The following is a 288,358-nucleotide window of genomic DNA, read 5'->3' as shown; positions in this document are numbered from 1 at the left end:
ATGCTGAGCAACAGGATCAAGAACTGCTGAAAAATAAGCACAAGGACGTTGCTTATCACCATGTAACTGGACTAAAACTGACAATGCACATCCATCTTTCTCATGCACGTAAAGTGTAAAAAGCTTCGTGTAATCTGGTGTACCTAACACTGGTGCTGAACAAAGGGCTTGTCGTAACTGTCGAAAAGCATTTTCACATTCATCTGTCCATGGAAGGGGTACGGGAGTATCTTTTGTCAAAAGTGCTAACAAAGGCTTAACAATATATCAAAACCCCAAAATCCATTGCCTGCAAAAGGAAGTAAGACCAAGGAATGCACGTACTCCTTTCTGTGTAGTAGGTACTGGTGTGTCTAAAATTGCTTGTATACGATCTGATTTCAATGCACGTCCCTCCTTAGACAAAAGGTGACCTAAGTAGGTTACCTTTGGTCTACAATATTGTAGTTTCTTTCGTGACACTTTATGATGATGGGAAGCAAGAAAGGAAAGCAAAGACAGAGTACACGTTTCACATTGCTCTGGGGTGTCGGCTGCCAGCAAGATGTCATCAACATATTTATGAGAGCCACACCTTCAGGCAACACAAAAGAATCAAGTTCTCTTTTTAATGCTTGACTGTAAATACTCGGACTCTCAGTATAGCCTTGAGGAACTCTACAAAATCTATACTATCGATTATTCAAAGTGAAACCGAACAAGTATCGGCTGTCAGGATGAATAGGGATCGAAAAGAAAGCATTCTTCAAGTCAATTACCGAGAACGTAGTAGCAGTCGGGGGAACCAGAGTCAGAAGTGTTGTGATGTCAGAAACCACAGGATACTGCGGTACAACAATCTTGTTTACCTCTCTCAAGTCTATAATGAATCTATAAACTCGAGTGTCAGTGTCTCTTTTCAGAATTGGAAGAATCGGGCTGTTGCAAACATTAAATGGGACTTCCTCAACAACCCCAACTTGGATAGGATCCTGTACAATTCGTATGAGTGCTTCTTCACCCTCCTGTGAAATCCTATATTGAGGCAAGCAAAGTAACAAAGCTCCCTCCTTGACACTAATATGTACTGGTGGGATAGCCATTTGACCCACGTCAGTGTCTGAGGTAGCCCACAAAGTTTTAGGAAGTGAAGCAAATGCAATATCCTCTTTAACAAGACAAACTCTTTCAGGCTCGGAATGATTGTCATTCAAAATGACACGCACTCCTTCAGGGGAACATCGTATTGTGGCTCTGAAATACTTCAACATATCAAGGCCCACAATATTATCTGGTGTGTTTGGGGAAAGCAAAAACGGACATGGAGCACTAAATTTATCGACATGAAATGCAAGTGGTTATGATAATGGGCTAAGGGAAGGTGTTCCATCGAAACCTATCGAAGTAATAGTTACGTCAGACAGGGGAGCCCTTGGAACCAATTGTTTAGACAAAGCACTACGAGTAGCTCCTGTATCAACCAGAAACCGATCAGTAGAACCCAAAACATGTGCTGTAACATAGGGACCCGTCTGATCTACTGGAACTTCAACTGATTCCTTACCCCATCCTAGGCAATCCTATGCATGAACAGAATCGTAAAGGTCAGGCTGAACATAATCAGACATTTGATATTGATTTCGTCTATCGAAAGCATTTGGGCCATCCTGTGCTCGTACATTAGTATCAAATCGAGCACGATCATTCGTATTTCCTCTAGGCCCTGAAAAACCTGAACGATTTCTCATTTGTCCCGCCCTCGTGAATTCTGTTGGGCACGCAACACTGGGCAATCAGCCATCCAATCACCACATTTCTTACAATACGCACATTTATTAATAGACAGATTCGTACGAGTATAGGGAGTATTGAAAGATCCACATCCGCCTCTATCATAACCTCTATCATAGCCTCTATCGTAACCTCTAGAGGTCGGACCATAAACTTGGGCTAACATAACTTTTGTTTTCAAATCTTTAGATTTCTTTTCTTCGTTACCTTTTGCTTCTAATTCTCATAATATTGAGCCATCGTCAAAACAGATGCTGGAGAAGATGTAGTCCAGGAACTTTCACTGGCTTTTAAGTGGCTAGCTATCCCTGGCAACAGATTTGTAACATATTTATCGACAAACAGATGTCTGCCTGTAGCATCCGTCAAAGACTGACCGCTAAAATCATGAAAAGCTTCCTCAAAGCGTGTAAAGCAATCAGAAACCGATTCATCTACCTTTTGTTTACATGATGCTAGAACAGTCCAATCTATCTTTTTAGGGGGAATAACTGTTTTAAGCTTAGTTAATATTGCTGCGGGGAGATCTAATATTCACCGATGTGGCTTTTGGGCGGGCTCCCTTTCTACATCCAATCGTTCTAAAACCTTCCGATCGGCACCAAGAGTAACTTGGTCATCAATTTTGCGAACAGTCCGACACATGTCTGGTGGTAAGATTAAACCGAAAAATAAATCTATATCACATAGGGTCATAGTACAAGAACTTATAGCGCCTTCAACTTCTTCATAAAACGCGGCTGGATTTTTACGCGGATCGGGTAATGCTGCTTTTAGCACCATTACATCTGCTCTATTCCAAGGAGTGTACACCCAATTATAAATGAAATATCCTTTAGCATCAGCAGAATTTTTATCATCATTGTCACCCGCTCCTTTAGGAGGAACATACAAGGGAGCAGCTTCCCACATAGGCCTCATATCGACTGGTATTATCTTATCTGTTCCGAAGATAGAAGACTGCGACACTCCGGACGGATTGGACTGCGCAGCTGCGTCTTCCAACTTTTTCTTCTCCTTCAAGTGAAACGCCTCAATTCATAATTTAACCAACCGTCTAATCGTGTCATCCACCTGAGAGAAAAGAAAAAGACCATCACGCATCTGTTTACGATCAGCTGCTATATCATTAGGTTCTAATATTAGAGAGTATTTTCAAAAGAGTTCTACAACTTTCGTAGCAAATGTGTCAGTAAAACATAACTGCTCCTTTTCCGTCCATCCCTGTATACTAGCTAAAAGATCTGGAGCAGAATCAGTACTACGTAATGCTTTACGAGTAGCTTGTCTGATATCGGCCACGCGCTGAGCAGACAACATCGATCGAGTGTCCCGCGCTTTTTGTTGCTCTGTGTCAGAATCCTCATCGCCTTCGGCCGGAGCGGACGGAACGGCACACGGAGGTGTAGGTCGATCTAATAACAAAAAATCATCTTGCGGTTTATTAAGGACAGGATAGAGAGGCTGTCGGACAGGATATTGGCCAGATTCCTGCAACCTGTGTTCTTTCTCCTCTCTCTCTTTCAACTCTCTCACTTCTTTCTTTCTCAACTCCAATGCTTTCTCATACACATTCTTTCGCTGCTCTTTCTCAATCAACGCTTGTTCACGCTTCTCTTGTTGTCGTATTTCTTTCTCCCACATACACACACATTCAAACATATCACGTCTAGACTTCGCTCAAACATACATTGCTTCAAATGCTCAATCTTCCGTGCATCAAATGACCCATGCATTGGCCAACGTAATTCAGGATCCTTTTTGGTATATTTATGCCACAACGTGCTGTACATTATGGCAGAAAGACCAAACTTTACGTACATATCTCTATTAGGCGTCCCCTCTGGGGGAGCCGGCTGCGATTCTTCAAGTCGTAGACTGGTACCATTACAAAAGCAACACAACTTTTGAAGTGCGCTAAAAACAGGCATGCCAGAAATAATGCAATATATGCAGTATTATACACAAAGTAGCACTTAAAGTACCTTTAGTACGTTGCGCCGTTCAAATTCAAATAATTAAAGAAAAATCTTCACATTGCCTGCCTATATGGGTTGCCACATTTATATTTACCAATTTCCAAATACAAATTAGACTAGTCTTTTCCAAATACAAATATGCCACAGTAAGTGTTCCTAAAACTACCTTACCATACAAGGGCATCCAAAACCCGTAGTAGGTGCCGCAAAACGGCTCGTACCAATCATAGGGTGTCCAGATTCCAATTGCCAAGTTCTAAATTCGACCAAACGGTCACTGCACGGCGGACCAACAGAAGAGATCTCAGTTGAAGACCGGCGCCGCCTGGATGGTCAGATCGGAAAGAAGTGAAGAAACACCTTGGGTGCCAAGCCTCGGGTCTCTTCTGCCAGCGATTGCGTCCTCAGCGAGGTTCCAAACCTTCGTCACAACCAATCCTTTGGGCATCCGAGTCGTCGATGAACCCCATGTTGGGCGCCAAGTTGTCGTGCAGGCCTCAGCCAGACCCGCTAGTGCAAGGGGTTCGCCCTTCTCTGCAAGAAGTCCTCAGACCAAATAGAAAGAAGTTGGCACAGAAACTGGAAATAGAAAATGTAACATTTATTACACCTCATGAGGTGGTGCTACGGTTCAAACAGTACCCTTCGGCATTGCAAGAAGTAGCACCACAAGCCAAGAAAGCATGGTTTATTTATACCCGCACAGGGGCTCAAAAGAAGGTGGTACAAAACACAAGAGCACATTTTATCTACATATAAGGTAATATCGAAAGGCACAATCGATCAGTGGGAGGAGCTAACAGTCTTGGGGGCTTGACAAACACATTCCTATCTGGAACTAATCACTACCAGATGTGAACCCTAACGGACAGCGGCAAAGTGGGGGATGCTAAATATAGCTTGTTGCTAGGCAGATTCAGGCATCATGAACAGGAAGATAGGACAAAGCACATGTAGCAAACAAAAATGACTGCCATGAACACAAAATGCAGTCGACTAAATGTCAAGATAACGGCTAGAACTAAGATGTCTTCCGCTAATGCTCAATCTAATCGCTGTCAAATTACAACATTAGGACCCAGTACAGAGTACACTAAAAAGGGACACTACTAACCATCCATCTCGCCTGATGTATATTTACAATTTGGTGACATCATGGCCCACTCACTCTTTGATTACCCTTATATCTTCAAAACCCCTTGGTGGCCCCCCACCCAGTACTGGGAGAAGGGCCCACCAAAGTCCATGCTAGATGTAATCTCCAAAGAGAAACACAAGGAGGCCCCTACCACCTGCAGGAGAGATGGAGCCGTGGAAAGACAAAACATACTATAGTTCGTTCCGGCCCCTCTCTCTTCTAAATATAGACCTGAAACTATTCACAGGAATGCCAGCCTGCAGATTGAGCACATACTTGCCCACCCTGGTCGACCCTGATCAGGGAGACTTTATCCCTCAGAGGCAGACAAGCGATAACTCTCAGCAGGTTCTTCACATCATAGAGAAGGCATCCAGATCATCGAGCCAATATATACTATTTACCATAAATGTTGAAAAGGCATTTGATAGGGTGCACTGGCCCTATCTCGAACAGATACTGACTCATTTTGGCTTGGAGGAGAGGATGAAGAGGCAGATCTTAAACTGTTATTGTTTTCCCACGGCAATGGTTAGAATCAATAGTCACACTTTGGCCCCGTTTAAGATAGGCAGAGGTACGAGGCAAGGGTGCCCTCTATCGCCCCTGCTTTTTGCGTTATATATGGAGCCTCTAGCACAGAGTTTGATGATGTCCTGGTGACGCTAGATAACCCAGATACCTTCCTAGATGTTTTCCTCGAGGAATTGGAATCCTTCAGCAGGGCTTCACGGTTCAAAGTGAATGTAGGAAAATCTGTTGCACTTACCCTCTCCCATCCATCCCAAATGGTGGAACGGTTCTAGACTCGATACAGTAGTTACACAACACTGTCTCTTATCTGGGAATCGAACTAGCATCAACAACACAGGCCACTGCTGCTATCAATTACCACAATTTACATAGGCAAATTTGTCTGACATCCTAAGGTGGAAACATCACCCGATTTTGTGGCTGGGAGGAGTATCCCCCATCTAAATGATGGTTCTCCCCAAAGTCCTATATCTGTTTCAGACTCTCACCTTGCAGCCACCTTCCGGTCTTATTCATAAGATACAGTCAGAGATCCTGCAATTCATTTGGCAGGGCCTTAAACCACGGATGAAAAAAGCCAGTAGCTTCTTTCCCCCTAGCAAGGATGGGATGAGGATTCCTTATCCCCAACTGTATTATTATGCAGCACAATTGAGAAACCTAGTGAAATGGAATAGCTGCCAAACGTCCCCATCATTTAGAAACCACACAGACCACGGAACCTGTATTTATCCCCCTAACGCAAACAACAATGGTGGTGTGGGATCAGGCCAGGACTAGACACAACCTGAAAACTTTTCCCTCCCCTTGACCCCCCTATTTGACAATCCAGAGTGCGATAGGGGAGTAGGAGAGGCCAGGTTTATGCACTGGCGCCACTCACAGTGCTGCGCGCTGGGTAATCTCTTTGATGTAGAAGCGGTGCTCCCCTTCCTACAGGTTAAAGCTGACTATGGTATGTGGGAGATGGAGAGGCTAAGATACCTGCAACTCTGACACTGGCATTACAACCACAAAATAGGCCCAATGCACAGAGGCATATCACCCAGTATTAAAAATTTCTTTTCTTTAAGTCCTCAGACAAGATAATAATCTAAGAAATATGTGCTCTACTGAACTCATGAAATACGCACATCTACAATGCGAGCTGAGCTAGGTGGGAAAAAGACTTAGGGAGGTCACTGAGCGACAAAGAATGGGAAGGATTATACCATAGTGCTAGACACACAGCTAGCACTACAGTTCTGACAGAAACACTAACAAAAGTAACCAATTATTAGTACTATACACCAGCATGGAGACACAAGGTCAACCCCGCAGAGTGCAGATTGCTGGCAGGCTGTGAGGAACGATGAACACTGGTACATGTTTTATGGGAATGCCAGCGCCTGCAGCATTATTGGGCTGAAGTGCTAGATAAAATCAAAGTAGATTTAGACACCCAACTGCCAGGATTTTGTGCATATGTGCTTCTAGGGGTGCCCAACCAGCTCATATACCCCCTGAATTCAAGGAGAGGGCAGCAGATCGGGCTGGCATTGGGGGCAGCCATGCCAAACATTATCACCCATTGGGGACCCCACAGATTTCCACACATACGACTTGGCTTCTACTGTTATTGCACAATCTGGGAATGAAAATTATAATGCTCATGACATCCGGGCAATGCTCGGCCTTAAGTGGCATGTGGCAGCCCTTCTTGTCTCTGCTCTCACACAAATTTTGAGAGTTTACCTGCCCCAAATACTTATGCCTGCTGCATTCGCCTGAAACTGTTGCACCCCCAACTCTAGAGCATAATTAAAATGCAGGACTTCTAAAACTGCACCCAAAACGATAATGCAAAAGTGAATGGAGGGAGGTTGGTGGGGGGCTGGGGTGGATTGGTTTGCCTAGTCGACTTTTGCCTGTATGTTACACTTTCAGAGCTGAGCACAGTCCAGGAAAACACAAAGCCCGTATTTGGCACTGTTTATTTGATTTTATAAAACTGTAATAAAATATTTGAACCTTAAATGGAGAGCCTAGTCTGTCCTCACTCATTACCACAAACACCTCTAATTTGAGAGGGAGGTCTGAAAGGAGAGACCCTGTACCCTACTATGCACAACCATCATCTGAGAGAGAGGTCTGAAAGGAGAGGCCGGTCAATCTGCTCACAGGATATTTTCTTCAGTTTTTCTACCATACATACACTCAAAAATAATACATTTTCTTTAAAAAAAAAGGTTAAAGTAACATTATAGTTATTTGTGATAAAAATATCTATTTATTTTTTTAAAAGCTTCACAATTCACAGACAAATCCAAAGGTTAAAGTAACGTTATATTTAGGTGAATTTCTAAGTACCAACATCAACGTTTTGAGCTAAAATAACTACAGAAATTCACCAGTGATAGTCAGCAGTGCTGACAGTAACTTGCGCCCCACCATAAACTGCTTATGAACTCACATGTGACATCACTGATAACTTCATCCAAGCTTTGTTTTGCCACATAACTATACAAACTACTATGGCATTATAGGCCTGACAGTAAGCACAAAAAAGATCAAGCATCATTAGTGCCATCACAGATACAACCTCCTTGGGTTTAGAAAGCAAGCATTATATGCAACATTGACATTATACCATATGCTTTACAGGTAGCATAGATCACATTAACAGTCAACCACAGATATATGTGAAAACCTAATTACTAAGAATAGTGAATGTCCATTCCAAAATATATGCCCATTTTGCTTCTGTGTGAAACCCCTGACACTCAGTGAGAAGTGAAGTTGATAGCAATAGAGAACTGGTTAAACTCTTTGCAAGCAGTGAAACTCTCATGAAAAATACACAACAAAATAATCCACTAAGAACAGTCTGCAATCTATTCAACAATAAACATAAAAACACTATTTGATAACAAAATAACCAAGATCTGAAGGTGGCAATCATCACACTATCTGCATCCTTCATACTGTGGAGAAAACTATACAGATAATCCATCTTTATAAGCAAAATAAGCACATGTACCTAGGTTAGTTCCTGGTGCACACAGTCTTCTAAGCTAACAACAAATTTTCAAGACAACACAATTCTCTCTTATAACTCAATGCTGCTTACATAAGTTAGTGTTAGAACTGGGGGTCTCTAGTTGGCAGAGGTAGGTACCACTGTACAAATAGGGACCCTTGCTTCTAGTCAGGGCAAGGAGATAACCCTCTGAGATAACCCCTGCTCACCCTCTAGGTAGCTTGGCACTAGCAGTCTAGGCTAACCAGAGGCAATGCGTAAAGTATTTGTACCAACACTCACAGTAACACAGTGAAAACACCACAAACTGACTCCACAACAGTTTAGAAAAATAAAGGTATTTAATCTAAACTACACAAGACCAAAACGACAGCAATCCAATATACACTGTTCAAGAATATGGTTTCAAAAGAGTTCTTAAGGTTGCGTTAAAATTCTTTAGGGTGTGATAGAATTCTCTACGTTGCGATAGAATTTTCTACTGATGCGTGAAAAGTTCACAGTTGCGTCACATTTACTCACAGTACCTTTTAGTTGCAACAAAGTTCCAAAAGCAGAAGCTGGTGCGGTGGAAAACAAGCGATCAGTTCTGGGTGTTTCCTGAGTACTTTGTTTTGCTGGCTTCTTCTTTCCTTTCAGAGTGAGGGGCAGGGTCGGCAGCCGCCCAGCAGGAGGTGGAGCCAGCATTGTGGAAGGCAGGCACAGCCCTATTCAGGCCCAGGTGCTAACTCCTCCCACCACTCCAGTTGCAAATGCAGTCATTCAGCCTAGGGCTGACTCAGCCAGCCTCCTGGGGCATCCCCAGCCCCTGTCACTCTCAAACCAGACAGTCAATACACAAGCAGGCCCAGGCACACAGAAGGGTCAGACAAGAGAACAGCAACTTTCTAAAAGTGATGTTCTCAAACACAGGATTTAAAAACAACCTTTCCTAAAAGATGTGTTATTAAATTCTGAGCTCAGGGATACTAGATACTTATGTCCTATCTGGTTCCTATGGGAAGAAATGCTGTTAACCACTGTAGCCAGCATCCCCCATGTAAATCTATGGAGCCTGATAGCCTTACAATAGTGAAAATCGAAAATGGCTGCCATTCACTATCAGAGCATGTTACCTGCACTAGAACATGCTCTACCTTTTACATACACTGCACCCTGCCAAGGTGAGTACCTTGGGCCTTCCATAGGGGTGACTGATGCGCACAAAAAGGGAAGGGTAGGCCTGGTCAGTGGGGACACTGACCAGGAGGACATGGCAGTTCTAAACTGCACACAGGCACTGCAGTGTCAGGCCTGAATCATTTTAGGGCTACTCCTGTGGGTGGCACAATCAGTGCTGCAGGCGCACTAGTAGCATTTGTCATCACCAGCCCTGGCACACCCAGTGCTCTTTACTAGGGACTTCATGGTGATACAAATATGCCAAACAGGTATATCCAATCAGAATAATACTTTACATAGGGAGCACTTACACTCTGGCACTGATCAGCAGTGGCAGGGTGTCCAAAGCATCTAAACCAGCAAAAACAAAATCCAGCACAGCATCAAAAATACAGGAGGTAGAGGCAAAAAGATAGGGGAAAACCACGCCAAAGATGCCAGGTCTAGCACGTGTCCCCTCCAGCTGAAAGTGGGGAGAACTGCCCACCCTCTTGGAAGTTCTCTTCACTAAGGCAGAAAAACCTGGACAGACCATCAGCATTGGCGTGTTCTGTACCAGGGCGGTGTTCCACCGTGAAGTCCATTCCCTGTAGGGAGATGGACCACCTCAACAGTTTTGGGTTCTCACCCCTCATTTGCATTAACCATCTGAGGGGCCTGTGGTCGGTCTGAACACGGAAGTGAGTCCCAAACAGGTAGGGCCTCAACTTTTTCAGAGCCCAGACCACAGCAAATGCTTCTCTCTCAATCGCACTCCACCTCTGTTCCCTGGGGAGTAGCCTCCTACTAATGAAAGCTACCGGCTGGTCTCCATTTTCCTCAGTGACTTGTGAGAGTACTGCTCCCACACCATGCTCTGAAGCGTCTGTCTGTACTATGAACTCACTGGAAAAGTCAGGTGCCTTGAGCACCGGTGCTGTGCACATAGCAGTTTTCAGGGTATCAAAAGCAGTTTGGCAGGCTCAGTCCAGTCAACTCTTTTGGGCAACTTCTTGGAAGTGAGTTCTGTCAAGGGGGCGACAATGGTCCCATATCCCTTGACAAACCGTCTGTAATACCCGGTGAGTCCTAAAAAGGCTCTCACCTCTGTCTGGGTCTTGGGGGCTCCCAAGCCAGAATGGTATCAATCTTCGCCTGTAGGGGTGCCACCTGGCCGCTCCCCACCTGGTGTCCCAAATACACCACAGATCCCTGCCCTATCTGGCACTTGCTGGCCTTGATAGTGAGGCCTGCCCTTTACAGAGCCTTCAACACTTCGCAGAGGTGTTGCAGGTGTTCCTCCCACGTGGAGCTGAACACAGCAATGTCATCCAGGTATGCGGCGCTGAATTCCTCCAGCCCGGACAGTACCTGGTTAACCAGTCTCTGGAACGTGGCAGGGGCATTCTTCAACCCAAAGGGCATGACTCGGAACTGGAAGTGCCCCTCTGGCTTTGAAAATGCTGACCTCTCTTTGGCCCCATCAGTTAAGGCAATCTGTCAGTACCCAGAAGTCAAATCAAATGTACTGAGGTACTGGGCAGCTCCCAACCGACCCACAAGCTTATCAGCTCTGGGGATGGGGTGTGCGTCAGTCTTCGTGACCACATTGAGCCCACGGTAGTGCGCGCAAAACCGGAGTTCTGGAGGGCCACCGGGCGTAGCAGCTTTCTTGGGCACCAAGACCACTGGGCTAGCCCAGGGGCTGCTGGAGGGCTCAATCACCCCTAGTGCCAACATGTTGTAAACCTCTTCCTTGATGCTGGCCCTGACCTTGTCAGCTACCCTGTAAAATTTGTGTTTCACAGGCAGACTGTCTCCAGTGTCCACATCATGGACGCACCAGTTGGTGACACCTGGGGTCAGGGAGAACAGCGAGGAGAACTGACCCAACACTTGGTGACAGTCCCGCTGCTGCTCTGGGTTCAGGGTGGGCGAGAGGACCACACCATCCACTGACCCATCTTGCTCCTTAACTGCCAGGAGGTCAGGGAGAGGATCACTATCCTCTTCCATTCCTGCATCTGTAGCCATGAGCATAGTCACTTCAGACCTCTCAAAGTGTGGTTTGAGGCGGTTCACTTGCAAGACTCTAAGGGGCTGCCAGGGAGTCCTCATGTTAACCAGGTAGGTTACCTCACTTTACCTTTCCACCACCTCATATGGCCCAGGCCACTTGTCTTGGAGCGCACAAGGCTCCACTGGCGCCATCACCCACACTTTCTGCCCAGGTTGAAATTCGACCAGAGTGGTATTCTGGTCGTACCATCTTTTCATTTCTTCCTGGCTGGCTTCCAGGTTCGCCTGAGCGAGCTTCCTGAAGCGTCGTGTCTGGTTGAGGATGGCCAGCACATAGCTGAACACATCCTGGGGGGTTTTCCCACGGGACTTTTCCCAACCCTCCTTCACCAGTGAGAGAGGTCCTCTAACACGGTGGCCATACAGGAGTTCAAAGGGACTGAACCCTAAGGACTTCTGAGGCACCTCCCTGTAGGCAAACAACAGGCATGGTAACAAGACGCCCCACTTCCATCTCATGGGCTCCGCTAGGCCCATAATCATACCTTTCAGGGTCCGGTTGAACCTTTCAACCAGCCAATTTCCTTGAGGGTGGTAAGGAGTGGTGAACTTATAAGTTACCCCACACTCCTCCCACAGAGACTTCATGTACTTAGAGATGAAGTTGGTACCCCGGTCGGAGACCACCTCTCTGGGGAACCCCACACGGGAAAAGATCCCCATCAATGCACGGCCCACCACGGGTGCTGTGATTGTCCTGAGAGAGACTGCTTCCGGGTACCGGGTGGCATGGTCCACCAACACCAGGATGAACCTGTTGCCTATGGCTGTCTTGGGGTCCAGGGGCCCTACTATGTCTATGCCCACCCGCTCGGAAGGGGTGCTCACCACTGGGAAGGGCTGAAGGGGTGCCTTTAACTTCATTCCAGTCTTGCCACTGGCTTGACAGGTTTGGCAAGACCTGCAAAAGGAACCAACGTGCTTTCTCATCTGGGGCCAGTGGAAGTGGGTGAGAAGCCGGTTCAGGGTCTTGTCTTGCCCCAGATGTCCTGCAAGAGGCACGTCATGAGCCAGACCCATTAGGAAGTTTCTGAAGCGCTCGGGTACCACCAGCACACGGGCTGCACCGGGCTCAGCAAACTTAGGATCGCTATATAGTAGGTCATCTTCCCAGTAGATAAAGTGATCCCTGGCTGCTCCACCTGCTGCCTGATCTACAGCATGTTGCCACAGACCAATGAGGGAAGGGCATTCTTTCTGGGCCTGGCAGAATTCCTCCCTGGAGGGACCACCTTCCTGCTGCCAATGGGTCAGCTCAGGTAGGTCTCCCAGTTCGGCCACCTGTTCCCCTGTAGGTTCCAGGGCATCCCCCTCAGGTTCTGCTTCTTCCTGGACCGTGGGAACTGCTGGGGCGGGTTTCCCGCGCCCCCTCCCTCTTCCTCTCCTGGCAGGTCCCTGGGCCACTGTTTCAGGCTCCACTTCTGCTGAATCACCCTTACTGGCTGCCATAGAATGCGTGGTCACGCAGATCCACGCAGGCAGACCCAACATCTCCAAGTGAGTTCTGTGTTCTACATCCTTCCATGGAGAACTCTCCAGGTCGTTACCTAACAGAGAGTCTACAGGCAAGGCATCACTGACAACTACTTCCAAAAGACCAGAGACTCCCCCCCATGCAAAGGGAACACGGGCCAACTTGCAGAGGCGCACTGAGCTGTCAGCGGCCACTACAGGGCGGAGTACATCAGGGATGATTTGCTCTTCAGACACCCACTGACACCTCACGGATGTCACGCTGGCTCCGGTGTCTCTCAGAGCCTCAATCTCCCTCCCATTGATGGTCACCTTCTGCCCATATTTCTTAGTGTTAGAGGGCAGTAAGGTTTCCTGGACCACCTCTTGGTCTCCTAGAGAGACAAGGGTCATAACTGCTAGCTCCCCCCAGTCACTAGAAACCAAATCCCCTCCCAAAGCTACACTAGCTAACGCTGGGGCGGGGGCACCAGTGGGTGCTAGCTTCTTCTTGGGACAGCTTGGAGCAATGTGGCCCACCTCATTGCAGTGATAGCAGGTAGGGGGACCTTGGTTATCTCTTCTGTCTCTATTGTCCCGCCTGCCCTTAGGGGGCCATGGCTGTCTAGGTTTGGGGGGTTGGGATTCCTTTCCCTGGGAAGTATTTTGGGGCCCTTGTGAGAACTCCTTTTGGTTACCCTTGTCCCCCCTACTCTTCTGCTGGGGACCCTGCCCACCTTTGGCTGTGGAACCCACAATTTCTCTGTGGACCCTGGTACTGGTCCAGCGGTCCGCCTCCTTAGCAAGCTCATTGGGGTCTGTCAGCTTGCTGGCTAAAAAATGCTGGCGCAGCTCTGGAACACAAAGACTACTCAAATGCTCCCAACTGATTAAATGCAACAACCCCTTAAAATCAGTTACTTTACTGTCCTTCATCCAACCTTCCAGTGCACGCGAGTACAAATTCACACACTACATCCAAGTCTCAGACTCACTCTTCTAGGAGTTTCTAAACTGCAGTCTATACTGCTCTGGAGTAAGGCCATACCTGAGACATAAGGCCTCCTTCATATTGGGGTAGGTCATGGCACCTGCCAATTTTAAGGGCTCTAGAGCACTCCTCCCAGAAGCCTCAAAATGTTTCCACAGGCCCGCCCCCAATGCTGCTCAGGCACACCATTCATCTTCAATGCAATTTCATATGAAGTGAACCAGGCATAAATATCCTCACTCCTATGGTAATTCTGTACCAGGTCTTTGGGAATATATACTTTACCCCCATGCACTGGCTGCGCGCTGCCACCATTAGAACTGGCATCCACCTCCTTGGCTTTAAGATCCAGTTCTCTCATGCTCAACTCATGAGCCAAAAGCAATTTCTTCTCTTCTAAGGCACGGGCATTTTTGCTCTCCTCCGCCGCCTTTTCTACTTCCAATTGCTTCATTTTCATTTTCATGACTTCCAACTCATACTCTCTTACTCTCTGATTTTCTTGTAACTCTTCTGGGGAGAGGCCCCTGCTGGAATGGTTGCTGCCAGCCCCTGCACCTACTTTGCCCACTGGCAAATCTGTGACTTGAAAGCTATTTTCTACATCCACATCATCATTTCCCTCTAGTGCCTCCCAATGGGCCTTCAAGATTCTTTGCAGCTCCTCCTTTCTGTAGGCGCTCTTTATGGGGCACTCAAACTCAATGCATAATTTCCTCAGTTGCTCAACTTTGTATGAATACAAATCTCCAATGCAAAACTCTAATTCTGCTTCTGCCTCCTTACTGGGTGCCTTCCCATGCAAAGACATGGGGGCAGATTTATGAAGGCCTTGCGCCGCCGGTGCGTCATTTTTAACATGGGAAAAAGTGACGCATCGGCGGCGCAAGGCCTTCATAAATCTGCCCCATGATGTATTAGAAGAGTTACTCAAAAATAGAAAAATCAAAACCAAAAACCAGTAGTATGCGGTGGCGTTGTGGTCTGCCCTCACTAGTGATGTACACCAATTACTGTGGGTCAAGTACAAATACAAGTTCAAATCCCACCTCTGCCCCCAATGTTAGAACTGGGGGTCTCTAGTTGGCAGAGGTAGGTCCAAATAGGGACCCTTGTTCTAGTCAGGGCAAGGAGATAACCCTCTGAGATAACCCCTGCTCACCCTCTAGGTAGCTTGGCACGAGCAGTCTAGGCTAACCAGAGGCAATGCGTAAAGTATTTGTACCAACACTCACAGTAACACAGTGAAAACACCACAAACTGACTCCACAACAGTTTAGAAAAATAAAGGTATTTAATCTAAACTACAAAAGACCAAAACGACAACAATCCAACATACACAGTTCAAGAATACGGTTTCAAAAGAGTTCTTAAGGTTGCGTTAAAATTCTTTAGGTTGCGATAGAATTCTCTACGTTGCGATAGAATTCTCTACTGATGCGTGAAAAGTTCACAGTTGCGTCACGTTTACTCACAGTACCTTTTAGTTGCAACAAAGTTCCAAAAGCAGAAGCTGGTGCGGTGGAAAACAAGCGATGCGTTGCTCCTGAGACGCTGGGGAGGCGTTTGCGACAGCCCCGCTGCAGCAGCGGGCGTGTTGCGACAAATCCGGTCTGTATGGGGAGGAAGGCCACTTGTATGGATTCCGGTGCGTAGGTTCCGTAGGAAGTCTGTTCTCGCAAAGGCATGATGCGACGATCTCGTAGGGGCTGCGACGATCTCCGGGGCGACGATGCGCGGTCCAGCGGTGATCCTCTCTCTCGCAGCTCCTCGATGCGATGGTTCTGCAACGATGCTCGCAGCGACGTGATGCGGTCCGCAAGCAAGCGGTGCGGCGATCTCACCCAGCGACGACAGGCTCTGCGACGACACTAAAGAAAGGTGCAATGATTTTTTAGTTTGGCTAAACAATAGAAACAATTTCCTCCATTTCACCATTGAAATAGGGGGCGACCAACTAGCCTTCTTGGATTTACTTATCACAGCGACTCCGGATGGTTTACAGTCAGAGCTATACAGGAAACCGCTGGCAAAAAACTCTTTGTTGTGCTTTGACAGCCACCACCCTAAATCATTGCGGGAAAATCTGCCTTATGGACAGTTTTTACGGGTCCAGAGGAACTGTTCGTACTCTGTGGCTTTCAAAGTACATTCACTGGCCCTCAAGGAACAACTGATTTCCAGGAAATACCCTCCCAGACTAGTACACCGGTCACTGAAGCGGGCCCGGAACAATAATAGGTTGGCTCTCCTGGAACCATCGGTCCCTAAACCACCTTTAGAGAGGCTTACTTTTGTAACAACTTTTGGTACCTTATCAAATAGTATACAGAAAGTGGTTAACAGACATTGGTCCATTCTGAACTCCGATCAGGTCTCAATACAAAGCCCTCTGTTTTCATTCAAAAGGGGACCCAATCTCAGGGACCGGTTGGTACACACTCGACCGCGTGAAGAGGGACCCAGGGCGGTGGGTGCTCTTTGGGATTTGCCACCCGTAAGTGGCCACCACCCCTGTGGCACTTGTCAAGCTTGCCCTCAAACAATGAAGACAACAGAAATAGACATAGGAACGTCTAGGCCGTGGATCCAAACCAAATTCACCAATTGCAATAGCGATAATCTTGTGTATCTGATCACCTGCCCTTGTGGTCTTAGATACATCGGTATGACGACCCGTAAAATCAAGGTCAGGATCTCTGAGCATAAAAGCACCATTAGGTGTCAGAGACAGGCTACCAAGTTGACAACTCATTTTCTTGAAGCACGTCACTCTTCAACAGCCTTTGTGTGGACAGTCATAGAAAAACCATACATTCCATCACATGTTTCAGATGTGTCTAAATATCTATTGCTCAAGGAACAAAAATGGGTGTTCAAAATGGGAACTAACCGGACTGGGTTGAATGATGATATACCCTGGTCGACTTTATGATCTACGGTCTATATTTCTGAATATCCATATTTTAGAATATCCACATTACTGATTTATATATGTGGGATATTTTGTCCAATAAGCAAAAATGAGAGATTGACAGCAGTACTGAGCATAGAATATAAACATCTGTTGATCTATATCAATAAAATTCGCCTACTATTGTCTCTCCACTTCGTTGACACACTCTGACTAAAAGAGAACAAAAAAAGATAGATAAAGATCAGCTTTGACTACTGCCAATGTTCACGCTCTTACTTGTGTTGGATGCAGTGAAACAGCTTTGGCTTATATTTTTTGCCATCATACACACTCGATTTAACCCACATAACATGTAACATCTTGTTTGTTTACTCAATCTTGGTGAATAAAGTTTTTATTTCAATAAGTCACGAAGGGTTTAGCAAAGGGTTAATGGGCTTGCCTTCTAAACATCGTCTTCATTGGTGATTGGCTGACAACTAAGGGTGCTGATCCTATCAGCAACCTCTTTTTAACTAACTCAGCACATCATCAAAACAACGGACAACGTGATCGGCCTTCTGACCAATCACGCACGGGGTTATAATCCCTTGCTTCAGCCGGCCGCGGCACCTCCCCGATCGGCTTGGATGCCGAGTGGTGAAGTACCGACGGAAAGGTAGGCGAGGATATGGTTCTTTCCCTGTTAAAGCAGCATTTTAGTATGAATGCCTGACGCTTACTTTTTCAAGCACATCTGCTTACTTTAAACATGCGTCCTTTAAGTCTTGGCTCGATGCCAGCTTACTTATGACACGCTACTCTCAGGCTTTGCAAACGATCAGCATTAGGTATTGTTCTCGTAATGTTGGTGTCGAAAACAAGTGATCTGAGTTTTCCAACATTTGAGAATAAATGTCAACAGTGTGCAGTGGATTGTCGATCGATTATGCAGACAGTTGGATACATTTAGACATGGTGCAGGGGATTTGGATAACAGAGTTCTGTTTGTTTTTTCCCTTTGCCACAGAGCGGTGCTTCCCCTTTTCCTGAGCCGTGGCCAGGTGGGGTGAGGTGTTGTCCTCTTACAAGTACGGTAAGGGGGCCTTTTCTGATACAAGATTGGTATTTTTTAAGAACCAGAGCCAATATTTGGATATATGCACTGAGATTGTGCCAGTGATACGTAACATGGTCACTTCACGTTAACAAGAATTTATACTTTTAAGTCACAAACTAAACTTTGCACGCTAAGTACTCTTCTTTCTGGTTTCATGTGTTTTTCCTTGTAGTAATCTTCATACGCCTTGGAAGAGTGAATAGAAACAACATGGACCCCTAGTGAACTTAGGTGATGTCCGTATCTGTTCTGATTTTTGAGCACGGATTTTGGTTTCTTTTTTTCACTATCATTTGCAGTAGCTATTACTAGACACGGTCCTGAAGAAAGCAATGACAACTATGTCGTATATTGCTGAAACATGTTGACCATTTAAAACTATTCAGACAGTCCGTATTATAGTGACTGACAGTAACTACTTTTTAATAGTGGAGGTTGGGGTAGCACCAGAATAAAGTTATTAGTATCCTCTCATCCACTTTTAATCACATTTTCTTAATATATTTTTTTCACACATATTTTTGTGCACTGCAAACATCAGTCCCCGTATATTACATGTGTCCTACGATTTTCTAAATTGAATACACAAGATCACCACATGATCTACTTGATTGGTTAAAGGTACCTTTATATACATCTGGACCCTCCATCATGATAGTACAGGGGTACTCCTGTAGTTGGTCCTGTTCGGAATCCCAAATGATGAAGGGCGGTTCCGTATGGTGACTGATGGGCATCCTTGGTTGACCACTATAGGCATGACCTTAGATTGTCAACACACATGCATAAATGAACAGTTTGGGTGAAGAGCGTGCGTTTGTTTGAAGTTCTTTCTCTAGACCCTCTGGCATATTTGTTGTTTAACATATCTGGGGAATCTGCCACAGCCTGGTCTTTAAAATCCCCTTGGTCCTTATTAGCGGTATTTATTTATACTCCTGTGGGTGGCACAATCAGTGCTGCAGGCCCACTAGTAGCATTTGTCATCACCAGCCCTGGCACACCCAGTGCACTTTACTAGGGACTTCATGGTGATACAAATATGCCAAACAGGTATATATCCAGTCAGAATAATACTTTACATGGGGAGCACTTACACTCTGGCACTGATCAGCAGTGGCAGAGTGTCCAAAGCATCTAAACCAGCAAAAACGAAATCCAGCACAGCATCAAAAATACAGGAGGTAGAGGCAGAAAGATAGGGGAAAACCACGCCAAAGATGCCAGGTCTAACAGTTAGTATCTACTATGTAGCATCTTTCTCCTGTCTGGAGAATGATGTCACCTGCACACAGAGTTATTCTTGGATACAATTGAATACTTCTAAACACCTATGGTGCATTAGGAGTACATGTGTTTTGTCAATATTTACAACCATTACTTGGGTCCAGGATGTTCACAATTAGGTGCACTATTATTATGGAACTCACCTGCCACTATATAAGACAAACTAATCCACTCATTGGATAATGTCAGCAGTTGTGTCATCAGATGAGCTGACTATAACTAGTGCCCTGTAATGCACTGCTTATGACCTCACATATCACATCACTCATGACATGTTCAGTAACATCACTGATAACATCACGAATGGCATCCCTGGTGACATCACTGATGATATCATCTCGTGACTGTGAGTGTTTTTAAAACTTTATGAGTGTTAAATATATATACCAAGGTGATTCAGTGAGTGTTTGACTGACTGGTTGTCTGGGTACCTGTATGGGTTTCTGAGTGTATGTGTGGGTGGGTGAGAAGGTGTGTGACTGCTTGCATAGATGAGTGAGTGGGTGAGTCAGTGGTTCTATAGAACAGTGAGTGTATAGATAAGGTGCTACATAGGTGACCGACTGTGTGTATGGCGGTGTCAGTGAGTGAATGGATGTGTCAGTGGTATATAGGTAAATAACTGCATATATGAAATGCAGTAAAGGTGAATATTAGAGTATATAAGTGACTGTGTGAGTGAGAGATTGTGATGGTGGCTGTATGGGTGAGTGTGTGCGTGTGTATGTGACTGGATAGGTGAGTCAGTACGTGTTAGTATCTGTATGATTAAGTGAGCATGTGTGTGTGTATCTGTATGGTTGAGTAAGTAGCTGTGTGATTGACTGTATGGGTGAGTGAGTAGGTGTGTGAGTAGTTTACGATTGACTGACAGTGTGTGAGTATCTGTATGGGTGTATGAGTGGATATGTCAGAGGCTATATTCATGAGCGAGTGGGTATATGATTGGTTGTATAGATAATTGAGTGGAGGTATGTGTAGACCTATGAATCATTGAGTGGGTGTGGAAGTACTAGTATGGGTGTGTCAATGGTTTTGACAATGGTAGTGTAGGAGGTGGAGGGGGTGTGTTAATGGTTATATTATAGGTTGCGAGTGAGTGCATCAGAAATTCTGTGGATTAAGGCATAAGTGATGTCACAAGTGATGTCATGTGAGATGAGTGATGCAATATGTGAAGTCATAATCAGTGCATTGCGGGGGCACAAGTTATAGTTAGCTCAGCTAACTATAACTGCTGAATTTCTCTGGTTTTGTATGAGTGAAATATCAGCTTACCTATAACGTCCCCGAAACCTGTGTATTTATATATATATATATATATATATATATATATATATATATATATATATATATATATATATATATATATATATATATATATTTATTCACTGAAAAAACCCCAGAGGTTTCAGGAACTTTATAGTAAGGGATTAACATTTAAAAAACATTAGACATCCACTGAAAAAAACGCAGGTTTCATGGACGTTTTAGTTAGGGCTAAGCAGTTAAAAAAACCTTAGAAATTCACTGAAAAAACACAGGTTTCAAGGACGTTATAGTTAGTTGGACATTTCACTCGTATAAACCAGAGAAATTCAGCCATTATAGTTAGTAGAGCTAAAAAGAGCTTGCGCACCCACAATTTACTGCTGATGATGTCACATATTACATCACTCATTACATGGTCAGTAACATCACTGATGACATAGCAAATGACATCAATGATGACATCATCCAGTGACTGAGTGTTTCTAAAAGTTCAAGAATTATATATATATATATATATATATATATATATTATAGCTCCAGTCCTTTTAAACCTTTACCCAGCCGGGTCAGGAACAAAGACACAGCACTCCCGGGCTCAATTCAAACAGCGGAGGTATTTTATTCAGGCAAACGCGTTTCGGGACAGCGTCCCTTCGTCAGTGGTTCAACCATGAATCACGCAGTTACATCTTTTTAAATGAGATGCCAAAATTAGTAATAGACATTGAAAACGGACTATAGCGTCCATAATAATATGGCGCCATCTTAGACTGGTTTCAAACTGTGTTTTCTTCATGTTAAATCACAGTGTTTGCTAGTAATTACATTTTAACATTTTGCCGTGTATCGGCCTAAGCATGAGAAAAGCCCGATTTCATAATTCCATTCATGTATGGGAATTTACTTTCGCGGCAATGGTGTAAAGTATAAATTATTCAATAGTCTCAATGACAGTCAAGGCCCATCGACCTTGATACAGTTTCAACTGGAATTTACCTCAGACTAAATCTTGCCGTGTATCGGCAATGGCAGCCTTCTTGGCTGCATATACTTATACCATGATCCCGAATCTTACCCAAACAATTATATCTAATCAAATGTGTTAAATGTCTCATTCTTGCATAATTCCCACCACCCACCCCAAATGTTCAATATATCATAAATATACAATCATTTCAAATTTTCTCAGTTCATATTTTCATTTCATCACAGTTTCTCAGTTTCAGAAATTCCAGTTAACACAACCTTTACAGTCCATCACTCCCCTTATCCAAGGTGAGTTGCCATCTCCTCTCCCATGTTCAGACCCCCTGGTGCCTTAGTTTCCAAATCAATAATGTAGCGCGATTCAAGCCTTCTAAGGATCTGCAGTCTGTTACCTCCCCTTATATTTTCCGGTACACAGTCTAAGCAGAAGAACCTAAGTAAATCTCTGTTACTATTGTGCTTGATCGCAAAATGTCTAGCGACAGGGTATGTAAAATCTTTGTTCATAATCGCTCTCATATGTTCTAAAATTCTTAATTTTACAGAATTGATTGTGCTGCCAATGTATTTCAGTAGGCAGGGGCACTGTAAACAATAAACTACATGATCCGTCTGACAGGTCATGAATTTGTTGATTTTCTTTTCACCTCGACAGCCTCTTACTTTATAGGTGAGTGTGCGTTTGCTGAAAGCACACGCTTTGCACTTCCCACATGGAAAGAAACCTTTAGCTTCCTTCAGCGTACCTTTGGTATTTCGTATAGGGTCTAGATGGCTGTGGACCATATGGTCCCTTAGGGATCTTGCCTTCCTAAAAGTGAATTGAGGGGTGGCAGGTATGTCCGACCCCACAATCTGATCTGTCTTTAGAATATGCCAATGTTTCGACATGATTGTCCTTAATTTAAAGGAGTTTTCTGAGTAAGTTGTTACCATGCGAAACTTCCCTTCCACTTTAGGCCTTTCTTTCTTTTGGAATAGTGCATCGCGTGGCAGGGCCTTTACACGATTGAGGGTGTCCTGTAAAAGTTTTGGTCTGTAACCCCTTTCCTCAAATCTGTCCATACTCTCTCTGACTGCTAGATCAAAATCCTCCTCATGGGTACAGTTTTGTTTCAATCTAAGAAACTCCCCATAGGGGATACTATTGATCAGTTTTCGGGGATGACTACTGGTGGCAAACAGCACACTGTTCCCGGCTGTTGGTTTCCGGTACAGGGAAGTTGATATTTTCCCACCCTTTATAGATACCTGTAAATCCAAGTAATTAACTTGTGATTCACTGATGTCTCCCGTGAACCTAAGGTTGCAGTCATTGTGGTTTAACGACCCAATATACTCTCGTGCTTCGTCTATGGACCCATCCCATACCAGGAACAGGTCGTCAATGTACCTGTGCCAGGTTACCACTTTGTTGTTCCATGTGGCCTTACCCGGACCCCAGGCTTCCTGCTCCTCCCACCAGCCCACGAATAAATTCGCGTAGCTGGGGGCGAAGCAGGAACCCATCGCCGTGCCCGATCTCTGTCTGTATAGAGTGTCCTGGAAAAGGAATATGTTGTTATTTAAACAAAAATCCACTAGTTCAAGTATCATCTTGTTATGCATAGCAAATTTCAGTGATCTCTTTCCCAAAAAATATGCGATGGCATTTATTCCCTGGCCATGCTCTATGCACGTGTACAGACTTGTTATGTCCAATGTTATCATTACATAGGAGGGTTGCCATGTCAGACTTTCAATCTTCTCAATGAAGTCTGTCATATCTCGGATGTAAGACTTAAGTTCCAAAACAAATTCGAAGAGATAGAGGTTTAAAAACTTTGAAAGGTTTTCTGTTAAACCTCCTATGGAGGAAATAATGGGTCGTCCCGGTGGTTTATCCATACTTTTATGGACCTTGGGTAGGTGGTAAAAGGTTGGTATGGTGGGGTTAGTGGTCTTCAAGAATAGGTACTCTTCTAAGTCCAGCATTTGTTTGCCATGCCATTTTTTCAAACGTTCATGGAGAGTTACAATGCTTGTTAGATATTCTTTTTTATCAATTTGAGTGTAACAGTTGATGTCTTGTAGCTGACGTGTTGCTTCCTCAATGTAGTCATTGCGTGACATGATGACAACATTCCCTCCTTTGTCGGAGGGTTTGCAAACTATAGTTTTGTCTTCCGCCAATGTCTTTATTGCTATTCTCTGGTCCTTCGTGATGTTAAATGTATTGGGTCCATTATTTATAGTTCTCATGGCCATCAGGTCCCTGATGACCGCCTCAGAGAATATGTCAATGGCATCCGTTGCAGTTTGAGGTACAAATTTCGACGATAGCTTAAATCCACTTGTCGGAGCCTCTTGGTCAATATCTACATTTATTAATCTCTGTGTGAGAGAGTTATCCGAAATTTTTTCATGTTCATTACCCTCTCGCAGATTTTCCAAGAGTTCACATGTGGTTACGTCATTAACACTCAACAAATCAGTCCCCTTCTTGTTGCCCCGTAGGTACTTCATCTCTTTGGCTGTTGGTTTCACCTTAAAGTATTTGTGCAGCTTGATCTTCCTGACAAATGTATAGAGGTCGATCCTCGTTTGTGTATATTCCATCTGCGTGTTCGGGCAGAAGGTCAATCCCAATTTTAAGACTGATTCCTCACTTGAGGATAGAGCTCTATTTGACAAGTTGACAATTGTTAGGGAATCCTTCTGTGTTACCATCTTTGGCCTCTCTTGCTTCTTGTTGGTCGCGAAGTTGTGTCGGCCTTTCCTCTGCCCCTTCCTCTTCCAGCCACCTCTTCTTGTTTGTCTGCCTCCTCCGGTGGCTTGTTTTTTCCACCCCTTAACCAGCTGTGTCGGATGACTTTGAATTCTTGGTGAAAAGGAGTTTTCTTTTGTGGAGTGGGTGAACTTATTGTTTCATCCCCAGAGGCTTCACTCAGATTAATATCTGATTCCGATGTTTCAACTCTAGATTCAGGTGGCTTTTGATCTTTCTTGGCCAATTCTTTTCGTGGCTGAACATATTTTTTAGCAAAGGTGAGTACTCTGCCCATGGCATAATCCCGCTCATCTCGATCAAATTTTTCCTGCTTTCTCATTTTGATTTTTAATTCATATTTTTGCAGTCTCTTTTTCATGGATGCTCGGAGTCGTTCTTGTTCATCCTTGTCGGTGTTTTTCTGTAGTTCTTCCTCCATTGCTTCAATCTCCTTGACCGTCCTATCCCGGTCACTCCATGCAAACTGCACAAGGATTTCAAGCATTCCTTTGCAGGATAAGGCGATGTGAGCAGCCCAAGCTTCCAGTAGGAGAGGGTCGGGATTTTCATAGGCAGGTATGGTAAATATTCGTAATCCCCTAGGTACACGTTGCACTTCAATATACCCTTGGAGTGATGTACCCTCCCACCACTTTCTCAGTTCTCTTTCGTAAAGTTTTTCTAACTTCTGGAAATGTGTGGCCAGGATGTTAGTGTCTTCCGTATTGGTCTTTGGTGGTGGTTTAGTAATATCCGGGTTTTTGTTTTTAAACATGTCCCCGGCTGCATCCCTGCGTTCACTCATGTTGAACATTTTGCGGCTTTGTATTGGTCAGGCGGTCCGATCCCGGACCCTCGCCTGCCCCCTCCTTTGCTGAAATTACAGATTGAGCCCTCGACACACCTTCAAATAGTTTACAGTTTTGGGATACCGGGTAAGGTGTAGAGAGATATGAAAATTGTGGCTTACCGCTTTACGTCGCGGAATTTCCCTTCTTTTATCAGTCTCTCGTTTTGTCCTCACATATCTTTTCAGAATTCCGGTTAACAAATCCTGTTTTCCCAAAAGCAAATCCAACGGACTCCGGAGAATCACTCCTTTTACTCCTCGTTCGTGGATGTCGGTGGTGCACCCCCGTTTAAAAAGATTCTGGCTCCAGTTTGCACCGTTGCGAGGGTCACTCTTTGTGTCGGGTGCCGAAAAAACGCGCCAGTGCGTCGCGTTTAAAATTATAGCTCCAGTCCTTTTAAACCTTTACCCAGCCGGGTCAGGAACAAAGACACAGCACTCCCGGGCTCAATTCAAACAGCGGAGGTATTTTATTCAGGCAAACGCGTTTCGGGACAGCGTCCCTTCGTCAGTGGTTCAACCATGAATCACGCAGTTACATCTTTTTAAATGAGACGCCAAAATTAGTAATAGACATTGAAAACGGACTATAGCGTCCATAATAATATGGCGCCGTCTTAGACTGGTTTCAAACTGTGTTTTCTTCATGTTAAATCACAGTGTTTGCTAGTAATTACATTTTAACATTTAACTGTGATGAAATGAAAATATGAACTGAGAAAATTTGAAATGATTGTATATTTATGATATATTGAACATTTGGGGTGGGTGATGGGAATTATGCAAGAATGAGACTTTTATCATTTAACAAATTTGATTAGATATAATTGTTTGGGTAAGATTTGGGATAATGGTATAAGTATATGCAGCCAAGAAGGCTGCCATTGCCGATACACGGCAAGATTTAGTCTGAGGTAAATTCCAGTTGAAACTGTATCAAGGTCGATGGGCCTTGACTGTCATTGAGACTATTGAATAATTTATACTTTACACCATTGCCGCGAAAGTAAATTCCCATACATGAATGGAATTATGAAATCGGGCTTTTCTCATGCTTAGGCCGATACACGGCAAAATGTTAAAATGTAATTACTAGCAAACACTGTGATTTAACATGAAGAAAACACAGTTTGAAACCAGTCTAAGATGGCGCCATATTATTATGGACGCTATAGTCCGTTTTCAATGTCTATTACTAATTTTGGCGTCTCATTTAAAAAGATGTAACTGCGTGATTCATGGTTGAACCACTGACGAAGGGACGCTGTCCCGAAACGCATTTGCCTGAATAAAATACCTCCGCTGTTTGAATTGAGCCCGGGAGTGCTGTGTCTTTGTTCCTGACCCGGCTGGGTAAAGGTTTAAAAGGACTGGAGCTATAATTTTAAACGCGACGCACTGGCGCGTTTTTTCGGCACCCGACACAAAGAGTGACCCTCGCAACGGTGCAAACTGGAGCCAGAATATATATATATATATATATATATATATATATATATATATATATATATATATATATATATTCACTGAAAAAACCATAGGGTTCAGGCCTTATATAGGGGCCCATTATGATCGCGGACGGACTTGAGTCCGTCCGCGATCACAGAGGAGGAGGGAACCTCCGCAAGGGCATGCGGAGTTCCCTCCTGTCCAATTAGGATGTGACCGCCACCCTGGCGGTCACATCCTCCATTTGTAACATTGCGGTGGATGCGGCTTCAAGCTGCACCCGCCGCAATGTTACAAATGCATAAATTGCATTTTCATGCAGAAAGCGGCAGGCACCGCGCGGTGCCTGCCGATTTCTGCATACAAATGCAGGGGGGTACCATAGGTACCCCCATGTGCACCCCCCACCCCCCCCTTCACCCAGGGGGCCCGCTACGGCCCCCGAGGTGAAGATCCACATGCTTTTCCTCGGCGGAGAAGCCGCTGCGGAAAAGCATGTTTTCACAGCCATCCTAATATGTCTGGCGGTGTCTGAGAGACACCACCACCATATTAGGCCTTTTCCGCCGTGGTTGTAAGCCAACCGTGGCGGACTTAAACCAGGACCCACCAGCCATCCTAAAGTGGCAGTGGGTCTTTGGTGGGTCCGCAGAGGATTTTCCGTATCCTCCAGGCCGGCGGTGGCTTCCGCCGGCCCGGAGGATGCGGAAAATCCTCCATCATAATCTGGCCCATAGTTAGGAATTAGTTTTTAAAAAACCTTTGAAATTCACTCAAAAAACTATACGTTTTAGGGGTGTTATAGTTAGCTGGACATTTCACTCATACAAAACCATTGCAATTGCTCCTATATAGTTAGTTGTACTAACTATATTTCGCGCACCCGCTATCCACTGCTGATGATGTCACATATTACATCATTCATGACATGGTCAGTGACATCACTGATGACATCTCAAATGACATCAATCAATCAATACATTTATAGAGCGCACTACTCACCCGTAGGGTCTCAAGGCGCTAGGAGGGGGGGGGTGCCTTTACTGCTCGAACAGCCAGGTCTTGAGCTTCTTCCTGAAGGAGAGGTGGTCTTGGGTCAGGCGCAGGTCGGTCGGGAGGGAGTTCCAGGTCTTGGCGGCCAGGTAGGAGAAGGACCTTCCTCCTGTTGTCGCTCTTCGGATGCGGGGGGACGGCGGCGAGGGCGTGGTTGGTTGATCTGAGGTGGCGCTTGGGAGCGTAGAAGTTGATTCGGTTGTTGAGGTAGCTCGGGCCTTGGTCGTGTAGGGCTTTGTGTGCGTGGGTGAGGAGGCGGAAGGTGATTCTTTTGTTGACGGGGAGCCAGTGCAGGTCTCTCAGGTGTCCGGATATGTGGCTGTTACGTGGGATGTCGAGGATGAGTCTGGCTGAGGCGTTCTGGATCCGCTGGAGTCTCTTCTGGAGCTTGGCAGTGGTTCCGGCGTAGAGGGCGTTGCCGTAGTCCAGACGGCTGGTGACGAGGGCCTGGGTGACAGTCTTCCTGGTCTCGGTGGGGATCCACCAGAAGATCTTCCGTAGCATGCGCAGGATGTTGAAGCATGACGAGGAGACGGCGTTGACTTGTCTGGTCATGGAGAGGGAGGAGTCCAGGATGAAGCCCAAGTTGCGTGCGTGGTCCGTCGGTTTGGGTGTGGTGCCCAGGGCGGGGGGCCACCAGGAGTCGTCCCAGGCGGAGGGCGAGGAGCCCAGGATGAGGACCTCCGTCTTGTCTGAGTTCAGTTTCAGGTGGCTGGTCGTCATCCATTCGGCTACCTCTCTCATCCCTTCGTGCAGGTTGGCTCTGGCGGCGGCGGGGTCGTTGGTCAGGGAGAGGATCAGTTGGGTGTCGTCGGCGTAGGAGATTATGTTGAGGTTGTGTTGGCGTGCGATGGCCGCGAGGGGGCTCATGTAGACGTTGAAGAGGGTGGGACTCAACGAGGATCCTTGCGGGACGCCGCAGGTGACTTCGGTGGCCTCTGACTTGTACGGTGGTAGGCGGACTCTCTGTGTTCTTCCGACGAGGAAGGAGGTGATCCATTCCAGTGCTTTCTCCTGGATTCCGATGTTGCCAAGACGCTGCACTAGGGTGCGGTGGCAGACAGTGTCGAATGCCGCGGAGAGGTCCAGGAGGATGAGGGCCGCTGTTTCTCCGTTGTCCATCAGGGTTCGGATGTCATCGGTGGCCGCGATGAGGGCGGTCTCGGTGCTGTGGTTGGCTCAGAAGCCAGACTGTGAGGGGTCGAGGGATCCATTCGTCTCGAGGAAGGCGGCCAGCTGTTTGTTGACGGTCTTTTCGATGACTTTGGCCGGGAACGGGAGGAGCGAGATGGGACGGTAGTTTTTGAGTTCGGTGGGGTCCGCTGTCGGTTTCTTGAGTAGAGCACTGAGTTCGGTGTGTTTCCAGCTCTCAGGGAAGGTGGCGGTGTCGAAGGAGGTGTTGATAATGTCCCGCAGGTGGGGTGTGATGACAACGTCGGCCTTGTTGAAGACGTGGTGAGGGCAGTGGTCGGTCGGAGATCCGGAGTGGATGGAGTTCATCGTTCGGATGGTGTCTTCGGCGCTGATCGGGGTCCAGGCGCGGAGGGTGGTGGTGGGTGGCGTCGCTGCGGATGTGGCGTGCGTTGGTTGGATGCTGAAGCTGTTGTGTATGTCCGCGATCTTGTTGTGGAAGTAGGAGGCGAGGGAGTTGCAGAGGTCTTGCGATGGGGTGATGTCGTTGTTTCCGGCGTTGGGGTTGGAGAGCTCTTTCACGATATTGAAGAGTTCCTTGCAGTTGTGTGCGTTGTTGTCCAGACGGTCCTTGTATGCGGTTTTCTTGGTGGCGCGGATCAGTTGGTGGTGTTTCCGGGTGGCGAGCTTGAGGGTGGACATGTTGTTCAGTGTCGGTTCCCTTCTCCATACTTTCTCGAGGGCTCGGCAGTTCTTCTTGGAGCTCTTGAGTTCGTCGGTGAACCATGGGGTTTTTCTGCTGCCGGGTCTGCTGGGCGGGGTCCTCAGGGGGGCGAGTTCGTCCGCGCAGTTGCTGATCCACTTCGTGAGGTTGTCGGCGGCCTGGCTGGGGTTCATTGAGCCGGCAGGAGGGTGCTGGCTCAGGGAGGCGGTGAGCTGGTCGGCTGTGATCTTGTTCCAGCTTCTTCGGGCAACCTGTTGCTGGTGGTGGTGGGTCGTCGTTCTTTTGAAGGTGAAGTGGACACAGCTGTGGTCCGTCCAGTGGAGTCCTGTTGCGTGGCTGAATGCGATGTCTTTGCTGGATGAGAAGACGGCGTCGAGTGTGTGTCCGGCGAGGTGGGTGGGGGTGGACACCAGCTGTTTGAGTCCGAGGTTGGCGAGGTTGTCGAGCAGGGTGATGGTGTTACGGTCGCTGTTGTTCTCCAGGTGGAAGTTGAGGTCCCCCAGGAGGATGTAGTCGGCGGAGGGGAGGGCATGCGGGCTGATGAAGTCGGCGATGTCCTCGCTGAATCGTGTGCGTGGTCCCGGGGGTCGGTAGATCAGGGTGCCTCTGAGGGTGGTGTTCGGGTCGGTGTGGATCTGGAAGTGCAGGTGTTCGGCGGTGGTTAGGGTGTCGTCGGTGTTGGTCGTGATGCGGACGGTGTCCCTGTGGATGATGGCTAGGCCTCCTCCCGTCTGGTTGGCGGTGCGGTCCCTCCGGGTGATTTTGTAGCCCTCTGGGACGGCGATGGCGATGTCGGGTGCTGAGGAGGCGTTCATCCAGGTCTCCGTGAGGAAGGCAACATCAGGGGCTGTGGTGTCGAGGAGGTTCCAGAGTTCGATGGCGTGTCTGTGGACGGAGCGGGTGTTGAGCAGGATGCACTTGAGGTGGTTGCTGCTGGTGTTCGGCTTGGTGGGTGCTGGTGCAGGGTAGGTCCGGACGCAGGAGAACTTGCAGGCGTGGCAGCTGAAGGGACCGTGGGTGTGCCTCGGGGTGGCTCGGTGGCATCCCGGGATGCCGCCGGTGTTGAGTGCGAAGAGTTCGGCGGCGTTGTAGGTTTGTCGGGTCGGCTTCCGTCGGTGGGGGCCAGGAGTCCTGGCACTGGGCGCGGTCCAGGCGCGGACGGGCGCAGACGGGCTTACCTTTGGCGCGCCTTCGGCGCACAATCGGCGCTCCCGCTGCGCGTCAACGCTGCGCGTTCGCACGGTCGCCATATATGGCGAAGTGCGCGGGTGGGCGGAGCAGCTGGGAGGCGGGAGCGGGGGGGAACAGAAGGAAAAAGGGGCGGGGTCAACGGTGGTGGCGGGAAGCGGGGAGCGGGGAGGGCGGCAACAGGGGGGAAAATACAATCACTACGGCGGCAAATGACACTAATGAGCACAAATACAGTTAAACAGGCAATACGGCGGAAATACAAACAACAGGCACAAGTAAGCACAAATGCAGGACTACACAGTGAACCAGGGGCACAGGGAGAGGAGCGCTGAACACGAGAAGACAAGAAGGATTACCCTCAAGTTAGGAATACCCCAGTCCCCATTTTACTATATGCAGACGATGCAGTAATTATGGCACGGACCCAAGTCGGCCTTCAAAGATCGCTTACTAAATTTTCCAAGTATATGAATGACAGAGGTCTAAAAATAAATATAAGCAAGATTTTTACTATGTGCTGCACCACAAAAAGAACTTCTACATGTAAAATCTTCCTCTCAAACACAAAAATAGATACAACTGACACATTTTTGTACTTGGGCATTAACTTTGGCAAAAAGGGGACCTGGTCCTCGGCAGCCCAAGCAAGAAAATTGGCATTTTCAAGAGCAATCGGGGCTGTCCGAAATGTTGTCAATAAGTTGGGGGACGACCTGTGCCAGTGTTAGTGGACATATATAAATCCAAATACGTGTCCACGGCGACATATGGGGCAGGGATATGGGGAATAACGGAAACTCACAACATACAGCTCTGCGAGAATGCATTTCTCCGCTCTTTATTAGCTGTCCCAGGGTACACCGCTACTTATGTGTGCCATAAAGAATTAGGTCTACATTATATCTCAGACCTTATCAAAGTTAATCCCCTTTTACTCTGGCACAAGGTATGGTCTACTGATGAGACAAGTTTAAACAGAGACATAATCATGGACTATCTTAATCTCCAAGGGGTCTCAAGAATCCCCTGGATTTTGTATGTAAAGAAACTATTAAATGACATTGGATACTCTGAATATTTTGACTCCCCGAGTTGCTTAGCGACTGTCTCAAGGAAGAAGTTATAAGAAACCTGTTTGCACTTCTTAGAGAATAAACGTTGGCTGGCAGAGGACAGGGTATTCAGCCATACTTGATTCAGACGCAAAGTAGTTATTCTCGTATGTTACTCACACGATTCGGGGGGGGGGACTTTTTTAGACTAGTCAGGTTTCCTGCAGTAAATTCCTGGTCTAAACATTTGACATTATGTCCCTGTGACGACATTTCTGTTCAATCCACGTTACATTGCCTACTTTTTTGTAAATTCTATACCTTGCCGAGGAAAAGATTTTTAATTCCTATGATAAGAAAGTGGGGATTGAGACAATGTAGATTAGCGTTTTTGAGATTACAAATTTTGGAAGATGAATTGACTATGCATTTTGTGTCATCGTTCCTAAAAACTATAATTAGATACAGGACTTCAATGAACTGACCTAATATAATCTTCCAAGTCATTGTACATTTTTCTTAATGTATTTTATTCCTACATTTTATTGTACTTATATGAATCATGATGATAATGTGTTTTAACTGTTTTTATATTGTGCTTTTATGGTTTTCATAATCAAAATCGAGTAAAGCTGTTTTTTTATTTGATTTGAAGTAGCTTTTCGCATGGAAAATTCAAAATTAACCAATGGAGATAAGTTTTGGAATATCGTTGAAGGAATTAAGTATTCTGATTGGTTGCTTACATGTAATTATGTGTGGAGCGACAGAGAAATTGTGCCATTCCTGGTTCCATTCTTGATGAAATCGGTGCTTTACATGTACTATGTGACAAAGAAGAATTGTATGCGTGTGTGATATTTGAAATCTGCATACCAACTACAAAGGTGAGTTAGAAATGAACAAGGTGTGTTATGTGTTCTGTAGTAGTGATTAACTATTTGAGGTGATGTTTTTAAGTTTGAAAGCATTTATTATTTGAAAGCAATATAGTGTTAGTAAAGTGTGGTGTTTGATATTGGCTATAAAATATGCATAAAATGTGACCTGTTGTTAAACAAGTACTTTATATATGTTTAGGAATTGTTCACAAAGAAGAAGTGTAGTTTGTCATCTTTATAGGACTGTATGGTTTTGAAAATGAGGTACAGCGGTAATCTGGGTTTGTAATGTATTCGGTGAGATAAACAAAATGTCGCACTTGTGCAAATTATACTTTTTTGTGAAAATAGTGGGGTGGGGGGTGGTGGTAGGAGATGTATGTGTTATTAAGTTGAAAGCAATAAAATGAAACCCAGAAATGTTATGTGGCAGGTTGTGGTCTCATTTTTTACACTGAGAGGTAGATTTGAATGTAAGTCAAGGTAGGTTGTTGTACTGTGAGGCCGTCTACAGTATTTGGAGATTACATGGAGAGGAGCTGGAGATAGGAAAAGTGATACGTTCCTTTTATATGTACGCATAGTTTGAATAATTTGATCATAGGTTGAGATATAATATGAACATGGTTTCTGGTTTGCATTTGGGTATAGTTAATAGTTTTAGTAGTTTCTTACTGTGAATAATAAAAAGGTAGATATACTAAAATATATTGTAGTGACCAAATCCTGCTTGTGTCATCGCCGCACTGTTACCTGCCATAGACGCCATTTCTGCGACCAAAAACCCTCCTCGGACACAGTTTCCAGTCGGCTGCAAGGTCGCCAGCAATCCAGCTTGCCGTCTCCTCCCGCCGCCGCTGCTCTAAACACCTGAGCGCGGCCACAGTGGGGGTGAGACCAGTGGGACAGGACTACAAGATCCAGGGTCCTTAGCGGCCGGAAGCCGCGATTACCGGCGCCAGGAGGCGCATAAATTACAGGGCAGCCCCGGCGGAGCGGGGGACCAAATCCTGCTTGTGTCATCGCCGCACTGTTACCTGCCATAGACGCTGGGCCTTTTCTGCGACCAAAAACCCTCCTCGGACACAGCTTTCCAGTCGGCTGCAAGGTCGCCAGCATTCCCGCTTGCCGTCTCCTCCCGCCCGCGCTGCTCTAAACACGTGAGCGCGGCCACAGTGGGAGGGAGACCAGTGGGACAGGACTACAAGATCCAGGGTCCTTAGCGGCCAGAAGCCGCAATTACCGGCGCCAGGAGGTGCATAAATTACAGGGCAGCCCCCGCGTCGCGGGACGCGCGCGGGCGCACGCCGGGCTACGCCCGGGCAAAGGGCGGGCCTGTTTAAGCCCGTTCAAGGCCGAGAAAGGACGGGACAGGCCACCCCTCTAACACCTGCCACTCTACAAACAAGGTTAGTGCCATATTGCGACTCCCTAATCATTGTATTGAGCAACACTAAAGGATGTCTACCCTACAAGATGGTGAACCTAGCTGTAGGAAATCCACTGGTGGTTCACTATTAGGGACTCTTGACAACTTTCTCATAAGGGTATCAACTGCACTTGCCAAGGACATAGAACTTACTGAAAAAAGACTATCCTTGGATACACCCTTCGATAAAAGGTCCTCTCTGGGCCCTCTGGCACACGTTAGATCACCTACTACTTCAGATTCTAACTTGCAGGGTTTGCTTTCCCCCTCAGGGGTGGTAACTTCTTCCCCATCCCAATCAGCGATAATGGTTATAAGCGATAGCTCTCCAAAAGAAGGAGTGCCCAGCAGCGACTTAGTCAGAGTATCTTCTCCTAAAATTAAGACTCGATCTGCTTGCCAAGTGAAAGCTATCATTGTCCAACCAAAGGGGAGGGAGCAAACAAAAAGGAAAGCCCTGGTCCTCAAATCAATACTGGTGGGAAAAAAGCAAGATCTTGCAAAAGTAATGTTCCACCCGATGATCCACCCGATGACCCAATTGTGACATCACAAATCAACCCCGTATCATTGGAGGGGGTTGACAGAAGCGGGCAGGGAACCCGTTTGGACAATAGGGATGAGGATCCACATGTGGAGCTGGGTTCTTCCTTCTGGAAAAGACTGGAGGCCACCTTCAAGAAAATGTGTCACCCTTTGCATAATCGGCTGGACTCCATCGAAAACAGACTGGTGTGTCTTGAACTCTCACTGGCATGAGCCCAGAAACAGGCAGGTCCAAGCCGTAGTACACATACACCTAGATCAAAATCGATTGTAGCCAATGACCCATCTAGTTCCAATAGTGTAACCGGGTCAGGACAGACTGTAAGGCCTGTTCAGGCTGTTGAAAAGGGGATAATTGTTAATCTACAACCAGTCCCCCAAAAAGGAGTGGGAAACACACACCAAACTAGTGCGATATCACAAGCTACCCTGTCAGGAGTAGTTCCCTCCCCGGTATCTAATCTAGCAGGGGTGGGTGCAAAGTCATCGTATAGAGAGAGAACTGTGGGTGATGGAGCAAAGTTGCAGGACAAACAGCCAAGTCTACCTACCTCAAGCAGAGCGCATAGTGAGTCTCCCCTACCTTATATTAACCTCCCTCCTCAAGCAGCCCCTTTTGTGGTAGTTTTGGTAGGGGTCCCCCCACTAGCAAGTGGGAAACGAGAATCATACCAAGACCTAAAGCACAAATCCATTTTCTGGCTAAATAAAAATCGCCCATTGCCTGTGAACATGCGTGCTGATATCATGGGTGTTAGGAGAGTTAACTGGATAGGCAGGGGATGTAAGACTGAGGCAGGAGATTGTATCGTTATTAATTTTAGAGACCAGATATGTGTCAACTTCATCTGTAACTGGTCTCATAACGATATGACTACTGGGATACAAGCACTGCCACTAGCCTATTTCTATGGCCCCCCTACCCCCAGTTTCCTTTGAGAGGGATATGTTTTCTCAGGCCTCTGTACCTAATTTTTGCCCCTTAGGGAACATCAGGTTGTTAAACAGATTCCAGACCCTGTCGGGGCTAGGGGACTGTGATTGACAGTATGAACAAGATAATTCCATATTGGTTAGTAGGGGAGGGGATGGTAGAGAAGGGTTTGAGACTGAGAAAGAGAATGTGCAGGCCCAGTGTAGTAATGGTGAAGGGCTGGTTGAGTCTGGGCAAGGTACCACATGCAACATCACCCTAAAAGCTCTAGAGGTAGATCAGTCCACGAACAGACACCTTAATATACACCCTGGTATAGAGGGACATCCCGTTCGGGGAGAACTGGCCATTCTATCTGATGGCCCAACAAGTTGGATATCGCTGGTTTCCTGGAATGTGGCAGGGTTGGGGTCAAAACTTAACTCGGAGGACTGGGCAGACTTCATTGACCACTTTGATATCTGTCTGTTTCAAGAAGTCTGGGCAGTTGAACCAATGTTTAGAGTTGGCTATTTGAACTTCTATGTCCCGGCTGTTAAAAAATCAAAAGGACGACCTATGGGGGGCTGGTTATATGGGTCAAGCAGTCCATAAAATGTAAAACCCAGTTGCTCCCCACTGAATGTGACGACATTCTTGGTGTTAGATTTAGCTTCCACGCAAATGTAGAAATTTACATCTTTAATGTTTACGCCCGGGGGCTCCAAGGTGGTAAGAAATCAGAAGTTGTAGCCAAACTAGATATATTACTACAGGCTTCCCCTAATAACACAAAGATACTGATTGCTGGGGACTTTAACACCACTTTTGAACCCCTTGGTTTAGATGATATTCATTTGACAGAAGAGGAGGATGCAAGATGGGGAGTTCCCCAACTTAGCACTAAACCTATAAAAAAGTGGACCGAGGCTGCTATCCAGCTAAAGAGTTTCTGTTTGGAGAACGAGCTGAGGGCCGCCAACGGGCGTACACTTTCTGATAAAATGGGGAAGGAAACCTTTGACAATGGTGCTAGGGCAAGCAACATTGATTATTTACTTGTCTCTCTCAATTTGTGGTCAATTCTCCTCGATATGGAGGTTGTGTCACGTATTGAAAGCGACCATAACCCCCTGTGCGCAAAGTTAAAACTGGGCATCCATACTGGGGATGACGCTCACCATGGCCATTCCTACCCGGATCTTGTTATGGCAAATGATGAGCGACACCTTAAATGGCGCCAAGTTGCTGGGCTTCAGGAAATAATTAGCTCCATTGAGGTAGACCTGGAAGGGGCCTTAGAGGCTATGGAAGACGTCATACTGAAAGGTTCTCCCCCCTACCTTTTGTTAGAGGTTCACAACAGGCTCTTTACTAAATTGAGATCATATTTCTGTAAACCCAGCTTAGGGAAAAAAGAGCTATAGTTAAAAAACCAGAGAGCTGGTAAAATAGCTCCTGTCGCCAAGCTAGGAGGGACCTGGGTATAGCCCTAAAGTCTAAAGATATGGGAGCAGTAAGACTGGCTAGGGCAAACTGCAGGCGCAAGCAAACTGCTGCTAAACAGGTCTGGGAAGAGGGCCTGTGGCAGGATTTGAAAGTGGCATGCTCTGCAAAGAATCCCAAACTCTTTTGGGAAATCTTTAAGGGGGACAGGGGAGGATATGGAGAGAGCCCCCACAATAATGTTGACCGTAACTCCTGGGTCGACTATTTTAAGCCCCAATATGCTGCCCGGGCCAATGGTAAAAGCATAGGTGACTACCCCCATATTGAGTACAAGGAACCCCCCTTTTCCTTGAATGAGGTGGACAGGGCGTTGGACCTAGTCACTGAGGGGCGTGCTACCGGCATGGATTGTGTCCCCGCAGATTTATTCCTGAACAATAGGAGGCGTTGGCGACTTTATATTTTTTATGTGGCAAACGCCATAGCTCAAGGGATGGAAGTGCCCATCTCATGGAAAGGGGCAGAAATCGTGCCGGTGTACAAAAAGGGGGACAAGTCACTTGCAGCCAATTATAGACCCATAAGTCTAATTCACTGCTTACAAAAAATCATGGGTCGGCTGGTTTTGGGCAGAATTCAGTCCTGGATGGATAATGACAATATTTTAAGTCACCTCCAAGCTGTGTTCCGCCCAAAAACAAGTACCATTGACCAGGTCTTTCGGTTCATCAAGTTATATTGGCGTACCGTGGTCTTGGAAAAGGGCACTTTTTATGCCGTTTTTGTCGATCTAAAAGCGGCTTTTGACCTGGTCCCTCGTAATATACTGTGGAAAGTTCTAGCGGACCTGGGGATGGCACCTGAATTGTTGAGTCTGATTGTCCGCCTGCATGAGGATACCTTCGCGCGGGTAAGGTGGGGATCCCAGGGGGAGGTCACCGAGCCCTTTCCGGTGGAGCGTGGAGTAAGGCAGGGTTGCGTCATGGCGCCCACCTTGTTCTCGCTCTTAGTGAACGGGGTTGCGGATTTCCTCTCCCTGGTGCCGACCGATGCCCCTGTGATGTCCGGTGAGCGGGTCCCGATCCTCATGTTCGCGGACGACACTCTCATAATTTCAAAGACTCCGAGTGGACTCCAGCAAGCATTGAAACGGTTCGAAGATTTTTGTTTGGCCAGGGGACTAGAAATAAATACCACAAAAACTAAGTACATGGTTCTGACTGGTCGTAAAACGTGCGGGACAAATAGACCTTTTAGTGGGCTGATCAATATGAATGGTTCCCCGCTGGAGAGAGTAGACGCTTTTACCTACCTGGGGGTCACCCTTCAGAAAGACTTGGGGTGGTCCAGCCAACTAGACATCGCGGTTCTAAAACTCCGCCAGCAGGCAGGTATCCTTCTAAAAAAAAATTCCTCCTCAACAACTAAGCCCATTAGCCCCTTATTGGAAGCATATGGGATGAAGGTCCTAGGTTCGGCCCTATATGGAGCCGAACTATGGGGTTTTGAAGATCTTAGGAAATTAACGCTAGCTGAAAATGAATTTCTTCGAAAAGCTACTAGCGTCCCCGTAAGTACCCCCTTAGTGCCGCTAATGTGGGACCTTGGAAAAAAGGCAGTCCAGGACTTAGCCTTTTTGCGTCCAGTTCTTTACTGGTGCCGGCTGTGGACGACAGAAGAACTACAGCATTATGCCCAAGGTCTGAAGGAGATAATGGTTAAGGACACGTCCCAAAGAATTCATTGGCTTAAGAACATCAAGTCGATACTTTGCAAGCTAGGGATGACAAACTTATGGGAGAACCCGGAAAACGCTCATTTTCCCTCCAGAAAATTACTAAATGAAAAATATTGGGAGATTGTGATCTCTGAAGCAAGGTCAGAGGGTCTTTCCGCGCATTTAACTAGTTGTTTCATGGACATTAAAGCCCTACCGAAATTGGAACAAAATTGGGATATTATTGGTAAACAACAGGATCGCAAACTCTATTTCCAGCTTAGAGTAGGATCACTCCCAGTAAGATCTTTTACGGTTAAATGGGCAGATAAAAGTGGAATCAACAGATGCCCCAATTGTGAGGAGGAACAAGAGACAATTAGCCATTTTTTATTCTTTTGTCCCCTGTACAAAGCCCCCAGATCGATGTGGATCAAGCCTTTATGTAAACTACTAGGGCTTCAAAGACACGCTGAGGCTCTGAGAATCTTAACTACAGACACGATGCCTACAATTGCTGTTGCCGTGGCTAAATTTTTGAAATGGGCCTGGGTAATCCGCACAAAATACATAGCGGTAAAAATGTGAAGATCAAATTGTATTTGTCCTTGCATCTATGGGCCAACACTTGTGAACTTTGTACAAACATTCCCCTGTACTAATGTATGTTTATGAAATAGTTTTTATACCCCTTTTAAATTATAATTCGACATAGTCTACTTTAGTTTAATACTCTTTTAAAATATTTATTGTATGGAATTTAACGTCTTTTTTATCTACATTGTTGTAATATATGTATGTATACTTTTATGACTTAATTGTCGAATAAAGTTTGTGGAATTGATACGTTCCTTTTATATTTACGCATAGTTTGAATAATTTGATCATAGGTTGAGATATAATATGAACATGGTTTCTGGTTTGCATTTGGGTATAGTTAATAGTTTTAGTAGTCTCTTACTGTGAATAATAAAAAGGTAGATATACTAAAATATATTGTAGTAAACATATTAACGATTGTCTGTTCTTATGGAACAGAAGTGGTTGGGGAGTGCTTCTTTAGAAGAAATGTTTTATACATGTGTGGAAGATAAAAAAGAAATGAAAATGTGTGGTATATCCTGTGTGACTTTGTTGACATTAGAGATCTACATGTGATTTTAAGTGATAGTATTTGTTAGGCTATGTCCCTGTGTTGGATATATGTAGGTGTTGAAGTGGTCCGGGTTTTACAGGTGCACAGCTTCGCTATTCAATTTTTTCATTCCATTTACTGTCTTTAATATAGATACTGAAAAGGGACAGTATATCAAAGAACTTTTTTTTAGAACTTTGTTTACTCTCCCTATCCCCTGTTATACACTGTACAGAGTGTTTAAACGACTTTAGTAACATATAGGTGTCTAGCTAGTAAAGCTGGTGTATTTCCACTTGGCCCATTTATCAACCATGCTATGGGATGGTTTATGTTTTACCCGCCAATTTGGATGTTTGAATACTTTTTGCTGATAAGTGTTCTGCCAGACACTTGTTAAAATTAATGTCCTATATGGGTATAGTGGCGCTACTGGGAAAGGTGGGGGTTTCTGTTTGATTTCGTACGATTAACCAAGGGCAGGGGTGGGTGTGGGGGAGGTGGGATGTTGGTGATTAAAACACAGAATTTAGTAACGTGCAGATGTCAAGCTACTAAAGGTGATGTAGTACCACTGGGAGCACTTATAAAGCGCCCTATGGCATGGTATATGTTTTACACGCAAATTTGCATGTTTTAATACGCTTTGCTCATGAGCGTTCTGGCAAACAATTATTGAAATTAAGTTCCTGTATTGCTGTAGTGTCTCTACTAGGTTTGGTGTGGCTCTTTCTTTGATTTTGTAAGGTTAAGAAAGGATGGGTAAGAGGGTGGTGTAGTAGCAGTGTGCCCAATTATGAATCGGTTTATGGTATGGTGTATGTTTTCTGGCAAATTCCCATGTTTTAATATCTTTTGGTGATGAGTGTTCCAGCAGACAGCTACACAAATTACACAACATTTCTGTGGATTACAAATCTTCGGGCTGATAGACACTCTTGTACTGTGGTAGAAGGCTGTCAGCGTTGATGGCAAATTATGAAACTTGGAGCCATTGTAGATTTCAATGGAAGCTTAGACTGTTTCATTGTTACTGTGGTGTAGTCAGGGTTTAAGTGGAAAAAAAAACTGGGGTTCTCTAAAAGGGGGGCAAACCTCTTAAAGGGGTGTGGGCTATGCAAGTAGGGGAGTGACCTAAATCAAGATAAGTAGCATTGTGTGCTTTAGAAAATCCCCTCCAATTATCCTACATTCGGAAAACATATTCTTTAAAGGATTTCCCTTCCTTGTACAACGTGGGTCACCTAGCATGATGTCTCCAGTTCTTAGTAGTGAACAAAATAAGCATGCGTACATGGATGTGCATGGTCTCACTGCAGTGCAATAAAAAAATTGACTATGTTTGCGAGGGCCGAAAATAGAGCCCGATAGAGATCCATTTGGAGGCACCCTGAAAATAAGTGCTGGTCCTCAGACCCGGCCCAATTAAAGACCAGTATCCATCCATCCTAAGCACTGCGCCATTCAAACATCTTTTAATTGATGCATACATTCCTACTTATATACATAGATACATCTGTTCCTGCACTTATGTTAAGCTTCTATGAGCCCACTGGCCTATAGTACGCACTGTGCCATTTATGCAGACATACACCTATATATCCATAGATAGATCTGTCCCAGAAGCAATCCTAAGCATCTATCAGTCCACCCGTCTATCCTAATTACTGGTCCATGTATTCATTCATCCTTCCATCCATCCATACATTGATACATCCACCCATCTACCTATCCATTGATCCATTTGGCCATGTATCCATCGCTGTTTATTCAACTATACGTTCTTATTTACGTGCATCCTCTGTCCCTGATCCTAAATACGACGTGGTATACTCATCCACCCAGCCTGTTAAGGGGTCGAAAAGGCTGGCGATAAACATTGACAGGCAGATGTTTCTTACAAAGAACAACAAAGCTTTGAGTTGCTCTTTGTGCAGCATACTTCACCACCCTTCTCTGGTGGGTGTTTTAAACAAAGGTACATCTAGCGAAAGTAATGTAAAGGAGTTTTTCAGTGTAAGACGTTAATTTAGAAACATAACGTTTTTTTGAGTTGTATATAGGTACACTGTTTTAAAGTGGCCGTGGCTGACAGATACTGAATACCTGTGCTTCTTACATTTGAGAAAGTATACTAGAGAGCTCATTTGGGGTGGTGAGAACCTGCAGTTCTATATTTCCATCTGAAGCACAGTATAGGAATATAAAAGTAATTGGAAAGCTTTTATGTTCAAATTAAAGAGGGGGAGTGAAAACTAAGTGAGCCAGGCAAAGGGTGTGTTTTCGCAGCACTAAAACAGGACAGTGTGCAAGGTCAGAGCAGGTTTGTGCTGGAGTTACCTGCTTGCGGTTGTTTCCAGAGGCGCAACCAGAGTGAAATTTCGGGGTAGCCTAATTCTTTCAGCAATAGTCAGAGTGCGGATGTAGGTGCTGTAAAAAGGGGTGAATAAGAATAGAGTCTTATTTACAAAAAAATGATCTTTTGAAGACCTGTGAAGTACTCAGGTGCGGCTCTGTGTGTGCACCAGGGAAGCTGTCTAAGAGAGTCCGGGGAAATGGGCATTGCAGGCCTGGTGGTCTGTCTGCTAATTAACACAAGTTGATGTTGCCCCTGCGTTGCAAAAAGAGAAGGGAAATCCTGAGAGAAAATGTCTCTTTTTAAAGGATTTCCCTTCTCCTACAATGCGAGTCACCTGGCATGATGTCTGCACTTCTAAGTAGTGAGCAATGTGCATGCTCTCACAGTCTCACTGCAGTGCAATACAGAAAAAACAAGCATTTTCAATGCAACAGGTCTCGAATTAGTTAGAGTTAGAGAATTTGGCGCTGTTTATATTTAGCTGGATATGTTTGCTGTTTTGCGTACTGTATGTGTTAGGGAATGGCAGGTTTGAATGTATCGATGGAGTAAGTATGTGTATTATACTTTATATTATGTATTGTGTATGTGTATTATATATTATACAAACCTTGACCCACCCCAGAGAACAACTTTGTTCCATGCTCAGACCAGTAAATTATGACTGTGGAAAATCCACCATGCTGGCTTATTTTCTTCCATTGTAAAATTAACAAAATCCAGTTTCATGAATTACAATATGAAATTTAGCCCAACTATGGTGCCCAAAACAGTTTGTAAACCAGACTCTGTAAAAAACCCATTATGCAATTGCATTACAAATATGTATAACAAAATCAGACTTTCAGTTTATTATTTCCTGAAATGAGTCATCATCACCATAACAATGAATATGTTAGTAGGAAGAACAGCATAAGTGAAACACTCTCGAGGTTTTCAAGGACCCAAGGACCTGTTCACACTATGGGGCATATTAAACCTCATGCTGTGCGTTCGCATTCTCCGCGTTTGTTTGGTTAGTGAACCTCATGCTGTGCATTTTCCCGTCTGTGTGATAGCTTTCATCTATTCTACATAACAAAAAAATGAGTTTAAGCTATTAGCATTGTAAATGACAATGCCTTTAATGTTCTAAAATAAAAAAATAAAAGACATTGTCATTTACAGTGCCAATAGCTTAAACCTGCCTAAATGCGAGACGTATTGCATTGCAAATGCTTGTTTATACCCTTGTCAGTATATAATATTCCAACAATGTTGCATCACATTAATATTGATTTTGAATTAATTCCAAAAGTTATTAATAGAATGGCAAATCATGACTTGTGTGTAATTACCAATGTATTTCGGATTATTCCACCCTTCTTCAGGGGCAGCTGTAAATCCAATAATATGCCAATTACCACATTGTAAGGAACGTGACTCGTTTCTAAAATAATCTAGTTCTATCAATGGCATGAAAGAGCGAAATGGCCGGAACAGTGTAGTAAACCAACTCTGCAAATCAGTCATCAGGCACTGTAAATATTCAGCACACCACCTGTATGTGCTTAGAGCCATTTGCTCAGACACAAACGTTATAGTGCAGCTCCTTCTTTGAGTACCCCAGAAAAAAAGGTAATGACTAAAAAAAAAGAAGAAAAAGACAACAAAACCCTTGCTACCAGTGCTAATAATTTTATTAAAAAAGAAATGTCTTTCATATACGAGGTGCAGCATACTACAAGATCCAGCATGCATCAGTAATATTACTTGTGCACTGAATCGTGCTGCCTGAGTCTCAGCGCAAAAACTTGGCGTGTCCTTGTGCATTACAAGCCTACATTTACAGCCTTTGGCTATCAGTCATTATTGGGCACGTCATGCCTCCCTCCCCCCGGTGCCTCGGCTGCTGCTGGTTGGTATGACGATGCTCCAGGGACAGAATGAGTGATTAGATCTGTGTCCTCTCTGTTTACCTACCAGGCGCTAAGATCTGAAGCCATGTGATCACTGCAGGAATAACCTTTGAACGCAGCCTTTGGCTCAGTCCTGAAAACATTATAGTCGCTAATGTGCTCCTTTAAGGAGCTAGGAATGTTTTAACCCCCCCCCCCTCTGACAGATTGCTTATTTTATTTGCACGGGATTTAAAGGCTAGAGCGTTTCTTCCGTCTAATCATTTACAGCGCTTCCTGGCTGCCGTGGTGCTATTAGACACTGGGCGCTGCAGCAGGGGGCTGTGATGCCGTCAGACTTCAGATTTAAGATCAGGATGGGCCCCCGCTGACACATGCGGTCGAGGGTTCCAGGATTATCTTGCTATTTCATAATTGCATGATATAGCGCTTAGTATCCCTGATGAGGATTCAGCTATGTCCTCATTTTCTGGGCTCACGGAAGAGGTGTGTTGCCTGCATCTCGGATATCAGATATGCCCTGGTCAGGTGCCTGTCTTAAAAACCCAAGTATTCTCGCCAATGTTTGACCTTTGCAACATTTTTTTTGCAGTTTTATGTAGCGGGAACTCGACCCGAAGTTATTGCAGCACTTTACATGAGCGCCAGTTACGTTACACAAGGATGCATTAATTTTGTTAGGCAGGGGGAGACTACATTCAGATACCCGATGTAGACTTGGGGGCAGTGCCAGTGATTACAACAGATCCCCATCGAATATGGCGCCCTACCTCAGCAGAAGCGAACATCATCTGTGGGTTTCATCAGCAGAGTGGCATGTCCCCGTCCTGCAAGGTGGAAACCTAGCGCTTAGAGGCGGGACAGAGGGAGGCAGTGCTGTGTGATCCGTGGAGAATCCAGCGCTCTTGCAGAGCAAGCAAGGGGTTCCATCAGTGGAGTGACAGGCCTCGTCCTGCCAGAGTGAAACCTAGCGCTTAGAGGATGGGTAGTGAGAGGCAGCTCTGTATGATCCGGGAATGAATCCGGCACTCTCGCAGAGCAGAGGGTTCCATTAGCTGCTGGCAAGCCCCGACCTGCCAGACAATGAAACCTAGAGCTTAGAGGCAGGCAGAGGGAGGCAACGCAGTGTGCTGCTCCGTGGATGAATCAAGCGCTCTCGCAGATCAGCAGAGTGGCTTGCCTCTGCCCTACCCATGCCGAATAATTTGTATCACCAATATTAAGGGCATGCACAGTTTTAACGTGCGTGCAATTCTAGAGAGGTCCGGAAGCATTTACCTTTGTAATGAGAGAAGCTTCCTAACGGAGGACAGCGAGGGCGCATTCCAGTGGAGCAGCCATGAAATAGAAAAAAAAAACAAGTGTTTATTAGCACAGTATGTGGGAAGCATTTTGGTTACAAGCCTCGGACCAGCAGACATGCTCCAGACCTGATGCAACCGTTTCTATTTTCCTGGAGGGTGGTGGGAGGGACTGGGTGAAAGGCATGAAGAGAGAGAGGGAGGGAGAGCGAGGGGCAGAGGGAGAGATAGCGAAGGGACGGAGAGGCGGCACAGACATTCCCAGAGCAGAGAGAGCGAGGGGAAATAAAGCATGTCAGGAAATGTGCATAATAGACACCAATAGGCCAGGGGCGGAGCTATGCGCCCGCCTCTGGCCTATTGGTGTCTATTTTACAGAACAGCAAGAAGTGAAAGGCCAATAGCAGGCCGCAAATGGAATTTGCAGGTCCATTTTCAAACCCCCTCAAAAGGGCTTTTCGCTTCGCGAGCCCTGAAAACGGATGAGTTTTGCGAGGCCCGAAAATAGAGCCCCATAAAGACCCATTTCGAGGCCCCCAAAAATAAAGTGCTGGTGCTCAGACCCCCACAGACACACCCCCCTGCACTAAAGCCTGGGGTGCAGGGTTATGTTTACGAAGTTGTAGATAAAATTGTAGGCTAATAATGATAATTTTTGTGTGTGCTGTTTGGTTGGTAATATCATCCTAAGTACATAGATTACATTTAAAAAAATACTATATATAAAGTTGCAGAGAGAGTGCTGTGGAGTGGTGGGGTGCGGTGGAGAAGTGAAAAGTATGAGGTAGTGCAGTTACATATAAATTGTAAAGGTGTATGTTCTATGGCACTACTTGTCATCCTAGTGCTCCTCTGTCATGCTCCATCACGTTGCAGCACTGGGCCTGGAAGTCGTTAGTGGAAGTTTTGTAATTGTATGTTATTATTTTAACATAGTGAACAAATGTGAAAAATAATTGAATCTATTTTTTGTTTTTCAGAAAATTATTTCATTTGGATTAAAATTTGGAACTGCCAAGAAGAAGTGAAAAAAAAGAAAAGAGAAGAAAAATATATATTTCAGCAAAAGGCAAAATTTTCAATTAGAAAAAAAAGTGAGTAGTGCAGAAACAGTTGGTTCTACTAAAAGTTCAAGATAGTTTGTGAAAAAAATATTACGAACATTTAATAAAAAAAGATCACACAAAGCAAAAAGAAGAATTTTTCAAGTAAGGTGAAGCAGAGTTCAATTTCAAATACCATGAAAAGGAAACATGATAAAGAAATAGTATCTGTTACTCGGACACAAAAGCAATTTCATGAGCTATGTCAGAGACTTTTTCCATCTAGAGTGATTCAGAAGTTAATGAAAACATGCTGCAAATATAAAAGGAAAGTGTTTTTCAATTCAAAGAGAAGCAGCATATTAAAAGTATAGTGTATAGTGCTTTCAATTTAAAACAGAATTTATTTGTTCTGATTTTGAAGAGAAAGTATTACATAGAAGGCTAAGTTGTTACAAGGACTAGATCCATGTAATGTGATTACGTTTAAGTGATTATGTTTAAGTGAAGTGAATACAAGTCTTTTATCTGGTTCTGTTAAAAAAAAGTGTGATGATATTGAAATACGATATTTTGGTTCAGAGGAGCAGTTCATAGAAAATGAAAGTTTGACAATTGCAGATGTTGGAGGAGATGAGAAAGTGATTAGCACTGATCGAAGAAGAAATTTGAAAATGTAATGAAGTGTGCTCTGAAATATGTAAATGTAAATGTATTGCGACTTATATAGCGCACGTATCACCCGAAGGTATCAAGGCGCTTGCTTAGGGAACCCGTCCTGGTATTCCCCTGTGAGATACCCCGGCAGGGTATCCACAAGGTGAAAGCCAGGCATCCCGCCGCGAGGGGCCATAGTGGAGATTAAGCAAGCTATTGCCCAGAGTCGCAGAGTGTGACCCCGTGAGTCAAGTAGGCACCGGAGCGAGAATTGTTGAGTCCGTGGAATTTTGAGCCCGAGACCCACCGAGGCGGGGAATCAAACCCTGGTCCACGGCCGATCTCAGCTTCCGGGTCTGCCGCCTCTAACCACTGAGCCACGCTTCTCCAGCGTGAAATATGAAACTATGGGGCATATTATCAAAGGGGTTTATCTCCACTTTTTGACTTTAAAAGCCAAGAAAGCGGAGATAAAATTATCACCCTATTACCTAGCTGTCGCTAACACCAGTTAGCGACAGCTAGTAGGAGATAGCGACCATCTTGGGCCCCACTTTGCATGTCAGTGATATTTATCACTAATGACATGCAAAGTGGGCGTGCCAAGATGTTAGCGACTGGAAACAGTTGCTAACATCGCTATATCCTATTACCAACTTTTGGAGATATTCGCGCTAAGCGCGAATATCTCCAAATGCTAACACCTGCCCTGAGCAGTTCTTACCCATGTTATCCAATAGGAGGTGGATAACATGGCTAAGAGCATTAGCTCGGTAATGCATGAATATCGCTGACTTTTCAGCGATATTCATGCATTGCGGCCGTTTTTTATCGCAATTGCGATAAACCTTGGTAATACCAAGGTTTATCTGCGATAAAAATCGCCGCAGCTCAGCGGTAAATTTTTGTCTCTAACCAAGCAATAGCGATAATTATCGCTATTGCTTGGTAATATGCCCCTATGTTTGTGTTTGTTGTCGACATATTCATTATAAAAGTCGAAGTAGGAATGTTGATTAGTATTTGAAAAGTGAAAAGGAGAACAATGGTAAGTGGGTATAATTTGCAATTTACTTGTTGGTGGAAGGTCAATTTGAGTTAGGTAGTGATCAACGTATATGTAAATATTGTTACAACAAATTAGAAGAGAACAAAATGCCTGCTAGAGCAGTAAATAATAACTTAGAATTAGTAGCTATTCCGGAGGATGTGGCAGAATAGAATATATATGAGTTTGTTCCAATCCAATCTGTTCATTCGTTTCAAACTATATTTTGGATGGAGCCTAAAACAGGTAAACTGCCACCAACAGACTTGCAAAGAGGTCTGAAAGGAAGAGTGGTGTACTGACCTTTGGATTTTAAGAAAAACATTGATACTTTTGCTGGAGAGAAAGAGAAAAATGAGGCACTAGTCATTCTAGTAAATGGTGTAGTAACAAAAAGTCAGAAAATATGGCAAGAAGTTGTGGATGTTAACAAAGTTGAAAAGGCTACCTTATATCGAATGGAGAACAATATTTATTACAAAACTGTAAATGTGGATGAACAGGTAATAAGTTTAGAAGATGAATCTTGTTGACCGATATTCTGAAGCTGTGATCATCATACCGTCCACCTTCTCCTGTAGGAAACAGCTGTGGAAAATAATGACCTTCCAAGCTTTTCTCCAATACACTCATTGGTGTTCCCTATGCTTTTTTTATTTCAAATAACTCAATGCTGCTTCCTATTACTTCTTTTGAATGCAAAGGACATATTGTGTAATGTTCATAAATATCTTCAGTCCTGCCGGAAGTTGGAGAACATATGGCATAGCGAGAAGTCGCTTGGCAGCCACGCAGCCCACAAATACGCCATCTGCAACCACCACCACCTCATCAGGCCCGCCAAGAGGACCTCCTTCAAAGACCGCCTCATCAACAATGCACACAACTGCAAGGAGCTCTTCAACATCGGGAAGGAACTCTCCAACCGCAGCTCCAACAAAATACCGCCGTCGCAAGCCCTGTGCGACTCCCTCGCCACCTTCTTCCACCGCAAGATCGCTGACATCCACAACAGCTTCAACTCCCGGACAATCCCTAAAGGCCCCAACATGCAGGAACCACCACATCCCACCGACTACGACCCCCTGACAACCTGGGCCAACATGAGCATCGAAGACACGATCAAGACCATGGGCACAATCCATTCCGGCTCACCGTCTGACCCTTTTCCACAAATCTTCAACAAAGCCGGCAGCTCCATTGCACCCCACCTACGCAACATCATCAACCTCTCCTTTGAGACTGTGACCTTCCGTGAGAGCTGGAAACACGCCGAGATCAACGCCCTACTGAAGAAACCCAAGGCGGACCCGAGCAAACTGAAAAACTTCCGGCCCATCTCCCTGCTTCCGTTCCCAGCTAAGATCATCGAGAAGATAGTCAACATCCAGCTTCAATTTCAATTTATAATCTTTATTCGGTACTTAAAAAGACACCATAAAAGCACAAATACAACAAACGCATAAAAAAAATATTTAAGCAACATCAATAAATTTCCATAAGAAAAGTATAAATGTTAAAATTTATCTGACACTCTAAAAAAAAGACAGGGGGATCATCAGTTTAAATGTTCAACGGGACAAGTAATATTAGTGGCCAGTTTCTCTAGTGTTCCTCAGTCTTATTGCTATTCGAATAAAGTTTATGGTGCAAAAAAGAGTGTAAGCGTCCTCCGCTTCCTGTAGGAACCTCAGGGCCAGTCTTGCGTGTTTAAACTTTAGGTCCTTCAGGATCCCCACCAGGAACTTGCGTCTTGGCATAGTATACAATGGGCACAGTAGGACAGCTCACAGGCTACCTCGAAGACAACAGCATTCTGGACCCCTCCCAGTCAGGTTTCCGCAGCAACCACAGCACCGAGACCGCCCTCATCGCCGCCACAGATGACATCAGGGCCCTGATGGACAACAGTGAGACAGCGGCCCTCATCCTTCTGGACCTCTCTGCCGCCTTCGACACCGTCTGCCACAGCACACTACGGACACGACTCCACGATGCAGGGATTCGAGACAAGGCCCTGGACTGGACCTCCTCCTTCCTCTCTGACAGAACCCAGAGAGTCCACCTCCCCCATTCAGATCCGAAACCTCCGAGATCATCTGCGGCGTCCCGCAGGGATTCTCCCTCAGCCCGATACTGTTCAACGTCTACATGGCGCCTCTCCCACGCATCGCCCGACAGCATGACCCCAACATAATCTCCTGCGCTGATGAAATGCAACTGATCCTCTCCCTCACCAAAGACCCCCTCACCACCAAATCCAACCTCCACCAGGAAATGAAGGCCGTCGCCGAATGGATGGGGCATAGCCGCCTCAAACTGAATGCAGACAAGATGGAGATCCTCAACCTCGGGCCCAATCCAGTCGAAAAGAGAGCTTTTTTTAAGACATGTTGTCTAGTCTTCAAAGCTATGAGGGAAACAGGCCCAAAATATTTACAAACCAAATTATGCAAATTGACATCGTTATGCAATCTCAGATCTAATGGTAAAGCTCTCCTAGAGATTCCGCATATTTATCGAAATCGTCTGGGAGGAAAAGCCTTCTCCTATGTTGGTCCTAAGTACTGGAATTCCCTCCCGGAAAGGCTGCGCAAGTCCCCTTCCTATCTGATCTTCAGGAAACATCTTAAAGCCTTCCTATATTAAATGGGGCTTTCTGCACCGTTCTCGGTGATTCAGACTAGGTAGTGCGGAGATGCCCCTGGGTGAATCATGCGCTTTACAAAACATCAATAACAATAACCCCTCAGCATGGGATGACTCCTGGTGGCCCCAACACTGGGGACACCCCCCGCACCCTCCTCCCACGCGCGCAATCTGGGAGTCATCCTCTACTCAAAACTCACTGTGACCAAACAAGTCAACGCAGTCTCCTCCACTTGTTTCAACACCCTCCATATGCTCTGCAAGATCTACAGATGGATCCCGACAGACACAAGGAAAACAGTCACCCAGGCCCTAATCAGCAGCAGACTCGACTACGGAAAAGCCCTCTAGGCAGGAGCCCCGACCAAGCTCATCACAGACTGCAAAGAATCGAGAATGCCTCTGCACACCTGATCCTCGATGTCCCATGCCACAACCACGTCACCCCCCACCTGAGGAACCTGCACTGGCTCCTTGTCGACAAAAGAATCCCCTTCAAGCTCCTGATCCACGCACACAAGGCACTCCACAAGACTGGCCCAGCCTATCTTGAAAGCTGACTCTCCTTCTACGTACCCAACTGGAAACCTCCGCTCCGCAGACCTGTCCCTGGCTACCATCCCACGCATCCGTAAAACCACAGCCAGAGCCAAATCCTTCTCCCACTGCGCAGCCAAGACCTGGAACACCCTCCCTCTCATCCTACGACAAACCGAAGACCTTCTATCCTTCAGGAGACAACTCAAGACCTGGCTGTTCGACCAGTAGCCACAGCACCCCCTCCTCTCCTCCCTTCAGCCCCTTGAAACCCTTGCAGGTATGTAGTACACTTTACAAATTGATTGATTGATTGATTGATTGACTTGTCAACTTTCTCTATTTGACCACTTGAAATACAAGATTATATTCTGAAGATGCTAGATTCCGATAGTGTATTTCATACATATTTCACCTTTTGTTTGAAAGTGATCTGTCTTCTCTGTCATATGCAGTGAACCACATACTTAAAACTAAAATTCATCAATAAGTTCTTTCTGTGAAAGAATTTGTGGGGAAAGTTCAAGAAACATGAAAATTTAGAAGGACACTTAATCAATTTGATGGCATGTTAACGTGGAACAAATGAGTATTGGTATTGTCATCATGAAAAACTCAAGTGTATGTTACAGAACTTAGGTACACCAAAATGGTTTGTCACACTTAGCTGTGCAGAGTATGCATAGGAAGATTTGCTTCAGTTTCTTAGAGAAGCGAATTCCAATATAAAAAATGTTGAAATAAAGACTCGTGGTGAACTGTGTTCACTGGATCCTGTAAATGTGTGCAGAAATTTTAATCATAGGCTTCAAGCTATGATGTCTTTTATCTGCAATAAAAAAGAATCCACCTCTCGGAGAGGTTACCGATTTCTTTCGGAGAAATGAGTATCAAGTAAGAGTTGCACCTCATATACATATGCTACTGTGGATCAAGGATGAACCTAAATTTGGAAATGATTCTGATGAAAAAGTATTGTCTTTCATCGAATAGTATGTGACATGTGAGATACCAATAGAAGAAGGAGATAGAAGCTTGAGATAGCAAGTTTTACATTTCCAAAGTCACTGTTGTTGAAAGTATTGCAGGAGAAAATGTAAGTCTAAATGAAAATTTTACACCAGATGTCGGTTTGGTTTTTCCTGTTCAGTCATTTGTAAAGGAAGAGTAAATTCTTTTTTTTCTTTTGTAATGCACACAATTACTCAAAATTCTCCAAAGAATACCTACAACTTAAAAAGAACAGAAGTGTCAAAATATATCAATGATTACAATCCAGTTATTTTAAAAATGTGGAATGCGAACATGGACATTCAGTATGTTGCAGATAACTCAATTGCTGTTGCATGTTATGTTACATCGTACATAACGAAATCAGAAAAAATAGAGATGAAAGAAATGTGTGAAGAAATTGCACAAGAGAAAAACCTTACAGCTTTACTTTGAAAATGCTTTCCCACTGAGAAATTGGATTGTATGAATGTTCAGACCACTTGTGCTCTTCAAGTTTAAATTCAAAGTCACAAGGAATCATTTGGGTAAGTTTAGGCCTTGCCTGCAAACAAAATAGAGTGTTGAAATCATGTGAAGAAATTGAAGAATTAGCAGTAAATGAACCTGACAGTACAGACAATCTTAAAACTAATATATTGGACACATACTAACCAAAAAGGAGTCAACATCTGGAACAGCTATATCTGTATGAAGTACTTCAACATTACAGCTTGAAAAGAAATGTTAAACAGAATGTAAAAGAAGGAAACTATGCAGTAGTTGGATGTCATGGTTGTTTAGTAAAACATGCAAAGGTTAAATCTCATAAACCACAAGAAAGTTAGTTGTGAAACTTCAGATATGCGATAATTTTACTATTTAGCACTTTTGCAACTGTTTAAACCGGTAGTGAGACAAAATATCGAAGTTAAAATATCGATATACAATAATATCGATGTTTTAATTTCGATAGTAAAGAATATCGATGTCCAAAATATCGACAGACAGAATATCGTTTTTTTAAGGTATGTATGTTACTAATATCGAATGTTACTAATATCGAAATTTTGTTTAGTGTTATGTATTTTAATGTGTTGTTTATATGTTTGTTAAACATGTTTTGTAATGTATGTTTGAAAATTTGTACATTTGTTTACATTTTGCGTTTTAGTATCAGAGCGGGTTGTGGGTTTATAGGGGAATAGGGTGGGAAGTAATTTAATAATAATTAATTAATTAATATATGTTTGTAAATATTTTTAATTAATACTTAATTGGTAATTAATTAAAATTAATTAGTTAATTAATTAATTTAATTTTGTACATATTTTTAATTAATAATTAATTGGTAATTAATTAATATTAATTAGTTAATTACATTAATTAGAGTAATTTTTTATATATATATAATTTTTTGTTATTGTTAATTAATTAATTGGGAAACTATAATATTAATTAGTAAATTAAATTATTTACAGCTAATGTGCTTATATATTTACTTTATTGTTATTGTTAATTAATAATTAATTGATAATTAAATAATATTAATTATGTAATTAAATTATTTAGAGTTCATGTGCTAATATATTTAATGTGTTGTTATTGTTAATTAATAATTAATTGGTAATTAAATAATATTAATTATGTAATTAAATTATTTAGAGTTAATGTGCTAATATATTTATTTTTTTGTTATTGTTAAATAATAATTAATTGGTAATTAATATTTATTAAGTGAATAAATTATATGATTTATTTCTGTGTAGTGGGTTGTGTGTTTATAGGGGGATAGGGTGTGATATATTTAAATGTAATTAATTAAAGAGATTGTAATTTTCTTTGGTATTTATTGTTAATTAATTAGTAATTAATATGTGTTATTTAGTTCTTTTATAATTACATCAATTTAGTAATATCAATTGTTATTAATTGATGAATTGAAATTTATATTAATTGTCTTTTTTATACGTGCAGTGTGTTGTGTGTTAAAGTGGGAGTAGTGTGGGAATTAATTTTTACCCCCATGCTATCCAACTCTTTCCCTACTGTTGCACCCTCTGGAGTGCGAATAGTAAATTTTTACCCCTACGCTATCCACCGGGGAAACAACCTTTACAACGCAAGTTTTACAACGCATACCATTACAACGTAAGTATAGGTAAGTATATAATAATATTTTAAATTTGATATGTTTTAGTTTTTTTAAGGGGTATTTTTAGGGTTCAGGGTCAGTTTTCAGTTTTTGGGTAAAGGGGTATTTTTAGGGTTCAGGGTCAGTTTTCAGTTTTTGGGTAAAGGGGTATTTTTGGGGTTCAGGGTCAGTTTTCAGTTTTTGGGTAAAGGGGTATTTTTAGGGTTCAGGGTCAATTTTTTGTTCTTGGATAAAGAGGTATTTTTTGGGTTCAGGATCAGTTTTCAGTTTTTGGGTAAAGGGGTATTTTTAGGGTTCAGGGTCAGTTTTGGGTTTCTGGGTAAAGGGGTATTTTTTGGGTTCAGGGTCAGTTTTCAGTTTTTGGGTAAAGGGGTATTTTTTGGGTTCAGGGTCAGTTTTCAGTTTTTGGGTAAAGGAGTATTTTTAGGGTTCAGGGTCAGTTTTTTGTTCTTGGATAAAGGGGTATTTTTTGGGTTCAGGGTCAGTTTTCAGTTTTTGGGTAAAGGGGTATTTTTAGGGTTCAGGGTCAGTTTTGGGTTTCTGGGTAAAGGGGTATTTTTTGGGTTCAGGGTCAGTTTTCAGTTTTTGGGTAAAGGGGTATTTTTTGGGTTCAGGGTCAGTTTTCAGTTTTTGGGTAAAGGGGTATTTTTTGGGTTCAGGGTCAGTTTTCAGTTTTTGGGTAAACGGGTATTTTTAGGGTTCAGGGTCAGTTTTGGGTTTTTGGATAAAGGGGTATTTTTTGGGTTCAGGGTCAGTTTTCAGTTTTTGGGTAAAGGGGTATTTTTAGGGTTCAGGGTCAGTTTTTAGTTCTTGGATAAAGGGGTATTTTTTGGGTTCAGGGTCAGTTTTCAGTTTTTGGGTAAAGGGGTATTTTTAGGGTTCAGGGTCAGTTTTGGGTTTTTGGGGTACAGGCGTACAGGGTAAAAATAAAATAAATTTATATTTAAATTACATCAATTAAATGAAATTAAAAAAATTAAAATTACATTAAATTATTACATTTTTAATTTATTTTAAATGTATATGTATTAGTTTTAATTTTTTTATTATGTTTTAATGTTTTTATTTAATATTTGTAAAATTATATGTATTTTAAAATTAATTTTACATTATTATTTATACATTTATAAAAACGATATTTTTAATTTCGATATTTTTGTACTACGATATGAATTTTTCGATATTTTTGTACTTACCTTTATGAAGATATGACTCCGATATTTTTGATTTCGATATTTTTGTGTCGATATTTTTGTATGTAGATATTCTGTCTGTCGATATTATGTCATAGATTCGTTTAAACCATGGTGTAGTGAAAGTGAATTACTTGGAGACTTTGACTGCTACGAAGATTATTGTAATGCATGTAAAAGTAGCGTTGCATGTACAATTTTGGTATATATTTAAAAATGTTGAATGATGAAGTTGAACAGGAAAAGACTATTACAGCTAAAATTAGTAATGAAACTTCTCAAGATAGTCAAACTAGTGGTCCATGTAGTCTTCTTGGACGACCAATACTGGAAAATGAAGCAGCCTTTGCTATGCATGAAGATGAAATTGCAATGCGGTACAGCAAGTACGAACAGTGAAACGGGGTTTTGATTCTATGATTGAAGTTAAAGTATGTGATAATTTCTGTGTTCCCCCTCTGAGCGGGTGCAACTAACCCTAGGTACCAAGAGTGGAATGGCGTCTTAATCCCACAATGGATGATGTTAGAACTGCATCTGAGAGTGAAGATGAAGGTACTCCTTTCGACCAGGTGCAACCAACTCTAGGTCCCAACAGTGGAACGGTGTCTTGATTCCACAATGGAAGATGTCTGATACTACTTGCTGCTTGGTTTTGATAGAACTTCCTCCGTTGAGGTGCATCAGACTCTGTGCTTGCGTAGCTAACTGCTGCATATGAATATTGTGCTTGGTTGAAACTAGTCGGTGCAGTACACCGTGGTACGGCAGGTACGAACAGTTAAACTGTGTCTTGATTCTATGATTGAGGATGTCAAAAGTTCAAGTTTGTTATTATTTCTGTGTACCCCCTCTGATCTGCGGCAACCAACTCCATGCTTTCAAACTTAACGGTATGTGGCTGCCAGGCGTTAATGAATAATGCCTCTCGCCTACACTGCAGACAGAAGTGTTCACAATTCAGATTGAGTGCTGATTGTTTAATTATAGAATCCAGTAGTCAAGTAAATACAACGTCTATTGGAATATACATATTATCCTTTTAGTATACTTGCTTGAAGACATTTTTTTAAATGACTTATAAGTTTACTACAATGACCAAATTTAATTTGCAAGTGCAAAGGAACACTGAATAGTCTACACTGTGGACCGGAAAAATCGGAATTTGAATTGTTTTGTTTTATTTATTGCAGATTTTTCTGCAATTTATGTTGTTGTATTTTGTGAAGAGGAAGTGAGAGAAAGTATTCATGAATGTCTGTGTGAGTACTGTCTTCAATTAACACTGCAGACAGCAGTGTTCACAATTCAGATTGAGTTGGTATTGTAGATGAGGTAGTCCTGTGGGAAAAGACATTGCTGCTGTGCGCTCTGTCCGCACCACGCATACAGATCATCGTAGGCTCAGCACACACTTTCTCTTGCTTTGTGTGTGACAAACCATGTAGCTAAAGTCCACCTTATGTAGCTGTGGGTTGTTGGTGACCACTGTCTCTGGCCTATACTACAGACAGCAGTGTTCAGAATTCAGATTGAGTCGCTATTGTAGATGATGCTGTGTTGATGGCAACAGATATTACTCCTAGTATGGTTCGCTCGCAGCATGCATCATCGCTGGCTGTGCACATGCTGAAGGCTTTTGATGTGGCTATCTGAGTGCACTAGAGCTGACGGACCCTTTACGATAGAATATTTTTCTGTATTATTTCACATCTACTGTGCCTACTTTACTGCAGCACAAAGTATTTATTCTTTTATTATTGAATGTCTGTGTGTGATCCAATGATTACTGTTGTAGTTGATGGTAACAGCAACTATTCCCTGAGGGCTGGTTTACACTCACTCCACATGCATCCACCACAGACATCACTGGATATGTGACCCTGGTAATAAAAAGGTGTCTAGCGCACGCGCCTGTACTCACTTCCACTATCTATCTGTGTGCGTGTGTTCAACATTCATTAGCTATGCATGATACTGCCCCTGAGCCATACTATATGACATTGTGCTGTGGACAGTGTATTGAATCATGTTACCTCTGGTAATGGGGAAAACTTTGGTTATGTAACTTTTAGGTGTATGGCTCTCACAGGTGGAAGGCTACTTTACAGACAATGAATATTGATGAAGATGGTGGTTGCCTGTTGTGTGTGGTGTAAGATATGTGTACATAGGAAAAAGTTTCAAAAAAAGCTCTCTAAGCAGAAGAGGTCTGTCTCATCAAATGAGAATGACTAAAATGGGTAGTGTTTTGCAACTGCTACAATGGGAAATGTTAGGAACTAATGAAATGCTTCTTTTAAGGTCACATGGCAATCATGCACTCAGTGCGCAAGGAGGCTGCACCCAACACAATTTTGAGACAATATGTTTACTATAATATAAGTTTATTACAGTTAGAAATATATAAATGTTTTAAATATTTTAGATTACCGCTTGGTTTCAAATACACTCTAAAGTTATTTACATACACTTTTGAGACAAAAAAATTAAGGAATGGCGTACCTGGCGTGACACCATACGTCTATGATGTAGGACAAGGCTTGGCAGCATGCACTCATCTCATACGCAACGTGCAGCAGGCGCGACCCAATACGTACATGACGTAATGCGCAGCTAGGTACTGCGTACCCATCGCATACCAAACTAGCAGCTGGCACGACCTCATACTTATATGTTGCTATGTTGGACATGGTGTCACGTACCCGTCGGATACAAAATGTGTCATTTCAATTTGGTGGATAGGATTCACGTGCTGATGGACAGGACTTTAGTTTTGTCACAAAAAAAAGAAAACATTTTATACATATTTTTGGGGGAAGATATTAAATATTACATAATTTTAAAAGTTAATAAAAGGATAATAGAGTTGCAAAATATTGTAAAAAAAATTATAGGTTTGATAAATATTAAAATATGAAATTAACATTTAAAAAACCTTTGATATTCACTGAAAAAAACATTGGTTTTACAGACGTTGTAGTTATGAATTATGAATTAGCATTTGAAAAACATTAGAAATTCACTGAAAAAACTATAAGTTTCAGGGTCTTTATAGTGAGTTGGACAATTCACGCATACAAAACGATAGAAATTCCCCCGGTAATAGTTAGTTCAGCTATCTATAACTTGCGCCCCCGCAATGCACTGCTGATGATGTCACATATTACATCATTCATGACATGGTCAGTGACATCACTGATGACATCACTGGTAACATTTCAAATGGCATCTAGTGACTGTGAGTGTTTTTTATAGTGTTAAATATAAATATCAAGGCGATTCAGTGAGTGTTTGACTGACTGGTTGTCTGGGTACCTGTAAGGGTGTCTGAGTGTCTGTGTGGGTGGGTGAGAAGGTGTGTGACTGCTTGCATAGGTGAGTGAGTGGGTGAGTAGTGGTTCTATAGGATAGTGAGTGTATAGGTAAGGAGCTACATAGGTGACCGAGTGTGTGTATGGCTGTGTCAGTGAGTGAATGGATGTGTCAGTGGTATATAGGTCAATAACTGCATATATGAAAGGCAGTAAAGGTGAATATTAGAGTATATAAGTGACTGTATGTGTGAGTGGGAGATTGTGATTGTGGCTGTATGGGTGAGTGTGCGCTTGTGTCAGTGACTGGATAGGTGAGTCAGTACGTGTTAGTATCAGTATGAGTAAGTGAGTATGTGTGTGTGTATCTGTATGGTTGAGTAAGTAGCTGTGTGATTTATTTGAGTTTTATATAGCGCTGGCTAGTCCCGGAGGTATCAGAGCGCTTTACATAAGGAAACAGTGTATCACAAATTACAGAGATTTCACATTATTTACAAAATGAATACATATTCAATACAGGAGTTAAATATCAAAAACGAGAGTCAGGATCCAAACAGATCAGGGAGAGTTGGGAGTCCAAAGGGAGGAGACAGCAGCGGAGGAGAAGACGAGACAAATGTCCGAAGACCGGCTGGGTAGGTGACGGCCAAAGCGGTGTGCCAGAGCCAGTCTCCCCTATAGCTTTCAGAGCAGCTCCACTGGGGATCGGCCATGCTGTTCGAACTCGGCCGGTTTAGGGTGAGGATCAGGGAGAGTTGGGAGTCCAAAGGAAGTAGACAGCAGAGGAGAAGGCGGGACAAATGCCCAAAGACTGGCTGGGTAGGTGACGGCCAAAGTGGTGTGCGAGAGCCAGTCTCTCCTTTAGCTGTCGGAGCAGCTCCACCGGAGATCGGCCATGAGGTTCGGACTCCGCCGGCTTAGGGTGAGGATCAGGGAGAGTTGGGAGCCCAAAGGAAGGAGACAGCAGCAGAGGAGAAGACGAGACAAATGTTCAAAGACCGGCTGGGTAGGTGACGACCAAAGCAGTTTGCCAGAGCCAGTCTCCCCTATAGCTCTCAGAGCAGCTCCACCGGGGATCGGCCATGCGGTTCGAACTCCGCCGGTTTAGGGTGAGGATCAGGGAGAGTTGGGAGTCCAAAGGAAGGAGACAGCAGAGGAGAAGACGGGACAAATGCCTGAAGACCGGCTGGGTAGGTGACGGCCAAAGCGGTGTGCAAGAGCCAGTCTCCCCTATAGCTGTCGGAGCAGCTCCACCGGGGATCGGCCATGAGGATCGGACTCCACCGGCTTAGGGTGAGGATCGGGAGGCGAATAAAAGACTTGAGTCCAGGTGCAGGTGAGTGGAGAAGGCAAGGGTGGAGGGGTAGGAGAGGATATGTAGCTTGCTGCCCTCTTTAAGTCAGGTAGGTCGAGGGTGTTGATCCCTGTGACCATGATGTCAAACATCCTGTGAGGTGAGCGTGGCATGGAGCTTTGTCAAGTGCTCCCAGCTTGGTGTGACAGAAAGGGGTTAAATTGAGCACTATCTTGCAGCAGATTCCGCCGGCAATATGACAAATCGAAAGTGTTTGAAACGGAGAACCCGGCGTCATCTTAAGGTCAGACTCCATTAACACAAGGTTCGCCATGAAAACAAATAGGTCCTGCACTGAAGGGCTCCTCATACACAGCGGGCACTTCATCAATAACGCTGCATCAATCACAACTGAGTTAATCGCCTACATTAGATCAGGTAAAAGCACCGGAGAAAGTCAGACGCTCCTCGTACTCCTCACAAGGCCACCATTTTAGGGTCTGGCACTGACCACTCGGAAATCGCCATGGATATGTCAGAGGCTGTATTGATGAGCTAGTGGGTGTATGATTGGTTGTATAGGTAATTGAGTGGATGTGTGTGTAGACCTATGTATCTTTGAGTGGGTGTGGAAGTATTAGTATGGGTGTGTAAATGGTTTTGACAATGGTAGTGTACGAGGTGGAGGGGGTGTGTTAATGGTTATGTTAGGCTGCGAGTGAGTGCATCCACCGAAGAGAAGGTCCTTGCCGTGCAGAGCCGCCAAAGGACTTCAATATCAGGCTGCATCCCGGCCTCCCGGCCGTGGCGCTTAACAGCCACGCAACTTACCGGCGCCTGGAGGTGCTGTAAAACCAGCACTTGCGCATGGATGCCGCCCGGATGAAGCCTGGACCAAGGGCGGACCCGTCTGCGCCCGTCAGCAGCAGGCCAAGGCTGGGCTGGGCCACCCCCCTTGGCACAAGGAACAAATCAATACCGGTAAGAAGTTGCTTATTCCATGCTGTAAAGTGAATTAGCAAAAGATGAGCAAGAGAAAGTTAGCGCCAAATGGTGGGAAGACCAGTACCAGCACAAAAAACTAACTTTTAAAAAAGTGCTGTGGGGATAATAAATAATGAAATAACCCTGGTTGAAGAAGAACTTGCTGCCACAAAGGATGCTCTAGAGGTAGTTATAAAAAAGTTGCATCCAAAGGCAGGGAGCATGCGACCTATCTCGCCGTCCACAATGTTAAAGGGTTTTGCCAAGGGTAGTGAAAAGGCTTCTGTGACTGAATCCATTAGTCACTGTGAAAGTACCATAGCAAACACCACAGGCATGGTAAATACCTGTATCATGACAACCCAACTGGAAATTTCTGTACTATCTGACTCCTTGGAAATGGTTTCTCCACCAGCCAAAAAAATTGAAACAGCAACTGCCTAAAGTAAAAGAAATACTGATATTAAACCAGCAAAAAAAGGTTAAATCTAAACCGAAATCCAAGAAAGGAGCAAAAAATCAAGGGCATATATCTGATGAAAACATGGCCGATAATGCGAACAATCATTAAACCTTGAAAATCTCTTTAAAAAATTGCATGGGAAAATGGACAGTATTGAAAGTCGACTAATGTCAGAAATAGATCAAGTGAAGAAGGATGCTACGCACCTCTTAGAACTGGTCTCAGAACTAACATTGCCAAATAAACCAGAAAAAATATTGGCGACAAAGTCATCTGCTGAGACATGGAAAGATTGTTCAGGGATACAAACTGGGCCTCAAATTGTGGCAAGCAAAAAACAGTGAAGACCCATATCCCAAGTACCATCACATCAGAACGATTTGTTATTAGCTCAACCAACACAAATGGATAAAGTCGGTTTTAAAACTATGGCCAAAGAAAGTGACTCGGAAATGTCGGACGGACAAAAATTATTAATTAATAACCCGGATGAAGTTTTAAAATTACCTCCAGAGGCAACCCCCTATGTGATAATTCTGAAAAATGTACCTAAAGTGAGGGGGGTTAAGAGAGAACTATATGATACACTAAAAAAACAGGTGGTGCACTGGATTTCTACTAAGTCCAAATTTAATATTAACCTACAACAGCAAAACATCATAATGCTGAGAAGAGTGAGCTGGATAGGGAATTCTAGGAAAATTTGTCAAGGATACTGTGAGGTAGTGAATTTTCGCAGCAGGGAATTGGTTGGTAATTTGTTAAATTTATTTTGTAATTTTATAGACGAACCCCCTGCATATACAGGTGATTATATTACCGCTGTTCCTTTGGGATACTTCAATAGGCCAAAAAATGAGCAATGCTACAATGAAATGAACAACCTAGGAATGTCTGAAGTAATAGAGATTACCCCACACCTAATAGATTTACCCCACTAAATTTCTGTGCTGAAATAGGCTGACAGGAAAAGGAAATCATAGGGTTCCAAACAGATGTACAGAAACTCCACCTTAAACATAATAAGACACAACTTTAAAAAGACTGTAGGATTTCAGTTAAAAACTATTGCGCCAGAAAGTTACCCCTGGAAAAATGGCAACTAACAAGTGAGAGAGAAGTGATGAACACCAAACAAGCGGGTGATATATATCAATCCCCGCAAGAGAATCTAAGTATAATGTCTTGAAATGTGGCAAGGGTAAAAGCTAAACTAAACAATGAGGAAGGGTTAAAAAATATTGAAACCCATGCTTTAATTTTATTTCAAGAAACGTGGCATACTGAACCCTTTTTTGTAAACGGCTACCAAACTATATATGGACACATACCACACCATCTAGAATGGGACGCGCAAAAGGTGGCCTAGCAGTTGCAATTCCAGTATCCTCTCCCCTCGTCTTAAAGAAATTGTATATTGCATCACAGGAGATGCACTGCGATTACCGGCAGCAGCAGCGGGCGAACCACAAGCCCCAGGGAGCAGTGGGACCAGGAAGCAAAGACCCCAGCCTCTCCTTCACCGGTAGCATAAAAGACTTTGCGCCTCCCGCTTCGCAGGAGACGCAGCACGATTACCGGCAGCAGCAGCAGGCGAACCACAAGCCCCAGGGAGCAGTGCGACCAGGAAGCAAAGGCCCAAGCCTCTCCTTCACCAGCAGCATAAAAGACCTCGTGCCTCCCGCTTCGCGGGAGACGCAGCGTGATTACCGGCAGCAGCAGCGGGTGAACCACAAGCCCCAGGGAGCAGCGGGACCAGGAATCAAAGGCCCCAGCCCCTCCTTTACCGGCAGCATAAAAGACCTCGCACCTCCCGCTTTGCGGGAGGTGCAGCACGATTACCGGCAGCAGCTGCGGGCGAACCACAAGCCCCCAGGGAGCAGCGGGACCAGGAAGCAAAGGCCCCAGCCCCTCCTTCACCAGCAGCATAAAAGACCTCGCGCCTCCAGCTTTGCGGGAGGCGTGCGGGCGCACGCCGGGCGAAGCCCGGGCTAAGGGCGGGCCCATCCTAGCCCGTCATCGCTAGGAAGAGGCAGGGCAGGGGCCCACCCCTTTCAGCAGGCCTACAGGATTACAAGGACTCAAGGTACTGTTTATCTTAATATAGCCAGACCCTAGAGATCTTACATTGGGACTACTAACTATCAAGCTTTTTTTCTATGTTCTAGAACAGCGCAGTTGGATTTGGAAGAGGGGTGTGTTTATTAACGCTGTCAAATGGGGAAAAGGAAGGCAATGGAGGGCGGGGGAACACTCATAAGCAAAAAAGGGAAAAAAGCCAAGAAAGTAACCCACGCAGCTACTAACTGTGTTTTAACTAGAATTGAAGCCATTGTTAGTGAATGTGAAGAAGTTTTGGGTGCCAGCATTTATAGCAACCCGGATAATATTACCAACCCACCCAATGAGGTCCCAACCCAGACACAAAGAATAGTAATCCCCTCCATTTTTAATAAGAAACCATCCCACAGGCATTCCATCTGTGAAGTGCACAGTTCATTAGATACGACCCTAGAGGGGATCTATCTGGCTGCAACCCCAAATTCGATAATAGGCGCAACTCCTAGCGGGACACAACAGGAATGCGTGATTGGTATACAACTACCTTGTTCAAATAGGTTTGCAGTCCTAGAACATGTAAACGAGGGCACCACATCAGCTTCACTGAGGGAACACAATGCCACAGAAATTACTGATAATACAGCTATCTGTGGCTCCTGTGGATCTACAAACAAGGGTCTATTACAGAGGATTGTTCCTTGAAAAGGAACTGGTAACCTTGAAAGAGAAGGTCGAGGTGCTCTCAAGTAGAACTGATTACCCGCCCGCTGTATCTGCTTTATCCTCACCATCTATCCCTACTAGCTTAGTAAATGGGGTCACACCAGAGTATTCCCAGGAGGTTGTGCCCAGGCCATCCATAGGGATAGGTAACCGACCCCAGGGCTTCTTGGGCACGGATACTCCATCTCGCAAAACCAGATCGTATGCAGAGACCGTCACAGATAGGGGTGCCAAAGGGAGGGTAATGGGGCAACCCTCTACTAAAGCAAGCTATCAATGTCCTGTCCCCCTTTAAGGCAGCCCAGAGTAATCAAGGTAGAATGAGTATACAAGGGGATATAACCCGCCCAGTGAATAATCTCCCAACAATCTACATGACTCAGGTGCCTAGATATAACAATGCTCAGGGCTATGAAAGTAGCGAATCCCTTCAAAACAAAGCAATCCATTTGCTGCGGTACGTAAGGGGCTGTAGGTCAATCATACTGGAGGACATTGCAAAAGTGAGGAGGGTTACATCGGGTAACTCCCTGACTGACTGCATTGAACTACAGTTATATAATCCAGTAATTGCTGAGAATCTATTGGCCCTAGAGTTCAGAACGTCGCCCCATGAGCACTCTACTATCCAGATCCGACGCTTTCCGCTTTGGACACCGGCCTGGAAGGGGAGGGACTGGACTGAGTTTAGTTGATTGACTAGACGAGGCATGGCCAATGAACATTTTCTCCGATTTCGTGGGGTGGAATTGTGGGTAAACTGACACAGGCCATAGCAGTTTGGGGTTAGGAGGAGAGGCGGGGGGAGAGTTCAAATGTCAATGTTGATTTGGCTGTGTCTGTGGAGGTTAGAGATGCTTGGCCAACTGGTACAAATGCAGGGGTGATCCAATTCCTCTCCTGGAATATAGCAGGGCTTCAGAAAAAACTGGCCCTTCCGGAGTGGAATGAGTTTATCGACAACTACGACATCTGTCTGTTCCAGGAGACTTGGAGCCTGGTCCCCTTGAACAAATCAAGGTTCACCACATATTTTGTTCCAGCGACCAGTTCAGGCAAAGGGCGCCCCTCTGAGGGCCTCCATATTTGGATTAATATTGCATTAAATTTGTCCATTGTCAGGCATAACTCACCATCACTGGATATTCTACACCTGACAATTAAAGGGCAAAAAAATGCTACCAATATGGAGGTATTTAACGTGTATGCGAGAGGGTCCCCTGGGGCCCAATCGGTAGCAACCCTAACAGCACTGGAGTCTGAACTGTCCTGTACCCCTCCCCACTCTGGTATCATTGTAGCAGGAGACTTCAACTGCACATTCGAACCATTGAGTGTGGAGGATTTTTTGGGCTTTGGTGAAGAGGATAACAAATGGGCTATACCAACAACATGGTGCCAATAAAGAAGTGGACCCAAAGGGCCATCCAAATTAATGCCTTAACTTTAGAGTACAACTTAAAAGCTGTTAATGGCAGGACGCGCTCTGATCCAAGCAGGGCAAATACATATAACAGGCCCAGTTGCCCCTCACGGATAGATTACATCCTGCTGGATACATGTCTATGGGGCGACCTTCTGGATAAGAAGGTCAAGCCCACTTTGGACAGTGACCACAACCCCCTGTGCATGCAAATCATGTGCAATTGGGATACTACCTCCATTAAGACATTTAATGCCCCGGTGATGTCAATGAAGGAGGTTGTGCCGTCCAATTGCAACCGACGCCTTAAATGGCATAAGGTTGCTAACCAGGAAGAGAAATTGCTTAATATAAGGGATCTCATAGAGCAGAAGACCACAGAGTTTGAATTATTCAATGCTACCCATGAGGAATTATATGACTCTCCATTCCCCAGGCTCTATCAAGATACCATAGGAAGGTTAGGAGAGTTTTTTATTGTTAAGAGGCATAGAGAGCAGAAAGGATGTCCACCCGACCCTCCAATCGGTGGTACTCTGCCATATGCAGAGAAACGAGACAGGCTCTATCTACAGCTCTACGGGCAAACGATTCCTTAACAATAAGAGCAGCTAAGAAGCAGTATGCTAGAGCCATAGAGCAAGCTAAGCGCATTTGGGAAGAATCCCATTGGCAGGAGCTTAAATCTGCCTCACAGTTGAAAGACTCGACTGGGTTTTGGGAGCTAATTAATAAAAACACCCGGAGAAGAGTGAATCCGATACCAAACCATATTACAGGGGGCCAGTGGCATGACCATTTTCTCAGCCTGTACTGTGGGGACGAAGGGAACCTGTCCCTTCAGAATGAGACGTCTTCACCCATTGTTAAGGCCTCTACATCAGCTGAATCCTTTGGGATCAATGACGTATCCTCGGCCATAGCAAGTATAGAGCCAGGGAAGGCGGTGGGGCCTGATGGCCTCCCTGGCGATCTACTCTTGCATGACCCAAAGCCTTGGGCTCACTTACTTCATTCTACTCTTGATGAACCTCATTGCTAGAGGTTATGCCGTTCCTGGCTCCTGGAAAGGAGCCGAGGTGGTAAACGTCTATAAGAAGGGTAATAGGGAGGATCCCGCCAACTACAGGCCGATTAGTTTAATCGACGTAATACAGAAAGTGGTTGGCAGGGTCCTCCTTATGAGGATAAGGTTGTGGATGGAAGATGAAAATGTCCTCTCACATTTCCAGGCAGGTTTCAGACAGAAAGTTGGCACGATGGACCAGGTCTTTAGATTCTTTATGATCCATTGGAAATCTGTGGTCATTGGGAAAGGTAGTCTCTATTTGGCGTTTATTGACCTGAAGATCGCCTTCGACCTGGTTCCACGTGCCAAGCTCTGGCAGGTGTTATTCGACCTTGGCATTCCCCCCTGGTCCTGGATTTCATCAAACGCCTCCATGAGGGGAATTATGCTAGAATAAGGTGGGGCAGCCAGGGTCAATTGACAGAAAGGGTGGCGGTGGACAGGGGGGTACACCAGGGTTGTGTACTGGCCCGACACTGTTCTCTCTCTTTGTTAATGGGGTGGTAGACCATTTGAGAGAGGACCCAGCCGATGCCCCAACCTTGGCAGGTGAGAAATCACCTACCCTACTCTTCGCTGACGACACCCTTCTGATTTCGAAAAGTCCGACAGGCCTGCAAAAACTGTTAGACAGGTTCAAGCTGTTCTGTGATTCACGGGGCCTATGCATCAATACATCTAAAACCAAGTTAATGGCACTATCCCCATCTAAACGGTTTAGGAATGGTATCACGCTTAATGGTACCCCATTAGAATTAGTTGAATCTTTCGACTATCTGGGTATACGGGTCAATAACTCGATGAAGTGGAATTCCCATTTGATTAAAATGCTTCCCACCCATAAACGGGTGTCAGGGGCAATTTTAAGAGATCAGCTACTTTCTGTCAGCAGACCAGTAGCATGTGTGTATATGGGTCGGAACTACGGGGATTTGAGAATACCATCAACTTAGTAAGATCAGAGAATACGTTCTATGGAGGTCCGGTTTCTCTTCCACTATCTACCCCATTGATACCGCTCCGGCAAGACTACGGGAAATGTTCCATCAAATATATTGCAAGGCTTCCCCCTTTATTATTCTTGGTACGCCTGAGAAGGACCCCAGAACTGGCTAACTATGCTATTGCCCTTAGTGATGGTAACAGCAACTATTCCCTGAGGGCTGGTTTACACTCACTCCACATGCATCCACCACAGACATCACTGGATATGTGACCCTGGTAATAAAAAGGTGTCTAGCGCACGCGCCTGTACTCACTTCCACTATCTATCTGTGTGCGTGTGTTCAACATTCATTAGCTATGCATGATACTGCCCCTGAGCCATACTATATGACATTGTGCTGTGGACAGTGTATTGAATCATGTTACCTCTGGTAATGGGGAAAACTTTGGTTATGTAACTTTTAGGTGTATGGCTCTCACAGGTGGAAGGCTACTTTACAGACAATGAATATTGATGAAGATGGTGGTTGCCTGTTGTGTGTGGTGTAAGATATGTGTACATAGGAAAAAGTTTCAAAAAAAGCTCTCTAAGCAGAAGAGGTCTGTCTCATCAAATGAGAATGACTAAAATGGGTAGTGTTTTGCAACTGCTACAATGGGAAATGTTAGGAACTAATGAAATGCTTCTTTTAAGGTCACATGGCAATCATGCACTCAGTGCGCAAGGAGGCTGCACCCAACACAATTTTGAGACAATATGTTTACTATAATATAAGTTTATTACAGTTAGAAATATATAAATGTTTTAAATATTTTAGATTACCGCTTGGTTTCAAATACACTCTAAAGTTATTTACATACACTTTTGAGACAAAAAAATTAAGGAATGGCGTACCTGGCGTGACACCATACGTCTATGATGTAGGACAAGGCTTGGCAGCATGCACTCATCTCATACGCAACGTGCAGCAGGCGCGACCCAATACGTACATGACGTAATGCGCAGCTAGGTACTGCGTACCCATCGCATACCAAACTAGCAGCTGGCACGACCTCATACTTATATGTTGCTATGTTGGACATGGTGTCACGTACCCGTCGGATACAAAATGTGTCATTTCAATTTGGTGGATAGGATTCACGTGCTGATGGACAGGACTTTAGTTTTGTCACAAAAAAAAGAAAACATTTTATACATATTTTTGGGGGAAGATATTAAATATTACATAATTTTAAAAGTTAATAAAAGGATAATAGAGTTGCAAAATATTGTAAAAAAAATTATAGGTTTGATAAATATTAAAATATGAAATTAACATTTAAAAAACCTTTGATATTCACTGAAAAAAACATTGGTTTTACAGACGTTGTAGTTATGAATTATGAATTAGCATTTGAAAAACATTAGAAATTCACTGAAAAAACTATAAGTTTCAGGGTCTTTATAGTGAGTTGGACAATTCACGCATACAAAACGATAGAAATTCCCCCGGTAATAGTTAGTTCAGCTATCTATAACTTGCGCCCCCGCAATGCACTGCTGATGATGTCACATATTACATCATTCATGACATGGTCAGTGACATCACTGATGACATCACTGGTAACATTTCAAATGGCATCTAGTGACTGTGAGTGTTTTTTATAGTGTTAAATATAAATATCAAGGCGATTCAGTGAGTGTTTGACTGACTGGTTGTCTGGGTACCTGTAAGGGTGTCTGAGTGTCTGTGTGGGTGGGTGAGAAGGTGTGTGACTGCTTGCATAGGTGAGTGAGTGGGTGAGTAGTGGTTCTATAGGATAGTGAGTGTATAGGTAAGGAGCTACATAGGTGACCGAGTGTGTGTATGGCTGTGTCAGTGAGTGAATGGATGTGTCAGTGGTATATAGGTCAATAACTGCATATATGAAAGGCAGTAAAGGTGAATATTAGAGTATATAAGTGACTGTATGTGTGAGTGGGAGATTGTGATTGTGGCTGTATGGGTGAGTGTGCGCTTGTGTCAGTGACTGGATAGGTGAGTCAGTACGTGTTAGTATCAGTATGAGTAAGTGAGTATGTGTGTGTGTATCTGTATGGTTGAGTAAGTAGCTGTGTGATTTATTTGAGTTTTATATAGCGCTGGCTAGTCCCGGAGGTATCAGAGCGCTTTACATAAGGAAACAGTGTATCACAAATTACAGAGATTTCACATTATTTACAAAATGAATACATATTCAATACAGGAGTTAAATATCAAAAACGAGAGTCAGGATCCAAACAGATCAGGGAGAGTTGGGAGTCCAAAGGGAGGAGACAGCAGCGGAGGAGAAGACGAGACAAATGTCCGAAGACCGGCTGGGTAGGTGACGGCCAAAGCGGTGTGCCAGAGCCAGTCTCCCCTATAGCTTTCAGAGCAGCTCCACTGGGGATCGGCCATGCTGTTCGAACTCGGCCGGTTTAGGGTGAGGATCAGGGAGAGTTGGGAGTCCAAAGGAAGTAGACAGCAGAGGAGAAGGCGGGACAAATGCCCAAAGACTGGCTGGGTAGGTGACGGCCAAAGTGGTGTGCGAGAGCCAGTCTCTCCTTTAGCTGTCGGAGCAGCTCCACCGGAGATCGGCCATGAGGTTCGGACTCCGCCGGCTTAGGGTGAGGATCAGGGAGAGTTGGGAGCCCAAAGGAAGGAGACAGCAGCAGAGGAGAAGACGAGACAAATGTTCAAAGACCGGCTGGGTAGGTGACGACCAAAGCAGTTTGCCAGAGCCAGTCTCCCCTATAGCTCTCAGAGCAGCTCCACCGGGGATCGGCCATGCGGTTCGAACTCCGCCGGTTTAGGGTGAGGATCAGGGAGAGTTGGGAGTCCAAAGGAAGGAGACAGCAGAGGAGAAGACGGGACAAATGCCTGAAGACCGGCTGGGTAGGTGACGGCCAAAGCGGTGTGCAAGAGCCAGTCTCCCCTATAGCTGTCGGAGCAGCTCCACCGGGGATCGGCCATGAGGATCGGACTCCACCGGCTTAGGGTGAGGATCGGGAGGCGAATAAAAGACTTGAGTCCAGGTGCAGGTGAGTGGAGAAGGCAAGGGTGGAGGGGTAGGAGAGGATATGTAGCTTGCTGCCCTCTTTAAGTCAGGTAGGTCGAGGGTGTTGATCCCTGTGACCATGATGTCAAACATCCTGTGAGGTGAGCGTGGCATGGAGCTTTGTCAAGTGCTCCCAGCTTGGTGTGACAGAAAGGGGTTAAATTGAGCACTATCTTGCAGCAGATTCCGCCGGCAATATGACAAATCGAAAGTGTTTGAAACGGAGAACCCGGCGTCATCTTAAGGTCAGACTCCATTAACACAAGGTTCGCCATGAAAACAAATAGGTCCTGCACTGAAGGGCTCCTCATACACAGCGGGCACTTCATCAATAACGCTGCATCAATCACAACTGAGTTAATCGCCTACATTAGATCAGGTAAAAGCACCGGAGAAAGTCAGACGCTCCTCGTACTCCTCACAAGGCCACCATTTTAGGGTCTGGCACTGACCACTCGGAAATCGCCATGGATATGTCAGAGGCTGTATTGATGAGCTAGTGGGTGTATGATTGGTTGTATAGGTAATTGAGTGGATGTGTGTGTAGACCTATGTATCTTTGAGTGGGTGTGGAAGTATTAGTATGGGTGTGTAAATGGTTTTGACAATGGTAGTGTACGAGGTGGAGGGGGTGTGTTAATGGTTATGTTAGGCTGCGAGTGAGTGCATCCACCGAAGAGAAGGTCCTTGCCGTGCAGAGCCGCCAAAGGACTTCAATATCAGGCTGCATCCCGGCCTCCCGGCCGTGGCGCTTAACAGCCACGCAACTTACCGGCGCCTGGAGGTGCTGTAAAACCAGCACTTGCGCATGGATGCCGCCCGGATGAAGCCTGGACCAAGGGCGGACCCGTCTGCGCCCGTCAGCAGCAGGCCAAGGCTGGGCTGGGCCACCCCCCTTGGCACAAGGAACAAATCAATACCGGTAAGAAGTTGCTTATTCCATGCTGTAAAGTGAATTAGCAAAAGATGAGCAAGAGAAAGTTAGCGCCAAATGGTGGGAAGACCAGTACCAGCACAAAAAACTAACTTTTAAAAAAGTGCTGTGGGGATAATAAATAATGAAATAACCCTGGTTGAAGAAGAACTTGCTGCCACAAAGGATGCTCTAGAGGTAGTTATAAAAAAGTTGCATCCAAAGGCAGGGAGCATGCGACCTATCTCGCCGTCCACAATGTTAAAGGGTTTTGCCAAGGGTAGTGAAAAGGCTTCTGTAACTGAATCCATTAGTCACTGTGAAAGTACCATAGCAAACACCACAGGCATGGTAAATACCTGTATCATGACAACCCAACTGGAAATTTCTGTACTATCTGACTCCTTGGAAATGGTTTCTCCACCAGCCAAAAAAATTGAAACAGCAACTGCCTAAAGTAAAAGAAATACTGATATTAAACCAGCAAAAAAAGGTTAAATCTAAACCGAAATCCAAGAAAGGAGCAAAAAATCAAGGGCATATATCTGATGAAAACATGGCCGATAATGCGAACAATCATTAAACCTTGAAAATCTCTTTAAAAAATTGCATGGGAAAATGGACAGTATTGAAAGTCGACTAATGTCAGAAATAGATCAAGTGAAGAAGGATGCTACGCACCTCTTAGAACTGGTCTCAGAACTAACATTGCCAAATAAACCAGAAAAAATATTGGCGACAAAGTCATCTGCTGAGACATGGAAAGATTGTTCAGGGATACAAACTGGGCCTCAAATTGTGGCAAGCAAAAAACAGTGAAGACCCATATCCCAAGTACCATCACATCAGAACGATTTGTTATTAGCTCAACCAACACAAATGGATAAAGTCGGTTTTAAAACTATGGCCAAAGAAAGTGACTCGGAAATGTCGGACGGACAAAAATTATTAATTAATAACCCGGATGAAGTTTTAAAATTACCTCCAGAGGCAACCCCCTATGTGATAATTCTGAAAAATGTACCTAAAGTGAGGGGGGTTAAGAGAGAACTATATGATACACTAAAAAAACAGGTGGTGCACTGGATTTCTACTAAGTCCAAATTTAATATTAACCTACAACAGCAAAACATCATAATGCTGAGAAGAGTGAGCTGGATAGGGAATTCTAGGAAAATTTGTCAAGGATACTGTGAGGTAGTGAATTTTCGCAGCAGGGAATTGGTTGGTAATTTGTTAAATTTATTTTGTAATTTTATAGACGAACCCCCTGCATATACAGGTGATTATATTACCGCTGTTCCTTTGGGATACTTCAATAGGCCAAAAAATGAGCAATGCTACAATGAAATGAACAACCTAGGAATGTCTGAAGTAATAGAGATTACCCCACACCTAATAGATTTACCCCACTAAATTTCTGTGCTGAAATAGGCTGACAGGAAAAGGAAATCATAGGGTTCCAAACAGATGTACAGAAACTCCACCTTAAACATAATAAGACACAACTTTAAAAAGACTGTAGGATTTCAGTTAAAAACTATTGCGCCAGAAAGTTACCCCTGGAAAAATGGCAACTAACAAGTGAGAGAGAAGTGATGAACACCAAACAAGCGGGTGATATATATCAATCCCCGCAAGAGAATCTAAGTATAATGTCTTGAAATGTGGCAAGGGTAAAAGCTAAACTAAACAATGAGGAAGGGTTAAAAAATATTGAAACCCATGCTTTAATTTTATTTCAAGAAACGTGGCATACTGAACCCTTTTTTGTAAACGGCTACCAAACTATATATGGACACATACCACGCCATCTAGAATGGGACGCGCAAAAGGTGGCCTAGCAGTTGCAATTCCAGTATCCTCTCCCCTCGTCTTAAAGAAATTGTATATTGCATCACAGGAGATGCACTGCGATTACCGGCAGCAGCAGCGGGCGAACCACAAGCCCCAGGGAGCAGTGGGACCAGGAAGCAAAGACCCCAGCCTCTCCTTCACCGGTAGCATAAAAGACTTTGCGCCTCCCGCTTCGCAGGAGACGCAGCACGATTACCGGCAGCAGCAGCAGGCGAACCACAAGCCCCAGGGAGCAGTGCGACCAGGAAGCAAAGGCCCAAGCCTCTCCTTCACCAGCAGCATAAAAGACCTCGTGCCTCCCGCTTCGCGGGAGACGCAGCGTGATTACCGGCAGCAGCAGCGGGTGAACCACAAGCCCCAGGGAGCAGCGGGACCAGGAATCAAAGGCCCCAGCCCCTCCTTTACCGGCAGCATAAAAGACCTCGCACCTCCCGCTTTGCGGGAGGTGCAGCACGATTACCGGCAGCAGCTGCGGGCGAACCACAAGCCCCCAGGGAGCAGCGGGACCAGGAAGCAAAGGCCCCAGCCCCTCCTTCACCAGCAGCATAAAAGACCTCGCGCCTCCAGCTTTGCGGGAGGCGTGCGGGCGCACGCCGGGCGAAGCCCGGGCTAAGGGCGGGCCCATCCTAGCCCGTCATCGCTAGGAAGAGGCAGGGCAGGGGCCCACCCCTTTCAGCAGGCCTACAGGATTACAAGGACTCAAGGTACTGTTTATCTTAATATAGCCAGACCCTAGAGATCTTACATTGGGACTACTAACTATCAAGCTTTTTTTCTATGTTCTAGAACAGCGCAGTTGGATTTGGAAGAGGGGTGTGTTTATTAACGCTGTCAAATGGGGAAAAGGAAGGCAATGGAGGGCGGGGGAACACTCATAAGCAAAAAAGGGAAAAAAGCCAAGAAAGTAACCCACGCAGCTACTAACTGTGTTTTAACTAGAATTGAAGCCATTGTTAGTGAATGTGAAGAAGTTTTGGGTGCCAGCATTTATAGCAACCCGGATAATATTACCAACCCACCCAATGAGGTCCCAACCCAGACACAAAGAATAGTAATCCCCTCCATTTTTAATAAGAAACCATCCCACAGGCATTCCATCTGTGAAGTGCACAGTTCATTAGATACGACCCTAGAGGGGATCTATCTGGCTGCAACCCCAAATTCGATAATAGGCGCAACTCCTAGCGGGACACAACAGGAATGCGTGATTGGTATACAACTACCTTGTTCAAATAGGTTTGCAGTCCTAGAACATGTAAACGAGGGCACCACATCAGCTTCACTGAGGGAACACAATGCCACAGAAATTACTGATAATACAGCTATCTGTGGCTCCTGTGGATCTACAAACAAGGGTCTATTACAGAGGATTGTTCCTTGAAAAGGAACTGGTAACCTTGAAAGAGAAGGTCGAGGTGCTCTCAAGTAGAACTGATTACCCGCCCGCTGTATCTGCTTTATCCTCACCATCTATCCCTACTAGCTTAGTAAATGGGGTCACACCAGAGTATTCCCAGGAGGTTGTGCCCAGGCCATCCATAGGGATAGGTAACCGACCCCAGGGCTTCTTGGGCACGGATACTCCATCTCGCAAAACCAGATCGTATGCAGAGACCGTCACAGATAGGGGTGCCAAAGGGAGGGTAATGGGGCAACCCTCTACTAAAGCAAGCTATCAATGTCCTGTCCCCCTTTAAGGCAGCCCAGAGTAATCAAGGTAGAATGAGTATACAAGGGGATATAACCCGCCCAGTGAATAATCTCCCAACAATCTACATGACTCAGGTGCCTAGATATAACAATGCTCAGGGCTATGAAAGTAGCGAATCCCTTCAAAACAAAGCAATCCATTTGCTGCGGTACGTAAGGGGCTGTAGGTCAATCATACTGGAGGACATTGCAAAAGTGAGGAGGGTTACATCGGGTAACTCCCTGACTGACTGCATTGAACTACAGTTATATAATCCAGTAATTGCTGAGAATCTATTGGCCCTAGAGTTCAGAACGTCTCCCCATGAGCACTCTACTATCCAGATCCGACGCTTTCCGCTTTGGACACCGGCCTGGAAGGGGAGGGACTGGACTGAGTTTAGTTGATTGACTAGACGAGGCATGGCCAATGAACATTTTCTCCGATTTCGTGGGGTGGAATTGTGGGTAAACTGACACAGGCCATAGCAGTTTGGGGTTAGGAGGAGAGGCGGGGGGAGAGTTCAAATGTCAATGTTGATTTGGCTGTGTCTGTGGAGGTTAGAGATGCTTGGCCAACTGGTACAAATGCAGGGGTGATCCAATTCCTCTCCTGGAATATAGCAGGGCTTCAGAAAAAACTGGCCCTTCCGGAGTGGAATGAGTTTATCGACAACTACGACATCTGTCTGTTCCAGGAGACTTGGAGCCTGGTCCCCTTGAACAAATCAAGGTTCACCACATATTTTGTTCCAGCGACCAGTTCAGGCAAAGGGCGCCCCTCTGAGGGCCTCCATATTTGGATTAATATTGCATTAAATTTGTCCATTGTCAGGCATAACTCACCATCACTGGATATTCTACACCTGACAATTAAAGGGCAAAAAAATGCTACCAATATGGAGGTATTTAACGTGTATGCGAGAGGGTCCCCTGGGGCCCAATCGGTAGCAACCCTAACAGCACTGGAGTCTGAACTGTCCTGTACCCCTCCCCACTCTGGTATCATTGTAGCAGGAGACTTCAACTGCACATTCGAACCATTGAGTGTGGAGGATTTTTTGGGCTTTGGTGAAGAGGATAACAAATGGGCTATACCAACAACATGGTGCCAATAAAGAAGTGGACCCAAAGGGCCATCCAAATTAATGCCTTAACTTTAGAGTACAACTTAAAAGCTGTTAATGGCAGGACGCGCTCTGATCCAAGCAGGGCAAATACATATAACAGGCCCAGTTGCCCCTCACGGATAGATTACATCCTGCTGGATACATGTCTATGGGGCGACCTTCTGGATAAGAAGGTCAAGCCCACTTTGGACAGTGACCACAACCCCCTGTGCATGCAAATCATGTGCAATTGGGATACTACCTCCATTAAGACATTTAATGCCCCGGTGATGTCAATGAAGGAGGTTGTGCCGTCCAATTGCAACCGACGCCTTAAATGGCATAAGGTTGCTAACCAGGAAGAGAAATTGCTTAATATAAGGGATCTCATAGAGCAGAAGACCACAGAGTTTGAATTATTCAATGCTACCCATGAGGAATTATATGACTCTCCATTCCCCAGGCTCTATCAAGATACCATAGGAAGGTTAGGAGAGTTTTTTATTGTTAAGAGGCATAGAGAGCAGAAAGGATGTCCACCCGACCCTCCAATCGGTGGTACTCTGCCATATGCAGAGAAACGAGACAGGCTCTATCTACAGCTCTACGGGCAAACGATTCCTTAACAATAAGAGCAGCTAAGAAGCAGTATGCTAGAGCCATAGAGCAAGCTAAGCGCATTTGGGAAGAATCCCATTGGCAGGAGCTTAAATCTGCCTCACAGTTGAAAGACTCGACTGGGTTTTGGGAGCTAATTAATAAAAACACCCGGAGAAGAGTGAATCCGATACCAAACCATATTACAGGGGGCCAGTGGCATGACCATTTTCTCAGCCTGTACTGTGGGGACGAAGGGAACCTGTCCCTTCAGAATGAGACGTCTTCACCCATTGTTAAGGCCTCTACATCAGCTGAATCCTTTGGGATCAATGACGTATCCTCGGCCATAGCAAGTATAGAGCCAGGGAAGGCGGTGGGGCCTGATGGCCTCCCTGGCGATCTACTCTTGCATGACCCAAAGCCTTGGGCTCACTTACTTCATTCTACTCTTGATGAACCTCATTGCTAGAGGTTATGCCGTTCCTGGCTCCTGGAAAGGAGCCGAGGTGGTAAACGTCTATAAGAAGGGTAATAGGGAGGATCCCGCCAACTACAGGCCGATTAGTTTAATCGACGTAATACAGAAAGTGGTTGGCAGGGTCCTCCTTATGAGGATAAGGTCGTGGATGGAAGATGAAAATGTCCTCTCACATTTCCAGGCAGGTTTCAGACAGAAAGTTGGCACGATGGACCAGGTCTTTAGATTCTTTATGATCCATTGGAAATCTGTGGTCATTGGGAAAGGTAGTCTCTATTTGGCGTTTATTGACCTGAAGATCGCCTTCGACCTGGTTCCACGTGCCAAGCTCTGGCAGGTGTTATTCGACCTTGGCATTCCCCCCCTGGTCCTGGATTTCATCAAACGCCTCCATGAGGGGAATTATGCTAGAATAAGGTGGGGCAGCCAGGGTCAATTGACAGAAAGGGTGGCGGTGGACAGGGGGGTACACCAGGGTTGTGTACTGGCCCGACACTGTTCTCTCTCTTTGTTAATGGGGTGGTAGACCATTTGAGAGAGGACCCAGCCGATGCCCCAACCTTGGCAGGTGAGAAATCACCTACCCTACTCTTCGCTGACGACACCCTTCTGATTTCGAAAAGTCCGACAGGCCTGCAAAAACTGTTAGACAGGTTCAAGCTGTTCTGTGATTCACGGGGCCTATGCATCAATACATCTAAAACCAAGTTAATGGCACTATCCCCATCTAAACGGTTTAGGAATGGTATCACGCTTAATGGTACCCCATTAGAATTAGTTGAATCTTTCGACTATCTGGGTATACGGGTCAATAACTCGATGAAGTGGAATTCCCATTTGATTAAAATGCTTCCCACCCATAAACGGGTGTCAGGGGCAATTTTAAGAGATCAGCTACTTTCTGTCAGCAGACCAGTAGCCCCGGCCCTTGTGTGTATATGGGTCGGAACTACGGGGATTTGAGAATACCATCAACTTAGTAAGATCAGAGAATACGTTCTATGGAGGTCCGGTTTCTCTTCCACTATCTACCCCATTGATACCGCTCCGGCAAGACTACGGGAAATGTTCCATCAAATATATTGCAAGGCTTCCCCCTTTATTATTCTTGGTACGCCTGAGAAGGACCCCAGAACTGGCTAACTATGCTATTGCCCTTAGTGAGCTCATTAAACTGGACACAGGCAACAAGATCAAATGGATCTGCAAGCATAACCAGCTTGTTTTCGACATCGGGCTGGCGGAGGCATGGGATAGCCAGACCCCGCCGCCCAAACAAACTGTTAAGAAAGCTTATTGGGAATGGGTTCAAGCAGAGGAGGCACTCAGATCCAATCGGGGAATCCTGACCGAGCAGTTTTTGGATCACAAGCCTGTTCGAAAACTGGAACCCTTTCTCGATTTTATTCAATCTCCAAGAGAAAGGAGACTCTACCTGACGCTGAGGTTTGGAACTCTCCCGCTTAATGAACTCACAGCAGGTTGGAAACAATACAATGTGACATTTACCTCCGGTCCTGGCTCTGCAACCCCCACTGAGTCCATTCCCCATTTTCTTTTCGCCTGTCCTGCATACAGGTGTGCAAGAAGAAAATGGCTCAAACCTGTTTGTATCATCTTGGGATGCAAGAATTATAAGGAGGTGTTATGTATTTTAAAAACCGATACATCTTCCCTCATCATGGTTTGCGGGGTGGCCAAGTACCTGGGCTGTGCTTGGTTAACGAGAAACAAGTTGTTGAGGGATAACAAAAGATAGGCTTTTTTCATATGCCCTGTTGTCTCTATTGCCCATATATTTGAAGTTTTTTTACTGCTTTTACATTATGTGTTTTTATTGTAACTTTTAGACGTGTTTTTATAATGGTTGTATGGAAATAAGGTACTGTCTTTCAAATTGGCACTGCTTTTAAAATGATGAATTTGGATTGTACTTACTTTTATGATAATTTTATCGACTAAAGTACATACAAACAAACATATTGCATCACAATTTTATCAATTTGTTTGTTTTAAAGTTGAGGGGAAACAGTCAATTGTTGTAATAAATTATTACAACAACATTTTTGATAATACAAGATCCAGAAAAGGATCTTGATGTGTTCTTGAAAGGGATGGGGGGTGATTACATGCTCATATGGGCTGGTGATTTTAACATTGGAAAATGTGAAGTCATAGTAGGGGAACAATGTGGGCATCAAAATGATTATGGAGATCAACTTGTGCATTTTGGACATGACACTTATGGAGAAGCTATTAATATCACTATCCATAAATATAATTTGGTAATTTTGGAAACAAATGATGTTGATAAATTAGCACCCACTCATACGTTTGTAGGCGCTAGATTGTCTTCAACAATTGACCATTTTATTGTCACAGAACAACATAGGGATGTAGTTGGATCGCTTATAGTCTGTGCAAGTTTCTTTAGTGATCACAACCCCTTAGTCCTGACTTTGAAAATGTATTTACCCAGGATTAAAAGAGGGAAGTAGGCAGACGCAAATGTTGTGACCAAGGCAATAATGGAGTCTCATTGAAATGGACAGGAGTAAATCCCTCTTTGTTTATGGAAAATCTAACGAGAAAAAGCAACATGATAGTGATACCTGTCGAGATAGTTCATCAACTAATTTGGATATTATTGGTGCTTTCTCCAATATTATCACTGAAATAGCGGATGATCTAAAAACAAAACAGAAGAATAAAAAGAACAATCAATGACCTAGATGGTTTAATCAGGAATGTTCAGGGTTGAATAGGGATTTGAAAAATATTCTGAAAACTAAACCTAAGAACAATCCTGAAATAAGAAATCTAAGGAGAAAGTATAACTTAGCCTTGAAAGCAAGGAAAGCTGAGATCCGGGAAGAGGCCTGGGACAAATTATTACAGGCTGCAGCAACTCAGGATACTACATTATTTTGGAAAACAATCAATTATCCCTTTTTTAGAGATGTTGCAGTGGTAAAGATAGACGTTGTAGTGCCCATGGAGGATTGGATAACCCATTTTGAAGGCATTTTTAATCCAGAGGGGGTAAATACCTCGCAAAGGGAAAAATATTTTTATAAAAGTTGAACCCGTAGGGATACCTCAGATAACCTTAGAGGAAATTAAAGGAGCACTCAACAAAGGTGCTAGTGGTAAAGCGGCTGGTCCCGATGGGGTCCCAATTGAAGTTTTTAAGTATGCCGTTGAATTCTGGTTGCCTATCCTACTGAATTTTTTTAATGCAACCCTTGATGGAAAATCGCCCACTTCATGGGTTGAAAGTATTATAGTTCCTATATTTAAAAAAGAGGATAGAGGAAGTGCCAAGTGTTACCATCCCATATCACTCCTTGATTCTACCTTGAAACTGATGGGTAGAGTCCTGTTGGGAAGATTGGAGACCTGGGCCTATGAAAATAACATCCTCCCAGAGGCCCAGTACGGGTTCAGGAGAGGTATTGGGACAATAGAACAATGTGTAAACTTGGATCTTTTGGTGGGAAAATATACACTAGCAAAAGGGGGTCACTACACCTCTGTTTTGTGGACCTCACCAGTGCCTTCGATCTAGTAAATCATGATAAATTGTGGCAAACACTGGTTGAGTTAGGTTCCCCCAGGACATTGTTGTTTATTTAGCCCAGATTTACACCTTTTTGTTATCCAGAGTTCGATTTGGTTTAAAGGGAGATTGCACGCCTGACTTCAGGGTAACTCGTGGGATAAGACAGGTGTGCATTTTAGCACCCCTCTTATTCTCACTATACATCAATAATGTTGACTGTTGTCTACAGAACCTTAAGGCTGATGCACCAATCGTAGGACCTCGCTCCACTCCAGTGCTCCTTTATGCAGATGATGCCGTCCTTATTTCAAGGACGGCAAACGGTTTGCAATGCCTGATTGAAAAATGTGCCCATTTCATGACTGAAAAAGATTTAAAATTGAATTTAACCAAAACCTTCGTCATGACTTGTGGCAAAAAAGGAAGAAGGATTAAAAAGCATTAGGTGGATGGCATTGCGATAGAGAGAGTATCAAGTTTTACATATTTAGGTTTACTGTTTAATTAAAATGGTACATGGGGCTCACATATCAAATTAAAAATTTACACAAAGCATAGGAGACATTTTTAGATTTGCAGAAAAAATAGGAAATAAAACAATAAGGGAAATGCTCACCCTTTATAGAAGTAAAGCAATTTCGACTGTATGCTATGGTGCAGCCTTATGGGGGCGAGCTAATGCTGTAATCCTCCAAACACAAGAGAATATGTTTTTAAAATGACTGCTAGCAGTCCCAAGTTCTACATCCAATTGTCTAGTTCATAGAGAATTGTCTGTTCCCTATATTTGCGATTTTATAAAAACAACTGTTTTCACATTGTGGCATGGGATTTGGACACGGGAAGAAGCCAGGTTCACCAAGAGTATAATACTTGACTGCCTGGTTTTAGATAATAGTAGGGACATTTTGTGGCTTGAATATATACAAATTTTAGTAAGTAGCTGCAAATTAACCCTAGACCCTAAGGAACCTATGTCGATTCACGATTATAGCAAGAAAGAACTTAAAACAAGGTTTATTACCGCCATGGACTTAGTAAGGGAGGGGGAATCTAGTGTAAAAGAAAGTATCATTTCTTATCATGAGCGCCCGCTCTTTATGGGCATACAGCCCTACCTTATTATAGTAAGAAATGTTAACCACAGATTCCTTTTGACTAGATTAAAATTTGGTACCCTACATTATTTAGTCGCATTTCCTAAGAACAGGAGAAGATACCATGGCTTACCAAAATGTCCATGTGATGGAAAATCTTCCCAAATCATGCTGCATTTTGTACCTTTTTGTGATTTTTTTAGGGACATTCGTAAATTCGCTTTGGAACCCCTTTTTTTAGCAAATAAATAAATATTATTATTATAAACAAGCTTTTAATTATATATGTAGCTTGGAGGGTGAAAAGATTATGAATGCTGCCTGCAACTTATTCCCATTTGGAGGCTCTAACCTATGAAAACTATGAGAATTGATTTTGGATAATATAATGCACAGTATGCAAAATATGTGATACTAAAAACGAAATGCACTCATGTATTTTTATCTTTTGTGATGATTAACGGATTTATGAGATTTTAATGAAATACTATCAAATTGCCCCTCAGGATTTTTAGCCAAATATGGACTATACTTGTAAGTGCATGTGACTGTGTAAATATTGTATTTTTTATTGATGTTTTTAGTATGCTTTTATGGTCATGTGAAATGTACCGAATAAAGCTTTTTGAATTTGAATTTGAATTTGAGTGCATCAGAAATTCTGTGGATGAAGTCATGAGTGATGTCACAGTGATGTCATTTGAAATTAGTGATGTAATATGTGAAGTCATAAGCAGTGCATTGCGGGGGCTGTGGTACTTTAAATTCTGAACCCGCTTCATAAAAGTCGTCGTATCTTGACGATTTTGGTAACATTAGACCGAAAATGGCAAGTGTAAGATATACGAGCATTTTCGTCATATTTGAGTGGCGAGATCACCATTAAATCAGGGATTCCGTCCTGAACCCTCGGGTTCCATTTTGTACATGGTAGCCATTTTAGAGTTGCCCTCACATAGGCTGATGATTAAGGCCAAGCGAGTCTTAAGGACACGTACACCTTCAGCTGACTTCTCTGTGACCTGGGCAAGCTGACTCCACTGCCCGAAGCCAAACCTGTTTGACCAGTTCCTTTCCCAGTGATCAAGATTAAGCATCAAGGCACAGGAGATCATAAACCTTTATCGCCCACAACTATGTCTTATCTTACTCACACCTGTCTCTGCTCCTTTCTTTATGGCCTGTTTACGATGGGGATGTGCCGGGTTTTTATTATGGGTTTGTGCAGCTTGTGTAAGAAGGAATGTTGGGTTTTGCATGCTTGCAAAAGCTAGGACTGCCCCTTACTTTTTGTACTGAGTCATGTAGACATCCACTGAAAAAAACGCAGGTTTCAGGTACGTTTTTAGTTAGGGCTTAGCATTTAAAAAACCTTAGAAATTCACTCAAAAAAACGCAGGTTTCAGGGACGTTATAGTTAGTTGGACATTTCACTCGTATAAGGATAGGATAGGATACGATAAAGATTTGTAAAGCGCACTAAACAAAATAGGTGTCAAGGCGCTAAGCGGGATAATAGGGAAGCAATCACCAACTATGATACAAAAAGCCAGGTCTTTGACATCTTCTTAAAGGAAGCAAGTGAGTTAGCCGTGGTGGGGGGCGCTAGGTAGCGCGCTTGCAAATGGCCGCACTTGCGTGAGGCTCTTGCCGTCCGGCGGCCTTCATCCGTAAAATATCCTTTTTCTGACCCCCACGGAGATACTTATTACATCCGATAGAGAGAGCTGCCCCTCCGGTTGCCCCACTCAGAAGCTGGTGCGGATCGGTGGTTTCCTGCGCCCGTGAGGCTCTGCTGAACTTTGACCGGGGAGGCAAACGGAGCGCAGTGCATCTGCATATCGGCCTGCGACATCATGATAGCCCACGGCTGCACACGCGGTGCCTAGGCCGCGCGGACTGCTGGATTTCTTGTGCGAGACGAACTGCTGCTGCACTCCTGCTGGGAAGAGAGCTCAGTTGGATGAGCCCGTCTCGGTGGCTGAGGCATCTGTGGTCCCCGCTCTCACGCTGGGTGAGGAGGTATGAGCGATGCGCTATCAGTGGCAGAGGGTGCTTGGGGATACCGGCCCTGGGAGCCCGCAGGGACCTACAGCACATTGCAGCACGACTCGGGAGGCACCAGACTGCCTGAAGTCCCCCCCCTTCAGGGAGTACCAGCTGGCGCCAAGAGATCTGCACTGCCCAGGGGAGACAACCTCGACTCGTCAGGACTGCTCCCGTGCCTACCAGATGGTGCGGCCTATTCAGTCCACCCGAAAACCTGCACAAAGAACACCCTGGCTTGGGGAGATATAGGCAGGCGGCCTGACACCGAGCAGGGATACTGAGAGCTCTGGACAACTTGAGGCCTGCCCCCCTTCCTCGGGGGAGCATTCATTGTCGCAGTGTGCTTAGCGCTGCCTGACCACCTGGTGCCTTGTTGCTTGCTATATTTGTGGAAGGCAGCGGCCTATACAAGCCAACACTGCCAGGAGAGCAGCCTTATGGGCATTGGAACATTGGGCTGTGACTAAGGTCGGAGCTGACGGCAACAACTGAGCCGCGACCAGGGCCACTTCACTGGCGGAGACCATTATGTGGTAGGAGCTGTAGAGAAGACGCTAGAATGCCATGCTGACTTGCTGCCACATCCGTGACCCCACTTACAAGCAGGCCTCAGTAATTTCTATATGACAGTTTGGAGCAACGGTGGTTGAAATACGAGCAGGCCATTGTATGGGTCCCTGAGAGGAGGGCGAAGCACTGCGACTATAAATACTAAATTGCGCCCTAGCACTGCCCAGACGGGCCATGCCAGAACATTGCTATGAGCAGGCATTGTGCACTACCATAGAGACACCGTAGTCCGGTGTCATACCGTACTGCTACTGCTCCTACTACTGCGGAGACTGGACCACGGGTCTTGGTGCATATCCAGCAGTCCACAGTGAGGTGTCTTTGCCAGACCCAGGTGCGACAATGGGTAAAAATTACACGAGGCAACCGAAACTCTCTTTTGACACTGTTAAAAGGACCACTCGCACAGGACAGGAAAGTCAGGAACAGGCTATAAGTAGTGGGTCCCAAGAAGATACTGCTGGGCCATCCAGTGAGGTACAAGACATTCTTAACGAGGTCCGCCAAGTATTTGCTACAATAGTAGACAAGGTCGACAGGATGTCATCATGGATGGACGCAATCGCTCATAAACTGGAGGGACACGATGAGAGGCTCAAGCAATCTGAACGGCGCATTTCAGACTCGGAACACACAACTGCTAGGCACATGATGCAACTCTCCCGCATGGACAATTTGCTGAGGGTTATCGCAGCCAAGAACGAGGACTTGGAAGCGCACAGTAGGCGCAATAACATTTGCATTTTGGGCATTCCGGAATCGACCAACACTGGACGAATGGAAGACTACGTGGAGAAGCTCCTTCTAACGGCCAATGGCGTGGACGCCTTTTCCAACCAATTCATAGTGGAAAGAGTCCACAGATCCCTGGGACTTCGGCCCAAGCCTGGGGATACTCCGAGGCCCATCATTGCTAGGCTCCTAAACTACAGAGACCGTGATGTGGCGCTGAGAGCCGCACGCAGTAAACAAACACTGTCATTTGATGGCAACTCCTTCTCTATCTATCCTGATTTTACGTCCATGGTCCAGGAGGAAAGATGGAAATTTATCGATGTCAATTCCAAGTTGCGTAAAGCCCAGATTGACTATGCCCTCCTCTATCCGGCGCGATTGAGGGTCACACACCAAGGCAAGCAAAGATTCTTCACGACACCACAGCAGGTGGACGAATTCTTCAAGCAACTAAGGAAGGTGGGAAGAGCTAAAGAGGCAGCGGAAGATCCTCGGCGGTCCCCATTGGTAGAGGCGGACAATGAAGAACAGGAATGAAACCTTATCGAACATTGCCTTGGTAACAAACTACTATATATGTGATTTGTCTTTTAGATATCGGGAGGCGGCTCTGCTAATGGTTATATGTTTCTTATTGTGTAATGTACCGTGGGGTGTCTCACAGTAGCTCGTCGGACACCCTTGTGCCTGACTGAGCCATAGCACCTGCTGCGTGTTGTTCTGAAGGCATAGGGTTGTTGTGCAGCCACCTAGAAATGGCCCCTACAGGGTATACCCCGGGCTATTTTGCCGTGTATGTTTGGTTGGGGCTGTGATGTGTTTTTTGTTGAGGGGCGGGTGGGGGAGGGGGGTGTGAGTATGATACTGGCATGTTTGGGTTGCTTCAGTGGGAGGGCTGGGGAGGAGGGGAGAGTTGATGGGAGTTGGATGCGATAGGGAGTGTTGAGGAACATAATACAGAGATCACTACATACACAGAAACCTCATATGCAATTGGTGCAGAGGATAAAAGAGCGCTAGACATGGTTTTCAGAACAGTTGCATATGGCTAATCGAGGGGAGACACATTTGAATGTCATTACGTGGAACGTCAGGGGGTTAGGGGACCCAAGAAAGAAGTGGCAGGTACTGGCTTATCTAGACAGATACCAAGCACACATAGCAATGTTGCAAGAGAACCATTTCATGCCCAGAGGGCCGCAACATTTGCATCCCGATGGGCTGCACACAGAATTTTCTCCTCATATTCCAGTTACACCAGAGGGACTGCTATATTGATTAAAAGACAGGTACCTTTCCATCTGGCTGGGACTTCCCAGGATGATCAGGGGTGGTACTGCCTAGCCTGGTGACGCCTCAGCTTGGAGTTGGTCACTTTGGTATGTTGTTATGAGCCGAATGTAGACGCCCCTGATTTTTTCGCTACTATGTGGAGGAAGATAGGTGACATAGGCTCAAATCACATCATATGGAGCTGAGACTTTAATGTTACTTATACTCCGAATCTGGATAGGTCACACCCTGCCCTTCACAATCGCACTAAAGCTAGCACCGTCCTCAGAGATATCAATGTGGATCATCATCTGCTGGAGGCGTGGAGACACATTCACCCCCAGACGCGTGAGGGTACACATTTTACAGCACATGCGGCATCCTGGGCGCGGCTTCATTACTGGCTCATATCCCGGGGACTGGGACCTGCTATTTGTTCCGTACAGCACTTAGCTAGGACCTACTCTGACCACGCACCAGTCAAGCTCACACTTTCCTCTGCAGATTTCAATCCCCCGCGCAGTGCTTGGCGACTTAACACACAAATGCTCTTAGACACAGTTTTTTGCGAGGAGCTGCGCGTAGAAGTTCAAGAATTTTTTGCGCGAAACAAAGGTTCGGTGCAGAGTGTAGAGATTATTTGGGAGGCATTTAAGGTCACACTGAGGGGTTTTTGCATATCGAAAGGGGCGGGCGTGCTCAAAGACATTGTCAACACAATTTGTAGACTGGTACAAGAGCTCAGGGCGCTGGAGGCTAAATTGATGATAACCCCGGACCGGGAGAAACAGCGAGCGTTTAGGACCAAGCTTACGGAGTACACGGAAGAGGCGCAGAAGGAAACACGTTTCAGGGGCAAACATTTGAAGGCCCATCGGTATGGGGAGGGGTAGAGACCAGGTAATGCTCTGGCGGACACGATAAGGCAACCACGCTATTCTAATTACGTGGAGGAATTGGAGAGGCCAGATGTGACGCGGTGTTGGGACACTGCACACATACTTGAGGACTTTACTGGTATTCCAATAGAATTTTATAAGACCTATATAGATCTGATTGCTTCGATACTACGCGAGGTATATGAGGAATCTTTGGAAGTGGGTTCACTACCCCCATCTATGAGGGAGGCCCTTATTATATCACTTTTGAAGCCTGACAAGCGAGCTGATCTACGCGGGTCTTATCGTCCACTCTCCCTACTAAACTGTGATGCAAAATTCTGGCAAAACTCATTGCTACCCAACTACGTCTGTTACTGGAGCGCTTGATTCTCCCGGATCAGTCCGGATTTGTTCCCAGAAGAGCCACTTCCCATAATCTGAGGACTCTTTTTACGATTCTGAATAATGTTTCCCCAGAATTGCCCTTGGCAGCAGTTTTTTAGATGCCACTAAAGCTTTTGATTCTATTGAATGGAACTACATCTTCCGGATAATGCTCCGGAGGGGGTTCCCGCCATTGTTCATATCTTGGATACGTTTATTATATCACCAACAGGGAGCCAGGGTGCTCATTAATGGGCACATGTCTCAGAGATTTTCGATTACCAGGGGCACTCGTCAAGGGTGCCCTCTGTCCCCATTGCTCTTTGCTTTGGCGACTGAACCCCTAGCAGCGCGATTGAGGCAGCACCATAATGACATGCCTTGAGGTGCAATATGAGATAAATATTGGTCTCCATGTATGCTGATGACATTACCCTACATGTGAGAGACCCCTAGAACAACTTAAATACACTTCTTCGAGAATTCATTGTCTTTGGGCATCTGTCGATTGTCCAGATAAATTGGGGGAAGTCCTGCATCTTTCCGCTAACGGATTCAGTAGTGCGTTTCCCCTTAGATTACTCGTTGGAATGGTGCGAGGACGAACTACAATATTTGGGCATTGGCATTACTAGAAATAAGGAGGAACTCATGAGACTCAATTATGGAGTGGCACTGACTCGAATAGCTGACAAGGTGAGCAGATGGATAACACTTCCCCTTTCCATGGCAGGCAGAGCGTCACTGATCAAAATGGTGATATTGCCCCAATTGCTTTATTTGTTTCTCAACATCCTGTACTATCCAGGCCGACATTTTTTCCAATCTCTCAGAACAGAAATGATCAGATTGGTGTGGGGGGGGGGGCAAACAGGCTAGATTGAAGTGGGAAGTCCTGACTAGGCCTTACTCATCAGGTGGATTTGGCATCCCAGACTTTGAACTCTACTATGTAAGCGCGCAGGCCCATTATTTATATTTCTGGATCCGACAACCCAAATATATGCCACAATTAGCAGCCGAACACTGGCTTTTGCACCCCATTCCGATAGAATGCGCCCAGAGCTGACTGCCCGAGAACGCACGCAAAATACTGTTTATGCCACGGTAACGGCATGGAGACGTATTGAGCACCTTCTGCAGGCCCCTATGCTTTATTCACCCTTACTGCCACTAATATATCATCCAAACATGCCCCTCCTGCAGGAAACAAATTTTCATAAATTTCAGGAGAGCACGTCACTACGATACTGGGGTGATCTATACGAGAAGGATTCGGAGACTCTATTTCAAGATGTACAGAGCACTCCGTTAGATAGTTTTCTATACATAAGGCTCAGGCAGGGGATCCGGTCTTTACATTCTGACTTCCCAACTGAACCTCAGGTACTTCCACCACTACAGTTGCTCCTTCAACAGACAACACCTAAACGCTTAGTCTCCTTACTATATGGCGCATTCCACACACAGCGAGAGGTGGAAGCTCTGGTGTCCCGTACATGGTGGAGGGAGGAATTAGGGTTTGAGCTGACGGAGGACCAATGGGAGCACTGCTGTTCGCAGACTGAACAAATCTCAGCCAGCAGCAGGCTGCACATTATACACTACAAATATTTACACAGGCTGTACCACACACCGGTTAGGCTGCATAGACACCACCTTTGTGATTCGGACAGGTGCGATAGATGTCATGCCCCCCAAGCTGATTTTCTGCACTTGGTCTGGAATTGTCCCGGGGTATTCGAGTATTGGAGACAGGTTTTTGAAGCCTTGAGTCACATGATTAACACACATATACAGGCCACGCCACTCCTGGCATTATTAAGCTATGTCCAAAACGTACCCCTGGCATATCGTAGATACATAGCCCTAGCACTCTTATTGGCCAAAAGGCGGATAGCCTGTAGGTGGGGCAGGGGGAGAGCACCCAAATTTAAGGATCGGCTTAATGATATGGGTAATTGCCAGGAGCAACCTGCCATTTATGCTGAGTTACTGCCTAGAGCGTCCCGTCCTAGAGATATTTGGTCGCCATTAACGTCCTATTTACTGACCAGACCCAGGAGACATGAAGACCTGTCTGTATAGCAAGATGAATCGATATATATGTATAGCAAGATGAATCGATATACTCTGAAGATGTACAAAGGGGTTTCAGTAGTTGCTGGAATTGTCTAGAAGGCAATGTATGGAGATTGTAAAGAGGGGAGAGGTTTCGATGGGTTTCAACACGCCTTCTGATGTTCTGTTTTTCTTACTTGACTCCACCAAAATCGAAAAGGTTGTATGCACTATGTTATGATGTAAAGTATTTCGTGTGGCGCTGCATTTTGAACACATATTCGGTGCACCTATAGGACACATATTGTGAATCTCTATCACTGTTAATTTCTTATAATTGCATCCTATTAACCAGTACAGATAACTGTTAGACTAGTATTTCATGAAACGCGGCCAGCCCGAAGTGGTTGTAGGCGTCATGCTGTGTATGCATATATAGCTTATGTTGTGTCTCATTTGATTACTGTACCACAAGAACTGCCGGCCGGTATATGGTTGTAGGCAAAGAGATGTATCTACTGACCTCTATAAGTAACAAAGGTTTTTAAAACGTAAAAAAAAAAAAGTGAGTTAGCCGTGGTGATAGAGAGAGGTAATGTGTTCCTGCGTTTGGCGGCCGCCACTAAAAAAGAACAACCCCCCCTCACCTGGAACGATAAAATCTAGGCAAGACAAGCTTTTTCTGGATGGAGGACCTCAAGGATCTGCCTGGGGTGTACCAGTGGAATAAGGTCGCAAGATGAGATGATTCAATACCATACATGGCCTTGTACACCAAATTCAGAGCCTTAAAGGTGATGCGCTTCCTAATCGGAAGCCAATGTAACTTACGAATTCCTTCACTAATGGAGTGATAGTTGGGGATGTTCAGTATAAGTCTTGCTGCAGCGTTTTGAACAACCTGCAGCTTGTTCAGTGAGCCTTTGCTGTTTTTAAGGTATAAGGCATTGCAGTAGTCAAGCTGTGAGGTGACCAGGGCAAAGATAGTGGGTTGACAAAGATCTTGGGGAATATAAGGCAACACTTTCTTAAGCATTTTTAGAACATTAAACCAGGTGCTAACCGTACGGTTCACCTGGGTGTTGAAAGCCAGCCCCTTGTCAAAAATGACACCAACGTTTTTGGCAGTTGTTACCGGGACAGGAAGAGGACCACAGGTATCAGGCCACCAGGCGGCAGACCAAATTAGGGGCAGAGTGCCGAAAACCAGAACTTCAGTCTTCTACCTGTTGATTTTAAGAGAATTGTCCTGCATCCAGTGTATTAAGCTGGTCATGCAGGTGATACACCTTTAAGCGACCAGCTGCAAATGATCAGAGAGTGAAATAATGATTTGCGTGTCGTCCACATAGGAGAGGACTTGGAAGGCAAAAGATCTCACCAATGAAGCCAAGGGGGTCACATAACGATTGAAAAGAGTAGGGCTAGGCGAAGAGCCCTGGGGGACCCCACAAGGAAGACTGAAGTATTTGGCTTTGAACCTGCCGTAGCTGACTACATAGTCCTGTCGTGCATAAAAGATTGAAGGAGCAGTAAGGCCTTCCCTGCGACACCAACATCCCGCAGTCGCTGAATCATGCAAATTGGGGATATGGTGTCAAAATCCATCGAAAAGTCGAGCAGGACAAGCACCGCTGACCCGCCCTGATCGACCTGCATGCGGATACAGTCAGAAGCTGAAACTAAGGCAGACTCGGTGCTGTGTCCTGCCCGGAACCCATTCTGGGAGCTATCCAGAATGTTGTGTGTTTCGATAAATTTCATGAATTCAGAATTAATACATTTTTCCAACTTTTTGTCAGGGGTGGGGAGAAGAGAAATAGGCCTATAGTTCTTTAACTCTGAGGAATCGGCATTAGGTTTCTTAAGGAGGTGGCTTCCTTCCAGATGACTGGATAATGTCCAGATGGAAGAATGTTATTAACAATTTTGCACAAAGACTCTGCTATACGATCGGGCACCAGCTTATGTGTGTAAACTCTACAAGGATCAGTAGGGGACCCAGATTTGAGACCAAGTAGGAGTTCCATAGCACCCAGAACTGTAATAGCTGGAAACAGTGCCAGGTTAGGCATAGTAGGCAGGACTTCCAGAGTGCAACACATAGCAGGCTTAATTTCCTCAGAGGAGGAACATTTGTGGAATATTTTCAGGACTATCTGCTGAAAATGAAGAGCTATGTCATCGCAAAGTCTTGGGTAGGATTAAGGGGTGGAGCTCCTAGGGGTTTGGTAATTTGTTTCATGATTTTAAAAAGCATGCTAGAGGAAATATCGGCTGACCTAATTTTATCAGTAAAATACTGGGATTTCGCCTGGAAGATGGCATGCTTATAATCCTTCAGCAAGGACCTCTGTATCAATTTTTCCTGTAAACAGGGGGCTGCCCGCCACTTCTGTTCTTGTTTGTGACAGAGCTGCCTAAGAGTTCTAAGTTCATTTGAGAACCACGGAGCTGAAGGTTTTGCTCTCTTAGTGGTACAGCATTTAATAGGAGCGACAGTGTCCAGTGCATTGGTAATCCAATCACTGAAGCCCTTAGCCATTATAGGATAAACAGTAGGACTACTGGCCGGGGTTAAAGCCAGAGCCTTCCTCCAGTTCGTGACCGTGACCTTTTGCAGTTTTCTACTGAAGATATTTTTGGGAGGCAGATTAGACGTGATTTTAGTACAGGAGGGAAAGGTGATAACAAACTCAACCAGCACATTTTCAGCCCAGCTAAGAGGCAAAACGTTTTTGAACTTAAGATGGCTGTGATTGACAAAAATGCCGTCCAGAGAACTTCAGCCATTATAGTTAGTAGAGCTAAAAATAACTTGCACACCCGCAATTCACTGCTGATGATGTCACATATTACATCACCCATGACATGGTCAGTGACATCACTGATGACATAGCAAATGACATCAATGATGACATCATCCAGTGAACGAGTGTTTCTAAAAGTTCAAGAATTATATATATATATATATATATATATATATATATATATATATATATATATATATATATATATATATATATATATATATATATATATATTATAGCTCCAAGGTCCCACCTAAAAACCGCTGAACTCAAAAGGTGGGTGCTGCTGTGTGCGAGGGTGAGGTCTCTTTTTTACAGTGAGCCAGTGCAATTCCCTGAGTAGTGGAACAGAAGGAGAGCCCGGTGGACGATTCAAAATCATTCGTGCGGCCGTATTCTGAACAACTTGTAATTTAGACAAAAGAGCTGAGCCCACCTCAGCCAGCAGGGCGTTGCCATAATCTAAACAGCTTGTCACCATCGCATGAACCAAGGTTCTGCGGTGGGCGGAGGGAATAAAAGGGAATATTTTTCGAAGAAGCCGAAGACTGTAAAAGCAAGTGCCAGTGGTTGTGGTGATGTGATCTTTCATGGACAAAGAGCGGTCAATTTGTATTCCCAAGTTCTTCACAGATAATTTGGGAATAGGGGCGGCACCTAGTTGTTCAGGCCACCAGTCTTCTGACCAGATAGCTGGTGCTTTTCCCTTAAGCATGATCTTGGTCTTACCTGGATTTAGCTGGAGATAGTTCATCGTCATCCAGTCTGAGATCAGCTTCATGCCATTAGCAAAGCGTGTTTTTCGAGTTCTGGACATTTCCCGATAGTGAACATGAGCTGCGTATCATCTGCATAGGAGATGATGTCAAAACCCAGCTGTTTTACTATCTGGGCAAACGGGGCCATGTATATATTAAAAAGGGTAGGGCTTAAACAAGAGCCCTGTGGCACCTCTTTGTGTAAAGGCAATATGGCCAAGGAGAAGGGGCCTAGAGTGACCTTTTGTGTTCTCTCCGACAGAAAATGATGTAGCCATTTCAAGGCTGTTCCTTTGATACCACAGTCCAATAGTCTCTCTGCTAGCTTGGAGTGAGAGGTGGTATCAAAAGCTGCGGAGAGATCTAAGAGGATCAGTATCGCGGAATCGCCTGAATCAATGGTCTGTCTTAGCGAGTCGGTGACTGCTAAAAGCGCGAAAGCCTGACTGTGAGGGGTCCAGTATTTCATTCTGTTCCAGGTAGAGGCTCAGTTGTTTATTTATGATGTTGCCCAACACTTTGCCCAGTAGTGGTAAGAGAGAGATGGGGCGGTAATTACTTAGAGTTGTGGGGTCCGATGTAGGTTTTTTAAGAATGGGACGGACCACTGCTTCTTTCCATGGAGATGGAATAATATCCGTGGAGATGGAACAGTTAAAAATATCACAGATTACTGGTGCACAACTCTTAGCTAAGAGGGCCATAATTCGAGGGGGACAGGGATCCTGATTTTCCCAAGTCTAACAGCCTGATTCATGTAGGCAATAGCGCTCGCAAAAGGGCCAGATTCTGAGAATCTGGCCCTTTGCGAGTGCGATTTTTGCATTTGGTATTCACAATCCCAAATGCAAAAATCGCTATTTAAGAATTCGCATATTTGCGAGGAATGGCATTTAAGGAATCTCTAATAGAGATTCCTTAAATGCTATTCATGACACATCAAGAAATAGCTATTTTGCACTTTTGGGGCCGCTATTTACCGAGAGGTCAGACCTGTCGGTAAATAGCAAAAACTCAGAAAAATGCTTTTAAAAGCATTTTTCTAAGTTGCATGTTGCACACACACATGTCCTTTGGACATGTGTGTGCGCAACACCTGTTCAAATGTGCATTTTAGGGGTGCTACAGGGCGTCCTTTGGACACCCCTGGCACCCTTAAATTTGCTATCTCATTTGCGAGTAGCAAATTGCTACTCGCAAATAAGGGATACTCCCCATTCATTCCTATGGGCCTCTTGGCCCATAGGAATGAATGGGGAGTTTTTGCGAGTAGCAATTTGCTACTCGCAAATAAAGAACATGTAGGAATCGCTATTTTATTAGCAATTCCTACATGAATGCCGTTTTGCGTGTCCTCAATAGCGAGTCGCTATGATTCGCTATTAGGGCCACGCAAAACGGCATGTACATGAATCAGGCTGTAAGTCTTTTTGGACCTGCTCGATTGTAACTAAATTAAAATTATCCAGGAAACAATTTGGTCTCCTCCGTTTTTCTTCTAGTTCTTTCAGCATATTGGAGACTGAAGGAGCTATCTGGGGAAAAGTATCGTAAATGGTGGATATCTTGTCCTGGAAGAAAGTGGCTATAGAATCGCATAAATCCTGAGATTCATTTGGAACCTGGCTGCAGGCTTTGGGGGAGGTAAAGTCTTTAACAATGCTGAACAGAGTCTTCAGGGAATTGTTCGACTGTTCGATTTGCTTAAGAATAAAGCTGCGTTTTGCTGCCTTTAGGTTCCAATGATAGCTAGCCAATGCTTGTCTGTATATCGATTTATTTTGGGGGTCTTTGCAGAGGCGCTAAGATCTTTCTTGTCGTCGGCATTTTAATTTGTCCGCTTTTAAAACGTCCGGGTACCAAGGATTTTGGTGGGCGTCTGTGGACAGGACCACATTTCGTGGGTATAGTCTTTTCAAAGGCCGATTCTAGCGCTGCCGTGAAAGTCTCCAATTTTATGGGAGCTTCCGACTGGATGTTGTCTGAGTCACTGAAGAAGAACTCGTCAAATATTTCTAAAGTGAGGTTCTGCCATGGCCTGCGTTGGATTGACTTATTGGTAGCAACTGTCTCTAAATTTTTTTGCCGAGATTCGATGTAAGGAAAAGGTGATCAACGAGTGATTTGTCCAGGTGAGAGGGACAGGAGGGCTGCATCTAAGATTATCATCGTTTGTGAACACTAAGTCAAGCAGGTGTCCGGCTTGATGGGTTGGGCCCTCCACTTTTTGAGTAAGTCCTAAAGCTTCCAAAGCGGCAAAGAGTTTACTAACCTCTGGATTAGAGGTAAGATCTCCTTGAAAATGAAAATCTCCAAGCAGGAGAAATCTCCAGGTTTCTAGGGCGTGTAGAGCAATTTGTTTGACCAATTGATTAATAAAGTTCAATTTAGAACCTGGGGGTCGATAAACAAGTGCTCTGTACCAGCAGTCAGATGCTGACAGAGTAGCCTTAAAAATACCCAATTCCACACCTTCATTGCAGGTTGTGGATAGTCAGTTTACTGTTAGATGACCTTGAAAAGCAATGGCTATACCTCCACCCATTTTTCCCTCTCTATTTAAGTGGATAAGTTTATAATTATCCGGGATAGTGAGATTAATCATGGTACTGTTAGTGGGATTCAACCAAGTTTCTGTTAAAAAACATAACATGGGAGCATGGGAGGCAATCATGTCCCAAATTTCCAGAGGGTGTTTTGCCAGGGATCTTACGTTACATAGTAGGTTTGTTATCTCCAGGGGATGGGAGCATGGAGCACCCCTGTTTACAGGGGTCGCCTTTTCCTGGGTAATAGTGGTGAAGTGACACTACCTGCATGCTATGGGGGCTTCAAGCATGTCCGGGAATTTATTGGCACATTTAGTGATAGTTAGGCTATGGCTCCAATTGAAATGTAGCACTCTAATAGCCTTTAATGACTCAGCAGAGTAGGAAAGACTCGCCTGCTTGGTCATGGTTTCGTTCCTCTGGACATAATCCTTGGCCTCTGGGCTCGTCAGCGCACGGACGGGCGCAGACGGGCTTGCCTTTGGCACGCCGTCAGTGCGCCGTCGGCACACCCGCTGCGCACGTCCACTGAGCGTGCGTCTTGACATCCTCGTTTAATGCACCCGAGGATCCAACAACTAGAGCGCTGTGTCCCAGTACCTGCCCAATATGTCCACCGCCCCTGCGGAGATTCGTGTAGCAGGGCAATTCCCTCAGCACCTACTCGGCTGAGTGGAAATGAGAGGATAAGGAAATAAAAATGAGCAAAGTAAGTCAGAAATGTGGCGCAAATCAGAAATAAATGGAAAACAATTTTAAAACAAGCTCCCGGCTTTCGCCTCTGGAGACGAATGGCTTATGTCAGTAATTGTTGAAGAGAGTATGTATATGGTATATCTGTATGAATAAGTGAGGTGGTGTGTTTATATAACTGTGTAGGTAAGTAAAGGGCAGTGTATTTAATTCTTTCATGACTGACTAGGTGTTGTAGTAACTCTTTGGGTGAGTGGCAGTGTGTGAGTATCTATATGAGTGGATATATCAGTGTCTGTATTGACGAATGACTGCGTGTATGAGTGACTGTATGAGTAGATGTGTGTGTAGACGTATGAATCACTGAGCAGGTATGTACTAACTGATATTGGTCTGTCTATGGTTTTGATATTGGTAGTCTATATTTAAGAGTGAGTGTTTCAAAGGTTTAATAGTGTGTGAGGAGGTGCATCATATGATCACATGGATGATGTCATCAGTGATGCCATTTGAGATGTTATCAGTAAAGTGATCTATATATATATATATATATATATATATATATATATATATATATATATATCATTCTTGAACTTTTTAAGAACTCTCAGTCATTGGATGATGTCATCAGTGATGTCATCTGAACCGGTAACCCAGCGGTGTCAGGGAATCAACACCCAGAGACCTCGGGTTCTTCCTGAGTCAGACCTACAGAAACTCAGAGTCTACTAGGTGAAGTCAAAGATTAGTTTATTGGCTGCAACCAAGGTAACAGGGTCCTAGAAGTACAATACGGGTATATTCTCAGGAGACTGCACACTTTCACGAAGTCAGGCTTCTCTCTTTATACATGATATTCGGCCTTGGGCAAACATTCTTCGAATTCGTGGTATTTCATTTATAGTTACTGGTTACAAAATAAAAGCAGAGTCATGATGACATGTACATATTTCACGTCGTGCTGCCCATAACAAATCATCTGGCAAGGCCCAACATTTCATCAGATATCGCTGGACCCCCAATAAAAACGGTCACCTCCCCATCATAAAGCAAGTGAAGAAAAGGAGTGGAGAAAAGATGTGAGCGCGATATGGCAGGTGTGCGCGCTGAAATGGTTTTATGGCTGGTTGAGCCTAGATGCTATCTTGCTCGGCCACTGGGAGGGAACTGACCTAACGAGTTCGGCCTGGGGCAATGGTTCTAACTTGTACTGAGGTCAGGGAGAAGTCGATTAAGGAGTATGTGTCCTTGTGGAATCAAATTCAACTGGATTAAGGCCTATGTAAAGGGCAACATATAAATGGGAGTGGGGTTCAGAATGTAAATGACGATTTCGAGGTGAAATCGTCACTCGAATACGCCGAAAATACATGTACATGATGTACTCGTCATTCTCGGTCTTTTGATACCAAATTCGTCCTATTTCGACGAAGTTTTTATTCTCGAGTCCAGTACTATTATATGAATCCAGATTTTCAGAATCACAGTACCTAACAACAGACTCATAAAAGTACCCTAATCAATAATGCTTCTCTGAAGATGTCTTAAACCTCACTTATCTTTTGAAGGTTCACTATTAATCGAGTACTCAGAATGTTAGGCCTACCAAATATAAAACAGCAATGCGAAGCATACCACTGTTGTAAGTCTGACCAAGTTTGTGAAGGTATGCATGCATGTCTATGCTTTTACCTAGTGACATGTTAAATAAATATAAACATATAAACACTTGAATACCTGTGTTTCAAACAGCATACGCTGTGAGTTTTTTGTAAAAAACAGGTTAATGCATATCTTTTTGCTCAGAAAACAGGGCACATGGGTATTCAATAATATATTGGAGGGGATCTATAACACATGTATAATACATGTGCAACCGAATGACAGCGCAGAACTGAGAAAATTTGACCACCTATAGGAGAAGTTACCTGCTTTTTAAGTTGCGTAGTAATGGTTGTTTCCCATGCGGGGGTAGTCCCAAGTCATCCCAAAACAGCTAAAGAGAGCGAGTTCAAGCCAAAAACAGTATGGGTGGAGTGGTCTTTGACCAACTGGGTAATAGGGTTTTTAATTTATGCGGCAATTTCAACTTAGAAGATACCATCATTAGCCCCGCAGTTGTTTGGATACATGTCCCTCATACATGGGGTGGGCCGCGAGTTCCAAGGGTCAGCATGGATGCAGTGCGACACGAAATTTAGGCAGATGAAAGCTGTCAGGCCTGAGATAGCATGGCACCAAAAGGAGATCAATATTTAGAATGCTGAGTTTAATATGGCTTAGGCACCTGGGAAGACAAATCAGTCCTTACGTTTCAACAAAAGTTTGGGATACAAAAAACTGGCCTGCCGGCAGTACAACTAGAAGGATTGTAGCAAGGGGGCAGCCTGTAAGTTTAAACACATTTGCTCATTCTATATGGGACAGGGACACCTGAAGTTCAAGTGTTTTAAAAAACAGGACAAGCATGTTGTAAACGTATCTAGGACCCTATTTATATATTCCCGATGTATGCCCTTATGTGGCTATAACAAATCATATCCTTATGAAGGCATAAGAATCATATCCATATTTAGTCATAGCCAATGCAGTCCAAATACGGCAAGGCTACTCCCATAGACTCCTAGAAAGCACAACGCATTCTTAAACAAACCAAGCCTCTAGCAGCCCGGTAATTCCCCCTGCTTCTGTATTGACTTGTCCTAGAACTCCTGGAGTCCTAAAAAGAACTGTGAGTTCTTAGTGATGTCTTATGGCCAACCTTACGTCAAACTCTGCACCTTCCAGGTATAAATATACCAGCAGCTGCCCTAACAAAAGACACGGTGGTTTGGAGCAGATCAGCTATCTACTTGCCTGACGCCCTGCTGTGGCAAGTGCTGAAGGAAGCCGACCCTCCCATTGACGCACTGAGAGAGACGTTGTCCTTTCTCCTGCCGAGAAATCCAGCTCCAGTGTTTCCAGTCACCCTTGCGGGTTGCTGGGAGATCGAGTCCTGAGAAAGAGATACAAGACCTCCTTCATTCTATAACCAAGGTACGGAGCTGATTAGATCCGTAGAGAATTTTTGATTCAGATTCTTGGCAAAAATTATCTTAACTTAAACTGCAGCTCACTTACTCCTTCCCACGTACTAGGCTTAGGTTAGGTACACCGGGGTAGGCGTATCTTAGAAGCACCAGTTGAGTACGTTTAGTCATGGTTTTATATATGTATATATTTTATCTATTTTAAACACCGTATGGCTCAGAAAACATACCATGCTTTTATAGTATTATTTTATAATACTCCTTTTACTGTACGCACTTTACTTTATAACAAGTATCGCAATTGTGGCAACTCACTTCTCTTGCATGAGAAAGAAGACTGTTCAATAAATAACCACTTTTATTGAAAACGCCTGTCTCTCTATTTCTTTGCGCTTCTGGTAAAACTAAGCATGCACGATTGACTGAGTGAAATAGTTATCTATTGTTTCCGCGACTCTGGAGATATACTCCTTATTCTGGAGGGAGCAAAGTTGTCATGTTTATGCGGTTGACAGAAACTAATCCCTTCTTGTCTATTCAGGAAAGTTAACACCTTCTTGTTTACTCGAGAAAGTTTCTAGTGACCTCTGAGCTAGCTCCCATTCATATATAACATATTCAATAGAGACCTAGTCGTCCTAAGTCTTACGTCTACACTATCGTTTATGTTATTCCAATGCGCAGAGCCTATTGGGAACATAGGAACTACACTACATGGCGCCCAACGTTTGGTAAGGCGATAATTTAAAGCTAGATGCTAGAGTAACTCAGTCGTGCTTTTCACACAGACCCCTTTTTCCCGTAAATACTCCAATAGACGTCTGGAGTGGGTGAAAGGTTAATATCCGCCAAAACTTAGTAGGAAGAGATTCCTATGTATTCGTTTTTGGTTTAGTCAACGTTGAAGGATACAGTGTTGCAAAATATTGTGCAACTAATCTTTGTTTCCTTGCAAACTTTCTGTCAGAAAAATGTCGGAAAGTGAAGACGAAAGGGAGAGAGCTAGAATAGCAACTCAACTTTTAGCGGAAGGCACAAGTCTCCGGTAAGATGACCCGGAGGCTATAATCATCCCAGTCAATGTAAGGAAGAGTGTAACTTACAAACTTATAAATAATGGAGTATCATCAAGAGGTGGTACAGTCATATTTGTGGTAGAGGCCCATGAATATTGACAGACAGAGGTATTCTATTCCTGGATACATTTTCAAGCAGCACATGCTGTGACACGCGATTTCCACTATTACAAAATAGAAGAATATCCAACGGAATACGTTCCTTTTGAGGACATTGAAATTCCACTAACGCACCAAGAGCACCAGCTCTGGTTTAATGGCACCCTAAAACATCAAAATCACTTCACCAGGCTCGGTCCACTAGGTAGACCAGGAGCCACATGGCCGGTTCTAGCCGGTTATACACCACATCCTGACATTGAAGAAATGTCAAGCGGAGAACTTTTAGTTCAGCTAAAACAACTAATTAAACTACATAGACAATTGGTCCAATATGTCATGCGGACTTTAACAGTCCAACCAGCAATAAGAATTCCACAGCACACCCCTCACCAGGGGAACACAAATAAAATTACACCACAGACTATACAATCAGTCATTGGCAAATTACTCGCAAAACTGGAACAAATTCCATTCTGGTTAGCTCAAAAAATCAGAGGCAGTATTTCCTGATACTACACCTCATGACAAACACAGAATTCTGACTATCTGCCTTCCAATGGGGATCGCACCACATGTGGAGTACTGTGACACTTGGGGCACAGTCTTTGTTTCAATATATACAAAAACACATGGTGTTCCGTCTATGGCGGTTATACCAGACGTATTAAGACAGATTCAAATTGAATATGGTCCAGAGCCTGCTTTAACTCTAGGTATGAAATTACTGAAAGACTTTAAGCAAGTCTCGGCTATACTATTAGCCAATATAAAAGGAGAAGCAGCATCTGTGGCGATCCGCCAAAAATGGAAAGAAACAGATATAGCAGAACAACATTTTGAACTTGCCAGAATAATTGAAAAATCCTATGAAGAATTAGGTAGAGATAGTTTGGGTGGGAAACCACTAAAACCACAACTAACTGAAAATCCTGAAAAGAGCTTTATTACAAATAATCTCATTACTCCAAAAAAGAAGTGGGAGGGTAATAAACAAACTACTCCCAGAGAAAAACAGTTCCAGTCCAGAGGAAGGTCTCCCCAACAGAGAGATACATCTCCAGAACGGGGGGTTAGGTCTCCACAACAGGAGCCCTCTGAAAAAAGATACAACCTTAGAAATAGGGATAATTTAAGAAAACCTGACAGATATCAAGATAATGATACACGTCCCTCTCGATCTTTTCAGACTTCCTCACAGAAATAGGAAAGAAGAAGACGGGCAGAACACAAAGAAGAGCGCGTCAAGTCCAAAGACAAGGAACCTGCTCATCAAAGTAAAAAATTACAATTTCCCAAAAAGAAGGTAGCCAGTATTAAAATAAAACATGCAGAGGATTCTGAGGACACAACTCAAGAACGGAGAATGGGCCCAGACAATGCTAGACAGCGCAGCAGAAGTGACCGTAGCTCGCAAGATCCTGATGAATCTTCTGGAGACAGTGGACACGAATGAATACATTCAGGTGGAAACTGCAGACACCAGAGTTAGTGTGCCCCATAAATTATATGAAATAACATTACGTATAGAAGGGGACAAAACTAGGAAAATAAAAGGTCTCTTTTGGGAGAACCTATCTAAAGGCTATGATATCCTGCTAGCAGAGAAAGACTGGCCACCGGAGTTTGTCAGGGAGTGCCCACAAGGCGAAGAAATTATTATGCCTGCCTTCTCAAATCACATTCCAATTCATAAGAAATACACATATGCTAGAAAATGGGCAGTGGCCCAAGCCCCTGCACTATATAAAAATCATGTAGGATGGGATGAGGATTCTCCTCACCATAAAATTCAGTTAAAAAAATCAACCTACTGCACAGAGGCAGTATCCTGTTAAGCAAGAAGCTAAAAAACAAGTCAGGGAGATCTCAGATCAACTTGAATATCAGGGGGTGATTGAAACATGCACCTCACAAATGAACAATCCTTTGTTTCCTGTCTCCAAACCAGATGATTCATATCGTCTAGTTTTGGACTACAGACACCTAAACTCCTGCTGCAAAACATTTGCAGTACAAAACTCACACAGTACAGCACTAATGAATAACAGCGTGCGCAAAAAATATAAATCGACATTAGATATCTCAAATGGTTTCTTTTGTCAAAACATAGCACCAGAAAGCAGGTTTTTGACCGCTTTCTCAAGTATGGGGCCCAAAGGCAATTTTGTCGTCTCCCCCAGGGATTCAAGAATAGCCCAGGATTATTTTCAGCAAGGGTAACAGAATTACTACAAATGTATGATGATGAGGCATTATCTTATGTCGATGACATCTATCTTACAGACGATGACCTGGAGACACACTTGAAAAGAGTGAACACCATTATACTTGGGTTCGCATCTGAAGGGTACAAATTCAACTTCAAAAAGTCACGAATTGCCCACCCCACTGTCCTAGTTTTAGGATATGAATTATCAAGTGAAGGCAAAAGCCTAGCAGACAACTTCTTAGAGAAGTGTGCAGTACTCCAAGCTCCAAAAACACTGAAAAAATCAATTCTAGGTTTCCTGAATTTCGGAAGAACTTACATTCTAAACTATGCAGAGAGGGTTAAACCTCTCTACGAATTAATAAAACCTGATTTCAAACCAATCAATTGGACGCAGAAACACACAAAATTTTTAAGATCAATACAAACAGATATGTTAACTAAAACAAAACTGCAAACACGCGCAAATGAACTCAACCTTGTAATCCGAGTCATCCCAGGAAGATGCGGATTCACGTACCTGACCTCTAATGAGGGAGAAACTGTACCAATATCTTACAAATCACACTTGTACACACAAGCTGAAATGAAATTCAGTTCTACTGAAAAAAATCTGACTGCGGTTCAAACTGCTGTAGCAAAATAAAGAGCCCTAGCCCAAGGCAAGAGCATATCTGTTTTAACAGCAGTATCAGCCCTTGAGGCAGTAACAAGACCGAGCATTCCGAATGCTAAAGCTTTAGATCCAAAATGGATACAATGGGAAAACTCTCTTTCCATTTCCATTTCCAATCTTTATTTCGGCCATTTGGCCATAAAAGATGAACAATACACATATATATCACAGATAAATCAGTTCATAAAGAGATAAAACCATTGGAATGCATATACAAGAATACTTTAAAAAACTGTGGATCTAAAATTTTAAGAAGGACCCAACATCTTTAAAATACGATTACGAGTATGCCAAACCTTGGTAAGAAATGTTGTTAATGCGAAAACAGTTGGGCCAGAGAGATCAGATTTTAGAATCCTATACATTGGTGCATATTCCCTGCAGCCCATATTCCTTATCAGTGGGAGGAGCCAGTATTTTCTAGCTACCTTGTAGGCTGGGCAGAAGAAAGCCACGTGTAAGTCGGTTTCCTCCATAGCATCACAGGCCGGACACTGCTTTGTAGTGGAGGATGATGACCAAGTGCTTGTAAAGGACCGGAAGGGCAGCGTGCCGTATCTCCATTGGAGAAACAGCTTTCTAGCGAGTACAGGAGAGATAGGATCCAATACCTTCTCAAACCTATAAAGGTCCTTGCTTTGCAAAAACACAAAAGATAAAGACCCTTCTGCCTGTATAGCTTGGGCCCTAGCTAGTTTTTGTTCATGGTATATATTAGCCAGGGACCTTTTGGAGATGTTTAATGCGGCATTCGCCGGCTCCGTCCATAAGTCAGGGAGCCCTAATTCCATACAAGTGGCTTGGATGTTTTTGACCCAGGGGATGCAGAGCGCTTTTGGATGGTTTAATAATTCGACCAATTCCGCCCTGTATTCTGCAAGATCATTACTGCTCCACAGCCTACGCCAGAAGGCTATGGGTCTCAGGCTTATTTCATCGGCTAGCGGTCGTAGGCCCAAATCAAGCCTCAAGGGGAGGAGCGGGGTACTGGGCGGGAGTGCGGCTATCTGCCTTATAAACTTGTTTTCCGTTAATGACAGACTCCGACAAGGTGTATGGCCCCACAATTCCGCCCCATACATGATCGCTCCCCTAGCCTGGGCCTTGTATATCTGGATTAGTGCCCCCAATGGGCGGTATGATGAGCCGGTCATCATCCGGGCAATACCCCCAGTAGTTTGTGTGAATTTGAGGTTTGCCCTAGTCTGGTGGGATCCCCAAGACATGGTTTCGTTAAGAGTCACACCAAGATATTCAAAGGTGGCTACTCTCTCGAGTCGTACAGCTCCCAGTTGCGGATTCGGCCGCAATTTTTGGCTCGGGTTCAAAACCATGAATTTGGTTTTTGCCGCGTTGATTTCTAGCCCCCTGTCTGCACAGAAGGCTACAAAGGAATCGAGGATCCTCTGTATCCCCATTGGGGTTTTGGATAACAGCAGGGTGTCGTCCGCAAACATAATTGCGGGCACCCTGCTGCCATTCAATTTGGGGGCGTCAGTATAATCAGTGGCATTCAGGTGGGCGATTACCCCATTGACGAAGAGGCAAAACAGGGTCGGTGCCAGCACACAACCCTGTCTTACCCCCCGGCCAACGGGGAATCTATCGGTCAGTTCCCCCGACCGCCCACACCTCACTCGGGCGTAATTATTGTGATGCAGCCTCTGTAAGATTGATAGGATGTCCGGGGGAACGCCCATCTCTGCCAGGACGCTCCAAAGTTTCCCCCTAGGCACCAGGTCGAAGGCGGCCCGTAAGTCCACAAAAATTGTGTACAGACTACCGCCCTCGAATTTTGCTGCCCTCCAATAGATAAGGTTCAATCTGAAAACCTGGTCCACTGTGGATACCCCCCTCCTGAATCCCGCCTGGTAGGGACTAAGGGCACCCACCTCCTCCATCCAATCTTGGAGCCGATTCAGCAAAACCCTACCAAACAGTTTCTGTGCTACGTCTATTAAACTGATGGGTCTGTAGTTGGCTGGGAGCAGAGGCGAGCCCTTTTTGAAGATGGAGACCACCTCTGCCCCCAGCCAAGTACTAGGGATTTCCATGCCGCCAAGGACTCCATTGAAAAGGGCAGTGAGGTAGGGCGCCCAGACAGTGGGCTCCTGCTTAAACATATCCCCAGGTAAGCCATCCAGTCCCGGCGCCTTTCCAGAAGCCAGACCTGAGATGGCAGCAGTGACCTCACCCAGCGTTATTGGCTCCCCCTCGTAGCCCGGCCAGCCCGCCTCAGTGACAGCAGGAGATTCTCCCGGCTCAGAGCTGTATAAAGACTGGAAGTGTGCCTGCCACACCCCTGGAGCAATGTTGGGCTCTAATGCCGATTGTAAGTTCCCTGACCCTCCGCTCACTATCCTCCAAAACAGACGATTGTTTTGGATCGCTAGGGCCTTGGTGAGTTCTTCCCACTGATTTTCCTCCCATTCGGCCTTAGCGTGGGCAACAAGTTTCTTGTAGGCTCGCCTACTTTGTTTTAAGCTATCCCCCCTAGCCCCTCCTTAATTAGTCTGAGGAGTTCTGCTTTTGCCCTTCTACATGCTGAGTTGTACCATGATATTTTGCCTTGCCGCGCCTCTCTTGGCTTTCGTGAACTACAAGAGATATGAGGGGCCGCAGCTTTTATAAGGTCCTCGTGAGCCTTGTACAATTTGGCCTGGGAATCTTTGTTGTTTGCCTCGGTATCCAAGCTCCCCACAGTTTCCAAGATGGGGGTTATCCCATCATAGAGCATGGGGAGTTTGTTCTTGCTTGTAACCAAGTGCTCCCACCTGATTCTTCCCTGCTATTATCCAGGAGAAGAGCAGGTTTGTTCCCTTCCGCATTGATCGCGAGAGCTTGGGGACCAGGGTGGACAAGGTCAAGCTCAAGTGGATTGTGGTCACTATCGGTCCTCTCCGTCACCCTAAAGTCCTGTATTGTCGGCCACTTCACTGTTTGGGCCAGGACATAATCCAGGCGAGACTCTCTTCCCAGTCTGTTATAGGTGGTTTTACTGGGTATGTCAGATTTCTTTCGCCCGTTACAAGCTCTAATTCCAAACTTTAGGGTAAGGGCTGTGATTTGTAGTGCTAGTGGGGTCCAAACCTTCGGGGGGGAGCTTCCACTAGGGGCACTGCCCATCTGGCCTCTTCTTCCGATGAGAACCCCTCCAGAAGGCCAGGTAGTGGCTCAAAGTGGGAGTTAAAATCCCCTCCCACCACATAAAATGAATCACTCGGTAATTCAGATATATAATTCGAGAGTTCATCTATGGTCGGTGATTCCTTTACATTTCCCACTGGCCTAGAATAGATGTTAATAAACACAAGTTTAGCTTGGTTAGGCCAGGATAATGAAACCACAAGGATGTCTTCAGAGTTAGCCGACAGCCGTGTTGCCACGCAGCCCAGATGAGATGCAACCCAGGTCGTAAGCCCCCCTGATGGACGGCCTTTGCCTTCCCACCTAGCTGGAATGAAAAATGACATGTAGCCTTGGTGACCATAATCCTCTCTGGCCCAGGTTTCCTGGAACATACATACGTCTCCAGTCTCGATGTAATTTACCCAGTCCGGGTCACCCAATTTATTGGCCAGTCCAGCAACATTCCAGCAAATTAACCTCAAGTGTTCAGGGGTGTTAGTTGCCGTGCCAGAAGGGTTGAAGGGGATGGTTTCAGACACTGTTTCAATCAAGAGTTCTGACGCATTACCAACAGTAGGGGCAGGAGGCTCAGGAAGTCTACAGAAGCCATTATCCACAAGCACCCGCTCATTCAGTATTCCAGATGCATTATCAACATTATGGACAGATGGATCAAAAAGTCCGCTGGTGCCATTATCCGGAGTCACTGGATCATTCAGTGGTCCCGGAATTTTGCCAACAGTCGGGGAAAATGGCTCAAAAAATATACGGGAGCCGTTATCCTGGGGCACTGGGTTGTGAGCGGAGAGTCAATCAACCCCATCCAAGCCGTTCAAGCAATTAAAACGGTTGAAGTGGAAATAGGGTGTGTCCGGCAATTGAAGATTTGGGCGTTGTGCATAATCCTTGAGTCTGCGTCTATGTTCCACCCTTATCCATTCATCATGCGATGGAGCATTGTGCATGCGAATAGGAGGGAAGAAGAAGGATACTGGAAGGGTCTGAATAGTGGAGTCCAGTGAACGATTTACGCTTTCACAAATATGCAAGACAGTGCCCGGATCTTTAAAAGTTACCAAAATGCAGTCCCCTATTGTTGTTTTTCTGGACCTCCCTAACCAAGGGACCCTTCTAACCATAATGATCTCATTATTAAAGTGTGATGGTAGGGGTCGGTTCCAATTTAGCCATTTAATGACCTTTTTCTTTAGGGATTGGTAATCTTCATGTTCTCCTGTTCTTAGATGGGGGGCGCCTGCTAGTACCACCGTTAGACTATTAGCTTCTGGCGGGAGATCTGGTCTCCGTAGTCTTGGGGCTGGCCGACCCGGGGAGAATGCAAGGGCGCTGCCAGCTTCTTGGTGGCCATCATTGGTCCCTATCTGGGAGCTTTGAGGGGCAGAGACTGTTAATTGTGAAGGCCTACTGGATGAATTATTGCGCGGTGCCTCGACTGAAATAGCCATTAGTGGCTGCAAGGGGGGAGCGGTAGGCGCGCTCGGAGGGGGGACTTTATTGACACCCTGTGAGGCTCCTGTTTTAGGAGGGTTTCCTACGGGGAGATAAGGTCCCACATTTTTGGATTGCTTACTAACTAAGGTGTTCAAGGTAGTAAGGGATGTCTCTAGTAGAGTTAGCGTAATCTCGACTTTTTTCAGGCTATCGCTAATGGGCTGGAGAAGGGAACGGAATAGGAATTCTATGCTCCCTATAGATATGGGCGGGGAGTTTGTATTGGATGTGTTGGCCACTGAGTCGCTGTTAATAATAGCTATGTTAGAGCTTGGGACCTTAGAGGGGACAGCAATAGGCGCGGTCTCATTATCATTCCCAAATTGGAATACGTTTGTATGTTTTTTCCCAAAATCTAAATGGGATAGTTTGGTTTTCCCCCGCCCCCCAATGACTTCCTACTGCGTTTGCTAGGTGGAGGCCTATGCAACTCCACCACAACACTTGGTTTTGACTTGCTCTTCTTATTTATGTTCAAAGCGGGAGTTTGAGTAACCAGATTCATTGGGGTAGCGCATGTCATGGGAGGAGTTGTGTCTGTGATCTTTTTAGGCACCATACCGGGGGTGCTTGGAATTTCCCGAAGTAAAAGGGGGAAATCCTCAAGAGGCGGGGGATTTGAGCTATTGGGAACGTACCGTCCTCTTGAGAGATAGGATACGGGATAATTTCTGTCGAGGATCTACTCTTCATGGATTCAATGGAGCACCGTCGCTCCGCCCTACGTCTCTCTAGGGAGTTTTCTTTGGCCCCATCTCCTTTGGCAGATTTAAAATAATTGTCCAGCGTCCCTGAATTGCTGCCCCCCTCCCTTGATGGAGTTTCACATGCTGCCGGCGAGGGCATCACCTTAGTCAGAATGGAAGTTGGAAGTAAAAGGTTAGGGGTATGGCCCAGCCCGGCCTCCTTTGGCCCCTGACGGCCACAGACGGTCCCGCCCTTGTCCCGGGCTTCTCCCGGCGCGCTCCCGCGCAGCGGTATTCACGCGTTATGTTATAACTGTGGTTTGATAGGTGGGTTGTTGGGGGCGGGGCGGGGAGGGAGAGCAGCCCAGGTGGAGCGGGCGCGGCTTCCTGGGACTCCTGGGATATGGAGTCCAGCCCTTTCGCTCGCAGCCCTCTGCCCCTGTTTAACCCCAGCAAACAGCTTCCACAGAAAGTCAAGAGCGCCCCTCTGCGATGCGGGACCCGCGCAGCGGGTTCCACGAGGCGTGGAGGTAGACTGTGGAGATTATCCTCGGGAGTGCAGGATCGGCAAAAGCAAGTAGCAAGGTGATCCCTCGAGATGCAGGGCAAGCCGGTATTTAATCACCAGTCCGTTGGGGGCGGGGCGGGGAGGGAGAGCAGCCCAGGTGGAGCGGGCGCGGCTTCCTGGGACTCCTGGGATATGGAGTCCAGCCTTTTCGCTCGCAGCCCTCTGCCCCTGTTTAACCCCAGCAAACAGCTTCCACAGAAAGTCAAGAGCGCCCCTCTGCGATGCGGGACCCGCGCAGCGGGTTCCGCGAGGCGTGGAGGTAGACTGTGGAGATTATCCTCGGGAGTGCAGGATCGGCAAAAGCAAGTAGCAAGGTGATCCCTCGAGATGCAGGGCAAGCCGGTATTTAATCACCAGTCCGTTGGGGGCGGGGCGGGGAGGGAGAGCAGCCCAGGTGGAGCGAGCGCGGCTTCCTGGGACTCCTGGGATATGGAGTCCAGCCCTTTCGCTCGCAGCCCTCTGCCCCTGTTTAACCCCAGCAAACAGCTTCCACAGAAAGTCAAGAGCGCCCCTCTGCGATGCGGGACCCGCGCAGCGAGGTAGACTGTGGAGATTATCCTCGGGAGTGCAGGATCGGCAAAAGCAAATAGAAAGGTGATCCCCTCTCTTTCTGCAACAGACGTGAAACACGCATTTGATCCGAAAATGAAAAAACTAGAGGATCTGGAATACGAACATGAATGTCCTCTGTCAATCGATATTCTGCCTCTCAAACAGTACACCTGTGTAATTTACACGGACAGATTTGCACAACACTACGTTGTGGATAAACAAGTTTACAATGCAGCATGCGCGATTGTCAAAGGTCGCTGGCGCGTAGGTAAATTCAGACCGATGGTCACTAAAACTGAATCACTCAGAAACTGTACAGCTCAGCGAGCTGAAATAAGATCTTTAAAGATGGCGCTTGAAAATGCCGATCGCGAATTCCCCACACTAATAGTGTGCGATTTGTATTATTGCGTCCAGTCTTACAACAAATTCATGCAGACCTGGATTGAAAACGGTTACAAAGATGAGACAGGTGTCACAATCAAACATAAAAAAATTAGGAACAAGTAGTTCCTTTACAGAAAGAACTACGAAAGACTCACGTGATACATACGCAGAGTCTTCAACGTGACGGCGTTCACGTTGCAGGGAATTCATTGGCTAGCAGAGCCAGAACGGCAGCGGTTCAACCGGCTTCCGTAGCTACAAAAAAGCGTTCGAAAAAACAAATAGATGGGGAAACCATGCTGACAGTAAAAGCCTCATTAAAAGGCGACTATGCAGCATTACCTCTCAACTATCCACTCGACAATAGATACATAATTGATGCAAACTCCGTTCCTTTTGCTCGAATCCCTGGAGTGGGGGACAGAGTAATTCCAAACACGAACCGGAGGTTCTTACTTGATTCAAGAAGCACACATGGGAATGGGTCTGAGGCACCAAGAGATCTTGAAATCTCTAATAGAATTACAATCACAATACTGGTGGCCGGGAATGAGCGTTCAAATTTATAACTTTGCAATGGATTGTCAGGACTGCAACAGAGATCGCAGTTGTGAACCGGACCAGACACCAGGCTGGACACCTCTATTAGACAGCATTAGGCTATCTATACGCAGACATCCAGACGGAAAAATGCAATCCATAATTATTATGACAAGATTAATTTAGATGAGGCCCCGGCGCTCGGCTGACGCCAGAACTGTTATAAAAGATTTTCGAGTCTTTATCGGCACATACGCAATTGGCATGCTACATTCTGACTAGGGTCCTGCGTTTAGCTCTCGAGCTTATAAGGAGGCCATGGCCAGCTTGGGCATTGCATTGCGGTACTCTAGTCCATTCCATCCCGAGGGAAATGCGGTAGTGGAGAAAAAAAACCATGACATAAAGCAATCTATAACAGCGAGGGTATTAGGTTCGGGTGACGGGTGGATCAAACATCTAACAAGTGTCCAACGTAGTCTTAATAATCTGCCAAGAAATTCTCAGGGGGGAATCACTCCGTATGAACTATTGTTTGGTACTAGAATGATAATCGAAGACCTCGATTTTCAGACTTCAGTGGTAGAACAAAAAACCTTTGATATCAAAGATCGTTTGGCTGTTTTACAGGACTTAAATGAAACAAGAAGAAGTCTAAGTAACACAAAGCTAAAGCCAATGGCCAGTGAAGAAAAACCACCTGTCCCAGCAAGACCTGTCTGGATTCCAAAGATTGGGGATCTGGTCAGAGAAAAGATCGTGGTGAAGAAGGAATTTGGGCCTTCTTACAGAAAAGCAGTATCTGTCTTAGCTATCAGCGGAACAAGATCAGTAGTACTACCGCCTCTTGCTGGTAAAAAGGAGAGCAGAGTAGTATCAATCGACCTGGTAAAAGCAAAATCATGTGGCCAATAATAAGTAGTAGGCCCAGTGGACTCCCAAGAAGTAGCAGAAGACCAAACCTGGCTACAATCCAAGAGGTTCAAACTGAGAGACTAATCACATTTGATAAACCTGCAGTGAATAAAAAAGGACTATGCAACAAAGCCATGGAACTAGTGCCTCTTGAAACCCAAATTACAACAGTTCATCAAGAAACACCAATCTACAATGATGTAGCCTCTGACTACACAAATGCAAAGATTAATGAAAATCCGGAAGCCATTCCAACAATTGACGGAACTGCATGGGGCTACTTCATCAATTTCGATGACTTTTCTGAAGATCCAAGTGAACATGAAGAAACACCAGCAACTAAAACTTTCAAAGAAAAAATTACTGAACTCTTTCATCAACTCAAAGAAACATATCTGATTTCACCGTGGATTGAATTATGGATTATTTTAGGTGTACTTTTCCTCCTACTCTGGCTCATTTTGGTTTTAAGCTTGGGAAGAATGATTGAAGGAAATATAGTACAATGGACACAGCAAGTCAGATGATCAACTTGGTCCTAAAGCCTCACAGATCTTCTCACATTGAAAAAAGAGAACTATCATCAGTAAACATCACAGCCATTCCTACACCTGGTGGTGTAGCATGGGACACTACTGATTACGACATATATGGCCCGGTTAAGCTTTTGAGATATCCACATCAGTTCAAGGTTTCATTAAGTGACTTTTTATCAGCAAGTACTTTCTCTGATGATTGGGAATTTGAAAATATTAATAATATGATGTCAGATTTAGAAATGTCAGCAAAATTTACAGAACATGATTATTTAGAAGGCTCATCAAAGTATGAAGAAATGTATTGCTTTAATAATTATGGGCATCACTATTTGCATAAATCTGCTAATCCTAGAAATGTTTTTTCTTATAATCAATGGGAACATTTTCCAACACCGCCAAAAGGCAGCTCGAAAACATTTTATGAGAAATTCCCATACTTCTCAGGGTTTAACATCACTGATCCAGAAACGTTTTATTTTAAAATGTTAAATAAGACAAGAATGAAAAACATGTTGACTAACACTAAATTGATATATTCCACAAAATGTTATGAAAAAATGTCTACATTTGGTTTTGAATTTTGGAAAAACAACATTGAAACAAAAACCATTTGGGGTACAAAAGATTGGCAGGTACAAGGTCTAAAATCATTATTTAGAGCCTGCGTGATCCCAGAACAAATAATGTTCCTGAATGACACCATTCAGCAAACAACCTGTCTTGGCCTAGCCAAGATAAAGGACTTAAACAAACCGTCTATACCACAGCCCACACCTGAAAGTAATAGCTCTACAGATGCGGAAATAGATGTATCCCATATTTTTAAACAAAACAGAACTAATCCTGATTGGAGAAAATGGTTGATCTGGCCTACAAACACTAATAACTTTCAAGATAGATTCCTGAATAAAAAACAGGGGTTCAAACAGAACAGGCCAGACCCAAGGTTTTCCCAGAGACAACATCCAGGGATAATAACAACATACAGTGTAGGGAAACTATGCCTCGAATGGCTACAGAAATCCACACTGCCTGAAATTAAGCAATACTTGACTTTACTTAAAGAAGGTGCTGACTTGCGAGATTTCATATTGGGACCTCGCAAACAGCGTCAAAAACGTTTCATATACGCCGGTATATAAGCTGCTTACAACGAAGCTTGGAAAGTAACGCAAATTGAAACTGCAGAAAAAATACGAGAAATTGATCGTATTAATTTGGAAAAATCACTGTCTGTAGTGGACAATGGGTTAACGACTCTGTCCTCCAGAATGTATTCACTGGACAGCATTGTATCATCTGCTATTGATATAATAGAACAGGATATGCTAATGTTACAACATGGCCAGTCCCAATTACGTTCTATTGTACAGTTAGGCTGGACGTTGCAAAACCTCCGTTCAGGCTACGTGCCATGGCGTCTAATCAACACAACGTCATTATTCTCTATCTTTAACCTTACTGATAAGCAAATCTCTTTGGCACAAAAAGGAGCAGACTATACGGTGCTGAACGTTGAAAAACTTGAAAAATTGCCATTGACAGTCTCCGAAAGACCCGTCATTGAATGGATAATATATGGCACAATTGCAATTCCGATTATGACTTTTCAGTTTCGATATTGCCAAAAGCATATACCAGCAGGCCTGTATGAAAGGTTGGGTAAAGGTTACATCAAGTTGACCTGGAATCTCCCTTATACACATAAATGTTACAGTGAGGGGAAAAAAGAGGTGTTTCTTAGTGGTAATAACTGTAAAAATTCACTAAGCGGCACTCTTCTGTGTCAAGGAATTAACTTGCATGGAGCCTGCGAAAGTTCATCAAATAACCTTTCATGCCACCTGCACGGCACCCCAGCTACACCGATAGAACCTTTTTTCAGACAACTTTCCAATGGTAGTTACGTTATAATAAGTGACCGCAGCTGTTGTGGCATGGTGCCAGGAAGGGCCTATCTTGTCAGTGTAACTTCCATTGTCACTTGCTGTATGCAAGTATTGTATCCAAACAACAAACCAGACAAGGTGGCAACAATATGGCCTTCTCTGAATATCTCTTCTATTCAAATTGATACTTTGAGAAGAATGAAATGCATTCTTTTACAAACAACTGTGCCTTTAACCTCGTCCGAAGAGACGTATGATCTGAAAGTGGCAAGGACAGCGGCAGAGATACATGCATTATTATCAACAAATTGCCCCGTGCATTTCGCAGAAATGTTAGGTCAAATTTTAAACATGTCTGATACCAGTGGCATCGCACATGTATTTAAGACAATTTTTTCTGGACTATTAGCACCATTTGAAGCAGTCCTGAGCATCTTCCCGAATTTCGTGCACTCTGTGTTTGGCGGCCTGCCTCTCATCTTGGGACTCGTAGCAGGAATTTTATTTTTCTTCCTTCTGCTCAGATATGGCAAATCCAGCCACAAACAAAACTCAGGCTACCATGGAAGAAACGATCCTTGCGATGAGATGCCTAGAAAGAATAACTAAAGTACTCGGCTTAGCTCGGCTAAGAGATCTGAATACCACATGGTTTCTTTCATTCAGACCAATCTGGCAAGATTGCATCCTACCTGTTCTACAATGCCTGCTATGCGGAGAAGAATGCGTGTTGGACGTCTGTCTCACACTACCATCAGCAGTACCTTTGGATATCGATACTTTGCTTGGTTCGGTAACGGCTCATGCAACGTGTTGTCCCCAGCGGCTACCTATTCTGATGACGGCATTCGTTGAGACTTCACCATTACGATTAGGTGACGGTGAGGTACGAGATGAAAGCGGCACACAGGTACCACCTTCTGTGACCGTTGCTGATCTGAACACCGATGACAGCAATGCCTCTGATATCTGCACTATTTCTGCTTTTTCGAACTTGGTCGAACTTTCACCTACTGTTGTAGACGAATTCTTTGCCACCCTATCTGAGTTAATGTTCTCTCCTAACAACGAGAATAACTTTTGAGCACACAGCATTCCCTGAACTCTGAATTCAACCTTCAATTTGGAAAAACAGAAACTTCTAAAAAACTGAGGAACTATTTTTTGCCCTGAAAGCAAAATTATTTTTCCCTGTTCCCAAAATATTTACTTTTATTGGCACATGATACTCTGCTTAAAGTAGAACTATTCTTAGAGAACAAGATTTCTATTATGAAACTCTAGAGACAATATTTTGATTCAGCCTCTAGCACATGTACAATCTTGTATAAAATGTGATGAAATGGTCTCGACCTTCTCTTCTGTATTAAGAGCCATTTCATGAATGTATTTTCATGATTCATTCAGCCAACATTTGAACGTACTATATTTGCATTATCTGAATGATACCACTGCTTAAAAACGTACAGTATATTACAAATTTTTCGTGTATATACCATTTCAAATGCATGTTATGTATTTTGGGGTGGGATGGAAAATATATGCATAGTCATATGTTTAAAATTGATTAGTATTTAGTAATGATGGACATTATACGTGGAGTGGGTGTTGTAAACGTATCTAGGACCCTAGTTAAATATTCCCGATTTATGCCCTTATGTGGTTATAACAAATCATATCCTTATAAAGGCATAAGAATCATATCCATATTTAGTCATAGCCAATGCAGTCCAAATACAGCAAGGCTACTCCCATAGACTCCTAGAAAGCACAACGCGTTCTTAAACAAACCAAGCCTCCAGCAGCCCGGGAATTCCCCCTTCTACTGTATTGATTTGTCCTAGAACTCCTGGAGTCCTAAAAAGAACTGCGAGTTCTTAGTAAAGTCTTATGTCCAACCTTATGGCAAACTCGGCACCTTCCAGGTATAAATACACCAGCAGCTGCCCTAACAAAAGACACAGTGGTTTGGAGCAGATCAGCTATCTACTTGCTTGACGCCCTGCTGTGGCAAGTGCCAAAGGAAGCCGACCCTCCCATTGACGCACTGAGAGAGACCCTGTCTTTTCTCCTGCCGGGAAATACAGCTCCAGTGTTTCCAGTCACCCTTGCGGGTTGCTGGGAGATCGAGTCCTGAGAAAGAGATACAAGACCTCCTTCATTCTATAACCAAGGTACGGAGCTGATTAGATCCTTAGAGAATTCTTGATTCAGATTCTTGGCAAAAACTATCTTAACTTAAACTGCAGCTCACTTACTTCTTCCCACGTACTAGGCTTAGGTTAGGTACACCGGGGTAGGCGTATCTTAGAAGCACCAGTTGAGTACGTTTAGTCATGGTTTTATATATGTATATATTTTATCTATTTTAAACACCATATGGCTCAAAAACCATACCATCCTTTTACAGTATTATTTTATAATACTCCTTTTACTGTACACACTTTACTTTATAACAAGTATTGCAATTGTGGCAACCCACTTCTCTTGCATGAGAAAGAAGACTGTTCAATAAATAACCATTTTTATTGAAAACGCCCGTCTCTATTTCTCTGCGCTTCTGGTGAAACTAAGCATGCACGATTGACTGAGTGAAATAGTTATCTATTGTTTCCGCGACTCTGGAGATATACTCCTTATTCTGGAGGGAGCAAAGTTGTCATGTTTAAGCAGTTGTCAGAAACGAATCCCTTCTTGTCTATTCAGGAAAGTTAACACCTTCTTGTTTACTCGAGAAAGTTTCTAGTGACCTCTGAGCTAGCTGGCATTCATAATTAAGTCTAACATATTCAATAGAGACCTAGTCGACCTAAGTCCTACGTCTACACTATCGTTTATGTTATTCCAATGCGCAGAGCCTATTGGGAATATAGAAACTACACTACAAGCAAAGAGTGCGCACATCCTTTAAGAGCATGCAGCCCAAGCAATAATCCTGGGTGTCATTCACCAATCCGCATGCATATTCTCACACACCTACTCAGTAAATACAATAATCAAGAAGATGCTTACATGCTATATTATGGTTTCAAGGATGGGTTCCGCATTCCTTCCTGCTCACCCCCTTCATCAGTCCTGCCGAAAAATCAACAGTCGGTTTTGCAACAGCGGGAGTTGGTCCGGGACCAGATTATGGGGAAGGTGTTCGCAGCTGGGTGGCAGGTCCTTTTAGTTCTCCAGCTTGTGAATCTTTCATGTGTTCGCCCCTGGGGTTGGTGCCAAAGAAAGAGCCAGGCAAATTTATTTTGATCCATAATCTGTCTCACCCCACTGGGCTATCAGTAAATGATGGTTTGGACCAGGCTCTATGCACAGTGTGGTACACCACCTTTGACGAGGCCGTTGCAAAATTACAGAGTTTAGGCAAAGGGGTGCTAATGGCCAAATCAGACATTGAGTCCCCCTTCCGCCTTCTTCCCATATACCCGGAGGATACTCGCTTTCTGGGTTTCACTTTTGAGGGACAGTTCTTTATGGATTTGTGTATGCCCATGTGATGTTCCATAGTGTGCTCAGTATTTGAGACATTCAGCAGATTCCTCGAATGGGTGGTGAAAGACTTGGTGTCATCAGACAATGTGGTGCACTACCTAGATGAATTCTTGTTCATAGGTCCACCGGGTGATCAGGCGTTTAGGAGGGCGCTGCAAGGTTTCCGGCAGCTTGACCAGGCATTGGGGGTTCCTTTAGCTGAAGACAAGACAGGAGGCCCCACCACCCATTTATATTTCCAGGGGATTGAAATTGACTCAGTGGCAGGGGAGTGTAGGTTGCCACAGGAGAAGGTGATGGCAATGAGGAAGACGGTTAATGCCTGCATCTCAGCCAAGAAGGTTACCTTGCATCAGCTGCAGGTCTTAGTAGGCCAAATGAACTTTGCCTTAAGAGTGATTCCCATGGGGAGAGTCTTTTAAAAAAATATTGCAAGAGCGATGTCCGGCCTAGAGGCTAAGCACCATCACACACGGTTGTCAGCAGACATCAGAGAGGACTTGGAGTCATGGCGAGGGTTCTTAGATAACTTCAATGGAACACAGTTATGGCAGCAGCCAGCGTGCAACAACAGAGAGTTAGCCCTCTATACTGATGCAGCGGGCAGTATTGGTTTTTGAGCAGTATTGGGCACTAGAGTGGTGCATGAAGCATTGGCCTGAGGTATGGGTTAAGTCTGGGCTAACACGCAATGTCAGCTTTCTAGAATTGTTTCCTATCATTGTCTCCTTATACATTTGGGGGGCATCTTTGGCAAACACAAGAGTAATTTTTTGGTCAGACAGTATGTCTGCGGTGATGGCCATTAATAACAAGAGGGCGAAATGTACTTTGGTGCTGCAGTTGTTGAAAACTCTTATTCATCTCTGTCTCTTGCATAATGTGCATTTTGCTGCCAAGCATGTACCTGGTGTGGATAATACAGTGGCGGACGCTTTGTCTCGATTTAAGATGGCAGAGTTCAGGGCACGGTGGCTGCAAGCAGACAAATTGATGACAGATTTCCCAAAGGAGTTATGGAGGCTTGGAGCCCCATTGCAGCACACCTAATGACAGCATCATTGGCACCCCAGACAAAACGTATGTACGAGAGGGCTAGGGGGGTGTACAGTGCAATGTTCGTAGCAGGCACGGAGCAAAACAGATTCACACCAAAAGGTGTACTGGGGTTTCTTGTGAGCCAGAAGGAGCAAGGAAAGTCACTCTTGTTAGTGCATAGGCAGTTGTCTGTCATTGCTTCCTTTGCGGGGTTGCATGGTGTTAGAGATCCCCTAAAGATTTTAGGGTGTAAAAGGCCATCAGGGATTGGGAACGTTTGGTACCTGGAGTGCAGGACACAAGGCGACCTCTAAATGTAGAAAGGTTGGGTAGGCTTGTGGGGGCCCTACAGTGGGTTTGCCATGTCAATATGAGGTAAGGTTATTCAGTCTGGCTTACATGCTTGCCTTTTTCGGGGCCTTGCGTGTCTCTGAAATTGTAGCAGCATCCAAACAAGGTATAGGTGGATTAGGACTGGCAGATGTCTTGCTAGAAGAGGGATCGGTCCACATAAGGACTCGGCAGTCAAAAACAGACTCGCATTGAAGAGGCACATGGGTTAAATTGTATGCGGCCCATCAGATAGTATATTGTTCAGTAGAATTCACAAAGGAATACCTTAAGGTCCACCCAGTGGTGGCCTCAATGAGGCTTGTAGTGCACAAGGATGGTGTGCCAATGACAAGATATCAGTGTGCCCAGGTATGTAGGAAGGCGTTATGATATCTAGGGGAGGATTCCCTGCAGTTTAGCTCCCATTCCTTTCGCATAGGGGAGCCACTACAGCAGCAATGGGTTTGTCAGCTGATGCAATCAAAAAAGTGGGTCGTTGGCAGTCAGAATGTTTTCAACGGTATGTCCGGCCAAGTCTAGTTTGAGGGGAGGAATGATACCCAGGGTGCCTATCGGTCATGGTCTTAATACCATTTCTTTCTCTATTGCAGTTGTTTTCCACAAACCAGTGCATATATGTTGGTGTGGTCATTCCTTGAATTGCAGTGTTGAATAGCAATTTCACGGGTCCAGTTTGGAGGCAGCACAAGGGGCAGCTGGGTTTGTGCACCACTGGCTTGGGGTGCGGGGTCTGCGGTTACAGGATCTCTATGTCCGGCTTCAACAAGTGGTAGAATCTGAAGAGATGCCTCGCCCAGTCATTTTAGTTATGTACATGGGCAGGAATGACATGCTGCCTTTAGGCAGGCAAGGAATAAGAGAGGCCTTGTTTTCAGTCCTGGCTAGGATTCTGCATTACTTACCGACTACTGTGATATTGTGGTCAGAGGTGATACCGAGGGCAGTATGGCATGGCTGGGCTTCGGTAAAGGCCATTATTAAATCTGTATGGAAGCTGAACTCTTCAGTACATAGACTTTTACATGGCTCTTCAATGGGCACAATTCAGCACAAATTGCTCCATCCGGGGAAAACAGAGTTGTTCCATCACATCGGTGAGCATCTGTCCGTGAAAGGAATAAAGATATTTATCCACACAAAACTGGGGGCTCTTCTAGAGCACAGTCAGCGCCAGCAGGGGTAGGGCGAGTGCGCCTGGGAGCTTTTCACCCTGTGGCAGAGCCCTGACAGTTAACAACAAAGGGGCATGCTCAACAAGGGAGGTTAAGTGACTGGATGGACCCCAGGGCGGGGTAGGATCGAAGTGTTTAGTGGATTGGCGGTGAAAGGGACTGGCCTGCCGGTGGTCCTCAACTCTACTGCCCTGATACATCACTTAAGGACTGAGATGAATCTTGGGGAGGCTGTCTGTGTTCAGGTACCTCGGAGGGCTGGTGCGCTATGCGGAGCCCTGGTTTTCAAGTAAGGCAACTGTTTATTGTAGCACGTTGTGGCCTTCCGGCACAATGTGCGCAGCAGAGGGTTCAAGCCTATGAACAACTTAATGCTATGCTCATCTGTGACAACATTTTTTATTTCAAGGTTTTGCCATTGTTAAGGTACCTCTGAGGGCCAGTGCGTTATGTGGTGCCCTGGTTCAGGTAATGCAACTGTTTGCAGTGGCTCGTTGTGGCCTACCGGCATAATGTCCGCAGTAGAGTGTTCAAGAGTAAGTTCAGATTAATGCTATGCTGAAATGTAATAACTATTTTAATATCTTAGTGACTTTGACATGTGAATGACACTAGGGTGTGAAGCATGTATAAATTTATGTACCCAAGTAGGATACTTATACTCTATTAGTGGTTATGTTGAATTATCCTGTTTGATATGAATAAGTCTAGGATTTGGACAATATAACCGGTTTCTGTCAATTCATGGGCATGCAAAGAAAAACCAAAGGTGGTGATGGACGGAGCGTTGACAATACAAACACTCACCCCCAGTCAACTGATCTGGGTTTAATCCATCACCGTTCTTTAGCTCACTCCGCCACCCCAGTTCAGACATGGCCATATGCAAATCAGAAGGAAATTCATCCTTTTGATAGAAACCCCTCACTCACCACCTAGTGGTGACATGCTTCATCATCGGGGTCCACCTTGGCGTCCTAGCGACACCAAGGTGTGCTGCAACACCTGGACTACAGTGGAGCGGGTTGTGGCTGTAGGTGCAAAAAAATGTTAAAAAAGGCACACAGGGGATCAAGGACGGGTGTGCTTTTTAGGGAGCACGCACCCCCTGTCCACCTGTTTTTTCTGGTCCTGACGAATACCGGGCAATAGCCCTTATGGTAGAAACATGTTGACCACTCAACACATATAGAGATCCCTGGGTCGTAACCCTCCCTACCAGGATCTCGCCAGTATTAATTTTAAAACATTGTTCAGTTGCTCTAAAAATAAAACTACTTTTTCTGAGTACAACCAGGACAATTTTTAACATTTTTTTGCACCTACAGCCACAACCCGCTCCACTGTAGTCCAGGTGTTGCAGCACACCTTGGTGTCGCTAGGACGCCAAGGTGGACCCCGATGATGAAGCATGTCACCACTAGGTGGTGAGTGAGGGGTTTCTATCAAAAGGATGAATTTCCTTCTTTTTGCCAAGAACCGGTCCTCCAGATACGTCTGTTCTTCAAAATCATAGTGGATACTCCTCTCTTTGTTTTTGCCATATCTCCTCCCAGGGGAATAGGAGAAGTCTCTAGTTCACTTTTGGGTGAACGAACTCCCTTACTCTCTTCTTTGTTTGGAACATATGCAAATCAGTCTGACCCTGTGCCACATGGGAACAGTCCAGCCCGAACTGCCAAGCCATGTCTTCCCTGGACCAGAATCAAGCTTCCCAGGACCGGTTTCTGGCATTACAGCCGTCTTCAGCCGGGCTTGCTTGACTCCAGTGGCAAAGTGAGCAAGGGACTCACGTCTGAGCATACCCTGCCAACTTAGGGTGAACAAAGAAAAACCAAAGGTGGTGATGGGCGGAGCGTTGACAATACAAACACTCACCCCCAGTCAACTGATCTGGGTTTAATCCATCACCGTCCTTTAGCTCACTCCGCCACCCCAGTTCAGACATGGCCATATGCAAATCAGTCTGACCCTGTGCCACATGGGAATAGTCATACCAAAGGAAGGGAAGGACATGACAGAGGCGAAGAACTTCAGGCCGATCTCACTCATAAATGTAGACTGCAAGATATACGCGAAGATACTAGCCAACAGACCTAACGCCTACCTACCTAAACTCATACACAACTCCCAGGTAGGATATCTCAAAAACCACATGTCCCATGACAACACCAGACTACTATGCCATATAATCAACCACTCGGCCCAGAGTAGTAAAGCTGCCGTAATGATAGCCCTAGACGCCGAAAAAGTGTTCGAAAGAGTCTCATGGCCCTTTTTAGATCGCTGCATGGGGAAATTCGGGCTAGGACCCAACTACAGGAGGATGGTGATGGCGCTTTACAACAGCCCCAAGGCGCGAGTGGTAGTGAACGGCGGCACCTCAAACATACTAAACCTGGGCAGAGGTACGCGACAAGGCTGTCCACTCTCACCTGGCCTCTTCCTATTGGCAATAGAACCGCTCCTAACAATGATACGAACGAACGAAGACATAGCTGGTGTGCCGATAGGAGGAGAAAAATTTAAGCTAGCGGCGTATGCGGATGATGTTTTAATAATGACAGAAGACCCTGAGAGATCTATCAAGGCACTGACAGACACAATTGAGAGGTACGCCCAGGTCTCAGGGTACAAACTCAACAAGGACAAATCAGAGTGCAAGCCCCTAAACATCCACACAACAAGTGCAGTACTAGGAACGTCAGGCCTAGCGTGGCAAAATAAGCCTATTAAGTACCTAGGCATTCTCTTTGAGAGGAACCTGAGCACGACACTAGAACATAATGAACAGGCTATAATCCAGAAAATCAAGGCCAAAGTAGACGGGTGGTCACCCAAGTTCACAACATGGTGGGGGAGGGTAGAAACAATAAAAATGATGCTCACACCAATGGTGAACTATATGCTAGCCATGCTACCCCTAACCAACACAGATGACTTCCACAAAAAGGTAGACAAGATACTGAACGATTTCCTATGGAGAGGGAAGAAGGCCAGAATAAGCATGCAAAAACTCAGATTATCAAAGGAACAGGGGGGACTAAACATAACAAACTTCAAACGATTCCACGAGGCGTGCATAGCTAGACAGGGACTGCACTGGCTGGACCCAAGACAGGACTACACACCGGCATGGCTAACACTCGAACAGGGGTTGCTAAAAGGTATGAAACCCATCACCCTCCTCACGGCCACCAAACACCCGGCAATCAAAAACAACCCGGTACTCAGAAACACAAAACGAGCTCTGCTGAAAGTTGACAAACTTCTAAACACGAGCATCAAGGGAGGGCCCTTTGAATCCATCTGGCACAACCCAACCCTAAAATACAGGGGCAAGGTCCTAGACATGCACGATTGGTATAGCCAAGGGATATCCATAGCCAGGGACCTTAAGAGCAAGGGCGCTGACGTAACATTCGACAACCTGAAGGGAGAGTACAGCCTAAACAGCGTAGAACTATACAACTTCCTGAAGATAAAAGTCGCAATAAGGAAGGCGAACCTCAACACCCAGACACCCTCGATAATACAGCTGGCTAACAGCCTGAACACGCTAGGACACCAGGTAGCACACCTCTATAAGATCCTAGGCCCCAAACACACCAAACTTAATGACAAGGTCATAAACTTCTGGGGGGAGGCAGCAGGTCAAGCACTCAGTGAGGACGCTAAAGCCGAGCTATGGAGGTCCACTAGTCGGAAAAAGGTGACGGCCACACTGAACCAGACAAAATTCTGGCTGATACACAAGGCATACTGGACACCAGCCCGATTAGCCACAGTAGGCATTAGAGACAGCGACGTATGCTGGAACTGCGACAAAGAAAGGGGAGACTTAGAACACCTCCTACTAAAATGCCCAAAAATCAAGGACTTCTGGGGGAAGATCAGAATACTTATCCACGAGATCACAGGCATAGACATACAAATAGACCTCACAAGCCTGGCCCTAGGGTTCACATCCCAGGCAATCACAAAGGCAGAGGATAGGGACCTCATTGATCTTCTGCTAACAGCCGCAGTCAAAATAGTCCTAACTAACTGGAAGGACACATCAAAGGCGGCTCCACAGGCGTGGCTCAATTGGGTCACGTTCCTCAGGGGGGCGGACAACATCACAGCAAAACACACACCGAAAACGCACAAGCAGTCTACCATGTGGGGGTCATTAGACCACTACCTGTCATCACACAAGCCACCGTAGGCGTGAGCAAGATACATCTGAGGGCGCTTGCTGAAACAGTTTTGTGATAACAGAACACCGTGCACATCTCCTACTTCATCTATATCTCTCTCTACTGTTCCCCCGGGGCGCGGGGCACAAGACGATCGATCACAGAGACGTACAAATGCCATGGAACATCAAAAAGACGGAATACGAACTATGAGACTACGAACTGGCGAACAATCTCAAGAGTACGGACTGCCGCCCCCCCCCCCGCCCCCCCCTTTTTTTTTTTTTTCTTTCTTTCTTCCTTTCTCCTCTTTAGCCTATTTTCGTCTTTCTTCTTCCACTCATGTATAAGCCTCGTCCATGTATGTAAATTTATATTTTTATATATACAATAAAGAATTTCGGAAATAAAAAAAAAAAAGAATAATATTTACCTCCATGCCTTTGATAAAATCAGGGATTTCCTTTGCTAGGCAGCTAGGAAAATCGTAATTTCCACTGATCATTTAAATGGCTTGTTTCCACTTGAAGTTATATTTATGGACAAAATGAAGAGAGAGAGAAAGAGAGAGAGAGAGAGAGGTTGAGAACGAATTTTAGAGAGAGAACGCAAATGAAGAAAGGGCAATTCCAACGTTACAATATCACAGAGGAGCCTGGCTGCAAAAATAACTGCTTTCCGTTTATAGCAGCTTTCTTACACATATAGGTTTACAATAACATTGGTGTTACAATAAAGCAGTTCTACTGGGGCAGCAATGTTTGTTTTTCAGACCTGACCTCATTCTTCACTCAGCTGTTTGCCATTAGTTCCATAACCATAGCAATGAGAAGGCCATAGCTGCCAGATTTCGGGATTCTGACAACCCCACTAAATTTAATAACTCTGAAGAGAACAAAGAATGAAACAACCGAGAAAAAGTCCTAACTTTTAATTTCATCACCTCTGGCTCCAGTTACATGTATTTGCCACGAATAAGCCCCCCTCACGACAACAGTTTGCATTTAACCCATACTTATTCTGTTATTGCTGACATTACATGCCCATGACATCCTGAGCTAAATAGAGGAAAGCTGGGTTGTAATAGAAAACCTGTGAAATGAACTGCAGACATTGGTTTAATGGTGTCGGTTTTATTGTGTAGGACGGCTTAAAAGCAGTGTAGCCAGACATCTTCCATTTCAAGGCAGACATGTACATTTATGACTCACATGAATAGAAGCTCTGGCTTCACGTAAACTGTATTTCTCTGAGTCAAGCTCGTTCTTACGTAGGGCTCAGCTTGGGATCCCCGGGTTCAAAGGGTGGTTTTGCTTTCTCTGCTCATTATTACCGGGACTGACTGAAAGAGACAGCAACCAGACACACACGGGTCGGATTCCGACCCTTTAAAAAAACGCACTGGGCCGCAGCAGCTGCTCACGTATATTTAATGTAAAATATTATGTGGGCCTAGTAAGGAGCTGAAATTGCGCTCAGGGCAGTACCATGTAAAGTGAGCACTGGAATTAGTAATTTATGAGAGTGCTCTGCCACAGAATCGGGCTGAATGGTGTCTTAAGTTGTGGAAGAGTTGGATGTATTAAACTGCAGCGAAAGCTTGTTTAGCACTGGAACTTTAACCCCTTAACTGCTGAACCGCCCCCCCCCCCAGTGCTGAGCATTTTGTGTTGCTATTTGAGATAGATAGGGCCCGAGTCACAAAGGTAAACTGAGACGAAAGTCTAACTTTACGACTTTCTGTATTCACAAAGGGAATTTACGAGTAGTGAAGTTAGACTTTTGTCTCAGTTTAACTTAAACTTTGTCTCAGTTAGGCTTAAGACCAAAGCTTAAGTTAAATTGAGACAAAAGTCTAACTTTACTATTTGTAAATGCCCTTTGTGAATACTGAACGTCGTAAAGTTCGACTTTCGTCCCAGTTTACCTTTGTGAATCAGGCCCCTAGTGCTTAGTGCTTCATAACCTATTTTTCCACATAAGGTATCCATTCCAAATTTGTACTCTGTTATTTCCAACTTCCTGGGCATTCTAAAGGTACCCAGAGTTTGTTGATTCCCTTAGAGGAGTTCGAGAAAATAGGCAAAATATAGCTACATTTTGTGTGTTTGGGGGGAAATATAGGAAAAGGTGCTGTGGATAAAAGTGTACAATTTTCCCCCTAAAAATGACATCAGCAAACCATGTGCTGTGTTAAAGTTACCATCTTCCTAGTCTTCAGGAACATTCAGAGTTGAATAGTAAAAACTGAGGTTATTTACAAATAATTGGCGTAGGGCAGCACCTCAAGTCATTTTGCTGTGCTGTCCTATGCCAATTTGAAACGCCAGGAAAGTAATGTTATGTTATGCTATGTTATGTTATGTTATGTTATGTGCTCTTATAACACGCAACAGCTACTCAGAGGAGTGACCCAGCGTGGATCCAAGAGGAGTCACTGAACTACACCACCATCATTTATGAAAACAGGTGAGTTTTTAAAAGTTTCTTGAACGCTAACGGGTCATGAGTATTGCGCAACAAAAACGGAAGGGCATCCCAAGCCTGGGCAGCCTTAACGGACAAGGAGCAACCGCCCATCTTGTAGCGGATGAAGCGGGGCACCCTAGCTAGAAGGAGAGCTGAAGAACACAGTTGTCTCAGTGGGACATTAAAGGAGAACTGCTTCTGTAAATAGGCAGGCCCATGACCGTAAAGGGCTCGATGAGCAATGACCAGGGATTGAAATTTGAGCCAATCCACCATGGGAAGCCAGTGGAGTACGCAGAGATGTTCATGCACGCTGCTCCTCTAAGCAATTGACAAAAGCAGCCTGGCGGCTGCATTCTGAATTGCCTGGAGTCTATTAAGAGAGGATGCAGGGATGCCTATGTACAACGCATTAGCGTAGTCCAATCGAGAAAGGATCAAGGCACGGATGACCGTCTTTTTGGCAGGCATAAGGAGGAGAGGTAAAAAACTCCTTAGTGTTTTGAGAAGGACAAAACAGCTGCCTGAGATCTTTTTTACTTGAGCAGAAACCACACTCCTAAGTTTTTAGCCGTTTTTCCATTAGAGGTTGGTAGAGGGAACCCAGGAGGCCAGATTGTGTCTCTGAAGCCTGAAGGGAATTTACTGTAGAGTAGTATCTCTTACTTGTCTTCGTTACATTTGAGTTGGGCTGCCGCAAGCCACTCAAAAATCGAAGACAAGCAGTGCTGGACAGAGTCCTCATCCTTTTCCCAGGTAAAGAGAAGCTGGGTGTTGTCAGTGTACGCTATCACCTTAGCCCCCAAGTCCTCGTCTGAATAGACCAGAGGAGTAACGTAGATATTAAAAAGAAGTGGGCTAAGGGAAGACCCCTGTGGGACACCAGTAGTGACCGGCTGCGGAGTTGAGACAGCCGGTGCCAGCTAGACCTGTTGTGCCTGCCGTTCAAGGAAAGACCTCAGCCAGCCGCAGGCAGTGCCTGAGATCCCAATCTCAGTGAGTCAGGCGAGCAGCAGTGAATGCGGTACCGTGTCGAATGCCACCGACAGGTCGAGCATTACCATTGCTGCTCTCCCACCGGCATCTAGACAGTCGCGAATGGCTTTGGAAATCTCCACCAGCGCCGTCTTGGTACTGTAGGAGGAGAGAAACCCAGACTGTGCTGGATGTAAAACATCAGACTCTTCAACAAACGATGTGAGTTGTCTGGTCACCACCTTCTCACAGACTTTAGCTAAACTGGGCAGGAGGGAAATAGGGCGATAGTTCCCTGGGGTCAGGTGATCAAGAGTAGGCTTCTTCAAAAGGTTTATGATTGAATTACCTTAGGGGTTAATAATCTCGGTGACTGCGGAAAGCTGTGGGCGAACCTGATTTCAAGCCCTTCAGGATTTTGAGAGAGCTAGACAGATCCACAGAAGAAAAGGCCTGCAGAGTGTGCCTGGGGACTACAGGCATGATGACAGTAGGCACATGGACAGAAAGGGGAACGGAGCAGGAAGTGAAGGCCATCTGAATGGTGCATTTTTTTCCATGAAGAAATTGGATAGAGTGTTACACCAGCTCTCTGTAGCTCGAAGAGAGCACGATTGTGCTGCAGGGGACGTAAAACTCTGAACTATAGAGAAAATCTCCTTGGAGTTGTTATGTGCCTGCTCAATGTCGGCTGCAAAGTACTGCTTTTTAGTCTGTATTATTGCCTGCCCCTGAGAGTGGCCTTAGCCAGGGGACAGTACTTGCTGAGGCACCAAGCACGTTCACGTGTTTTACATTTCTGCTTAAGCATGGACAGGTCCGGGATAAACCAGGGTTTATAAGGCGATTCCCCGGAGAACCTGGACAAAGTCGCGTGGCAAGCATGTTCATGGAATTAGATAACCAATTAGAGAAGCCCGCAAGGCTATCATCAAGATCCGAGGTAAGTGCGGGTCAAGAAGCCACCAGAACCGTGGCAAGTTTGGAAGGTTCCATTTTTTTGAAAGCTGGTTTCTGATAGCAAGGGCCCCGAAAGGCAGGCCGAGGCTAGCTCCCAGGAAAAATAGGTGAGAAAGTGGTCTGACCAAGCGGCTGGAAGAGGATCTTCAGCTGTGATGGCGAAATTGGAACAAATAGGGTCGAGAATATGACCTCCTTGATGTGTAGGGCGGGTGACTCATTGAAACAGTTGGGCAAGCTGGAGGATGTCACCAAAAGCAAGTGAATCATTCGAATCGGCCTGGTCAAGGTGAATATTCAAATCCCCCAAAATCAAATATTGTCGGAATCGAAGAGCCCTGGAGGTCACAGCATCACCCCATGATAGCAAAAAGGACCTAGCAGGGCCCGGGAGATGATAGATCAGAGAACCTCCCAGAAAAAAATGGGGGGAAAACCCGATGCTGATTCCAGAGCTTCGCAGTCACCCCAGGCATGAATGTCACTTCGAATAAAGTCCCATTTGTCCCTAGACATGATTGCCACTCCACCCCCCCCCCCCCCCCCCCCTCCCCACCAGGTGATCTGCCCTGGTGATTTTGAAGCCCTTAGGGGTGGCCAGAGCAACAAACTGGTCAGATGTCTTATCAACCATGTTTCTGTAATAAACAGTAAGTCAACTGGTCTGTCAGAAAGGAGCTCAAACACATCAGAATGGTGCTTTTTTAAGGAGCTCACATTAATCAGAGCCGCTACAATAGACTACGGTCTAGAGGGCCTGGACAAAGAAACAGGGGATTGTGAAGATAAAAGAGAGTCTAAATATAAACTGAAGCCACATACAGCACAGATATTGTCCTGGGCAGACCGCAAGTCAAACTGAGAATGAGATTGACATGCTGGTAAGCGAAGAACCAATAAAGCCTCCCTAGAATACCACACCCTCTCCAGGGTGCCGGCAGACCAACGGGCAGAGTTACTGGCCCTGGCCGCTTCTGGGACGCTGACGTGCACAGACGGGCTTTCCTTAGGCGCGCCTTTGGCGCGTCCACGCAGCGTGCATATTTATGGGCCCTCAGCCAAAAAAACTAGAGAGCTAATTGCCAAAAAATGGCATCTCTCAGTGGCTGACCGGCAAAGCAGGAAGTGAGGAAAGTCCCCCTCGTAACAGATTCAAATTCCCCACAGTATCAGAACACACAGTAATTTTAAAAGTCAGTTTCTTTAAAGCGGCATAGCAATAAATAAGACAGTGCAAAGTTAAAAATTAGAGCTGAAATTCGCTTTTAATCCTGCACTGAGAGCGCACTGAGTACCTGGTTTTCGGCGCATTATGCTGCTTGCACGTTGTTTGGGGCTTGAAACAGGAACAACGTCCAGGACCGCCATCAGGGGCGGTTAGCATTCCAGCTTTTTTCTGGGGCTATATTTTGCAACGCCGATGCGACTGCGCAGCGGACGAGCGCAGCGGAAGCGCCACCGGCACGCCGGAGGTGCGCCAAATGCAAGCCCTTCTGCGCCCGTCCCCGCTCGGGCCGAGCTCAGGGCCTGTCCCCCAGGTCAATTTACATCTGACCCTCAGGTTTACTCCAGAGAGCAGCTCATGGGCTGGGACCTGGAGTGCGTTAGGGCCTGATACCCAAGGATTATTCCTAACTCTACCATGGAGGCACAGGCCGAGCACAGTCCTAAAAGCCCCTTTGTTCTGCCATGCACTACTATGAATTCCGGCATTTTTCATGGCAACACTTATCGTGTCAGAACTACACGAGAGACTCAGGCGCCTATCAAATGCATTTTGCTTAATAAGCCAGCTGTATAGGGTTTTTTAGGAGATTTCAGATACTAAGGGCGCTCTGCCTCAAATTCTACGTTACAGTGTGTGGTGTAAATAAGTATGTGAGTAGTGCGTAAAGAGCAGACGGAAAAAAGCCCTTAACCGTCTAAAAAATAAGCATGGGCGGATTTTGCGGATTCGCAATCCGCGAATTTGTGGATTTGCGTATTCGTGGATTGCGAAAATACGCGAAATCCGCGAATTCTCGTGGATTTGCGGATTTTTTGGGGGTGTGTGTGTTCGCACGGGTTTCTGCAAGTTCGCGAGGGTTTTGTACAATTTCGCAAATTGCGAACTTACTTGTCGGGTCGCCAGTTTTGCGAACTTGTTGTTTCTACGTGCCCAGCCTGTTTGCTAAGCTTTCTTCATCACTGCCACCCTCTGTCACCACTGGCACTCTCTTTGGTCACCCATGCCACCCTCTGGCTCACCCATGTCACCCTCTGTGTCATCACATCACCCTCTAGTTCACCAGTGTACATTATTGGGGCAAAGCAAAGCACTGCCATCCTCTGTCAACACTGGCACTCTGGTTCACCCATGCCACCCTCTGGCTGGCACACCCATGCCACCCTCAGTGTCATCACAACACCCTCTGATTGACCACTGAGTGAACAAACACCTGCTAAGTGCTTTAAGTTTTGCAAACAACAACACCTGCCCTGCCCCAACTGACATTAATGAAGGCTGGCACCTGCTTGTCTGCTCCCTTTCCTTTTTGTTGCAAATGCAATGTAAATAAATTTTTTTAACAGGATGCAATGGCATACTTGTAACTATTCTGTGACTGTCAGAGCAGGGTCACACAATAGTTGCAAGTAGGCAACCGGATTCTGGAGGGCCCCTTCAGGAAGCACTACAGGTAAATGGTTACAAATGATGAGCTCGAACTTTTGCACCTGCTCGTTCGTTTTGCTTTTGCAAAACTCGTTTTTCGGTAATTTCGCCCTATTCGCGAGGCGCGTCGTAGTGCGAACTCGCCCGTGGAAGCCGCGAACTCGTGCGAGTTACCCCAAGGTTGAGTATGGGCGCCGCCATTTTGTTTGCGTGACGTATTTCCGTTTCCGCCCGCTATGTGTAATCTCGCGCGATGAGCGCCTTGCGAATACAAGTTCGCACGAGTTCGCGAGAGAAATCGCGTGCGAACTTACTTACGCGCACGTGATCGGGCCGCCATCTTGTTTTTCATTCATTCCTATGTGTCTGGGTATGGTGTTTCTATCCTCTGTATATCTCTGCCATCCTTTGCTTGTTTTAATATTTTTTTGATCTATTTAACTTATTTTCTATCCCTCTATTTTTCTAGATCTATATTTTTGTGTTTTAGGCTACTTTTGTTTACTTTTGAACTACTTAATTAAACTTTTATTTCCTTCTTCCCTACTCTTATTCTTTTTCATTTTTTCTCTTCTTTACTGCTAACACCTGCCCAGAACATGGTCAAGACAGCTGTCAAGCTGCCCAAGACGGGCACCGCAGCCCGTGCCCGGCTCCCGTGTGGTCGCTTGAGGGCGGAAATGGTGGTGCCCCGGGAGATCTTCAGCCCTGAGGAGGTGGGCGCACTTGTTTTTTATGTGCAGCGCCGTCTCCCCAGGACCATCGCGGCAGGCGGCAGGATCGCTGCTGGTTACACCAACAGCCAGGAGCGACGGAAGCGGTGGGGGCAGGTGTGCCGGGCCCTTTTTAAGATCACGGGGGTCCAGCGCACCTACAATCAAGTCACCCACCGCTGGACCGACATCCTGGACCGAGAGCGTGACCTGCTAGACGTGCTGGGAGTGGAGGTCCCCGGGCTTGGTGAGTAGTAGTAGCAATTTTTTCATTACTCACTACTCTGTTTTTTCTCCTGCTCTATGTGACTGTGTTATATTGCAAACGTTTGCTTTAACTTTTTTACAAAGAGCAATAATGCTGCTGGTGATTACATTGATAGGAGAGGTAAATTACTATTTCAAAATCTTCTGTGCATTTCAGGTGCACTGTTCTCCTTCTCTGTGCCGGTGCCACTGCTTATTTGTTTTCTATTTTGTGTTCATTTAATTGGGCTGAGTAATGTATGAGTGTATTTTACAGAACTGCGTAATGCTAGACACAAAGGGGCAGATTTACAAGCCCCTTGTTCCACGTTTACACGGCCTTACCTGACGCACAGCGACGTAAACGTGGCGCATCCCTGCGAGTCATGTACAACGTGATGCATCTAAGGAGATGCGCCACGTGAAGGCCTGGGCCTGCGCCACAATGGGTGCGTTCCCACGCAGGGGGGGGGGGTGGGGGGTGCCGGTCAGGCAGATGTGTGCCTCGCAAAAGTGCCTGCGTGAAATCTACAAGATTTAACGCAGGCACTTCCGCGACGCTGCTATGTCAATTCTTTATGCCTGCTTGCTTGAAGCAGGCGTAAGGACTGATGCGGTATGTTGAGTATTGGGCAGCCCTGAGCACTGCTATAGTTGCATCGCGCCCGCGACGCGACTCTAGAGATGCGCCCCTATTTCGTCACGAGATGCGTCACGCATCTGCCTACCCTTGCGCCAGGGTTTGCCGCATTGTAATAGCGGCGCATCTGCCGTGACGCAAGGTTAGTTTTGCGTTACGCATTTGTTCTGGTGCACATCTGGAGGTGTCCAGCTCAGAACTCGTAAGTATGCCCCTAAGTGTCAGATTAGCAATTACCTGCGCATCCCTGCAAAGTGTGCGGCACGCCAGCACCACCCATGGTGCACCGTATTTACAATGCGGCACACCATGGTCCCAAAACGTCACCGAAGCGTTACGCATCGGTGCCGTAAAGGCGGCTCATTGATGGAGTTGCGTTGCAACGATGGCGCAGCTCCAGCAATGCTGCGTCAAGCCGTAAGTCTGCTTCATGCAGGCGCAGGGTTTCAGTGACGCATCATTGTCCTAAATGACTGATTGAAATTTTATATATTCCCCATAGCCACTTTTAGCATGCGTTCCTGCGCAGGAACGCCCTCCCTTGCGATGGAATGCTCCCTAATGGCGCAGGGTTTTAGAATGGGATGCATCTCCCATATGCGTCACGTTGTTAATATACGCCACACCATGGCGCCTCTCTTGTTGTGGCGCTGCGTCACAAAATTGACGCAAGAATGGAGCAAAAGAGCTGCAAGGGGCTTGTAAATCTGCCCCTACAGTAGAGGCTCAGGTGCAGTCCTTCCTTTGTAGCCCTCTTTTTGGATGAAATAGTAGGTTCTTGTTCTTTCTAAATGTTTGATTTGGTTGACAAGGACATCGGCAAGCAGCAATCATCAATGTTTTCTGTTATTTCTTTCATGTTGTACGTCGGGTCCGCCCAGGGGCAAGCGGACCGAAAAATCGGATGCAGCAGTGGCTCCAAAGGAGGAGGATGCAGGCCAGGGCGGCGAGTGCTCCTTTGCTGGCCCCAGTAAGTTTTCATTTAAATATAGAGGACCTATTGTTGTCCAAGCATTCCTAATGTAATTGTTTCGAAATAGTGTTTAGATAGGAGCAAAATCAATAATACTACTGTTGCAGGGACAATTCTCCACAAACCGAACTATGGACACCAAAGACCAGAGTAATAATATTTCAGAGTGGCGTGTTTGGCACACTGTATAAATAAACCTGGTAGTGTCAGCAGCACAGACTCCTCCTTGCAAAAATTGCAAAACTTTTCGCTCAGTCACTCTAGTCTGGAGGACTAAAAACCACAGAGTCTATTCAAGTTTAAAAGCTTTATTAAAAGTTTAAGTAAACACATATATTAAAATAAAGTTAGTTGGAAATGGAAAAGTGCTTGGTGCTGAGTTGATGAGTAATGGATTGGAACACATTTCTTGTGGTCGAGCCGAGCTTTCACCTGGTTTGAAGTTGATGTTCCTCTTGTCCTTAGAAGTCCAGTTTCTGTCTGTTCAGAGAAAAATAGTGTGTGTTAAAATTAAGCAAGCATTCAACAATTGTGACAAAAAAATGAAGCAAGACAACAGCTTTCCCTGGAAGGAGGGACATTTTTACTTTAGACTAGAGTAGACAGTCAATTAATTTTTCTGTTGTTTTCACATTTTTTCATTCATAGACCAAATACTAGTGGAGTGGTGTAATCTAACATTCTTAAATCTACTTTGTAGGTGGAACATCTGGTGGTGGGGCCAGCTCGGATGTGGTGGTCATCATTGACTCGGAGTCCGAGGGTCAATCTGGGGAGGAGGCGGCGCTAGAGGAGTCGGACCAAGAGCAAGAAGTACAGACTGTGAGGAAGGAGACGGTGGCGGTGGCGAGTACAGGTAAGCTGGATTATGGTACTATCTGACTCTTAGATAGGATATGATGTGTATCCAGTGGTGGCCCAGTGACAAATTACAATATGGTAATTACAGCAGGCTGGGACCGACAGACAGATAGAGGCAGAGACAGAGAGAGAGGAAGACAGAAGGAGAGAGAGAGAGGGAGGGAGCCAGAGGGAGGGTGAGGGAGGGAGACAGAGAGAGAGAGACAGCGAGGTAGAGGGAGACAAAGGGAGACAGAAAGAGGGAGACAGAGAGAGAGAGAGAGAGAGAGAGAGGGAGGGAAACAGACATATCGCCTGGGCCTGGTGCAGATGATACGGTTGCTGGTGTGGTTAACGGTTCAGAGGAAAAATCACTCACTTCTGCCAGATCTCTTTCATATGAAAGAGCACCAAACCAAGGATACAAGTGAGTTGTGGGAAGGGAAATGGTGATTCAAGCGCCCCCCCTTGCCCCTCCCTGCGGACGCCCATGATACTGGCCTGAATAGTTTTGTACTGCCCTGGCTAGTTGCTAGTTGTTCTGTGACACAACTTCCTGCTGAATCATTTTGTGTTAATCATATTCTTAAAGAGCATTGGTTACAGATTATGTCTTTTTCTTTCTTCATATAGTTGGCAATACTAAAACCTCCAAACCAACGAGGAGTATGCTGGCTGTACTGGCCCGGCAACGGAGGCTGGAAGCAACTGTTGCCGAATATCGGCGGCTGGTGGAACTGGAGGGGGACGACACGCACTCCAGTGCATCAAATCTAACATCATCTACATCCTCCTCCGTTACCCCACGTTCTGCCGGTAAGCACAGTGCTCCAGTGAACCGGAGCCGTGCTGGAAGACGCCACCGCTGAGCAGCAAAAGCTGCACCTCGCAGTACTGTTAAGGCTCGCTTGCGCCGTGCACTCCGCAGAGTGTCCGACCTAGAGGCGGAGGTCCAGAAATGGAGCAAATATCAGAATGTGGTGGAGGGCCTCCGCCTAGATCAAGCCATCCTCCAGGAGAAGTATGATGCCCTGGCCCTAAGGCATGATGCCCTGGAGGCCAAACTTAACAGCTTGCATCCCTAGAGTGTTCCTTGCCCCTTTTTTTGAGACTTTTGGGGGGTGGGAATTGGGAGTTGGGTTTTTTGGGGACTTTTGAAGGACTATTTATTTGTTGGGGTTAGGGAGGGTCTTGCGGGAGATTATTTTGTTAGGGATATAAATATACTTTTTCAAACTTTATCTGCGCATACCTGTTTTTTTACTACTTTTGAGCTGGGTGGGTGGTGGTTTTGCAGTAATTTCATTTAACTGAACACTGTCATCGTGTTGGTTCACGTGCAATAGGCCAAATGTTTTCCAAAGTAAATGCCTGTCACAGAGTTTGTTAATTCAAGAGCCCTAGGACTTTACTGCTAGTACCACTGTCACTCTCACGCCTCTCCGAATACTCCATTATACTACCTCCCATCCAAACGCTTATCTTACCTGTAATTTGTGTTTGAGGGCTGGCTCCACCTGGAATTCACAGAGTCCTAAAGCGTTCTGCAGCAGGGCCACAACTGGAGTTTCCCGGCGTGGATTTTCTGCAAATCAAAAGCAATCAACATTAGAAATATGGCAGCGGTGCTCACACAACCCTAAAACCTAGAAGCCCCACAGACAGCACCCCTGAGACAGGCAAGCGAGCAATATTAACGCCTACACGTTCACGTGCAATAGGCCAAATGTTTTCCAAAGTAAATGCCTGTCACAGAGTTTGTTAATTCAAGAGCCCTAGGACTTTACTGCTAGTACCACTGTCACTCTCACGCCTCTCCGAATACTCCATTATACTACCTCCCATCCAAACGCTTATCTTACCTGTAATTTGTGTTTGAGGGCTGGCTCCACCTGGAATTCACAGAGTCCTAAAGCGTTCTGCAGCAGGGCCACAACTGGAGTTTCCCGGCGTGGATTTTCTGCAAATCAAAAGCAATCAACATTAGAAATATGGCAGCGGTGCTCACACAACCCTAAAACCTAGAAACCCCACAGACAGCACCCCTGAGACAGGCAAGCGAGCAATAATAACGCCTACACGTTCACGTGCAATAGGCCAAATGTTTTCCAAAGTAAATGCCTGTCACAGAGTTTGTTAATTCAAGAGCCCTAGGACTTTACTGCTAGTACCACTGTCACTCTCACGCCTCTCCGAATACTCCATTATACTACCTCCCATCCAAACGCTTATCTTACCTGTAATTTGTGTTTGAGGGCTGGCTCCACCTGGAATTCACAGAGTCCTAAAGCGTTCTGCAGCAGGGCCACAACTGGAGTTTCCCGGCGTGGATTTTCTGCAAATCAAAAGCAATCAACATTAGAAATGTGGCAGCGGTGCTCACACAACCCTAAAACCTAGAAGCCCCACAGACAGCACCCCTGAGACAGGCAAGCGAGCAATAATAACGCCTACACGTTCACGTGCAATAGGCCAAATGTTTTCCAAAGTAAATGCCTGTCACAGAGTTTGTTAATTCAAGAGCCCTAGGACTTTACTGCTAGTACCACTGTCACTCTCACGCCTCTCCGAATACTCCATTATACTACCTCCCATCCAAACGCTTATCTTACCTGTAATTTGTGTTTGAGGGCTGGCTCCACCTGGAATTCACAGAGTCCTAAAGCGTTCTGCAGCAGGGCCACAACTGGAGTTTCCCGGCGTGGATTTTCTGCAAATCAAAAGCAATCAACATTAGAAATGTGGCAGCGGTGCTCACACAACCCTAAAACCTAGAAGCCCCACAGACAGCACCCCTGAGACAGGCAAGCGAGCAATAATAACGCCTACACGTTCACGTGCAATAGGCCAAATGTTTTCCAAAGTAAATGCCTGTCACAGAGTTTGTTAATTCAAGAGCCCTAGGACTTTACTGCTAGTACCACTGTCACTCTCACGCCTCTCCGAATACTCCATTATACTACCTCCCATCCAAACGCTTATCTTACCTGTAATTTGTGTTTGAGGGCTGGCTCCACCTGGAATTCACAGTGGGGGACTCATCAACGTTAAGTAAGTTTCTTCATTGTGCAGAATCCAGGCATCAGCATTATGGGTAATGGATAGGGTGAGTCTGGAGGAGGAGGACCAGGACTGAGTTCTTGTCAACTAACTGTTGTGAACCTGAGGAATGCTGCGGCATCAAAATCAAGACAGTTCTGTTGATGGGCTTGTTGTTTTATTGGTTGATTACAGTTTTGTTGGGAATGTGATGAAGCACTTGCTAAAGAAAGACAGACACACAGGAATAAAAGTGAATAAGGAGGACTATTTACAATTAATGAATGATTGAGTCATTTTCAGAACTCGCTGTCAGGGAAGCAGAACTCGTCCTCATACTCTGCTAAATCATCAGTCGGGGTTACTTCTGGTAACTGAGGAGAACTTTCCTCAGGTAGGGCGGTGTCCTCTTCTTCCTGCGTGCATTCTCGTACTCTGTAATCTGGTGGTATGAAGTGCTGGTTCATCTTTATCAAGGTGAGCCGCTCCACATTTGCGGGCAAGAGGCGGGACCTTTTGGAAGTCACAATGCCACCAGCAGAACTAAAAACACGTTCTGAGGACACGCTTGCGAGTGGGCAAGACAAGTAATTGATAGCCAGGTTGGTGAGCTCTCGCCATATTTTTCTTTTCCCATGCCAATACGCCAATGGGTCCTCAGTAATATTGACCTCTGTTGAGTCATCCAGATAGGCCTGCACCATTGAAAGAATGTCCTCCCGGATTCCTGTACTTTGCACTTCTGTGTCCTTTCTAGGACCAGGAAACCCTAGCTGAGTTAGCCAACTCGCTTCAGACATATCGCATGCGCCTGGTGCAGATGATACGGTTGCTGGTGTGGTTAACGGCTCAGAGGGAAAGTCACTCACTTCTGCCACAGGCACAGATGCAGAAGGGCTTTTTTGGGACGCCTGATGGACAGCTGATTCACTAGTAGTAATGTCTTCTCCTACAGTTTCCTTCCGCTCTCTTTCAAAACGAATGGCTGACTGAGCTAGCCAATCTTTGTACTCTGTAACATCCGATGTTTCAAAAGGAATTATTACTTTGCCAAACAATGGCTTTTTGTAACGTGGATCCAGAATAGTAGCACAAATGTAGTGCTGTTGTTTCTTGATATTTACAAGCCGTTCATTGCTAACTAGGCGTTGTAATAATCTCTGCGCCAACTCATGTGCTTCGTTCTTTCCAACGTCCTCTAATTGTGAAGACACCACCTTGACTTGGTGCTCGAGCTTCAGCAACAGTGGGATAGCTTTGCTCAAAGAACAGTCCTCCCTGCTGACGTCACGCGTGAAGACCTCAAAAGGCCGAAGCATGTCTGTCAGGCTTTTAACTAGCTGCCATTGCTCCACCGCTAGCATCATTTCTGTCGTATCACCACCCAGGTTGTAGAAATACTCATTGACTACTGGAAACACCTCATGCAGACGCTCAAGCATGTAGAAGGTTGAGTTCCAACGTGTTGCCACCTCCTGGATAAGTGCTTTCACTGGCATTCTACGTTCATTTTGCTTGCGCCTCAGCTCCTTCCGGGCCTTAAAAGAATGGTTGAAATGTGTGCATATTCTTCTGCAGATGGTCAGTGTTTTGTCGACTGCAAGTTCTTTTTTCAAAAAATTTTGCACAACAAGGTTGATACAGTGCGCCAAACACGGCACTCTGAAATAGAAACCGTCCGCCATGGCCTTAACTACATTACTGCCATTATCTGTAGAAACATAACCAACCTTGCAATGTCTTGGGCGCAGCCATTGCAAGACCTTTTTGTTAAAGTCAGCCAAAATGTTGACTGCAGTATGACTTTTCTCCATGCCAAACATGGCTAATGTTGCATGTTTACGAGCACCCTTAAAAATCTCGATCATGTCACCACCTGCATTTATCTGTTTTATAACCCCTGAAAAAGAGACCCAGTGTGCAGTGATGCACATGTAATCAAGGGCTTGGCAACTGGTCCACATGTCTGTTGGCAGGTGTATAGTGTGAACAGCACTCTTCTGCAAAGCTGCCCCCACCAACTCAAGCACCTCTTTGTGTAGTGCTGGAACAGCAACCCTGGCAAAATAGTACCGGCTAGGAACCTTCCATTTAGGGGCCAATGTTGCCACGAGTTCAAGGAAACCCACACCTTCGACAAACGAAAAAGGGAGAAGGTCCACCGCTAGCATTTTTGCCAGCTTAGTGTTATAGAGGCGTACAGTTGGGTGGTTGCGTTGAAACTGCGCATCTGAGGAGAACATGGCTGAAATGGTGCGCTGGACAAATTTACGGGATGATGCTGATGCCTTCTTCGACCCACTTCTGATCAGTGTTGACATTTTCCACATTGGTGTGTCTCCCAGACTTTCAGTGTGCCTGCTATGTGTTACGGAGGGTGTGGTGCTGCCAGGGGTACTGGGTGCAACCGGACACATGTCTGACGCTTCTTCTACCTCCCCATCATCTTCAGATGAAACACCTACTATGGGTATATTTTGGCCACTTGCCCTTTGGGATCGCTTTCCCTTGACGTTTGCTAGGTGCGGAAACCATTCGACAGCGTGCTTTCTTTCAAGATGACCTATCTGGCCTCCGGTTCCATAGTTGGTACCAGTCTTACCACGGCTAACGCTAGTCTTACAAATGCAACAAACGGCTATGTTATCATATTTTTCATGGACACTAAAAAAGTTCCAAACTGGGGACTGGAAACTTCTGGTTTTGCCGCACGAGGTGATACTGCTGCCAATGCCAGATGAAGCAGTGGTGGATGAGCCTTGCAGACATCTACTGGGTTGTGCAATTATTGCAGCAACCTTACTTGAGGGAGTCGAGCTGGATGGAGTCCCCCTCTGGGGAGAAAATATGGGAGCTGTAGGTTTTGTTGAACTTGTGGTACTACTTGACTGCGTTGGTGGTGCTACCAGTGGCACGTCGCCAGGGTCACGCTCAGCATGACGTCGGGATAGGGTGTAAATGTCTGTCTGCTGCATGGCCGGTGTGGCTGGACTGACATGTGTGATGACTAGGTCATTGCTGTCATCCTCTTCAACAACATCAGAATGCACCACTTCATCAAGTCGGACGTTCGGATCCATAAGTATGAGCTTTCCGGGGCCCTTCCTTTTAACATGTGATACCTTTCGCAGCTCATGGTGTGCCTCCCTCTCAGACGTCAGAGATGGTTGCCAATCTAGATCCAGATCATCATCTGATGGAGCGGGGCTTGAAGAGGAACTTCTACACACCCTCCTTGATCTTTTCCTTGCTGGGGAGCTGGGAGAAAATGAATCATCAGGAGGAGTGGCTTCGTCTTCCTGACATGATACCCCGGCTCCAAAGTCAATTTCCTCCTGTGCCCCTACTTCTGGAAGAACAACCATTGTGGGCACTTGCACCGCTCCATGCGCCGCTACATGGGCATCTTCACTGACCTCTACTTGCAAGTCTCCATGGACCTCTCCTTCTCGGCCTTCTCCTTCTCGGCCTTCTCCTTCTCGGCCTTCTCCTTCTCGGCCAGCTCCTTCTCGGCCTTCTCCTTCTCGGCCTTCTCCTTCTCGGACAGCTCCTTCTCGGACAGCTCCTTCTCGGACAGCTCCTTCTCGGACAGCTCCTTCTCGGACAGCTCCTTCAAGTTCTCGGACAGCTCCTTCTCGGACAGCTCCTTCTCGGACAGCTCCTTCTCGGACAGCTCCTTCTTGGACAGCTCCTTGCGCATGTACTTCTGCTTGTACTAGTAGCCCATGCAGTTGTTGTTGCGGCTTTGGTTGTTGAATAGTACTTGTGAGATGAGTTACAACCTGTGTTGATGGTGTGCTGCTACTTTCTTGCGATGAACCAACATCACTGGTCGTTGGTGATTCAACAACTAAACAGGCTACCTGTGCAGCACTCATGGTGGGCCTTTGTTTTTTTTGTTGTTGTTGCCCAAAAAATGTATTGGTTGAGCCACCAGTCTCCTTGGTAAGTGGTGCCACTTGCTTCTTCTTCTCCTTAGTAGAGACATCTTTATTGCAAGAGGACCTACGGGCACCTCTTTTTGGAGCCATCTTCTTCAGATGTCGGAACAACAGGCCGCAGCAGCACTTCTTCCTGGCACTGATGCTCAACGATGATGCGGAGTTTTGTGCACCTAAACGCAAACGAAGACAGAGGAACATCAGTAAATATAAATGTTGCATATGTAGCGCTTGAATAAACAGTTTGCAAGTAGGCATTTATGAATACACACGTGCACACCACACAATATGGAAATTTCAAAATTAGGATTTGCTAAATTTTTGGTAAACAGGAATTTAACATTGATCCAAGAGAGCACACACACAGAGGGTTGTACTTTCATGTACCCCATACTCCGCCTGGGCACAATGGGTGAAAGCAAGGCACAATGGGTGCAGGCCTATGTCTCAAAGCTCACTGCCTGCCTTCAAAATGGCCGCTTGACCCCCCCATCCACATGGCCAGGACCATGCCTCAAAATGGCCACCACCAACATAGCCAGCACCCAACCCCTACTCCAAAAAGTCAAAAAACACAACACAAATCAAATCACCACAATCCAATGCCATCCATCCATTTTCAGAAGGCTTATGCTGCCTGCTGGTGGTTTTCCGGTGCAAAATTGCAATTTTTACAATTTCGCGAGTGCGAGATTGTTGCTTCACGGTGCGAACGTGGCAAAAACCCGCAAAAACCGCGAACAGACCGATTCTGGGCCCCCCTGGGCATAATGGATGACATCAGAGCACAGTGGGTGCAGGCCTATGGCACAAAGCACACAAACTGGCTTACAAATGGCCCCTAGACCCCCACCCACACGGGACCAGACAATAAAATGGCCCCCACCCACATAGCAAGCCCCCAACACCACCCCAAAAAGTCCTAAAACACACAAAAATCAGCACAATCCAATGCCATCCATGCCCTGGCCAGAATCATGTTAAAAAAAAAATCAACAAAACAGTTGTATCATGCATGCACCCATAAATAATGGTGGTTTTCAATTCATGTGCAGCAGAATTGTAATTTTTACAATTTCGCGAGTGCGAGATTGTTGCTGCGCGGGACACGAGCAGTGCGAACACAAGCAAAAACATCCTCAGCTCGCGAACTTGCAGATTTTCCCCCCAAAAAGTCAAAAAAAAAGCAACACACACAAAAATCACCACAAACAAACAACATCAACTTACTTCTTTGTGAAATCAAATTTCGAATCCAAAAGTAATCCAAAAGGCCTCAAATCCAAATATCCAGCAGCAACCACAAAAAGTAATCCTTCCCAGTCAAGATCGAAATCAAAGTGGCCAGGAAATGGAGGAGCTTGCTGGACAGTAACAGGAAGTTGGAGACTGGGGCACTTCCTTCACCCCACCCCTATGGGAGGAGCTTGCTGGACAGGAACAGGAAGTTGGAGACTGGGCCACTTCCTTTACTAATTTTTGTACTTTCGCTAGTGCGAGATTGTTCCTGCCCGCGCCGCGGACCGCGAGCAGCGCGAGCAGTGCGAACACAAACAAAAAATCCGCTTCACGCGGATTTTGCGTATTCTCGCCGCATCCGCGAGAGTTCGCGGATTGCGGATTCTCCGAAAATACGAAAAATCCACGAGCGTAACGGATTTTACGCCCATGCTTACTAAAAAAGTCAAAGACTTAACAACATACGACACGTGTTTCGTCGTGCTTCGGTGAGTTTTACAGGAATGGTTCGTCAGGTTAAGTAGGGAGCAAGAAATTAATCTTGCTTCTGTGTCTCGCCCAATAGGGTAGATAAAAGATTTCAAAATTCAAGCTTAATACGGGTAGGTATTAAGCTGTACCGGGAGGGGATCCACCTGCTGAGATGTTTTGGAAACGGGTGCGTTTTCAAATCTCGACGTGCAGGAGTGCGGTATCCCTCCTCTGTTATTTCCCGGTCGCCGTGTTTCGAAAGACGGACCACGGCGAAATCTTTTATCTACCCTATTGGGCGAGACACAGAAGCAAGATTAATTTCTTGCTCCCTACTTAACCTGACGAACCATTCCTGTAAAATAGCATTTCTATGGATATGCCTATGCAGTGAACGCCACTACGAGTACCAGACTAATCTCAACTCACTTAACCCGAGCTGAGCCTCAAGCCCTGAAGAGTCGTGTTGACTCACCGAAGCACGACAAAACACGTGTCGGCAAACTGTGATTGTTCTTCAAGTCTGGACACACTTAACCATCGTCTTGCTAATACAAGAAAAATACCCAAGAATCTGCTTCTGTCTGTTTAATTGCTTTTGTCAGTTGTACTATGTTTATTTTACCCCACTGTAGTTGCGAGAGCTCAGCTGTGCATTTTGCTTAATGTTAAGTCTCTAATTAAGCACAGTGTGGAATGTGCGGTGTTTATGGAAGACCATAGCATTAAACCAGCGTTAATTACTGAATCCTGGTCTGATGAAGTCTCGGGCCTGATCTTGTTAAAGCCACGCCCCCCAGCTTCTTTTGCCACACTCAGGATAGACCTATCATGACTTCCTGAAACCCACCTTCCAATCAGTCATGCGAGGCATTGTCTATCAATATTTGAACCTCGGATCATGATACACTTAACGGTATCCTCCTCTATCGACCCCCAGGACCTAGAGGCGCTTTTCTAGACTCTATAGGATCCCTCCTAGAGGATGGACTGTGCAACAAGTTCTTCACAGTTATGGGTGATTTTAATTTTTATCTCAAAGATTTGAATGATCCAGATAATGCTAAACTACAGCAAATCTGGAGGCGACCTCAAGCAGTTAGTGCTAGACCCCACCCATTCCGCAGGCCATACGCTGGATGGTATTTTTTCCAACAACCTTAATCTTGTCTACACCAACACAGAACAACTTACCTGGACTGATCATGCGGCTGTGCTATTTGAACTTAAACAAGTTACGCATTGCTTTCACAAACCCCCTGTTAAGGCAGCTTTAATCACGAGGGCTTGGAAGAACATTGACAAATTTGCTCTCAATGATCTTCTTAAAACCACTTTACCTGTACCATCCTCCGATGCAGAAGAAGCCATGACCATCTACACAGACTGGGTGGATTCTGCTTGCAGGATACTGGTGCCAGGCAAACGTTGCATCCCTAAGCGCTCATCACCCTCCGCCCCTTGGTATTTGGAAAGTCTAAAAATCCACAAATTAGATTGTAAAAAACTGGCGAGAGCATGGAGGATAGAGTATAGGGTATAGGGACTCTGATACAGAGGCCTACAAAGTGAGTCTTGACAATTATAAAAAAAAAACTGCTCTGTGAAACTAAAAAGGCATATTTTGGGGAACAAACTAGAATGGCCGAACCTTCATCCTAAAGAACTGTTTATACCCACTTACTGGGTCTCGGTGGCGGTGGAACCGCCCAAATCTTCCTTACCCTCCTTATTTAGTAAAAGAAGACACAGGAGCCTTCGTCTGCAGGAAGAACCAAGTTTTATTCGAATAGCCGGGGCTATGGAACAGAGTCCCAAGCTCGTTAGAAACAAGACAGAGGAGGCAGCTTCTTCAATCTGCAGCTTACAGGCCTTATATACACGTTTCCCACCTTAATAAACCAGTTTGGGTGGGGGCCTGGTGCCCAGAGTCAAAAATGCAGTACACCATTCTTTGTTCAGGCAGGACGGGAGCTGCAACAGATGGTACAAAGATTACGGACAGGTCTTGCTAAAACAGGATATGTACGTGAGAGAACAGACAGATCTTGAACAACAGGAATGTGAAAGAAACAAGTTCTGGGACGGTGGCGTGACCAGGTCTTGCGAAACAAGATGGAAGTATGCAGGAGTTCAGTCCGAGGGTGGTGCGGCCAATTCTTGGTTCCCCTTTTTCGAAATTGGCTCAACCACAAGGAGCAGGATGGACATGGTGGTTGTGACAGCTAGAATTTCAACAGACATCAGCAGAAATGACCAGGAGGGTCGTGCAGAGGTGTTTGACACAAAATGGCAATGCAAAAACAATGGAGTCATGACACAAAATGGATGCCGACAAGAAGGACACTTTTCCTCAGACCCTCCTTTTGCCATTGAGTGGCAAATACTCTAGGAGACGTCGATATTCAGAAGATCATCTCTTTCTTGTTGGAGCATCATCTTCATATTAGTGTCGTGAATGTTAGAAGGTTGAGGCTTGAGGGCCTGAACACACGTTGCACAGAGCATTGGCAGGCACTGAATACACAAACAGCAGGAGACTAGGGCAGCCACTCCCAAGGCAAGGAAGATGAGGACCCTCCATCCCCATTGCGAAAGGAGGCCCCAGATCCAGCCTATGAGGGACCAGTTGCCTTCATCCTGATGAATTTCAGAGTAAAAATGATACAGACATTGGATGGCATCATATACTGTGGGTGCGTGATCAGGAATGTACACACAGCAGCTGGAGCCAATCAATTTACACACACCACCAGGATCAGCGAGGATCATGTCAAGGACAATACGATTTTGAAGTGTTACAAGCCGATTTGCCTGTAGCTCTGCAGTGATGTTGGAGAGGGAACCAGCTGTTTCTGTGATGGTGGCCTCAAGGATGCTGGTCAGTCCTTGTATAGCTCGATTGTTTGCCATTGGGCCCCAGAATGGGAGGAAACCCTTAAAGAAGCCCCTGTCTTCCTGGCCTACTGTATCCTCAGCCGATAAGACAATCCTACGTGAGTGGCGCAAAGTGCCCTTCATCAACAGGTGGTAATCTCCATGGGTAGAATACGTCGGTGGAAGGAGGAAGGCCAGATAGCAGGTACCAGACCAGTTAAAGTAAGTGTTGGGGGACGCCACCAACTTTGGAGGAGACATAGAGTTCAAAGTTTTAGTGATGTCACAGACACTAGTACCAACTTTCTTAGTTCCTAAGCCATGGATGCAGACACGGCTCGCATATTTAAAACATTCAGAGTGTTTCGTACATCAGGTAGTAGCCTTCTGGTGCGAAATGTTCCAAGGGCAGATTTGGCAGTACCATTGACAGTAAAGGCCTCCTGCATCAACATCCACCATGCAAAACAGGACCCAGAGATGGAGAAAGGATAAGGAAATAATGGAACAGGTTGTCTCATAGCATGCAGCATCAGTCCACATACCCAACAGTTGGAGGTATTTATGATCAGCTGATGATGATGTAAAATCTGGACAAAGGTTTTATTGAAAAATTCTGAACGGCGGGGTAATTCGTGGGCGGGTAACGTGAAATACTGATGCTCTACAGGAGTCGGGGTAGAAGTTGGTGGGGTAACAGGATAGTAGAACAGTAACATCCAACCGATGATAGACAAGATGATTGAGACAAACAGCGTCACCACGGGGGCTACAAAGGACTTGTTATGTAGGAGACTGACATATAATTTCTGGACTTGGGTGTATTGGACGGCAGCCATTGTACTAAGTCAGGGACCACTAGCGGCTGTCTGTGATTGGTGGTTGCTTCACTTGGATGCAGGTGCCAAGAGTCCTATGGCGTACCTTAGTCTGACATACCAGCACCGTTCCTAGCCGGGAGATCACAGCCCTACAGCCTGTAGGCACCTGAGCAAAGTCAAGGGCAAGCATTCCTTCTGGAACGCAAGTTATATCGGGTAGAAGTAGGAACAGTATGGTCGGGGAATAATTGTTCCTGATGCTGAGAAGAGTGAGGGGAGTGTTTTCTCTTTCCCTTCAGTATATTGTCACTCTTTGCTTAGATGTGGAATGTAATCTTGCGTCGCTGAGGGGAACAAACGTTGGGACTATTTCTGTCTCTGAGTCTCCTTGCCCTTCTCTCACCCACTGATCATAGGGGAGAGGCAGAGGCACTCGTCTACAGTGCGTGGTGTGGATTCAGTTCCTCCGTCCCTCAACTTTCACGGCGGTGCGGGTGGCCAGTAACACCTGATGGGGCTGTGTCCAGCGGGGCTCGAGGCTCTTAGTACGTTGAATGTTTCTAATCACTACCCAGTCGCCAGGTTGGATAATGTGTCCTGGGCCCTCGCTTTTATCAGGTATGGCCTCCTGCACCTGGTGGTAAAGTGTACGAAAGGTGTTAGTCAAACTGTACAGATCATCAGTTAAAACAGGGTCTTCAACATCAAACAGTTTCTGGGGCCGTGGAACACCCCACAGATTGGCAGGCCTCCCGAACACAATCTCATGGGGAGATAGGCCTATCCTGATATGGGCCGTTGTCCTGACAGACAGCAGGGCCAGGGGCAGAGCATCAACCCAAGTGACACCTGTCACGGCTACAATCTTGGCCATTTTAGTCTTTAGGATGCCATTGTACACCTCCACTAGACCTGCTGATTGGGGGTGGTTAGCTGCATGAAATTTTTGTTTTATGCCCAGTGCTGAAAAGACATACTCCATTATTTGAGCCGTAAAGTGTGTCCCATTGTCACTCCAGACCAAACGGGGCAAACTGAATTGTGGGAAGTATTCTTTCAATAGTATTTTGGCGGTAGTGATAGCGGTACAGTCTTTGACAGGGTAGGCCTCCACCCATCGGCTGAAGGTACAGACCACCACCAGAACTTATTTTAAACTGTTACATCTGTCCATCTGGATATAATCCATCTGGAGGGCTTCGAAAGGAAAGGTAGGGGGAAAGAATCCTCCTCCAGGGTTTACTGTGCCTTTTTGCCAGGTTGTACATAAGGCAAATCATGCATGTTTTGACCATCCTCTCAGCATAGGCTGGTATCTTTGAGTTATACCAGGTGGGTTCCAGCAACTTGCATATCCCTTTCGCACTAATGTGAGCAGGGCCATGGGCCATCGTTACTACCGGGAGCACATGACTGTCGGGCAACATCCATTGTCTCTCCATAGTGATACAGGCCCAACAACCATCTATTTCCTTTACCACTAAATGCTCCGTCCATTTGAGCTGTTTCTACTACTTGCTGTAATGTCCTGAGGGCGTAGGCGGCTGATGTGTTACCATCTGGCCCTCTGAGACATGATCCGTCCACATACAGTGTACCTTCTAGGTCTGCTATTGGGCAGACCCTCCAGGATTTCGCGATTTCGCGGTTTGCTGCGAAATCAGCACTTTTGCTAAAATGCCGCGATTTTTACAAAAGTGCCTGCGAAATCCAGACATCCAGACCCCCCCACCCATTGAAGGTGCTTGTGCAAAGCTCCTGTACCCTTCTTCACAGACCCTCTCCATGCGGCACGTGCCAGTTCTGATAGACAGCAAAAGGGACATGTGATGAATGATGTCACAATAGGTGTCAAAACCAAAACAGACATCCTCAAACAAAGGAATGCCAATTGTTGGTGAGTTGTATAGATGCTGGCCTAGATGAAGAAGATTGTGTTTTCTTAGGATGCTTCCTTTAAAAAGAGAGATCGTACCTTGTAAACTCCCACTATTTCAATACTTTTCTCATCTTGTATAGGTATTTATTTTTTAGAATCGGCACTCATTTAATGTTCACTGTCCTGGGTCGCGTGCCTGATGAAGTTCACACAGTTCCCTCTATGTGGCAGCCGGAAGGCGAGATTTTAGCCTCCGTATTCCTTTAGGACGAGTGACAGACACATGTCCGGTGATTGCACTCATCTCAGCATGCGGTCCGCACTCGCTGCACTGCAGCGTAGATTAGGGCTTGATTGGCATTTTGCACTTTGGAGAAGGGCTGGTGCCAGTATCGATGCCGGTCCGTGAATCATGAATTATGGCCCAAAGTGGGATCTATAGGAGAAATTATCGATAATCGGCACTGACAAGAGACTGAACGATCTCCCTGTCAAGTTTAGGTCAGTTATAATGCACTTGTCTTGGGCCCATGCGTTTCAAGGCATTTAACAGGAGACGGTGTACGGCAGGCGCGTGGTCATTCTATGTCAGGACCGGAGGCGAGGATTATGCTGTACTTTCTTTATATCTTTTTGTTCCTACAGCCAACAGTTTTCAACATAAACATCTCTTTCTTTTTTTTTTTTTACATTTTACAAAGAAAAACTAGTATTCCCAAAATGCCTTAGACAGTCCACAGAGTTCACCAATCAGCTCTCTCTTTCTTTCTCGCTGCCAGCGAGTTAAGTAGCTTTTTCTTGTCTCTCACGTTGTACAGATATATGCTATTCTACCGAGTGTTATATTGAAATGGTTATTGATCTTGTTGTTAATCAGATGTCATTTTGCTATCGCGCTAGTGTTCTTGCTGCAGCACGCTGTTAGGCGGTGTTACTGTCTTACTGCTGCGGTCACGGCCGCGGCTTGCGTCACTTTCCCGTCTGAGGCGCGTCATCGTCGCCGAGGTCAGTTTTTCCTCCGCGGCTTGTTTGTTTGCTTTACGGGGCTGCAGGAGCAAGTTGGAAGCTACGCTCGTGGCCCCAGGTCCTGGTGCAGTGTGCATCGCCTCGCGTGGTGGCGTGTTACAGACTCGATGACCCATGCCGCTCCTGAGGCAGGGATCATTGAGTTCTGATCGCGCCGCGAGTCGCTTGTGTTTGTTTCCGCGCGTCTGCACCGGGAGCGGTCTGGGAACCCTGACACCTGCTCGCAGGTTGGAAATTTCTGTGGCCACAGCGTGACATCCTCTTTGGATCAGCCTGGTTGCCGTGAGGCAGTTTGGCAAGCATTTACTACATTTCATTGCTTGCTTGCTGTGGTGGGGCGGGCCCAGACCTTTTTGTACACCCATTGAGTTGCGGGTGAGCCGCCGCCTTTTTTCTTGACCACCGCTGGGCGGGATTAAAGTTAGCGATTGGCGCTGTTTATATTGTCACTCGCAGCCTTACGCCTGTGTACATTTCTACCTGAGGTGGCCCGCTCTGGGTTGAACGTTCATACACTCCAATGGAGGCTGAACATCAGGAGGAGGAAACCCTCCAGGTCATCCCCCTGCATGATGACTTCTGTGACGCGGTGGATAACTCTATTCATCGGGCAGTCGAGGCAGCGATGGGCCCCTTTGAGAAACGCATAATGAAGTATGCCTACGCCATTCAGGCTGAGCAGGCCGAGAAGACCCAACGCGCGGGGAAGCGCAAGTCAGCCACGGCGCCTGCGCCTGACGCGTTCGAGTGCTTGAAATCAGCGTTTTTGGCAAAATCTAGGCGCTTAGAGCAGGACGGAGTGTCTGAGGCTCCAGAAGAACTGCAGCTCACCCCTGAGGAGGATGAAGATGTTTCGGCGGGGGATTCTCCGGACGAGGCGGGTCCGTCTACTCCCTGGTGTCCTCCTGCTCTCCCCTCGGAGCTCGCTTCTCAGCCAGAGGTGCCTTCTGATATGCTGGTGCTGGAAGATTTGGTGCACCCTAGGTCCGCGGCCTGGACCCCCTCTCCAAAGGTGTCGGCTTTTGTGGCTAGTAGGCTGCGTGAGCCTCTCCAGAAGGAAGTCAGAGCTTGCCTACAGGCGGAGTGCCGTAGACCGGCCTTTCCAGGGCAAGGTGACCTCAACACCGGAGGTAGATTTTAAGATAGCGACCTTTTTGCAAAAGTACGTCAAAGATCCCAAAAAAGGCATTGATCGCTCCTGGAAGAATTGCTAGGATAAACTCCTGGATGCGGTCGGACCCCTAGCTAAGATCTTGGAGCTGGCTGAGGAGGCCAAGTCGTCAGGTTTATCCTTGTCCCCGGAGCGGATCTCCAATTGGGCCCAGCGGGCTATTGTTTTTTTGGGCAATGCAAATTGCGCTCTCTCTACGGAGAGGCGCCGTTCCTTCTTGCTGAAAGTGGATCCCAAGCTCGGGGATTTGGCCTCTTCGGAGGCGGGCTTGGTGGCCCAAGGCGGTTTGTTTGGGGATCCTTTTATAAAGGAGTTGATGAAGTTCGTCTCCACGTTCACATCTCTCGAGAAGGAGCAGTCCTCTATCAAGAGGGTTTTCAACCCGCGTGTTTTTGTCGCTGCCGGTAGTGGCAGAGGGCGCTTGGCCGGCAAGTTCTTCACACAAGGCCCTCAGAGAGGTAGTAGGAAGTCCACGGACTCAGGACGACAGGAGTTCCTCCAGTCCCATCGGGGAGGCAGAGGTCGTGGTGGCAGAGGTCGGGGCCAGCAGATGGCCACTGCAGATGAGTGTCTCTCCTTCCGGTTTACCCAGGGTGGGGGGCAGGCTGCCTTTTCGAAGACAATTGGAGAACTGTTACCACAGACGCATGGGTGTTACAGACCGTTCAAGGTTTTCAGATCGAATTTTACAGGACACCCTCTCAACCGGTTCGACCCCGGTCGCTGGTTTTCGCACGGGACACAGCCGTTCTCATAGACAAGGAGGTGGCCAATCTCCAGCGGAAAGGAGCGGTGGTTCCCTCCTCTCTCCACCCCAGGAGTTTTCTCAGCAATATTTTTGTGGTGGACAAAGCGGATGGCGGACAACGCCCTGTCATAAATTTAAAAAAGAGTTCAACCAATGGCTGGTTTACCACCATTTCAAGATGGAGGGTATCCATCTTCTCCTCGCTCTGTTGCAACCCAGCGACTGGATGGTGCGTTTGGACCTGAAGGACGCGTACCTGACGCTGCCGGTTTACCCCCCACACAGGCGCTTTCTGCAGTTTCTTTGGAAGGGGCAGGTGTACGAGTTCGCAACCTTGCCGTTCGGACTCTCGTCTGCCCCGTGGTGCTTCACAAAGGTTCTCAAGCCAGTTGTGGAGACGCTTCGGGCAAAGGGCCTTCGACTCATCGTTTACTTAGACAATATCCTGCTTCTGGAGCAGTGTCCCTTCCGGTTAGCGGACCGTCTCATGGATGCGTCCGATTTGCTGCAACATCTGGGGTTTGTCATCAACGACAAAAAGTCTCTCCTGGTCCCTTCCAGACAAGCCACCTTTCTGGGTTTCACCATCGATTTGGTGGCCCGTACCTTGAGCCTTCCTCCCAGGAAAATTGTCAAAATTCGCAGGGAGCTCCGGTGCACTCTGGCTCGTTCCTCCACCTCACTTCGGCAGATAGCGAGAGTAGTGGGCCTTTTGTCCTCGTCGATCCAGGCCATATTTCCGGGTTCCCTCCATTACAGGGCATTGCAGCACCTCAAGGCTGCCCATCTCTGCAGAGGTCTTCAGTATGCGTATCAGGTCCCTCTTACAGAGGAAGTGCGCAGGGAGATGCGATGGTGTCTCGACCATATGGAGGCCTGGAATGGCAGGGCCATATTCGGTTCCGAGCCGGATTTGGTCATAGAGTCAGACGCCAGAAAGCTCGGCGGGGGTCTTCTCAGGAGGAAAGTGGTCTTCCGCGAAAAGTCAGTTGAATATCAATTGTTTGGAATTGATGGCGGGTTCTTTCGCCATTCAGTGTTGGACGAAAGACAAAGTCTTGTGCCATGTCCTTCCCAAAAATGGACAACGTGTCTGCGGTGCATTATATCAACCACCTGGGAGGCACGAAGTCCAAGGCTCTGGCAGAGTTGGCCAAGGATCTCTGGACCTTTTGTCTTGCCCACAACATCTCGGTGACGGCAGAGTACCTCCCAGGGGTGGTCCATGTGGTGGCAGACAAGTATTCCAGGACTTGGGCGGACATGAGTTTGTGGCAGCTTCAGCCGCAGGTTTTCCAGCGGCTGAACGATGTGTGGGGACCGTTCTCCGTGGACCTGTTTGCATCCAGGCTGGACCATCAGCTCCCAAAGTTCTACAGTTGGAAGCCGGATCCTCTGGCGGCAGTGACGGATGCGTTTCTGCAGGACTGGTCAGTGGAGCGCGGGTATGCTTTTCCCCCCTACGCAATGATCATGAGGCTCACGGCTCTGGTCCGCAGGTAGTGGGCGAAAGTGGTCCTGATAACGCCTTATTGGAGGTCTCAAGTGTGGTTTCCAGTTGTTCTGGAACTTTCCTGGGATTCTCCAATCCTTCTACCCTGCGATCCTTTTCTCCTGCGGGATCCTCAAGGTATCCCTCACCCTCTCCTCCAGCAAGGCCGGATGCCCCTGGTGGCCTGGCGAATTTCAGGCATCGCTCGAGAGTCGGTGGCCTATCGCAAGATGCTCAATGACTGCTGGGAGAAGCGTGGGCGGACAGCACTCATAAGCGGTACAGATCGGCTTGGGCTCGATGGGTCCGTTGGTGTGTACGGAACAACGTCGATCCCATGGAATGCGAGGTGGTAGCTATACTCAGTTTTTTGGCTTCTTTGGTTTCCCAAGGTTTGAGCTATAGGACGATTAATTCATATCGTTCGGCAATTTCGGCCAGTCATTTGCCGGTTCAGGGCCACCCCGTTGGGGAGCACCCTCTGGTGTGCAAGTTGCTGAGGGGTATCCGGCTGACGATCCCTCCGGAACCGAGGTACTCCTCTCTTTGAGACGTCAACAAGGTGCTTCGATTGTTTAAATCGTGGCAGTCCAATCGGTTCTTGTCCAGGAAAAAACTTTCGGCACAATTGGCCATGCTTTTGTGTTTGGTTTCCTGTCATAGGGTTGCTGATGTGCGGGCTCTTGATGTCTCGAGCAGGATCAAAACTCCTCAAGGGGTTACCTTTCAAGGATCTCGTAGGACGAAGTCCTCTTCCAGAATAATTTTTTATCATGCGTTTGATCACTGCCCCAAGTTATGTGTGGTCAGGTGTCTTAAGGAATATCAGTCTATGACTGAAGAGACACGGCCACCGGGTGAGCGCCAGTTATTGATTTCCTTACGTAAGCCCTTCAAAGCGGTTTCACCACCAACTATTGCTCGATGGGTCCGATGGGTAATGCAAGAAGCAGGCATAAATGTCTTGCAGTTCGGTGCCCATTCAGTGCGAGGGGCTATGGCGTCCAAAGCCTTCTCCCTTGGAGTCAGGCTGGAGGAAATTTTGAATGCAGCCGACTGGTCCTCGGATTCCATGTTTAAGAGGTTTTATTTCAAACCGGTTGTGGATATGGCCTCGCTGGTGGTGGATAAGCTTTGAAAGAGCATAATCCTCGCCTCCGGTCCTGACATAGAATGAAAAATTTCCTAGTAACCATGACGGAAAGTTTCAATTCTATTAAGGACGCGGAGGCGAGGATTATTCCCTCCCAGGGCTCTAGCGATCTCCTGTTCCCGCCCGGGTGAATTTCACTTCTAAGAGCGAGGCCTCGTATGATATAAGTATTTGAAGTTTATTGTTATTCATGTTGCATAATGATGTGTTTGCTTTTGTATTTCCTCTGGTTGTTTGAGTTTATTTTAAACTGGTCTGGTTCAAGGAGACAGAGTCATGGCTTCTGTTTTCTTTCAGAGTCTGATGGAACCAAGAATGAGTGATGCTTTGAGTACCGGTTTTGGCCGCAGTCAAGAAAGTGGAGGTTAACTGAGGAAGTAAACGCCTTTGAGACTAATGGAGAGAGCTGATTGGTGGACTCTGTGGACTGTCTAAGGCATTTTGGGAATGCTAGTTTTTCTTTGTAAAAAAAAAAAAAAAGAGATGTTTATGTTGAAAACTGCTTGCTGTAGGAATAAAAAGATAAAAAGAAAGTACAGCATAATCCTCACCTCCGCGTCCTTAATAGAACTGAAACTTTCTGTCATGGTTACTAGGACATTTTTTCATTATGCTGCCTTCTAACCCACATGTTCGAAAGAGGTGTTCAGTGCTTTACAATTCTAGTAAACAAGTCACAAGTGGTTTCCAATTAATTCACAATTTTTTTTCCAGATCTTCTGGACTGCAATGGTGAAAATTGCATTTCTTTCAAATTGCAATTTGGAATTGCTATCACTCTCCTATAATGTATTAGAAATTCAGTTAGTATTTTTTGTCACCAGCAGAATTTCTCATGATTTTTCTATTTGACTTAAAGTTTGAATGTCTAGAAACTAGTAAGTGCCTTTGTGCCGGACTGGGGACAATTCAGGACACCCGTCCTCGTTCACATGATCACTGAGGCTACAGGGAGCTCTTAATTCAAGCACCCACATGGGTCGGTAATGCAGGGCTCCAGCCCCTCAATTCAGGCAGAACATGCAAGGCAATGGCTCCTTCGCCCATATCAAGAAGAATCTCACCGAGCTATCAAATCCTATTCAATTTCAGGGTTGGTGTCACAAGATTCCCATACTGGAAACAGTGATGGCTGTAGGGAGGTGCAACTGATGCCGTCGCACCGGGCACTAAGGTTAAAGGGGAGTCCTCTGCACGACAGACTGGAGAACTTTGTGTGCCCGACATTTTTTGAGGGAACGAACTCCCTCCATGCTGCACTGGCTTCAGGACAGCGAGTTCCCTTGTATCAGCGGGATGACGTAGACAGAGATGTCATCCCCAGAGCCCAGCCGGTCATTGGATATCCGCTAGCATAGCTTCATGTTGTTAAATAACTAAAAAAACTAAGATATCCGTGTTTGTTGTAGGAAAAACCGCCAAATAAAATGCCGCTAAATTTCCATATTTGTGCCGCTAAATTTCCATTTTTGTGCCGCTAAATTTGCGAATCCATGCCGTTATATCCTGGGGGGTATGGGGTATCCTGTAAGTCAACCTGTCCTTATGTCTCCTCTTCTGTCCTCTATATACAGTCATGTGTATCAAAACAGGCATCCTGAGTATCCAATTGGAGTAATGTGGCGGGATTCAGTACAGTGCACCTCTTAATGTTAATGTGGATGGAAAACAGTGTCAATTCATATCCTGTGAGTTGTGCGCTAGTGAGGTACTGTGTTTTGGTGTTATTAAGGAGGGTATCCACAGAATGGGGGACCATCAGTGTCAAGGGGGAGTTCATGCCGATCCCCGCACTCTGACGGACCATGATTGCGGCCGCAGCTGTCGCCCATAGGCATCCTGGGAGAGCCCTTGCAACAGGATTTAAGGTGGCTGAAAAATAGGCACATGGCTGATGGTGACCTCCGAATATCTGGGTCAAGACAGCGCAGGCATAGCCGTCTGTATCATGTACAAAAAGAACAAATTGTTTGTTATAATCAGGAGTACCGAGGACTGGAGCAGTACACAGAGCTCTTTTTAAATCCTGGAAGGCCTTCGTATGCTCTCTAGTCCATGGAAAGGAACTGTCTGATGCCTCTTTAGTGGTGAGGGCAAGAAGAGGTTTGACCATGTCTGAAAAATTGGAAATCCACTGTTTGCAGTATGAGGTTAGACCTATGAAGGCTCGCACCTGCTTTTGTGTCCGTGGGGCCGCCATAGCATTGATAACGGCTACACGATCAGCAGTGAGCTGCCTTCCCTCCTTCGAGAAGAGATGACCTAAATAGGTCACCGTCTCTTGACAAAACTGAAGCTTTTTTAAAGAGACCTTGTGGTTATGGAGGGCAAGGTGACGTAACAAACAGAGAGTAGCCTCTTTACATGTCGGGGCCAATTTTGCAGTAATGAGGAGGTCATCAACATACGGCAGCAGTGTGGAATTATCAGGGAGTTCCAAGGAATCTAGTTGACTTTTGAGAGCTTGACTATAGATACTGGGGCTCTCGGTAAAGCCTTGAGGGGCGCTGCAAAATCTAAAGCTCCGCCCACCAATGGAGAAACCAAAAAAATGTCTGCTGTCAGGATGTATAGGAATGCTAAAAAAGGCATTCTTCAGGTCTATGACAGAAAAGTGCGTGGCGTCAGAAGGGACCATCGTCAAGAGGACTGTAATGTCAGGGACAACAGGGTATTGGGAGATCGTTATTTTGTTAAGGGCTCTCAGGTCAATCACGAATCTGTATATTTTAGGGGAGAGAGCATCTCCATTGGTCTTTTTAAGAACCAGAATAATGGGACAGTTACAGATATTACCATGGGTCTCCTCCACTACTCCCTTGTCCATCAATTCAGATATTATTGTTAAAAGGGCCGCTTCTCTTTCGCGGGCAGTCGATACTGTCGAAGGCGGGAAAGGATGGCGCCGAGTTGAATATGTACCACATGAGGGAGTATATTGAGAGAGCCGACATCAGTGTCTGATGATGCCAAGAGGGAGGAAGGTAAAGACTGCAACTCTGGTGGGAAGGGACCGGACAGATACATATAGGAGACATTGGTGGGGGAAATTGTTAGGGATACACCTTGAGGACTACATGATATGGTCGCTTACAGAGCTTTCAGTAAATCCAGGCCTAATAAGTTTTCACTGCAACCTGTAGTGAGGACCAAGGGAGTGTCAACATGTGCAGGCCATTATCGAGAGGGAGGGGTTCAGAGACAGGACTGGTAGCGGGTGTTCCTGCGAAACCCACGGAGACATTCATGTTGCCAGAAAGGGGTGCCTCCGGGACTGACAGATATGCAATAGACCACCTGGTGGCCCCAGTATCCAAAAGAAAATTCCGATCGTTCCCCACAACTGACATTTGAAAATACAGGCCCCTTTGATCCACAGGAATTTGCACTCTAGTAATACCCCTTTCCTGGCTGTCCTATGCTTGATAGAACCCTGTTCCATCACCTTCATCATAATCATCATTGTAATAAGTGCGTGTTGCTTTGTATCCATCAAACCTATTGGCCGGGCATTGCCGGACAGAAGCGTCATCCCTGGACCTACGTTCTTTGTCTTGTGGATGGGCCGGGCCATGGTCCCTAGTCAGCCTCCCCTCCCTAGGAGCGAGAGGCGGAGTCTTCCCTGTTCGGATGTTTTCAGCTAATACGGGACACTAATCTATCCAATGGCGTACCCTTTACAAGGAGCACACTGATCAGTTTGGAGGGCTCCCGTGCTTTGAGGGCCTGAGGGGGTAGACTGGTGAGCCCTCGGAGGGGGTTGGGGCTGTGGTCTGAAATTCCCGCTGGCATCGGGAGGGTAAGCCTGCTGCAGAAGTACCTTAGTCTTAAGATCCCTAGCCTTCTTACTTCCCTTTTCTCTATCTTCATTCTCCCTATTCTCGTGATACTGTGACATAGCCAAGATACCAGTCATAGTCTGGGCAGACCATGTACTCTGAAACCTTCTTGAGCCTGGCGGAAATCTCAGGAAGCAAGTTGCTGACAAACTTATCGACAAATACTGGGCTAGAGCCTGGGATCGGGGGTCCAAGCCACTATGTCCCTTGTAATCTATTTCAAAACGGGTAAAGAAGTCAGCCACACTTTCATCTTTTCGTTTCCTACAGGCATTTTTCTTATCCCAGTTAATGACTGTTTCTGGCACAAAAAAAATCATAAGCGTTATTATTTTACCGGGCAAAGTCAGGATGGCAGCTTCTGGTTTAGTCCCTCCTGCCCTTGCTTCTTCCATAGCTTCCAGATTAGCCCATTTACCTCCCAGCTCTACTTCATGATCAGAATGTCAAATTGTATCCCAAATTTCAGTAGGGACGACCGTACCAAAGAGCAAGTCGATGTCTTCAAGAATAAGTGTACCAGCAGATATTATCTGGCCTAATTCTTTGTAAAAGGCAGCCGGATTTATTTGAGGATCTGGTAACTGCCCTTTCAACTGCATTACCTCTGACCTTTTCCAAAGGACATGAACCCATAGCCTGCGCCAGTGTGCTTCGACAACCCCTCGGCCATTATTTTGGGCATCGGTGAGTGCGTTAACAAAGACAGGGGCCGCCTCTCTCATTGGCATAGCTGTCTCTACAGGGGGTTTGGGGAAGACGGTCATATCATGGTAAGCTATCAAAGCAGATATAGCACCAAACATTCCCTCTCCCTGCACATCACCTCTTTTTATTTGTGACCTGAGGTCCACTAATCCGGCGGGTATCCGCATAAATAAATTCTCAAATCTCTGCATAACCAAGGTACACATGTATTCAGTCCAGGTGGTCTGTCCCATAACTGTCCACTGGGAAAAGGTGGACCATATTTCTTTAAATGGGTAAATATTACCGCTATTTATCCAACATTCACACTGTTTCTTTTGTATGTCATCTTCTCGAAGGGACGAAAAGCTGACTGCAGAGTGCAAGGAAGCCAGTCGGGGGAATTGAATAATCTATATAAATCCTGCTTAACCGTAGACCACGGGGAAGAAGGGAAGGGGCGGGCAGGGGGAAGGCTGCAGGGATTGGGCGGATGGGGACTCGTTGTTATTCCCATGGTGAGGACAGGGGTGGTGTGGGCAGTCAGTGTGGTAGGTGTCAAAATAGGGGGGGTTGGTGTGACGGGGGAACAGTAGGAGGGGCAGTGGGGGTAGGAGTGTGCAGCACGACTGGTGCAGCTGCATGCGGGGCAAGGGGTGTCAGCGCAGGGTACATGGGGGCATAAGCAGGAGGACTTTCCAATATGGTATCAAGGAGGGATTCGACCTCTTCTTCCCTTCCATAAAGCTTTTTCCTTTCTCTTCCCGGGCCGGATAGCACTTCTGCACCAGTGCCCTATGTTGCCTATCGGCTATCAATACAGATTTTTCCATTCGGTCCTGTAAGTGCTCCCTAGCATGGTCAGACATTGACATCCGCTCCCGCTTCCTTTATATGCCTTTTCCCTCTTTGCTCTCTGCTCAATTTCCTTCCTCCACAACCTGACAGACTCAAACATCAAGGGACAAATCTTTTCCTCTAGATTTGCCAGAACTTGTGGGTCAAAAGACCCATAAGGCAGCCATTGTAATTCTGAGTTACTTTGTTTGGTGTATTTGATCCAAAAAGGGGAAATCATTATAGCAGAAGGACCATGTTTAGTATACATGGTGTGACCAGGGGTCCCCTCTGGAGGAAGCGGACAGGCCGCCTCCAGCTAGGAGTCCTGCGCACACATACAAGAACATAATTTCTTTAACTTACTACTGACGGGTATGCTTGTAAACAGATAACAGACAACAGCGGGTTTAAAAACTCACCTTTGCTGGCTTGGCTTTTGCAAAAGTCAATAATAGCAGAATCATACAGACTCTGTGGGTGATCAGCCCACCCTTACCTGACAGGGGTAGTTCTCTTTTGCAGTCGTAGGGCTGTGTCCTGCTCCAGAAATCACTTTGTTAGGGGACTCCAGCGAGGATGCGGTCACGTGGCCCACACCGGGTGGGGAGGAACAGCGGGCGAGTCGTTCGGCTACCGGACTGCAAGAATCCCTCGGGTAGGGTACCTTCTGTTGGAGTCTCTCCGTGCACCTCCTCCCATCCACCGGGCCTGACCTTCGTGCTCGTGGAGTCCCTATTCGGGCGCCATTTGAAGAACCGTTTATACCCACTTCCTGGGTCTCAGTGGCGGGGGAACAGCCCAAGTCTTCCATACCCTCGTTATTTAGTAAAAGGAGACACGGGAGCCTTCGTCCGCAGGAGGAACAAGGTTTTATTCTAATAGCCCAGGCTATGGAACAGAGTCGCAAGCTCATTAGAAACAAGACAGAGGAGGCTGCTGCTTCACTCTGTAGCTTACAGGCCTTATATACACATTTCCCACCTTAAGAAACCAGTTTGGGTGGGGGCCTGGCACCCCCGAGTCAGAAATGCAGTTATACCATTCTTTGTTCAGGCAGGGCGAGGGCTGCAACAGATGGTACAAAGATTACGGACAGGTCTTGCAAAACAGGATATGTACGTGAGAGAACAGACAGATCTTGAACAACAGGATATGTGAAAGAAACAAGTTCTGGGACGGTGGCGTGACCAGGTCTTGGGAAACAGGATGGATGTGTGCAGGAGTTCAGTCCGAGGATGGTGAGGCCAATTCTTGGTTCACCTTTTTTGAAATTGGCTCAACCACAAGGAGCAGGAAGAACAGGGTGGTCGTGACAGGTAGAATTTCAACAGACATCAGCAGAAATGACCAGGAGGGTCGTGCAGAGGTGTTTGACACAAAATGGCAATGCAATAACAATGGAGTCATGACACAAAATGGATGCCGACAAGAAGGACACTTTTCCTCAATCCAAAGCCTTGTTCAAAACTATTTCTATGCTTACTATCGCCTCTAGCCCCAAGACAGAAAGAAATGCAGAATTGTGTGACACTTTGGTGGCCTTTTTCTTAAAAAAGGTTAAAAATATTTTTCCCTCCTTTAGTCCCACGCCCCCCACCAAATTTACCACTTTATCCCGCTGGAGCAGCAAGGAGTCATTAAACTGATATCAGAGATCCGGTCAGGTTCCCCCAGGACCCCTGTCCAGTCTCAGTACTGAAAGCAATGCCAGAAATTATTGGGGAGGCCCTCACTCCACTGTTTGTTTCCATATTCAACACGGGACATTTCCCACGTTTTTGGAAAACAGCATCCATTCTGCCCTTACTTAAAAAATCCAACTTGGACCCAAAGGACCCGAGCAACTATAGACCTATATCTCGCCTTCCCTTTCCGGGAAAGATGATTGAGAAAGCCATGAATGGCCAACTCAGCCAGTTGCTTCAGTCCAATTCCCTGTTAGATACCACGCAGTTTGAATTTCGGGCGGAACATAGTACTGAGCTGGCCCTAGTAAAATCTATGGATGAGATCAGAGAGGCGCTAGATCAGGGTGGTGCTGCCATATTTATTATGTTGGATCTCTTGGCCGCTTTTGATACAGTCCATCATAAAGTCTTGATGGACCGTCTACTTGCGGTCGGACTCCAGGGCAAGGCCTGGGACCTCCTGAAATCATTCCTGGCCAGTAGAACACAAACAATGGACCTTGGCAGAAACAGCTTGAAGCCCTTTATCCTCCCTTCTGGAGTTCCACAGGGCTCTTCGCTCAGACCGACGCTATTTAATGTATACGTTGCTCCACTGGCAGTCTAGATCAGATCCTTGGATTTTCAATTAACCTCTTATGCCGATGACACACAAATTGTGTTATCAATTCAAAAAGGGTCTGAGGTGGAGACTGGCTTAAAATACCATAACTATGCAGGCAATCTCAGCATGGATGGCATTAACTGCCTTAAACTTAACGCAGGGAAAACAGAGGTCATTATTTTCGGGAATACTGCCCATCTATGGACACCTGGTGGCCAGACACAATGGGCGTGCCTCTAATCCCTGTGGAAAGGGCCAAAAATCTTGGAGTCACCATGGATTCGAAACTGGCCTATGGAGATCAGATCAGCAGGGTCGTTTCTACCTTTTTCTCATTCTTAGAATCCTGCTTAAAATTCAATTTCTCCTCCTGGAAGATGGCTTGAAAATAGCAGTTATGGCACTCATTCGTTCACAGCTGGATTTCTGTAATGGTCTCTATATTAACATCCAGAAGAGACAATTGGCCAGACTCCAGATCGTGCAGAATGCGGCAGCCAGGATGCTTACAGGCACCCCCAAGTTGGTCTCGGTGAGGGCAGGACTCAGAGCCCTCACTGGCTCCCTGTTGAACGACGGATTCAGTTTAAGGCCATGTGTTTAGTTTTTAAGGCCCTCAACGTTATCGGCCCTGGCTTCCTGAAACAATCAGTACAATGGTATGTCCCGGGAAGAACTATCATCCCACAGATCTGGAATAAACTACCCGACAATATCCGAAAGGAACACTCGTTGCTCCCTTTCAGGAAACGACTAAAAACCATTCTCTTCAAGGAAGCTTGGGGCACACAGTAAAGTATTGCCTCCCCACCATCAATCTAAATCAGGTCCCTCTCTCTCAGCGCTTAGAGACCGTCGGTGATAACGCGCTATATAAATGCAAATTACAAATTACAAATTACAAATTACAAATTACAAATGTGTGTTCAGTCCTCACTTGCATTGTGCTTACTGTGAAATTCACTGCATAGTGCATGACACATTCAGCCGTGCAAGACCTTGGTGTCTTTATTCACAAATGTCCTGAGGTGTAACAGTGTTCCCCCCAGAGTGACAGCTGACTGTACTCACAGTTGTGTATGACTTGTGGGGACCTGTGGTGATATTGTACAAATGATGTGTTTAACCTCATGGACATTGCAGTGTGTAAATGTTCCTTGTCATCTGTGTGAGTGTGTATGTGAAGTGTTGCACAACAGATGCATGGCGTTTGCAGAAGCTATAACCATCTGATGTGACTAGTAAGCAGTGGTGTGGGCCTGACTTGCAAAGTTAGCACAACACCTGTAATACCTCTTTGTCAAGTGGCACATGTGCAAAGTGAGGGTTGTATCCACTGTTGTCAGTGACAGGCGAGTGATCTGTGCCAGGGTGTGTCTGTCTGGTCTGCTGAGAGTTGTTAAGTGGAGTAAGATATGTGAGTGCTTGCCACATGCTGTCCCACACCCTGCAGTTGCATGTGTTCTCCAGTGTGTGCCAGAACACTTTTAATTCTTTCTGCCTTTCTTGTGTATATACATAACTCATGTAGCATAGGAATTGTTTTCCCTTTTGTGAGACTATGAATTCTGCTCCTTCTGTCATGGTTGTGGGTTTAGTGCTAAAGGAAATGTAGATACACTTTAATTAATATTATGCAGTATAATATTTTCTTACATTTATATAGATTTTTTTAAATATACTTGCAATAGTTATATAGATGTTGAAATACATTTCTTTTGATGTGTGGTGGTTTTTATTTTTCATCCTGGAGGAAGTATATCTGTTGATATAATAATAAAAAATGGTTAAGATATTTAGAAGTATTTTTGTAGGGTATATGGCAATTGTGAAAGGGTTTATTTTAATTAGTTACATTATCATTTTTATTTAAACTACTTATTTAACATACTTACTTTTTGATTAGATTTATTTTCTTAGTTGTTGTAGATAGTTATTCTTGTGGCTGGAAGTATCTGTAGTTGAGAAATAAATAAATGAAAGTATATTTTAGTTTATTTTAATTTAGTTGTATTTTTAATAACATTTCTTTATTTTTAATGGCTAACAAGTTATTATTTACTTACTTTTTTATTAGCTTTATTTTCTTTCTTCTTGTAGGAAAGAATTTGAGGTGTTGGTAGAATCTGTAGTGGAGATATAAATAAGTGAAGGTACATTTGAGTTTCATATTGTTCAGATTAATTATTTAGAAGTTTTTATCAAAGTTAAAGTTTAACAAAACATTATTTACTTAATTTGTTTAGTTTGGAATTTTCTTTTCAGGAAATTATCTGGTAGCGGGCAAAGATGGCAGCCGGCTCGCTGGCTGAGTGAGCTGGGTTGAGTGCTCTCCTGTCCCGGTGGAACCGCCGTATGTGCACACCCGTGGACCCTGAAGGAATCTGATGCGAGTTGGAGTCGGAGAGTGAGGACCGTCTTTGGATTATAAGAGACTGTGGGGAATTGACCTGGTAAGTTGCGCTGGTCCATGTGTTGTTGTGATCGACTTACCGGCTGGATACTGTCCCCTCAGAAGTGCTCCAGTGTGTGTGGCTCCTGCTGCGTTCTTGCTCATACGGCTCTACAAACAGGTTGCTGTGTCTTCATATTCTTGGAATGCTGCCTAAAGCACAGATGAAGAACGCTGCTGCTGCAGCTGCGGGACGCACTGCTATATCGAGGAGTGCTCTGAAGGCAGGCGTGGCAGCATCAGTAGAGGGAGGGGAGTCGGGAAAAGCCGGGAAAACCTGCACACCTACTGGGAGTCCTGGGACGGTAGTAGCGGTAATTGCAGGAACAATACAAGCCGATTCCTCTGCGTCTTTCCCAGCTTCTACACCATCTAAAAAACTTTCCCTCCCAGCGATGTTCAAGACCAAGGTAGAGAAAAGTAAAATAACAATAAAAGACCAAGAAATTGTGAAAGGTAATCTCCACCAGCCGCCGGTAAACTCCACAGTGTTTACATCTCTTGCTGCAATGCCCTCCCCTATCAATCAGGTTGAAAGAAGCATTACATTACCAATATTGGGGAGGTCAGTCCAAAATGATTTAGAGGAAGAACGTGGGGAGATAAAAGGAGGCAACATTCCATTTAATCAGTGAGTCCAGGTGGATACTATACCTCAACCAAAAAGCATGCTGGGAGATGTAGTCCAGTCTGAGTCAGGGGAGATTTCTGAAAATTTGGCAGGCAAGTCCACAGTTTTATTGGGAGCTCAAGGGGGGAATGGGCCTTATCAATTGAAATCTAGGAGCTTATTGGAGAAAATCTCCCCAGAAAATCTGCTCTCAACTCCTGACACAGAGACTGACGGTGATAACTTCTATTCCCTGTCTGATCATACTGGGTCCTCAGACGCGGATGGCAGCCTGGACAAGAACTGGACGGAGGATGAGGACAGAAAATTGGGGGATTGGCGTACTAGTATCTCGAATGCTCCTCCAAATGAGTTATCTACTGTTCGCAAGCTTCCTACGGCTTTGGTTTCGGGGACAAATACTGGTGCCTTGGTCTGGCATTACTCTTTTTCTGGGCAAGCAGGGTTAGAAAGTGCCTTAACTACCCAGACAGTAACATGCCCCAATCCTCCCGAAGAAATGACACTTGGGACTATATATCAGACAATAATGGCACATCGGGAAAGAAAGTGCTCGTGCTCAGGGAGCATGTCACAGGGTTCAGAATTCGATAAGGAGGGTTGCTAAAACATGCTCGGATATCGCTTCTAGAATTGGTGAAGCCGAGGCTAGAATATCAACCCTGGAAGACGACATGGCTACTCAGAAGGGCATAACAGATCTAATTAAATCCCAAAGAGATGACGTACAATGGAAGCTTGTTGACCTTGAAAACTGCGCCCGGAGAAACAACCTACGGGTACTGGGAGTGCCGGAAGGAATTGAAGGCTCTGACACCAGAAAATTCATTGTGGAACGGTTTCGTGAAGCATTTACGGACGTTAAAGAATGGGACTGGCAACTTGAAGTCCAGAGGGCTCATCATTTTCCTTTTAATATAAAACTACTCCATGGTCAAACGGATAACAGGCCACGGGCTATCCTTATTTGTTTGAGTAGCTATCTGACAAGAGAGAGGATTTTTGACTTGGCTAGGCCAGACAAAAGGCGGGCTGGTAAGGGATGTGAGTTTTTTGTTAGACCTGACCTATGTCAAGCAACGGTTGAACAGAGGTGGCAGCTTCGTCAACTAATAGCACCCTTTCAGTCCAAGGGAGCCCAAGTATTTTTGCTCTTTCCGTCCAAGCTAAAAGTCATTTTTCAAAGCCTTACTAGATTTTTCGGTTCAGAAATCCAGGCCAAAGAATTTCTTAATTCATTGTAGATTGTTAGCTTCTGTTGTTGCTTAGTGGTATTCTTTTTTTTTTTTCCCTATCAGGGGAATTTTCACATGTAGTTTTAGTATTGCTGTACTTTTTATGGGGGTTGCCTGTTGTCGGGGGTCAAGGATGTAACTCTCTAGTACGATTATTGTTCTGTTTTCTGTAAAATTGATCCCCACAGGTAGCCCCATAGGTCTAATTTGCATTTGGCGGTGACACCGGGCATGGAGCTGGGTTCAAACCAGTTTTTTCCATCATTAGGACCCAGGTCCTTATGCCAGGTTTGGGGGTGGTGGGTCTAGGGGGCGTTTGGGGGGAGGGTGTGGGGGGTGGGGGGTAGGGGGGAAGGTGGGCATTGGAGGGGCAAAAAAGCTTGAATGTACAGGTATCCCATGACGTATTGTTTAAAAAATCCAGCATGTTTATTATTAGTAGTTGTCTATGTTCTTGCTTTTACAGAAACAATGACCCAGGATAAAATACGCATAGGCTCTTGGAACATTTGTGGATTAAATGATGCCAAAAAAAGGGCGCTGTTTTCTAAGGTTGTGCACTCACTTCGGTTAGAGATACTTTGTCTACAGGAAACGCATGTGTCGTGGGGTGACCGGGGGTATTTGAAAATTCCGGGATATGATTTAATTGGGTGCTCTTGACAGACCTCTAGGGTCAGTGGGTTGGCAGTGTTATTGAAACATGGAATAGGCCTTTCTAAGAAGACTGCCCAAGATAATTCTGGCAGATGGGTAATTAATTAAGTACTAATAAAAGGAGGATCAACTATATGTACAGTTTATTCTTCAAACTTAGATGATCCGGCAGTGTTGAATTACCTGAATATTGAACTGGCTCTTTGGCCCCAGCCCGTCTGTCTTTGCGGCGATTTGAATATTAATTTACCGGCCGATTTTGATTTAACCGGGGGACAGACTTATGATGGTAAAAAGGCTAGAGTCTTTAGGGCTCTGCAAGCTCCGGCTCAAGAACACTTTCTTAAAGATTTATGGTTTCACCATAAAAAACATCTGGATGGGTACACATACTTCTCTGCTCCTCATAACAAGATGGTCCGGTTAGATTACTGTCTTATGTATGAACAAACTGTGGCCTCTGCATTCATTTCTGTTCTCCCTAGGGTTTTATCAGACCACAATCCTTTGATTATAGAATACACCGCTGCGTATACAATGAAAGCGCCAAGAAGGTGGACGTTTGAGAGAAAGTTGTTGTTAGAACAAACATATGTAGACCACATCAGGAACTGGATGGTGGAATTTTTGGAAATTAATAAAGGAACAGCGTCAGATGCGATTGTTTGGGACACATTGAAAGCGGCATTTCGGGGGGAGACGAAGAGCTTCTCATACTCTCGGCAGAGGTCTATACAGGAAGAGATTAATAGGAGACTTGTGGAACTGGGACTGGCAGAGGCACAACTTATGGATGCAATTAAGGACGGGCGAGACATATCCCAATCACAGATGCAGGTTGCTAGTGTCAGGGTCTCTCTGCTGGAGTTTTTTGGGCAAGACCTTGCTGCCAAGTATCTACAATATCGATCAATGATGTTTGAGTTTGGGGAAGATCAAGAAGGGTTTTGGCGAAGCGACTTCAGCAGAGGGGGTTGGCTAGTCAAGTTACTAGAATACAAGACTCCCAGGGTCACATCCAGGATTCATCGGAGGCGGTTATGGAATTATTCCGGCAGTTTTACTGCACTTTGTACACAGAAGAAACTAGGGATGCTAACTCTGATATTCAAGCCTCGGCTTTCCTACAGGATTTTAATACGCTTCAGGTTACTGTACAGCAGAATGAAGCTCTTTCTGCCCCCATAGATTGGGATGAGGTGGAGTTAGCAATTAACTCACTGGCTAATGGGAAAGCAGCGGGTCCCGACTCTATTCCTTTGGAGTTTTATAGTGTGTTCCGTTCAGAGCTTCGGGATGAGATGCTGGAGATTTTCAGGGGGGCACAGCTTGGTCACCTACCAGACACATGGCAGCAAACTACGATCATTTTAATTAAGAAGAAAGGGAAGCCTGAACTTGATCCATCCTCGTTTCGCCCAATATCCCTGTTTAATTCAGATAACAAAATATATTCTAAAATATTAGCCACTAGATTGTCATTAGTGATCTCGCCATTAGCATCCATACGTCAGCACGGCTTCATTCCTGGCAGGGACACAGCTGAAATTTCTAAATGGGGAGGGAGAGGGGGTCATTGCTGCCCGAGATGTGGGCTGTTTGCAGCCAGTGATGTGTATATGTTTTTCGATTGTCCTAGCCTTGGTACGTTTCTTCGGGAGGTAGAGCTGTTTAATAATTCTAGACTTAATATTCAGGTTAAGCTTTCCTCTGATCTGGTGATTTTTGGCTATGAGAATAATTGTATAGTGGAGAGATCAAGATATGCAACTGCCTTACATTTTATATCAATGGCTTTAGTAAGACTCTGTTTAACATCAGAATGGATTAGCTCTGTGACCCCTACGTTTGTAAATTGGAGGGCAAGGATTCTAGCTCTCCATAATTTGGAGTCAGTAGTCTTTCAAAGGTGGGGTAGAGGAGGCGGGAACAGGGTCAGAAAATCTGGGCTCCATTGGAGGAATGGCCTAAGGCTTAAATTTATTATGGGTTTTTTTCAGTTTTTGGGGGGGGGATTTTGTTTGTGCCCTAGTATAAAACAGTGGATATGTGCTTTGAAACCGTTTTTGTATAAGTGCTTGTATTATGAAGTCATGGTGTGTATTGTGTATCTCAACAATATGTCATTGGTGCCTTTTTCAAGCTGAAAAAAAAGGATATTATCTGGTAGCTTTTCCTCTTCTGTGTTTTTATTCTGTTGAAGTGGAAAAGACTATTTCTTTTTTTTGGCTTTTATAGTGTTGTTTTAATTAGTTAGGTTCTGTGATTGGTTTTTGTTGTAACTGCTACATTTTCATTGGTTGTTGAGTTCAGTTTGAATTTTTTACATAGTGTTTCCATATATGGAAGATGCTTATTAAGTAATAATAATATTTTTTAAATATATTTAATTGTTGCAATATATTTTATATTTATTTAAATGTTCTATATTTTGCTGTTTAGTTTGTTAGGTATGTATTTATTTTCGTTTTTAAAGTGATATTACTAAATATTTAAGATTTTGTTGTTAATGAGTTCGTAAAATATATATTTATATGCATTTATTCTATTGTGTATGTATATGTTTTCAAAATGTGTTTTTAATATACATTTATACTTTTGAATGTGCTTTATTTGTGTTCGACTTTATTATTGAATCAATATTGTTGGTTGTCTATATTTTGTATTTGGATATTATGGTGTATTTTTTAAGAGTTTTGTAAGATTTTTGATATTTTCATTATCGATATTTTGTTGTTCGATAGTGTTAGAAACTATATTTTTTTTAGTCGATATAGTGGGTTCGATATTTTATTTTAATTAAATATAGCAGGTCGATATTGTAGTTTTCTATATTTTGGCGTCGATATTTTCTGTAGTCGATATTTTGTCCCTCGATATTTAGTCACTGATCCGTGCAAAGCGGGCATTTGACACTTCCATAATACGGCCCCTGGTTTACATTGACAGAGCTCCCTTTAGCTCTGTTTACAGAAAGTTTCCTCCAACAGAATAAATTAGTTTGGTCTGTAAGAGGAAGGGCATTACACTGTCCACTTTAATTAGGGTGAACTGAATGATGTCCTTTTTTCTGTCTGACACAAGCAAGTAAAAAAACAATGAATAACCCCCCACCCCCTGGGGTTTTCTGATTTTCAATAACGGAATCCCACTTTTAATCCACCTTTACAGTAATAGCCATGATGGTGGTCCTGTCAAAGTATAGGGATAACCACTGTGCAAACGGTGAGCTCTAAATTTGGTGGAGGATAGTTTTTCAGGGTTCCAGACATAACGTCCTCTGCCACCATGATGGACAGAGTACCGTCTGCTAACTATAGGACATCCCCTAAGGCTTTTTTTCTGCAAATCAGAAACCTCTCGTAGGGCAACATCCAAGGCTGAAGCCAGTACCAAGACCTCTGAAGAGATCAAAGCTGGATTTCATAGTCACCAAGGTCATTTTGAGGCGGAAATAGACTTGTTGCCTGATTCCAGACAAAGGATTTACCTTTTGACTAAGTCACTTTTTTGTTTTAAAAAATCATCAATGGCAAAGCTGGAAGCTGTAGCTAGGCAGTTCTTGCGATGCACTACCTATTTTGGAGGATCTAGTAAAACCCATTTTCAGGGCAGCAAAAAGCTCCTGTTTCGCTGCATAATGAGTGATCAATAGCACAGGAATGTACGCCATGGTTAGCTTGAGGATTTATTCATCACAAAAATATGCATTAGCAATTAGAATCATATACTGATAGAACACTCTAGGAGCAGATGATTTTTTTTACACTTTATTTTCATTTTCTCAAATACATATCGTACATATTCAACAGACAAATATTCATTTTCATACTGTGCTGCATGTATTGTTTTACATTCTGTGTTTCCTACAGGTTTTCAATTTAGTCCTCCCTTTTCACAATATGTATGATCCAATCTTACATACTTCTAGGATGTGGTGGTCAATTACCTCGATGAGCTCCCCGACTCCTGCAGTTCGCCCCTCGAGAATTACGATTATGTATTGTGTTCAAGCCGTGGGCCCGTTGCTGATTGTGACTCAAGTAGATATGCATGCAATGGTTTCCATATGTCACGTGGCTTGGAAGTGGGAGACTGAAGTTGTGCATAGAGATCACTGTTTGTGTTGCTGTATGTTAGTCTAGCTAGCCATGCCTTTAGGGTTGGTGGGTATCTGCTACCCAAATTTATAGCTATTTCTCTTTTGGCCAGCCTTAGCGCAATTGCCATAAAGAGGCACATTGATTTGGGAATGCTGTGCCCAAACACCAGAATGTCTGCAGAGAGTCGGGTTCAAGCACTTCATGATCATGCGTGAGAGCTTGGCATACACGTCCCTCCAGTATTTTGCCAATTTTTTACACTTCCCGGTTATGTGGGCAAAGTCTGCAAAAGGGGCAGGGCATTTGGGGCAAGTGTGTGGATGAGAGGGATCAATTCAATTCATTTTTACAGGGGTGACATATACTCACCATAGGACTTTGAAGTGTAACAGCTTGTGGCGGTGATTTAGGGAAATGTGCGTGTCTGTGTGCAGCAGTACTTCCATTGGAAATCCGACAGTGCTTGTCCTAGGTCTCATTCCCATGCAACTCTTATGCCTGCATCTCTTGCTGGGAGCAATGCTTTACACACTTTGTGTCATTTTGACACTAAGGGCCCCAATAGGATAGCAGGCGGAAAACCACCCCGACCGCCATGGAGGCGGAAAACATCCGCTCGCCGGTACTGTGGATAAACCAGCGATCAAATTAGGATCAATTGCCCATAAAGACCGACCGCTGGGGTAGTGGGCAAACCAAAACTGCCCGACGCAGGCGGTGATGTCCAAAAACAAACCGCGGCGGTTGGAAACGCTGCAGAAAAAGTACGACCCGCCGCAAGCAAAGCGGAGAGACCGCATGGGAAATTAGGATATCCCCGATGGTCCCGCGGTACGTTCCGATGTTACCTACCGCTGCGGTCGCATACAGGAGTGAGTGGTAGAGACAGTGGAAGAGCTGCAGCATAGCCACAGCAGCGGATGCTGAATGAAAAACATGGCGGAAGATGCCATAACACCACAACGATGCCAAAGTTTGCACAAATCAAAGTAGCCATGCCCTCCAACTACCTCAAAACACATACCCATGAAAAAACAAATGCCAAAAAAAATATACCATTCCATGGACAACACCCACAACATAACTGATATCAAAATCCCATTCGGACACACCCACACAGCTGAGTATAAAACCAGCCCCTTAACTGACCACAATCCTTTGGAACACTCCAGAAGAGAAGGCCATACACCACATCTGACAGGAGAGGCAAAAGAACACAGCACACACACCACCACCACTACCACCATCACTACCACCATCACACCAGTACCTACTATCCCCAGCACACAACACACAACACACCTCACACATCAACACCACACCACCACACACATGGGATGCTACAGCGCACTGGGCATTTGGCAAGGCGCAACATGACACCACTGATGGTCCGCATATTGGCAGTGACTCATCCGGAGCTGGATGCCAGTCTGAAGGAGCATCGCCAGCAAGGCAGGGGTGAGTATTTGGGGAGGGTGACTTTGGCTGGGAGTGGATGCAGGTGTACAGGGCCTGTGGCAGTGTTTGCCCATGTGATGTCCGTGTGGTGGTATTATGCTGTGTCATGTGAGTGGTTGCTGGGATGTGTGCCAGTGTCATGCATTGGCCAAACTGGCCTTACAAAGCTGATCCTCCCTGCTGTGCTTTCCCATAGCCAGATGTGGTAGGATCTACATGGTCATTCAGCATTGGGATAGTGTGGGGAATGTATTAGGGGATGAACAGCAGGGTCCACTATCTGAGTGTGACATCATGTATGCCTACTTTGCATGCACCATGATCGGTGAGGCCCACACATCTGACAACAAGGTGCCCCAGAGTAGCACATGGTGCTTGTTATGGCCAACTTGGCATTGAGGACTGCCATGTACTAATAGGTGTGTGTGTTGTCCCCTCCTGTTCCCTGAAGGTCTGTCAGTGGCAATGAGTGTTGTCCCTACATCATGCCCCTAGGTGTGTGCAGGGCAAGTTGTGTGTCTGTTACACTTCATCCTCGAGCAGGGTGTTGTGCTGTGTGGCCTCAACATGGCTCAGTCATGGCAGATATTCAGGGTTACAGGCACTGTTGTGGTCTATGTAGTGTGTTGCTGCAATGTGATTGCGAGGTGTGGTGGTCCCCATGTGGATTTGGGCATCTCCTGTACTGCATTGATATGATTGCTTTGTCCTGATGATGACAATAACACAACCCTGCATCTGTCTCTCATGCAGGATCGCCAGTGGACACGGAGAAATGGGAGCCGGGAACCAGTGGAGGCGAGAGTAGCACCACAGCTGCACCGGAGGCCAGTGACACAGAGCTCACCAGCGCATCTGAGGGGGACCGGATTATGCAGGAGGAATCCGTGGCTGAAACTCAGAGTACTACATCATCTGATGCCAGTGCTGATGCTTCCATGTTGGCAGGCACAAGGGATGGGGAGTCTGCAACATCATCTACCACACAGTGGCCAGTGCCCAGCCTCCCATCCACTTCATCTGGTGCTGCCTGTGTCCGTGTCAGTAAGTGGGGACGAGTTACATTCACACCTGGCACCGCTGAGCCTGCACCTGTCCCCCCTTCTGCCCTCAGTGCAGAGTGTGTAGAGCTCCTGCGCCAGCTTAGTGTGGGCCAGACAGCCCTGCTCAATGCCTTCAGTGACCATGACAACAAATTAGGCCAGGTGGTTGCCTACATGGAGGGCATACACTCTGATGTGGGTGGGCTACACGTACAGTCCAGGCTTTGTCATCCGCAGTGACGTCTGTCCTTCAACAGGCACATGCTCCCATTCCTGCTCAGGTGCTTTTATCCACCCCCCAGTCAGTGGCCACATCAGATGACAGTGACCACGGTTCGCATGCGTCACAGACACGATACAGCACAAGAAGCACACAGCAGACACAACCTAAGGATTCACGGCCACAGACACCATTTCCACAGAAGAGCAGAGCCACCCCAGAATGCAAAGACAAGAGCTCGTCAGGGAAGAGCAAGGCCGAAAAAGCAATGAGGCTGACATCAGGCTCACATGCCTCAGAAGCATCACTAGCAAAGGACTCTCCTGTCCCTAAAACTTCACGCAGAGCTAGGTGTGCAGTGTCTGTGCCCACTGAGGTGTTGTATGGCAAGGGTACACCTAGTAAGGGCACAGGGCCACATCCCCCACAACATCAACTCCAATTCCAAGCCCAGTTAAGCAGGTGGAAGAGGGCACTGTAGGGGCCACCCCTGGCAAAGAGGCAAAGGAGGGCACTGTAAGTGGGACACCTGGCAAAGTGGAAAAGGAGGGCACTGTAAGTGGGACACCTGGCAAGCAGGGGAAGGTGGTCCAGAGGCGTAGCCAGACAAAGCGGTCCGCAGGATCCAGCACGTCACCAGAGGGAGTGCCGGTCTCTGCGCCTAATGCGGGACAGTTGGTGTGTGTGCCTGTTGTCTCATCCCCAGTTCCCATTAACCCCAAGACAGGGAAGCCATTTCGTATTCCCAAGAAGTGGAAGAGCACCCCTCCAACCTCTCCCACCCACACTGTGTCACAGGTCTGCATAACTCCATCTCCACGTGCCACTATACCACATGGTCCAAACAGCCCTCCAGCTTGCCAATCCACTGCTAGCCCTACATCACCTGGGCCTTGGTCTCCCCAGTCAAGTGTTCCTGCTGTCCCTGAAACACAGCCAGCTCCAAGTCCGCCTGACAGCCAATTGTGAGTGGCAGTCCCCCTCATACACCTGTCTCTCATACAGGTGTGCTAGTCCTGCCCATTGTTTGCCACCTGGGTGTGTTGCTGGTCATGGAACGGTACAGTCAAACACACTCACTGTGCAACTTCACATGTCCGGACTCCGCATTTGTCCTTGGCAAATTAAATTGTCATTCACTGCTTTGTTGTACTCTCCCCTGTGCCATGGACACTGGCCCTGTTGCTTCGCTGTGTTGTACTCTTCCCTGTGCCATGGACACAGGCCCTGTTGCTCTGCTGTGTTGTACTCTCACCTGTGCAGCCTCTCATGTAGTCGCTGTGCCACATGCAATGGACACTGGCCTTCCTGTTTGTACTTTGCCTGTGCAGATTATCTTGCATATGATCAGCATGTTGTGCCTTGCTCTTCTGTACTGTTGTTCTACTGTCACATCTATGCAATATGTAAATAAAGACAGTTACTACTGTTGTCTGTATTATCAGTGTCCTTGCTGATTAAAATTCTTTGGTGTGTGCATTTGATTGCCTGTGCCCCATGCTCTATGTGTTACTTCAACATTGCCAAGCTCTTTGGCCACATCACATTTGTAAACAGGGGTCGTCAGGCCATTCAGACACTGATACTAGTGTTATCTGTGATGGCTATTTTACCTGTGATGCAGTTCTATTTTTAGTCATTTGCTATTGTTGGCTACATTGTTGCCATGTTAGGTTGGGGGCACTGCCAGCACAGGGTGTGATGATGTGCACAGGTTTGCATGCAGGCTGGGCAATGTCATGATGTATGTGTGTTATTCATGTCTATGTGCCCAGCTGTGTATGTGTATGGTCAGTTTGTGTTGGCCCCTGGCCTACATGAGATGTGTGCTCTTGGGTGGTGAAGAGGTGTGCAGTGTGAAGGGTGTGACTTTGTAGTGGTTCTGGATGTGTGTGTGCCCCTGGATTGTAATAGACACACACGTGTCACCCAGGAGTCGTGGGCCTGTTTTTTGGATTGTCCTGCCCTGTGTATATGATGGTATGCACTTGTGTGAGTTGTCTGTTGTGCACTGTGCAGTGTGTTGGTGTGTCCATGCAGTTCTGTGTGACTCTTCCGTGTTGATGTGGTCACTTATGAGTGTGCAATGTGTGTGACTTACACATCAGTTTTGTGTTTGTTTGATCATCAATGTGTCTTGAGTGTGTTTGTGTAGACTGTGTGTCCCTGCTGCTCCTCACTGGCATTGTGTTTGTGTTTGTCATGCATTGCAGGCACATGGTGCCTTTTCTCCTCCTGTATGGCATGGTGTGTGTGGTGTGATGTCATCACCTATGTGCGCCACTTGTGCCTACGCATTGTGTGTCTGCACTCCCTCTACTTGTGTATGGTACACCCCTTACATGTCTACTACTGACATGCTAGTCAGTTGACTTGGATGTCAGCTGTCCCCTTGGTTTACATATGTATGTGCCTCCCCATCACTTCATTTGTGAGACTGTGCCTTGTGGTGCAGTTCTTGGGCCAAGAGTGAGGTTCCACTCTGGACATTGCCCCAATGGTTTATGTGTGATGTTCTTGTGGTATTTATCAGCGAGGATTGCTCATGTGTACTTCAGCTGTGTGTGCTGCCCAGTGATCTGGTGAAGATGGTTTTGCTCTTGTATCCCAGAGTGGTGCATCCTGTTGCTGTTGTTGTGTTGGATGTATATGTGTTGGATGTGGTATTGCTTGACTTCCTGTTTGTGCTGTTGTATTTGTGCAGTGCTGATTTGTGGTGTGTGTGTTGAGGTTGTATCAGTCATGTCTGTGTGTAGCTGTTGTGATTGATGTGCACAGACTGCTTATTGTGCATACAGTGCTGTGTGTATGTGGGCTTGGCATTGACTGATGTGTATCCCCTGATGTCCTGTGGTGTCTGTAGATTTTGGCTTTCATGTGCATGTGTGGTTGGTTTGATGTGGCAGTGTGGTTCTGTGCTGGTGCTGTTCTTGTGTGATTTGTGGTATGTTGTGTGTGTTTTGTTCTTGAGTGATGATGTTGTGCACTCATGTTGTGTTTGTGCTCCCATTGCCTTTCCACAGTTTGGATGACAGGGTATGTCTGTTTCTGTTGGGGTTCTGTGTGTGTTCCTGTGGTGTTTTTGTGTGGTTTTTGGTCAGGCATCTGTTCAGGCTTCCCTGTGTGTGTGTTCTGTTTGTGGCTACACCCAGGGTGTGTGTTTGTTTGTGTGTATATGTGCTGGGAAGTATTGGCAGCCCACAGTATGTGAGGCACTGGTGTTGTGTGTTCCTTGTCAGCCACTCCTGCAGTGGCTGTCTCCCTAGTTGTTTGTTTTGTGGTGCAGGGTGTGGATTGTGCTTGCTTGTTGCTGTGCTTGTTGCTTGTTGCTGTGCATGGGGGTGCACAGGATGGGAACCTGGCCTGTGACTTGATGGTGTGTGTGGATGTGTGGTTGGGGGTGGAGTGTCCCTGTGGTCTTTGTGTCCTGCCCATGCCTTGGAGTGGCCCTGCCTTCTGCATTGTGCGCATGTGTTGATCGCGGCGGTGACGTGACCGGGAACGGGACGTTGCTGCTAGTACGCGGCCGATGTGTGTCCCGGATGCAGAGGGGTGACTTGGTGGCAGGTGGGTGATGTGTGCATGCCCTTGTGGATGTTTTGTAACCCCCAGCAGAATGTCTGTTATGGTTTTGGATCTTATGTTAGCCCGTGTGTTGTGTGTTGTATTTGTGTATTTGCGTACCTGCGGCGTTGTCTGCGGCGGCCCATTTGATGATAGTGCTGTAGCAGGTACATGACCGGATGCATATGTAGGGCTGGGTCCATGGCGTTCATGGCCGGGTGGAGAGGACCGGGTCTCTGCTCTCGCGCTCCGCTTTCGAGTTTCCGCTGTCTCTGGTTGCGTGGTGTCTTCGCTGCGGTGCGTCTGCCTGTTTAGGCCATCCTAATTTGTGGAGCGAGGCGGACGTCATTCCACACGGCGGTGAGTTTCGATTGGCTCTCGCCGCCATGGTGGCGGGCGCACTTTGGTGGCGGTGCACGTCACTCCGCGGCGGACAGGAAATGACCTATGTTTTGCTATACTAATATGGCGGACGTGAGTACCGCTGCTCGCGGGCAGAAAAAGGTGTTTTTCCGCCCCGCCAGCACCACGGTGGTGCCACCGCCCGACATCCTAATGGACCCCAAGTGTTCGCCTGTCTGATCTGTAATGATTAGTATCAGAGGGGTGAACTCTTGAGGTTCGAGGGGGTAACTGGGAATCTGAGACTCTAAGTGAGTTCTGCAATCTCCGCAGTACGAACTGGTCCATCAGTGGGGCATCTCAGAAACAGACGTCCTCTGTCAGAGTAAAAACATGACTAGCAGAAAAAAGGTCACCATTAGTATCTAGGTAATGCTTTGATAATATGCGCTTTACTAGTAACTCTTGTGCAATAGGTACCCAAGTATTGTCCGCTAAGGGAATAGCAGGTGAATAGAGTAGGTGCCCCCCTGTTGTTCTGACTAGTTTCTTCCAGGCCCAGCTGGTTGTGAAAACTATTTGGATATTTTATGGGTCAAGTGCCAAGCCTTCTGGCAAAATTACAGTGAGTGAATGGGGTGTATTAGGTCTGCATCCAGTTTGGTAAATAGGTATCCTTGCATACTGGTGGTACCAATGCCTGGCAAAGCAACACTGGACCATCAGATGCTATATGTGAAGATTCGGAACCCATATCCCAGCGTTCGTATGGCAGAGTTAGTGTGTCCCAGCTAATCCTGGGTTGTTTATTCCCCCATACGATGTACAGTAGTGATGTGCGAAGGCGGTCAGTGGTATTGGGATATTGGGAAATAGATAGAGGAACCGGGAGAGGACTACTATTTTAAGTATGGCTATTCTTCCTGCCATCGTTACCGGCAGTTTCAGCCAGCGCTCGATTTGATTAGTCAACTTTTCCATTGCTGTTCCATAGCTCTGTTCTATGTATGTATATCCCTGAATATAGTCATCACACCTCATGAGCAGGTATTCAGTGTCCACCCCCAGTGCAGAGAGTCAAAGGGAATATTTTGGACTTGCCCCAATTTATATTTAGGCCCGGGAGGGTGCCATATCTGGTTATTTCCCGGAGTACTCGGTCTAGATTGTCGCTTGGGTGCCACATATAAAGAATTATGTCATCTGTGTATAGGGTAATCAGGAATGGGCCAGTTTTTTATTGCAGTCCTCTGTGGAGGTGTTATTCTTGTATTTGGTGTACTAATGGGTCTAGTGCCATGACAAACAATAACGGAGAAAGAGGGCATCCCTGTCTAGTCCCTCTTGTAGGACGAATGGCTGGAATTAGTGTGCCATTTGAAGGGATATGCGCAGTGGGTTTAGTGTATAGTAGGTTGATAATGGAAATGGAAATGAAACCCAATGGAATTCCCATTCTGCCTAACATGGACTGTATGAATGGCCATTCTAGGGAGTCAAATGTTTTTTCAGTGTCTAGTAGCACCGCAGCAGCAGGGATAGTGGGCGAAATTCTGTGGATCCCTGCAAAAAGCGTACGTAGATTCACAGATGAGGATTTGTGTGGAACTACTCCAGATTGAGCAGGTGAGATAATCTGGTCCAGTAGGAGGGAAAGCCTAATAGCTACAATTTTGGCCAGTATTTATTGTCAAAATTCAATAGGGAAAGTGGTTGATATTATCCGCATTGTAGCAGGTCCTTAATTAATTTAGGGAGTTCTATTATTACAGCTTCATGGAGTGTGGCGGGAGTATGCCCTTCTCCAATGCTTCTTGATAGATTTCTAAGAGGTATGGGGCTGTCAGACTTGGCATCTTTTGGCGTGTTTCCCGTGAGTTTTTGCTTTCAGAACTCCCGGTTTTTAATCTGTTTTTGCTGGCTTAGTGTCTATGCGCACTTTTCTCACTACTGATCAGTGGAAAAGTGCAAGTGCTCCTGTTGTAACCTGTGTTATGGATTGGTGTTTCCATGATTCGCATATTTGATTTTCTTGTGTGTCCCTAGTAAAGTGCACTGAGTCTGTCAGGGCCTGTAAATCAAATGCTATAAATGAGCTGCAGCACTGGATTGTGCCATCCACACAAACAGCTCTTAAACGTAACTCTGGCCTGCCATTACAGAGCCTGTGTACAGTCTGGTACTGCCATGTCGACTTTCTTTTTTTTTGTAGCATATTTATATAGGGCGAACTCAACCCGAAGGTATTGCAGAACTTTAGATGAGCACCGTATTTACATTACACATTCAGGCACGGGGAGATTATGTGATTTGCCCAGGATCACAGGATGTGGACTTGACCCCCTAAGGTAGGCCCAATGTACCCCTGTGGGCAGGGTGCGGTGTATGTGAAAGGTAGGACATGCCCTGGTGTATGTGCCATGTCCTAATGGTGAATTCCTGCCAATTTCGTTTTTCATTATTGCAAGACTACCTGTACCCAATAGGACAGAATGGGGAGTTTGTTTATAACATCTTATCAACATAACTGGCCCCGGGAACTAGGTAGTAAAATAAAGTTTAGTATGCCTGAACTCAGAATCTAAAGATGCATCTTTTAGTGTAGGTGATTTTTACATTCTGGGTTTGAAAATACCACTTTTAGAAGGTAGGCATTTTCTTGCTCAGCTATCCATCAGGCCTCTGCTGAGTTTGTGGATTGACTGTCTGGGTTTTGGATGACAGGGGCTGGGGAGCAGCAGTGGCTCTGGATAGTCTAGGTGGGTCAGAAAAGGGCGGAATAGACTAGGGCTGCATTTAGAGTAGGGGAGGAGATTTCCTTGCACCTGAATGTGCCTGGACTGCCTCTGACAATGCCATCTCCACCTCCTGCTGGGAAGCCACACCTGAGAAGGCAGAACTGGTTCTGGCTGGGCACAGACACTCTCTGCCTGAGAGGACTTTGGGCTATAAAAAGTGGAGCCCCAACCCCTGAACTTTAGAACTCTTTTGGACCAAGAAGACTGCCAAGAAGAGGAGCTGAAGAAGCTGTGAGGAGCAACTACCACTTTGCTGTGTAGGCCTGCAGTGGCTGCTTCTGTCTTGGGAAAGTGAAACGACTGGACTGAACTTTCTGCAATCAATTTTTGTGAGTTTCTCCAAGGGCTTGAGTTAGAGCTTGCCCCCTGTTCAAGAAGTCTCAGGAACAGCAAAGACTTCAAGTTCTTCTGCCATCAGCACTGGGGACTGTGCGTTTTTTGCTGCAACAGAAGAAAAAACAACCTGAGGCCGTCTACAACGCCGCTGCCGACTCCGTGTCCTGAAGGTACAGCAGAGGGCACCACGGCAACTCCGCACCGTGACCCTGGTCTTACCGACGACGCCTTCTAACGGACCCACCGAGCGGCTGCTTCTGATGTAAAGAAAAAGGCCCCCTGCTAATAGGGTACAGTTCCTTAAGGCAGGGTACATGAATCAAGTGTAAAATCTTAAGGCAACAATGATAACAATATCATATAATGGACAACAATCAACAAAACCGAATATATGAAAAACACAGAGAGAACCAACAAATACACATTTTTCGATATGAAAAAATTATATTTTTTTATTATCTATTAAATAAATGTAGAAAGTTTGTTTCATTATAAAACATCACCTCATTCCTACTAGTTCAGCCATATCCTGATTCACACACTATACAACAACATACAATAAAAAAATACAGTTTGTTTCTGGCGTATAGTTCACAGAGACAATAATGAAATTTGATATCTGATTTTCCTAATCATCAAGGAGCAATGTGGCGCAATGATCACAACTTGTTAAAATCTATGCACGTTTCGGCACAGGGCAGTGCCTTCGTCAGGAAAAAAGGGCCACAATAGATCAGAGGTGATTTCTGTGAAGAAAAATATTATATAAGAATGGTAGTTCTCACTGGAATGATATAGTGTGTGCCGCCTAAAACATGTGCAATACTAGCTGTTTGCATTTAATGCAGTTTGAAGGCAGCAAATCGTTTCAGTTTATTAGAGTTAATTAAAACAAAACATTTTCTAAACAGATCAAGTGTTAGGTAACAAACTCGTGTCCCATAGATCAAAAATAAAATAAAGGGAGAAAAAGAAAAGGAAAAAAGGGTATACCGTCACCTAGATTTGAATATTTTCAGATGAACAATTACACATTTCAGATATATAGTTTCACCCAGTGATGCATCTTAAACCAGCATATGCAAAAATTGTATCTAAAATGTAACCTTATATCTCTGAGTAAAGGTAGTCAATTCTTTTCTGTTGCTGCTAAGGATGTGGAGCCTTTACTGTATATAGCCAGATACAGAGGAGAACTGTAGAGATAAAGCATGCTATATATTAGTGTTTATTAGATTATGTGATACCAATGACTGGTACTGACTAATAATTTGCATATACACCCTATACTGGAAGCCTCCAGTGAAGAGTATATTGAGTCATGGCACCTCTAACTCGGACTATTGTAATGATGACATCCAACTTTGAGTAGCTCATCCGTTTTGATTTGCTAGAATTAAATCCAGTAAGTAATTAGATTACAATTTGTGTAGTCATTGGTAATGACATGAAAAATCTTGCTCAATAATCTGGATTTAATATATATTGAGAGCACTCAAATTACTTAAGACAGGTTTATTATGTGTCTACAAAAGTAACGTTAAAATCCTTACATTTAAATATATTTGGCTAGTGAGCAATTGATATATCTGTAAGAAAATCAGAATAGATAGTTGAAATTAGAAACCTCAGGTACTAAATGGTAATCTCCCTATTTGTTTATAAAGTGTGTCGACCTGTGCACGATAAGCTATACTAACAATTTATCACTCTGGTAGGTTCTGAACCAACAAGTATAAAATGCAATTAGACTGGTTGACAAAGCCAGCCACTGACATTGTGTGCGGCACGATATAGAGAACGTAATGTACTAAAATATCTGGTGCTAGCGTTATGAAAACAGTGGCTCCAATGAGTATAACATGCAGATACTCTACTGGACATGGCCAGCCCCTAGCATTGAGTGCGACACGATATAGAAAACGCAATGCCTAAACGTTATGGTATTGGCAATATCTAAAAGGTGGCTCCGACATCTAGTTCGACCAAGGCTGGAATGCCTCTGAAAAACAATGTATACAGCAAGTGGACTTAACATTGGGTTGAACATGATATGAAAAACACAATGCTCAAGGATTATGGTACTTGCGAAATACAAGCGAGGGCTCCAACACCCGGTATGACCAAGCCTAGGATGCCGCTAAGGAATAATATATGCAGCATGTCGGCCTGAAATATATGGCTCAAATGGGAATTATCTATTAAAGAAGATACGTCGCGAGAGGACTACTTTCACTTGTAATCCTAAAGAAACAATAAATGGGTGCACCACTGGAGAAGGTACTTACTTTTTTGATGAAATTGAGCAGACGAGTAAGGGAGGACTAACAGGAAGTGTACCAACTTCCGCATGAAGTATAGATGGGATGCATCACATGATTGTGATTAGCCAATCACGGAGGGCCTAAATGAAAACTTTATTCATAAAAAAACACGGACTCTGTCTTGCATACTGAGGGTATCTGATACATGTGTGCCATCGGGCTGTTGGAGAGCCGAAATATATGGCTGGCCTCTGGAGGGTTGTGATATATGTGCAAGTATGCGTCCTGGTCTGTTGCCCTCCCCATACCTCCTAACCGCTGTGTATTTCCACAGGTATTGTGTTTCTCATTCTGCCGCTTTGTGATATTCCGACATTAATGTAGCCCTTTGTTGTAGGTAAGTCGACAGCGGGTGTATGGCTTGTGTTTATTTCAACTGTATTAGCTGTTTTTCAAATTGAGACAGCGTATGACGCAGGTCTTGCAGAATGCCGGAATGTTTGGATATGCAAACCCCTCTTTTGTAGACCTTGAAGGCCTCCCAGAGTGTAGTCCATGTGTTTACTGTCCTCTCATTTAGTTTGAAGTATTCTATAATTGCCTGTTGCAGTTCAGTTTTAAATACTTCATTCCTAAGGCTATTCCGGGGAATCTCCACTGTCTCCCCACTCCTCCCACCCTGGGGATACTCATTTTTACCAGCACAGGCAAGTGGTGCGACAAAGTGCACGGTAAGAGCTGTATGGAATCAATTCATCGTGTCAGACTGGGTGCAAGGAGCTAGTAGTCTAAGCGAGTCCATGTATTGTGATATGCCGACTAATGCAGCATATATGCTGCCTGTGTAGGGTGATGGTGACGCCAAGCATCTTGTAAATGGAATGCTTCCCTGAGGTCTGGTAGAGTGCGTCTGGATCTGGGCTTTGTGTCCAGCGTGTTTGCTGTGATATCCCGTTATGGTTCAAGCAGGATATGCACATCACCCCGCATGCCTACCTGTGTTACTTCTATCAGTCTGAGCTAAGAGGTCCAGGTAAAATTCTGGATTGTTGGTTTTTGGTGCGTATGGGGTGACCTAGTAAACATCCCTTTACCAGCAGGTATTGACCCTTGGTGTCCGCCCATATTGCCGTCGGACAAAATGGAACGCATTAATGTATCAATATAGCGACTCTCCTAGCGTGTGTGCTGTAGCTTCTGATATAGCGATGTGGTCCCCAGCCTGTGGCAAAAGTGGGCGGTGCACTAGGGAACAGGTGCATTTCCTGTATAAAGGCTATATCCATTTGGTGACGCTGTAGATAATGATTTATCTGTTTACCTATGCGTTGACATTTAGCCCCTGTATATTCCAGGACATTAACTTGACATTTACGAAAGGGCTGACCCTCTCCTTAGAACTCATTGTTACAGAAAAGCGGTTGGATTACAGTCCTGTACACACTGTTGCACGCATGAGCAATATTTCAAAACAAGGCATTTGTGGTTTAAACTGAACATTCACTACCATTCCCACCCCCCACCCGTCCCCATACTGTTGCTACGGGGAAAACCCCTACCCCAAATTCTGCTTCTCATCAAACTTGTTAACTCTCCAACATAAGGAACTAGAAGTGTGAATACACTTGGGAGGTGGCAGCACCACGCCTGCTCCCCAATTACTGCATAGTATGCTATAAGTAAATCTACATGTCATGCATTCAGTGTTCATATGCCAGTTGCTCCTCGTAAAACGCAGTTTCGTGTTGGCCTGGAACATCATTCCAGTGATCCCAAGATGGGCCAGGCAGAGCTCAGCATAAGGAGAACAGGTACGCACTGGCTCCCGAGTTGGAATCTGAGGGTGATTTTGCAGTAGTGTCCGAGTGGTGTGCGTTTTTGCCCTTGTATAGAGTTCGACAGAAGTCCTGCACTGCTGTTGGTGTGTCAAAGATCCGTGCTCTGCCGTCCACTTCTACCCTCATGCGTGCAGGGTGCAGCATCCAGTATTTAAATCCCAGGTTCTGGAGGGCGGCCTTGAAACCTGCAGATTTCCGACAAGCTTCTTGGACCATCTGGTGAAATCCAGTTAAGGGATACCCCGAGCCTTGCCAGCTCAAGGGGCTTTCTCTCTTGCCAGGTGTAAAACCGTGTCCCTGTCCTGAAAGTTGAGGAGATGGGCAATTATCGAGCGGGAGGACACCCCGAGTTCAGGCGAGGACCCAGAAAACTGTGTGCTCTTTCCACTAGGTATAAGGGGGAGGACTCACAGGCAAAGAGATCAGTCAACAATTGTTCCACAAAGCTGTCAAGGCACTCTGGGTTGGTTGATTCTGGTATTCCTAGTATGCACATGTGATTGCGCCAACTCTGGCTTCTAAATTAAATTCATCACTCCCAGGAAATCAACACCTAGTGCCAGGACACCCTAGGGTAACCGTGTGCTCTACAAGAATAAATAACATAACATAACATCATGGCCACTGTTTTTAGGAGCTTTTCTACGCATTTCAGCCTTTTTGTTGTCCGCACCGCTCCATTTCCAGATCAGAAACCCTACCTTCCGCTATGTAAAAGCGGCCTTCGTGTCAGTCTGGGCGCATCCCCATTATATCCAGGTGCTTATCCAGTGCATCAAAGAGGGTATCCAGGGCCCTGAATCACACCCTTAGCTCCAGGATAAGGGCATCTGATCCCGGCTGTGCAGTAGCGGCAATGTCCAGGACTTCTCCCTCCTCTGACATTTCTGGGCCAGCTGTTTCTCCAGGTCTTTTGGATTTATCAAAGTGCAATTTGCATTGCTTAGGGTCACCCGAACCATGACCCACTTATCAAACAGAGCCTGATGTAGGTTGGATATGAGTGTGGGGGGCACCACGGGGGAGCCCCACGCAAGAATCACGCAGTTCTGTGCTAGTGGTTCTGCGGTGAAGGCTACTTATTATGGCCCCCTCTAACTTTAGTTTGCGGTGTGTATGTCTAACATGAACATTGTTAAGGGGAGTTGGGAAGAGCTCCAAAAACATGCGGCCATCTTGGTCGGCAGCTTGGTCACAACCAGGAGCAGATGCTAATAGTTCAGACTGGTCTAACTACTTAGAGGCAACTCCCACATAACCTCAGTCCCACAGTTTTCCATGACTTCATGGGAGAGCTGCATGACGAGTCACATCAGGCAATAATGGGACAACCCTGGTTTTCTTGTCTGTATTTGTTGTGACCTTCCTGGGCAACCATCAGCAAACTGTCACTTCTGCCAGATGTGTATAAATGACTATGTCCTTCTTTCCTCCAACTGCTGGGAAATTATCTTTCTAGTCACTCCTGCAGGCACAGGGTCTTCAGTGTAGGCTTTTAGGGACCAGCTGTCTCTCTAGTCAGAGCTCTTGCAGGGTCCAAACCTCTTTGGTCAGTTAGACCTTCTTAAATGAAGGGCTCCTTCTGCTTTCTGTAGCCCTGAAGCAGGCAAGCAGGAGGTCAGCTAACTGACCCTTGAAGAGCAGTTCTAGTTCCTAGGTGCCTGGCAGACGTCAGGAGTCTTCTTTCTTTCAATAGCATATTCTTCAAGGGTAGTCTTCCCAGGTCCAGAAATGTTCTGAGGAGGTGGTGGTGAGGTGCCAGTATTATCTGAGGCATGATGGGGTTACTGAGTTTAGTTCCCAACTCCAACCCTGGATTAACTGGGTCCAACACATAAAGGCAACTTTGGAATCAGTAAAACCACTTAGGGGAAAGAAGAGTGAGATTTGAAAGATGAAACAAATAATTGCTCTACAATGTGTCTTGTTGTGAGTAACAGCTCTGGTGTTAGTAGAGGCTCCTGACCGTGAAGTGATTAATTATCTGTTGAGATGCATGGGATTAAACAACAGTTTTAGTATGTGCATGTGATTTTTTTCCCCCTTAATCTGACCCATCTGATAAAAGTAACGACGGGACTTACCACTCCATTCCATCATTCCAACAAACTGTATAATGAATGATGGCACCGCAGTGAGAAACCCAGAGGAAGGAGAGAGATAGAGAGGTTATCTTATGCCCTTGGCTTTGACTACCTCACGTTAACCATCAACCACCATTCCCTGCTAAATACCTTAAATGTATACTGAAACATTAGGGAGGTGAGGTTCGGTATTCAGAAATTCTTGTCACTCCCTGTAACCTTGAAAACTGTGGGCATCACTCAGTTGTAAGTCTTTCACCTATAAAGGTAATCCACAACGGTATAGTCATTGTAAGCACTGTTACTGCACAATGAGCTGCAAGCAGCTTGAAATCACTAATCATTCTTATAAGTTTTCTTTGCAGGATTCAAGACAGTGTATCTTAGCTGACCACTTAATGCTGCTCAACTGGGAAGCAATATGAGATGTGTCAGCAGGGTGAGCTCTCCCAAGGACAATAAGTGTTTTATGTTGCATTGTGCGCTTGCATGTTACCAGAATAATCAAGGAAATTCTGTTCTTTATTGTTCAAGTGTTCCAGGTGCCAGGAATGAAGACAACTGAAGCTTGAGAATTTCATTTTGAGAACCGCAAGAACAGAGGTGTCACAAGATGTGGGCATCACTGCTGAAGCTGGAAGGGCTGTGAGTATCCAACCGCACTTGTAGGTAGATACTAATAATAGGCAATGAGTCACGCGGGCATGGCCTTTTTATAGGCACAATATTTCTCCCAGTTTCATAAGATTTTCAGCTGCATTGGGAGCAGGTATCCCAAAAGTGAGAAGTGCAGTGGAGAGCTGAAGCCGCTCCTGTCCCAGGAACTTCAAACTTCTCTCCCTTGCCCACTATTGGTGATTAATTTCAGCAGGTTTCTGCACTTCCTCCATGGTCTTGTGTGCTTTAGGTGGCTCAGTGTGAGTTTGAGAACTGAAAAGCTTGGGCTCCAGTATCTCATGTTCCCTCTCAATGTTTGTGTTTGCCTCTAGAGACCCTGGGACCCCTTCCCTTCCCCCAGTTGTTGTGGGTGCTTCTGGTGTGCTCAGGCAGTTATAACAGTCAGTGATTTGAAAGGTTTTTCTACCCAGTTATGTCCACTGTCTAGCCCTATGCAAACCATCTTTCGAGGCACTTCATCTCATTTTTACTGTGAAACGTCCTAAAAAGCCTTAAATCGAACATGGCTGGGCCCTCATTCTATCAGGAGGGTCCCTGGCTCTCCATTAAGCCATACCCATCTTTCTAAGAGGTCACCTTCCCTCTGTATATGTCCAAAGTGGTTCTATCTCTTGCTGCAGGTGGTATCAAATGGTCCGGAAAGACCCAGGGAATGAATGATAGAAGCCCCAAATGGGTATCTCTAAGTCAAAAGAGGTCATATTAGGGCTCCTATTTGTTCTACTAACTGTTCCTTTTCACTTTAGATGATTAATCCCTGCTAGCAGGCCACTTGACAACACCCCTTCCTTCATCGGCCCATGGGCCAATCTATTGTCCTTGGTGGGCTGTATTATTTACACCAGAAAAGAATGTGTATTAGGCTCTGGAGATGAGATGTGTGGCAGAAGTGGCGCTAAACCAGTTTTGGTTCAGGCTGCTCAAAATAATTTTTTTCTAACTTTCCGTGAGAAAAGCTTTTAGATTTTGAGTTAGTGCAAGAGTACTGTTACTCAAATATATATTTACCTTAAGGAAATGAAAAGACAAGAGGCATTTTGCAAAACAAGGACAAATTGGTTTAATGAAATGCATCAGCTGGGAAAGTCCCAACAGAATGCGTCTGAGGAAAGTCTCGCGGTGTACAAAGTTTTGACTGGTTTTATACACATCTTGTGAAGTACCATAAAAAGATTTCTGCAATATTAAAAGGTATTACAGTTGTATATTTAGCATGTTTAATCATCTGATAATGACACAGATGGCTCTCGTCCTCTAGGAGAGCTAGTGTGGGGCAGTGTGTCTGTGTCCAGATGTCCGGCATGAACCCGTGATCACTGCGTGCGATGTGCATGTTGTGCCCTGATTGGATGAGTGTTTCTATCTACATGTGGTATCTAGGTTTGTGGTATTTTTGGAGAATGCTAGCCTTTTGCCAAACTTGTTTTATTGGGGACAATTGCTGTGGACCTGTTTGTGGTACAACTATCTATCTGTAGGATCGATCAAGATATTCCCTGGGTATAAATCTATCTTTGGGTTAAGAGGCCTGTGAGATGCTGGGCATGTCTGACCATGTATCTCTGACTTGGAATTGGGGATGTCACCTTGGGTAAATCTGACAGCAATGGTGCAGGTTCACTGGAACTCCTTAAAATAAAATATTCGTCACTGGTGGTATTTTTATCAAAATTCTCAGTCGCTTGGGTAGTTGGCATAGCATACATTGGTATTATTTTTACTAATAATGACATAGTTATGCATTCCTAGGTCATGACATACATTGACATCAATTTAACTGGTAACAACATTGTTGTTTGTACATGGACTATGGCATACATTGACTTGGCTACTAGCGGTATCACCGCTGTTGTGCTGGCATAGATTATGACATACATTAACATCGTATTTATGAGCATTGACATTGTCATATGGGTGCAGGATATGGCTGACGTATGCATTGCACTTGTTGTTATTGCCATTGTCAGGCCTGCACACATCGCAGTACTCATTGACATCGTATTAACCCATTCCAACAGTAACTATTTTAAATATGTAGCGTGCCGCTTTTTTTATTCTAAATACCTTCTCTCTGGCCATCAGGGCACACTTTAGGGGTGACTTATTTTTATTTAAAATAGAGTTTCTAACATGGAAAGGCTCTTTGCCTTTCCATGTGTCACTGCAGTGCTTTTAAACTGTAGACCAGCTAGAGCACAATGGTGCTTCTGGCAGACATATATTTTTATCAGATATGTCAGTGGTGTAAACACAACTGCACTTCAGTTATGACATGTAACTTTCATTTTTACTGGTCCATTTTCTGCACCTTCTACCATTTCATGGCCTTACTAGAAAGTTAAATAGACCTAGTGAGTAAAACCAATTATAACCGTACCATTTTTGGAACAGAACACCCTCACTGTGGAAATCATAGCAGTGTCTCAGAATCCTAATACCAGTAAATATAAAGTTCTGATAAAGGTGAAAGATCTGGCATGACCATGCAGGAAAGGCTGATTCTCTTCAGCCCTTTTTTGAAATACAAGAGTGCACCTTAGGCTATCACATTTCTGCAGGATCATTCAAGGCAAGGCACATTGCGCCTAGCAATCTGGCACAAAAGGTAACCTTCAGCCTGCATGTGTGCCCAAGAGGAGCCTTCTCTTATGTCATAGAAGATGTCTGTACTACTTTGCAGGTTGCCAGCAGAAACACTAAGAAATACATCTTCCGATAATTGTGTAGTATCTTATTTATGTAAATGTTCTGCCTTTATCTCTCCCCCTGCTCAGCCAGTGTGAATGTGCTGTGTGCTGCATGGAATGTTGGAGTGATGATGCATTTTGGAATGTTGGGTGCCTGTGAGGTGAAGTGTGACAGTTGGAGAATAGGCTGTGCAGCAGGTAGGCTGCTCCTGGTGGGGCTGCTACACAAGAGCTTTTCTACATGTAACTTACTTCAATAAATCTACTTAATCGGCGGACTCGAATGAGGTCGATTGCGTTTACTCCTTACGCTATTTGTTTTTATGTTGATTTTAATTATAACAATTTAAACTTTCTGCTGATCTTCTGAATACGTATATTTTACTTGGGGGGCTCTTATCTCACGCAGTGCACAGTGTTGGGGGCTTTCTCCTATTTCCTGGTTCCGCCCATTCAGTCGCAGCTGTGTGCCAATTGGACGGAGGTTGTCTCTCAACTAGCCAGGCTTACATCTCGTGGCACTATCGGATTTGCTTTATTTAAACCCCATGGCATGGCGGATGCGCAGCAGACCGAGTGAGGTTAGTTGCGTTCACTCCTTACGCTGTTTGTTTTTATGCTCATTTTAATTATAATGATTTTAACTTTCTGCTGATCTTCTGAATACGTATATTTTACTTGAGGGCTCCTACTTCATGCATTGCACAGTTTGGGGGGCTTTCTTCTGTTTCCTGGTTCCTCCCCATTCCGTCATGGCTGTGTGCCGATTAGACAGAGGGTGTCTCTCAAACAGCCAGGCTTACGTCTCACGGAACTTCCAGGTTTGCTTTATTTAAACCCCATGCTGTGGCGGACGTGCAGCAGATCGAGTGAGGTCCATTGTATTCACTTCTTAGGCTATTTGTTTTTATGCTGATTTTAATTATAAAGATTTTAACTTTCTGATTATCTTGTGAATACGTATATTTTACTTGGGGGGCTCCTACCTCACGCATTGCACAGTTTGGGGGTCTTTCTCCTGCTTCCTGATTTTGCCCCGTTCCATCGCAGCTGTGTGCCGTTTGGACGGGGGGCATCTCTCAACCAGCCAGGTTTAAGTTTCACGGCACTTCAAGGTTCGCTTCATTTAAACCCAATGCCGTGGTGGACATGCATTTAATGCACGCAGCTGGCACGTTACTGGTAAACCAAAGGCAAGCCAGTCTGAGTTCGTCCGTGTCCGACCATGGCCAGGGGCCAGAACCCCTACTTGTTTTCCCTTGCAACCACAACTTACTTACTCCTCTCAAGTCCTTTGGAGTCTTAAACCCACTTCTGATACTGGTTGCCTGGTCCTTGCTCCTGATTCTAGAGTCAGGTATTGCTCTCATTGCTTGTTTTACAATAACCTCCCCACTCACTCTGGACCTGATCCCCACCTTCCTTCTAATGGGGACGCCCTCCACATTTCTGTAGTTGACAAATCTGTACCACTTCCTCCCAAGGATTTTCGCTCTTTCAGTCTTAATTGTCGCTCCCTTTCCAAACATCAGTTGCACCTATTTCACAACTGGTTGACATGGATCCGGATGTGTTTATTTTAACTGAGACCTCACTTCACAATGGGTCCACACCAGATGTAATTGCTGCGCTACAGCAGAACTTTGCACTACTAAGCATCAAAAGACCACTGAAAACAGGGGAGGTTTTGCAATTGTCTAAAAAAACTTTATAATTTCAAAACTGAGGCACTCATGATCCCTAATTGTGAATCCCTGTCTTTTTCTACTCTGTTCTCCCCTAAATTCACCTTTTCTGGTGCTCTTATTCACCCCCCTTCCCTGGGCCTCCTAACAACTGGGGTTCTCTGCTGACCAAAATACTTACCCCCCTTGTTCTTCGCGTGGCTAATTTCTCGGTGCTGGGTCACTTGAACTTTCATTTCGATGATCCTAGTAATAACTCTGCCCGAACCCTCTTGCATGATCTGATGACCCTGAATCTATCACTTATCAATTCCTTACCCACTCATGTAGCAGGGCATCTTCTGGACCCTATTTTTCTGAATCTCTCCACATTGTCCACTGCACCTCCCATTCAGCTTGGCTGGTCTGACCACCTTGCTATTCCTTTTTGCATTGATTCCTCTTTGGCTCTTCTGCCTTGTGCATCCGTCTTGCCTCAAAAAAATGCAGAATTGGTCCCAACTTGAGATGAAGGTACTTATTGAGCAGCTTTAGAAGGCCACTCCCTCCATTGGAGCTCATCTGGACTGGGATCAGCTCCTAGTAGATCACCTGTTGTCAGAGTCTATTGATTCTATTCTTCCTCTTTCCACCAAATCTCAGCCTAGAGTTCTTCCCCCCACTCCGTGGTTTACCATCTCTCTGAGACTGCAAAAAAAACAATGTAAAGTTCTGGAGGGACGGTGGAGAAGCCACTATGTGCCAGACGTGATGGAGCAAAGACTTGAATAAAAGAGACTTGCTTGGATGCAATTCGCTCATATAATCCCGTAAAAAAATATTAATAATGTATCAAGATACTAATATGCACCACATTTCATATATTTTCAGTAAGGGGAAGCTTGCCTATGTGTTTTATTAACAAGTAACCCGAGTGTAACTTAAAATGGATGCTAGCACGGGAAACTGTATTGCGCAAGCGTCAGCTGCATCTACGCAGAATGACGTCTTTACGCTTGGAGGAAAATTTCTACTTCTGCACAAATGCATATAAAATGGCCGCTTGGAAGCTCACTTGCTAAGCATCTGCTTTGCTGAAGCTAAAACGAAATGTATACTAAATGCTAATGCATTAATAGTCTTTATAAGTAAATGGGATTAGAGTAGAGATAGGTGGTATACAGTGAAAACATTTATTTTGAAATTAATACCTTTCCTTTTGACCTCTCTATTAGTTTGTATTTGGGCCTCTGAAAGATGCTAAAGTCTACTACCCACGTGGTTCCTCTAGCAGGCGCAAAGATGACAAGCCAGAACCAGTGATGTCAAGTCATGAAACACGTCCAAGGATGTTCTCAGTACATGTCCTGGGAACCAGCTGAACATCCTGAAGACTCAATGGACAACTGTGAAATGTATACATTGTTGTTGGTAAAGTTTGCAAATATGGGTGGGAAATAAAGCTTGGGAGAGCAAATTAATGGGCGGGAACTTAAAACAAAAAACGAAAGAAAAATTATTAAAACTTAGCATGGTGTGATGATCATCCCCTCAGCTCGTCCAATCCGAAATAGGAATTTCCTAAAGTTGAAACATTTAGGGGTGGTACATGCGATTAGGAAAGTATAATTGGGGTAGTTAGTTAGATTAGTGCGCAGTCGCAGCAAGACAGATGCTGAGAGACCGAGATGCTGTCCGAATGCTGATCACATACAGGAAGAAGCAGACTTAAAATTTTAAAGCTAAATAATTAGAAGAAGATCGGGAAGAATCGAGGAGGTGATAGAATTAGAAGAAGAAGATTGCGGAAGAATCGAGGAGGTAATAGAATTAGAAGAAGATCGTGGAAGAATCAAGGAGGAAGTTAGTATCAGAGAGGGGTGAGACGCAGGCGTCGAATCCAGAAGAGGTCATCTATCCTGTCATTAAACCTGTCCTGAGGTACTTGTCACCTGAACTTTCAAAGGGATGCATTAACTCTTGGCCAGAGGGGTCTGATTTTCCTAGGTAAATATATCTCTGTGTATTGTGTCAATGTACTTCTCTTTCTGTCCTCTTTTTTCCTGAGGTACTGTTGTTGTGATAATCTCATTGAAATAGAATACTAACATTTTGGTAAAGTGATCTTACTTCCTCAGAAAGATGGAGTTAACACTATAATTTGTTTTGCTCATATGATATAATTAGACAAGCCTTTAAACCTTCCTGCGTCTGTGTATGATTTAATAAGTAGGAGATAAATTAAACTATGTCATATCACCAATTACTATTACAATTAAATAGGTCCATTGACTAAAGGAAAGGCTTTATTATCAGTGAAAGATATGAGAAATGATAGGTAACTGATCTTATTTAAAGCATTTATAAACTTTGACCCCCAGCTGTGTTAACCCTCCTATATGAGTGAGTGTATATATGGGCCCAGAAGAATATATTGTGTTAGATTTTCGCAGGTTGGTAGCCCACTGGATCAGAGGTGAAAGTCACTTATCTGGAGTCACTAAAAAAATATGCTCTATGCCGATCAACCCATGCCTCCTTCTATACGGATAAAATTATGACCACTCAAAACCACCAGAAAACAATATTTAAAGTTGTGACAGAACTCTCTGTGGCTAGCACGTTCTTGCCATCCCCTTCCCTTTCATTACATCAATGCAATGAACTTGCACTGTTTTTCCACAATAAAGTTACGTTTATCCACTGCAATCTTGAGCTGGACTCCTCCCCTCATGACAACTTCATCTTTTCTAGCTCGCAACTTTCTGAACAGGTAAAGCCTGTTCCCCCTGACCTTTCATTGATTGAGTCATGTCAAGTTAATGCCTGGCTCCCACTTGATTTGATCACTCTGAAAAATCTTCTGGGTAGCAAGAAGTCTGGCTTCTGACTTGACCCTCTCCCTCCATCTAAGCTCAATCTTTTAGATGAGTCTGCCCTTGAGATGATTCCTAATCTCCTTAACTCCACTTTAAATCTTGAGCAGCTGCCCTGTAACTGGAAGCACGTTCTCGTGCTCCCTTTGCTGAAAAATAATGGCTTAGATCCCCTCTGCTGGTCAAACTACATGCCTTTATTCCTTCTCTCCACCTTTTCCAAAAGATTGGAACAACACATTAGTTCTCAACTTTCTGCACATGTGACAGGGCATATGCTATTTCAGCCATCGCAATTTGGCTTTCATCCTGGTCACAGTACGCAATCAGCTTTGCTGGGGGTCATGGAAGACTTTAGGCAGCAGCTTGACTGTGGGGGCACAGCAGCGCTGCCTTTGATACGGTCTCTCACTCTATCATGGTGGAGCGCCTCAAAAGCTCAGGAATTGTAGGTGTAGCCCTGCAGTGGCTGATCTCTTTCTTAAAGGATCATTCCTTTCAAGTTTTTTCTCACACCGCTAAATCTAATTCTGTTGCCTTAACATCTAGACTACCGCAGGGCTCGATCCTGAGTGCTCCGCTTTTTAATCTTTATTTCCATCCCTTGGCGGACATTGCAAATAAATCTGGGTTGACCATTTTTTCATTGGGAGATGATACACAGATAATTTTTTCTCCCTCGCCTGCTCAACTCAGGATCCTTCACGACTCAAACTTGGCCTGCGGAGCATCTCCTTATTGATGTCTAAAAATGTTTTTAGACTGAACGGTTCTAAAACGGAGGTTCTCATCCTGGGGAACAATCCCAAGCTCTGGGGAGCCAGCCATTGGCCTGTCTCTCTGGGACATCTACCGGCTCCAGTCCCCAAGGTTAAGAACTTGGACTTTACCATCGACAGCAAGCTTTCTCTCGCGGCTCAAGTCTCGGGAGTCACCTCTGCCTGCTTTGAGGCTCTTAAGTGGCTAAAGAAAATCCTCTGGCTCATTCCATCAGCTGCTCAGAGAACTGTCTTGCAGGCCTTGGTGATCTCCAGACTTGATTGTACACTATCTGGGTGCGGACAAGACCTCTGTGCGCCTTCTCTATCTCATGCCGAATGTGGCAGCTCGCCTTCGTTTTTTGGTTGCCTCGCTACACTTCTGTTTCTCCTTTGCTTCATCAACTCCACTGGCACAAGGTTAATAAGTGTATCAAGTTCAATACCCTTTGCTATATGTTCAGAGCTCTGCACAGCTTGGCCCCTGTGTACATATACAAGCTTGTCAAGCCTTAACAACCCTCTTGCAATCTGATATCGGCCAACCTCTCCCTCTTTTTAGTTCCCAGAGTGCGGACGACCCACATGGGAGGTCACTCGTTTTCCTTTCTGGGACCAAAATTTTGGAATTCCCTTCCACTGAAACTTAGGACCTGTCAATCTCTCCTTTCATTCTGAAAAAAGCGAAAGACCTTTTCTTTTTAGTCAGGCCTAATGGCCAACTGACCTCCATCAACCTCGCTTCTCCCGCTTTTCAGGGCCGGGAAACCCTGTTGGGTACCTGTGCGCTCTATAAATCCTTCTATAAATAAAATAAGTCTGCATCCTACCTGCGTGGACTTCAGTACTACATTATTTTGGCAACGAGTTGGTGACTAACCTACGTGTTACAACTGGACTTCATTGAACCTGGCTATCAAAAGAGTACCTGAAGATGAAGCAATCTACAGAGCCAAAAGATGCTGCCAACGCATCATACTTAACCAAGAGGAGGTGTCTACTGAAAAGAAAAAGCACTTACAAGAAACAAAGGGATTCTACACAGAACAGCAAAGATGTCCACAAGAAAGCATGGAGTACTTCCCAAAAAAGCAAAGATGTATACAATAAACCTATGAAGATGAAGCACTACGCCTCTCAGCCCCAACAGTGTCATCACTATCTGACAGCCCTTGACCAGGCGTGCTGTGCTCATCTGGATTACTTACTGGGGACTTTAAATTTTACAAGCACTGATTCTGTCAGCAAGCTGACCAACCTACAGCTTGTTAAATCTTTTGACCCTGTAGACATGCAAAACTATACAGAGCAATGGAAAGCAATCCTGTCAACAAGGATGGGGAGAACGGCCTCTTCATACAATCTTCCACGGCAAGTAACACAGCACTGATAAATCCTGTCTACAATAGAGTGTTTGCTGCTGGCTACAACCTACCACTACAGTGCTTCGTGTTTGGGAGACGTCTAGCTGCACAGATCCAAAATGAGTTTTTGAGTTACATTACTATTTTCATACATAAAGAAGTCTCAATGATGAGGTATATGACGGGATATTCACAGGTCAGTTCATTTTCACAAGAGGAGTGCTTACTCAACATTATGCCTTCGTGCTGACCTGTTCTAAGTTTGTCACTGAAGGATAAACTGTGTTTGACTTTTGACTGGCATCGCATAGAAGCTGTTGGGTTGTGCTCCCTTCAGTGTATCCGTAGTGGTCTCCAGGTCTTGCTCAGTGTGTGCTTCTTGATGTGCTGGCAGTGTACGAACTGTTGTTTGGGACCGTGTGTCATGTACAAACACTGTGGTGAGTTACTTTGTGTTTCGGTTACCCACCACAGTTGCGTGACATCAGTTGGGCCGGTTTAATGACTTGGCAGTTGCGCTCCATTTTCAAACTTTGAGGGGAGTGCGCTCCCCTTACCTGACAGTTGGAGTAGTGCGGTGTCACAGAAGGATCCTTGGTGGCGCCTGGTGTGGAGTTCAGCCTTTGCTGCTCTGCAAAGCATTTAAGCACAGACGTGCCGGGAGCCATCCGGCACTGTGCATCCTATGCCACCATGTTTTTTTTAACGTAGAGCTTCGGAGCTCTAACAATCTTTACTGGCGTGAGGTACAGTCACGTCCCTGCCACATGCTGTGTTTAAAAAAAAGAAGACAATATAAACCATCAGAGGACACTGGATGCTGCATAGTTGGGTCCCTTTCCCTAGTTTCATCTGCAAGTTTGATTTTTTCCCCTTACTCCTTCACGGCAGCATCTGGGATGAGATGAGGCTTAATCTTGTGTCTGTCTGTTTTCAGTGACACGCACGATTTATTCAGCAAGAGTCAAGTTTTTCTTCTTTTGTACCATGGCATTTGACTCTTCTTTGAGCCAGCAGTGCACGAGGGTAACCAAATTATTCTCTTACCACGTTGTTTGACATGTCCTGCCATTATCTCACGGACGCCGGTGTGTTACAGGATTATGATTATGTGCACCCCCTAAACTTTAACAGTCTCCAAAAGTTATTGCGATTCCATATTGAAGCATATTGCATGCTTAGCTGCGAATACACCAGTTGGTATACAACCTTTACAACGCAACTTTTACAACGACCTACCATTACCACGCATTTTTTACAACGCAGGATCCATTACAACGCATACCATTACCACGCATGTATTTACAACGCAGGTACTTTTACAACGCATACCATTACAACGTAAGTATTGGTAAGTATATTATTTTATTAAAAATATTATTTGGGTTTTTGGGTAAAGGGGTATTTTTAGGGTTCAGGGTCAGTTTTGGGTTTTTTGGTAAAGGGGTATTTTTAGGGTTCAGGCTCAGTTTTGGGTTTTTGGGTGAAGGGGTATTTTTAGTGTTCAGGGTCAGTTTTCAGTTTTTGGGTAAAGGGGTATTTTTAGGGTTTAGGGTCAGTTTTCAGTTTTTGGGTAAAGGGGTATTTTTAGGGTTTAGGGTCAGTTTTCAGTTTTTGGGTAAAGGGGTATTTTTAGGGTTCAGGGTCAGTTTTCAGTTTTTGGGTAAAGGGGTATTTTTAGGGTTTAGGGTCAGTTTTCAGTTTTTGGGTAAAGGGGTATTTTTAGGGTTCAGGGTCAGTTTTCAGTTTTTGGGTAAAGGGGTATTTTTAGGGTTCAGGGTCAGTTTTCAATTTTTGGGTAAAGGGGTATTTTTAAGGTTCAGGGTCAGTTTTCAGTTTTTGGGTAAAGGGGTATTTTTAGGGTTCAGGGTCAGTTTTGGGTTTTTGGGTAAAGGGGTATTTTTAGGGTTCAGGATTAGTTTTGGGTTTTTGGGTAAAGGGGTATTTTTAGGGTTTAGGGTCAGTTTTGGGTTTTTGGGTAAAGGGGTATTTTTAGGGTTCAGGGTCAGTTTTGGGTTTTTGGGTAAAGGGGTATTTTTAGGGTTCAGGATTAGTTTTGGGTTTTTGGGTAAAGGGGTATTTTTAGGGTTTAGGGTCAGTTTTGAGTTTTTGGGTAAAGGGGTATTTTTAGGGTTCAGGGTCAGTTTTGGGTTTTTGGGTAAAGGGGTATTTTTAGGGTTCAGGGTCAGTTTTGGGTTTTTGGGTAAAAGGGTACAGGGTAAAAATTAAATATAATTAAATTTAAATTAAATTAAATTAAATTGATTAAAATAAATTAAATTAAATTAAATTAATTAAATTAAATTAAATTAAATTAAATTAAATTAAATTAAATTAATTTAATTAAATTAAATTAAATTAAATTAAATTAAATTAAATTAAATTACATTATATTAATTTTAATTAAATTAAATTTTAAAAAATATTATATACTTACCAATACTTACGTTGTAATTGTATGCATTGTAAAGGTATATGCGTTGTAAATACATGCGTGGTAATGGTACTTCGTTGTAATGGATCCTGCGTTGTAAAAATTGCGTGGTAATGGTAGGCGTGGTAAAAGTATGCGTTGTAACGTCATACATCCACACCAGTTGCATTTAAGTTGTATTTTTTGGAACACTACATCAAGAAACTGGTTTGCTCACCAGCAATACTCCATAGGATTGTCTGGTGGGATTTGTTTGCATAGTATGTTACGTTCCTGACATGTTATATACCTTCATGGCTTCATTGTTCTTTCTGCATGTGTATATTCGACACTTTACACTTCCCTACATGAGTGGCAATAGTTGTTTTTTACCTTTATTTGGGTTCCCGTTGTCAACCCTTTCGCAGGGTATCTAGTTTTGGGTTCAGGTCCCATGTTCTCTAGCTACTCACCCCTAGTCCTGGGGGTAGGTTATGGGTGTCAGTCCCATTAACTTTTTCTTCCCTTCCTCTTGTCACAGGGTAGGTCATGGGTTTCAGCCTCATTTACATTGGCTAACACCCTTATGTTGGGGGCAAGTCATGGGTTTCAGTCACATTTACATTAGCTATCACCTTATGATGGGGTTAGGGCATGGGTTTTAGTCCCATCTTCGCGTACCAGTCATACATTGTTATCCTTACACAGGGTGAGTCTTATTGGGTTTAAGTTCTGTCTCTGCTAGTGGTTTTCCTCTCGAAGATTGTATCCATGGATGTTACTCCCATTTACAGTATTCACGCCACTAACCTTTACATTGTCAATCCCTGTTGGGGTACAGTTTATTTTGAGTCTACTCTTAAACTTTGCTATTATTTTCTCACCACGTTATGTTTATATTATATTACATCGTCAATTTAAAAATGGGGAGGATGATTGATACTTCCTGTATTTCTTCTCATCTCTGTTTTCTCGCTTGTTCAGTTCTCCTCGTGATGTTTTATCTTCTTCCCATCCTTGGAATCTGGACCATATTTGGTTGTTAGTATTCCTTTGTCCACTGTTTTTCCCTCATAGTAGTATGTTTCTTTCTTACTTGTTTGGGAGGAAATACTTCCTTTACCACTTTGTGAGTCTGGGTGTAATGTTTGTGTTTAGTTTGTGTTGTGCTATGTCTTTCCTCCTTGCATACCGGTCTGGCCACTCGGTGTGTTTGGGGTAGTCATTGGTGCTTTTCCATTAATCTCTTATCACGTTGTCTCTTATACCTTACTTTTGCGTTCTGTTCTGTTGTTATTTATTGAAGGGGAGGATGGGTTATACCTATCTGTGTATAATGATTCATTGCTTCCTCTTCATTTACTTCCACCTATCTTTCTGCTCTCTCCTCTTTGCTCACTTCATTGCACATATTCTGTTTCATTTGTTTTCCTCTCATTCTTTTCCTTTTCCCGGTTCACATTGTTTTAGCTTCTTTCAGGTAACCATATGTATACTTCTGTTATATGAGAAAGGGGGATATGTAGTATCTTGTTCATGTGAATGTTCTGCCATTATCTTTCCCCCTGCTCAGCAAGTGTGAATGTGCTGTGTGCTGCATGGAATGTTGGAGTGATGATGCATATTGGAATGTTGGGTGCCTGTGAGGTGAAGTGTGACAGTTGGAGAATGGGCTGAGAAGCAGGCCGGCTGCTCCTGGTGGGGCTGCTACACAAGAACTCTTCTACATGTAACTTACTTCAATAAATCTACTTAATCTACATCCTACCTGCGTGGACTTAATTTCTACAAATTTACCTTACTTTCATGCCCTTGACCTGCACCTCTTGCCTTCTCAAAGTCACAACAATTATAGAACGTGCTATGCACAGCCTGACCCAGATTCACAGTAAAAAGTACAAGGAATGCAGTTTTCCTTATTACAGGCCCAAGGGATGCTGACATGTTAAAGCAACAAGACACGGCACAGGAGCCAGTGATGCCTTTAGTAGTGTCTGTATGTAAATATTTGCATAGAGTGTAGTAAAAATAGAGCTATTGTCATTGTGTTGTGTTTTTATGTTTGGGCCCAATTTACAGAGCCCACTGTGAAAAAAGAAAACAATTTTTTTAGTAGTATTACTCTTGTAGGATCCTTAGAGCACTCAATGAAATCAATAAGAGTGATACACTTCCACCATGTGCACATCTCTTCATGTAGAAATGTGGTTTATCAGAGTTTTTTGTCCGAGGGCAACATATTTTACCAAATACACATCCCCATTAAGTACGGATGTGTCATCTACCGTTTCCCACTGTGGAGATGAACTTACTCCTGAAATTGTTTCCAGTAAATCTGGTTTCCAGGTTTCAGAGTGGGAAAATTAACAGAAGAGGTGATCGAATGCATGCAAACTACCATGTCTGTGGATGTATTCCTACTTTTGCAAGCTGGTGCACACAAGAATGCGCACTATCTGTCCCGTAATCAACTTGCAATTGAGTACATTTCTGCATTTGGTAGTATACAATTCAAACTTTCTTGATACTGGAAATCAGAAACAGAAATGTATAATAGCATGGGGCGAATTGAGAAAATGTTTAGCCGTGAGTAAGCATGTCTTTACTACTAGTAATCCAAAAGTAAGTTATCCAGAATAACATATAACTTCTCATATTGAAAAAGTGTTGTGAATCAGACTTGTGATTGTTTTGTGCTCTGATGTTCAATTTAGCGTTACAAAATATTTTTTGAAACAGACCAACAAATAGCAATACATTATGTCGACAAAAGTGTATATATCGTTAAATATGGTCAAATATCCTGTACCTCCAGATGCAGATGATTGAATATATATATATATATATATATATATATATATATATATATATATATATGTACACACTCAACCTGCGTGTTCCTCCCTTCAGTCGTGGAAAAAGAACAACACAGGAGCCGTGGCCTCTGTTCGTGGTGCAGTTTATTTCAGACACAACGTCCTACGCGTTTCGGAGTAAACTACTCCTTCATCACGGGCAAAATTTGTGCATTTCAGTGTAGTTAATAAAGTAAAGTAGTATGTCACGTGATTAAAACATAAACAAAATACTTCGCCTACAATCATTTTGCATAAGGTGATTTACGTAAATATTTTCGTAGATATTTTACATACCAAGTATTAAATATAATGATGGCAAGAGCAATGTTCTAATGTATTTGTTAAACGTTAAACTGGCTTATGTCCAACATCACAAAATCACAGAAACAATTCCGTTTATGGTTTCAACGTTGCTCATGACAAAACAGCGCTTATCATTTACCAAGCTTTCCACAGTATTGTCCGCATAAATTATAAATTAACGGTTGCTCAAAGTTTATAAAAATAAAACTCTGTAACTACCAGATTCGAACCTCTGGTCTCAAAAGACAGCGTACGTGTGAACTCGCCCTGTCACTTTGTCAATTGAGCTATGTAAATGACCATGCTCAACGAGTGAAATATTAGAAGGTATCATATTCACTCAGTAATGCACTTTCAAAGTTAATAATGCCCCAGTGGGCAAAAACAATCTTATTAATCTCTATTTTGACAACCATTATCAGACAATCCTGTTTAGCTGAAAATACTGCCCAAGTGGGCTGTTCATATATATACACGGTTACAAAGTTCATCCAGACAAATTCAAGATTGGTCAGCCAGACTTATTGCCCCAGTGGGCTATTGCATTGTTGATTGCCAGCCTCATCCATCATCATTCATTTTAGCATGTATATCTGTAACACCTAAGACAATAATAAAGGCAAAGTCCTATTAAAATCTTCATAATCCAAAAAAAAAACATTTTACGAAGAAAACACACAAAATTCTAAAAACAACTAGCAGAAGGTTGTTAGCAGCAATATTCTTTAAACAATTATATTTACAATTTAGTATAGATGCACTGACAGTTCCTCGTCCATATTCAACCCATGGGGCACCATGGTGTTGAATCTAATGATAAATTTGGACTCCAATTTCCTGAGTTCAAGTAGTCTGTTCCCCCCCGTTTATTTAAGGGGACACTGTCAATGACTGCAAATTTCACAAGATTGGCATTACTTTTGTGATACTCGTGAAAGTGTCGAGCTACAGGATAGGTCTTGTCACTTTTACCAATAGCTCTCAAATGCTCTAGTACCCGCTTTTTACCTTTGTGGATGGTACTACCAATGTAGTATTTTGAACATGGGCATTTCAAAGTATAGATTGCATATTCAGTATTGCAATTTAGGTGTTTCTGTATGACCCATGGAGCTTCATTGCTGTTGAATTTTAGTGATTTGATACTGTTACTGAATTTGCAGGCTTTACATTGATTACAGGTAAAAAAGCCTTTTACAGCATTGGTTTTTATGGGGTTCGGAATCATATTGCTGCATAGTTGGTCACGTAGTGACCTTGGTTTCCGAAAAGTTAAGGATGGATGTTCTCCTATGCAGTCCTTCAGATCATTATCTGTTTTCAAATCCTCCCAAAATTTATTGAGACTTTTTCTCACTTCCCACGCATATGTGTTATACGTGGTAATAAATCTTATCGTTTCTTTTGGTTTGGTTTGAGACTCATCCGGTTTGGGGAATAATAGTTCCTGACGGTTGAGAGCCTCTACTCTAGTAATGGACTCTTTTACAATTTTGGGGCTATAACCTCGTGTCAAGAATCTATCCCTCATTGTCACTTTCTCCTGTTCGAATTTATCAACTGTACTGCAATTTCTGCGTGCTCGTAACAGTTCCCCAAATGGTATGCTGTGTATTAAATTACGAGGGTGGCAACTGCCTGCATGAAGTAGGCTGTTGCCAGCCGTCGCTTTTCTAAACAGCGAGCTCACAATGGTATTAGTTTCCACCTCCAATTTGAGGTCTAGAAATTCCATAGTATCTTTACTAATCTGGTGTGTGAATTGGAGATTCATTTGGTTATTGTTTAATTCTTGCGCAAATTCAATTGCTTGTGTCTCAGTACCGCTCCACAAACAGAAAATGTCATCTATATAGCGTAACCAGAGGACGGCGTGGTCTCTAAATAGCCCGATGTTATGGACTACCTGCTCCTCCCACCAGCCTAGGTAGATACCTGCAAAGCTAGGGGCGAAGCAGGTCCCCATCGCCGTCCCCTGGATTTGCCTGTAAATGTTGTTCCGAAGATAAAAAAATTGTTACTCAAGCATAACTCAATCATCCTGAGTAACATCTCGGTATGTTGGAGGAAACATAGCGGTCTATTCTTGAAAAACTGTTGGCAGGCTTCTAGACCCAGTTTTTGCGGGATACTAGTATATAGACTACAGACATCTAGGCCTAGCATCAGATAATTAGGAGACCACTCAATGTCACTGATCTTTCGTAAAAAATCACTGGTGTCTAAAACAAATGATGGAAGGGATTGTACCAAGGGCTGCAAAAAATGATCTACATATTTAGAGGTGTTTTCAATAGCACTACCACATGAGGAAACAATCGGTCTCCCTGGTGGCCGTTGGGCATTTTTATGTAATTTGGGGAGCAAAGATAACACAGGCAATTTTGGATATTTACACGCCAAATAGGAAAATTCATCATTACTCAATATACAATCATCTTTCCATTTAGTGATTTGGTTAGATACTGCCAGCATTGCTTGATCATACAGAGTTCTGGTTGTTTAACAGTATCTGTTGGTATCAGCTAACTGTGAATGCCCTTCTTGTTTGTACATATCAAGTGGCGAGATAACAACATTACCCCCTTTGTCACTTTGTTTGATAACAAATTCACGGTTAGATTCTAGATCATTCAAAGCTTTACGTTGATTTTCAGTCAAATTATTTCTAGTGAACATTTTGTGTGATTTGAGTCTTTTCAGCTCGTTAATCATTCCCTTTTCAAAACAATTAATTGCTTCACAGTTTACTTGGGGTAGAAAAACCGATTTTGGTTTAAATGAAGTAGCAGCCATCAGATCTAGCGTCAAATCACTACTAGCTGCATTGAGGACTAGTAGTCATTGACAGTGTCCCCTTAAATAAACGGGGGGGGGAACAGACTACTTGAACTCAGGAAATTGGAGTCCAAATTTATCATTAGATTCAACACCAAGGTGCCCCATGGGTTGAATATGGACGAGGAACTGTCAGTGCATCTATACTAAATTGTAAATATAATTGTTTAAAGAATATTGCTGCTAACAACCTTCTGCTAGTTGTTTTTAGAATTTTGTGTTATGAAGATTTTAATAGCACTTTGCCTTTATTATTGTCTTAGGTGTTACAGATATACATGCCAAAATGAATGATGATGGACGAGGCTGGCAATCAAGAATGCAATAGCCCACTGGGGCAATAAGTCTGGCTGACCAATCTTGAATTTGTCTGGATGAACTTTGTAACCGTGTATATATATGAACAGCCCACTTGGGCAGTATTTTCAGCTAAACAGGATTGTCTTATAATGGTTGTCAAAATAGAGATTAATAAGATTGTTTTTGCCCACTGGGGCATTATTAACTTTGAAAGTGCATTACTGAGTGAATATGATACCTTCTAATATTTCACTCGTTGAGCATGGTCATTTACATAGCTCAATTGACAAAGTGACAGGGCGAGTTCACACGTACGCTGTCTTTTGAGACCAGAGGTTCGAATCTGGTAGTTACAGAGTTTTATTTTTATAAACTTTGAGCAACCGTTAATTTATAATTTATGCGGACAATACTGTGGAAAGCTTGGTAAATGATAAGCGCTGTTTTGTCATGAGCAACGTTGAAACCATAAACGGAATTGTTTCTGTGATTTTGTGATGTTGGACATAAGCCAGTTTAACGTTTAATAAATACATTAGAACATTGCTCTTGCCATCATTATATTTAATACTTGGTATGTTAAATATCTACGAAAATATTTACGTAAATCACCTTATGCAAAATAATTGTAGGCGAAGTATTTTGTTTATGTTTTTATCACGTGACATACAACTTTACTTCATTAACTACACTGAAATGCACAAATTTTGCCCGTGATGAAGGAGTAGTTTACTCCAAAACGCGTAGGACGTTGTGTCTGAAATAAACTGCACCACGAACAGAGGCCACGGCTCCTGTGTTGTTCTTTTTCCACGACTGAAGGGAGGAACACGCTGGTTGAGTGTGTACATGTTAAAGGGGGTGGCTACCCCTGCCGTGAGCCCGCCGATACAGAGGCTTGGGACTAGCTAAAATTTCGTGTCCATATATATATATATATATATATATATATATATATATATATATATATATATATATATATATATATATATATATATATACATATATATTACCTACTGTCATTTGAGATGTCATCAGTGATGTTATCAGTGATGTCACTGACCATGTCATGAATGATGTAATATGTGACATCATCAGCAGTGGATTGCGGGTGCGCGATATATAGTTAGTGCAACTAACTATATATGCGAATTTCAATGGTTTTGTGTGAGTAAAATAAGGTTTTGTAAATGTTAATTCCTAACTATATATGGTGTATAACCTATGGTTTTTTCAGTGAATTTTCAAGGTTTTGTAAATGCTAATTCCTAACTATATATGGTCTATAACCTATATATATATTACCTACTGGCGGTCGCCAGTAGGTATATATAGTTAGGATTTTTTCCCTATGGGATTTTTGAAAATTCTATGTCTAATAACTTTGGCGTTTGTGGACGGAATTGGCTGAAATTTTCAGGAAAATGGCACATTTTGTTTCTGAGCAGCCCCTGAAAATGTTAGGGGGGTTCGTCAAGGGGGGGCCGAGAAAAAAGGGGGGTCCCAAAACGCGTTTTTCCCATGTTAATTTCCATAGGGCGGTTGGCCTCACTTTTAGCCCGAACGGCTGAATGGATTTGCACGAAACTTGGCAAAATTGTAGGGACTGGTAGCCCGATGTGCCTTTTGTAGGTCTCAATATATGTGCTCCAGTGGATTTTGAGAAATTAACGTTTAAAAAAAGATATATATCTGTAACAGCGGACCGAGCAGCGCCCCAGGACGCGTACTTTTCGCGCAACGGAGCTTTGTGAAGCGAAGCTGATTGGTTCTCCGGCGTCTGTCAACATTCCAAACAGTCCGTAGCGGCCGCCATCTTGTCTCTCGGTAGGATCGAGACACAAGAGGAGGCCAAAGCGAAGGGGCAAATGACCATAAGGGGGCATAGTACATTGTCGCTCACCCCCTAGGTTTGATGTGGAGGTTTTAAAAGGGCCCCGCGGGGCAAAAAAAAATAAAAATAATAATAATCGAACAGCTGAATGGATTTGCACGAAACTTGGCAAAATTGTAGGGACTGGTAGCCCGATGTGCCTTTGCTAGATCTCAATATATGTGCTCCAGTGGATTTTGAGAAATTAACGTTCAAAAAAAGATATATATCTGTAACAGCGCACCGCTTCGCGTACTTTTCGCGTTACGGAGCTTTGCGAAGCGAAGCTGATTGGCTCTCCGGTGTCTGTAAACATTCCAAACAGTCCGTAGCGGCCGCCATCTTGTCTCTCGGTAGGATCGAACAGCTGAATGGATTTGCACGAAACTTGGCAAAATTGTAGGGACTGGTAGCCCGATGTGCCTTTGCTAGGTCTCAATATATGTGCTTCAGTGCATTTTGAGAAATTAACGTTCAGAAAGAAGATATATATCTGTAACAGCGCTCCGCTTCGCGGAGATAAAATTATATGTGTATTACCTAGCTGTTGCTAACACCAGTTAGCGACGGCTAGTAGAAGATAGCGACCATCTTGGGCCCCACTTTGCATGTGAGTGATATTTATCACTAATGACATGCAAAGTGGGCATGCCAAGATGTTAGCGACTGGAAACAGTCGCTAACATCGCTATCTCCTATTATCAACTTTTGGAAATATTCGAGATAAGCGCGAATATCTCCAAAAGCTACCACCTGCCCTGAGCAGTTCTTAGCCATGTTATCCAATGGGAGGTGGATAACATGGCTAAGAGCATTAGCTCGGTAATGCATGAATATCGCTGAGTTTTCAGCGATATTAATGCATTGCGGTCGTTTTTTATCGTATTTCCGATAAACCTTGATAATAGCAAGGTTTATCTGCGATAATTTCTGACGGTAAAAAAATCGTTGCTAAGCATCGTTAGGGATAAATATCGCTTAACTTTGGTAATATGCCCCAACGTCTGTTAACGTTCGATTCGAAGGAAATCAGGAAGTGTTGAAAAACATTGTCTGCTCCATCTTGTCTTTTTTCAAATGCCACACTTTTGTCGTGCACGGCAGCCATTTTAGATGCCTTGACCAGACCCACTCTGTGCACGCTGTCGATCCTTAGCATGGCTCCCCACCCTCGCAAGCATCTCCCCCAGGCAGTGGTCACCCCCGCTCTCTGTCTTATGCAGGGGTAATAAACCTCCCCCCATCTGCGCTGCTCTTCCCTGAGAATCACACCCTGTGCCCGCCCGACACCTCCCTTTAGCCCTATTCACTACCGCACCCTCTGACACTCCTTTTCCTCTGTGTCCGATTGTCCAGGCTGGTCCTAGGGTATCAGCTAGCCCTGCAGATGTAGTTTATGGCCACAGCTGTAAAGAATCACCCCTCTTCAAAGGAGTTATAGTAGATCAAGGCCCACACTCGATGAGATCCGTCACAGCAGAAGCGTTGCTATTATCTGAAAACCATCCTGTATTGTGATTGGGGAGGGGACCGAGCCTGAAGCGGAAGATTCCAGTGATGACTCTTTGTACATCAAAGTTTTTACAATTATGTGTCACATTAAAAATATATAGCACTCCGACAAAGTAGTAAGATTATAAAACTTTAATAATTTATAAATATATACAAGAAAACAAAAATAGTAATAACATATAAACATTTTTAGGGAAAAACAACGAAGTAGCGGTCGGCTGTGCGAATAGTCCCAACGCAGCATAACGTCCAGATTTCCGGCGTGGGGCGTCGCGGGGGGTGGGTCATCAGTAGCAAACTGTTGTGCGAATAGTTCCAAGGCAGCAGAACGCGCTGAAATCTAGATGACACGAAAGTGATGTCTAGTAAGTTGCCACCCAGCAAATAACGGCATGGGGCGTCGCGGGGGGTGGGTCATCAGTAGCAAACTGTTGCGCGAATAGTTCCAAGGCAGCAGAACGATGGCACCAAGGTGATGTCCAGTAAGTTGCCGCACTGGTTTTGGTATCCTACAATGCTGCTCCGAATAACGGCGTGGGGCGCCCCGGGGGAGGCGGCGTGAACGGGCCTCTCCAGGTGGAGTGTCATCTGTTGTAGTGGGGCGCCCCTTTACCGTTTCAGTTGCCATTCCGTCCATTTTTGGTCCACTGTGTCAAAAGCCGCAATTCAGCTGAGTTGCGCCCACTCTTGCGGTGCAGCGATAGGCGGCTGTCACAGGACTCTCAAAATGGCGGCAGGCTGTTTCCTTTTTGGGCCTGGTCCACTGAAATGGCCCTGGGACACCTTGGAAATCGGACGCTTGTCTGCTAGGTCTTGGACCCCATTCTCGAAAGCGTCCCCTCCGCCTTGAGAATTCATCAAAAGTTTTGGGGGCTCCGACTCCTGCAGGCTTCTGGTGGGGAGCGGCTGCCATGATTGCTCGCGGAATGACCACGACTGAGCTACGAGATGGTGGTGCTCTCATGCTGACGCCAGCTTCAGTCTGAAACATCCAGAAACAAGGTGGGGCTTTCATCGTTTGGGAAAAAAAAAAAGTTTTCATCCATTGAAAAGTGTTGTTTTTAGGTCACATGATCAAGCCTTCCATCATTAGGAAACCAAAAGTAAAATGAACTAATGAAAAGTTTTATAAACAAGTCACATGACCTGTTATGCGGCATAGGGTGTAAAATGCGGAGAAAATACGTTGGCACGTGAGGCGGCGTCAGTAGCGGACCGATGTGCGAATAGGCCGAAGGCAACACAACGCGCCAAGATCCGGATGGCACCGAGGTGGTGTCCAGCAAGTTGCAGCACTGGTGTGGCCATCCTACAATGCTGAAAGTCGGCGTGGGGCGCCCCGTTGGCCTGTGAGTTTGCGTCAGTAGCGGACCGATGTGCGAATAGGCCGAAGGCAGCACAACGCGCCAAGATCCGGATGGCACCGAGGTGGTGTCTAGTAAGTTACCGCACTGGTGTGGCCATCCAACAATGCTGAAAGTCGGCGTGGGGCGCCCCGTTGGCCTGTGAGTTTGCGTCAGTAGCGGACCGATGTGCGAATAGGCCGAAGGCAGCACAACGCGCCAAGATCCGGATGGCACCGAGGTGGTGTCTAGTAAGTTGCCGCACTGGTGTGGCCATCCTACAATGCTGAAAGTCGGCGTGGGCGCCCCGTTGGACTGTGAGATGGCGTCAGTAGCGGACCGATGTGTGAATGGGGCCGAAGGCAGCGCAACAATATTTTCGGAATAGAAGACACCACTAGGCGCTGAGATGCCAAGATCCGGATGGCACCGAGGTGGTGTGTAGCAAGTTGCCGCACTGGTGTGGCCATCCTACAATGTTGAAAGTCGGCGTGGGGCGCCCCGTTGGCCTGTGAGATGGCGTCAGTAGCGGACCGATGTGCGAATGGGGCCAAAGGCAGCGCAACAATATTTTCTGATTTGAAGACACCACAAGGCGCTGAGATGCCAAGATCCGGATGGCACCGAGGTGGTGTCTAGCAAGTTGTGGCACTGGTGTGGCCATCGTACAATGGTAAAAGTCGGCGTGGGGCGCCCTGTTGGCCTGTGAGATGGTGTCAGTAGCGGACTGATGTGTGAATGGGGCCAAAGGCAGCGCAACAATATTTTCTACAATATTTTCGGAGTAGAAGACACCACAAGGCGCTGAGATGCCAAGATCCGGATGGCACCGAGGTGATGTCTAAGTTGCGGACCGATGTGCGAATGGGGCCAAAGGCAGCTCAACAATATTTTCTGAAGAGAATACACCACAAGGCGCTGAGATGCCAAGATCCGGATGGCACCGAGGTGATGTCTAAGTTGCGGACCGATGTGCGAATGGGGCCAAAGGTAGCGTAACAAGATTTTCTGTATGGAAGATACCACTAGGCGTTGAGATGCCAAGATTCGGATGGCACCGAGGTGATGTCTAGCAAGTTGTGCCACTGGTGTGGCCATCGTACAATGGTAAAAGTCGGCGTGGGGCGCCCTATTGGCCTGTGAGATGGTGTCAGTAGCGGACTGATGTGCGAATGGGGCCAAAGGCAGCGCAACAATATTTTCTGACTGACACCACAAGGCGCTGAGATGCCAAGATCCGGATGGCACCGAGGTGATGTCTAAGTTGCGGACTGATGTGCGAATGGGGCCAAAGGCAGCGTAACAATATTTTCTGTATGGAAGATACCACTAGGCGTTGAGATGCCAAGATTCGGATGGCACCGAGGTGATGTCTAGCAAGTTGGTGTGGTCATCCTACAATGCTGAAACTCGGCGTGGGTCACCCCATTAGCCTGTGAGATGGCGTCAGTAGCGGACCGATGTGCGAATAGGCCGAAGGCAGCACAACGCGCCAAGATCCGGATGTCACCGTGGTGGTTTCATAGTTGAGAGGCACTTCATCTGCAGTGGGGCGCCGAGATCCGGATGGCACCGAGGTGATGTCTAGCAAGTTGCTGTACTGGTGTGGTCATCCTACAATGCTGAAATGTAGTGGGGCGCCCATTTACCGTTTCAGTTGCCATTCAGCTGAGTTTCGGCTGCTCTTGATGCTACAGCGACAGGCGGCTGCAAGAGGACTCTCAAAATGGCGGCCTGTTCTTTGGATTTGGGCCTGGTCCACTAAAATGGCCCTGGGACACCTTAGAACTCGGACGCTCGATTTTTTTTTCCTTTCCTGTACATGCAAAAAAAGGTAAATGCCCGGTACGTTACACGCTTCATCTGCCACGATGAACTCTCCAGAGGAACCGAAAAAATATATAGTTGTGGTAACTATACCATGCATCGTCATATGGAGAGGTGGCACCAATTAATTATAGTGCTGCATAAAAGAGAGATTTGGAGGAGAACCCCTGACCTGCTAGTACATTCATCAAAGAAGTGGCACTGAGAGCTTCAGAGGCAAGGGAAACGGTCCCAAATATTTAGAAGAACTTTGGAAAGATTAAAATGACATGTTTAGATTGTGGTAAATTAATTTCATGTGGACAGATGAGTGTTACTCTAATAAATACAGCATATGAACATCATCATAGTCGATGGTTGGTAGAGACATTTTGACTATATCCTGGACCTGCCCGTCCTCGCCCAAAATGGCGCCGGAATAAATGGGACTCGTAACTCCTTGTTGTGTACTGGTTGCAGAACCTTGAAATCACGAGATACGTATGCAGTTTTGAAGCACATGGCGGGCGGGGACGAGAATTGATTGAATATTTCGACATCCCTATTGATATTAAGTTCTGATGTGTTATTGATTACTGTACTGTTGAAAATTCGAATTAACGTCACCCATGGTACTTGCCCGCAAATGTATATCTAGATAATTTTATTGTAACTGGCCCTGTCGTATTTTAATTATAAAATGTACGTCCACCGATTCCGTAACTGTTAGACACCTTAGTTCTTGCAACCTAATGGCCCGCCCGTTACGTTCCTCTACAGTGTAAATGTCTATTCATCATATACGATTACAGTTTGCTCCGTGGCAGGCCCACGTGGTTATAGGCTCGTATTTGTATAATGAAATTTTCACAATAAAGGTTTTTAAAAGAAAACATGGTAGTAGTATATACATTGGTAAAGTTTTTAATAATAGTCACTGTTTTAGAATCATTAAAAGGCAAGTGAAATAAAGCAGACCAATTACATGAAGGGTAAAAGGTATAATACGAAGGAACGCAGTAAAGATAAATGGTCAAGGGCTGTTGTGTTTTCTATTCCTGCAACATAAAGTGATCGATAAGAATCTCATATTCAGGCGTATCGGCGACTAAGACAGCAGGTCGACCCTCTTTTGCTCAACGGCTCCGTCATGGGACGAAGAAACGCTCTTTTTCTCGAAAAAAGAATATATTTTACTTGCAGGACAGTTGTAAAATTTCCGGGAAAGTACATTAGCCTGGAACATTATAACATATATTTAATAAAAAATAATGTTCGGAAGTAATTAAAAGCGTAATTTTTAGGTGATATGACCAAGGCTTTCATCATTAGAATAAGAAAAGTAAAATGAACCAATGAAAAGTTTTATTAACAAGTCACATGACTTGTTATGCTTACGTTACGCGCTGCGCGCCCCGGATGACTTCCGGATGCGCTAACGCGGCGCGTCATATGACGCATTACGCGACAACGCAGGTCCAGAATATAGTCAAAATGTCTCCACCAACCAGCGGTCGAAACACAACCCCTTTCAGCAGGCTAAATAGTTCTGTTAAATGACAACAGAAGGGACAGGCAACAAGAACCATCAGTCAAAGAGGGGAGGGCTAGTTCTTCTCTACCGGGTTACATTGGGGCGCTACCGGAACTGATCGAATTGGTAGTCTACAGTGTTTCTGGATGTTTCAGACTGAAGCTGGGGTTAGCATGAGAGCACCACCATTTCGTAGCTCCGTTGTGGCTATTCCGCAACCAATCATGGCAGCCGCTCTTTATCGTTATTTTGGGCGGGGTGGGTGGCGGAGCCGAGCTGTTTTGCAGCCATCATTGTGTGGAGTTCAGTTCATCTCACTAGTTTTGTATTTGTCATGAGGGGTTGTTCCTAATGTTTCTATTTTAGCGAGGTCAAAAAGAGATCCCATTAGTGGCCTACTGATTTTGCTCGATTCCTTTTCTTTTTTTTTACACGATTTTTCGTTATCTGCAAAGACTAAACAGAGTATTGCGACTCTGTGTTTGTTTGTAAATAGAGAATGAACCAAAGAGAACTAATTCTAAAACAGTAAATACTTGGATAACAATCAATCAAATGGAGAGAGAAGCAGGCACGACGGATTACAACGGGGGCAAAGGCCTGCGTTAACTACCTTTCACTATCTGCAAAGAGAGAGTACTCCTAATAGAAATGAGGGGGGGGGGCACCATTCAAAGCAGATCAGTGTGCATAAACACGAAAATGTTTTCACTTACCACGTACTTGACATTCGACAGCTTATGATATTTGCTATTAAAAAACCATTGAAATTCACTGAAAAAAACATAGGTTATAGACCATATATAGTTAGGAATTAGCATTTACAAAACCTTGAAAATTCACTGAAAAAACCATAGGTTATAGACCATATATAGTTAGGAATTAGCATTTAAAAAACCTTATTTTACTCACACAAAACCATTGAAATTCCATATATAGTTAGTTGCACTAACTATATATCGCGCACCCGCAATCCACTGCTGATCATGTCACATATTACATCATTCATGACATGGTCAGTGACATCACTGATGACATCACTGATGACATCTCAAATGACATCACTGATGAGATCACTGATGACATCTCATTTGACATCATTCTTGTGCTAATACGATAAACCTCTTCAGACTCTAATATAACCTTAGATACACTCAGTGTATACAGACACTCACACACTGCCACTCATCCATGGAGTTACTCACACACCCAGTCAGTCATGCAAAGAAACAATCTCACCTCCATTTCTTCAACTATACAGTTAAACACACCTTACTTATTGAAACATATACTAACACATATTTACTCTCTTATACAATCCCTGATACAAGTTCACAATGATCGATACAACCACTCACTCATTCAGTGGCTCTCATGCACAGTTATTTATATATGCCAACTCTCACATGTACTGTGTTTTACATATGTACTTACTATGACATGTAGCATTGAGATATCCATTCACTCATCAATACACTCATGCACACAGTCAACTGCCCATGTAGCTGTTTCCACATGCACTCTTGAACTCATACACCTAGTGAATAAACTGCTCACACATCTATGCATAGAGTCACACACCTTCCAGCCACCCCCACACAAACTCAATCTGCCATAGAAATACTTGGGCAACCAATTAATAACACATATAGCCTCTCGTATAGCTAATGATCAACACATGCAGCAGTTTACAGAACAACAGACATAATGATGCACAAATTAAGACAGTTTAGTCACTAACCCATGCACTCAGTGAGACACATTTAATCACTCACTCATACATTCAGTCATGCACCTACTAAATCCTTCGTCCAGACACTTATACATCTACTCATTCTTCAATATGTAAAACATATTTAAACTTTACAGAAACACACAGTCACTGGATGACGTCATCAGTGATCTCATCAGTGATGTCATTTGAGATGTCATCAGTGATGTCATCAGTGATGTCACTGACCATGTCATGAATGATGTAATATGTGACATGATCAGCAGTGGATTGCGGGTGCGCGATATATAGTTAGTGCAACTAACTATATATGGAATTTCAATGGTTTTGTGTGAGTAAAATAAGGTTTTTTAAATGCTAATTCCTAACTATATATGGTCTATAACCTATGGTTTTTTCAGTGAATTTTCAAGGTTTTGTAAATGCTAATTCCTAACTATATATGGTCTATAACCTATGGTTTTTTCAGTGAATATATATATATATATATATATATATATATATATATATATATATATATATATATATATATATATATATATAAATATATATATATATATATATATATATATATATATATATTACCTACTGGCGGTCGCCAGTAGGTAGTTATAGTTAGGATTGTTTTCCATAGGGAAATCGCAACATTCTATTGGGAATAACTTTGGCGCCGGTTGAGGAATCTGCCTGAAATTTTCCTCAACTTTGCCTCGTGGCGCTCCGCTCCTTCCCGTAAATTTTGGGGGGCATTCGTCAAGCGGAGGCCGAGATAAAAGGGGGTCCCAAAACGTGTTTTCCCCATGTTAATTTCCATAGGGCGGTCGAACTCACTTTCAGCTCGAACGGCTGAATGGATTTTCACCAAACTTGGCAAAATTGTAGGGACTGGTAGCCCGATGTGCCTTTGCTCTGTCTCAAGATATGTGCTCCAGAGGATTTTGAGTAATTTGAGTTTAAAAAAATGTATATATCTATAAGCGCGCCCCGGTACGCGTACCGGGGAGCGCACCGGGCGCGCTATGCGACTTGCGCACGGAAAGCTGATTGGCTCTCGGGTGTCTGTAAACATTCGAAACAGTCCGCAGTGGCCACCATCTTGTGTCTCGGTAGGATCGAGATACAAGAGGTGGAAAAAACAAAGGGGGAAATGACCAAAAGGGGGCAGGGTACACCCCCTTGACCCCCTAGGTTTGATGTGGGGGCCACAAAAGGGTCCCGTGGGTGAAAAAATGTTTTTAATTTTTTTTCAATTTTCGCGGGGGGAGCGCCCGGTACGCGCACCGGGGAGCGTACCGGGGAGCATACTTTGGTAAAAAATAGTGAAAATAATAGTGTAAAATAATCATTTTGAGTGATTACAGGTAGGGTAGCTCTGAAAAGAGCTTTTGGGTTCTGTGGCTGTTTTAGGTACCTACAAGTACGTCCCACACACACCCACACGCACAAACCCCACACCCCCACACCCGCACACTCCACACACACCCACCTCACACACGCACACCTCCACCCACACCCAAACACCCCACACCCCCACACCGACACCTTACACATCCACACCCACACCCACACTTCCCACACACCCACACTCACACACACACCTCACCCCCCAACACACACACACACATGCACACACAGATACCTCACAGACACACCCCACACATCCCACACACACCCCCCCCCCACACACACACACCTCACAGACACACTCACACATCTCACACATACACACACATCCTACACACATACCCGCCACACCCACACACCCCCCACACACACCTCACACACCCACACCCCCACCTACACCCAAACACCCCACACACCCACACCCACACACACACCTTACACACCCACATCCCCACCCACACCCACATACCCCACACACCTACACACACCTATACACCTCATCCCCCCAGACACACACACACACACACACATACCTCACAGACACACCCCACACATCCCGCACACACTTCCCCCCCCACACATGGGGACAACTCAGTGAAACAGGAAAATAATAATTTAAAGTGATTAGAGGTAGGGTAGCTCTGCATAGAGTTGTTGTGTTGTTTGGGTGTTTTAAGTACCAACATGTAGGTACCAATCTCGAGTCTTAAATTTAATGGACACCGTTTCCTCTGTAGATATCTTGCATGTTGTTACAGAAGTTATTGTGGTATATGAAATCCATACCATAGTCTGTCAGGAAAGGAGAAACAACATGGAGGCAGGAGATGAAAAAGAGATGTCAAATACACATTGGAGATAATATAGTGGGAGAAAGGAAGTAACTATCAGCAAAATTACTATGTAACATAAAAAAGTTGCACAGTATACTATAAGTCTGAATTTACATTATAATAAATTTGGTACTAGTTTATGAATTACATATAAAAATGAATAATGTCTCGAACAATTTTTGGTTAGTAAATATAAATTTATTTTTCTGATTCTTCTTCAAAATTTAACAGAACTTCTAACAACACATTGTCGGAAATGTCCTCATTTTCAATCAGTGAATTCTACACATTGAACTAATTCATAGTCCCGTGATTCATCCATGAAATCTAAGTCTTCATTATCTACAAAAAAAAATTCACCGTTGTTCTCCAGAACAATTTTGAAGGAAATATTCTGCTCTCCTTCCATTTTCTTGCTGTAATTTGCATAAAAAATAAATATATCAGTAGAGATAGGGCACTGTTGGGTTTAAGTTCAGACAGGTAGTTTTGATTTTTTAACAGTGAAGTTATCTTTGGGCAGTGTATGGTATTAGGCTGGAAGTAGAAATATAAAAAAGTGTATATCATAAAGCCTAAGTAAATTCATAATTATACAAGACAAGCCTAACTCTATCAATAACTATACCAGAGAAGCCTATCTCAATCTATAACTATTACAGAGGGATAGTATATAACTATCAGAAAATGTTTTCCAAATTAACTTAAAGTGCACAACATACTTCAGTTTTCAAAATAACATCTTACCTTTGAAAAAGAAGTTTAAGTTCTCAGTGAAAATCCTTTTGAAATGTACTTTAGGAAGTATTATTCAAAATGGCTGTGATTCCCTCTCTTTCTTTATATATATATTCATGTACATAACCAATCAAATGTCATGAAATAATAGTAGAAAATGAAAGTAACCTTTTAATTGGTTGTAAATTCTAACACTTCAGATGTATTTTTGTCAAGTAATTCACCTCAGGATATTTAGAGTGGGCTACAGGCCAAAAGGCTCAATGGAATTCCACCAAATTTGAGAAAAAGGTAGGGACTGGTATGTAGTATGGCCTATTTTATATTTGGGGAAAGTGTCTCCAGTGGTTTTTATGTAAATTAACTTTTTAAATTTTTGGGTGCGCTTCCCGGTGCGCGCCCCGGTACGCGTACCGGCAGCGCTTCGGGATTCCTCCATTTTGTGTTTCGGTAGATTTGAAACAGAAAATGGAGGACAAACAACGTTGGGAATGGGTATAAGGGGGCATGGTAGGCACGGCCTGACCCTCTAGGTTTTCTGAGGGGGTCTGAGGAGGCCCATATAGGCGAAAAAAAACAATAATAATTTTTCGCGGGGGGAGCGCCCGGTACGCGCACCGGGAAGCGTACCGGGGAGCGTACTTTGGTGAAAATTAGTGAAAAAAGTTAAAAAAAAGAAAATCATTTTGAGTGATCAGATGTAGGGTAGCCCTGAAAAGAGCTTTTGGGTTCTGTGGCTGATTTAGGTACCTACAAGTAGGTATCAATGCACAGTCTTAAATTCAGGAGGAATATTCTATTCCCCTCATCTGAGAAGTGCACACCATCTCCTCTGTAGATATCTTGCATGTTGTAACGCAAGTTGTTGTTGTATATTGAACCCATTCCATAGTCTCTCATGTAAGCAGAAACAGATTTATTCACATGTTTCCGTGCTTTCTCAAATTGTGGTCAAAATTGGTTGGACCAGTTCCATTTCTGTCTTTGGCATATATTGGAATATACCATGGCAGTTTGTGGAAAAATTGTCATCAATTGCCCAAAGGTGTCCTTTAAAAGCATCTCCAGACCTACCCCGGTCAAAGTGCCTAGGTCATTTCCACCACAGTGCAAAATTATGAGGTCAGGGTGTGGCAGATGGTAAAAGGTTTTCACCAATGGTATCAATTGATGACATCTCAATCCTCTTTGGCCAATCCATTTTATGGGCACATTTGGTAAATCAAGGTTGTGAACATTTCTGGTAGCTGCATACCTTTGAGCCCAGTGAATGTAGCTATGTCCAATAATCCAGACAGAGTACATGGTGAGAGGAGGTTCTGATGCAGTCAAATGAAGTGTAGGAATGAAATGGCAGTTGGAACAGTAGGAGTTTGCAAAAAAAAACTGTGGAGTTTCAGTGCTCTTGAATCACAAGCAATGATTGGTGAATTCAGATAGTTGGAAACTGAAATTTAGGGTGCATGGTTCTGTTATGTGAAAGAAGTAATTTGAATGGTTAAGAAAAAGTCATTTAAAGAAAGATTGCAGTGGATAAGCTGGTGTATTGAGAGGTCAAACATGCTTGCTGATTTGATTTGCAACATTGTAGAATAAACTTTTAACCCTGGGAGCTCAGTGAGGAGGGAGTTGCTATGGTAACAGGTAGAAAGGGTTGAGGGGGGAAAGGGTGTTGATTTGAAAATAGAGAGGGAAGAGTTTTGATTGGTTACCATGAGGAATATGTGTGTAGAATTAGAGGTTTTCTGTGCCATTAATGGTTGCAGTGCCTGGAGAACATACCTTTTGCTCTGCTAAAGAAATATTGGTGTGTGTATCTGACACTGTTCTGAATCTCCTAAAGCATTTGTAAAGGATAGTTATGATTCATTTAGATAGAGAGTTCAGATTAAGAAGCACATTGATTTTCTTTGCTGTTGGTTTGTGTGATGCTTTTTGAAAATGCACGGTTTCTATATTTGTAAAGTAGAGGATTTGTATTTTGTGAAATAGTGATGTTTCAGTAGTGAAGTTGAATGGTTGTACATAGGACTTGCACTCTGTATCTAAAATGTTATTTTAAAAATCAATTTTAGGGTAAATGAATGGGTTTCAGTAGTGAAAATGAATGCATGTACATAGGACCTGTGTTCTGTTCCTAAAATGGTAATTGAAAAATGATTTTAGTGCAAATCAATATGTTTCAGTAGTGAAAATGAATGCTTGTATATAGGATCTGTGCTGTGTTTCTAAAATGTTAATTGAAAAACGATTTTAGTGCAAAACAATGAGTTTTAGTAATGAAAATGAATGCTTGTAAATAGGATCTGTGCTCTGTTCATAAAATATTAAATAAAAAACGATTTTAGGGCACATTAATGGCTTTCAGTAGTGAAAATGAATGCTTGTACATAGGACCTGTGTTCTGTTCCTTAAATGGTAATTGAAAAACGATTTTAGTGCAAATCCATGGCTTTAACATTTTTAAGAAGGAATAAATAGTGTGTGCATAATTATATAAAAATATTTGATTCTTTTACAAACATGTTACCTCTTTTACCTCAGATTGGGAAGCAGATTGAGTTTCTTTGCTGTTGGTTTGTTTCATTTTTTGGGTAATGCTTGGTAGGAATGTTTGCAAGAGATAGGAAATGTATTTTGTAAAATAGTGACTTTTCAGTACTGAAATGGAATGATTGTACATAGGACCTGCACTGTGTTTCTAAAATGTTATTGAAAAATCGATTTTGGGGCAAATTAATAGCTTTTACATTTTTGAGAAATAATAAAAAGTGTGTGCATGATTAAATAAAATAATTTGAAGCATTCACAATCATGTCACCTGTGTTACCTCAGATTAGGAAGCACACTGAGAGCGTTATTTATGAAAACAGCGATGCGTCACTTTTAACTGTGCACTCCTTGTGACACCAATGATGCATCATATTTAATGTATGACGCATCATGTTTCTAAGACTTACAGATAAGTCAGTATTTCTGATGTATCTGTAAGCGCAAAAGTTACGAATTGCTGGAGTGTGTCACAAAAATGACGCAACTCCAGCAATGCATCCTTTCACATGGGGAAAGCCCCATGTGAAAGCGTTTGCCTCAGTCTTACGCCTGCTGTGAGGCAGGTGCAAGATTGTGCCCTAACAGTATCCTAAAAGTGACGCAGTGAAATCTCATAGATTTCACTGCGTCACTATTACGATGCTTTTTGCGGGGGAATGCCCCCTCTGTGTACATTACACCTGACAGAGGTATAATGTGGCGCAGAGGTTTAAAAAGTGACGCATCTACCTACATGCGTCACTTTTTAAATATGGCGCAAAAAAGCACATGTTTTATGCCGCCGATGCGTCAAAAAAAGTGACGCATCAGCAGTGCAAAACTGACGCAGGGCCTCATAAATGAGGTTCATCTTTTTTTGCACACTACTCCAGTTTAGTCCTGTCCACTGCACTCTTGGACACAAGCCTCACCTTTTGTACTCCCCTGGACAAGCTTCATCTCATCTGCACTCCTGCTTAGGTGTGAGAATCCTTTCACATGGAGAAAGCCCCATGTGAAAGCGTTTGCCTCAGTCTTACGCCTGCTGTGAGGCAGGTGCAAGATTTTGACGTAACAGTGTCCTAAAAGTGACGCAGTGAAATCTCATAGATTTCACTGCATCACTATTATGAGGCTTTTTTCGGATAAATGACCTCTCTGTGTACATTATACCTGACAGAGGTATAATGTGGCGCAGAGGTTTAAAAAATGACGCATCTACCTACATGCGTCATTTTTTAAATATGGCGCAACAAGGCACATGTTTTATGCCGCCAATGTGTCACAAAAAGTGACACATCAGTAGCACAAAACTGACGCAGGGCTTTATAAATGAGGTTCATCTTTTTTTTGCACACTACTCCAGTTTATTCCTGTCCACTGCACTCTTGGACACAAGCCTCACGTTTTGTGCTCCCCTGGACAGGCTTCATCACATGAGCACTCCTGCTTAGGCCTTATAATCTTTTTTTAGAATAACATTTGAGAAAAAGAGAAAAGGTCATATGTATAAGCTTTTCATTACACTACTAAAATATGTTTGGGGCAAATTAATGAGTTTTACATTTTTGAGAAAGAATAAATAGTAGGACCTGCACTGTGTTTCTAAAATGTTATTGAAAAATCGATTTGAGGACAAATCAATGGCTTCTACATTTTTGAGAAAGAATAAATAGTGTGTGTATGATTACATAAAAAAATTTAAACTTTTCACAATCATGTCACCTGTGTTACTTCTGATTAGGAAGCACACTGAGCTTCTTTGCTGTTGGTTTGTGTTATTTTTTTGGTAATGCTTGGTAGGATTGTTTGCAAGAGAGAGGAAATGTATTTTGTAAAATAGTGAGTTTTCAGTACTGAAATGGAATGCTTGTACTCCAGCAATGCATCCTTTCACATGGGGAAAGCTGCATGTGAAAGCGTTTGCCTCAGTCTTATATCTGCTGTAAGGCAGGCGCAAGATTTTGACGTAAAAGTGTCCTAAAAGTGATGCAGTGATATCTCATAGATTTCACTGTGTCACTAATATGAGGCTTTTTGCGGAGAAATGACTTCTCTGTGGACATTACACCTGAAAGAGGTATAATGTGGCGCAGAGGTTTAAAAAGTGACGCATCTACCTACATGCGTCACTTTTTAAATATGGCGCAACAAGGCACATTTTTTATGCCGCCGCTGCATCACAAAAAGTGACGCATCAGTAGCGCAAAACTGACGCAGGGCTTTATAAATGAGGCTCATCTATTTTTATGCACACTACTCCAGTTTAGTCCTGTCCACTGCACTCTTGGACACAAGCCTCACCTTTTGTGCTCCCCTGGACAGGCTTCATCACATCTGCACTCCTGCTTAGGCCTCATAATCTTTTTTTAGAATAACATTTGAAAAACAGAGAAAAGGTCATATGTATAAGCTTTTCATTACACTACTAAAACATTTTTGTGGCAAATCAATGAGTTTTACATTTTTGAGAAAGAATAAATAGTGTGTGAAGGATTACATTAAAAAAATTGAACTTTTCACAATCATGTCACCTGTGTTACCTCACATTAAGACGTAGATTGTGCAGATGAGGTGAGGCATGTCCAGAGGGACAGAGGAGGTGAGGCCTGTGTTCAAGATTGTATTTGGAGAGAGGCTTTTCTTGGAGAGCGTAGGTGGTGAGACCTGTGTCTAAGAGTGCAGTGGACTAGGCTTCATGAAGCCTATCCCCCACTGCACTCTTAGACACAGGTCTCAAGTTCTTTGCACCCGTGGACAGACCTCTCTTCTACTACACTCTTCAATAGAGGCCATACCTCTTGTGCACCCCTAGACAATCCTTACCTCATCTGCAACCCTGAATAGACTTTAACTAATTGGCATGCTTAGACAGGCCTCAGCTTATTTACACCCTTGGACATGCGTCACCTCATCTGCACCTACTTACTATCAATTATACTCAATACATTGAGGCCTGTTCAGAGGACAATAATGAGGTAAGGCTTGTCCAAGGGTGAGAGGAGCTTAGTGCTCTCCACTGCAGTCATGGACAGTGAATGGTTGTACATAGGATCTGCACTGTGTGTCTAAAATTTTATTTATAAAACGATTTTGGTGGAAAACAATGACTTTTAGTTTTTTGAGAAGGAATAAATAGTGTCTGCATGATTAAATACATATATTTCATCTTTTCACAATAATGTCACCTGTGTTACCGTAGATTAGGAAGTAGATTGTGTAGATGAGGTGAGGCATGTCCAGAGGGACAGACGAGGTGAGGCCTGTGTTCAAGACTGTAGTGGGAGAGAGGCCTTTCCTGGAGAACATAGGTGGTGAAGCCTGTGTGTAAGAGTGCAGTGGACTAGACTTCATGAAGCTTATCTCCTACTGCACTCTTAGACACAGGTCTCACTTTCTTTGTACCTGTGGACATACCTCTCTTCCACTACACTCTTCAATACAGGTCTCACCTCTTCTGCACCCTTGGAGAATCCTCACTTGATCTGTAACCCTGAATAGACCGTTTGCTTTTTGTCATTGCTTTGTTGTTTGATAATAGTGGTCTATAATGTGCTATTTGTTTCTTTAACACAGATTGAAATCAAGATTTCAAGAGTAAGGAAAGATGCCCTCAAGGCAAAGAAGAAGGAAAAATGAAATATGGTTACAAACAAAAACAGTAACGGAATTACAGCACTCTTCAACAACAAATACTTCAAAAAACAGGAACAAAGCTGGTAAGACAACTAAGTTTTCTTATGGAACATATGTAGATCAAAAAAAAATGTTGGACAGCATGTAGAAAAAGAGAATGAGAGAGTAAATTTGAAAAGGAAGGAGAGACCCTCAAAGAATCCTACAACTGGAGCAGGAGAGAATAATATGTATAGGAATAGAAGGCAGAATCAGTTTAGAGACATTCATAAACAAATGTTTCGCAATAGGGTGGTTTTAAATTTGTTAAAAAACATTAGGAAACGTAAACAGAGAGCTGCTTTTTATAAGAAAAAGAAAAGTGTAGAGAAGATTGTTGATCAGGCTTTTGAAGTTAAGAAAAAAATATTTATTTTAATAATTAATAGAATTAGGACACTTAACAAGACAATTGATGTTTTCAAATTAAACAGTAGATGGAAAAGAGTAATTAATCGGACTAATTTTGGTAACGTTTTTACAGGAGAATGGATGCACAGTTCAAGTTGTGAGACATTTTTTAATGAGGAGAGTTACTTCCAGGAGAATGATTTAGTGCATGCAGTTGACACCAGTGGTCGAGCGTATGAAGTGAAAGACGGTTGTCCGATTGAAAAAGAGAAACTTGTGCCTAGAGAACCAGAAGAGGTGTTAACTGATGACGTTTTAGGGAGACGTACTAAGGGTCCAGTGTACACTTGGAAGTGTAGTCGTATTTGTAGTGTGTGACAGGAATCAATTGATTTGTTTTGTAATTTCTTACGTACATATAGTAAGAAAAGTCTAAAGCAGAAAGTGAAGTTGTTGTAAGACTTAGATACTTGCAGAGTGAGAGAAAACACAGGTTTGCAAGGGCATTCACTGGCTTGTCTTTCTAGAAAAGTCTGTCAGAGTGTTTTCAATCATTTTAGGATGTTAGCAGTGCATAATACCAAAATGAGGAAATTAGTGAGAATGTTGTATTATGCAAAAAGTCCAGCACTTACGCTTAAACAATTAAACAGTGCTCTTTTGCATGGAACTGAATTAGATGTGAAGAAGATTTGTGAAGAAATTGAGATTTGTTATTTTGGTGAAAAAGAGGACAGTGTAGAAATTGACACAGCAAAAGGTAACAAAAGGTGACAAAAAAGGTAATGTGGAAGACAATGTACAGATTTCAAGTACAGAAAAGTTTGAGAAGGAAATTACCAGGTTTAAGGTTTAATCAAGTGAAAGGCTGAATTTTACTTGTGTGTGTTGTCGACAAAGTCATTATAAGCATCAAACTAGATTAGTTGATTTATACGTAAAAAGTGAAAAGATAAATAATTATGAGTGGAAGGATTTTGCAACTTATTTGTGGGTGGAGAATTGTTTTGATTTGAGTTCTGATCAGCGTATTTGTAAATATTGTTATGATAAATTAAATCAAAACAGAATGCCTGCTAGAGCTGTTCATAATAATCTGGAGTTGGTAGACATTCCCCGTGAATTGATGGATTTAAATGCATATGAGTCTATTTTGATTCAATGTGTCCATCCTTTTCAGGCAATTGTTCGCATGGAGCCTAAGATAGGGAAATTGCCTCCTACAGATTTGCAGAGAGGATTAAAGGGAAGAGTTGTTTATTTGCCTCTAGATTTAAAAAAAAATATTGATACAATCGGTATAGAAAAAGTAGAAGAGGAACCTTTAGTTATTCTAGTTAATGGGGTTCCGACAAAGAGTAAGAAAATCTGGCAAGATTTAGTGGATGTTAGGAAAGTCAAAAAGGCAACGTTGTATTTAGTCAAAAACAATGAGTATTACAAAGATGTATGTGTTGCAGCAGAGGAAACAGCTGCAGATGAAGACAGTGATTGTTCAGGCGGACAAATTGAAAAAGTTGATGTGTCTAGAAGTGAAGAAATATATGAACATTATACTGTTCATCCTTTGCATTCCAAAGAAGTAATGGGGAATGCAATTCAATTGTTTCAAATGAAAGCAGCAAAAGGAAGTCCCATTAGTGTATGGGAAGAAAGTTTGGAAGCTCATTGTTTTCCACAGCTATTTCCAACAGGTCGAGGTGGACGATATGACGATCGACCACTTCAGATTCCTGCATCTGAATATCGAACTGTAAGATTCTGCGCCGGGATGCCCCTGGGTAACTGCGCGCGATACAAATTTTATATAATAATAATAATAATAATAATAATTATATGCTGAAGATCCAAGGTTTCGTCAATGCATTCCCTATTTGTTTCATCTACTGTATGTAAGTGACTTATCTGGGCTTTCTTATGCAGTAAACCATATACTGAAAAGTGGAGCACATTTGCAAAATGTTTCGGCGAGGGACTTTATGGAGAAAGTGAATCTGCAAGATAATATTTTGGAATCTCATTTAATCAATCTCATGGCATGTCAGCGTGGTACAAATGAGTATTGGTTCCGTCGTCATGGGGAATTGAAATGTATGCTAAAAAACTTAGGAACTCCTTCATGGTTCCTCACTCTTAGCTGTGCTGAGTATGCATGGGACGACTTACTTCAATTTCTACGAGAGGCAAATGCAAATATTCAAAATATAGAATTCAAAACTGCTGGAGAACTGTGTTCTTTGGATCCAGTGAATGTGTGCAGATATTTCAATCATAGATTTGAAGCTATGATGTCTTTTATTACCAACAAAAAAAATCCTCCCCTTGGAGAGGTTTTGGATTTCTTTTGGAGAAAGGAGTATCAAGCGAGAGGTGCTCCTCATATACATATGTTGTTGTGGATTAAAGATCCACCCAAATTTGGAACAGATTTGGATGAGACAGTGATGAGCTTCATTGAAGAGTATTCAACATGTGCTGTTCCGAAAACTACCAAAGAAAACAGTTTAAGGCAACAAGTTTTACGCTTTCAATCGTTGTGGAAAGTACTGTAGTCGAAAATTCAGAAACAAGGACAAGTTCTACACAAAATGTAGTTTCAGCTTTTCACGACCAGTGATTTCTAGAGGAAGAGTAAATAATTTGATGTCTTCTCTGCGACATACTGTGACGAGGAAATCACCAAAAAATACATACAATTTAAAAAGAAACGAAGAGTCCAAGTACATCAACGACTACAACCCAGTGATTTTGTCCATGTGGAATGCTAACATGGATATTCAATTCGTTGCTGACAACTCTATTGCTGTGGCTCGATATGTGACGTCTTACATCACAAAAAAAGAAAAGACAAAACTGAAGGAAATGTGGGAGGACATTTCACATGAAAAGAGTCTAAGCAAGAAATTATACAGTTACAGTCTGAAGATGTTGTCGCATCGAGAAATTGGAGCATATGAATGTTCTGATCGATTGTCATCAGCAAGTCTCTATGCCAAATCAAGAACCATCATTTGGGTGAGTCTAGGTCTTGCTGCAACACGAAATCGAGTTTTGAAATCTGTACAAGAAATAGAGTATTTGGCGGAGAAAGAACTAGAAAGTACAGATATTTTGAAGACAAACATGTTGGATACATACTATCCAAATAGAAGTAGTCATCTTGAGAACAGTTGTTTGAATGAAGTTCTGCAAAACTATATTTATAAGAGAACCATCAGAGAAGATATCAACAATGGAATATATGGTATCATTGGGTGTGAAGGATGTCTAGTGAGACAGAAAAAAGGCCATTTGATTAATCATCGAAAATTGAGTTGCGAAAATCCAGAGAAAAGGGAATTTTACTATTTAGCTCTTTTGCAACTCTTTAAGCCATGGCATACAGAAGAGGAACTACTTGGTGATTTTCTCTGTTACAAAGATTTTTTTAATGCAACCAAGGATACCATAGAATGTCCTGTTTTTCCAAATTATCTGCAAATGTTGAACGAAGAAATAGAGCAAGAAGCCACAATTGCTGCAGAGATTGCTAGAGACAGTTCTCAAGACAGTCAGAGTTCTGCTTCATTGAGTCAGGATCCACTTGGAGGACCAATTATTCAAAATGAAGCTGCCACTGCCATGGATGAGGTGGAAAGAGCTATGAAACAAGCTCAAGATCATGTAGTTAACTTAGAAGATTTGGTGAAACAACTAAACCTTGAGCAGAAACAGATATATGACGAAGTCACAGAACAGATTGAACATGGATTCACTCATGAGAAAAAAGAGTGCTCATGTACATCATTTAAACCAGTCCAACTGTACGTAAGTGGAGAAGCGGGAACTGGAACAAGTTTTCTGATTAAAGCAATTGCAACTTATCTGCAGAAAAGGACTGAATCACCGCTGTCTTGTGTTGTTACCGCTCCAACTGGGCTGGCAGCACATAATATTAAAGGGATTACTTTACATCGTTTACTGATGCTGCCAGTGGAGCATGATAACAAATTGCAATATCACAAGCTATCTGGAGATGCGTGTTCCGAAGTTTCGAGAGTCCTGAAGAAAATGAAACTTCTTATCATTGATGAAGTAAGCATGGTGTCAAATATAATGCTTGCTTTTGTGCATTTGAGAATGCAAGAAATTCTTAGAACAGACTATGATGTCTTATTTGGAGGAAAACATATTATTGTTTTTGGAGATCTACTGCAGTTGACTCCAGTGAAAGGACAACCCGTGTTCAAAATGCTCACGCATGAAGATACCAGGAAGTGCCTAGGAAGCCTTGGAAATGTTAATATATGGATTAAACTTCAAATAAGCAGAACTGCTTCAAAATATGCGGCAGGCAAAGGATGAAGATTATAAAAATATTCTACAAGATGTAAGAATCGGAAAAGTAAGTCAGCAAGGGAAAGAAGCTTTACATGGACGATTAATTTCAAATTTGTACCAAAATGAAAACATTGTTCCAGAGAATATTTTTAAGAAAATTAACGAGAAGAAATCTGGCATATGTTTGATGCCAACTCTGAAAGAATGTTCCATGTTCAACAACAAAATGTTATAGTTAGAAAATGAAGGGATAGTGAAACTGGAAGCTATAGATAAAATTGAACATATGGGAGCAACAATTATTTTGTCTGAAAATTTGAAATCAAAATTGGATTCATTAGAGAAGACTATATCTAAAACTGCTGGTTTTGAAAAGACTCTGAATGTGTGTTTAAATTGTCGTATCATTTTGAGAAGGAATTTAAATGTTGAAAGAGGTCTGGTAAATGGAGCAATGGGTCATGTTGTTGGTTTTGTGAATTACAAAAATAGAGATGGAATTGAAATTTTAAAAATTACATTTGATGGCATTGATAAAATAGAACAAATTTGTTGTTGTTCCGCTAGATTTTTGCTTGTGAAAGACTTATATGTTCGCCGAAAACAGTTTCCTATTTGTTTGGCATATGCGGTGACAATTCATAAATCTCAAGGTTTAAGTGTAGATAGCGCTTTGGTGAACATTGGAAGTTCTGTGTTTAAAGAGGGTATGGCATATGTGGCATTATCACGAGTCAGAACTTTATCAGGATTGTACTTGATTGAGTGTGATGAAACAAAGATTTGTGCAGATCTAGATTGTGTTAAAGAATACAATAGGTTAAGAAGAGAGTATGCTCCACATTTGCCTCAATATCCTCTGTTTGAAAAACGTGTGGTAGGCCGAAAAAGAAGAAATGAGAATAATTGCAGTGAGGTAGTAGCAAAAAGACAAAAAGTAGATTAAACTGTAATTGTAAGGATAAAGAAAAAGGATTCTGTTGAAGATGTTGTTGGATTTCAGTTTGAAAACAGTTCTGGTGTCAACTGTTATGCTAATGTAGTGGTTAATGTTGTTTGTTTTCTTCAAAATATACAAGAACAGATTGTTGAAAATCGGGATCAAAGATTCTGTTGTTTGTTGAATTCCGTGTTTGAGAAATGTAGCAGTGATAGAGCAAAAATAGAAAGTGTTTCAGAAATTCGAAATCTTTTAGACATATGTTCCGGTCAAAATCAATTTTCACAGAATATTCAGCAGGATTGTCAGGAAGTTTTAATGTATATGTTTGATGTATTGGAAGATGAAGGTGTAGATATAAAAAATCTTTTTAGCCTTTCTTATCAATGGCAGCATGACTGTGACAACTGTACTTCATCAAGTACTACTAGAATAGACACTGAAAGATTTATATATTTGACTTTACCAGACTGCAAATCAGTGCCTTTTAATAATCTAGTTAAAGCAGCGAATCACAATATGGTGTGTACCCAATGTAAGTCTGCAATGCTGTCCACATTATTTCTACAAAATTATGGTCAGTATGTCATTTTAATGTTCCAACGATGTAGACCTGATGGAACTAAATTGACAACTTCTATTAAAAATTTCGTGGCATCTCAGTTATCAATATCAGGAAGAACCTTTGCAACTGTAGCTATTATTTTTCATGACGGTCCTTCTACAACATCAGGGCATTACACATGCTATTTAAAAAGTTGTAAAGGTTGGACCCACTGTAACGACACTCATTTGACTTTCAAACAACGTTTGCCTTTTGGCTTAAAAAATTTGTACCTAGTGTTTTTACAACCAAAATTTAAGTAAAGGTAATTGGCCTATGAAGACGGTAGCAGTTAATAAAGGTTATTTTGCTGTTTAAAAATATATTCTGAGTAAAAGTGATCCAGGTAATATAAAAAATTGACTTTTCATATAGGTACTGTAAGTGGATCTCATAGTAAGTGATATTAGTATTATACAAAATGATGAACATGAGTGAGTCAGAGATGGTTTTACAAATACTTAAATATTGTGAAAATGTTGTATGAGCCTTTCTTTCAGAACGTCGGAAAACAGGTAATTTCAGAGTTTCTTAGAATTAATTTGAAAATATACTCATACATCTGACACTATTTGGCCAAAAGGAAAGGTACAGGAATGAGTAAAGAGTCATAACTGAAAAAAAAGGAGTATATGAAAATAATGAAAATATTTCAGATGTTCTGGGAGCTTTTCTTCTAGAAAGTCGATGAAATTGATTTTTTAGTGAACAGCAGAGTACTTTGCAACGAAAAAAGGACCTCCATGATATATTATTTGGCCTCAAGGAAAAGTAAGTCAATCAAAGATTAGTGTACATTTGTCATTTGTCAGTATCTAAGTTTATTTTAAAAACACAATCTTTTAGATTGTGTTTTTTTTTCCCGCTGTCATATGATGAGTACTTTGAACTCACTGTTTTAAGTGAAATTCAATATATTCTGAGAACAGCAAAAATAAACTATGTAACATGTTGTACACATTATTCTATACTTTGGATTGTGTAAATTAAATTGTATTCCCATTCTCTGACACTCACTTTCCTTTTTCCATCCTCTTTCAGCTCTTTTTACTCACTTATAATGTATTTCTCTCACTCTCTGTAACCCTCGTTCCTTTAGTCCACTTCTTTGACAACCCCTCATTCTCATTTCAACTGTCTGCATCGCCTCTCTCCCTTGCATAACTTTTCAGCTTTCAGTCTCCCTGCTTTACTTTCCTTTTCCGTATTTTTCTCCTTTGTTCTATTAGTAATTCCTGTTTACTCACTCAGCAGTATTATCGCACTCTATCACTATAAATCACCCACTCTCCCTCGCTTATCTTTGTTTGCTCCTTTCTTTTGACCTCTTCTCTCTATTTTTCGTTCACTACCTCTATGTCCTCAGTGCGTCACTCTCCTTGTGTTATGTTCACTTGTGTTTATCTACCTTATATCATTTCTTTTACAACAACTTCACTGCTCCTCTCTCATCATTCTTCATCCCATTTCTTTTACTCTGGTTCAATTACTATCCCTCATTTCCTTTCTTTCAATGTCCTTCTCTTTACTTTCATCACCAAATTATTTTCTCTCAGTACCACTGTTTTAGTCATCTTCTCCTCTCTTTCCTTCTTTTTGCTCCCTTACTCATTTTCCTTTCCTCACTCATTGTACTCCACTTCACTCAGTTTTTCTCTTAGTGTGTCTGTCTACTAACTTCCTCACTCATTTTCCCTCAATCCTTCTATATTATCCTCTCCCCTTCGTCCCTTCACTCTATGACTCTCCTTCACTTATTCTGAGTTATCTTCCATTCCTCATTCTTCTAAATGCATCCTTTATTAGACTCCTTTCCCTCTCAGTCATTATCTTTTTACTTACTACTGTTTCCTGATTTAGTTTTGCTCACTCATATTCTTTTAGTATCTTTCTTACCTTCAGTTCATTTTTCTCTTCTTCTCTTCCTCTCTGTCAGTGAATCTATATGCCTTACTCTTACTAATTTGCTCTCCTTCTATTTCTTTTTCTCTCTTTTTGTCCTTCTACCTTACTTTATTTCCCTTTCTATGTCCTTCACTCTTACTTTATTTCTAAATACACTGTTTTTTTTTTTTTTTTTTTAAGAACCTTTATTTGTTACCTCAAGGAAATACACGTATGGGCCTACAAACACCCCGGCAGGCCGCTAGTCAAGCTGTAAGTACAGCGAAGCAACATAGGAGAATACAGCAGCCCGAAAATCAGGGTCTAACAATAGTCCAGGATATATCTTGTATTCGAGGGTACAATACAAAATTCAGGATTCGAGAAGGTTCATTTTATAATAAAGAAAAATGCAGAATCAGTGTCACACGATCATACAAGGTCCTACAATAGCTAGCATAAAGCAGGAAATCCGCAAACAGTGCAAATACGTGCAAAGTATTGGGGGTAGGGCAGACAAGTCAGGATAAATGTAAATAACAAACACGTTACGCCATAAGGTTGCGCCCCACCCCTCAAAACAAAACATACTGTAGGAAACATGAAAAACAGCGACACCAAAAGGAAAGACAGACAAAGGGCCATAGAAACAAATAAAGGACAAATTACCAAACCCCGTCCCCCTACCCCCACCCCGCATCCCTGCAGAAGGCCACGGCCAACCCCCCGCAGCAGCATGCCTGTCGCCCTAAATAGAGACCTGAAATATAGAAGAAGAGAAGAAAAAGAAAAAGAGAGAAAAAAGAGGAGAAATGTAGGGAAGAGCCATCGATCTAGCCACCCGGCCCCCTCCCCCACCACCGCGCACAGTAAACATTCTAAAAGCAAGGTCAAGATAGCAATGGAAAACAATAATCTCCAATAACACAATCAAGAACAGTCCCGCTGAGTGTCCCCCAAATCACCGGCAGCCAACAATAAGTTCCATCATGTCCTAGACGATTTCACCCCTGGCCTTTTCTATCAGTAGTACCAACATACATCCACTTATCAATCGACACACAGAGCAGCGTGGAGGTCCAAGAAGTCCTGGCGGACCGAGCAGTGTTATTACTCCATGGGACCTCAGCCCCCAGAACCCAGTCGAATATGAATAGCGGAAATCCAACTGTGTCTGCAGCAATCCCGAAAACACCTTCCAGGTCGAACACAGTCTCGCCAGCCAGGGCAAGAGAGTCACACCATCCAACAAGCGCTGAAACGCCGCCGGGGCAGCCCAAACCACAGAACGACGTTGTTCACCCAGCCGCTGAGCAGACAAGGGCCCCGACGAGGCACCCGCATGTACAACAGATCTGTCCGAAGCGATCTCATGAGCCGGATATTCCGGCGTCTCCACGAACCGAGGTGTAGCTGGAAAACCCATCACTGACGCAGAGGCAGGCACATCGGCGCTTCCTTGAAATCGAACTATGTCCGTGTGGAACGGCGGTACAACAATGGCGGCCAACCGTCTTCCCAGATCTCGGACGTCCCGGAGAAGGGTCATGTGCAGGGTTGTAAGCGCCGCCAATATATCTCTGGACGTGGGCATCATCTCGTGTCGCCAGACCTCATGACTCTCTCTCACAGCGGTTTCTCTGTCTGGATGTGGTCCGCGCAAGAGGGTGCCATCCGCCATCTTAGCTGATCCGGCCTCGCCCTTCTCCATCTCACCTTGGGACCGGCCCTACACCGGGGCACAACAGGATTCACCACGGGGACCCCAAAGGTCAGGGTAGGCTTCTCAACGAAGGGTCACCAAAGGGCTAAACAAAATCTCTGCCGCCCCCCGTGAGCCGCCCGTCAAGTTCGGGAAAAGTCAGTAATCATGCCCGGACACAACACTGGAGAGGGGGCCAGGTATCGCGCACTCCCCTCGACCCTGCTTTACCGCACACCTCACAAGGCACTCCGCTAGACGCATTGGGGCAGCACTGTCTCCAGCGGCACATCGGACTATCAGTGTCTAAATACACTGTTATGCTTTTTAACCTCTTCATTTGTATCTTTTAATTTAAAATACATATTTTACTAATTATAACTTATTTTTTCTTCTCTCTTTCACAGATACAAAGTGTAGTAAAAAAATGTAATTAAAGTTACATTTATTATATGGTAAGTGTGAATAAATTTTTTTTGTTTGTCATCACCCTTTGCTTTAAGCTCACTAATATTTTCTCAACCAACCTCACTCCTGTTTCTTTACTCTGCTTCCCTCACTTATTCTTATTCTCCATGTTTACTCCAATTTCCCTATTTCCCCTCTCATATTCAACTTCTTTCAATCCCCATTCTTTAGTTCACTTACCCTCTGTTCCCTTCCTTTGCTCCCTCACTCATTCTATTTTTTTTAATTAATTACTTCACTCATACACACACACCTCATCCCCCTCCCAACACATACACACACCTCTGACATACAGCCCACACACATACCACACACACACACCTCACACACACACACACACTCCTCACACACACACACACATTCCATACACACACATACATCCCACACACATACCCCCCACACCCACAGACCCCTCACACATATCTCACACACCCTCACTTCCACCCACACCGAAAACCCCCACACACCCACACCCACAGACACACCTTACACACCCACACCCGACCTACACTCACTGACTCCCTATAAGTCACACACACTGCATTACTTACCTTTCTTTGCTGTTTCACTCACACCCATTCAGGCATTGTTTCCTTTACTCTCTCTGTCCTTTCTCTTTGTCACTCCCCATGTCTTATCCTAATTCAATTTTTCACTCTCTTTCACCCCTCTTTTCTTACACTCACTGCTGTTTTCTCACCCTCCCTCACCGTTGTTCGTTTATCCCGGTTCAGTCACTACCCTTCATTCCCCATTTTTTACTGTCCTTTCTTTTTCTTTCAACACCCACTCACATTCTCCCACTATTTCTACTTTAGTCTTCTTCCTCTCTCTTCCCTTCTTTCGCTCCCTTATTCATTTTACTTTTCTCACTTTCACCCTATTACACCTTCTCTGTTTTTTACTATGTAATAAACAATCCCTCTGTGTTTCTCCCTCTAGCTCTCTTTCTCTTAACATTACTCTCTTTGTGTTCTTCCCTCATGCTAACTCCTTCATTCCGGTGCGCGTACCCTGAGGAAAAAAAATTGACAGAGATTCTTTAAAAACATAGGTTTATTTTTATAAATTAAAAGTAGTTCTTTTTGTTGTTTTATATTTTTTTTAATGTTTTTTTGAACATTTTGTACTTTTTTTGGCTTTTCTGAACAGTTTTATATTTTTTTGTATTTTTTATGGGGAGAAACAAAAAAAAGGGAATTGAAAATGGCTCAACTGGAGCAAAAAACAAAAAACTGAAAAAATTAGGGTTTTTTGGGGCAATTGTGGTTGTCACCAGCAAAAACGATGAGCTTTAGGCTCTTTTCACCATACGACATGAGCTTACCACAGTAAATACATTTTACTCTAAAATCTTCAATCCGTTGTTTCGGGTCCCGATGGAGTGGGTTGCTTTCTTTTGGAGGTGGTCCTTGAAGACTGGGGGAGGTTTCTGGCCAGTTCCCTCATCTCTGCACGAGAATAGTTGTTTGGATGCTTGCGAGTCATATGTCTAATCATGGTATTATTACCAAAGGAATATTTTTTGTTTGGGTTGCCCCTTGAGAGTTTTGAGCCACAGATTAGGCAAGTTACCTTGGCCGCATTGACTTTTTTCTTGCCCTGTGGGATTGAAAAAAACTCCCATACAATGTGTGGCCTTGGCTGGTATGGGGTATTGTCTTCAGGCAGCCATCTTCTCCCCTGCTCCTCTTCCTCTTCCTCCTCCTCCTCCTCTTCTTGACCACTAATGTACTGTTGTGGTGGTCCTCTTGGTGGTGGTGGTGCAGATGCTCCAGCTGCTGCTGCTACTGTAGCCATTTTAAAGTACAAAATAATTCTCTTTGTTGTTGAAGCAGGTCTTCCTCAGTCAAAGGACAAAGTCAGAATAAGAAAAAAAGGTGGAGTCTTTCATCATTTGGAAAACAGAACTGTTTTTGACCAATGAAAAGTGTTATTTTCAAGTCACATGATCCGGGCTTACATCATTTGGAAACCAAAACTGATCTGCACCAATGAAAAGGGTTATTTTTGGATCACATGACCCGACGCGCTTACGCTACTCGCCCCGGGGCGCGCCCTTAGTCGCACTCCGGGGCACGCCCGGGGGCGCGTAGCGTAAGCGCATCAGGACGTTGCGCGATCGTATGCGCTCGCGTGCTTCCGGGTGCGCTCACGCAGTGAGTCATATGACGCATCACGCGGCTACGCGAAACGTCACGATGTTGTTTTCGTTCGCGAGAATAGCGCTTACGGGATGCTCCCCGGTACGCGCCCCGGGGCGCGCCGTAACATTGCGCTTACCCGTGCTTTCACCGGTACGCGCCCCGGGAAATTATACAATATAAAATTCGTTATGCAATTTTGTACTTTTTATACCTATAGAGATTTGCTATTAAAAAAACATTGAAATTCACTGAAAAACCATACGTTTCACACCAGTTATAGTTAGGAATTAGCATTTAAAAAACCTATTAAATTCACTGAAAAAACCATAGGTTTCACACCAGTTATAGTTAGCTGGAAATTTTACTCGCATAAAACCATTGAAATTCCCACGTTATAGTTAGTTGGACTCACTATAACTTGCGCGCCTGCAATGCACTGCTGATGACATCACATATTACATCACTCATGACATGGTCAGTGACATCACTCATGACATCACTGATGACACCATCCTTGTGACAGAGTGACAGACCTCCTTTCACTGTAATGTAACCCTTGAAGCACATATTCAATAATAGAAACTAAAATGTTCAAAAAGATGGAGATACCCATACCACTAACAACAAGCAATTCAATAATTCCACCATCTATATAGACATCCACTTATTCACCAACAGTTCTATATAGTCACTCATACATATACTCACTCATCATATGTAGTGATACACCTATATATCCTGATACATACCGACAGTCATCTAAAAGATACTCTGACACATACTCACACATGCAAATAAACTATTGAACATCCATTTATTTGCATATAAAGCTATGCACACACTACCACTTTACTTCTAAGGAAACTACCACATACTTACTCTCTCAAACAATCACTTATAGAAGCACATACTAATTTAAACAGGAACTCTTAAAATCCCTTACTCTCACATATACTCACTTATATACATCAATATTCACATATATTAGATTAAAACATATGTAGTTACTGATAAAGACACAAGTGAGACAGTCAATCAGTCACTAACACACACATATATACACTCATCCACCCATACAGTCCTGCACATATGCTGTGTTCAAAACACACACAAAGAGAGAGTCAGTCATTCATGCATCTATGTGCTAAGTAATACCCCCACCAAACCATACAGACACTCATACTGATACTAAGAAAAACATCTAATAACCCATATACCTACACATGTAGCTACTCACCAACCCATGCAGCCACTTATACACGAAGTGAAACATTAATACATATATTTAAATATTTAAACATTACTCACAAATATTTATTTTTCAGAAAGACACACATTCACTGGATGGTGTCATCAGTGTTGTCATGAGTGATGTCACTGACCATGTCATGAGTGATGTAATATGTGATGTCATCAGCAGTGCATTGCAGGCGCGTAAGTTATAGTGAGTCCAACTAACTATAACGTGGGAAATTCAATGGTTTTATGCGAGTAAAATTTCCAGCTAACTATAAATGGTGTGAAACCTATGTTTTTTTTAGTGAATTTAATAGGTTTTTTAAATGCTAATTCCTAACTATAACTGGTGTGAAACCTGTGGTTTTTTCAGTGAATATATATATATATGTCCTTCAACTCGGAGAGGGCACACAGAGCAATCCCTACCATCCGGTCTGCACCTCGAGGCTGCTTGCAGTTTTTTGGATCCATTTCACAATCCTTAAAATCCTTCTTGCCGACGCGTTTCGAGGCCAACGCCTCTTCTGCATGGGCTACTGCACAGGAACAATGACGGCTCACCAGTGTTGTCTTGATTTTAATCTTTATTTAGTTAACAACTCCGCCCATAGTGGGCGTGGCACACCAGAAAATGCCTGATGGCATGCTGGTACTTGTGGTTCCGATGGTGACCATTTCTTAAAATACCTATAGTAGGCTCATTGTATCTGTGTCCTTTAAGAGCATTGTTCATCCTATAGTAGGTAGGGTCAAAAAACTGCACGCTGTTTGAGCCATGGGACTGCACGCTTCAGGAACGAAGACAGTTTACATTCCAAGCCTTTCCAAGCCACATACCATCCGGTCTGCAACGCGACCTTCGGAAATGGTGCTCCTCTCCCACGGCAAGGACTGCCGTGCCATTAATGTTCACCCCAAATGTCCTTCAACTCGGAGAGGGCACACAGAGCAATCCCTACCATCCGGTCTGTACCTCGAGGCTGCTTGCAGTTTTTTGGATCCATTTCACAATCCTTCAAATCCTTCTTGCCGACGCGTTTCGAGGCCAATGCCTCTTCTTCATGGGCTACTGCACAGAAACAATGACGGCTCACCAGTGTTGTCTTGATTTTAATCTTTACTTAGTTGACAACTCCGCCCACAGTGGGCGTGGCACACCAGAAAATGCCTGATGGCATGCTGGTACTTGTGGTTCCGATGGTGACCATTTCTTAAAATACCTATAGTAGACTCATTGTATCTGTGTCCTTTCAGAGCATTGTTCATCCTATAGTAGGTAGGGTCAAAAAACTGCACGCTGTTTGAGCCATGGGACTGCACGCTTCAGGAACGAAGACAGTTTACATTCCAAGCCTTTCCAAGCCACATACCATCCGGTCTGCAACTCGACCTTCGGAAATGGTGCTCCTCTCCCACGGCAAGGACTGCCGTGCCATTAATGTTCACATCAAATGTCCTTCAACTCAGAGAGGGCACACAGAGCAATCCCTACCATCCGATCTGCACCTCGAGGCTGCTTGCAGTTTTTTGGATCCATTTCACAATCCTTAAAATCCTTCTGGCCGACGCGTTTCGAGGCCAACGCCTCTTCTTCATGGGCTACTGCACAGGAACAATGACGGCTCACCAGTGTTGTCTTGATTTTAATCTTTATTTAGTTGACAACTCCGCCCACAGTGGGCGTGGCACACCAGAAAATGCCTGATGGCATGCTGGTACTTGTGGTTCCGATGGTGACCATTTCTTAATATACCTATAGTAGGCTCATTGTATCTGTGTCCTTTAAGAGCATTGTTCATCCTATAGTAGGTAGGGTAAAAAAACTGCACGCTGTTTGAGCCATGGGACTGCACGCTTCAGGAACGAAGACAGTTTACATTCCAAGCCTTTCCAAGCCACATGCCATCCGGTCTGCAACTCGACCTACGGAAATGGTGCTCCTCTCCCACGGCAAGGACTGCCGTGCTATTAATGTTCACACCAAATGTCCTTCAACTCGGAGAGGGCACACAGAGCAATCCCTACCATCCGGTCTGCACCTCGAGGCTCCTTGCAGTTTTTTGGATCCATTTCACAATCCTTAAAATCCTTCTTGCAGACGCGTTTCGAGGCCAACGCCTCTTCTTCATGGGCTACTGCACAGGAACAATGACGGCTCACCAGTGTTGTCTTGATTTTAATCTTTACTTAGTTGACAACTCCGCCCACAGTGGGCGTGGCACACCAGAAAATGCCTGATGGCATGCTGGTACTTGTGGTTCCGATGGTGACCATTTCTTAAAATACCTATAGTAGACTCATTGTATCTGTGTCCTTTCAGAGCATTGTTCATCCTATAGTAGGTAGGGTCAAAAAACTGCACGCTGTTTGAGCCATGGGACTGCACGCTTCAGGAACGAAGACAGTTTACATTCCAAGCCTTTCCAAGCCACATACCATCCGGTCTGCAACTCGACCTTCGGAAATGGTGCTCCTCTCCCACGGCAAGGACTGCCGTGCCATTAATGTTCACACCAAATGTCCTTCAACTCAGAGAGGGCACACAGAGCAATCCCTACCATCCGATCTGCACCTCGAGGCTGCTTGCAGTTTTTTGGATCCATTTCACAATCCTTAAAATCCTTCTGGCCGACGCGTTTCGAGGCCAACGCCTCTTCTTCATGGGCTACTGCACAGGAACAATGACGGCTCACCAGTGTTGTCTTGATTTTAATCTTTATTTAGTTGACAACTCCGCCCACAGTGGGCGTGGCACACCAGAAAATGCCTGATGGCATGCTGGTACTTGTGGTTCCGATGGTGACCATTTCTTAATATACCTATAGTAGGCTCATTGTATCTGTGTCCTTTAAGAGCATTGTTCATCCTATAGTAGGTAGGGTAAAAAAACTGCACGCTGTTTGAGCCATGGGACTGCACGCTTCAGGAACGAAGACAGTTTACATTCCAAGCCTTTCCAAGCCACATGCCATCCGGTCTGCAACTCGACCTACGGAAATGGTGCTCCTCTCCCACGGCAAGGACTGCCGTGCTATTAATGTTCACACCAAATGTCCTTCAACTCGGAGAGGGCACACAGAGCAATCCCTACCATCCGGTCTGCACCTCGAGGCTCCTTGCAGTTTTTTGGATCCATTTCACAATCCTTAAAATCCTTCTTGCAGACGCGTTTCGAGGCCAACGCCTCTTCTTCATGGGCTACTGCACAGGAACAATGACGGCTCACCAGTGTTGTCTTGATTTTAATCTTTATTTAGTTGACAACTCCGCCCACAGTGGGCGTGGCACACCAGAAAATGCCTGATGGCATGCTGGTACTTGTGGTTCCGATGGTGAACATTTATTAAAATACCTGTAGTAGGCTCATTGTATCTGTGACCTTTAAGAGAATTGTTCATCCTATAGTAGGTAGGGTAAAAAAACTGCACGCAGTTTGAGCCATGGGACTGCACGCTTCAGGAATGAAGACAGTTTACATACCAAGCCTTTCCAAGCCACATACCATCCGGTCTGCAACTCGACCTTCGGAAATGGTGCTCCTCTCCCACGGCAAGGACTGCCGTGCCATCAATGTTCACACCAAATGTCCACGACTCACCACCACCCGCAACAGGTACCTCACAGGAATTGGAGCAAGATCACCGCAGACCAGCTCACCACCTCCCTCAGCCAGAGCTTACCCGCCAACACAACGGACCCCAACGAAGCAGCCCCCAACTTCACACAGTGGCTGACCGCCTGCGCCGACGACCTCGCGCCACTAAAGAACCCTCCCAGCAGACCCAGAAGCAAGAAGGCATCCTGGTTCACCGACGACCTCAAGGACTCCAAGAAGACCTGCCGCACCCTCGAGAAAGCCTGGCTCCTCGACCGGACCACCAACAAAATGACCGCTCTCAAACATGCTACCCGCCAGCACCTCCAGTTCATCCGCACCACCAAGAAGAAATCCCTGAAGGAACGACTGGACAACAACGCCCCCGACGGCAAAGAGCTCTTCACTATCGTCAAGGAGTTCTCCAACCCCAGCACCGCCACCAACGACATCACTCCGTCACAAGACCTCTGTGACTTCCACGCCTCGTTCTTCCACCGCAAGATCGCTGACATCCACAACAGCTTCGGCGCCCCACCCATGCACCCAACCGTCGAACCAATGCCCCCCACCGCCACCCTTTGCACCTGGACCACGGTAACCACCGAAGACACAGCCTGCACGATGAACACCATCCACTCCGGATCATCGACCGACCCCTGCCCACACCACGTCTTCAACAAGGCCGACTCCACCATCGCACCCCAACTCCGGAACATCATCAACGCCTCCTTCAACACCGCCACCTTCCCGGAGAGCTGGAAGCACCCCGAGATCAGCGCCTTCCTGAAGAAACCTACAGCGGACCCCACCGATCTCAAAAACTTCCGCCCCATCTCGCTCCTCCCTTTTCCTGCTAAAGTCATCGAGAAGATCGTCAAGAGACAGCTGACCGCCTTCCTCGAGACAAACGGATCCCTCGACCCCTCGCAGTCCGGCTTCAGAGCCAACCACAGCACCGAGACCACCCTCATCGCAGCCACCGACGACATCCGGACCCTGCTCGACAAGGGGGAAACAGTGGCCCTCATCCTCCTGGACCTCTCTGCTGCGTTCGACACGGTCTGCCACCGCACCCTAGTCCAGCGCCTCAGCAACATCGGTATCCAAGAGAAGGCACTGGAGTGGATCATCTCGTTCCTCGCCAGAAGAACACAAAGAGTCCGCCTCCCCCCGTTTCGCTCCGAGGCCACTGAAGTCATCTGCGGCGTCCCGCAAGGATCTTCACTCAGCCCCACCCTCTTCAACATCTACATGAATCCTCTCGCAGCCATCGCACGCCAGCACAACCTCAACATCATCTCTTACGCTGACGACACCCAGCTGATCCTCTCCATCACCAGAGACCCCGACACCGCCAGAACCTGCCTACACGAAGGGATGAAAGACGTCGCCGAGTGGATGAAGGACAGCCGCCTGAAACTGAACTCGGACAAGACGGAAGTCCTCATCCTGGGATCTTCGCCCTCCGCCTGGGACGACTCCAGGTGGCCCCCAGCCCTGGGCACCGCACCCAAGCCAACCGACCACGCGCGCAACCTGGGCTTCATCCTGGACCCCTCCCTCTCGATGACCAGACAAGTCAACGCCGTCTCCTCATCGTGCTTCAACACCCTGCGTATGCTTCGCAAGATCTTCCGCTGGATCCCAACCGAGACCAGGAAGACTGTCACCCAGGCACTCGTCACCAGCCGACTGGACTACGGAAACGCCCTCTACGCCGGAACCACAGCCAAGCTACAGAAAAGACTCCGGCACTTCCAGATGGCCTCCGCCCGACTCATCCTGGATGTCCCCCGACGCAGCCACATCTCCAGCCACCTGAGGAACCTGCACTGGCTCCCCGTCGACAAGAGGATCACGTTCCGGCTCCTCACCCATGCACACAAGTCTCCCCACGACCTGGGACCCAAGTACCTCAATGACCGCCTGACCTTCTACACGCCCACCCGCCAGCTACGGTCCTCCAGCCTCACCCTCGCAGCCGTACCACGCATCCGAAGAGCCACCGCCGGAGGAAGATCCTATTCTTACCTGGCTGCCAAGACTTGGAACTACCTCCCCATCCACCTTCGGCTGACCCAGGACCATCTCGCCTTCAGGAAACAACTCAAGACCTGGCTGTTCGAGCAGTAGCATACCCCTCCCCCCAAGCGCCTTGAGACCCTCCCGGGTGAGTAGTGCGCTATACAAATGGCATGATTGATTGATTGATTGATTGATTCAACTCGGAGAGGGCACACAGAGCAATCCCTACCATCCGGTCTGCACCTCGAGGCTGCTTGCAGTTTTTTGGATCCACTTCACAATCCTTAAAATCCTTCTTGCTGACGCGTTTCGAGGCCAACGCCTCTTCTTCATGGGCTACTGCACAGGAACAATGACGGCTCACCAGTGTTGTCTTGATTTTAATCTTTATTTAGTTGACAACTCCGCCCAAAGTGGGCGTGGCACACCAGAAAATGCCTGATGGCATGCTGGTACTTGTGGTTCCGATGGTGACCATTTCTTAAAATACCTATAGTAGGCTCATTGTATCTGTGTCCTTTAAGAGCATTGTCCATCCTATAGTAGGTAGGGTCAAAAAACTGCACGCTGTTTGAGCCATGGGACTGCACGCTTCAGGAACAAAGACAGTTTACATTCCAAGCCTTTCCAAGCTACATACCATCCGGTCTGCAACTCGACCTTCGGAAATGGTGCTCCTCTCCCACGGCAAGGACTGCCGTGCCATTAATGTTCACACCAAATCTCCTTCAAGTCGGAGAGGGCACACAGAGCAATCCCTACCATCCAGTCTGCACCTCGAGGCTGCTTTCAGTTTTTTGGATCCATTTCACAATCCTTAAAATCCTTCTTGCCGACGCGTTTCGAGGCCAACGCCTCTTCTTCATGGGCTACTGCACAGAAACAATGACGGCTCACCAGTGTTGTCTTGAGTGTAATCTTTATTTAGTTGACAACTCCGCCCACAGTGGGCGTGGCACACCAGAAAATGCCTGATGGCATGCTGGTACTTGTGGTTCCGATGGTGACCATTTCTTAAAATACCTATAGTAGGCTCATTGTATCTGTGTCCTTCAAGAGCATTGTTCATCCTATAATAGGTAGGATCAAAAAACTGCACGCTGTTTGAGCCATGGGACTGCACGCTTCAGGAACGAAGACAGTTTACATTCCAAGCCTTTCCAAGCCACAAACCATCCGGTCTGCAACTCGACCTTCGGAAATGGTGCTCCTCTCCCACGGCAAGGACTGCCGTGCCATTAACGTTCACACCAATTGCCCTGAGACACATTTAATCAGTCACTCATACAGTCAGTCATGCCCCTACTAAATCCTTCATCAAGACACTTATACATCCACTCATTCTTCAATATGTAAGACACATTTTAACTTTACAGAATTATACAGTCACTGGATGTAGTCATCAGTGATGTCATCAGTGATGTCATTTGAGATGTCATCAGTGATGTCATCAGTGATGTCATTTGAGATGTCATCAGTGATGTCATCAGTGATGTCACTGACCATGTCATGAATGATGTAATATGTGACATGATCAGCAGTGGATTGCGGGTGCGCGATATATAGTTAGTACAACTAACTATATATGGAATTTCAATGGTTTTGTGTGAGTAAAATAAGGTTTTTTAAATGCTAATTCCTAACTATATATGGTCTATAACCTATGGTTTTTTCAGTGAATTTTCAAGGTTTTGTAAATGCTAATTCCTAACTATATATGGTCTATAACCTATGGTTTTTTCAGTGAATTTCATTGGTTTTTTAAAAGCTAATATCTGTAGCTGTAAAATGTATTCTTCTTTAAATCCAAAAATATATTTTATATGTTTATTTATAAAAAAATTTTAATACTTTTTTTTTGTTCGCTCCCGGTTCGCGAACCGGGAAGCTTCCCGTTAGCTCATCTTGATGCCGCGACCCAGTCAGCGAATCGGTAAACGTTCCGTTTGCGCAACTGCCGCGTTAGAAATCAACATTGTGACGCGTCGCGGAAGCGCGACGTATCACGTTGTCGCGTAATGCGTCTTATGACGCGCCGCGTTAGCGCACCCGGAAGTGCTCCGGTACACGAACTGAGACGCGAAGCGCAGCTCCCCGGAAGCGATCCGCGGCGCGTCGCGAAAGCGCGACGTATCGCGTTGCCGCGTAATGCGTCTTATGACGCGCCGCGTTAGCGCACCCGGAAGTGCTCCGGAGCGCGAACCGAGGCGCGAAGCGCAGCGACCCGGAAGCGATCTGGGGCGCGTTCCGGAGCGCGTAACTTAAGCGTAAGAGGTCATGTGACTTGTTAATAAAACTTTTCATTGGTTCATTTCACTTTTGGTTTCATAATGATGTAAGGCTAGGTCAGGTGACCTAAAAATAACACTTTTCATTGGTTTAGAACTATTGTTTTTCCCAAATGATGAAAACCCCTCCTTCTTTCCTCACTCTGACTTTCATCTTTGTGAGAGGAAGACCATTTTTGATAGTTGAGCAATGGCTTCAATAGTTGCTTCAGCTGGTGCACCCCCACCACCACCTCCACCTCCTCATGGGAAGAGAGGACCACCTCCCCAGTTCATCAGCAACACAGAGGAGGAAGAGGATGAACTAGAGGAAGAGGAGACAGAAGGACCACAGTTCTTACAAGAGGTGCCCCGGGTTTCCCATCGGAAAGCCAGTTTTATTTGGCAGTTTTTTTCACTCCCTCGAGGGCAGAAGAAAGTAAATGCTAGGTATGTCACCTGCCTCATTTGTAAAGACCGGTTATCTAGAGGCACTGATAAAAAGTATAGCTTCGGTAACTATACAATGCATCGTCACATGATCAGGTGGCATCCATTGACCTACAGCCAGGCAGAGATACGTGACATGCAAGATAACCCAACAACAACTCCTGTGGCCAGGTCAACACCACAGATATCGCTGACAGGAGCAGAGGCACGGGAAACCGTGCCAAACATTCAGGAGAACTTTGCTCATATCAAATTTACCTGTATGTATTGCGGTGCATTGCTGTCATGTGGTAACATGAGCATTACGTTAATCAACCTAGCTTATGTAAATCACAATTGCCCTAACCGCCCCAGACAGTAATATTTTTTTTGCTCCTGTTGAGCCCTTTTCAATGCCTGTTTTTTGTTGTTTCCCCTCTATCAAAAACAAAAAAAAACATAAAACTGTTCAAAAAATACAAAAAAAACAAAAAATGTTCAAAAAATAAAAAAATATATAAAACAACAAAAACATTAAAAAAAATAGTTCTTTTCAGAGCTACCTCCCCTTTCAAAAAAAAATTGCTAGAATGTTTAGCACTCTGGCAAGCTCTATTTCTTTTAGTTCGCTTCCCCGTTCGCTTCCCGGTTCGCGAACCGGGAGCGAACCAAAAAAATAAAAAAAATAAAAAAAAAGAAGAGTAAGTATAAGGGAAGTAAACAGAGAGTAATGTTAAAAGAAAGACAGCTATAGGGAGTAAACCAGAGATACTGTTTAATAGATCTATTTACCGAAGAAAAGATGGAAGAGGGTATAATTGTGAAAAACAAAATAGATAAGGAAGTGAAAGAAAAAAAAGAGAGTAAAAAAATAACAAAGAAGAGTTTCTTGGAGAATGTGAGTGAATGTTCAAAATCAGATTAAAACATGTGGAATAACAGAGAGAAAAAACAGAAAACAGAAAAGAAAAAAGAACAGAAAAAGATTAATTGAAACAGCAAAGAAATGTAAATAACATAGAGCCATATCATCAACATAGGCAATAAAAGTTTTGCAGCTTTTATCGGCAGAAATGTGTCGCTAAAGCAGCTTTTGCGGCGGAAAACTGCCGCTAAAACCACTTTTGCAACTGTTTTCTGCCAATAAAAACAGCAATAATTTTATTGGCTGTGTTCATAATATGCCCCTTAGTGTGCTTCAACTACACAGAAGAAGCATAATGAACAAGTAGTGAAAGAGTGATCAGTCAAAGACACTAAGAGTAATAGAGACGGAGTGAGTGAACAAGAGTGAGGAACTATGAGAAGAGAGGGACTGAGAAAAGGAGTGGAAGGAGTAGAGTAAGTAGGTAATAGAGAAAGGAATGAGGGAAGTAGCAAAGGCAGGAAACTGAGGGTTAAAGAAATGAAGCTGTCGAACTACTAGTAGGTGAATGTGATAGAAATGTAACGAAAAGAGTACAAAACATTTACCTTATAATTGTCGTTAACTTACTCACTTTTTGTTTTTATACTTTCAATCTGTGAAAGAGAGAACAAACATTTGAAAAATATTAAAACATGTATTTAAAAATTAGAAAAGACAAGGGAAAAGATTGAAGGACAAACAGTTTTTCAACAACTTTGACACTTACAGAAGCTTCTGCTTCTCCAGGCCCCCTACACAGTCCTAAAGCTATACATTTTAAACTAACAGTATCTTGATGCAGATGAAGTGAGGCCTATCTTAAAACATGGTGCATCTTTTGCACTGCTGTTGTCTCACAAAAGTGTCGCAAGACACTAACATTTTAAATGATTGTTTCAGGATGCCAATAAGATGTGTCCTATCCAGAGGTTTGTTTGAGGTGAGGCCTACTCAGGGTTCCAAATGAAATTTCGAGTTGTTGAAGAGAACAGAGGACATAATACATGTGAAGGCCTACCAATGAAGTAAGTCATGTCCACTTCACTCTTGAACAAAGGCCAAACCTCTTCTGTGTCCGTGGACAGACCTAAACTTCATCTGCACAATGTCATTCGTAAACTTAGGAAACACAGGTGATGTAATTGAAAAATGTGGAGTTTCTTTTCCTCATTTCACAATCACATCACCTGTGTTGCCTTTGGTTAGGTATCTCATAGTGCAGATGGAGTCTAGCATATCAAAGAGTACATAGAAGTTGAGCAGTATATACAACAATTTTGACATTTACAGAAGACTTAGCTTCTTATCTTGTTGGAGATGAAGTCAGGCCTGTCTTGCAACATGGTGCATCTTTTGCATCACTGTTGCATCGGTTTCATGTGGCACGGGTTTTTTACAGCATGACACATCTGCCTAGATGCATCAATTTGTAATTTTGTCGCCTCATAGCAAATCTTTTGCACCGCCGCTGCATCACAAAAGTGACGCACAGTGGCACAAAAGAGGCATACACCTATCATAAATCTGTCCCTAACATTTGAAATGATTGATTCAGGATGACGATAAGGTGTGGCCTCTCCAGAGGTTTGTTTAAGGTGAGGCCTACTCAGGATTGCATATCAAATTTATGCTTGTTGAAGAATACAGAGGAGATAATACATGTGAAGGCCTACCAATGAAGTAAGTCATGTCCACTTCACTCTTGAACAAAGGCCAGACCTCTTCTGTGTCCGTGGACAGACCTAAACTTCATCTGCACAATGTCATTCGTAAACTTAGGAAACACAGGTGATGTAATTGAAAAATGTGGAATTTCTTTTCCTCATTTCACAATCACATCATCTGTGTTGCCTAGGCTTAGGTATCTCATAGTGCAGATGTAGTGCAGCATATTAAACAGTACCCAGAAGTGCAGCACTGCATGCAACAACTTTGACACTTACAAAAGCTTCAGCTTCTGCATGCCCCCTACACAGTGCTAATTATATACATTTTAAACTGATGGTATCTTGCTGCAGATGAACTGAAACCTATCTTGCAACATGGTGCATCTTTTACACAAAAGTGACCCACAATGGAGCAAAAGAGGCGCACGGCCACCATAAATCTGACCCTAACATTTTAAATGATTGTTTCAAGATGCCAATAAGGTGTAACCTATGCACAGATTTGTTTCAGGTAAGTCCTACTCAGGGTTGCAGATGGAATTTAGGTTTGTTGAAGAATACAGAGGAGATAATACATGTGGAGTCCTACCAACGAAGTGAGTCATGTCCACTGCACTCTTGAACAAATGTCAGACCTCCTCTGTCTCCAGGAACAGGCCTAAACCTCATCTACACAATGTGATGTGTAATGTTAGGAAACACAGGTAATATAATTGAAAAACGTGCATTTTTTTTTGCTCATTCCACAATCATATCACCTGTGTTTCCTTTGCTTAGGTATCTCATTGTGGAAATGTAGTCTATCATTTGAAAGACTACGTAGAATATGAGCACTGTATGCAACAACTTAGACACTTACAGAAGCCTCTCCTTCTCCATGCCTCCTACACAGTTCTAAATGTACATCATAAATGCAAACAGTACAGAATTAATTATACATGTTAAATGGTTTATTTTTGCTGTTCTCAGAATGTATCAAATTTCACTAAAAACAGTGACTTGAAGGTATTCATCATATAACAGCGGGGAAAAAAAAACACAATCAAAATGATTGTGTTTAAAAAACCCATACAACATAACAAATCAGAATTCAGAACTCCTTAAAGCTAACTTACTTTCCATGACGTCGAAGGATGTCCTATGAACAGCTTACACTCTGTTGTGCTGTTATTACTTTCAGACCGCCACTTTCTGAAAGAAAACCTCCATCGTTTTGAAAAACATGTTACATACAATAAATGACTTCTTGCTCTCTACCACACGTTTCCACAAGGCCAAATCATGTCAGAGCCATTTATAACTCTTAGAATTCTTGTAAGCCAATCCCGTCATGTTGTATTTCCGCAACTTTCACAATTAAAATGTTGAAGATCATTTTCACAATCCTGGACTAGTAATATCTTCCCCTTCTTGCTCAGTCATGTTCTACATTTCCTATGACACTGATACTGCTTACTATGAAGCAGACTTACACTATCTCTATGACTACCACGATTATTTAATTCTCTACATCACTTTTAATCACAAAGCAATATAAAACAGTAGACAGCATTGCAGACTTACATTCCCTCTACTCCATGTTTTGATTGGCTGCTTCAATTTGCTTATAAAAAGAAACAGTTTTTCTGAATTCATTCAAAGTGCAGTTATTTCTCCATGACGTCCACTGTTATGGTAAGAAGTTATGTCTCTGTACTACACTTATCCTCAAGGCCAAATCGTGTAGGAGCCATTAGAACTTCTTGAAATTCCTCAGAGCACATCCCGAGATTCTTTCCCTAAAATTTTGGTTTTAAAAACACCAGGTAAGAGTTTTTAAGGTCATACGGCAATTTTTTTTTGAAAATTAAAACAGAATCATTGCAGAATGACCAGCCATTTCTAGACTTTAAATAAGCTGTGTAATGTCCTGATGTTATTGAAGGACCGTCATGATATATAATTACTGCAGTTACAAAAGTCCTTCCTGATATTGACAACTGTGAAGCCACAAAATTTTTAATTAAAGTTGTCAATTTTGTTCCATCAGGCCTACATCGTTGGAACATTAAAATAACATACTGGCCATATGTTCGTATAAATAATGTGGACATCATTTCAGATTTACATTGGCTACACTCCATGTTGTGATCAGCTGCTTTTACTAGTTTATTAAAAGAGACTGATTTACTGTCTGGCAAAGTTAAATATATAAATCTTTCTGAGTCTACACTAGTAGTACTTGATACCCTACAGTTCTCGCAGTCATGCTGCCATTGATAAGAAAGCCCAAACAGGTGATCTACATCTACACCTTCAGCATGCAATACATCAAGCATATACATTAAAAACTCCTGACAATCTTGCTGAATATTTTGAGAGAATTGTGTTTGGCCTGAACATCTGTCTAACAGATTTCGAATTTCAGACACACTTTCTATTTTTGTTCTATCAGTGCTACATTTCTCTAACACAGAATTTAACAAACTGCAAAATCTTTGATCAGAATTGACCACAATCTCTTCTTTTACATCATTTTCTAGAGAAAACAAAACATTAACCACTACATTAGCATAGCAGTTGACACCAGAACTGTTTTCAAATTGAAAACCAACAACATCTTCAACAGAATCCTTTTTGTTTCTGCTTATAATTTCAGGTTCATCGACTTTTCGTCTTTTTGCTACAACCTCCCCAGTATTGGTCACATTTCTTCGTTTCCGGCCTACCACACGTTTCTCAAACAAAGGATATTGAGGCAAATGTGGCGCATACTCTCTTCTTAACCTATTGTATTCCTTAACACAATCTAGATCCGCACAAATGTTTGTGACATCACATTCAATCAAGTACAATCCCGATAAAGTTCTAACTCGTGACAATGCCACTTATGCCATACCCTCCTTGAACACAGAACTGCCAATATTCACCAATGCACTGTCTACACTTAAACCTTGCGATTTATGGATTGTCACCGCATATGCCAAGCAAACAGGAAACTGCTTACGGCGAACATATAAGTCTTTTACAAGCAAAAATCTAGCAGAACAACGACCAATTACCTGTACTTCCTCAATGCCATCAAATTTAATTTTTAAAAATTCAATTCCATCTCTATTTCTGTATTTTACAAAATCAACAACATTACCCATTGATCCATTTACCAGACCTCTTTCAACATGTAAATTCCTTCTTAAAATTATACGGCAGTTCAAGCACACATTCAGAGTCTTTTCAAAACCTGCAGTTTTAGATATAGTCTTCTCTAATGAATCCAATTTTGTTTTCAAATTCTCAGACAAAATAATTGTTGATCCCATATGCTCTACTCTGTCAATAGCTTCCAGTTTCACAATCTCTTGCTTTTCTAAATGCAACATTTTGTTGTTGAATTTGGCACATTCTGCAAGAGTTGGCATCAAACATATTCCAGATTTCTTCTCAGTAATTTTCTGAAAAATATTCTCAGGCACAACATCTTGTTCTGGATATAAATTTGACAGTAATCGTGCATGTAAAGCTTCTTTCCCATGCTCGGTCACTTTTCCAATTCTAACATCTTGTAGAATAGTCTTGTAAACTTCATCCTTCGCCTGACGCATATTTTCATGCAGTTCAGCATAATTGATGTTTAACCATATATTGACGTTGCCAATGCTCCCTAGGCACTTCCTGGTATCTTCATGCGTGAGCATTTTGAACACAGGTTGCCCTTTCACTGGTGTCAGCTGCAGAAGATCTCCGAAAACAATGATGTGTTTCCCACCAAATAACACATCATACTCTGTTTTGAGAACTTCTTGCATTCTCAAATGCACAAAGGCAAGCATGACATTGGAAACCATGCTTACTTCGTCAATGATAAGAAGTTTCATTTTCCTCAAGATTCTTGAACCTTCACAACAAGCATCTCCAGATAGCTTGTGATATTGTAATTTGTTGTCATGCTCCACTGGCAGCATCAGTAAACGATGTAAAGTAATCCCTTTAATGTTATGTGCTGCCAGTCCAGTTGGAGCGGTGACAACACAAGACAGCGATGACTCTGTCCTTTCCTGCAAATAACATGAAATTGCTTTAATAAGGAAACTTTTTCCAGTTCCCGCTTCTCCACTCACGTACAGTCGGACAGGCTTCAACGACGTACATGAGCACTCTTTCTTGTCATGACTTAATCCATGATCAATTTGCTTGGTAACTTCGTCATATATTTTCCTCTGCTCAACGTTGAGTTGTCCTTCCAACTCTTCTAAGTTAACCGCATCCTCCTGAGCATGTGCCATGGCTCTTTCCACTTCATTCAAAGCAGTGGCAGCTTCATTTTCGATAACAGGTCCTCCTAGTGGATCCTGACTCAATGAAGCAGAACTCTGACTGTTCTGAGAACTGTCTCTGGCAATCTCGGCTGCAATCGTTGCTTCCTGCTCAATTTCCGCATTCAACATTTCTACATATTTGGGAAAAGCAGGACATTCTATGGTCTCCTTGGCAGCATTGAAAGAGTCTTCGTAACAGAGGAAATCTCCAAGCAGTTCCTCTTCTGCACGCCAAGGCTTGAAAAGTTGCAAAGGTGCTAAATAGAAAAACTCCTTTTTTTCAGGAGATTCACCACTCAATTTTCGATGGTTTACCAAGTGGCATTTTCTTTGCTTGACCAGACATCCCTCACTTCCTATTACAGCATACACTCCTTTCTCAGTATCTTCTTCGATGTTCCTCTTGAATATGTAATTTTGAAGAACCTCATACAGACAAACATTCTCGAGGTGACTGCTTCGATTTGGATAATATGTATCCGACATGTTGGTCTTCAAAATGTCGGTACTGTTTGGCTCCTTTTCCGCCAAATACTCAATTTCCCGCACAGGTTTCAGAACTCGATTACGCGTTGCAGCAAGACCAAGACTCGCCCAAACGATACTCCTGGACTTGGCATAGAGACTTGCTGAAGACAACCGGTCAGAACATTCGTAAGCTCCGATTTCTCGATGCGACAACATCTTCAGACTGAAACTGTACAACTTCTTACTGAGGCTCTTTTCATGGGAAATGTCCTCCCACATATCCTTCAATTCTGTCTTCTCTTTTTTGGTGATGTAAGATGTCACATACCGAGCCACAGCCATACAGTTATCAGCCACAAACTGTATATCCATGTTAGCATTCCACATGGACAAAATCACCGGGTTGTAGTCGTTGATGTACTTAGACTCTTCGTTCCTCTTCAAATTGTATGTGTTTTTAGGTGATTTCTTCATCACATTATGTCGCAGCGAAGACATCAAACTGTTTACTCTTCCTTTAGAAATCACCGGTCGTGGAAAGCCGAAACGACATTTGGTGTAGAACTTGTCCTTGTTTCGGAATTTACGACGACAGTACTTTCCACATCGATGGCTTTGGAAACATAGAACTTTTTCTCTTAGGCTTTTCTTCTCCTTTGCGTTTGGAACAGCACACGTAGAATACTGTTGTATGAAACTCATCACTGAGTCTTCTGGATCCGTTCCAAATTTAGGTGCATCCTTGATCCACAGCAGCATATGTATATGAGGAGCACCTCTTGCTTGGTACTCCTTTCTCCAGAAGAAATCCAACACCTCTCCAAGAGGTGGATTCTTCTTATTCATGATGAAAGACATCATAGCTTCGAATCTATGATTGAAGTACCTGCATACATTGACTGGATCCAAAGAGCACAGTTCTCCGGGTGTCTTGAATTCGATGTTTTCGATGTTTCCATTTGCCTCTCGTAAAATTCAAGTAAGTCTTCCCAGCCCTACTCGGCACAGCTCAGAGTGAGGAACCATGTGGGAGTTCCTAAGTTCCTCAACATACATTTTAAATCACCATGACGACGGTACCAGTACTCATTAGTACCACGCTGACACGCCATGAGATTAATCAGGTGAGAATCCAAAATACTGTCTTGGACATTGACTTTATCCATAAAGTCACTTGCCGAGATGTTTTGCATGTGTATACCACTTTTCAAGATGTGGTTCACTGCATATGACAGTCCAGACAGATCGCTTTCAAACAGGAGATGAAACAAATAAGGAATGCATTGTCGAAACCTAGCATCTCCTGCATACAATCGCAAAGTCCGGTATTCAGAAGCAGGAAGTTGATGAGGTCGCTCATCATATCTTCCTCCCTGACCTGTTGGAAAAAGCTGTGGGAAACACCGAGCTTCCAAACGTTCCTCCCAAACACTAATGGGACTCCCTTTGGCTTGTTTCATTTGAAACAACTCAATAGCATTCCCCATGACTTCCTTGGAATGCAAAGGATGAACACTATAATGTTCATATATTTCTTCACTAGTAGAGGGTTCTACTTTCTCAATTTGACCAGCACACAAATCGCTATCCTCTTCCTCACTTACTTCCTCTTCTGCAACATATACATTCTTATAGTATTTATTATTTTTTTTCAAATACAATGTTGCCTTTTTAACTTTCCTAACATCCACTAAATCTTGCCATATTTTCTTATTCTTTGTCGGAACCCCATTAACTAAGATAACCAGAGGTTCCTCTTCCACTTTTTCTACTCCAATTGTGTTAATGTTTTTCTTCAAATCTAGAGGCAAATAAACAACTCTTCCCTTTAATCCTCTCTGTAAATCTGATGGAGGCAATTTCCCTGTCTTTGGCTCCATTCTTACAATAGCCTGAAAGGGATGGATACTTTGAATCAAAATAGATTCATAAGTATTTAAATCCTTCAATTCAGAAGGAATCTCAACCAATTCCAGATTATTATGAACTGCTCTAGCAGGCATCTGGTTTTGATTTAATTTGTTACAACAATAAGTACACACACGTTGATCCAATCCCAAATCAAAACAATTTTCTACCATCAAGTATGTTGTGAAATCCTTCCATTCACTATTATTTTCCCTTTCACTTTTTGCATATAAATCCACTAACTTAGTCTGATTCTTATAATAAGTGCGTCGACAACACACACAAGTGAAATTTGGCCTCTCACTTGATTTCACCTCAAACGTCGCAATTTCCCTCTGGAAATTATCTGTACTGGAAACCTGTACACTATCTTCCACATTACCCTCTTCTTCTTGGTCAATTTCAACATTCTCCTCTTTACTTCCAAAGTAACAAAACTCAATTTCTTCACATATATTCTTCACATCTATTTCAGAACCATGCAAAAGAGCAGCGCATAATTGTTTAAGCATAATTGCTGGACTCTTAGCATAATACAACATTCTAACTAATTTCCTCACTTTATTATGATGCACTGCTAGCATCCTGAAATGATGAAAAACACTCTGGCATACTCTCCTGGAAAGACAAGCCAGTGAATGACCATGCAAACCTGTCACTTCTCTCACGCTGCAAGGATCTAATTCTTGCAACAACTTCATTTTCTGCTTCAAACTTTTCTTATTAAATGACCGTACAAAATCACAAAGCAAATTGATGGAATCCTGTTGCACACTGCAAATACTACTACACTTCCAGGTGTACACAGGACCCTTAGGACGTCTTCCTAAAACCTCATTACCTAACACCTCTTCTATCTCTGTTGTCACAAGTTTTTCTTTTTCAACTGGACAACCATCTTTCACTTCATAAGCTCGACCACTGGTGTCAACTGCATGCACCAAATCATTATCCTGGAAATAACTCTCCTCATTAAAAAATGCCTCACAGCTTGAACTATGCATCCATTCTCCAGAAAAAACTTCACAAAAATTACTACGATTAACTATTCTCTTCCATCTACTATTTCTTTTGAAATCATAAATTGCCTTGTTTAGCTTCCTAATTCTATTGATTATCAAAATAAATAACTTACGTTTAATTTCAAATGCCTGATCAATAACTTTCTCAATTATTTTTTTTTCTCTTATAAAAAACCACTTTCTGTTGACCTTTCTTAATATTTTTTAACAAATTGCCAATTATCCTGCCATTGAACATCGTTTACGAATGTCCCTAAACTGTTGTTTCCTTCTACTATCATGCACAGAGTTATCTCTTGCTCTAGCAGTAACATTTTTCATTGGCCTTTCCTTTCCGTTGGAATTGCTTCTCTTTTTCTGGACTGAAACATTTTCTGTAGTAATATTTTTTTTACTACAGATATTTCTTATGAATGTTTTTGTACTCTTACCCGGTGCTTTCTTGGTGACTTGACAAATCTTTTTGTTAGAGGACTGCTGCTTTTTTTCATTGACCTGCTGTCTTTGACGTTTTGCAGCCTTTCTCAGTCTTTCTTTGGTTGGCATGCTGAAATCTTGAAATGATCTGCAGTTGAATCTGTGGTAAAATATAATAAAAAATGTTATTAACCACTATTACCCAACAGTAAATCAATAACAGTCATCAAAAACTTAACACACTACTTGACATTTTTACATAGAAGATTTTTTAGTGCTTGGCAAATTTAGAATACAGAAATAGCAGAAAAGAAATGGAATTTATATTCGTTTTACCTGTGCTGTTTTATATGTGAATCTGATCTAATTTTATGAGCATATTTTAATATTTTATTGAAGACACTACACATAACCTGTTTTTAAACGTGTCTTTATTTTTAAATTAAACGGTTTACATTTTTACTTTTTATTTATTATAAATTTTTAAAATAAATGTTTATAGTTCCATAGGCTCAAGCACGTCAGCTTCCCATCCTATGTCATACAATTCTGACAAATCTGCATCCTCATCACGTTCTTCTTCATCCTCAGGATTTAAATCATCCAAGGGATCAACATCCACTGATGTTTCAATTACGAGTTCAATGATGAGGTCGAAATCAACTGATTGCTGATTGTCGCTCATGTTGATGTTGTCTTTATCTTTAAAGAAAGATAACAACAATGAGATGTTGCAGAGTAAGAGACAAATCTCAGAGATTATAATAGTAAAATTGTTTAACAAGAGTAACATTTTGCAGCTATTATTTAGCCATGTCCAGCGATGCTGAGGAGGTGAAGCCTATGTCCAATTTTTCAGTGAACAGGACTCATCTCTTCTTAACCTTGGATAAGCCTCACCGACTCTGTGTCCCCTGCACATACTTAAATGTAAAGGGGCAGATTTATGTTAACTGGCACATCCCCAGGGATGCACCAGTTAACGTGCACCGCTGCTCTGCCACCCATGGTGTGCCGCATTTACAATCAGATAGGACAAAGCTGCGTCAAAACCCTGCGCCTGCTTGAAGCAGGCATAGGTCTTGACGCAGCATTGTGGAGATGGGGCACCCCTGAGCCTTGCTGGAGCTGCATCGCACTTGCGATACAACTCCAGCAATGCGCCACCTTTACGGCACAGATGCGTCACGCATCTGTGCCGTTTTTGCCCCATGGTGCGCCGCATTGTAAATGCAGCACACCATGGGTGGCGGAACAGCGGCGCAGGATGACTGGCACATCCCTGGTGATGCGCCAGTCATCATAAATCTATCCCTAAGCTTCTTATCTTGTTAGAGATGAACCGCCATATGTATCATCAAACTATTTTGCATTTCCTAAATAGCGAATTTTAAGGAATAAATAGCGATTCTTTACCATTCCTAATTTGCAATGAGCAAATTGCTAATTGCAAATTACCCATTCATTTCCACGGGCCAGGAGGCCCATAGCAATGAAGGTGCAATTTGCGATTAGCAATTAGCTCATCGCAAATTAGGAATTTTTCCAAGGGTGCAGGGGTGTCTCAAGAACACCCTGCTGCACCCCTGAAAAAGAAATTTGGGGGCATATGGCGCACATACATGCCCTAAGGGCATGTATGGGCGTCATATGGCACCTTTTGTTTTTTGGAAAAAAAGCTTTTTGAAAAGAATTTGCAAATTACCACCAACTAGAAGTTGGTGGTAATTTGCAAATCCTTAATGGCATTTTTTGCATATTTTTTGTTTGATACATTGCATTTAAGGAATCGCAAAATTTGCAAATCCTTAAGTGCAATCACAAAATAAGGAATAGCAAATTTTGCTATTCCTTATTTTGCATCAAACTTGTTTGATACATACCATTTGTCTAATTAGCATTCGCAAAGGCCGAAATTCGCAGAATTTCGGCCTTTGCGAATGCTAATTAGCTTGATACATATTGCCCCAAGTGAGGCCTGTCTTGCAACATGGTGCATCTTTTGCATCACTGCTGCATCGGTTTCATGTGGCACGTTTTTTTTACAGCATGACACATCTGCCTAAATGCATCAATTTGTAATTTTGTCGCCTCATAGCAAATCTTTTGCACCGCCGCTGCATCACAAAAGTGACGCACAGTGGCGCAAAAGAGGCATACACCTATCATAAATCTGTCCCTAGCATTTTAAATGATTAATTCAGGATGACGATAAGCTGTGGCCTATCCAGAGGTTTGTTTAAGGTGAGGCCTACTCAGGGTTGCAGATCAAAGTTACGCTTGTTGAAGAATACAGAGGAGATAATACATGTAAAGGCCTACCAATGAAGTAAGTGATGTCCACCTCATTGCGCCAGTCATCATAAATCTATCCCTAAGCTTCTTATCTTGTTAGAGATGAACTGTCATATGTATCATCAAACTATTTTGCATTTCCTAAATAGCGAATTTTAAGGAATAAATAGCGATTCTTTACCATTCCTAATTTGCGATGAGCAAATTGCTAATTGCAAATTACCCATTCATTTCCATGGGCCAGGAGGCCCATAGCAATGAAGGTGCAATTTGCGATTAGCAATTAGCTCATCGCAAATTAGGAATTTTTCCAAGGGTGCAGGGGTGTCTCAAGAACACCCTGCTGCACCCCTGAAAAAGAAATTTGGGGGCATATGGCGCACATACATGCCCTAAGGGCATGTATGGGCGTCATATGGCACCTTTTGTTTTTTGGAAAAAAAGCTTTTTGAAAAGAATTTGCAAATTACCACCAACTAGAAGTTGGTGGTAATTTGCAAATCCTTAATGGCATTTTTTGCATATTTTTTGTTTGATACATTGCATTTAAGGAATCGCAAAATTTGCAAATCCTTAAGTGCAATCACAAAATAAGGAATAGCAAATTTTGCTATTCCTTATTTTGCATCAAACTTGTTTGATACATACCATTTGTCTAATTAGCATTCGCAAAGGCCGAAATTCGCAGAATTTCGGCCTTTGCGAATGCTAATTAGCTTGATACATATGGCCCCAAGTGAGGCCTGTCTTGCAACATGGTGCATCTTTTGCATCACTGCTGCATCGGTTTCATGTGGCACGTTTTTTTTACAGCATGACACATCTGCCTAAATGCATCAATTTGTAATTTTGTCGCCTCATAGCAAATCTTTTGCACCGCCGCTGCATCACAAAAGTGACGCACAGTGGCGCAAAATAGGCATACACCTATCATAAATCTGTCCCTAGCATTTTAAATGATTAATTCAGGATGACGATAAGCTGTGGCCTATCCAGAGGTTTGTTTAAGGTGAGGCCTACTCAGGGTTGCAGATCAAAGTTACGCTTGTTGAAGAATACAGAGGAGATAATACATGTAAAGGCCTACCAATGAAGTAAGTGATGTCCACCTCATTGCGCCAGTCATCATAAATCTATCCCTAAGCTTCTTATCTTGTTAGAGATGAACTGTCATATGTATCATCAAACTATTTTGCATTTCCTAAATAGCGAATTTTAAGGAATAAATAGCGATTCTTTACCATTCCTAATTTGCGATGAGCAAATTGCTAATTGCAAATTACCCATTCATTTCCATGGGCCAGGAGGCCCATAGCAATGAAGGTGCAATTTGCGATTAGCAATTAGCTCATCGCAAATTAGGAATTTTTCCAAGGGTGCAGGGGTGTCTCAAGAACACCCTGCTGCACCCCAGAAAAAGAAATTTGGGGGCATATGGCGCACATACATGCCCTAAGGGCATGTATGGGCGTCATATGGCACCTTTTGTTTTTTGGAAAAAAAGCTTTTGAAAAGAATTTGCAAATTACCACCAACTAGAAGTTGGTGGTAATTTGCAAATCCTTAATGGCATTTTTTGCATATTTTTTGTTTGATACATTGCATTTAAGGAATCGCAAAATTTGCAAATCCTTAAGTGCAATCGCAAAATAAGGAATAGCAAATTTTGCTATTCCTTATTTTGCATCAAACTTGTTTGATACATACCATTTGTCTAATTAGCATTCGCAAAGGTCGAAATTCGCAGAATTTCGGCCTTTGCGAATGCTAATTAGCTTGATACATATGGCCCCAAGTGAGGCCTGTCTTGCAACATGGTGCATCTTTTGCATCACTGCTGCATCGGTTTCATGTGGCACGTTTTTTTACAGCATGACACATCTGCCTAAATGCATCAATTTGTAATTTTGTCGCCTCATAGCAAATCTTTTGCACCGCCGCTGCATCACAAAAGTGACGCACAGTGGCGCAAAAGAGGCATACACCTATCATAAATCTGTCCCTAGCATTTTAAATGATTAATTCAGGATGACGATAAGCTGTGGCCTATCCAGAGGTTTGTTTAAGGTGAGGCCTACTCAGGGTTGCAGATCAAAGTTACGCTTGTTGAAGAATACAGAGGAGATAATACATGTAAAGGCCTACCAATGAAGTAAGTGATGTACACTTCATTGCGCCAGTCATCATAAATCTATCCCTAAGCTTCTTATCTTGTTAGAGATGAACCGCCATATGTATCATCAAACTATTTTGCATTTCCTAAATAGCGAATTTTAAGGAATAAATAGCGATTCTTTACCATTCCTAATTTGCGATGAGCAAATTGCTAATTGCAAATTACCCATTCATTTCCATGGGCCAGGAGGCCCATAGGAATGAAGGTGCAATTTGCGATTAGCAATTAGCTCATCGCAAATTAGGAATTTTTCCAAGGGTGCAGGGGTGTCTTAAGAACACCCTGCTGCACCCCTGAAAAAGAAATTTGGGGGCATATGGCGCACATACATTTTAAAAACATTCCTTTACCTCAAAAACGATTTTCAAGTCATAATTTGAAAACACTGCCCACGGGGAAATGACTTAAAATGTCCTTAAGACACATGAAAGTGTTTTTTTAAAGCCTTTGCAACTTTTTTGGGTCACTTTTAACATGGCTATGTAACTCAAACAATCAAAATCTAAATTTACCATGCACAGGTGGGAGCATATTTACAAGGAATTTGCTCCACGGGGAAAGGTCTTTTAATTTAATATGGGAACAATAACATCAGAGACACTGAAATGCCTTATAAAGAAGCATACACCATTATGTCCTTGTCATAAATTTTAAAACCATTCCTTTTCCCCAAAAACGATTTTCAAGTCATAATTTGAAAACACTCCACATGGGGAAATGACTTAAAATGTCCTTAAGACACATGAAAGCGTTTTTTGATTGCCTTTGCAGCATGTTTGGGTCACTTTTAACATGGCTATGTAACGCAAACATTCAAAATCTAAATTTGCCATGCACAGGTGGGAGCATATTTACAAGCAATTTGCTCCACAGGGAAAGGTCTTACATTAAAATGGGAAAAATAACATCAGAGACACTCAATTGCCTTATAAAGAAGCATACACCATTATGTCCTTGTCATAAATTTTAAAACCATTCCTTTTCCTCAAAAACGATTTTCAAGTCATAATTTGAAAACACTCCACAGCTCCTATGCACAAAAACACCCTGTAAGTACTAATACTTGACATTTTCTCCAATTACAATTTCTCAAAGAAACAAAATCTATTTGTAAAACACTTGAGACAAAGCAACATTTGAAAAACACAACTTTCTTCATAATTTTCTCCTTAAAGCACACTATTCTCTATCTAAATTAAAGAAATCTTTTCTCACCTTAGCAAATACTTTATGAGTTTCAAAACAGTCTCAGAAACACACCAATTTGTCTTCAGCAGAGCAAAAGGTATGCACTCCAGAGTCTGCAGCTATCAAAAGCACAGACATGCTGTAATTCTTCACACATATCTCTCATGTCACCCAATCAAAACTCTTCCCTCACTTTTTTCAAATCAAAACCCTTCCCCCCTCTGCCCTCTCTGCCTTTTTTGCATAGCAACCACCTCTTGGAAGACCTCTGGTGTTTGCAAGTTCACACAACAATGTTGCAATTGAACTCTGAACTCTCAGTGCACCTGCGTATCCACTGCAATCTTTCATTTAATGACTTTTTATTGACCATTCAAAATACATCTTTCAAAGAACTCATCCATGCACCCTAACTTTCTGTTTTCAGCAATCAAAATCCACCAATCACTGTTACTGCTTCATTAACACAGAAACTCCACAGTTTTTTTCATTTTAAACTCTTATTTTTTCAACTGCCATTTCATTGCCACACTTCATCTGACTGCAGCAGAACTTTCTCTCACCATGTTTTCTGTCTGGATTGTTGGACATAGTTACATCTATTGGGCTCAGAGGTATGCTGAGAACAGAAATTTACCTAACCTCAATTTACAAGATGTGGAAATTAAGTGGTTTGGCCACAGAGGATTAAAATGTCACCAATTGATACCATTGGTGAAAACCTTTATGCATTTGCCAAAACCTGACCTGTTAATTGTGCACTGTGGAGGTAATGATTTGGGCACTTTGACTGGGGTAGGTCTGGAAATGCTTTTAAAGGACACCTTTGAGCAATTGATGGCACTTTTTCCTCAAAATGCCTTGGTATATTCAAATATATGCCAAAGACAGAAATGGAGGTGGTCAAACCAATTTTGTCCACAAATTGAGAAGTCGAGGAAGCATGTAAACAAATCTGCTTCAGCTTACAAGAGAGACCATGGAATGGGCTCCATGTACAACAATAACTTGCGTTACTACATGCAAGATATCTACAGAGGAGATAGAGTTCACTTCTCAGATGAGGGCAACAGAATTTTCATTCTGAATTTAAGACTGTGCATTGGTACCTACTTATAAGTACCTAAATGTACCATAAACCCAAAAGCTCTTCTCAGAGCTACCCTACATCTGATCACTCACAATTATTATTTTTCTCTAACTTTTTTCACTAATTTTCAACAAAGTACGCTCCCCGGGGCGCTACCCGGTACGCGAACCGGAAGCTAACCTCGCGAAATTTTTTAATTTTTTTTTTTCCGCACATATAAGCCTCCTCAGCCACCCTCAGAAAACCTAGGGGGTCAAGATAAGTCTACCGTGCCCCCTTCTACCCATTCTGAACATTATTTGCCCTCCATCTTGTATCTTAAGTCGACCGAAACACAAAATGGTGGACTCCCGTAACGCTTCAGGTTCGCGTACCGGGGCGCTCACCAGTTCGCGTACTGGGGCGCTCCCCGGGAAGCGCTCCATCAAAAAAGGTGGGAAAGTAATTTACAGAAAAACGACTGGAGACACTCTCACCAAATATAGATTAGCTCATACTACATACCAATCCCTATCATTTTCACAAATTTGATTGAAATTCCATTTAGCCATTTAGCCTGTAGACCTCTCTAAATACCGTGATGTAAATTACTTCTCAAAACACATCTGAAGTGTTGGAATTGACAACCAATGAAAATGTTACTTTCATTTTCTACTTTTATTACCTGACATTTGATTGGTTATATACCTGAATATATATAAAGGAAGAGAAAGAAACACAGCCATTTTGACTACTACTTCTTGTTGTACATTTCAATTGGATTTTCACTAATCACTTCAACTTCTTTGTAAAGGTAAGTTGTTATTTTTAAAACTGAAGTATATTGTGCACTATAGGTTAATATGGTAAACTTTTTCTGATAGTTATATACTATCCCTCTGTAGTAGTTATAGATTTAGATAGACTTCTCTGTTATAGTTATGGATGGAGTTAGGTTTCTCTTGTATAATTATGAAATTACTTACGTTAAATCACATACACGTTTTTATATTCCTACTTCCACTCTGATACTATACACTGCCCAAAGATAAATTCACTGATAAAAACTGCCTATCTAAAATTAATCCCAACAGTGCCCTATCTCTACTAATATATTTTTTTTTAATCCAAATTTCAGGCAAAATGGAAGGCGAACACAAAGTTTCATTTCAAATTGTCCTGCAAGAGAGCAGCCAAGAAATAATTGATCCAAATTATATAGAATTTATGGATGAAACTTGGGACCAAGAACTACTGCAATGTGTGCAAGCAGTAGATGACCTCCTTCAAAATTAGGACATTTTACACCCTCAGAGATTACAAACTATGTTCAATGAAAATAATGACATTTCAGACAGTGAAATGTTAGAAAGTTTATGAAATTTTGAAACACAATCACAATAATAAATAATTGCTTAAAAAATAAAGAAATTAAAAAATAATCAACAAAACCAACAATCAATTAACATACAGTATTTGAAAAGTCTATCATTCTTTTTTCCTTATAGTACGCTCCCCAGAACGCTTCCCGGTTCGCGAACCGGGCGCTCCCCACGCAAAAAAAAAAAAAAACCTTTTTTTGTTTGCCCTGCGGGGCCCTTTTAAAGCCTCCACATCAAACCTAGGGGGTCAGGGAGGATCTACTATGCCCCCTTATGGTCATTTCCCCCTTTGTTTTGGCCTCCTCTTGTCTCTCGATCCTACCGAGAGACAAGATGGCGGCCGCTCCGGACTGTTTAGAATGTTGACAGACACCAGAGAGCCAATCAGCTTCGCTTCGCGAAGTTCCGTTACGCGTCAAGTACGCGAACCGGAGCGCTGCCCAGAGCGCGCTTACAGATATATATCTTTTTTTGAACGTTAATTTCTCAAAATCCACTGGAGCACATATATTGAGACCTAGCAAAGGCACATCGGGCTAACAGTCCCTACAATTTTGCCAAGTTTCGTGCAAATCCATTCAGCCGTTCGGGCTAAAAGTGAGGCCAACCGCCCTATGGAAATTAACATTGGAAAAACACGTTTTGGGACCCCCCTTTTTTCTCGGCCCCCCTTGACGAACCCCCCCCCCCAAATTTTCAGGGGCTGCTCAGAAACAAAATGTTCCATTTTCCTGAAAATTTCAGCCAATTCCGTCCACAAACGCCAAAGTTATTAGACATAGAATTTTCAAAAATCCCATAGGGCAAAAATCCTAACTATATATACCTACTGGCGACTGCCAGTAGGTAATATATATATATATATATATATATATATATATATATATATATATATATATATATATATATATATATATATATATATATATATATATATATATATCAACCGCTCCAAAAGCCACCAGCCAGTTGCACTCACGAGCGGGTGCTGTCAATGCGGGGGTGTACCCGCTTCACAATATGAGCTCCCAAGATCCTTCCGAAATGCGGTAAATCCAGCCGCCAAGAAAGAAGAAAGCACTCACGAGGGGGAGGTTTCCAGCAGTTTTTAATGAAACCTTCAAGCACCAGCAAGGCGCGTTTCGGCACTTAGCCTTTTTCTATTGCACCACATAACGCACCGCGGCCATTTTAAAAATATTATTCAAGCTGTCTACGTCATCAGAGTTTCATGAACATAGAAAAGGGACATACAAATACAGTCCAGCCATCTTGGAATGTGTAATTCTAATAAACATTCTAAACGAAATCGAGTGGATGTCTACAATCATAAATATATCATTACATCACTATAATTAAAGGATGAAACGAATACAAATTGATGTTTAAGTTATTCAGCCCTGAATGGGCTTAAATGATAATATTTTGCAGCCGTAAAACTCATCACAATCTTGCCCATAGATGGGCTTATTTCACAAACTCCAAATGATCATAGATGACAACTTGTAAATCCTTAAAAATTAATTGCATATATACATAAAATCAGAAACAACCCATCAAATTCATTTAAGCATTTTATTTTAGCAAATATTAGAAGTTGGATGTTGCAGAACAAGAGAACACTTTTCATTAGCCCAAGTGTGATGCTAATTCTTCATGGTTATTTAGACCAAATGGACTCTTAGTTTGAAGATCAATAATATAGCGAGACTCCAAACGTCTCAACTTCTGCAAGCAATCTCCCCCCCTGGAATGTATAGGTATATGGTCCAGACAGAAATAGGCCAATAGGTCCCTATTGTGCCCATGAACTTTGTTAAAATGTCTGGCAACAGGGTACGCTTCATCAATATCATTGATCGCACGCATATGTTCTAATATGCGAAGTTTAACTGGGTTTATCGTGCTGCCAATATATTGCAGCCCACAGGGACATGTTAGACAATGAATCACATATGGTGTTGAGCAGGTGATAAATTTGTTGATTTTTTTAGGTTTCTGAATACCTGGGATTTTATAGCTTAAGGTTCGTTTACTCATTTTGCAGGCTTTGCACCTGCCACAGGGATAAAAACCCTTTAATGGTTCTAATGATTTGGGTTTTGAAATAACTGTGGCATGATGACTATGTACCAAATGATCTTTTAAAGCTCTGGCTTTCCGAAAAGTGATTTGCGGATTAGTTGGCAAATCTTCTTTGTTACTATTATCTGTTAATAGGATACTCCAATGTTTTTTAAGGATCCTTTTCAAATCGCCTGCATGATCAGAGAAAGTAGTTATGAGTCTAAAACTCGTATTCCCTGACATTTTTTAGATTTAGGTTTCAAAAGGTCTTCACGTTTCAAGTTGTTAACTCTGTTTAAAGCTTGTTGCAGAACCCCTTCACTATATACACGAGTTGTAAAACGATCCATACTACATTTGTCTGACGTATGAAATTCTTTAGTGTCAGAGTTGTTTCTTTTGAGTCTTAATAACTCTCCAAAAGGAATATTATTGATCAGTTTTTTGGGATGATTACTTGTGGCAAATAATGTCGAATTCCCTGCTGTTGTTTTCCGAAACAATTTAGTCTGTATTTGTCCTTCCTCGATATATACAGTTAAGTCCAGATAATTCACACTTGACTTGCTAATTTCTCCACTGAACCTCAAATTCACCTCGTTGTCATTCAACATTTCTACATAGACTTCAGCTTCTTCAATAGATCCTTCAAAAATATTAAAAAGATCATCTATGTATCGATGCCACGCTATAATTTTCTTGAACCATCTATCAACGGTGTTAGCCCAGAGAATAAGTTCGCGAAACTGGGGGAGGAGCAGGAACCCATAGCCACAACCAACAATTGTCTATATAGTTGGCCATTGAATGTGAAGATGTTATTCTGGAGACTAAATGTCAAAAACTCAATCAGCATCTTATTGTGTTCATAGAACCTGACCAGTCTCGTTTCCAAAAAACATTGCACAGCCTTTAAACCAATGTCGTGGGCTATACTGGTATATAGGCTGGTGATATCTAATACCATCATACAAAAGCCATGCTGCCATTTGATGTTATGCATACAGTTCAGAAAATGGGTGGTATCTTTGAGGTAAGATTTCAAAGAGGTAACATGGGGAGACAAAAAGGAATCAATGTAAACAGAAAGATGTTCCATGAGACCCCCTTGTGAAGCCACAATAGGTCTCCCTGGTGGAAAGTTTTTGTCTTTATGCACCTTAGGCAGGAGATAAAAAGTAGGTGTCACTGGATTTAGACATTTTAAGTACAAAAATTAATCCGTATTCAACATGTCACATTTGTACCATTTATTGATCATTTCATGGAAATCCAACGCACTTTGTTGGTAGTCTTGATTTGTAATTTTGGCATAACAAGAAACATCACTCAATTGGCGTGAGGCTTCCATCTCATAATATTCCTTAGTCATTAACACAATGTTCCCCCCTTTATCCGAGGGTTTGCATACTAGGGAGGAATCATCGCATAATTTCTTTAATGCTAACTGTTGAGTCATGGAAAAGTTTTTTGATCTGCTTTTGTATTGTGTATCATGTCTTAGTCTTAAAAGATATTTAATGACTGCCTCCGCAAAGGTATCGATAGCATCAATATTTGAAGGGGGTATGAATCCTGATATAGGTTTAAAAGCACTCAACCCTCCTTTTTGTTGAATTTCCATTTCCGCCAACAGTTGCGTAGATCTAAGTTCAATGTCATTGCCTTCATTTACTTCCAATCTGAGTTCTTCCATTGTTTTTATACCACCCAAGTCTTTGCATGTAAATACATTCATGGTATTGCTATCACATTTCAGTGTGTGTTTCACTCCAGTAGGTTTAGGTTTTAGTTTGAAAAATTTGTGTAACTTAAGCTTCCTTGTGAACTTAAAAAGATCGATTCTTGTTTGGGTGAATTCAAAACTTCTTTGAGGACAAAAGGAAAGACCTAATTTGAGTATTGACTCTTCCTTCTGGGATAATGTTTTTGTTGTCAAATTGATAATGGTCAAGTTGTCTGAATCCATCAATTTCTCTTGTTGTAGGTCTTCTTGCTGCAAGTCATGGGGGTTGATCCTACGACGTTTCTTGCCCCAGCCCCCCTCCTCGTCTTCCTCTTGCTGCTCTTCTTTCCGGTGGCTTTCCCCTGCCACCCTCCAATTGTTGCTTCCTCATAAGTTTGAACTCCTCGTGAAAAGGAGACGGTTCACCCATAACATCTTCACAAGAGTCTTCATCCGCTGTGACGGAGGATTTAGAAGTTTCTGGTGCCACCACAGGTGGTCCCACCCGTTTTTTTCAGAGTTCCTTTCTTGTACTGTCATATTTTTTAGCGAATGTTAGGACCCTTCCTAAGCTGTAGTCACGTTCGTTCCTGTCAAATTTCTCTTCCTTCCGTTGTTTTATTTTTTGTTCATATTTTTCTAATCATTTTTTCATCAAATCTCTTTTTGTTTTTAAAGTCTCTTGATCTTCTTCTTTGCTTAAATCGTCTTCCAAATCTTTGATTAAGGCTAAAGCCTTTTCTCGATCGCTCCACGCAAAACGCACCAAAATTACTAACATGCCTTTGCAGGACTCAGCTGTGTGTTCTGCCCAGGCATCTAACAGTTGCGGATCTGGATTTTCATAAGCCGGAATAGTATATATCCTAATCCTTTTCACAAGGAGTTCAAACTTATGAGGAAGCAAAAATTGGAGGGTGGCAGGGGAAAGCCACCGGAAAGAAGAGCAGCAAGAGGAAGACGAGGAGGGGGTCTGGGGCAAGAAACGTCGTAGGATCATCCCCATGACTCGCAGCAAGAAGACCTACAACAAGAGAAATTGATGGATTCAGACAACTTGACCATTATCAATTTGACAACAAAAACATTATCCCAGAAGGAAGAGTCAATACTCAAATTAGGTCTTTCCTTTTGTCCTCAAAGAAGTTTTGAATTCACCCAAACAAGAATCGATCTTTTTAAGTTCACAAGGAAGCTTAAGTTACACAAATTTTTCAAACTAAAACCTAAACCTACTGGAGTGAAACCCACACTGGAATGTGAGAGCAATACCATGAATGTATTTACATGCAAAGACTTGGGCGGTATAAAAACAATGGAAGAACTCAGATTGGAAGTAAATGAAAGCAGTGACATTGAACTTAGATCTACGCAACTGTTGGCGGAAATGGAAATTCAACAAAAAGGAGGGTTGAGTGCTTTTAAACCTATATCAGGATTTATACCCCCCTCATATATTGATGCTATCGATTTCTTTGCGGAGGCAGTCATTAAAGATCTTTTAAGACTAAGACATGATACACAATACAAAAGCAGATCAAAAACCTTTTCCATGACTCAACAGTTAGCATTAAAGAAATTATGCGATGATTCCTCCCTAGTATGCAAACCCTTGGATAAAGGGGGGAACATTGTGTTAATGACTAAGGAATATTATGAGATGGAAGCCTCACGCCAATTGAGTGATGTTTCTTGTTATGCCAAAATTACAAATCAAGACTACCAACAAAGTGTCATGGATTTCCATGAAATGATCAAAAAATGGTACAAATGTGACATGTTGAATACGGATGAATTTTTGTACTTAAAATGTCTAAATCCAGTGACACCTACGTTTTATCACCTGCCTAAGGTGCATAAAGTGCATAAAGACAACAACTTTCCACCAGGGAGACCTATTGTGGCTTCACAAGGGGGTCTCATGGAACATCTTTCTGTTTACATTGATTCCTTTTTGTCTCCCTATGTTACCTCTTTGAAATCTTACCTCAAAGATACCACCCATTTTCTGAACGGTATGCATAACAACAAATGGCAGGATGGCTTTTGTATGATGGTATTAGATATCACCAGCCTATATACCAGCATAGCCCACGACATTGGTTTAAAGGCTGTGCAATGTTTTTTTGGAAACTAGACCGGTCAGGTTCTATGAACACAATAAGATGCTGATTGAGTTTTTGACATTTAGTCTCCAGAATAACATCTTCACATTCAATGGCCAACTATATAGACAATTGTTGGGTATGGCTATGGGTTCCTGCTCCTCCCCCAGTTTCGCAAATGTATTCGTGGGCTGGTGGGAGGAGCGGGTGGCCTGGGCTAACACCGACGATAGATGGTTCAAGAAAATTATAGCGTGGCATCGATACATAGATGATCTTTTTATAATTTTTGAAGGATCTATTGAAGAAGCTGAAGTCTATGTAGAAATGTTGAATGACAATGAGGTGAATTTGAGGGTCAGTGGAGAAATTAGCAAGTCAAGTGTGAATTATCTGGACTTAACTGTATATAACGAGGAAGGACAAATACAGACTAAATTGTTTCGGAAAACAACAGCAGGGAATTCGACATTATTTGCCACAAGTAATCATCCCAAAAAACTGATCAATAATATTCCATTTGGAGAGTTATTAAGACTCAAAAGAAACAACTCTGACACTAAAGAATTTCATAAGTCAGCCAAATGTAGTATGGATCGATTTAGAACTCGTGGATATAGTGAAGGGGTTCTGCAACAAGCTTTAAACAGAGGTAACAACTTGAAACGTGAAGACCTTTTGAAACCTAAATCTAAAAAAATTTCAGGGAATACGAGTTTTAGACTCATAACTACTTTCTCTGATCATGCAGGCGATTTGAAAAGGATCCTTAAAAAACATTGGAGTATCCTATTAACTGATAATAGTATCAAAGAAGATTTGCCGACTAATCCGCAAATCACTTTTCAGAAAGCCAGAGCTTTAAAAGATCATTTGGTACATAGTCATCATGCCACAGTTATTTCAAAACCCAAATCATTAGAACCATTTAAGGGTTTTTATCCCTGTGGCAGGTGCAAAGCCTGCAAAATGAGTAAACAAACCTTAAGCTATAAAATCCCAGGTATTCAGAAACCTAAAAAAATCAACAAATGTATCACCTGCTCCACACCATATGTGATTCATTGTCCAAATTGTCCCTGTGGGCTACAAAATATTGGCAGCACGATAAACCCAGTTAAACTTCGCATATTAGAACATATGCGTGCGATCAATAATATTGATGAAGCGTACCCTGTTGCCAGACATTTTAACAAAGTTCATGGGCACAATAGGGACCTATTGGCCTATTTCTGTCTGGACCGTATACCTATACATTCCAGGGGGGGAGATCACTTGCAGAAGTTGAGACGTTTGGAGTCTCGCTTTATTATTGATCTTCAAACTAAGAGTCCATTTGGTCTAAATAACCATGAAGAATTAGCATCACACTTGGGCTAATGAAAAGTGTTCTCTTGTTCTGCAACATCCAACTAATAATATTTGCTAAAATGAAATGCTTAAATGAATTTGATGGGTTGTTTCTGATTTTATGTATTTTTATGTATATATGCAATTAATTTTTAAGGATTTACAAGTTGTCGTCTATGATCATTTGGAGTTTGTGAAATAAGCCCATCTATGGGCAAGATTCTGATGAGTTTTGCGGCTGCAAAATATTATCATTTAAGCCCATTCAGGGCTGAATAACTTAAACATCAATATGTATTCGTTTCATCCTTTAATTATAGTGATGTAATGATATATTTATGATTGTAAACATCCACTCGATTTCGGTTAGAATGTTTATTAGAATTACACATTCCAAGATGGCGGGACTGTATTTTTATGTCCCTTTTCTATGTTCATGAAAGTCTGATGATGTAGACAGCTTGAATAATATTTAAAAAATGCCCGCGGTGCGTTATGTGGTGCAATAGAGAAAGGCTAAGTAGCGAAACGCGTCTTGCTGGTGCTTCAAGGTTTCATTAAAAACTGCTGGAAACCTCCCCCTCGTGAGTGCTTTCTTCTTTCTTGGTGGCTGGATTTACCACATTTCGGAGGGATCTTGGGAGCTCATATATATATATATATATATATATATATATATATATATATTACCTACTGGCGGTCGCCAGTAGGTAGTTATAGTTAGGACCTAGCTACCTTAGGAAATCTGCAACATTCTATTGGGAATAACTTTGGCGCCGGTAGAGGAATTTGCGTGTAATTTTCCAAAATTTTGGCCAGCTCCACTCCGCTCCTTCCCTGTACGTTTTGGAGGGATTGGTGAAGTGGGGGCTGAGAAAAAAGGGGGGTCCCAAAACGTGTTTTCCCCATGTTAATTTCCATAGGACGGTCTGACAAGTCTACAGCCCGAACCGCTGAACGGAATTACGCCAAACTTGGCAAAATTGTAGGGACAGGTACGCAGATGTGCCTTTGCTATATTTGGTGGAAATTGCTCCAGTGTTTTTTTTAAAAATAACTTCAAAAACACATATATATCTATAGGCACGCTCCGGGGAGCGCACCCGGCGTGCTACAGGAGTGCGCGAGCGGAAAGCTGATTGGCTGTCGAATGTCTGTCAACATTCTAAACAGTCCAGAGAGTCGGCCATCTTGTGTCTCGGTAGAATCGAGACACAAGAGGTGTAAAAAAAAAGGGGAAATGATTAAAAGGGTGCAGACCCCCTAGGTTTTTCTGAGGGGGGCCTAGAAGGACCCTGAAGGGCAAAACATGTTTTTTATTTTTCAATTTTCGCGGGGTAAGCGCTGTGTGCGTTGCCATGTACACTCACCGGTACGCGCACCCAGAGCGTACTACAGGGAAAAACATTGAAAGAAAATAGTGTAAAATAAGAATTTGGAGTGCTTAGAGGTAGGGTAGCTCTAAAAAGAGCTGTTGTGTTATGTGAGTGATTTAAGTACCTACAAGTAGGTACCGATGCAGAGTCTAAAATTCACTTCAATACAATCACTTCGCAAATTAGAATTAAAAATTAATAATATGTCAACTAATTTTGAATTTGTAAATATTAATTTATTGTTCAGAATTTTCATAATTTAATAGAACTTGTAGCATGTCTTCATCTGGAATTTCCTCTTCAATCATATGATCAGGAATGTCCTCATTAAAAGTGTGCCATGATGATTCTATTTTATCCAAACATTCGATTAATTCTTCGTCAAGAGATTCATCCTAAAAATTATCTGTGTCATCTTGAATTTCAATAAAAATCATTGAAATTTCAAATGAAATGTTCTTGGTCTCCTTATTTGGATTCATTTTAATTTCAAATTTCTTGCTGTAAATTGCAGAAAAAGTAATCACTTTCAATTATCGTTTTTAGTAATACATAACATAAAAGTAGCTTAATCAAGTATTTAGTTCTTTAAAATTAATTGGGCAGTGTATAGTATCAGACAGGAACTAGAATTATAAAGCACTGCATGTGATGAAGCCAATCTTAAACAATAATTATAACAGAAGGACTGTTAATAACTAATAGAAAACATTTTCCAGATTATCTTTAAGTGTACAACAAAGTTCCCCTTACAAATTAACAACTCACCTTTTTGAAAGTAGAAGAGTCTGTACTGTGTTATTCTAAGTCCAGCAATTGAGCACCCAAATTTTCTCTCAAAAGTACCTCAGACAGGGGTATCACAAAATGGCCGTGTTTTCCTCTCATTTAAGATATATACATAACCAATCAAACTTCATCACACACAAATTCCAAACTAAAGTAATATTTTGATTGGTTCTAAATTTCAATACTTTCAAATGTGTTTTCCCCATGCAATTTTCCATAGGACATTTAGACACGGCTACAGCCTGAACGGATGAATGGAATTACACCAAAGTTGGCAAAATGATAGGTACTGGTATGTAGTAGGGCCTTTTCTATATTTCTTTGAAATTGCTCCTGTGATTTTTATGAAAGGCAACTTCAAAAAAACATATATATTAATAGGCGCGCTATGAGCGCTCACCGGTACGCAGGAGCGGGTAAAAGGGGGCAGGGTAGACACCCCCTGACCCCCTAGGTTTTTTGAGGGAGGCTTAGAAGGACCCTAAAGGGCACAAAAATGATTTTTTTAAAGTGTTTGCGAGTTAAGCGCTGGGTGCGTTCTCAGGTGCGCTCTCCGGTACGCGCACCCTGAGCGCACCACAGGGAAAAACAGTGTAAAAAAATAGAGTAAAAAAATATTGTAGAGTGTTTAGAGGTAAGTTAGCTCTGAAAAGAGCTGTTGTGTTATGTGGATGTTTTTTGTACCTACAAGTAGGTACCAATGCAGAGTCTCAAATTCAAGAGGAAGACTCTATTCCCCTCAACTGTAAAATGAACACCATCTCTCCTATAGATGCCTTACATGTTGTAACGCAAGTTGTGGTAAATGGAACCTATACCATAGTCTCTGAGGAAAGCAGAAACAGATTTATTTACATGTTTCCTTGCTTTCTCAATCTGTGGACAAAATTGGTTGGACCAGTTCCATTTTTGCCTTTGGCATATATTAGAAAATAACAAGGCAGTTTTTGGAAAAAGTGACATCAATTTCCCAAAGATGTCCTTTAAAAGCATTTCCAGACCTACCCTAGTCAAAGTGCCCAAGTCATTTCTACCACAGTGCACAATTATACGGTCAGGGTGTGGAAGATGCATAAAGGATTTTATTAATGGTATCAATTGGTGACTTCTTAATCCTCTCTGTCCAATCCACACAATGTCCACATTTGGTAAATCAAGGTTGTAAATCCCTCTGTTGCTTGCACATTTTTCACTCCAGAAGACAAAGCTATGAACCACAAACCAGTGGTTGAGATTCAGTGCAGTTGAAAAACAAGAAATGATTGGTGCTTTCCTAAAATTCACCACTGAAAATTAGGGTGCATGCTTTTTTTTTAAAGAAGTCATTTCAATGGTTGAGAAAAAGTCATTTAAAGAAACATTGCACTTGATTAGCTAGTACATTGAGAAGTCAAACACCCTTGCTGTATTGTTTTGCAACATAGTATGATGAACTTGTGAACTGAGTGCTGGGTTAGGAGGGAGTTACCATGGTTACAGGGTGAATGAGCACTGGGGGGATGGGCGAATGTTATGTGAGTTTCATAGACTTGAGATGTACAACCAATTAAAATGTGCAGTTTGGTTTTGAATTTGTGTGGGAACAATTTTGATTGGTTATGTACAAGAATATGGGTCTGAAATGAGTAAGAATCTGTGCCATTATTCTCAGGCTCCAGTGAAAGAAGCATTATTCAGAGATTCTGCTTAAGAAAATCTGTTGAGTGTGACTGACACTCTTCTACATCTTTCAACGCATCTTTAAAGGTGAGTAATGATTCTTTTAATAAAGATAGAGTGCTGTATGCACCATGGGGAAGATTAAGAAGCATTTTGTGCTTCTTTATTCTTTTTTTTGTGTCATGCTTTTTTGTAATGTTGTTTAAAAATAAAATGGTGCATATTGGCAATGTATTTTGAAAATGAGTTAGGTTTCTGCTTTGTTTCCTTAGTGGTCATTTAAATGAGCTGTGCTTTGTGTCAAAAATGATTTAGTATGGAAAATATTTTCTGGAAAAAAGTCTGCTTTTTAAATTTTGGTGAAGTATCACACTGCCTTTCTGTTTGAAATAAGCGAAAACAATTTCACATTTTTCCATAATGTCGCCTGTGCTTTGTAACAGTTTGCCTCAATCAGCTTAAAGAGTATTCTTTGCTTGTGTCTCACTTTACTCTGTGCCTGTGTGTTATCTGATATATGATTCATTTAATGAAGATACACTGCTGTATGCAGTATAGGGAAAATTAAGAAGCATATTGTGCTCCTTTATTCTTGCATTGTGTGTTATGTTTTTTGTAATGCTGTTTAAAAATTGTATACTGCATATTGGAAATGTATTTTGGAAATGAGTTAGGTTTCTGCTTTGCTTTGTAGTGGTCATTTAAAAGGTCTGTGCTTTGTGTGAAAAACAATTTACTATAGAAAATGTTTTCTGGTAAAAAGGTATGCTTAGTTGATGGGTGAATCAAGCTTCACTCACAGTGTGACCTTAGGCACATGATCAGAATGTTAGATATAATGTACCATGTCTGTCTCTGCCAACAGTATGTGTGTCTCTGCCTAAGATCACACTGATGGGTGAATCAAGCTTCACTCACAGTGTGATCTTAGGCACATGATCAGAATGTTAGGTATAATGTACCATGTCTGTCTCTGCCAACAATATGTGTGTCTCTGCCTAAGATCACAGTGATGGGTGAATCAAGCTTCACTCACAGTGTGATATTAGGCACATGATCAGAATGTTAGATATAATAAAACCATGTCTGTCTCTGCAAACAGTATGTGTGTCTCTGCCTAAGATCACACTGATGGGTGAATCAAGCTTCACTCACAGTGTGATCTTAGGCACATGATCAGAATGTTAGATATAATGTACCATGTCTGTCTCTGCCAACAGTATGTGTCTCTGCCTAAGATCACACTGATAGGTGAATCAAGCTTCACTCACAGTGTGATCTTAGGCACATGATCAGAATGTTAAATATAATAAAACCATGTCTGTCTCTGTAAATAGTATGTGTGTCTCTGCCTAAGATCACACTGATGGGTGAATCAAGCTTCACTCACAGTGTGATCTTAGGCACATGATCAGAATGTTAGATATAATGTACCATGTCTGTCTCTGCCAACGGTATGTGTGTCTCTGCCTAAGATCACACTGATAGGTGAATCAAGCTTCACGCACAGTGTGATCTTAGGCACATGATCAGAATGTTAAATATAATGTAACATGTCTGTCTCTGCAAACAGTATGTGTGTCTCTGCCTAAGATCACACTGATGGGTGAATCAAGCTTCTCTCACAGTGTGATCCTAGGCACATGATCACAATGTTAGATATAATGAACCATGTCTGTCTCTGCCAACAGTATGTGTGTCTCTGCCTAAGATCACACTGATGGGTGAATCAAGCTTCACTCACAGTGTGATCTTAGGCACATGATCAGAATGTTACATATAATGTACCATGTCTGTCTCTGCCAACAGTATGTGTGTCTCTGCCTAAGATCACACTGATGGGTGAATCAAGCTTCACTCACAGTACGATCTTAGGCACATGATCAGAATGTTAGATATAATGTACCATGTCTGTCTCTGCCAGCAGTATGTGTGTCTCTGCCTAAGATCACACTGATGGGTGAATCAAGCTTCACTCACAGTGTGATCTTAGGCACATGACCAGAATGTTACATATAATGTACCATGTCTGTCTCGGCCAACAGTATGTGTGTCTCTGCCTAAGATCACACTGACGGGTGAATCAAGCTTCACTCACAGTGTGATCTTAGGCACATGATCAGAATGTTAGATATAATATACCCTGTCTGTCTCTGCCACCAGTATGTGTGTATCTGACTAAGATCACACTGATGGGTGAATCAAGCTTCACTCACAGTGTGATCTTAGGCACATGATCAGAATGTTACATATAATGTACCATGTCTGTCTCTGCCAGCAGTATGTGTGACTCTGCCTAAGATCACAGTGATGGGTGAATCAAGCTTCACTTACAGTGTGATCTTAGGTACATGATCAGAATGATAGATATAATGTACCATGTCTGTCTCTGCAAACAGTATGTGTGTCTCTGACTAAGATCACACTGATGGGTCAATCAAGCTTCACTCACAGTGTGATCTTAGGCACATGATCAGAATGTTACATATAATGTACCATGTCTGTCTCTGCCAACATTATGTGTGTCTCTGCCTAAGATCACAGTGATGGGTGAATCAAGCTACACTCACAGTCTGATCTTAGGCATATGATCAGAATGTTAGATATAATGTACCATGTCTGTCTCTGCCAACAGTATGTGTGTCTCTGCCTAAGATCACACTGATGGGTGAATCAAGCTCCACTCACAGAGTGATCTTAGGCACATGATCAGAATGTTAGATATAATGTACCATGTCTGTCTCTGCCAGCAGTATGTGTGTCTCTGCATAAGATCACAGTGATGGGTGAATCAAGCTTCACTCACAGTGTGATCTTAGGTACATGATGTACCATGTCTGTCCCTGCAAACATTATGTGTGTCTGCGACTAAGATCACACTGATGGGTGAATCAAGCTTCACTCACAGTGTGATCTTAGGCACATGATCAGAATGTTAGATATAATGTACCATGTCTGTCTCTGCCAGCAGTATGTGTGTCTCTGCCTAAGATCACAGTGATGGGTGAATCAAGCTTCACTCACAGTGTGATCTTAGGCACATGATCAGAATGTTAGATATAATGTACCATGTCTGTCTCTGCAAACAGTATGTGTGTCTCTGCCTAAGGTCACACTGATGGGTGAATCAAGCTTCACTCACAGTGTGATCTTAGGCACATGATCAGAATGTTAGATATAATGTACCATGTCTGTCTCTGCAAACAGTATGTGTGTCTCTTCCTAAGATCACACTGATGGGTGAATCAAGCTTCACTCACAGTGTGATCTTAGGCACATGATCAGAATGTTAGATATAATGTGCCATGTCTATCTCTGCCAGCAGTATGTGTGTCTCTGCCTAAGATCACAGTGATGGGTGAATCAAGCTTCACTCACAGTGTGATCTTAGGCACATGATCAGAATGTTAGATATAATGAACCATGTCTGTCTCTGCAAACAGTATGTGTGTCTCTGCCTAAGATCACACTGATAGGTGAATCAAGCTTCACTCACAGTGTGATCTTAGGCACATGATCAGAATGTTACACATAATGTACCATGCCTGTCTCTGCCAACAGAATGTGTGTCTCTGCCTAATATCACACTGATGGGTGAATCAAGCTTCACTCACAGTGTGATCTTAGACACATGATCAGAATGTTAGATATAATGTACCATGTCTGTCTCTGCCAACAGTATGTGTGTCTCTGCCTAAGATCACACTGATGGGTGAATCAAGCTTCACTCACAGTGTGATCTTAGGCACATGATCAGAATGTTAGATATAATGTACCATGTCTGTCTCTGCAAACAGTATGTGTGTCTCTGCTCATATTATTTCACTGTCTCTACAGACAAAAAAAAGGCTACCTATATATTAGCAAGACATAACATTAATTTCTCATTACATGTAACATCCTGGTCATGTGCCTAAGATCACACTGTGAGTGAAGCTTTATTTACCCATTAGTGTGATGTTAGGCACATGACCAGGATGTTACATGTAATCTACCATATCTGTCTCTGCAAACAGTATGTGTGTCTCTGCTCGTATTATTTCACTAATCAACTAAGCATATTATTCAGCCAGATCCATTTAAATTCAACATATAACACACCCTGGATCTTGATTGCACAGCTTTGACTCTATTTCAGAAGAAAGAGACATAACAGACATGCTGCCTAAGATTTCCTAGTAGTACATGTACTAAGCAAATCATTCATCCAAATCCATTTAAATTCAAGCTTGACTCACAGAGTGATGTAAGGCACATGACACACATGTAATGATAGATAGACAAAGAGAAAAATGACACACATAAAAAGAGAGATTATGCACATGCATAGTGACATGAGATACGGACACAGAGTACCTTTTAAGCTAAAAGAGACAAACTGTTCGAAGGCACAGGTGATATTATTGAAAAATGTGAAAATGTAATTCCTTATTTCACACAGAAACTTAGTCTGATCATTGACAAAAATGTGTTAAAGCCAGACATTTTACCAGAAAACTTTTTACATAGTAAATCGTTTTTGACACAAACCAAAGCACATGTAATATAAATCAGCGTTTTGTTCTATACTAGTGTTTATATTGTTTACTTATTTTAATTGCTATGTAATATGTTTGTAGTGGTCTATAATATGTTATTTTTTCTTTATCACAGATTATAATCATCTCTACAAAGGAAAAATAATATGCCGTCTAAACAAAGACGTGAAAAAAAATATAAAAAGGATTTAAGGTCTAAGGAAAGAAAAATACAAGACTCATCTAAAACAAAATCTTCTGTGAACAAAAAAAATGCTCCTGGTAAGCAAACAAAACATTTTCTCAGGAACTTATTGAAATGTCAAAAAATAAAAAATGTGACTTCAAAGAAAAGTAAGACACCTTTAATTACAAAAAAGAAAGTGTGTCTCTCCAAAAATGTTAGATCTCTAGAAGGAGATGATATTGTCTATGACAATAGACGGAGAAATCAATTTATTGAAATTCGAAGATGAATGTTTTATAACAGAATTATATCTAATTTATTAAAAATGTAAAAAGGTATAAAAAAAAGACCGCTTTTTACATGAAAAAAAAGCATAATTAAGATTGTGGATGAAGCATTTAAAGTGAAAAATAAGTTATATGGATTAGTAATTAATAGAATTCGTACACTAGATAAAGTAATCAATGTGTTCAAATCAAAATGTAAGTGGAAGAGAGTAATTAATCAGACTCATTTTTGTGATGTTTTTTCTGGAGAATGGAAGCATAGTTCAAGTTGTGAGCCACTTTTTAATGAAGAAAGTTACTTTCAGGATAATGATTTGGTGCATGCAGTTGACACCAGTGGTCGAGCATATGAGGTGAAGGACGGTTGTCCGGTTGAAAAAGAAAAGATTGTGCCTAGAAATACAGAAGAGGTGTTAGCTGATGAATTTTCAGGGAGATGTCCTAAGGCTCCAGTCTATACTTGGAATTGTAGTAGTATTTGTAGTGTGCGACAGGATTCAATTGATTTGTTTCACAGTTTCTTACTGACATATACTAAGAAAAGTCTAAAACAAAAAATTAAAATTTTGCAAGAGTTAGATCCTTGTAGAGTGAGAGAAAAAACAGGTTTGCAAGGGCATTCACTGGCTTGTTTTTCAAGAAAAGTATGTCAGAGTGCTTTTTATCATTTTAGGATGTTAGCAGTGCATCATAATAAAGTGAGGAAATTAGTGAGAATGTTGTATTATGCAAAAAGTCCAGCACTTAAACTAAAACAGTTAAAACGTGCTCTTTTGCATGGAACCTAATTAGATGTGAAAAACATTTGTGAAGAAATTGAGTTTTGTTACTTTGGTGAAAAAGAGGTCAGTGCAGAAACTAATACAGTAATAGAAAGTAATGTAGAAGAGAATGTAGAGATTTCAAGTACAGAAAAATTTGAACACGAAATTACAAAGTTTAAGGTGAATTCAAGTGAAAGGCCTAATTTTACTTGTGTGTATTGTCGACAAACTCATTATACGCATCAAACTAGATTAGTTGATTTATACGTAAAAAGTGAAAAGATAAATAATAATGAGTGGAAGGATTTTGTAACTTATTTGTTGGCAGAAAATTGTTTTGATTTGGGTTCTGATCAACGTATTTGTAAATATTGTTATAATAAATTAAATGAAAATAGAATGCCTGCTAGAGCTGTCCATAATAATCTGGAGTTGGTAGACATTCCTTCTGAATTGATGGATTTAAATACCTATGAGTCTATTCTGATTTAATGTGTGCATCCTTTTCAGGCTATTGTTCGCATGGAACCTAAGACAGGGAAATTGCCTCCTTCAGATTTACAGAGAGGATTAAAGGGAAGAGTTGTTTATTTGCCTCTAGATTTTAAGAAAAATACTGATACAATTGGTGTCGAAAAAGTAGAAGAGGAACCTCTGGTTATTTTAGTTAATGGTGTTCCGACAAAGAGTAAGAAAATCTTGCAAGAATTAGTGGATGTTAGGAAAGTCAAGAAGACAGCGTTGTATCTGATAAAAAATAATCAGTACTATAAAAATGTGTATGTGGAAGAAGAGGAAACAACTGTAGAAGACGACACTGTTTTCTCAGCTGGGCAAATTGAAAAAGTTGATGTCTCTAGAAGTGAAGAAATTTATGAACATTATAGTGTTCATCCATTGCATTCCAAAGAAGTAATGGGGAATGCTATTGACTTGTTTCAAATGAAAGAAGCAAAAGGAAGTCCCATTAGTGTATGGGAAGAAAGTTTGGAAGCTCGTTGTTTTCCACAGTTATTCCCAACAGGTGAAGGTGGACGATATGACGACCGACCTGTTCAAATTGCTGCATCTGAATACCGTACTTCAAGATTATATGCAGAAGATCCAAGGTTTCGTCAATGCATTCCATATTTGTTCCATCTACTGTTTGAGAGTGACTAGTCTGGACTTTCTTATGCAGTAAACCATATACTGCAAAGTGGAGCACATCTACAAAATGTTTCGGCAAGGGACTTTATGGATAAAGTGAAACTACAAGACAGTGTTTTGGAATCTCAGCTAATTAATCTCATGGCATGTCAGCGTGGTACTAATGAGTATTGGTACCATCGTCATGGGGAATTGAAATGTATGCTAAGAAACTTAGGAACTCCTACATGGTTCCTCACTCTTAGCTGTGCTGAGTATGCTTGGGAAGACTTACTTGAATTTCTACGAGAGGCAAATAAAAACATTGAAAATATTGAATACAAGACACCTGGAGAACTGTGCTCTTTGGATCCAGTTAATGTATGCAGGTATTTCAATCATAGGTTTGAAGCTATGATGTCTTTTATTACAAACAAAAAAAATCCTCCGCTTGGAGAGGTGTTGGATTTCTTTTGGAGAAAGGAGTATTAAGCAAGAGGTGCTCCTCATATACATATGCTGCTATGGATTAAAGATGCACCAAAACTTGAAACAGATTCAGATGAGAAAGTGATGAGTTTCATTGAGCAGTATTCTACATGTGCTGTTCCGAAAAGTACAGAAGAAAACAATTTAAGACATCAAGTTTTACGCTTTCAAACCCATCGTTGTGGGAAATACTGTCGTCGAAAATACAAATCCAAGGACAAGTTCTACACGCAATGTCGTTTTGCATTTCCACGTCCAGTAACATCGAAAGGAAGAGTCAACAATGTTATGTCTTCTCTGCGACATACTGTGACAAGAAAATCACCAAAAATACATACAACCTAAGAAGAAATGAGGAATCCAAATTCATAAATGACTACAACCCAGTCATTTTGTCCATGTGGAATGCTAACATGGATATTCAATATGTGGCTGACAACTCTATTGCTGTGGCTCGATATGTGACGTCTTACATCACAAAATCAGAAAAGACACAACTGAAGGAAATGTGGGAGGAAATTTCACATGAAAAGAGTCTAAGCAAGAAATTATACAGTTACAGTTTGAAGATGTTGTCGCATCGAGAAATTGGAGCATATGAATGTTCTGATCGGTCATCATCAGCAAGTCTATATGCCAAATCTAGAACCATCATTTGGGTGAGTCTAGGTCTTGCTGCAACACGAAACCGAGTTTTGAAATCTGTACAAGGAATAGAGTATTTGGCGGAGAAAGAACCAGACAGTAAAGGTATTTTGAAGACAAACATGTTGGATACATACTATCCAAATAGAAGTACTCATCTTGAGAACATTTGTCTCTATGAAGTTCTGCAAACCTATATTTTTAAAAAGAACGTCACAGAAGACATCAATAAAGGTGTATATGCTGTAATTGGTTGTGAAGGCTGTCTAGTGAAACAAAGAAAAGGCCATTTGATTAATCATCGAAAATTGAGTTGTGATTCTCCAGACAAAGGGAATTTTATTACTTAGCTCTTTTGCAACTCTTTAAGCCTTGGCGTACAGAAGAGGAACTACTTGGAGATTTTCTAACTTATGAAGATACGTTCAATGCAACCAAGGATACGATAGAATGTCCTGTTTCTTCAAATTATGTGCAAATGTTGAACGGGGAAATACAGCAAGACGCTACAATTGCTGCAGAGATTGCTAGAGACAGTTCTCAAGGTAGTCAGAGTTCTGCTTCATTGAGTCAGGATCCACTAGGTGGACCAATTATACAAAATGAAGCTGCCACTGCCATGGATGAAGTTGAAAGAGCCATGGAACAAGCTCAGGAGGATGGAGTTCACTTAGAAGATTTGGAAAAAGAACTAAACGTTGAGCAGAGACAAAACTGGCGGTTCGTCGAGCAGAGCGTGCCTGGAGATGCACTTATTGTACTGCTTCTAAACTACTGTACACCTCCATCCAGGCTGAGCACAAGAAAGCCATCCTTGACGCTAAAGCCAGCTATTTCTCCAACAAGATTCTCCGGGCAGAGAATTAACTCAGGGAAATCTTTGCCACAGTTTTTGAACTGGCCTCTTCGGGCAGGACTACTTCTAAGCCGGTACCCTCTCAATTGTGTGTGACTCATTGAACAACTTTTTCATTAATAAAATTGTAGACATTAAGGCCAACATCCCCCCCCTTCCCCAGCTTTTTCAAATTTTGACCCGCCACTTAATACTCATCACTTAGATCATATAACTCCCTTGTCTAGGGAAACATTTCTTTCTCTGCTTCATTGTGTTAAATCTGGATCCCCCTCCGAAATCTGCCCGGCCCACATCTTGCGTGATATTTTCCTAACCTGCTCTTCTCCTCCTCTTATCTTTCTTAATGAGTCCCTTAAATCAGGAATTGTTTCTCCCTCCCATAAATCAGCTACTAATATTCCAATTTTGAAAAAAACAGGTGCAGATCCCACAGCGTTATCAAACTATCGGCCTATTTCCCTTCTCCCTTATCTGGCCAAAGTTCTTGAACGCCACGCCACCAAAAGTCCTCAGGTCCTTCATCGAGGACAGCGGCTTTCTTGCTCCGTGCCAAGCAGGGTTTCGCCCTCTCCATTCCACCAAAAAAGTGGTGGTCTCTGTTATGGACACACATAGAGAGGGGCTAGATGTCAACCTCCCACAGGCACTGGTCCTCCTTGACCTGTCTGCCGTTTTCGGCACAGTGGATCATACCATCCTCCTTTCCCGTGTCGAGGCGGCAGGCATTGGAGGCTCTGCTCTGGCTTGCCTTAGCTCATTCCTGAGGAACCACACACAGGCTGTTCACTTGGCGGATTTCTCCGCCCCTGCACACAAAGTGCAATGTGGTGTCCCCCAAGGATCTTCTCTTTCTCCTCTTCTTTTTAATTTATATATCTTCCCACTTATTTTTGCTTTGCAGAAGATGGAGGTCACGGTGTATAATTACGTCGATGACCTCCAGCTCATTTTCAATCTCTCTGATTCTTCTCACTCTATTCACAACTTCCAGTCGGTGATGGTTTTTATCAGGGATTGGATGAATTTCAACTATCTTAAACTCAACCCTGACAAAACTGAGCTTGTCCTCACTGGTGGTAAACTTAATCCCTGGTCTCTTACCTTTTGGCCCCCCTCTTTTGGCCTTCCTCCCTCCCCTTCCTTCTCTGTTAAAATACTGGGGATTACTCTCAATCAACACCTCACCCTACACTCTCAGATCAGCATGGTGGTCTCTTCTTGTTTTTTTATTTTACGCACCATCCGAAAGATATCACGGTTTGTTTTCTTTCTCAGCTCTTAAGTTGATTCTTATGGCTATGGTTCTTTCCCATTTAGACTACGGTAACGTACTGTACAATGGGGTTCCTGCCTACACTCTTACAATGTACAATGGTATTCCTGCCTACGCTCTTCGGCGGCTCCAACTTGTGCAGAACCAAGCCGCCCGCTTGGTTTACGGCTTACCCACATCACATCACGTCACTCCTCTCCTCAGATCCCTCCACTGGCTCCCTATCATAGAAAGAAAGAGCCCTTTATAAGATGGGCTGCATGATGTTTCAAGCTCTTGCTGGGACAGCCCCGGCTTTTATTAAGTCCAAAATTGAACCCTATATACCCAGTAGACAACTGTGCTCCTCCTCTCTGTCCCTCTTGGTGGTGCCTCGGTTCGGGAAAAGCAGAAAGGGAGGCTCTAAGTTCTCTGTTCTTGCCCC

This window comes from Lissotriton helveticus, chromosome 6 (genome assembly GCF_964261635.1).
Source record: "Lissotriton helveticus chromosome 6, aLisHel1.1, whole genome shotgun sequence".
NCBI lineage: Eukaryota > Metazoa > Chordata > Amphibia > Caudata > Salamandridae > Lissotriton > Lissotriton helveticus.
This window is presented reverse-complemented; position numbering follows the sequence as displayed.